This window comes from Microplitis mediator, chromosome 10 (genome assembly GCF_029852145.1).
Source record: "Microplitis mediator isolate UGA2020A chromosome 10, iyMicMedi2.1, whole genome shotgun sequence".
In the NCBI taxonomy this organism is placed as follows: domain Eukaryota; kingdom Metazoa; phylum Arthropoda; class Insecta; order Hymenoptera; family Braconidae; genus Microplitis; species Microplitis mediator.
The window spans coordinates 7231690-7514486 of record NC_079978.1 but is presented as its reverse complement, the minus strand read 5'-3'; the positions used below and the strand labels follow the sequence as shown (position 1 = coordinate 7514486).

The 282797-nt window shown below is 30.0% G+C and overlaps 35 protein-coding genes and 5 long non-coding RNA genes across 74 annotated transcripts; 23 read left to right on the top strand and 17 right to left on the bottom strand.

Annotated features, from left to right (window-relative positions):
• The first annotated feature begins 16254 nt into the window (after nt 1-16254).
• On the top strand, nt 16255-18975 carry LOC130675782 (uncharacterized). The gene is made up of 3 exons (XM_057481627.1): nt 16255-16443; nt 17424-17573; nt 17740-18975. Exons 1-3 carry the CDS (start codon nt 16255-16257, stop codon nt 18196-18198), a joined length of 798 nt encoding a protein of 265 aa, XP_057337610.1. The 3' UTR covers nt 18199-18975.
• Nucleotides 18976-22605: 3630 nt separating this feature from the next.
• On the bottom strand, nt 22606-33126 carry LOC130675836 (uncharacterized). Of its 5 annotated transcripts, XM_057481715.1 has the most exons (6): nt 32319-33126; nt 25693-26003; nt 23885-24099; nt 23428-23583; nt 23274-23349; nt 22611-23108 (listed from the first exon to the last, which is right to left on the bottom strand). In XM_057481715.1, exons 3-6 carry the CDS (start codon nt 24056-24058, stop codon nt 22915-22917), a joined length of 600 nt encoding a protein of 199 aa, XP_057337698.1. In that variant the 5' UTR covers nt 24059-24099; nt 25693-26003; nt 32319-33126; the 3' UTR covers nt 22611-22914. The 5 variants fall into 5 exon arrangements, 4 of the variants coding, with proteins under 4 accessions (XP_057337701.1, XP_057337698.1, XP_057337697.1 ...); XM_057481714.1 differs by lacking the exon at nt 32319-33126 and having other exon boundaries at nt 25693-26107; XM_057481717.1 differs by lacking the exon at nt 32319-33126 and having other exon boundaries at nt 23885-24080; nt 25693-26107.
• On the top strand, nt 25553-26960 carry LOC130675838 (uncharacterized). The gene is made up of 4 exons (XR_008991342.1): nt 25553-25567; nt 25685-25982; nt 26093-26225; nt 26484-26960. It is a non-coding gene; the product is annotated as an uncharacterized LOC130675838 (long non-coding RNA).
• A 1583-nt stretch (nt 33127-34709) lies between the features above and the next one.
• Nucleotides 34710-36872, top strand: LOC130675835 (chitin deacetylase 8). The gene is made up of 5 exons (XM_057481713.1): nt 34710-34948; nt 35062-35255; nt 35445-35831; nt 36311-36451; nt 36534-36872. Exons 1-5 carry the CDS (start codon nt 34781-34783, stop codon nt 36787-36789), a joined length of 1146 nt encoding a protein of 381 aa, XP_057337696.1. The 5' UTR covers nt 34710-34780; the 3' UTR covers nt 36790-36872.
• A 1808-nt stretch (nt 36873-38680) lies between these two features.
• On the bottom strand, nt 38681-40281 carry LOC130675837 (uncharacterized). The gene is made up of 4 exons (XR_008991341.1): nt 40267-40281; nt 39851-40148; nt 39608-39740; nt 38681-39349 (listed from the first exon to the last, which is right to left on the bottom strand). It is a non-coding gene; the product is annotated as an uncharacterized LOC130675837 (long non-coding RNA).
• Nucleotides 40282-46570: 6289 nt separating this feature from the next.
• Nucleotides 46571-47831, bottom strand: LOC130675992 (uncharacterized). Its single transcript, XM_057481935.1, has 2 exons — nt 47694-47831; nt 46571-47601 (listed from the first exon to the last, which is right to left on the bottom strand). The coding sequence occupies exons 1-2, from the start codon at nt 47745-47747 to the stop codon at nt 47269-47271; spliced, it is 387 nt and encodes a 128-aa protein (XP_057337918.1). The 5' UTR covers nt 47748-47831; the 3' UTR covers nt 46571-47268.
• Nucleotides 47832-53255: 5424 nt separating this feature from the next.
• LOC130676208 (facilitated trehalose transporter Tret1-like) lies at nt 53256-57882 on the bottom strand. Its single transcript, XM_057482276.1, has 2 exons — nt 57493-57882; nt 53256-56481 (listed from the first exon to the last, which is right to left on the bottom strand). Exons 1-2 carry the CDS (start codon nt 57641-57643, stop codon nt 55139-55141), a joined length of 1494 nt encoding a protein of 497 aa, XP_057338259.1. The 5' UTR covers nt 57644-57882; the 3' UTR covers nt 53256-55138.
• On the top strand, nt 57643-64085 carry LOC130676209 (uncharacterized). Of its 2 annotated transcripts, none has more exons than XR_008991396.1 (4): nt 57643-57901; nt 60470-60590; nt 63207-63374; nt 63467-64085. It is a non-coding gene; the product is annotated as an uncharacterized LOC130676209 (long non-coding RNA). The 2 variants fall into 2 exon arrangements; XR_008991397.1 differs by lacking the exon at nt 57643-57901 and adding an exon at nt 58369-59314.
• A 1416-nt stretch (nt 64086-65501) lies between these two features.
• LOC130676205 (retinol-binding protein pinta-like) lies at nt 65502-70986 on the bottom strand. Of its 2 annotated transcripts, none has more exons than XM_057482272.1 (7): nt 70650-70986; nt 69899-70211; nt 69649-69801; nt 69373-69481; nt 66091-66201; nt 65913-66015; nt 65502-65736 (listed from the first exon to the last, which is right to left on the bottom strand). In XM_057482272.1, exons 2-7 carry the CDS (start codon nt 70195-70197, stop codon nt 65588-65590), a joined length of 924 nt encoding a protein of 307 aa, XP_057338255.1. In that variant the 5' UTR covers nt 70198-70211; nt 70650-70986; the 3' UTR covers nt 65502-65587. The 2 variants fall into 2 exon arrangements, with proteins under 2 accessions (XP_057338255.1, XP_057338254.1); XM_057482271.1 differs by having other exon boundaries at nt 65504-65739; nt 70650-70981.
• A 598-nt stretch (nt 70987-71584) lies between these two features.
• Nucleotides 71585-75678, bottom strand: LOC130676206 (protein phosphatase inhibitor 2-like). The gene is made up of 4 exons (XM_057482273.1): nt 75161-75678; nt 74557-74727; nt 74395-74471; nt 71585-74312 (listed from the first exon to the last, which is right to left on the bottom strand). Exons 1-4 carry the CDS (start codon nt 75247-75249, stop codon nt 74056-74058), a joined length of 594 nt encoding a protein of 197 aa, XP_057338256.1. The 5' UTR covers nt 75250-75678; the 3' UTR covers nt 71585-74055.
• A 238-nt stretch (nt 75679-75916) lies between these two features.
• On the top strand, nt 75917-83226 carry LOC130676207 (AP-1 complex subunit sigma-2). Of its 3 annotated transcripts, XR_008991395.1 has the most exons (6): nt 75918-76094; nt 76175-76353; nt 76417-76525; nt 77252-77389; nt 80894-82151; nt 82342-83226. XR_008991395.1 is itself a non-coding variant. In XM_057482275.1 (5 exons), the coding sequence occupies exons 1-5, from the start codon at nt 76092-76094 to the stop codon at nt 80833-80835; spliced, it is 435 nt and encodes a 144-aa protein (XP_057338258.1). In that variant the 5' UTR covers nt 75917-76091; the 3' UTR covers nt 80836-80851. The 3 variants fall into 3 exon arrangements, 2 of the variants coding, with proteins under 2 accessions (XP_057338258.1, XP_057338257.1); XM_057482275.1 differs by lacking the exons at nt 80894-82151; nt 82342-83226 and adding an exon at nt 80830-80851 and having other exon boundaries at nt 75917-76094; XM_057482274.1 differs by lacking the exon at nt 80894-82151 and having other exon boundaries at nt 75927-76094; nt 82342-83085.
• Nucleotides 83227-84012: 786 nt separating this feature from the next.
• LOC130676204 (diacylglycerol kinase theta) lies at nt 84013-105759 on the top strand. The gene is made up of 17 exons (XM_057482270.1): nt 84013-85844; nt 89777-89856; nt 91260-91365; nt 91454-91674; nt 91778-91940; nt 93776-93919; nt 96519-96656; nt 96767-96904; nt 97056-97173; nt 97986-98173; nt 98285-98497; nt 98698-99007; nt 99160-99461; nt 99546-99831; nt 99915-100071; nt 100181-100288; nt 102471-105759. The coding sequence occupies exons 1-17, from the start codon at nt 85706-85708 to the stop codon at nt 102588-102590; spliced, it is 2931 nt and encodes a 976-aa protein (XP_057338253.1). The 5' UTR covers nt 84013-85705; the 3' UTR covers nt 102591-105759.
• Nucleotides 105760-106726: 967 nt separating this feature from the next.
• LOC130676037 (protein toll-like) lies at nt 106727-114477 on the top strand. Its single transcript, XM_057481998.1, has 4 exons — nt 106727-106937; nt 108448-109442; nt 109522-109834; nt 110823-114477. The coding sequence occupies exons 2-4, from the start codon at nt 108457-108459 to the stop codon at nt 112359-112361; spliced, it is 2838 nt and encodes a 945-aa protein (XP_057337981.1). The 5' UTR covers nt 106727-106937; nt 108448-108456; the 3' UTR covers nt 112362-114477.
• Nucleotides 114478-125641: 11164 nt separating this feature from the next.
• On the top strand, nt 125642-129883 carry LOC130675780 (protein toll-like). Its single transcript, XM_057481626.1, has 3 exons — nt 125642-126012; nt 126097-126409; nt 128867-129883. The coding sequence occupies exons 1-3, from the start codon at nt 125642-125644 to the stop codon at nt 129881-129883; spliced, it is 1701 nt and encodes a 566-aa protein (XP_057337609.1).
• Nucleotides 129884-131186: 1303 nt separating this feature from the next.
• On the bottom strand, nt 131187-147156 carry LOC130676291 (cation-independent mannose-6-phosphate receptor). 5 transcript variants are annotated; one of them, XR_008991407.1, is made up of 12 exons: nt 146646-147155; nt 145979-146189; nt 145031-145179; nt 144365-144648; nt 144155-144293; nt 143924-144075; nt 143718-143842; nt 143408-143649; nt 132797-132941; nt 132291-132439; nt 132104-132195; nt 131458-131715 (listed from the first exon to the last, which is right to left on the bottom strand). XR_008991407.1 is itself a non-coding variant. In XM_057482442.1 (11 exons), the coding sequence occupies exons 2-11, from the start codon at nt 146184-146186 to the stop codon at nt 131276-131278; spliced, it is 1683 nt and encodes a 560-aa protein (XP_057338425.1). In that variant the 5' UTR covers nt 146187-146189; nt 146461-146490; the 3' UTR covers nt 131187-131275. The 5 variants fall into 5 exon arrangements, 4 of the variants coding, with proteins under 4 accessions (XP_057338425.1, XP_057338422.1, XP_057338424.1 ...); XM_057482442.1 differs by lacking the exons at nt 131458-131715; nt 132104-132195; nt 146646-147155 and adding exons at nt 131187-131365; nt 146461-146490; XM_057482439.1 differs by lacking the exons at nt 131458-131715; nt 132104-132195 and adding an exon at nt 131188-131365 and having other exon boundaries at nt 146646-147156.
• On the top strand, nt 135921-144075 carry LOC130676290 (protein toll-like). The gene is made up of 4 exons (XM_057482438.1): nt 135921-136226; nt 139212-140411; nt 140945-141257; nt 141349-144075. The coding sequence occupies exons 2-4, from the start codon at nt 139222-139224 to the stop codon at nt 142912-142914; spliced, it is 3069 nt and encodes a 1022-aa protein (XP_057338421.1). The 5' UTR covers nt 135921-136226; nt 139212-139221; the 3' UTR covers nt 142915-144075.
• Nucleotides 147157-147213: 57 nt separating the features above from the next.
• LOC130676292 (heterogeneous nuclear ribonucleoprotein H2-like) lies at nt 147214-151783 on the top strand. The gene is made up of 9 exons (XM_057482444.1): nt 147214-147371; nt 147642-147923; nt 148835-148978; nt 149591-149732; nt 150637-150803; nt 150885-151123; nt 151209-151328; nt 151398-151503; nt 151587-151783. The coding sequence occupies exons 2-9, from the start codon at nt 147665-147667 to the stop codon at nt 151676-151678; spliced, it is 1269 nt and encodes a 422-aa protein (XP_057338427.1). The 5' UTR covers nt 147214-147371; nt 147642-147664; the 3' UTR covers nt 151679-151783.
• A 1044-nt stretch (nt 151784-152827) lies between these two features.
• Nucleotides 152828-163154, top strand: LOC130676287 (ATP-binding cassette sub-family C member 5-like). 7 transcript variants are annotated; one of them, XR_008991406.1, is made up of 24 exons: nt 152828-153084; nt 153261-153428; nt 153767-153901; nt 153984-154142; nt 154291-154438; nt 154530-154763; nt 155436-155609; nt 155702-155849; nt 155924-156072; nt 156536-156646; nt 156915-157025; nt 158325-158458; nt 158528-158977; nt 159054-159180; nt 159263-159414; nt 159485-159603; nt 159669-159856; nt 160704-160980; nt 161050-161203; nt 161293-161421; nt 161494-161770; nt 161853-162021; nt 162118-162300; nt 162381-162521. XR_008991406.1 is itself a non-coding variant. In XM_057482429.1 (23 exons), the coding sequence occupies exons 2-23, from the start codon at nt 153376-153378 to the stop codon at nt 163019-163021; spliced, it is 4239 nt and encodes a 1412-aa protein (XP_057338412.1). In that variant the 5' UTR covers nt 152830-153084; nt 153261-153375; the 3' UTR covers nt 163022-163154. The 7 variants fall into 7 exon arrangements, 6 of the variants coding, with proteins under 6 accessions (XP_057338412.1, XP_057338415.1, XP_057338414.1 ...); XM_057482429.1 differs by lacking the exon at nt 162118-162300 and having other exon boundaries at nt 152830-153084; nt 162381-163154; XM_057482432.1 differs by lacking the exons at nt 156536-156646; nt 162118-162300 and having other exon boundaries at nt 152830-153084; nt 162381-163154.
• A 1721-nt stretch (nt 163155-164875) lies between these two features.
• LOC130676288 (uncharacterized) lies at nt 164876-169530 on the top strand. Of its 3 annotated transcripts, none has more exons than XM_057482435.1 (6): nt 164876-165030; nt 165557-165716; nt 165843-167796; nt 167870-168319; nt 168386-168512; nt 168602-169530. In XM_057482435.1, the coding sequence occupies exons 2-6, from the start codon at nt 165701-165703 to the stop codon at nt 169235-169237; spliced, it is 3183 nt and encodes a 1060-aa protein (XP_057338418.1). In that variant the 5' UTR covers nt 164876-165030; nt 165557-165700; the 3' UTR covers nt 169238-169530. The 3 variants fall into 3 exon arrangements, with proteins under 3 accessions (XP_057338418.1, XP_057338420.1, XP_057338419.1); XM_057482437.1 differs by lacking the exon at nt 164876-165030 and adding an exon at nt 165201-165222; XM_057482436.1 differs by lacking the exon at nt 164876-165030 and adding an exon at nt 165280-165415.
• Nucleotides 169531-170345: 815 nt separating this feature from the next.
• LOC130675437 (ATP-binding cassette sub-family C member 5-like) lies at nt 170346-172980 on the top strand. The gene is made up of 6 exons (XM_057481131.1): nt 170346-170657; nt 170913-171477; nt 171553-172002; nt 172094-172220; nt 172300-172605; nt 172679-172980. Exons 2-6 carry the CDS (start codon nt 170921-170923, stop codon nt 172694-172696), a joined length of 1458 nt encoding a protein of 485 aa, XP_057337114.1. The 5' UTR covers nt 170346-170657; nt 170913-170920; the 3' UTR covers nt 172697-172980.
• A 1548-nt stretch (nt 172981-174528) lies between these two features.
• On the top strand, nt 174529-179235 carry LOC130675435 (poly(ADP-ribose) glycohydrolase-like). Its single transcript, XM_057481130.1, has 10 exons — nt 174529-174676; nt 174754-174908; nt 174995-175111; nt 175510-175671; nt 175752-176005; nt 176078-176169; nt 176254-176413; nt 176479-176797; nt 177923-178157; nt 178241-179235. Exons 1-10 carry the CDS (start codon nt 174559-174561, stop codon nt 179026-179028), a joined length of 2400 nt encoding a protein of 799 aa, XP_057337113.1. The 5' UTR covers nt 174529-174558; the 3' UTR covers nt 179029-179235.
• Nucleotides 179236-179507: 272 nt separating this feature from the next.
• LOC130675434 (poly(ADP-ribose) glycohydrolase-like) lies at nt 179508-185261 on the top strand. Of its 4 annotated transcripts, none has more exons than XM_057481129.1 (11): nt 179508-181008; nt 181119-181268; nt 181347-181501; nt 181588-181704; nt 182103-182264; nt 182337-182590; nt 182666-182757; nt 182842-183001; nt 183067-183385; nt 184069-184303; nt 184381-185261. In XM_057481129.1, exons 2-11 carry the CDS (start codon nt 181151-181153, stop codon nt 185226-185228), a joined length of 2460 nt encoding a protein of 819 aa, XP_057337112.1. In that variant the 5' UTR covers nt 179508-181008; nt 181119-181150; the 3' UTR covers nt 185229-185261. The 4 variants fall into 4 exon arrangements, with proteins under 4 accessions (XP_057337112.1, XP_057337110.1, XP_057337111.1 ...); XM_057481127.1 differs by having other exon boundaries at nt 181098-181268; XM_057481128.1 differs by having other exon boundaries at nt 181078-181268.
• Nucleotides 185262-185344: 83 nt separating this feature from the next.
• Nucleotides 185345-186682, bottom strand: LOC130675439 (uncharacterized). 2 transcript variants are annotated; one of them, XR_008991286.1, is made up of 3 exons: nt 186557-186682; nt 186286-186450; nt 185345-185634 (listed from the first exon to the last, which is right to left on the bottom strand). It is a non-coding gene; the product is annotated as an uncharacterized LOC130675439 (long non-coding RNA). The 2 variants fall into 2 exon arrangements; XR_008991287.1 differs by having other exon boundaries at nt 186286-186435; nt 186557-186647.
• Nucleotides 186683-186699: 17 nt separating this feature from the next.
• LOC130675433 (poly(ADP-ribose) glycohydrolase-like) lies at nt 186700-193461 on the top strand. 2 transcript variants are annotated; one of them, XM_057481125.1, is made up of 11 exons: nt 186700-186809; nt 186882-187031; nt 187110-187264; nt 187351-187467; nt 187868-188029; nt 188110-188363; nt 188436-188527; nt 188612-188771; nt 188837-189155; nt 189871-190105; nt 192483-193461. In XM_057481125.1, the coding sequence occupies exons 2-11, from the start codon at nt 186914-186916 to the stop codon at nt 193328-193330; spliced, it is 2460 nt and encodes an 819-aa protein (XP_057337108.1). In that variant the 5' UTR covers nt 186700-186809; nt 186882-186913; the 3' UTR covers nt 193331-193461. The 2 variants fall into 2 exon arrangements, with proteins under 2 accessions (XP_057337108.1, XP_057337107.1); XM_057481124.1 differs by having other exon boundaries at nt 186754-187031.
• A 124-nt stretch (nt 193462-193585) lies between these two features.
• Nucleotides 193586-200109, top strand: LOC130675432 (uncharacterized). Of its 2 annotated transcripts, none has more exons than XM_057481123.1 (7): nt 193586-193909; nt 194935-194996; nt 195093-198369; nt 198445-198894; nt 198997-199123; nt 199204-199507; nt 199582-200109. In XM_057481123.1, the coding sequence occupies exons 2-6, from the start codon at nt 194966-194968 to the stop codon at nt 199348-199350; spliced, it is 4032 nt and encodes a 1343-aa protein (XP_057337106.1). In that variant the 5' UTR covers nt 193586-193909; nt 194935-194965; the 3' UTR covers nt 199351-199507; nt 199582-200109. The 2 variants fall into 2 exon arrangements, with proteins under 2 accessions (XP_057337106.1, XP_057337105.1); XM_057481122.1 differs by having other exon boundaries at nt 193586-194738.
• A 587-nt stretch (nt 200110-200696) lies between these two features.
• Nucleotides 200697-203702, top strand: LOC130675438 (nuclear pore complex protein Nup98-Nup96-like). Its single transcript, XM_057481132.1, has 4 exons — nt 200697-201334; nt 201440-202712; nt 202787-203087; nt 203569-203702. Exons 1-2 carry the CDS (start codon nt 201031-201033, stop codon nt 202039-202041), a joined length of 906 nt encoding a protein of 301 aa, XP_057337115.1. The 5' UTR covers nt 200697-201030; the 3' UTR covers nt 202042-202712; nt 202787-203087; nt 203569-203702.
• Nucleotides 203703-205218: 1516 nt separating this feature from the next.
• On the top strand, nt 205219-207849 carry LOC130676285 (uncharacterized). Its single transcript, XR_008991405.1, has 3 exons — nt 205219-205524; nt 205598-206258; nt 207322-207849. It is a non-coding gene; the product is annotated as an uncharacterized LOC130676285 (long non-coding RNA).
• Nucleotides 207850-207937: 88 nt separating this feature from the next.
• Nucleotides 207938-210805, bottom strand: LOC130676284 (aurora kinase B). Its single transcript, XM_057482426.1, has 5 exons — nt 210304-210805; nt 209071-209397; nt 208818-208976; nt 208511-208742; nt 207938-208297 (listed from the first exon to the last, which is right to left on the bottom strand). The coding sequence occupies exons 1-5, from the start codon at nt 210420-210422 to the stop codon at nt 208202-208204; spliced, it is 933 nt and encodes a 310-aa protein (XP_057338409.1). The 5' UTR covers nt 210423-210805; the 3' UTR covers nt 207938-208201.
• A 36-nt stretch (nt 210806-210841) lies between these two features.
• Nucleotides 210842-217292, top strand: LOC130676281 (nuclear pore complex protein Nup98-Nup96). 2 transcript variants are annotated; one of them, XM_057482421.1, is made up of 4 exons: nt 210842-211047; nt 211255-211316; nt 211425-216822; nt 217022-217292. In XM_057482421.1, the coding sequence occupies exons 2-4, from the start codon at nt 211286-211288 to the stop codon at nt 217215-217217; spliced, it is 5625 nt and encodes a 1874-aa protein (XP_057338404.1). In that variant the 5' UTR covers nt 210842-211047; nt 211255-211285; the 3' UTR covers nt 217218-217292. The 2 variants fall into 2 exon arrangements, with proteins under 2 accessions (XP_057338404.1, XP_057338405.1); XM_057482422.1 differs by having other exon boundaries at nt 210843-210891.
• A 659-nt stretch (nt 217293-217951) lies between these two features.
• Nucleotides 217952-227877, bottom strand: LOC130676282 (zinc finger protein Xfin-like). 3 transcript variants are annotated; one of them, XM_057482423.1, is made up of 12 exons: nt 227735-227877; nt 224924-226939; nt 223889-224394; nt 223710-223803; nt 223470-223648; nt 223178-223375; nt 222697-223095; nt 222146-222604; nt 221676-221960; nt 221132-221587; nt 220910-221046; nt 217952-220833 (listed from the first exon to the last, which is right to left on the bottom strand). In XM_057482423.1, exons 3-12 carry the CDS (start codon nt 224330-224332, stop codon nt 218778-218780), a joined length of 4707 nt encoding a protein of 1568 aa, XP_057338406.1. In that variant the 5' UTR covers nt 224333-224394; nt 224924-226939; nt 227735-227877; the 3' UTR covers nt 217952-218777. The 3 variants fall into 3 exon arrangements, with proteins under 3 accessions (XP_057338406.1, XP_057338407.1, XP_057338408.1); XM_057482424.1 differs by having other exon boundaries at nt 222488-222604; XM_057482425.1 differs by lacking the exon at nt 222146-222604.
• Nucleotides 227878-229546: 1669 nt separating this feature from the next.
• LOC130676437 (ras-related C3 botulinum toxin substrate 1) lies at nt 229547-235056 on the bottom strand. Its single transcript, XM_057482628.1, has 4 exons — nt 234694-235056; nt 234206-234331; nt 233449-233785; nt 229547-232666 (listed from the first exon to the last, which is right to left on the bottom strand). Exons 2-4 carry the CDS (start codon nt 234319-234321, stop codon nt 232532-232534), a joined length of 588 nt encoding a protein of 195 aa, XP_057338611.1. The 5' UTR covers nt 234322-234331; nt 234694-235056; the 3' UTR covers nt 229547-232531.
• Nucleotides 235057-235124: 68 nt separating this feature from the next.
• On the top strand, nt 235125-239849 carry LOC130676433 (WD repeat-containing protein 48). Its single transcript, XM_057482623.1, has 7 exons — nt 235125-235978; nt 236131-236347; nt 236427-236639; nt 236963-238028; nt 238104-238295; nt 238367-238613; nt 238697-239849. The coding sequence occupies exons 1-7, from the start codon at nt 235931-235933 to the stop codon at nt 238757-238759; spliced, it is 2046 nt and encodes a 681-aa protein (XP_057338606.1). The 5' UTR covers nt 235125-235930; the 3' UTR covers nt 238760-239849.
• A 1343-nt stretch (nt 239850-241192) lies between these two features.
• LOC130676436 (haloacid dehalogenase-like hydrolase domain-containing protein 2) lies at nt 241193-243175 on the bottom strand. The gene is made up of 4 exons (XM_057482627.1): nt 242814-243175; nt 242420-242719; nt 241516-241726; nt 241193-241442 (listed from the first exon to the last, which is right to left on the bottom strand). Exons 1-4 carry the CDS (start codon nt 242906-242908, stop codon nt 241275-241277), a joined length of 774 nt encoding a protein of 257 aa, XP_057338610.1. The 5' UTR covers nt 242909-243175; the 3' UTR covers nt 241193-241274.
• Nucleotides 243176-244364: 1189 nt separating this feature from the next.
• LOC130676434 (uncharacterized) lies at nt 244365-246612 on the top strand. Its single transcript, XM_057482624.1, has 3 exons — nt 244365-244496; nt 244576-244668; nt 244752-246612. The coding sequence occupies exons 1-3, from the start codon at nt 244444-244446 to the stop codon at nt 246562-246564; spliced, it is 1959 nt and encodes a 652-aa protein (XP_057338607.1). The 5' UTR covers nt 244365-244443; the 3' UTR covers nt 246565-246612.
• Nucleotides 246613-246671: 59 nt separating this feature from the next.
• Nucleotides 246672-250642, bottom strand: LOC130676435 (transmembrane protein 135-like). Its single transcript, XM_057482625.1, has 8 exons — nt 250282-250642; nt 249904-250219; nt 249388-249518; nt 248922-249048; nt 248269-248841; nt 248051-248191; nt 247810-247976; nt 246672-247733 (listed from the first exon to the last, which is right to left on the bottom strand). Exons 2-8 carry the CDS (start codon nt 250051-250053, stop codon nt 247619-247621), a joined length of 1404 nt encoding a protein of 467 aa, XP_057338608.1. The 5' UTR covers nt 250054-250219; nt 250282-250642; the 3' UTR covers nt 246672-247618.
• Nucleotides 250643-251849: 1207 nt separating this feature from the next.
• LOC130675314 (serine/arginine repetitive matrix protein 2-like) lies at nt 251850-260418 on the bottom strand. Its single transcript, XM_057480891.1, has 3 exons — nt 260217-260418; nt 252263-260119; nt 251850-252186 (listed from the first exon to the last, which is right to left on the bottom strand). The coding sequence occupies exons 2-3, from the start codon at nt 260084-260086 to the stop codon at nt 251899-251901; spliced, it is 8112 nt and encodes a 2703-aa protein (XP_057336874.1). The 5' UTR covers nt 260087-260119; nt 260217-260418; the 3' UTR covers nt 251850-251898.
• Nucleotides 260419-261012: 594 nt separating this feature from the next.
• LOC130676263 (alpha- and gamma-adaptin-binding protein p34-like) lies at nt 261013-263303 on the bottom strand. 2 transcript variants are annotated; one of them, XM_057482390.1, is made up of 6 exons: nt 263092-263303; nt 262830-262996; nt 262634-262748; nt 262400-262561; nt 262231-262326; nt 261013-261282 (listed from the first exon to the last, which is right to left on the bottom strand). In XM_057482390.1, the coding sequence occupies exons 1-6, from the start codon at nt 263153-263155 to the stop codon at nt 261101-261103; spliced, it is 786 nt and encodes a 261-aa protein (XP_057338373.1). In that variant the 5' UTR covers nt 263156-263303; the 3' UTR covers nt 261013-261100. The 2 variants fall into 2 exon arrangements, with proteins under 2 accessions (XP_057338373.1, XP_057338371.1); XM_057482388.1 differs by having other exon boundaries at nt 262198-262326; nt 263092-263301.
• A 477-nt stretch (nt 263304-263780) lies between these two features.
• LOC130676262 (26S proteasome regulatory subunit 6B) lies at nt 263781-265915 on the bottom strand. Its single transcript, XM_057482387.1, has 4 exons — nt 265761-265915; nt 265476-265568; nt 265062-265395; nt 263781-264724 (listed from the first exon to the last, which is right to left on the bottom strand). Exons 1-4 carry the CDS (start codon nt 265791-265793, stop codon nt 263937-263939), a joined length of 1248 nt encoding a protein of 415 aa, XP_057338370.1. The 5' UTR covers nt 265794-265915; the 3' UTR covers nt 263781-263936.
• Nucleotides 265916-266088: 173 nt separating this feature from the next.
• On the top strand, nt 266089-269845 carry LOC130676261 (rho GTPase-activating protein 11A-like). The gene is made up of 3 exons (XM_057482386.1): nt 266089-266867; nt 266947-267103; nt 267172-269845. Exons 1-3 carry the CDS (start codon nt 266172-266174, stop codon nt 269541-269543), a joined length of 3225 nt encoding a protein of 1074 aa, XP_057338369.1. The 5' UTR covers nt 266089-266171; the 3' UTR covers nt 269544-269845.
• Nucleotides 269846-270272: 427 nt separating this feature from the next.
• Nucleotides 270273-282422, bottom strand: LOC130676264 (synaptosomal-associated protein 25). Of its 5 annotated transcripts, none has more exons than XM_057482391.1 (7): nt 282265-282422; nt 281106-281322; nt 280883-280924; nt 278908-278956; nt 272645-272762; nt 272146-272419; nt 270273-271681 (listed from the first exon to the last, which is right to left on the bottom strand). In XM_057482391.1, exons 2-7 carry the CDS (start codon nt 281208-281210, stop codon nt 271619-271621), a joined length of 651 nt encoding a protein of 216 aa, XP_057338374.1. In that variant the 5' UTR covers nt 281211-281322; nt 282265-282422; the 3' UTR covers nt 270273-271618. The 5 variants fall into 5 exon arrangements, with proteins under 5 accessions (XP_057338374.1, XP_057338375.1, XP_057338377.1 ...); XM_057482392.1 differs by lacking the exon at nt 278908-278956 and adding an exon at nt 275775-275823; XM_057482394.1 differs by lacking the exon at nt 278908-278956 and adding an exon at nt 274025-274073.
• Nucleotides 282423-282797: the final 375 nt, after the last annotated feature.

Here is a 282797-nt window from a genome sequence, read left to right as displayed (position 1 = left end):
AATAAAAAAAAAAATTCTGGGCGTCAGTTGACCCTGCGGGCCAGCCCCAAAACTTCCCGCTCTTTGCGAGCTCAAAGAGCTTGAAAACATTACTGTGAATATATTTTCGAGCTCATCGAGCTCGAAAATGCCATTACCGGATTTTTTTTTATAAGCTTTTCAAGCACTACCAATTTAGGTTTTTTGCTAAAGTTTGACAAATTAAGAATCGAAAGTTATTAACGAAGAAGCGGTTTTCAAATTTTCATTCTCGATTATGTTCAATGAAATAAATGTATCGAGGCAGAAATCAATGTCAGTGATCAAAATCAATATTTGAATGAGTTTTGACTTAGGTTAGAGCAATAATATATGAAATATCGGAGAAACATTAAAAACTGGGTTTTCTCAATTTTTTGCTGATAATATGATTTAAACTAAAGAACAAGTTTGATGACATTATATGATGATCGAAAGAGACTATAAAGAGGAATAGTTAGTATGATTTCAGACACATTTAGTACATTATACACTTATCCAAAAAATTAAAGGAACGAAAAAAAAAAAAAACAAAACCGAATCAAACGTAAAATAAAGAAAAGTAAAAAAATTCTTGTTTTATCTCGTTTTTCGGCAAATTTTTTTTTTTTCTCTTTACCTTACATTTACTGAATAACTAACGCAAAAATGAAAGAAAATCCGAAAAAAATTGATTTTTTCATTTTGGTAATGAGTACACAAATTGAGGAACAAAACTTGTTCCTTTCATTGTTTTGTAAAACTTTGAGCAATCGGCCCGGACAAACGGTTCAATGGATCACTCTGAAAATTTCCAGGGTTTTTAGGGGTACATTAAGCTGTAAAATCACCTGGCAACATTATTTTTTGAATCGATTATGTTTCCAGAGTAGCGATGAGTTGATTAAAAAACCAAAAAATGGCCATTTTTTAACGGTTTTTCAAATGGATATCAAGGATGAAAAGAAATTTTTTTTTGAAAAAATCTAAAACAGAGCTTGTAAGGAATTCATTCGTTTCTTAAACTGCCCTTTTAATTACTGTACGACCATTATTCGCTGAGATATCAATAATCAAAGACAAAAGGATCCTTTTCCATTTGAAGGCTGATATCTCAGCAGCGAATTGTCGTAGAGAGAAACAAAAAAAGCAAATTGTAGCTGAATAAATTTCCTAAACGAGCCATGAATTCGTTTTTTTGAAATAATTTTTCCCGGCCCCGTGGACCTAAAAAACAAAACCAAAAAATTTAGAAAAATTTTGACTCGACCTTTTTCTTATGATTCCGCAAAAACCGTGGCTCAAAAAATTATTTTAGTGGAAGATCTTCGAACTAGAGATTTCAAGCTTCAATTTGCTCTTTTTATTTTTTCGATACGATCATTTTTCAAGAAAATACAGCCTTCCAAAAATCACTAAAAAATTTATACAATTTTTTTCTTCCTTTCATTTTTTGGATAAGTGTATTTTGATTTATCCGGAAAAAATAACGTTTTATGTTATTTTTTTAACTTTTCGGCGCCGATATCTTTTGAATTAATGAACCGCTTTTGACGTTTGAGGTGGCAATCAGCGTATTTTCTTGAATTTTAGAGCTGATACAAGTTTGAAATCGATCGGTTTAGCCGTTTCGAAGATATTTCGAAAAACCCGTTTTTCACCATTTCTTTCTCCAACGATATCTCTCGAACAAAATAACCGATTGAGATGGTTAAGGCGGCGATCGACGAGTTTTATAAAGTTATAGAGCTGATTAGATTTTGAAGTTGATCGTTCAGCTCGTTTCTGAGAAATCAATAAAAAACTAAAAAAAAAATTTTTTTTTTTCGTAATTCGCCAATATTTTCGAGTCTACTTGATCAAATCTTCTGAAATTTTTAGGAAAGTTGATGGCCAACAAGCTCTTTCGATTACCACCTTAACCATCTAAATCGGTTCATTATTTAAAAAGTTACAAAGAGTTTACACACACACACACACACACACACACACACACACACACACACACACATACACACACACACACACACACACACACACACACACACACACACACACACACACACACACACACACACACACACACACACACACACACAGGATAGAATATTGTCATAATCCAGGAGGATTCAATTTTTTTTTTTATTTACATTATCATTTTTTTTTTATTTACATTATATTTTTTTTTATTTACATTATATTTCTTTTTATTTACATTATATTTTTTTTTATTTACATTATATTTATTTTTTTGTTATTAATCGTGATATTTTGAGTAGGTTCTTTTATAATTATAAAAAAATACTTATATAATTAATAAAAAAAAAACAACAAATTTTAATGATAGAAAATTGTACACAGAAAAAAAGGAAATCTTGAAACAAGAAATAAAATGTCTTCGAAATTTTTTTCTTAAACCAAGCAAAATTTCTTACTTTATTGAAGTAAAAAAATTATTTGGATCAAGAAATTATTTCCTTCGCGGAAGACATAATTTTCTTAGTCTAAAACATAAATTCTTTAAACCAAGAAAAAAATTTCTTGGTCCCAAAAATTTATTTTTTGGTTCGAGAAGATTTTTTTTTCAATTCAACAAATTTTTTTTTTGGCTGAAAATTGTTACGTTTTTAAGTCAAGAAAAAATATTTTGAGCTGAAACGAAAAAGTTTTTGAACCATGAAAAATAATGTTTTAAACCAAGAACAAACTTTCTTGGCCCAAGAAAGTTTGTTCTTGGTTTAAAGCATTATTTTCTCGGGCCAAGAAAGTTTGTTTTTAACTCGAGAAATTTGTTTCTTGTCTAAAGACTGTTACCTTATCGAGTCAAGAAGCAATGTCTTGAGCTAAAAAAAAAATTTTTTGGACTAAGAAAAAAAATTTTTTAAACCAAGAAGAAACTTTCTTGGGCCAAGAATTTTTTCATTTGTCGCAAACAAAAAAAAAATTTTCAGCCAAGAAATTAATTTCTTTACTTAAGCAAATAAATCTATCGAGCTAAAAAAATTTATTTTTTTTTTGTTTCATTTTTTTAATGAACTATTTTTTTTTTGTTTAAATATTACAAACAATGCTGTGAAGCAAATAAATACTGTATCAGAAAGCATTTATAAGGGATGGGGGCAAGTTTCGCAATAAGCTAAATATTTAAACAAATTGAGAAAAAACAATTATCGCTTAATCGAGGAATCGAACCCAGATCGATTCGGCGTCACGCGAGAGCTTTACCAACTAAGCCATTCCAGCCTTTGCTAGGCTACGTTTACTTTGCCCACATATACTGAACCCCACTGGCTTATGGTCAGTCACATTTTTAAATTCTAAACCCAGAATTAATATTACAAATGTTATCGCCAATAATTTAGAAAAATGTTAGTTTTGACATTTTACCAAAATACTGAACGGATTGTATGAATCATTCATAAATGAATTTCGACATAAATATAAAAAAGTTAAAAAAAAAAAAAAAAACAAATTTAATTACAAAAAAAATTGAGAAATTATTCAATATTATATAATTACATTAATCAATTAATTTATTATAATAATATAATTTGGTTATTTAATTTTTAATTTATTTAAAATAAAAAGGTGAACTCAAAATCCATTTGCTGCGCTAGTGTGAGAAAGAGAGAGAGTGGGGAGTATTCATTCCTTCGGGTGCGAAGGAGGGAGCACCTATGAGTGAGAATCCAAGAGAAAACTTTCTTGGCTTGAGACTCTAGTAATCTTCGTTTGAGATTTTTCGTGTGATTGGTCAGAGAAGTACACTATGCTCAAACCAAGAGTTTAAATTTCTTGAATCAACTCCCTTTATTTTTAGTTCGAGTTCGTACCGTTTATTGTTTCAAAACATCATAGTTCTTTAATTAAGTGTATAACTTTCTCGAACTAAATATTTTTATTTCTTGGTTTAAGTAAGTATCATACTCAGATTAAGAAAAATTATTATTAAACTAAAAACTGCAAGTTTTTAAAACAAGTAATTCTATTATTGGACCAAGTATGAAATATGTATTGGCTTAAGAATTTTTTTTCTTAATTGAAGATTTAAAATTCAAGAAATTATTTCACTTCTTTCAAGAAATTTTCGGTTTTCATTCCACTCGCTGAAAAAGTTCTTGGTCGAAGAAAAATTTTCTTGAGTCAAGATTTTTTTTTTTCTGTGTAAATATTTTTAATTTATCCGTGCTTCCCGCCATTTTTTTTATTATTATTGTATTATTTCATAATAAATGAGCATTATGAATCATGCACTTTTGAATTTTTCAAATTTTTTTAATCATTTAATTTAATTAGATGTCACCTTCCTCAAAATCCTTAATAATTTTTCGGATTGGCCTACCAAGCGAATATTTTTGGCAGCATTGACATCTCGATTTATTACATTTTTGCACTGTTTACACTCAAATTCTCGATAAACATCAGTTTTGTGTAAACGAGAAAATCTTTGAGTAGTTTCTAAACAGTGACTACACGCTTGAGTTGTATTGTATTCGTTAACATATACAATATCAACGTTGTGTCTGGAATTGAGATTATCAATGAGCTGTTGATGCCTGAACTTTCTGCCACTGTAATGTCCAACATTACATATTTTAATACCACTACCATACATTATACGAATTTTTAATTGTGGATTTTTTACTTCAGGATTTGATGGACATTCGTGGTTACTACCTTCAACAACTTTCAATTCATCTCCTTTTATTTTTTTTAATTTTTTTTCTTTTATGCTTTTATTATATTTATTTGTGTTTATCTTCCCTTGATGACGATAATATTTAACAATTTTACATACTGTATGTATATCGTCATCAGGTGATATGTCACTGAATTTTTTATTTTTTATTATTTGATTGAAGGCATTAATAAGACAATTTTTAAGTTTTATTTTATTCTCGTGATTCTGTAGTTTTTCTATTTTAGATGAAATCGTTGTATGAATAAATCTAAAATTCATATTCCGTTCTTTTTTTAATTTTTTAATTATATTTTTACGACGTTTTGTTGATCTTTTTTTAATAAAGAAACGACGGACTTGTTTGATTGTTTGTTTTTTTGATTTAATTTTTACACTTAATTTATTTTTATTATGTTGTTTCTTGATTTTTCTTCTTGCACGATATTTTAAATTCATTACTCGTTCCTTCAACCGTCGCTGTAGTCTTTTAGTTTTAAAATCATCTAAGGTCATTTCGTTTACACGGCTTGATAGCATTTCATCAACAATATTATGATAAGCTTTTTGTACACATTTATACTTATCATATTTCATTTGAGTTAATGTAGGATGTTTATTGTATGGCTCCTGCATAGTATTAAAATTTTTTAATCTATGCTCTGTGTATTTATGAGACGTTGATGGTGATTTTGATGATATTATTAGATCTTCATTTTTGTTCGAAGTTTCACGACTTTCACGTTCTTCTTCTAATGATTTATGTAATAGTTTATTTCTTACATTATGACGCGTACCTTCTTTAGATTTGAATGGTATTTGAGTATTTGACACAATTTTAAAGACATCAATATCATTTGTCTTTTCATTTGATACAATTGGTAAAACAGAGCCCGGATCAATCGCCAATTCTCTTGAGTAATTATTATTTTGATTGATAGCCTTACTTTCCTCACTGTGTGCTTGAGGAATTGGTTTTCCATTTTTTATCAATGTACGACAAAGAAAAGAAATTGATATGCCGTCAGTCTTACAGCTGTATGCAAAATGTTTATTCTTAAAATCGTTACTCGTAAATTTGAACCATTTTAACCATAATCTCTTTTCGGTTTCCGCATGTAAAGCCCTAAAATTCGGAGTAAAATTTCTGTTCTCTGAGTAAAAGAGTTTCGATATTTTTGCCGCATCAGATGTGATCTTCAATCAATTTCGCCATGCAATGTCAGTCGGTTTATTAAATTTTTTTGACAGCTGACTCTTATTCGTATTTTCTATAAATATCCATAGTTGTTTTTCCACTATCATTATAAATTCATGAAATGTTGTCGGTGTCAATGATATGTGATGTAATCCATGATTATATAGAGGAAATATTTGAAACGTTTTCTTACGATTGTCAATAAATTCTTGTTGAATTCTTAATAATGGTACAACAGAGTGCCACCAATTCGATTGATTTGTTTTTAAATTTTTACATTCTTCAACAATTCTAGGATCAACATTTTTATAATTTTTTCGCTCTCAAACTTGGATGAATTGTTTGTTGGCTTCTTTTTTTGTCAATTTAATAACTTTTTTTTTCACTAAAAATTGAATATATTGTTTACAACGAGATTGATCGTGTGTGGTTATATTTGTTTTTAAATGACATAAATATTCATCACAAATCGTAAGAAATAAGTTTGTTCTATTTTTAGACTCATAATTGTTGATGTTATGCTTTTGTCGCATAACTAAATAATTTTCAATTATTTTATCAGTATCACTATTAATGTGCACATTATTGTTTTTAGTTTTCTTATTTACTCGTGAATCTGTACGTAAACGATGTGCAATTTTTAGTAATATTGACGAATTCATTTTGGGAGTAATCTTATAAAATTCATCAGCTGGGACTTGAACTGTATTATACAAACTTGTAAAAATATAATTGACCATTATACTAAATTTTACATAATATTGCGACATAACTTGTACAATATCCTTTAAATTTTCCATAAAAACATTTTTTTGTTGTGTTGATAATGATTCATTTAAGGATTGTTTTAATTTCCGTTTCACGGTAAAATGTCTGTAATTAGATTTATCTTCACCTTTTAGCCGAATATCTTGCAATATAGAGTTACTTTTCTCAATGTTATCGTAGTTGATTTCTAAATATTCTTCCTCATCTTGTAGTATGTTGTTATCCTCATTTTCTTGTATACTAGATAATGATATTGCTGTAATCGATTTTAAACTGCCAAATGACTCAACTTCATTGAGTTTATCGGTAATACTGAGATTTTGTCTTAATAAATCAGACAAAGAATGTATCATTTCATTGTTCTCAGTTACACCAGATAATTTATTTACAACTAAATCATTTGTTTCGGGGATAATTGGGGGTAATGTAACATTTTCATTATCAGTTTCGATAATTTTTGATTTTTTACTAATGTCCGACTCAATATAAACATCAAAATGACCGCCCAGGTAGAAAGTAATCAATGGAATTAGCTCGTATTAAGCTAATTTTATCAGTTTTAGCCTAAAATTAGCCAACAAACTATGGTTACCACAAGGTTAGTTGGTAACGCTTTGGATCGCTAACATAAAGCTTGCAGTTTTAGCTTGCATAAACAGTGACAATTTAGCTTACTATAAGGTTAAAAATATATCTTATTCTTAGCTAGAATAGATTTGGTAATTTAAGTTTGAAAACATGCTTACAGAGAAAAATTTTTTATTATTTTTTTCTTGTACACAAACATCAGATATTGGGCATTAAATGTATAGTGTTATATATATTTTAGAAATATGAAACAGTAATAGTATATTACATACCTAGGCCAGTAAAATAAGAAAAGTCTCAGAGCCCATGTAATTGTTGGCCGAGGCGAAGCCGAGGTTGACAAACATGTGGTCTGAGGCTTTCTTTTTTACTGGCCAAGGTGCGTATACTATTTTTCTGCTCGACGAAGCCGGAAAGTTGCAACTTCGTTTAGGGCAGCAGCCCGAAAGTTGCCACTTTCCGGCTGGAGCGCAGAAAATGTTCTTTTGTGATTGTCATTCATCGTTTTAACAATATAATTTATAACGTAATGAGTTTTATGCTTGTAATGTACTCTCTAAATCTGAATCAGTGAATATTTACTGATGTAAATAGTCCAAAGTATATCATTGCAAATCAATAGAATATTACTGATTTAATCAGTAGAAATCAATTTACTATTCTGATCAGTAAAATGTTACTGAATAAATTTGTGATCGTAACAGATGTAATTAGTCATAACTACTGATTTAGTTCTTGATGTAGAGAAATCAATAATTATTGATAAATGCACATTAAAAAATACAAAAATTCATATCATGATCATATATTAGGCCACTGACTAAAATAGAATCAATATAAGAACAAGTTTTTTGATCAAATACGTTCTCCATTTCGTAATCAAAGGGTGTTTTTTCAGGCTCTACGTATTCACTACATTCTTTTAAGGTAGTACTACCGGTTTAGAATTGACGTTGAGAATTTAATGAAACTTGGCATATTGGTACTTTATAATATCATCATTAAGCAGTTAAATTTTTGGAGGCCTGAAAAAAAGGCCTGAAAAAAAGGCCTGAAAAAAAGATATTAATATTTATAAATTTTTGCGTTTAACATTGATCCTTATGGGAAATCACAGACTTTATTTTATTTCACAAAACTGGACGTTGAGATTTCTATAATTTTGGTATCAATAGAAAGAGAAAAATTGATTAAATATTATGTGCAAATAAAACCATAAACTCAGAGCCTGTGATAAGAACAATTAATAAATGATTGAGAAAAAAGTACTAGTCGACTTAAATGTGGCAACGCCGCAGAAAAGGTTAGGACGCGCGCGAAATTCAAATATGCACCAATGCAACTGATAATTAGTGTAAAAATAAACAAATGTATGCGCAATAGATTTCCGCGCATAAACTCATATGTTTAGTGAAACAGAATGTATTTCTGTCTCTTTAGTTTTTATGCGGCGTTGCCAAATGAAAATACTACTCTAGCCAAATTACACATAGCACTAATTTGACACCTGTGGTAACGGTAGTACTACCTTAATCCATCGATTTGTTGATTTAAATTCTTAAATCCATCAAATGGGTTTTGAAAGTAAAATTCATTTAATAAGTCTTCCATTTCAATATCATCAAGTAATTGTCTGTTAAACTGTACTAATTTTCCATTGGAAATAGTAATAAACATTTACCTGAAAATAATAATAATATTTATTTAAAAACATAAAATAATTAATAAGACGATTTGAGCTTATGCATTACCTTAGATGTAAATCAACTACAAATACATTTCAGAATTATCTAGTCACATTTAATAGAGAAAAATATATAAGTTTTATTAGTATATAAATTATAAATTAGCTTTTGTTTGTTGAAATATTTTGAACTAACCCTAATAATAGAGCAATATAAATAATAAACTTTGATTATAACTTGCAATCAACCTCTGTCTAACAAACAAGCTTCCAAGTAGATGGCACTTTTTACTGCCGTGAAGCTAAATTCACTGATTAGTCAGTAAATTTATTCAAAGCTACTGATCTTTCAGTAAATTTTGTAACTACTGAAAAAATAAGTAACATTTTTACTAATTTAACTTAAGAGAGTCAGGACGTTCTAAAAAATTCAAATTTTTTTATTATCACCATTAAAAACTTGTGATTCAATAAATTAAAAAAAAATCAAAACTTACTCGCTTAGTAAATATTTTTCTTTATACAGGGTGATCCAGAATTACCTTCACAGCGAGAAAATTTAGATAGAGGAGGTGATTCTAAGCATGAAGTTCCTTTGCCACTTTTGAAAATTTCTAGTAGTTTTTGAGTTATTCAACATTTTAATTGACCAATCATATGTGAGAACTGGAATTTAAAAAAAAAGTAAAAAAGAATAAATATTAAGTTTGGCAACGACGCAATTATTAACTTCAAGTCATACATAAATTTTTTATTTCAAAAAGTTCGAACTCTGCAAAAGTTCAAAGAACGAAAACAAAACACGCAATCGCAACCTCAAATATACTCTTATCATACATTTTTTAAATTAAATTACTGAGAATTGTGAATAATAATTATGCTTTCATCATTAGAGTCAGGACCACGGACAATTAAAGCACAATTATGTTCTTGGGGCATTCCACGCTAAGTCGATCACTTTTGAAACAAACCCCTTCTGATTTCACAAATAATTTTTTTTTATTTTCTATCTCACTAAAGGCGTTTCTCATAATTTTTTAAAATTACCTTACCAAATCAAAAAAAAAAAGTTACTAATTTTTTAAAAATATTTTTCTTTTATTTTCAAAATTGAAGCCTTATAAGAAATCGAAATTCAAGACTGAGAATAAGATGAAACTCAAGACCAGAAATAAGACAAAATTTAAGACTTATAAGAAGTCATAATCAAAGACAAAATTCGAGGTTGAGAATAAGACAAATTTTAAGACCAGAAATAAGATGAAAATTAGAACTTAAAATAAGACCAAATTCAAGACAAAAAGTAAGACAACAGTCAAGACAAAAAGTAAACCGGAATTCAAGACAAAAAGTAAGACAACATTCAAGACAAATTCAAGACAAAAAGTAATTCAACATTCAAGACAAAAAGTAAGACAACATTCAAGACAAATTCAAGACAAAAAGTAAGACAAAAATTCAAGACAATTAAAAAAAAATTACTACTGCAGATAAGACGATATTCAAGACTGACAGTAATTTAAATTCCAAGACTGAAAATAAGACAATATTTAAGACAAAATGTAAAAAAAAAAAAAAACGTCCCGATAAGTCTATTTTTGCCAAAGTAATGGAATTTTGAAAATAAAAGAAAAATTTTTTTCAACAATTAGTAACTTTTTTTTTTGATTGAGGAAGATAATTTTAAAAAATTACGAGAAACGCCTTTAGTGAGATAGAAAATAAAAAAAAATTATTTGTGAAATCAGAAGGGGTTTGTTTCAAAAGTGATTGACTTAGCGTGGAATGCCCCAAGAACATAATTGTGCTTTAATTGTCCGTGGTCCTGACTCTAATGATGAAAGCATAATTATTATTCACAATTCTCAGTAATTTAATTTAAAAAATGTATGATGAGTATATTTGAGGTTGCGATTGCCTGTTTTGTTTTCGTTCTTCAAACTTTTGCAGAGTTCGAACTTTTTGAAATAAAAAATTTATGTATGACTTGAAGTTAATAATTGCGTCGTTGCCAAACTTAATATTTATTCTTTTTTACTTTTTTTTAAATTCCAGTTCTCACATATAATTGGTTAATTAAAATGTTGAATAACTCAAAAACTACTCAAAAGTGGCAAAAGAACTTCATGGTTAGAATCACCTGCTCTATCTAAATCTTTTCTCTTAATCTTTTCTCGCTGTGAAGGTAATTCTGGATCACCCTGTATATGTTGCAAATAAAATTGAACTTATTTATCACTTATAAACAATAACACAAACTCCTAATTAACCTCAAACTTAAGTTTTCAATGTACGCTTGGAGTAATGTTAGCGGATAAGGTAGTTTTAAGTTTAGAATCCAAGCTTAGAACAAATCTTACCATACGCGTGGAAAAAGAGCTAACAGCAAGGTATATTTGAAGGTTAGTTACACTCTAAAGACTTGTCATAGAATTCATTCTAATAACAACCTAGAATAAAGCTTACAAAACAAGACTTAGATGTTAAGCTAAAATAAAGCTATTTTGAAGTTTCAAACTTGTCCAACTAAGACAATTTTCTACCTGGGCGCCACTTGTCAGACCCGAATGTTTTAAATACACTTTTTTACCACTTTCTTCACCAAATTCGTTCATACTATTATTATCTTCAACTTTAACAATAACATGATAATGATAAAGTAAACCAAATGCGTGAAGTTCAGTGGTAGTTCCGAAAATACCATTTCTTAACATTTCTTCTTGATATTTTGGTTTTGTTGTTAATTTTTCATCTTGAGTCTTCACTACTATTTCAAAAATGCCCCAGTTATCGGTAACATATTTAACAATACCATTCCGATATAATTCGTGCTTATTTTCATCACCACAATGAATACAAGCCATTGCCCGAAACAAACAATTTCCGTCAGGTTTGATTTTTTTTACCTCAAGCGTATCGATGTAACTTGATAAGCGATATTTTTCATTATCTTGACTTCTTGATGTTTTAATATCTTTACGTATTTCACTGGGTTAACTTCTTTTCACTAATAATGGAGAGTTGTTTTCATTAACTGACCGTCTTTTTATATCATTGGTTTGTATTTTACCAAATATTTTATTGTTCGGCTCAATACAAAGATCATAATGACCGCCACTTGTCGGACCCGAATATTTAAAATACACTTTTTTACCACTTTGGTTACCATATGTGCTAATAATATTATTTTCTTCAAGTTTAACAATAATATGATAATTATACATTACACCAAATGCATTAAGTTCATTCGCCGTTCCCAAAACACCATTTTCTGACATTTCTTCTTTATACTTTTTTTTTGTTATTGGTTTTTCATCTCGATACATCGCACATTGATATTCGGACCAGCGATTGGTAATATATTTAACGATGCCATTCCGATAAAATTTGTGATTATTTTCATCACCACAATGAATATAAGCCATTGCCCGAAACAAACAATTTCCGTCAGGTTTGATTTTTTTTACCTCAAGCGTATCAATGTAACATGATAAGCGAGATTCTTTATTAACTGACTGTATCTTATATTTTAAAGTCTTTTCATTTTTTTTTACCTGTTAATAAATATATGTTGATCAAATAATATAAAAAATTTACATATATAAATTTTGTAATTATCCCTGATTAAAATTATTGATTGAAAAAAAATGATAAATATTTGAATTTATTTCAATTTTTAAGATAAAATTGAAAAACATTGATTGAAATTGAACTTTCAAAAGTTAAATTTTTTCCAATAACTAGAAGCCGAACAGAAAACTATTCAAAAATATTCAGACTTCTTTGATATCAATTGTTTCCGATTCCGAGCATTAGATTGAAAAATATTGAAAACAATTAAAACCAAAAAAAATGAATCTTTCTCAATATTTACTGGTATAATTGAAAATTATTGAAAAGTGATTAAAATTTTATGGTTCCCCATAAATATTCCTAAACGAAAGAATTCCTAATCGAATTGGAAATTTTCAATTCAGTAAAAAAACGCTAGATGTTTATTGGATTTTTTTTGGAAAAATAAAATTACAATTGTTATGAACAAAAAGCCGTTAAAAAAATTAGCCGTCCAGCTTTTTGGCAAAATCTCAAAAAGTATAAGTGATAGCTCAAATATTATAAAAGTTTCTGAAATAACAGAAAATTTCAGTAAAAAAAATCTCGACTCCCCGAATTGTAGCTCCAATATTTATAATTTTAATTTAACATTGAAAATCAGCTTTTGCGCGGCAGTTTCGGCATGCGCGCGCCGCCACTTTAGTGAGCGTAGTTTTTAAATAATTTTTTTTTGCAATTAAATATCAATTAAAAAATTTGAAAACATTGTGGTGTCATCTAGACACTTCAAAGAATATGACTTCGCGGTAACAAAAGTTGCATCACCATTTTTCAAAAAGTTATTCAATTGTTAATCAACATTTTTAATTTCCCGCTAAGAAAATCGATGATTTTAGAAAAATTCGTGGTTATTGTTTTCACCCCGATTTTCAAAAATCGAGTTTTCATCAGATGTCGACGTTTTGAGGTCCTATGGACAATATCTATCCAATTGGATCATAGCAATATCTATCCTACTGGATCATAGCAATATCTATCCTACTAGATCATGGCAATTTCTATCCTATTGGATAATGGCAATAATTGATCCTGTTGAATATGACAATAATTGATTCTATTGGATATGGCAATAATTGATCCTATTGGATATGGCAATAATTGATCCTATTGGATAATGACAATAATTGATTCTATTGGATAATGGCAATATTCGGGGGGAGGGGGGTGGGACATGATCGAACAAATCAATTAGTAATTTTTGAACACTTTTAACACGTCATAAGAAACAATAAAAGAATTTGTGAAAAGAAAGTACCAATTGAATTGTTCGAAATGACGATAGCCTCCACGTGGTATGTCCTGGGCAACGGTCAAAAATATAAAAGCAAATATGTATGGCAAACAAATAACTGATTAACTTACATTAAAGTTCTTATATATTTGAACGGCTAATATCGTCTAAGGTACTGTTTTTTGGTTTAGGTTTCCATTTAAATATAGTGGAAACCTAAACATGCAAACATGCAAATAACCTTCTCAATAAGACAATTTATAGATAAATTGAGAAAAATATAGATAGCCCGAACTGGGAATCGAACCCAGAGGCATTAGAGAACCAAACATACACATCACGAAGAAACGATGAATTTAAAATAAATAAAATAAAAAAAAAACATACAATAAAGTTGAAAATTTTAAGTCTGTCAATTTTTAAAACTCACTATTATTCTGCGCCTTTATCTGATTGAATGTGAAATAATTTTTTTAATCAATTTAATTAAATAACAAGACAATATATTAATTGATAGAGTAGTTGAAATTCTAAAATTTTGAATATAAAACTTAAAATTACTAATTTTTTAATAAAAAAAAAAAATTAATAATAATTGTCTGTACATCTTATACAAAAATTTTAGAGCATTAATTTAATGTAATTAGGTGCCTTCTTTTATTAAATTGATGCTTGATAGATATATAATTTATATAAATTATTGATTGTACTGTATTATAAAAATTATTATATTAAATAGCGTGTGATTTAAAAGTCAGTAAAAACCAACAAAAATAAAAAATATTGTATATGATGTAATAATTATTACTATTATTCATTATAATGGTAAAAATTAATAATATATATATATATATTAGGGTGGCGCAAAAAAACCGACTATTTTTTTTTTTTCCATCTCGCATGAAAATTTGTTGGTTTACGATGTTTTAAGAAGCCTCTCCACAAATCAGCTCGATAAAAAATTTTTAAGAGGTCGCTCACGAATTTTGAAAATATCAAAAATGATCGAAATTCGGATTTTTATTTTAAAATTTTTCTTTTTCTCGTGGCAGCAATAGTTTATATTTGTAAAATCATGACTATGCTGAAAATTTCAGTCCAAAATTTAAATATTTAAACGGCGCTCAAGAATTTTGAATGTTTTCGAGCGCAGTCTCTTGGACGTTTTTGAGCGACCCTTAAATATTAATAATAAAGCTTCTCGATTTTTTCACCATCAATTTGCATGACAATGAATGAAAATATAACCCGAGAAATAGAAATAATAAGTTATTTACGTACTTTTTTATTTTTTAATCCAATTTGTAGGTTTTTTCACTTATTCAAAACTTACCAAATTTTATTGTTTAAGACTGTCCTGTATATTTTTGGTTATGCAAAAGTTATATTTAAGTCGAATGACAATAATTGAGTTATAAAAACTAATTCAAACTATTAGTTACATATTATCAGTTAATATTCGAAATTCTTGAGCGCCGTTTAAATATTTAAATTTTGGGCTGAAATTTTCAGCATAGTCATGATTTTACAAGTATAAACTATTGCTGCCACGAGAAAAAAAAAATTTTTTAAATAAAAATCCGAATTTCGATCATTTTTGATATTTTCAAAATTCGTGAGCGACCTCTTAAAAATTTTTTATTGAGCTGATTTGTGGAGAGGCTTCTTAAAACATCGTAAACCAACAAATTTTCATGCGAGATGGAAAAAAAAAAAATAGTCGGTTTTTTTGCGCCACCCTAATATATATATATATAACATTACCATTTATTAAATAGACATCAGTGAGATTTTATTAAAATATACTTTATGAATTTAAATTTTCAAAATTTTTTTCAGAAATATTTTCCGTCGATTATTCAACTGATGATAAAATGCACATAAAAAGTCGGAAAAAAAGTAAAATAAAATTACATAAACATGAAAATCTATTTATTATGGTAATTTTATTCTAGTTTTTTTTTTCGGTTATTTTATGTCTGTCATTAGTTGCATAGACATATTATTAAAATAATTAATTAAAGCAGCTAATTTTTGTATAATACAAAATTATTAATTGGTTGATAATTAAAATTTTGAATATACATTTTTTTCTCAAAAAAAAATTCTACACTGTAAAAAAATGGGAGTCAATTCCGAGTGATTATGGTGTCACGACTAACTATCACAGTCATAATATCACACGATATAATATCATGTGATATTTTGAAGTAATACTATCTCAATCTGCAGGCTAGTGGTATTTTGATTGTGATATTTAGTCATGTAACCATTTAAATTCGAATTCACTTCGGAGTTGAATTTCACTTGCCTCTGATAAGATAAATTATTTTTCACCTGCATATCGCAATGAACATTAATCAGTAATATATAGACAAAAGTAAACCTACATTCAATCTCGCCGCACTCTCGGTGCGTCAAGTAATGAAGTTGAATACAACGTAAGTATAATTGTTGTTAGAAAATTATTTTTATCAGTCTAATACCAATTTAAAATGTTGATTGTTTTTTTTTCTCAGCATACTATCGATAAAGCAGGTTATGATCCTGTAGAGGCGAACCTGGATAATCCCGTGTTCCGGACTCTGAACTGCGAATCCAAAGCTAAGAGGAGGGAGTTTCGATTACAAGAGCGCAAGAGGTTTGCAGCAATTGAAACAGAACAAGGAAAACGTCAAGTGAAGGTAATTTATTTACAAAGTAATATATTTAAATTATATGCACGGAAAGAAATTTTTCGCGGATACCACTATGTTGTATGGTCGATTCTACCATACTGTATGGTAGCAAAGAATTTTTCATTCGTTTAAAAATTGTGAGTATAGATGATTTGACCATCACGGGAATGGTAACATTCACGATAGTCATGGCGGATGAGCCTATGTCAGTATGGGCGTCAAGCCCATACTGCTTGGCGGTATCCACAATGCTTCTGGTAGATAACGCTATTCAATATTGTCAAATTACTTATGCTAATATTGTAGTATTATCAAAGTTTATTTGATTCAAAAAATAGGTTATACTCCCATGAAAAAAATTTATAAAAAAAATACATGTTAAAATATTACAAAAATATATTTTTCATATAAAAAAAAAGTATTAAAAATACATAAAAAATATATTTTAAATTGCTAACCTTTAGCTGATTTTCATATATTTTTTATATGTTTTAAATGTATTTTGAATGTGTTAAAAATATATCTTAGAATATATAAAAAAATACATATATAAAAATATAAAAAAATTATATAAACAATATATTTCAAATATATAAAAAATACAATTATGGAAATATAAAAAATATATGTAAAAATTATATTTTTACTGTAACCAACAACTTAGAAAAAAATATATATAAAATTTATATAAAAAATGTATTTTTTATATACGTTTTTTTTATATATTCATAACTATATTTGGTATGTATTTTTAATATGAATTTTCTTTTATATGAAGAATAAATATTTTTTATATTTTAACATGCACTTTTTTTTTATAGTAAATTTGACGTTTCAGGTATGAGGGATCATTTTTTTTTAAATTAAAAAAATTAATTAAAAATCAAAGTATAAATTTTTTCAAATAAGAATTATTTTCTAATATAACCTGTGATCACTTGTTTACATAAATATATTTTTATCTATTTATCAACGAAGTATTGCAGCTACATCTATGCGGTATTGGTAGTAATCCGATAGTGTATGGACTACCGCACAAAGATCTATTGCGGAATGCCCTAGTGGCATTGCCGTTTCTTCAATGTAGTATGGGCCTCAAGCCCATACTTATCTGGTCAATTCTGCTATACAGACATGTAAGCTACACAAAATTTTCTGTACTATACAGTATGGTGAATAACGCCATACTTATGGTACTTGCTGCAATACTGTAATAAGAGTATGGTGATAAGTACCATACATTTCTTTCCGTGTGGTTTATTAAGAGTACTTATTGTATTTCTTTTATATTTTATGGTACAGCCAGCAAGACCAGATTATCCACAGAAGTTGCAAGAACTTAAACCGATTCGCTGCCAAAGTGTCGTCGCTAATTTTGATACTTTTAGAGATGAATATCAAGAGCAGGAATATCCAATTAATAATTATCCACTTATTAGAGGAATAATGTGTGAAGAACATGATCGCGGAAAAAGATTTACTAATGGACATGCCCCGCTGGCCAATGAGAAAATGAAATTCGGCAAAAGATACTGGAACTGGAGAAACAAGCTGCTGGATCTGATAAGTCAAAGAATACGAATCCTTTCCGTAATGTCAATAATGACTCGAGTGTCTATAAACAAACTAATCCATTTGCAGTACCAATCAACGACAGCTATGATTATGAAGGAGGTGCTGTTAATAATTCAACTGATGTTATTTACTGACCGAGTACACGTTACCCAAAAAACTTTAAATAAAAATGATATAAAAAAATAAAAAATAATAATAAAAAAATTAAAAAAATTGATGACCCTGAAAGTAGCAGACATCCGACAAAAATAAAGTTTTGCTAGGGATATCGTAGGGAAAAATAAAGTTACCAGAAATCTGAATGCAGGATGATGTATGGTTTTAAACAATTAAAAAGTGCATAGTTTTTAAATATTTTTTTTATAAATTATCGATTTGTTATGTTAAAAAATAATTTTTGGAATACTCTCCTGGAGTTGTTAATTATCTCAATACTCCAAAAACTGGTATTTGTGACTATTTTTTTAGTATTTAATTGTGCCTATTTTTATTTTTTTTTCATTTTCACTTTAGAAACTTTGGCATGCCATAGCTACTTGATAAATAACTTTTTTGAGAAAACAAAAAAAGGGAATTGTAGATTTTCGAAAAATTTAAATGTGCCTTTTTTTTTTTGTTTTTCAATTTTTTTCAAAGATATTTAAAAAATTAATTTTTCTTTAATTTTCGGATGCGGATATACATTTTGAAAATATTTTTTTTTTTTTTTTAAATGAAAGAAGGCACTTTTTTCTTCCGTTAAAATCTACATGTGCATGTTTTTATTATAATTTTTTTTTCAATAGAACCGTTGATATGTTGAGATTTATAAGAAAATTACTCCAAAATACGATAAAAACTATTAAATCACGAAAGTTTTTTAAAAATAAATTATTATTACCTTTATTTTTATCAAGCAGAACATGTTTTCTAATATTTTATCAATTGTTTTTGATAATGAAAGCAATAAATAATATTTTAATTTATTATTTATGACTTTTAAATATGATACTGAAGTTAGCAGACGTCTAATAATATTTGGATCTTTTTTTAGACGATAAACCATGAAAAAAAAAAATATTCGAAAAAGTTGCACCTGTACTTTTTAAAATTTTGTACATGTGCATATTTTTATTTTATTTTTTTGCAATTGAATTGTTGAAAAACAAAAATTTAAACATTTTTTAATGTCTGCTAACTTTAGGATCATTTTTAAATACCATTTGTTAATTTTAACAACTTAATTAGTACGTAAGAATAAATAATTAAATAATTACTGGTTTAAACGTTCAAATTTTGTAACAATATCTATTTTATTATTGATAACAAAATTTATAAACTAATAGTGTGGATTATATACAATAATTTAATTATTTTATTTTGCTGTTTATTTACTTTTTAACCAATTACCACATAGATCGCAGTAATATTTAAATTTTTCATCCTTAATTTCTTTCAATGATTTATTCAAATAATGCAAACAGCCGTAATGTGCCCATTTATGACAAAGATCACATAAAACCCAGTTTGGCTCTCTTTGGTTCTCCCCTTGACCACACACCAAACATTGATTTAATACATCTAACGATTTTGTTATACAATCTTTTTTAAACTGTTCTCTTAATTAAATGGATGGTTATTTTCCCTTTTATTTTATTTATTTAAACATACATTTTATTTATTTATTTAAAAATAAAAAAAAATTTTTTTATCAATCTATCCATATTTTTCTCAATTTATCTATAAATTGTCTTATTGAGAAGGTTGTTTGCATGTTTAGGTTTCCACTATATTTAAATGGTTTTAAATAAATAAACTCAATCTATATAGATCAAAGCTACACAAACGATAAAGTGAAATGAAAATATTGAGTAATTAATTTAATTCATGAAAATTTAATTAAATACAAAGGAAAATAGTTTAATCGAAATTTAAAATAATAAATAAATGGTGTCTCAGAAATATTGGTTTTGATGAGTGTGAATGTACTAGACATGAGACAAATTTAAACTTATTAATAAATCGAGTAAATAATTAATAAAATAAAATTTTTAAAAATGCGCATTTAAAAAATTTTTAAATCAATAAGTGCATTTTTTATAAATATTATTTGTTTAATTATTTACTCTATTTATTTATAATTTTAAATTTATCTGATATTTGCTACATTCACACTCGTTGGTTTTCATTTATATTTTTAACTAATTCTTTATTTATTTTCAGAATTTTCAATCATGATTTCATCAATTGAAGCTCGTGGGCATGAATGCTCAGTTTTTGTGGGTTATTAAATTAAAAAGTGGATGAGTAAAAATTTTTATTCCAAAGCAAATATAGAAAAAGAGACTGAAAACAAAGCTGAAGTTGATTGAGTCATAAAATTTGAATATTAATATAATTTTTACGGCGCTATAAACTATTATCGCGTTATTCTGACATTTATTGGACAATTAGTGTATCTATCGTGAAGAAATATCTAAGAAGACGGTCCGATAATAGTCTGAAGTGAGTTTAAAATTTAAAAAAATCTGCAAACACTTCACTAAAGAATTGCCAGTCATTTGATGTCAAGATTAAACATGTAAAAGTAAATAATGCTGATGAAAGTGGGTGACTGATGGTGAGTTTTTTTTTATTGCTTTATCAATATATAGATACTGAAATGTCTATGATATCTTTTAATAATTAATTAGTCGCATACACAATCGCATTCTCAAACAGTAAATAGCATTGACGTCAGTACTATTTTTCATCAAGGGTTTGCCTCTGATAAGATAAATTATTTTTCACCTGCATATCGCAATAAACATTAATCAGTAATATATAGACAAAAGTAAATCCACATTCAATCTATTGTATTATGTAAACACCTGAACAAATAATGATGCGTGCGATAGAACAACTACAGTATATAAATACATGTATATGTATATATATGTATATAGGAATATTGGATAGGTACATCGGTATATAGAGTAGAGAAAACACGTTCAACATTGAAGAACGACAAAACGTGTATGTTGTTATTTATGTACTCTTCGTAAATTTATGTTCCGACCTCAGCGAGAAAAACTCTTCTGGCAGAATCAACGTGACAAATTTACATATATACAGTCACACCTTTTCGTGCCACTGCTTATTCTATCTCATTTTAGCGCCTGTTTAAACTCAACATCATTTTACTTCAACATATCTTGTTGTACAGGTGAACATTATTATACCTTTACTCTATACTCTATATACTGTATATGTATTTCTGAAAATTCGCATCCGCCAGGATAGTAGTTGAGTCGTAAAAGTGGTGTGGTCGCAACGCAACGAGACCCGCTTTCATGGAATACAAATTGAACTCAAAATAATACATGAGCTTACCCCCATCATTGCTTTTTCTCTCCTTCTTCCCTCTTCCATCTACTTTTACCACAATAAAAAAAAAAAAAAAAACGAAAAAAAAATTTACAACGACGTCAATAAAGACACGGTCAAATTTCATGGGGATATAAATAACGCGAGATGGGAAATCGAATGGTTTACTACTGATAAAAAGTATTTTATGACTATGACATTTGCGTTTTCCAAGTAAATACATTTACTGTACAATAATGTAATAGTCGAGTAAAGTGAGTGTTATATGTAAGTATGTATTTATAACGATAGATACGTAAGAAGTAAAGGTTAAAGGGAAGTATAAATTTAACGCGGCTAATTTACACAAACATGCCACCTAGCAGACCTTCTAATTGCATTTTTCTTCTCACAATACTTGTATTCTCTCTCAGTCAGCCCCTATATATGCATGCGTTTATGTATAGACATGTATGTATGTATATGCTCATCTATATATGTATGTATTTGAATTGTTCATCCACTCCTATTCTCGCGGAATTGCCGTTTACCATTCAGCCAACTCGCTTACTCTCTTTGTTCATATCAATCTACCTTTCTCTGTTACTTGAGCGCGGATCGAAGTCACGGGCGTCCACGCGGCGCCCGTGGTCCGACTTTCCGGCGCCTACTGAGCGAAGTAACGCACCCACCGCCAACCTGGCTGTCGCTAGAAACGTACCAAACGAACCGACGACCGCGTCGCCGCCCCCACTTTACGTGCACGCTTTCCCGAAATTATTATCCACCACTCGTTTCTATTCGATTCTTCTGAATATCCCGTCTATTTTATCTTGATTAATTTATATATACGTATATAGATAAATATGTTTTTTGTTTTTTTTTTTGCCCAAAGATATTTGCTTTGATTAAATTTTTTTTTTGTGTATGAATATTTTAAGACCGTGAATTTTTTATTTATTTATTATTTTTTATTTATGTGTTTGAAAAGGAAACAAAATGGAAAAGGTTTATTGAATAAATTTGGCAAACCGAATTCGATAGAATCTTATATTTTTGTCATAGCCATACGAAGCTATTCCCAAGGCAATCTTGCCGATAATAGAACCATAACGCAGTTACCTTTTACACAGTAAAGAAAACAGGGACTTCGCTTATCTTGCTGGCGTCTACCTGTGATATAATCGCAACTAAATTCAATCAATTCACGGGAAATTCCCCAAGAGATAGGATAGGTCAATCATCAGGATACGTAAGGTTCAACAACCAGATCAAATTTGTTCATCATTTTCTTTTATTTACTTATATATATTTTCTTTATTACTATTTTTTATTTTCCCTAAATGCTATAATATTTTTTATATTTACTGGATACTTTATAGTAGAACGAAATATAGTTTTTCGTTTATGTACTCATCAATTTATCCAACCACTCACAGAAATACTCATTTTGTGGTTTGAATTATGAAATAGACAGAATGAACAAACGTGAAAGAGCTCAACAGCCTACAGACGACAGCTCGTAAACATGAACATTGCCTAGAGTCCATTACAAAACAATATTCGGCACTCTGATCCTCAATTCCACGGTCTTTTTTCCCTTCGAGTCCCATTGGCCTGGTTTATGACCCACGTATCACGCGTCTCCAAAGTCCTTGGCTCAACTCCCATGAAACCCATGAAAACTTCCGAGTCGACTTGTACGATTCCGTCATCTGCGGATATGCCCATGAAGGGGAGACTGATGGAGTCAAATGGAATGAGATCGTACACTGCCGCAGAAAACGAGTTGGAAGTAAAAACAAAGTTCAGCCCTCTAACCATATACACTCATACTCTACATATATACAAACACACCCTTTATATTTAATAGAAATTTTAAATTTATCCAAGAAAATGAAATACTAATGTAAAAATATATTATAGAATGTCTTTACGTGATGAGTTAATCGATGACACGGGATTATCCAGGTTCGCCTCTACAGGATCATAACCTGCTTTATCGATAGTATGCTGAGAAAAAAAAACAATCATCATTTTAAATTTGTATTAGACTGATTAAAATAATTTTCTAACAACAATTATACTTACGTTGTTTTCAACTTCATTACTTGACGGACCGAGAGCTGCTTCGAGTTGAGCCATTGCATCTTGTTCAGATATTATTCCCGAGAAACACTTTTTATCATTTCTATCATACATTTGCAAATCAACACTTGCTTTGCTTTCACAAACAAGCATGTAAAGCTGATAAACAGAAAAGAATAAATGAATATATAAAAATTAAAATATAATTACGAAACTAAAAATAATCAGACGCTTGCTAATTTTCAAGTTTTTGTTAACAAATGGCATTTAAAAAAAAAATTATTAAAAAATTTGCATATTAATATTTAAATATTTCATTTATTTAAAAATAAAAATCTTCTCAAGTGTCGGCTGATTACAGAATAAAATTTTATGAATTTTAATAGACGCAACCGATAAAAAAAAATAAATGTTAAAAAAAAAAAGAAGAACAAAGGAAATAAATAAGATATCATCTTACCGCTATTTCATTTGGATAAATAATATGCAATGGATTAAACGGGCATTTTATCTTGTCCGTCAATTTATGATTCTTCAAGCATTTAATTAAATGATACTGCACACGACTTTTTCTAATCCTGTGGACCTCGTCCAGTGGACATGTTACATACGGATCTTCAAAACCCGCAGTCATCTTGTTTGATTGTTTTTAATCACTGTTATTATTTAAAATAACTAGTAGATAGACAAATAATATTAATAATTAATTAATTAATTATTGATAGTTTAGTAAACTGTATTGAAAGTTCTTAATCTGGTGAAATACGACCACAATGCGCGACTGTAGTTCAAGATCAAATGAATACCGCAACTGCGTAGCCGAGTTGCAAGAGCACATAAGCGAGTTATCCGCCAGAACAACGAGCACAGACCGGCAAGATTTTCTGGTCACGTGACTGCGAACCGGCGTAGAGTTTGAATCCTACCAAAAAAAGATTCTCTATATAAAATGTCCGTCAACTTCGGACTTTTTCGTTTTTGACGACAACTTATATACAATCTGCTATACAATTTGACGTAAATTTACTACCCGAATTAGAATACAAATTCACTTCAAAAGCTGACTAGAAAATACTTTTTAGGCAGTTTTACATCAATTTATTGTTAATTTGACTTGTAAAGTATATTTTTACCCTCAAATTGTAGACATTTTTATGTATAAATTTGCTTACCTTCTGAAATAGTAAAAATGAACATTACCGATTTTTTTTTTCTAGTGAAAAGTTACTCTGATACCCTTGTTATGTCCTGGGAGGTTATTAGGATCGGAGCTGACGCCACCTCCTGGACAGTGGGCAGTTCGTTGTCATTCGGGACCAATTTTGAATTTGAAAACAGTGATAAATTTATTGTCGACTATGATTATTATTATTATTATTATTATTATTTAATGAAATTATGAAGTTATGGATAAAATATGCATATTCATTATTTTTATGCGTGTGTTTTATTTAGGTTTCTTATAATAAGTTTCTTATAATAAAAATATATAATTTAATAAGTATGTGTCACTACGATTTATTATTTAAACTATTGACTAAATACTGATAAGACGCAATAAGTTTTGTAAGATATTAATATATAATTTGAAATGAAATTTAAATACGAGCCTATTTATGGATCTCAAGTTCACTAATTAATTAAGAGGTGGAGGCACCTGAGTCCACTGAGGACATAACAACTTGGCTATCAGGGAATTTGAATTCTAGTTCGGGTAGTAAATTTACGTCAAATTGTATAGCAGATTGTATTTAAGTTGTCGTCAAAAACGAAAAAGTCCGAAGTTGACGGACATTTTATATAGAGAATCTTTTTTTGGTAGGATTCAAACTCTACGCCGGTTCGCAGTCACGAGACCAGAAAATCTTGCCGGTCTGTGCTCGTTGTTGTGGCAGATAGACTCGCTTATGTGCTCTTGCAACCCGGCTACACAGTTGCGGTATTCATTTGATCTTGAACTACAGTCGCATCGTGGTCGTATTTCACCAGATTAAAAACTTTTAATACAGTTTACTAAACTATTAATAATTAATCAGTTAATTATCAAGATTATTTATCTACTAGTTATTTTAAATAATAACAGTGATTAAAAAAAAGTGAAATAAGAATTTATATTTATAATAGAATTCGATGGCGGAATTAAGTAAGTAATAAAAGTAAAGGAAACATTAACAAAAAAAAAAAAAAATAGTAAATAATGAATTTAAAAAATTATTGTATTATAAATTATCATAAATTTGTGTTGTTATTTTTTAAATAGTTAATTACCGTAGCACTTTATCGTGTAATTGTTGAGATTTGACTTCGGGCATCGTCGGTTTTGAATCCCACTCTGGATGTTTAAATATTTTCCCGCTTTTCACTGCGCATGCGCAGTTTATCAAGGTACGGTAGTGGGTGCGATTTCCGAGGTCCATTCTCTTACGGTGGGACCACAACACCAAGCCTTCGTCGCTTCATGAGCATTGCCACCGTTGCCTGTGCAGCACTGCTCCTGCTCCCGATTCCGCAATTCCGCATTCGACCACAAGTCACCAACCATTTCAGATGTGCTTTGGGTGAGTTCCGTTTATATAATTCTTTTATTTAATAAATAAGAATAGTAAATATTAATAAAAAAAAAATTAATTATAAATTTAATTTAATAAAATCTTTTTTTTTGTTTCAGAAATAAATTTTGACATAATAAATAAATTTAAAAAAAAATATCGCCATTTTGAATTGATAGCACGATCTGTTGGTCGGGAATTTGTACAACAGTACTATACATTGTTGAATCAAGCACCAGCTCAATAAAACAGGTAATAATTTAATTCATTTAATTAATTATCAATTTTTCAATTTGTCCTGTTTCAAATTTTGATTTTTTCTCTATTAGTTCAAATATAACTTTCTTCTTTTTTTAAACGAAATTCTCTCTTATACAAGTTGTTTTTCAAAAATAATCATATCACTGTTATTATTATTTAAACAAATAAATATTTATAATTAATTATTTAGGTTACTGGCGTCTTTTTTTTTTTTATTTATTTACATTATATTTATTTTTTTTGTTTCAGAACACTAATGGAGAATTTCAAAATGGCGGTGCGTCGTCAACCTGTTCGTCAATTTACTCAGAAGAATAAGAAGAAGAAAAAAAAAAAATTTTGTTTGGTATTCTATCCTGTAAAGGCGAAGCTGGATTATCCCGCGTTCCGGACTCTGAACTGTGAATCAAAAGAAAAAAAAAATTTTTTTCTTTGGTATTCTCAGTAGAGTTTACCTACAGTTTCAACCCATGTAACACAAATATTACTACGGGTATCAGTCGAAGGCATTAGTCATCATACAAAATGTTCTAACCCCCTAGACTGATATACTCACACCGTAGTAATATTTTTGGGTTGGATTATAATATAGGTCCAGCAATGTCCTAGAGATGAATTGCTGGACACGGAAGTGGGGTCACACCTGCGTAGCCAAACTGTCAAACAGTCCTCAGTAGAGGCGCTGTTTTTCAGTGATGAGTCAAAAATCTTTATATAGTTAACTTTTTACATCTGTTTTTTTTTATATGTATTTTTTATGTAAATTTTATATGTAAAAAATACAAAACTATAAACCTAAAAAAAATCTCATAAAATTAGTCAACTAGAAATGGATTGCAAATCAACAAACTCGGTGATATTTGCTCATGCAGAAGGATGATAAAACGTTACGAACAAAGTAATTTAGATGACTGAATATTTATATCGACCGAAAACAATCAAAATAATAAAATCTATATGTATATTATGTAAAAATAATTATAAAAAATAATATCGAGTTCGTAATATCGTATAGGTATTAGAACAATATTGAAATGATAAGAGAAATGTTCGGTTTATGAACGCGACTATTGTGAATGTTTGTTCTGAGATCCTTTGAAAGAATTACGGGTATAATAACAATTTGGCTTTGGGGATGTACGAGATCACAAGAGCTGATCATCAGCATTTCCAAGATCAATCTGTGTCTCGAGAGAAGAAACGACGAAAGTGAATTGAATATATGCTGTGTATAGGTCAAAGCATTAGTTGGTTGAGAAACCAATTCAACGGCAGACCAATTATCCACCCCCATGACATACCCTGGAGGGTTGCAGATGGGCGAGACGGGAAAACGCCGGGAATTAAATATTCATAATTCGATTGAGCCAATTAACTCCCTTGAGGCGTACAGAGAGTAGTACGTTTTTCTTGTTATTTTTTGAATATTTTTTTGTTTTATTTCTTTTGATGACAACTCAGGAAAGTCGTTGCCCATGAATTCAACGAGAGTCACGAGAAAACGCGACTCGAATTACTACGAGTACTTGATCTCTTTCTTAACCCTCGACACGACGACATTTCTACCTTTAGTTTGTCTCAAACTCAGGGTACCTCGTTTGCCAAAATCGATCGTCAACAGCCAAGCCGATCTCTCAAGTGTGCCTCAAGCGTAACTGTCCAAAGTGAATCTCAACTACGAGGCCCTCGGTTCCTTCACTAACTGCCATGTCCCCGGCAGCAGCCAGACGTCCGGCATTTCGGGGCCAACTCTAACTGCTCTTGTTGCTCTAGTGAATTTCCATTTTCGTAAACGGGCTTTACCATCTTATCTATCTTCCTCTTCATGTGGCACACAAGAGACACAAGATAAGTGGTTAAAAGAGGGTCAGACAAAGATGGAAAACTAGAAATGGCCCTCTGATAGCCAGTCACTCTATAACGTTAGCGCTTCTTCATATCGACCTTTCTGAAACTCAAGAGAGCAAGAGAGCGGACCCACTATTTGCTATAGAGTCTTGAATGACTATCGAACAAACAACGGACGTGCTTCATAAACTCACAAGAAGATGAGAGCAGCAATTCCAAGATTCTTGAGGTTTTCCGCTATCCGAATTGCTAACGTCAAATAAACTGTATACTTTTGTGTGCTACATATCCTGAGATTGAGTCTCAAAATTGCCCACGGATGAGAAAGATAAGGTAGATAGAGAAAATTCATCAAGATTTCACAAGCAACACTTGAGTCTTGTCATGCGTCAAAAGTATATAGCTTTAGGTTTCACACACCTCACGTGCGCCTTTTCCCGCTATAAAATTATTCCCCTTACATGACCCTCGTTACCAGGTATACCACCACCGACAGTTCTGGTAATCCACCCTGCAGGCAACTTTCTTCTCAGCATCACCAACGTGATTCTCTTTCCCTTCATTTCTCTGTCTCTCTTTATCTCTTGCTCTTCACCCTTCTCCACCTTCCTCCCCAACGACTTGTTCATTTTTCGATCAGGAATTCATTGAGTTGCATTTCCTTCACGATCAATAAATCCAATCATCGGTTCATTAGCAAGAACTAAAAAGAACCGATGGAAATAAAAAAAAGTTTTCCCAATGGCAAATTTTAAAAATCAACCCGCTATGACATCTGAAATAATTAATCTAGTGATTACGGAAAATATTAAATATATAAAAAAAAAAAAAAGAAATCAGGTATTAATATTGGAAAAGTATTGAAATGATTTCCAGTGGATCATTTGTCAATTGAATAATGGCCATTGATTATTTGTGTCTCCTCTACTTCTTTTTAGTTTGCTTGTCCACCCGCGGTGCGTAATCTTTGTCCATTCGGTGTTCATACTAAACCATTCGACGCCAAGAAACAGGCATACGTATACATGAATTTGCGAGTGTATTCACTTGCAAAATATACATACAATAAAGAACACAGCAGGCACTGTGGCGTCTCACGCGACTCAGTAGACACCTTGGCGCCGTGGTACTTCCGCATTGCCTCGTTTTGTCCTCACACGGGGTCGATCCATCCTACAGACCATGTTGATACATAATCCTGTATTGCTTCTAGTTCTACTACCATATATACATATATACGTATGTATATATATAAAACAGACAGGATACCAATAGCAAATTCATTCTATTGGACACAACATTGGACGATTTATTCTTGCAAAATGTGTCGAGCCGAATAAACTCCTAATTTTCCAATTCGCATCATTCTGCACAGCTGGTGAATATAAATCCAATGTCGATGGATTTTTCAAATTACCATTTGTATACGAGTATTATGAGCGCTATTATTGAGTTTACAAGTGGAAGAATTTATCGTATAATCCTTTCCGTTCGACAAGTAATAATGTTTTACAAAACAAAAAAATTTAATGAAATAACAACAATAATCGCAATAGCAGTGTGTATACTGTATGGATAAAGTATAAAAGGTAAAAAAAATTTAATGGTAAATGTAAAATCGTAATTCAATCTAAGAAACAAGTTTAAGAGATAGAAAGGGCTTTTGTGACTACGTCTATATGCTGTAACCGAGTAAGCGAGACAAGAAGAAAACCACCCTAGAAGGTATACAGGAGACGTCGGGGCCAAGGAATAAAATATTCAACAAGAACAATTTTGTTTTAGTACGGCTTTTGCCCGCCACATCCACTTGCTGTATTAACTGCAGGTCCTTGTCGTGAAACCAATGGAGAATAAATAAAAAAAAAATAAGAAAATAAAAACTCAAGAGTAGAAATGACCTGTACTAGTCAGACAGTGTGAATTTACAATCCATTTATTTCTAATAGGCAAACACACTTTTTATATTTTATTCATTACTTTTATTTTATTTTTTGTTTTGCGTTGTTTAGTTTTTTCATTTTTTATTCAACCTCCATTAATGATTTATTCGTGTATAAGAGTAAATTCATTTAATTTGCAACGATGGAAATATACACTGAGAGCTTAAAAAAGCTATTTCGTGGTGAAAGGGAAGAAAGAATAAAATTGTACGTCAACCCCATGGGTATTCTCGACCGTCTGGATGTCATGCCCTTCATCCTACTCGAATAGCTTACATGTATGTATGTAGGTATATATATGTATATACATGAGTAGAGTAACGCGTATAGGTCACTTGCATATATCGGAACGACCTGGGTTTGTTCCCAAGAGAATACGACGCGCTCTCGCGCCCTTTTCCACCTTCTACCTTTAAAATGTAGTACCACGCATACTCTATACTCTGTCCACCGCTACACTGGTGAATGCACGTAAACCCTACTGTTACTGTTACTGCTTTAATAAATTTACAAAATATACCCGACCATATTCACTGAATTATTTTATCTCGCTGTATTCCGTGGCCCTCAATATATCCAGACCCTCTGACATATTATTTTATAGACATTCAAAACATGTATGAAAAATAACAATCGGCTAATTCTGTTTATTATTTTTAGACTTACATAATATTTTTCTCTCTAATCTTATCACTGAAAGACAGCGCCTCTACTGAGGACTGTTCGACAGTTTGGCTACGCAGGTGTGACTCCACTTCCGTGTCCAGCAATTCATCACTAGGACATTGCCGGACCTATATTATAATCCAACTCAAAAAAAAAAAAAATTTGGAAAATCCAAAAGTGCACGCCTCGAACGCTCATGTTATGTTTTTTTTTAAAAGTTAAATTTCGAATAAAATTGAATATCCCGCTCTTTTCCCATAGAAATTTCCATGGTAAATATACGGTAATAAAAGTAAAAAAAAAAAAATAAATAAGGAGAACATTCCTAATGAAAAATGGCGGCAGTGTGTGTTTGTTTACATGTAAGATTGCCGGTTTTAACCGTAATGATTTATTTTTAAAAAAACGAGAAGGCCTACAGTAGTGATTTTCGATAGGAACCTTCTTTGCTTATTTCTGAAAATTTTGAAAAAAAAATTAAGTAGTTTCGTCAAGTCGTTCTCGAGATATCCGTACCACGCCGTTTTTTTGAACCACAGACTAATGGACGTCCACGATAAATTTTTTTTAATGAACTTTTTGTTATATTAATACATATTAGACAAATTAAAAAAAGTATCAGGATTATTCATTAGTGTTTCAGCTTTATATTGATGTGTTTTTCATAATGTGTAAGAGTAATAGAAAAAAAATATATGCACTTTAATGAGTGGAAATCGTGTGACCTTGACAGGTCGGTTATAAAGCACAACCTCTCCGCTTCGCTTCCGAGGCGTGCAATATTACTACAGTTTGAATATATTAGTCTAGGGGGTTAGAATATTTTGTATGATGACTAACGCCTTCGACTGATACCTGTAGTAATATTTGTTTCATGGGTTGGAAATCTTAGTAAACTTTACTTAGAATACCAAAGAAAAAATTTTTTTTTTCTTCTTTTTCTTCTGAGTAAATTCACGAACAGGTTGACGACGCACCGCCATTTTAAAATTCTCCATTAGTGTTCTGAAACAAAAAAAATAAATATAATGTAAATAAAAAAAAAAAAAAAAAAGACGCCAGTAACCTAAATAATTAATTATAAATATTTATTTGTTTAAATGATAATAATAATAATAATAGTGATACGATTATTTTTGAAAAACAACTTGTATAATAGAGAATTTCGTTTAAAAAAAGAAGAAAGTTATAATTGAACTAATAGAGAAAAAATCAAAATTTGAAACAGGACAAATTGAAAAATTGATAATTAATTAAATGAATCAAATTATTACCTGTTTCATTGAGCTGGTGCTTGATTCAACAATGTATAGTACTGTTGTACAAATTCCCGACCAACAGATCGTGCTATCAATTCAAAATGGCAATATTTTTTTTTAATTTATTTATTATGTCAAAATTTATTTCTGAAACAAAAAAAAAAGATTTTATTATATTAAATTTATAATTAATTTTTTTTTTATTAATAATTACTATTCTTATGGAGAAGTTTAAAATTTTTTTTAAAAACATTAAAAAAAAAAAAGTTGTTGAAAAAAAAAATAACCGAAAATTTTAATCTTATCACATTTTAAATTCTCAACGTCTTATCTTATAACAAAATTTATTTATTCGCAAACGTTCTTACATATTTTCTTAAACATCAGTCGTATAATAACTACTGTATACTCTTTTAACTTGTGGTTCCGTAAGCTTCATCTTGGCAAATGAAATTTGAATAAATTTTATTCTTAACGGTATCTCCTAGATAATTCAACCGATTTTATGAATTCCTATAAACTAAAGCTTTTATGGGTACTTAGTTCTGCAGTTGAATAAAATAAAAATTTGAGAAAATAATTATTTTTTAACTGTTCATAATTTTTCACATAGTATAATATTTATCTCAAACCAAGTCTTAACTTGTTTCTAGTGTTATCATGCTCTACACAGAATTATTTTTCTCATTAATCCTCATTAATATCCAGATTCCGAACATTAGTAAGTATTTTGCACACCTCAAGCGCGAAAGCGCTAGGGGTGCTTTACTGACGGTTCTTCCTCGTTGACAATTTGTCTCATACAAAAACATTTCTACACCCTTTTTTTAACTTATTATGAATATTTAAAATTAAAAAAAATAATAAAGTTCAGTGAAAAATTTTTATCTCCAATTTGATATCCCGTCCCCTTTCTGGATAAACCTCGTAACTACTTTTTTTTCATAATTCAAATTGTGAGTGAAAAACATTTTTTAATATACGGAGAAAAAAATATAGTTCTGAGAAGTATACTGTATAGTTACAGTAACAATACGCATTACTTATCTACTAGATTGTTACTGCAACGATCTACTGTATCGTTCTGACAACAATACGTTTGATAGCTCTGAGACCTATACGGTATCGTTCTGAGCCCTATCTGACGTCACGCACGTTGCAAATTATATGAGATATTTAAAAAACTTTATCATTCATAAATAAATGATAAACAAATAACTTTGACTAAATAAAATAATTTATAAAACTGATTTATTAGTTAGTTATAGTCTAACTAAATTTTAAATATATCTTTTAATTTTTTGAGTTGATTTATTTGTAACTTAATTTTAAATTAAATAATAATTTAGTTCTCATTTTTTTATTAATTATTTTTCTTTTATTTACGTATCACATTTAGATTATAACATAAGGACCATATATAATGTTTAGATTTTTGGTTATGAATGTATACTTGATTACAAAAAACATAAAAAACACTTATCAATAAATGTATCACCATAGTTATGGAGATTATACTCTGTTAATTTATTAATTACTCGTGGGTCCATATTTCAACATCACAATTATTTTTTACACTATTTTTTTATTAAACGTCTGCTAGCAACAATTATACAATATTCAAAACAGTTGGCGCGAAAATGGATGTTTAGTTAGGTTAGACGGTGCCGTGTGAGGCGACGACTACGGAAAGTCGTATAGGGCTCACAGCTATCTAATAGATAGTTACAGGAACGAAACGGTATTGTTACCATAAGTATACGTATCGTTGTGGTAACGATCTACGAGTTGCTATACTTTAAATCGTTCGAGGAGCTATACTTTTTTATCCGCGTACTACTATTGCGTAGAAAAAGCTTCGATTTTTAATCATTATAACAGAATGTTCGAGAGACTTTTGAATTTTAATATTTCCATTAACGCACGTGTGTAACAGAATATGTTTTGATCGATTTCTGAAAAAATTATAACTTTGCAGTCACGAGATCTACCCAGAAAGTGGATAATCTGTCTCTATTAACGTTAATTAAATGAAAATTATTTTATGCCGTATACTATTACAGTTGTCTTTAACAATTCCCTTTGCAAAAACTATTACATTAAGTAAGCCAATATTCCACTGTACGTAGGTTTAGTAAAATTATGAGAAGCTCAACTAAATACGGGATTTAATGCCATTTCACTCACTTTCGCGTCGTCAGTTACAAAACCGTTTATCCTATCCTTCCATGTATATCTGAGGCATGTTTGTGTATGTTTTACTATACGTATATGTGCACACATACACACACAGTAGTATCGACAATAGCATTATCAGGATAACGAGATAGAACACGAGAGTCTGCGATAAAACTATTATTATCGTTACCAACGATGCTATATAGAAAACTTTTTCCAGCTAAATTATTCACCAATTTGCCATATACTATTTCACATAATAAAAAATTTGTTTTATTTAATGGCTTACTTACCCACTAATTTAATGCTAAATTTATACCTCTACCAGAAGTTTATATTTATTTAGTACATTTAGAACACGTCAGTTATTTTCCGAGAAATCTCATGTCTTATCCAATATCGAAATCGATAACGTTAAAGAATCAGATAACTGAGGAAAAAGGAAAATTGTATACAGGAAATATAATCATTTATGATTTTTTTTAATGAGTATCATGAAGACACAGTTTACTATCTTTTATATGTTATCAATAAATCTATGATAGAATAAAAAATATCGATTTACAAATATAACGTCGAACTGACGATCGTAAATGGTACTCTTCAGAATAACATTGACTTCCGTTCTGCTCATGAGCCAACATTATACAAAATGAAGTGTACTCTGATTTTATTTGGCATACTCATGAGTATGACTATCAATTGGACCGAGTGCTTGAAACTGGCTGAACCTTGTATACCCGCAGTCTGCAAATTACCCAACTGCAAATGTAGTACTACAGAAAGTGGTAGTGCTATTCCAACATCAAAAATACCACAGGTATGCTTTATATAAATTTGTGTAATTTATACCACTTTTCAACCGCATAATCAAATTTCAATAGCGAAAAGTCGAGCCCGTAAATAGCGTAATGTTTTTTTTTTTTTCGCTAGATCGTTATGTTAACATTTGATGATGCTGTAACTGGGATAACGTACGATTATTTTTCAAAATCGCTGTTTGGTCGTAAAAACCCAGATGGGTGTCCAGTAGCTGCCACTCATTTTCTCAGTCATGAATATACTGACTACTCAAAAGTACACGATTTATGGTTAAGAGGGCATGAGATCGCTCTACATTCTGTCACGTAATTTTCTGTATTCATTAATATTAAAAATGAAAAAATTCTAACCGCAGTCTGACAGTATTAATCCTCATAAAATCTATTTGCATGTCGCAATTAAAATTAATAATAAAACTAAGAATTCTTTTGATACTCGTATGATATTATTTAGTTTAAAACATTTCTAACGTTAATCCAGTGCTTTGTCTACAGTCACGCAGCCATACAAGATTACTGGCAGCAGATAAATCTCACGACTTTCAAAGCAGAATTTGACGATATGAGACAGATAGTCATGCACTTTGCGGGAATCCCCAAGAGTGATATACGAGGTACAAGATTACCATTCTTACAGACATCGGGTAATGTCAGTTTTCAGGGGTTAAAAGAGCTCGGATTGGTTTATGACAGCTCACTACCAACAATACGATATGTTGGTAGTCCATTGTGGCCATACACTCTGGAATATGCGAGTCACCAAGATTGCATGATCGAACCTTGTCCAACTGCCAGTTTTCCTAACGTCTGGGAAGTACCGATGACTATGTGGTTGGATGAAAAGAATGTTAGTTGCAGTATGGTCGACGCTTGTACTAACATGTAAGTCAATAAATCATTTGCACTTTGTACCTAAATGTATTCTTCATAAACTAAAATTCATTCTCAACTGTATTTCAAGTGACGTACTTGATAATACGAAAAAATTTATTACAAGCATTATTTATTATTGTATTTTTTGTTCATACATATGTAACAGTCTGTACTATTTAGCGGTCACATTTAAATTTATTAATCCCGTATGACCTAAAATTTTATTGGATCTGATATATATTTACATATATATATATATATATATATATATATATATATATATATATATATATGTATGTATGTACTGGCGTGTCAATTAATGCTTTACGAGTCTTTGATTAATTTCGATAATCCATAACGACACATTTAAACCCCTCACATACAACAAGATGTAGATCAACTAACACGCTCGATTGAGCCCGAATTCATTGTCCAACCGCGGAGCGCCACTATATTGTACCTCGTAATTTGACCCGTGGGTGTTTCAGACCCAAGCAAGCTGAGCCGCTTTCAAAATGGATCATCAAGCAATTTGAACGGCACTATAACAACTCACGGGCACCCTTCCCAGTTTTCATGCATGCTGCTTGGTTTCTACGCAATCCCGAATATTTCAAAGCCTACAAGTTGTCAGTATTTACTTTATAATACATAAATTAAATAATTAACTTATTTATTTATATACAATATTAATGATGAAATTTATCACAGATTTATCGATCATCTTCAAAGTTTACCGGACGTTTATCTCGTGAGTGTGAATAGAGCTATTGAATGGGTAAAGAATCCAAAGTCTTTGGACGTTAAAAAGCCGTTTGGTGAATGTGAAGTTAGAGTTCCAACTGCTAGCTGCGCTCCTCGAAATTGCGGGTTGAAAACAATCACTGGCGAAGAAAGATGGATAAGTTCTTGTGTCAAAGTTTGTCCCGATAAATATCCGTGGATCTACAATCCTCTTGGAAAATAAATCTGCAGAATTATGTACAATAATGTAATAGCAATTTTTGTAATTATTACATTGACTCGAATAAAATTAGTACTTATAGCAAATTTTTATGGCATTAATATATCTAATGGAAAGACAAATATATAACAGTAAAAGGACATAGAGAAGAGAAATATCTGAGAGAGATTGGTGAAAAAGAAAGATATTAAAGTGTGTCTTGAGCTATTGCTTCAAGTGTAATCCTTTGTCGTATAAAATGTTATATATAGTATATTATATACATATATATTTAAGAGATAAATCTTAGCGCACGATGTACACCGCTCGTCTACAGCATTACGGTCCGTTCCTGACGGTATTCCGGCTCTTTAAAGCCACACATATCCACCGGGTCGTAAAGTCCAAACCCAATTTCTGCTGGATACCATTAGCAGGACCCATTAAACATTAAATGACAGGGAAAATGTAACCTGAATCTCGCTAAACGAGCCAACAGCGAGGTCCCTGTAGTATCTTACATTTCTGTATAGTCTACAATTAAGGTATTAATAATTATCATCTTAATTATTTGCAACCTAAGGTACAATTAATGACTGCCATATAACTCTATATACACCACATTATTCTATATTGATTTACCAAATGTAAATATATACATTTACAACTGTTTCAAATAGTCTATTTATAATTCAATAATCGTTTTGAATACCTAATCTATTTACCGAGAATCAATTTCTGGTTTATATATGTATACGTATCAAGATATCAAGTATTATCTACTAGCAAGTATGACAAGAATAAATGTATCAAGCTGTACTGAGTGTGCCATCTCTTACGAAAACTCAGAAGCTACTGTTGCAACCGATTATTTTACTAGTGCAGAGAACTTGGCATACATTTGAATAATATTCATAGATCTTTCTGTACCAGCGATAGTAGATTACGATATGGATGTCGGCACATTTTTCATTTATATACATATATTTTATGGGTTTAATATGTATACGGAGAAATAGATTCCATGAATTTAATTTAATATCGACGATTAACTCACTAACTCACTTATTTTTTTTTGTTTTTTTTTACGTTAAAATCAAGTGAATTAAAACTAGAATAGAAAAAATATATACTGTATACATTTATACACACAAATAAGTGAAGTAAATAAAAGCAAAGCTCGAAAGCGCCTCAGGCGTTTGTTCTCGTTTGCAAAACGTTTACAACGGCCGTATAAACCATCCCAATGGTAGTAACAAAGCTTCCATTGGGACCACCTACACTAACACTGCAACACAACTGGACCTTAATATAAATGTATATACGTTTGTAATGTGTATATATTTATATTGTGTGTTTTTGTATATATAGACATCATTCAACAACAATTGTACTTGGAAACATGTGGAATTTTATTGATGGAGCTGAGTCAATTACGTATTGAATTGCTCCCCATGAGCAATTACACCTTTGACAAATATTTAACTCCTGATCGTTGTAACGCGACATCCCTCTTTCTCTTTTACTTCCTCATTCTCTGCTACCTCTGATGTTATCCCTTCCAACTTTTCCCCAGCCCCATCTAACGCAACACGTGTATCTTGGAGCTCGTGCCTCGAATCCATTTAACGGATATTGAAAAAAAAAAAAATAAATAATAAATAAATAAAAAAAACAAACACTCAGTGGAACAAGAATGATAAAGGGGAGATCTTGGAGAAAGTAATATGCAGAAAAATGAAAAAAAAAAAAAAAAAAAAAAAAAAACATAAAGATAAATAAATAATAAAAAAAATGAACTAGAAAAAGAAAGCTGTACTCTCAAGAGATCAAGGAGTCGATTAAACATTTTTTACATCTCTAAACCGAAATAAATTGGATAGACAAAAATGTGATTAAATTATAACACAAAAGACTGATAATTGGACAAATATGACTGCAAGTCAACATTTCTTTTTGATTATATTTATAATTTTTTTAATTAGAAGTATTATAGTACTAAAAATTTAGTTGTCATTGTATTTATGTAAATAGAAAGTTAATAATAAAAAGGAAATAATAATAAAAAGGAAAGTTAATAATAAAAAGGAAATAATAATAAAAAGGAAATAATAATAAAAAGGAGTTCCTCATTTCAACACTGAAAAACAGCGCCTCTACTGAGGACTGTTTGACAGTTTGGCTACGCAGGTGTGACCCCACTTCCGTGTCCAGCAATTCATCTCTAGGACATTGCTGGACCTATATTATAATCCAACCCAAAAATATTACTACGGTTTGAGTATATCAGTCTAGGGGGTTAGAACATTTTGTATGATAACTAATGCCTTCGATTGATACCCGTAGTAATATTTGTGTTACATGGGTTGAAACTGTAGGTAAACTCTACTGAGAATACCAAAGAAAAAAATTTTTTTTTTCTTTTGATTCACAGTTCAGAGTCCGGAACGCGGGATAATCCAGCTTCGCCTTTACAGGATAGAATACCAAACAAAATTTTTTTTTTTTCTTCTTCTTATTCTTCTGAGTAAATTGACGAACAGGTTGACGACGCACCGCCATTTTGAAATTCTCCATTAGTGTTCTGAAACAAAAAAAATAAATATAATGTAAATAAATAAAAAAAAAAAAGACGCCAGTAACCTAAATAATTAATTATAAATATTTATTTGTTTAAATAATAATAACAGTGATATGATTATTTTTGAAAAACAACTTGTATAAGAGAGAATTTCGTTTAAAAAAAGAAGAAAGTTATATTTGAACTAATAGAGAAAAAATCAAAATTTGAAACAGGACAAATTGAAAAATTGATAATTAATTAAATGAATTAAATTATTACCTGTTTTATTGAGCTGGTGCTTGATTCAACAATGTATAGTACTGTTGTACAAATTCCCGACCAACAGATCGTGCTATCAATTCAAAATGGCGATATTTTTTTTTAAATTTATTTATTATGTCAAAATTTATTTCTGAAACAAAAAAAAAGATTTTATTAAATTAAATTTATAATTAATTTTTTTTTTATTAATATTTACTATTCTTATTTATTAAATAAAAGAATTATATAAACGGAACTCACCCAAAGCACATCTGAAATGGTTGGTGACTTGTGGTCGAATGCGGAATTGCGGAATCGGGAGCAGGAGCAGTGCTGCACAGGCAACGGTGGCAATGCTCATGAAGCGACGAAGGCTTGGTGTTGTGGTCCCACCGTAAGAGAATGGACCTCGGAAATCGCACCCACTACCGTACCTTGATAAACTGCGCATGCGCAGTGAAAAGCGGGAAAATATTTAAACATCCAGAGTGGGATTCAAAACCGACGATGCCCGAAGTCAAATCTCAACAATTACACGATAAAGTGCTACGGTAATTAACTATTTAAAAAATAACAACACAAATTTATGATAATTTATAATACAATAATTTTTTAAATTCATTATTTACTATTTTTTTTTTTTTTTTGTTAATGTTTCCTTTACTTTTATTACTTACTTAATTCCGCCATCGAATTCTATTATAAATATAAATTCTTATTTCACTTTTTTTTAATCACTGTTATTATTTAAAATAACTAGTAGATAAATAATCTTGATAATTAACTGATTAATTATTAATAGTTTAGTAAACTGTATTAAAAGTTTTTAATCTGGTGAAATACGACCACGATGCGACTGTAGTTCAAGATCAAATGAATACCGCAACTGTGTAGCCGGGTTGCAAGAGCACATAAGCGAGTCTATCTGCCACAACAACGAGCACAGACCGGCAAGATTTTCTGGTCTCGTGACTGCGAACCGGCGTAGAGTTTGAATCCTACCAAAAAAAGATTCTCTATATAAAATGTCCGTCAACTTCGGACTTTTTCGTTTTTGACGACAACTTAAATACAATCTGCTATACAATTTGACGTAAATTTACTACCCGAACTAGAATTCAAATTCCCTGATAGCCAAGTTGTTATGTCCTCAGTGGACTCAGGTGCCTCCACCTCTTAATTAATTAGTGAACTTGAGATCCATAAATAGGCTCGTATTTAAATTTCATTTGAAATTATATATTAATATCTTACAAAACTTATTGCGTCTTATCAGTATTTAGTCAATAGTTTAAATAATAAATCGTAGTGACACATACTTATTAAATTATATATTTTTATTATAAGAAACTTATTATAAGAAACCTAAATAAAACACACGCATAAAAATAATGAATATGCATATTTTATCCATAACTTCATAATTTCATTAAATAATAATAATAATAATAATAATAATAATAATCATAGTCAAAAATAAATTTATCACTGTTTTCAAATTCAAAATTGGTCCCGCGTGACAACGAACTGCCCACTGTCCAGGAGGTGGCGTCAGCTCCGATCCTAGTAACCTCCCAGGACATAACAAGGGTATCAGAGTAACTTTTCACTAGAAAAAAAAAGTCGGTAATGTTCATTCTTACTATTTCAGAAGGTAAGCAAATTTATACATAAAAATGTCTACAATTTGAGGGTAAAAATATACTTTACAAGTCAAATTAACAATAAATTGATGTAAAACTGCCTAAAAAATATTTTCTAGTCAGATTTTGAAGTGAATTTGTATTCTAATTCGGGTAGTAAATTTACGTCAAATTGTATAGCAGATTGTATATAAGTTGTCGTTAAAAATGAAAAAGTCCGAAGTTGACGGACATTTTATATAGAGAATCTTTTTTTGGTAGGATTCAAACTCTACGCCGGTTCGCAGTCACGTGACCAGAAAATTTTGCCGGTCTGTGCTCGTTGTTGTGGCGGATAACTCGCTTATGTGCTCTTGCAACCCGGCTACGCAGTTTCGGTATTTATTTGATCTTGAACCAGTTTAAAAACTTTTAATACAGTTTACTAAACTATTAATAATTAATTAATTAATTATTGAGATTATTAATCTACAAGTTATTTTAAATAATAACAGTGATTAAAAAAAAATCACTCCAAATTGTCTTATTGAGAGGTTTGCATGTTTAGGTTTCCACTATATAAAATGGTGTATTACCGTACGAAGGACGGTGTGGCTCAATAAGTTATAGATCAAATTGAACGGAATATAGTATAGTGCCGGATAGCTCAACTGGTAGAGCACTCGGCGCGATACCGAATTGGTCTGGGTTCGATTCCCATTTCGGGCTATCTATATTTTTCTCAATTTATCTATAAATTGTCTTATTGAGAGGTTTGCATGTTTAGGTTTCCACTATAAAAAAAAACCACCACCACTATAGAAATGATGGACGCCTCTCATTTCAACACGTAGTTTGCGATGCTGAAGAAAATTCTCACGAATGGAAATTTCTTTTCCATTCGAGCGATATTAAAAAATATTCACATTGCCAAGCGTTCGACTCGTTCGTCTTCTACTCGTGCTACTAAGGGTAGAAATTTTATTTTTTTTATTTTTTCCTATCTTAACTTGACTACTTTTCGTCGTCGTCGTTCTCGTCATGGTCTTTTTTTCTTAAACTACTCTTTCTTCTTGAGCTTGTTCTTTTGGTGTTCGTTCTCGATTTTTTTATTCCACTATCATCATCAACCAAAAACGAAATTCACCCCCCGGGAAATGAAAGCAGGCAAGGGTTCAAGGGTACACGTCACGCGATGATAACGATGTCAATTATGGTAATGAATTGTTAGGCGCCGAGGGATGCACAGCAGTTAAGTTAAAATATGACGACGCTCGGTACGGAGTAGGAGTTGAGAGAAGAGCGCGTGGGAACAGACCTTAAGTCTCGTATGTCTTATACTCCATAAAACTTCTACCTACTTGAGTATTTATTTTTTTAAAAAATTTACTACCCCTGATAATCGCGTAAATAAACTTTTAAACCAAATAAAAAACATTTTTATAATAGTGTTTTCTGATATAACTTCATTATTCATACTATGCATTATACCGTACATACATACATACATACATATATATATTTGTAGAATAAAAATCTTTTGAAGTAAAGTTAAATAATAATAAAGATATGGTAAAATAAAACACTAGTTCTTAGATAGAAGACAAAATCCTCAGAGAAATCAAATAGTCAATATCAGATGGCCGTACAATTTCACACGGCACGAGAAATCGGTGATCACAGCCAGAATATTTATCAGGATCGTGAGGATGCGAGGTCCAGATTTCTCTAGAGAAATTACTTTTTGAAAAGAGAAAAGTAAACAAAAAAAATAAAATAATAATGAAAGACAATTTGAAGATTTTATCAAGTAAAAGTGCGTATGTATAAATTTGAAGTATAAGCAAAGTTGGTTGGTAAAGACAATTGTCCAGTGTGAAAAGGATCGTTGGTCTCGTATATGTTTCGAATATTCCGTGAAATACAACCCGAGAAAATATTTCCGGTAGTTGTAGGATAGGGTGAAATACGACTCAGGTATCCGCGTAATTCTGGCCGCGAAAGAGAGAATACCTGACTCACTGTGGCTAGCAAGGGAAAGAAAAGTCCGAGACAGTTCGGGCAGTTTCTAGTGTATACGTAGTACTAGAGGTCCCACTCGGTGCTCCTAACTCAGTTAGATCTACGGTTTTCCTGTAACATAGATTCGCGTTTGCCGCATAGTAGCTCGGGCAGATGCGTGCCCTCGCTTCTTACCATTTTCTCTCTTTCTCCTACAAACTGTACATGATACTGTTTCTATCCTCATCGACTCTCGTCTTTTCTCTCTTGGTTTAATACTCAACTCTGTTGCTCCCTCGAGCGAAACCTCAAACGAGACCGCGTGGGACCTTCGTGCACGAGCCACCGGCGGACGACGCGGCGCCTCGTTATTTCACCCTTGACAATTTTCGACTGAAGAGACTGAGCTTAAAACAATCATTTTATTACGATAAAAACGGGTGCTTGTTTTCCGTACAGCTTTTTTTTTATTTTTCAACATTTTATGTGTTTAAACATATTAAAATAAATGTACTTTATATGTAGCTACTTAGTTTTCTTTATATATAAATAAATATATATTTATAAAGACACTTACCGGACGTATCTTTAAATTTTTCCCGACCTCAAGAAATTCAGCACGTTCCATCTAATGCAATCGTCAGTCGCATCTTCTACTCGGTTTTCGCAACCCAACGCAAGACGTGACTACCGCGTTAAACAAAAAAAAGACGTTTTTCCCCAGAGACTTTTAGCTAGCTCTCGGTGAAGAGCAAAATGAGAGGAAGAACGAGCACATAATTCAGCCATCTCGGGGTTACTGAGTTCTCGTGAATCCTCAAACGGCATTACTGACTCGTGTATTCTCTCGTTTTCTTATTCCACCGTGTACTTTTTTATTTTGTTTTTTTTTTTTCCTATTTTACTCTCTCTTCTCTCATTTACCATGTAACCATTTGGAAACGACTGACGCGTATACGTGCCAAGCCTTCCCACAAGAAAACTCATAAAGCAGATGTGAAAACCGTCAAAACTACGAATAAACCCAAGGGCTACCGAAGACCAAACTTTCTTGTTATATGCAGTAACAAAAATAAAAAATACCAATGTACAGTGCCGCTGTGTGTATGGATGTTGTGTACTAGTGTGAGTTTATATGTGAGAAAAAAAAAGTTTGAGATACGATATTAAATTGTTTCCCGCCAAATGTACTGAGGTTTCATGTCGTAAAACGCTTTTTACGATCTGTCATTTTGAAATTTTTTTATGAAACAAAGTTTTGCAGTATTTATTTTGTTCAAAGTGGAAGTATATATACATGTTTGTAGACTATACATATATATACGATATATGGACAATGCATTAAAAGAAAAATAAAATTAAATAAAGAAAAAAAACCTGCTTCTGCGAAATAGCGATGTGAGTGAGGTGCCAAAGGTTAGAATCCATTTCGCAAGAGCAAAGTCTAAAGAGAAAAACTATAAGAGAAGCGTCGACTGCAAAGACGAAGATGAGTGATCTCTCAGTTGCGTGCGTTCCGTGGTCTCTTCTGCAGCCAACAGCGTGAAATTAAAAGTTCCCATCGAGTCCCGCGAGGCTTCTTTCTACCCAACAGAAAAGATGCAAAAGAGATACGAAATAGAAAATAGAAAAAAAATTATAAGAAAAAATAAACAAGTGAGGATAGGAAAGACAGTGCCTCGAACAACGGCCGTCATCGATCTTTTCTCTCTTTTTTTTTTTCTAGGGCGTCTTTCACTTTTTGTGTATACGTACTATACATGTGCGCGAAGTATATATGTATGCAGGTATATCAACGCATAAGGGGGATATTAAATACCTTTGGCAGAATGACAAAATGTACCTAATCCATCGTAAACTGAGACCTTTGGCTTCCCGGATTTGCAGAAATCCGTGGTCATCTTCCCTATGAACTTTCGGTTTTTTTATGAATGACATAAAAAAAAATAAAAATTTATAGTATTATCAATCAAATGAAAAGAAACTCGTTAAAAAAAATTAAGATATTAATCCAATATATCACAAAAAGAATTCTTATATTTCATACGTGTCTGACTTAATTGTTGGCTCTACTACTTGCCCAAAGTTATTTTTCAATGTCTACTAAATTTATAAGATTTTTACTTACTGACATCATCATCATTACACGTATTATTTTCTAATATAAAAAGTCTTATATATTACATAGAAGTATACTTTTTTTTTTTAATTAAAAAAAAAAAGTATTTAATTACGATTTTGAAAGCTTAGACAAAAAAATGTGAAAGAAAAACAGAAAAGTCTTTTAAAATTTGAGATCGCATTCATACAGCTCGTGCGCTCATAAATTGTCATATATTATGGATACTTTAGTAAGAATCTACGTAATGAAAAATGGAAATAACGAAAAAGAAGAAAAAAGGTGTGATGATTTGAAATAAAAAGAAGAAGAAGAAGAATCGAGAAGGTCTGAGCAGAAAGCAAGAAAGATTTTTACTTTTCAATGGGGTGTAGCTAACGGCTGCAGGTTATTTGCATGTTACTGCCATTCTCATCACGTTCATGACCGGTCGCCATCTTGCATCACTTTACTTTGATCTCAGTGAGGCTAATTTCGTGGTTAAGTCCACACCGCACACGGAAGAACAAATTTTACCAAGACACCGATAAAATGTGTAAAGTGATGTAACCCATTAAATAACGTTTTACACGGCCATTATACTGATCCACTCTTTGTTCATTCTAATCCGCATAATAAATTGATAAATAAAAATATTTATCTCCATACATATTTATAAGACTGCAGCCAACTAAATTAACCATCAGAACGCGTCTTGAGATAGACTAAAGTCTAAAGACCTATAGAGTGAGCAAAATTATACGATTTACTTATAAAGAAGGATATTGATGGCGTAAGATCGGTCAGGGAACATTCATAAGCCTTTTCATCTCGTCGAACCAGTATGGTATATGGGTTTAAGATATTCCATGCGCCGGGTGTTTGAGAAGTAATAAAAAGCCGGCGCGCGGCGTCATTACGTTCATCCAGACAAACGAGGTGCCGGCGTGACTAGGATGTCGACGCCGCGGAAGACGAATGCCCGACGTCAAAGGGAGAATCGAAAACTTATTCAAACGCGTACCGGAGAGAAACGGGATTGCAGAAGAGGAACGTATGGACGACGACAACGGCAACGATGAGAACGAGAAAGCGCTGTGGGCGTACAAGAAGATGAGCTAATAATTCTCAAAGCTTTTAGCTGACAAATTACTTTACTTTATTCACTAACTAAATCATCAAACTTGTTATTAAAACAATATAATTTGTTTCTTTAACGAATGAGAATATAAAGAACAAAGATCAAGAAGATAAGCTAGATATTTTTATATATTTTTACCGCAGTCTATCATTTTTCATTTAGCAAATATAATATGTTATATAGTTATTCACTGTGAAATATGATGGACGAGCAGAAACTTAACACAATGACGAATGATGGTACAGTTGACGATGCGTTAGAGATTTACATATGATGGACTTGATGCTCTTCATATAAAATAAATATTTCACGTCAAGTTCTTTACTTTTCTCTTCATCTCTTAGAAATGTATGTAAAAATATAAATTTTTTTCAAGTTACGTTTTGAGTCATTTATTTTTTATTCCCATGATCTTACTGTCTCTGCATGGGAGAAAGACAGTGATGGTGTAGCCTCTCACTGAAGCTCGGACTCTTCAAATCTCGGTGGGTGACTCTAGAGATTTGTTGGACACACGGATAAAACGTGATGGGATAAATTTAATTATGGGATCTTTCGAAACCGCATAAGCTGACTACACTGAAAAACAGCGCCTCTACTGAGGACTGTGCGACAGTTTGGCGACGCAGGTGTGACCCCACTTCCGTGTCCAGCAATTCATCACTAGGACATTGCCGGACCTATATTATAATCCAAAAATATTACTACACTTTGAATATATCAGTCTAGAGGGTTAGGCCATTTTGTATGATGGCTAACGCCTTCGACTGATACTTGTAGTAATATTTGTTACATGGGTTGGAAATGCAGGTAAACTCTACTTAGAATACCAAAGAAAAGTTTTTTTTTTTTCTTTGGATTCACAGTTCAGAGTCCGGAACGCGGGATCATCCAGCTTCGCCTTTACAGGATCATAACCGGCTTTATCGATAGTTTTATTCTTCTCATTGGCCAGCGGGGCATGTCCATTAGTAAATCTTTTTCCGTGATCATGTTCTACACGCATTATTCCTCTAATAAGTGGATAATTATTAATTGGATATTCCTGCTCTTGATATTCATTTCTTAAAGTATAAAAATTAGCGACGACACCTTGGCTGCGAATCGGTTTAAGTTCTTGCAACTTCTGTGGATCATCTGGTCTTGCGGGCTGTACCATAAAATATAAAAGAAATAAAATAAGTACTCTTAATAGACCATATAATTTATACCAAATAAATTTCTAACAACAATTATACTTACGTTGTTTTCAACTTCATTACTTGACGTACCGAGAGCTGCTTCGAGTTGAACCATTGCATCTTGTTCAGATATTATTCCCGAGAAACACTTTCTATCATTTCTATCATACAATTGCAAATCAACACTTGCGTTGCTTTCACAAACAGTCATGTGATGCTGATACTGATGCTGAAACAGAACAGAATAAATGAATACATGGAAATTAAAATATAATTACGAAACTAAAAATAATCAGACGTTTGCTAATTTTTAAGTTTTTTTTAACAAATGGCATTTGAAAAAAAAATTATTAAAAAATTTGCATATTAACATTTAAATATTTCATTTATTTAAAAATAAAAATCTTTTCAAGTGTCGGCTGATTACAGAATAAAATTTTATGAATTTTAACCCTTCAGCACCCGCGTTAGAGCAACGTAAAACATTACCCGCGTGATGAGAGAAAGTCTCACGCTTCGGCGCACCGTAAATTTTAAGTTAAATAAAACAAAAATATTATGCACTTTCTTAGGTACGACGTATTTATAATTTATTTGAATATTTCGCTTATTTTTATTTTTAAATTTTCTATAATGTACTTGTTTTTTAACTTTTTAATTTTGTAAGTAATGACAGATGTAACGGCTGAAAAAAATGGCGGTGATTGCCGAAAAGATTCGGAACTGTCCGAACTGAGCCGAACCGTAATAATTTTTACGCCTTACTTTACTCGCGTGATGAGAAAAAGTCTCATGGCTTTTTCAAATAAATCTTTTAAAAATATTTTTTATGTTCGAAATAATTTTCAAATTTCAAAATCATAAAAAGCATGAAATTTTATTAAGATAAAAAAAATTTCACTAGGTCATTCCATTTGAAATTACTTTGAAAAAAATATTCGAAGTCAAGTGTGAGAAAAAAACTCATAGCGCGGGTGCTGAAGGGTTAATAGACGCAACCGATAAAAAAAAATAGATGTAAAAAAAAAAAAAAAGAAGAACAAAGGAAATAAATAAGATATCATCTTACCGCCATTTCATTTGGATAAATAATATGCAATGGATTAAACGAACATTTTATCTTGTCCGTCAATTTATGATTCTTCAAGCATTTACATAAATGGTACTGCATATTACTTTTCCGAATCCTGTGGACCTCGTCCAGTGGACATGTTAGATACGGATCTTTAAAATCTGCAGTCATCTTATTTGATTTTTTTTTAACCACTGTTATTATTTAAAATAACTAGTAGATAAACAATCTCAATAATTAATTAATTAATTATTAATAGTTTAGTAAACTGTATTAAAAGTTTTTAATCTGGTTCAAGATCAAATGAATACCGCAACTGCGTAGCCGGCCAGCCGGGTTGCAAGAGCACATAAGCGAGTTATCCGCCACAACAACGAGCACAGACCGGCAAGATTTTCTGGTCACGTGACTGCGAACCGGCGTAGAGTTTGAATCCTACCAAAAACAGATTCTCTGTATAAACGCCGTCAACTTCGGACTTTTTCGTTTTTGACGACAACTTATATACAACCTGCTTATGGAGAATAGAGACGCGTGTCTCTATTCTCCATGAACCTGCTATACAATTTGACGTAAATTTACTACCCGAACTAGAATTCAAATTTCTTGATAGCCAAGTTGTTATGTCCTCAGTGGACTCAGGTGCCTCCACCTCTTAATTAATTAGTGAACTTGAGATCCATAAATAGGCGCGCATAAGCTCACGATCTTCTAACAATAAATTTATCAATTATTCGTCTCGAAAATTCTACAAGTCTTTGAAGCCATATTTGTATAAAATATTGCTATAAATATATGTAACATATTAATGCACCCAATTGCCGTGCATTTGCAGTAGTTCAGAAAATTAAAGACTCAACATTTTTTTTTCACTTCATTATCACATCTCATGTTCCACAGTGACACGCACGTTTGACAATAAATTTAACCTCGTGGCCAAAGTTAATATAACTTTTGTCGTAACGTTTCTATGTTCGTGATGTTTGGGAAATGTAAAAATATATTTAAAAAATAAAAAAACATGAAATAGAATGGAAAGGTTAAAAAGTTCGCCACTATACTACATCAGTGAGCATAAAAAACTGCCAACAAATTGTGTTAAAAAAATATATATACATATATATGTAAAATGTCAAAGTATAGTTTTATTTTATGCACAAGTATAAAATAAAAATAAGCATAAAAAGTGTCTTCGGAAGGGAAACAAAGATGACGTATAAAAAGTTAATAAATAAAATGGAAAAAAAAAAGAAAATAATAAAAATTTGAGCTTTTGTTCTAGGAAAAACATTACGAGCACTCGTGGTGTAGAATGTATATATAGATGAGAGGTAAAACCAAGCAATCGTTCGGAAGAGGACTCTAGCAAGCAAACGACGAGAGACACTGGAGCCATAGACAACACACGGTGGGGCTCATAGAGGTAGTGCGCGTCTGTTACCTTCTCGCTGGGACGTTACGGCAAGCCGATATCTAATACCGCCCGCTGTTGGCGAATCCCAAATGCAGCACAACCCTAAGTGATACACACTTTATTTATTATTATTGCTGTGGAGCCGTATAGCCTCTATCTCTTTGTATATATATGACGATGCCATACGGACATACGGGGACACACCTGAAACGACGAGGCAAAGCAGACTCATCGTAAAAGTTGCCACAAAAATTCCATCTTCTCACTCTTATACTGCTTCTATATGCTTTCCACTTCGGCTTTCATATCCTCCTCAGCCTCCACTTTTCTCTCTTTGTGGATCCTATCGTCCGGTCTCTCTGTACTGTCGCTTTTGGTTTATTAATTTTTTCACAAACACGACTCGGGTCATTGAATTTTTCAGCTAAAAAATATACTCATTACTGTTATATAATTTTATCAAAATTAACATATTTCGTTTTGCCACAAAGTCTACGTTTTATTTTTTTCATACATTAATTAAAAAAAAAACTTTAACGAATTTATGAGAGTATTACTTTTTTAACATTTTAGTAATTAAAACTAGTGTCCGTGTTTGTTAAATGTCAGTGAAATGAATTTTATTTTTGTCATACATTTGTATTTGTACAGTGACATGTTTAATGAAATTTAGACCGACTGATACATTTATAAACTCACGAGAAAATAATTTGACGCGTTATCTTACACCGGAAACTAATCCAAAGACGACCTAATCCAACGTAATCGAGCTTTGACGATCGAGTCGGGTCGCGTACCGTCTCATCGACGCTCGATTCGCGCGAAAAACGAAACGAGAACGTGCTGTGAATTCACAACTTTAGCTTACAAAAATGTACGTGCTAGGGCATGTAGGACGAGGGAGGATGATGCCAAACTCGTATTAGATCTTTTCGTTCGAGGGGTCATCGTGAGCGGCATTACGGTCCAAGTGATGTACGACAGATAAAATCTCTTTTCACTGAATGAGTGAACGTTCAAATAACAATGTAAATTAGTCTAGGGTATTTATAAATTACTAAATTTAGTTTTTTTTTTTTTGTTATTAATGAAAAGAAATTTTAACGTCACATTGAAGTAATAATTTGCATTAAATAAATTATAATTTAAAAGCATAAAATTTTTAACATGACAATAATCCAGTTTTATATATAAATTACATTAAAAATTTGTTTAATTAATTTATATATTCTTATGTGAACAAATACATTTATTTTACATAAAATAACATAAATCATTTTATAGAACTGAAAAAAACAATATTAATTTCTTTGTGGCCATTTATAGTTTTTTTCATCTTCTTCTTTTTATATTTAATTACTTGGTCCTGAAGTAGTGACAGGACGATGATCGCGACGACGACGATGATAGCAAGAATAGTACTGGTGTTCTTATACAGAAGAGAAGAGTAGTGCAGCAATGGTATGGAAGGAGGTATAAAGGTTCAACGAGCATGAGTTGGTTACGCGGTGTAGTGAGGTGTCTGCTGGTTCTTATATTAGCATTTGGTAATAGGCCTGTCACTATTCACTGGCTGTTAGCAATCAAAGCACCCTCGACAACTCTCCAGGGCTCTGAGGTATATTCCCCCGTCGGCCAACCAGACTCAGCCAATTTCTAATTTTTTTTCTTTACATTTTTTTTTTTTATTATTCATTTTTTCTTCTTTTTTTAGTATAATATACACATCAACAGTGTCTTGATTTTAACGTGAAAATCTCCCGGATGCGTTAGAAATTCTCAGTAAAGTTTTGTCAGATACAAAGCGTAAAAAGGGAAAATTCCCATTGCAAACTTTCATTCTCTTATTTCATTATTATTTAACTCTGCTCGAGAGCCTGAATAATTTCCGGGGTGAGATTCATTTTCTCCTGGCATACTTACGGCTTATTTCTTCCTTTCTCTTTCTCTCTCTTTCACTCTTTTAAAATATATTTCCATCTCACTCTTTCACTTGGAGTGCACACCGATTTCTCATATCGGCCGAGAGAAACCCTCGTATAACCACATCGCTACTGTTCTGGCAACCACCCTCGTTGGCAGCTTATTGGGGTAAGTATGTACTTTGTTTAAAATTCTTGCTTTTACACAAGCCAAATTTAGGCCACTATCTTTCCCTCAGCTTTATATACGTCCCTCACACTAGACTTAAAACTTAAACTTTTTACATCATCGTCAACACCCTGACTGATTGGCACAAATACATTAAAATTAAAAGATAATTAATCTTCTTTGCAACAAACATTTTTTTTTTTTAATTTTATTTTATAAGTTTACAGAAGTAGTTCTTATACAATGCAGCAGCTATTTCTGTGTGCCCAGACGCATTATTGAGGGTAAGTAAGTACATAGTTTGCCATGTATTCCTACATCTTATACGGTCAACCAGAGCTAAGCCGGTTGGAGCCGTTATACGAGCCACGAAACGAGCTACTCTTCTATTACTCACATAAATGTAATATGTTTTATGTACAGGTAAATATAATATGAACCAAGTCGGAAAAAAATATAAAAAAATACATCGGCATCCACATGTACACACAAAGTACCCGCACATATACTTGTACCTAAATTAAGGATGTACTCACGAAAATGTCCAATACAAAATAGAACACAGACTAGTATACTGGGTCTGTAAAAATCTCGACAGACATTAAATTTAAACCAGAGATCGTTGGATTGACATCACCGTAACTCTTAAGCCAATAAAATCCGTGATTTGCTGGAGACATTTTCTTTTAAGATCTGCGCCCTCATTTCTTGTTACTTAATTTTTTTTTTATATCATTTCTAAATTAACTCATGGCCGTACTTTATCCCGTTGCGATACTTACTTTTACTGCTGACTAGATTTTTCATCTAATAAAACAAGCTTAACGTATACCATTATCAAGATATATTATAACATTTACTAAGAAATATTTTATTTTATACTTTTTTTTATTTAAATAAAAAAATATTCATTAATTATTTATATTAAATTATGTCTAGTGGTTTCTTTTATTTACATAATTTATTGTACAGATAAAAGTTTATTTTTACATAATATACATTAAATGTAACATCCCGCTAAAACGGGGAAATATCGTTTTAACGTCATCACACTCTCGTTTTTGCAGCTGTTCCTTGATGATTGCCCTCTAGACACTTGGCTCCAAGCCGAGAGTGCAGACAGAACTGATTTAATTGGATACTCCAGTTGTACGTTTGAAGTAGTCCAAAGACTTTCAAGCCATTCCTTGAATAAACGTTCGAAAAGTGCAATAGTTTTTTACTGTTATACTTAAAAATTTTAAATTACTATTAAAAACGTAAAAAAAATCATTTTATCTTGTTACGCAAATCTAATAGATTTAGAATTCATATAATAAAATACAAAATTAACTTATTAAATAACTTAAATTATATTAACAATTTAGGCATTTGTTGTTTATTTAAGTAAATTAATTATACCAGTCAATCTATTGCGAGGGACAGCACAATAAATACAATTATTACATACTTTATCTTTGTTTAGTAACATAAAGAGACGAAACTTGACAATATAGACCCTCGTGATGAAGTTTTCCAGGCCGATGCTTCCAGCATCGCTGATTCTATTGTCTCAGGATGCTCCTCCGGGAGGCCTACTACACTTATACTTTTTTTTGCGCCTTTATTTTTTTCTTCCGTTCCAATTTTTTCTTTTCTCTCGATACATTACGTGATAGAAATATTGTATAGTGCCAAAATGTTATTATCGCACGTGTGAATGCCCGACTGTGAATAAAAACCTTAGCTCATTTGTTCCTGGCAAATTAACAGATTGAAATAAACAACAAACTGCTAATTATTATTATCATTATTTTTTATGTCATATATTTTATCTTATAATTTGATTAAAGTATAGAATGACAGCCCATTCAAATTATTATTTTTAATTTTATTATAAAGCAACTTCCCAAATTTCGTTACTTGTAAATTTACAGTAAAACAAATTTTGAAAAAATTAACATAAAATTGTGTCTTAGAACAAAATCTTACACAAATTTACGTTGTTTTAAAATTATTCATTTGTGTAAAAAAAATAAAACAAAAAAATGTTAATATTCTCTATGGCCGGTTCTAAAACTGTTACACATTCAAATGTTATCTGCGACACACATAAAGTGTTAATTCAACATCTTTTTTGTGTTATTTTGATACTGATCAAAATTTATGTACACAAAAACTTAACAAGTGATTACGGTAAATTCAACACTTTGTGTTACTTTAAAGAATTAACACTCGCTCTATGTTACAGTCACATTTTGAAAGTGTTAACACTTGTTTGGAAAGTAACACTGAATAAATGTTACTTTTTTGTTTTAATTAACATTTTCGTGTGTTAAAAATGAACTGATCAAACAACGCAAAAGTAGTATGTTAAATTAACACACAAAAATGTTAAATAAACGTAAAATTTTTAAGTCTTTTTTTTTTTACCCCAATACGAAAAAATTTTTAATGTGTAATTTTTGAAAACCAGTTCAAATTTTATTTTTAACGTTACATTGAAAAAAATAAAAATTTGTCTGAAAAATATAAAATTATTAAAAATATTTTCTGATAGTTTTTTTTAATAATCTGCAAATGGAAGTCAACTAAATAAGAATTGTAAATATTTTTTATTCAGTAGCATTGAAGTGGCTTTCAAATTTTTTTGAAATGAATTTTCTTGTTTCCAACTCTCTTGCATATTTAAATAAAAATATTAGCAAAAATATTTATCTAACAAGTTACTTAAAATAATTATTTTTCCTTCACAGGAAAATGTTATTAAAAATATTTTTTAAAATAAAAACTACCATCAGATTCAATACCAACAATAGAAGTCTAGAACTCTTACAACAACAACATCAATAATAATAACAATAAAAAAAGTAGTATTCAGAAATTTCTCTGAAAAATTATCACAGTTAATTTTACAAAAATGTCCTCACATTAAATATGTATTTTATCTTTAATGTTTGATCGTAAAAATTTTTTGTGGATTTAACTCCCGCTGGATCTCTTCCAATGACTTTCCTTTCGTCTCAGGCGTAATAAAATAGACAAAGAGAGTGCCTAGAGTACAACAGATGGCAAATATCCAGAATGTCCAATGGATTCCAAGTGCACTGTTCATTGCTTGAAAACTAAGACCAACTAGTGTAGCAAAGACAGCACCGACTAAGATACCACTCGCTACAGCAGTCCCTTTAACATTTGTAGGAAATAATTCACCCAGAAGTACGTACGGGAGTGTACCAATTCCAAATACTTCCATCACGTCGTACGCAATCAGAGCAGCGATCGGTAACCAAGTAATCGATGAAACGTCCATGTGTACACTATATTTAAGATAAAAGAAGATACCAACGGCAATCAGGGCAATTGATGATGACAGACCAGAGACGAGCATCAAGATTCTTCTACCAAGACGATCAACAAGAGCTGCGGCAAGGATTCCGGCCACAAGTTGGAAGACACCGAGAATAACAACTGCCTGTGCTGCTGGTAGAGTTGAGCCACTTTGAGCAAAAATCTCTTGAGTATAGGCCACTACAACTATATGTCCTGAGAATTGTTGAGTCGCCTTAAGTCCTAATAGTATCAACAATGCCCGTCTATTACCACGAGTTCTCACTAATTCCACCAATAAATTTTTCTTTGACCTCTTGCCTTCCTCGACGGCACTTCTCATCACTTCAATATCCTCCCTCACACTTTCAGCATTTTTTAATCTTCTAAGTACCATCAAACTTTTTTCAGCTTCAGGTACTCGATTTTTAATTAAATAAAAGTACGGTGTTTCTGGCATAAATATAAACACAACAATAAATAAAAATGGTATTGATAATGAAATAAGATTTAATTTCCCGTATGGAAAATAAGCACCAAGTGTTGTGACAAATAGGGTACCAATATTCGTTGACATTTTTAAAAATGTACCCAATGCACCGCGTATATTTTTATCCGCTATTTCAGCAAGATAAATTACTGTGACATTATAAATACCACCATGTCCAATACCAGCAATTAACCGAGCTGCGTACAGCATTTCAACGTTTGTAGCAAAGATAATGAGACACCAACCAACAAGCTGTGGCGCTGCTAGTATTAATAGTGAATATTTTCGTCCAAGTCGATCAATGCACAGGGGACTTATTAGTGAACCGATTATTGCACCAATTGTATACAAGGTAACCACCCACGCACCTTGACTCTTGGTTATCGAGCCTTCGATACTCGGATCCGTCAGATGAGGCAAAGCTGGAGAAGTCCACCCGAGGTGACCTCCACAAGCTATAACTGCCAGGCAAGCTAAAATGTCAAACAATATAATTGTTATTGAAATGTGATAATTATCATAAATTACTAAATTGTACAATACTTGATAAATTTATATACAAAAATATATTTTTTTCTTACCATCATCTATTGACTTTGTTAATTTTTTTATTTTCGTTTTATTTGTCTCTTTTTTACGTTTAATTAACTAAAAACTATTAAGTAATTATTCAATTTATTAATTACGAACATGCATAGCAGTAATAACATTCTCTCGAAAAATAAAACCATTCAGTAATTAGGTTTTTCATCTAATTTAATTTACCATGTTGACACTCTGAATCAATTTACTTATATTATTACCAACAACAAAAACTATATATATACGCTTGATGCTCACGTAACATTTTCCATGAACAAATGTCTCTTGGCTTTACCTCTCGCTTAAACTAATTTTTGAATTATGCAATAAAATAAAACCAACTAATTTATATTAAATTAAACAAAACGAAAAACGCTCCTGTTTCTTTGTCAACAATTTTTATTTTTTTTAATTTTTAAAAGTTCCATTAGAGTTATCGCAATATTTTCCTCAAACAATTATAATAATTACAGTCTAAATATATATAACGCTCAAAATAAGTTAGTAGATTGCAATATACATTACTATATATTTGAATATTCGTATTATTTCAATGTTTTTATTACATATGAACCTATAATCATGAATTTAAATCATCTAATGATTTATCTTGTATACTTGAATCGATTGTAATTATACCTCGTTACGGTTGCAGTTTACGTGTAAACTAAATAAATAATTCTTTATACTACGTATAATATACACAATAAAAAAAATAAACTTATTGTTATTAATTTTTTTTTCATTTCAAATGTATATAAGAATAATTAACAAAGTCAACTTTTGTCATGATTATTATGTTAGAAGTGCACTTGAAAATTATATGCTACTGCATATTTGCAATAATGACAATCGATATGAATTTGTTTTTTTAACATATATTTACTAGTCACATATCTTACCGCTAATTGCTGCGATAAATTGTAACCACTGACTACCTTGTTCAGGTCTGAACTGTTGTTGGCTTTCAATTTCTTTATTATTATCTTTTGCCACAGAATTATCAATTTCAACCCCACGTCCAAAGTGTAAAAAAAATTTTTTAAAACGCATTTTTAATAAACGTAATTAAATAAATAAATAAATAAAATAATTAAACAATCATTTTTTTTAATTAACTTTTTTTAAATGACTAACGACCAGTAACTTGCAACTTTGAAAAATATATTCAGTGACTTAAATATTACAAGTGTCGCTTTGAAGTGATAAAATTCAAGTTCCAAGAAAACAATATTTACAAACAAAGTCCAATATTAATTATTATTTTTTTTTTTTACCACGACAAGCGACACGTGGTGTTCCAAACTGAAGGTACTGACGATAGAACTTGTACATTTAAAGCCAATTGAGTGATAGGCGAGTATGGTGGGGCCCAATACAGAGACCCGTATAATACACACCACAACTTCCTCTTATGCACTCCCTCTTTTTTTTTTTTATTCACATGGTCTGCATGCCTACACTACTGACCACCAGCTAAAAAATAAAATAAACCAAACCGAACAATAAACAGTAAAGTAAAGTTGTCTTGTATTGTCTTGTCTTGTCTTAAGCTGACAACCAGCAATTCATGGACACAGCCAATTACAATGCCACGCACAGAGTTCTTTTACTTTTTTACTTTAACATTTATTCTCAATTTAAATACACACACATATATATATCTACAATATACAAACTCGCGTCATCGTTCCGCGTCTTAATCCATGTCCTCCGATTTCCTCCATCTACTTCCGAATTCCCCGAGACTTTTTTTTATTTTTATTCACTCGTCGTTAAACGATGTCGTTAGGAAGCTATTTTAAATAGTCATTCTCACAATTGCTCCTTATAATTCGATGACAATAACAATTTAATTACAAATAAAAAAAAAAAAAAGTAAATTCTTGTTGAGAACAAATTATTGTTTTCATACTGTCATTTTTTTTTAAAACCCTACATTGTAAAAAGAGTGTTGTTAAGAATGGACTCAATTTAACACCGCGCAGTGTCAAAGTGAAATAACGCCAGTGTAGGCGGTGTAATTTGGCGGTGTTAAATCAGTGTAAAAAAAAAAATCCACGTATAGCAATTAGAAAAAAAATGTATTACATATATAAAAAAACCAAAATTTAATGAATATTATCGGGAGGAAATTTCAATTTTGTTTTGTACTCATTCAAATAATTATTTATGTTATACGTAATTTATTTAACAATTACACAATTTTACGCCCACCATTTCAATCACCAATAATTTAATTAATTAATAAAAATACTGTTTAACTGTAGGGGTCGAGTAATTAAAAAATTCACAAAGTCAAATATTTTAACTCCGGTAAAGAATATTTCCACTGGCGTGGCGGCGATGTTATTTTACCACCGCTTTCGGTGTTAAAATTTAACACCGAAAATTTTCACACCTAAATCGCTTGGACTTACCCCGGTTTTTTACAGTATAGTAAACAAATGAAAGGGTAGAAATATGATTTAAATCTATAATATTTTTCAAATAAAACTTGAAATGTAGAATAAAAAAAATAAAAATAATTTAATGTCTACTGACATGAGTATCAAGATATAAAATATAATTATATAATTATTGTGATATTAAAATGATTCGATCGAGTTGTTAAGGTTGTTTATTTTGTCGAGTCTCACAAAGCGTAATTGTTAATGAATCGTATACGATCGAGTCATTATGTCAGAGAAACATTCCAACATGTCGTCGACAGTAAATACAAACGTAAGTTTTATATGTCCGGATACCTTTGCTTCTTCATGTCACAGTGCCTATGTAATTAAAATTTAACGTAATTATAAAATTTTAATAACTTAATATACAAATTGAGTTTAAACTCGTGTTATTACTTACACACAAAAAAAAAAATTCTCGACTGAAGGTAAATATTCTTGATTCAAGAAAATTTTTTTGGAGACCTAAATTGTCTCAGATAAAGTAGAAATCTTCTCCAACCAAGACGAATTCTCTTGGCTCAAGAAAATCTTGACTTGGTTCCCGAAAACGTTTGTCTTCAAAAATATTTTCTTGACTCAAGATATCTGTTTTTTCTGTGTAGGAAAATTAATTTCATTATCAACTTTATTGCATAATAAATATAAATTCTTAATAAATTATCTCATTAATAATTTTATTATCCACTAATTGGCATAAATATAAATTATGGAATTTTTATTATTGTTTTTTTTTTTTTTTTTTTTTTTTTGTATATTATCATTATAAAATTACTTGCTTACGTTAAAACTTGAGGGTCAACCAAAGATATTATTTAAATTCTTCACACGTCAGTGATAATTCCACAGATTGCAACATTCTTTAGACAAACTACTGAGATAAAAATTAAAATGACTTATATGATAATTAATATACATGTTCCTATATTCTGGGTGATGCATAACAAGTTCACAGGCCGCTTCATGGTGATTTTATCCGCCAGACAAGATGAATAGTTATGCAATTAATATAATTCCAGTAAGACATACACAATAATATTAACATTCCTCGGTAGATCGCTAAAGATTGCCAATCGTTTATTCTATCAAACAAGACAGAGTGAGAGACAGTAAAAAAAGACAGATGATATATATATATATATATATATATATATATATATATATATATATATATATATATAAGTTAAGGCAATTATCTCAGACTTATTTTCCTTCTAAATTAGATACTTCCTCTTCTCTTTCCTCGAATATATCAACACATGCTATCATACACTTAATAATATTATTAAATAAATGATCCAATATCTTTTATAAATTAATCTTATTAAAGTGAATTATTTTTTTAATCATAAATACTCATTAATAACTGTCAAAAAAAATTTCTGCTTCATCGATTATTAGAAAAAAAATTTTTTTTTATTTTCAGATATCAGTGAAATAATTGTACAAAATTTATATGCACACCGGTGACTAGAGGTATTTTAAGTGTATATAAAAACATGAAAAAAAAACCCATGGGAGAGAGGTCATCGTAACCAAAGTACTAAGTGAGTGTATATTTATCTTGCGTTTGACAAACAATTTAGTCTGTAATCCCAAGCAACATTTATACCAAAGTACCAAGGCCATTATTAATCAATGGTACAAATAGTTTTTTTTAGACCCATTATTATTCAATTAAGCGTTATTAGTATAAATTTTTTTCCTTATCATCTCAAAGACTCATTATCCCATTAAAATGGTATATGGCCATTAAACAATCTATATAAATGATTTTTCAGAGATTTCTCCCTCATAAAATAGTCTTGTGATATTCATCTTTCTTGATCCTTTCTTTATTTCATTCTTTCTCTTATTCTCTCCTTTGGTATCATTATATTTTCTCACTCTTACTCCCTCAGTTTTCTATACTATGACTGAAGGCTTTGAGTTTCTATTCGGTACGCGTGCTCAAGATACTGCCTTGCACTTTAAATAAATGAAGGCCACAAGTCAGTAGGGGGGCAGGCGTGAAGACGACTTCGCCCTGCAAGCTTGCAAGACGCCAATGCGCGCTGCAAGCTCGACTTACCCAACCAATCCGATACCCGACCAAGTCCACGTTGTAGTATAAAGGGGTGGCATGCCACGATCACGTGAACCCACTCCACCACGCCCACTCTTGTACTTCCACCACAATTTACCGCCAATCTTCATACAATATATATATATATATACACGTATGGACATGTTACATACGGATCTTCAAAACCCGCAGTCATCTTATTTGATTTTTTTTTAATCACTGTTATTATTTAAAATAACTTGTAGATAAATAATCTCAATAATTAATTAATTAATTATTAATAGTTTAGTAAACTGTATTAAAAGTTTTTAATCTGGTTCAAGATCAAATGAATACCGCAACTGCGTAGCCGGGTTGCAAGAGCACATAAACGAGTCTATCCGCCACAACAACGAGCACAGACCGGCAAAATTTTCTGGTCACGTGACTGCGAACCGGCGTAGAGTTTGAATCCTACCAAAAAAAGATTCTCTATATAAAATGTCCGTCAACTTCGGACTTTTTCGTTTTTGACGACAACTTATATACAATCTGCTATACAATTTGACGTAAATTTACTACCCGAATTAGAATACAAATTCACTTCAAAAGCTGACTAGAAAATACTTTTTAGGCAGTTTTACATCAATTTATTGTTAATTTGACTTGTAAAGTATATTTTTACCCTCAAATTGTAGACATTTTTATGTATAAATTTGCTTACCTTCTGAAATAGTAAAAATGAACATTACCGATTTTTTTTTTCTAGTGAAAAGTTACTCTGATACCCTTGTTATGTCCTGGGAGGTTATTAGGATCGGAGCTGACGCCACCTCCTGGACAGTGGGCAGTTCGTTGTCATTCGGGACCAATTTTGAATTTGAAAACAGTGATAAATTTATTGTCGACTATGATTATTATTATTATTATTATTATTATTTAATGAAATTATGAAGTTATGGATAAGGATACTATAGAACAAGGGTCTATTCATGATTTTTATGCGTGTGTTTTATTTAGGTTTCTTATAATAAGTTTCTTATAATAAAAATATATAATTTAATAAGTATGTGCCACGACGATTTTTTATTTAAACTATTGACTAAATACTGATAAGACGCAATAAGTGTTGTAAGATATTAATATATAATTTCAAATGAAATTTAAATACGAGCCTATTTATGGATCTCAAGTTCACTAATTAATTAAGAGTCGGAGGCACCTGAGTCCACTGAGGACATAACAACTTGGCTATCAGGGAATTTGAATTCTAGTTCGGGTAGTAAATTTACGTCAAATTGTATAGCAGATTGTATATAAGTTGTCGTCAAAAACGAAAAAGTCCGAAGTTGACGGACATTTTATATAGAGAATCTTTTTTTGGTAGGATTCAAACTCTACGCCGGTTCGCAGTCACGTGACCAGAAAATCTTGCCGGTCTGTGCTCGTTGTTGTGGCGGATAACTCGCTTATGTGCTCTTGCAACTCGGCTACGCAGTTGCGGTATTCATTTGATCTTGAACCAGATTAAAAACTTTTAATACAGTTTACTAAACTATTAATAATTAATTAATTAATTATTGAGATTGTTTATCTACTAGTTATTTTAAATAATAACAGTGGTTAAAAAAAAATCAAATGATGGCTGCAGATTTTAAAGATCCGTATCTAACATGTCCACTGGACGAGGTCTACAGGATTCGGAAAAGTAATATGCAGTACCATTTATGTAAATGCTTGAAGAATCATAAATTGACGGACAAGATAAAATGTTCGTTTAATCCATTGCATATTATTTATCCAAATGAAATGGCGGTAAGATGATATCTTATTTATTTCCTTTGTTCTTCTTTTTTTTTTTTTTTACATCTATTTTTTTTTATCGGTTGCGTCTATTAAAATTCATAAAATTTTATTCTGTAATCAGCCGACACTTGAGAAGATTTTTATTTTTAAATAAATGAAATATTAAAATATTAATATGCAAATTTATTAACAATTTTTTTTTTTTCAAATGCCATTTGTTAACAAAAACTTTAAAATTAGCAAGCGTCTGATTATTTTTAGTTTCGTAATTATATTTTAATTTCCATGTATTCATTTATTCTTTTCGTTTCAGCATCAGCATCAGCATCACATGACTGTTTGTGAAAGCAACGCAAGTGTTGATTTGCAATTGTATGATAGAAATGATAGAAAGTGTTTCTCGGGAATAATATCTGAACAAGATGCAATGGTTCAACTCGAAGCAGCTCTCGGTACGTCAAGTAATGAAGTTGAAAACAACGTAAGTATAATTGTTGTTAGAAAATTATTTGGTATAAATAATATGGTTTATTAAGAGTACTTATTTGATTTCTTTTATATTTTATGGTACAGCCCGCAAGACCAGATGATCCACAGAAGTTGCAAGAACTTGAACCGAATCGCAGCCAAAGAAATGAATATCAAGAGCAAGGAAAAATATTTACTAATGGACATGTCCCGCTGGCCAATGAGAAGAATAAAACTATCGATAAAGCCGGTTATGATTCTGTAAAGGCGAAGCTGGATGATCCCGCGTTCCGGACTCTGAACTGTGAATCAAAAGAAAAAAAAAATTTTTTTCTTTGGTATTCTCAGTAGAGTTTACCTACAGTTTCAACCCATGTAACACAAATATTACTACGGGTATCAGTCGAAGGCATTAGTCATCATACAAAATGTTCTAACCCCCTAGACTGATATACTCAAACCATAGTAATATTTTTGGGTTGGATTATAATATAGGTCCGGCAATGTTCTAGAGATGAATTGCTGGACACGGAAGTGGGGTCACACCTGCGTAGCCAAACTGTCAAACAGTCCTCAGTAGAGGCGCTGTTTTTTAGTGTTTAAGTTTGAGTCAATATATATCATACTATTCAAATTACATGTTGCTTAAAAAATTTTTTTTAATTCCATAAAATTATAAAGTAAAAATATAATTACATATTAAGGAAATAAATCAGTGAATACATCGGCGTCAAACCGTCTCGTACTTTTACTACTGCAAGTAGAAAAATAAAAAAAATATAAATTAACTGTAGGCGCGTGACTTAATTCCGTAAGTAGTAACAGACCAAGTGGAACGAACACAATTGAACACAAACAAATAGCTTGTATTAGCAGCAGTAACCGTTTACAAGACTAAACTAATTGTTTTCCAGTCTATGATACAACATACAATACAATAGATTTAAACATATACATATATATTTACATGCATAGTATATACAGATAGACAGGTATAAATAGTAAGTTAAATAGTTTTATATAGAGGTAGACAGGATCACGAGCATTTATACTGATACGATGTTCAACAGTTTAATTTTTTTTTTCATTCCTCGAATAGAAACTCGGCAGCTCGTCGTTCCTCCACCACATCGATGAGTCATAAAATAAAGTTAATGGAGCGAGTACGTTTCAATAGCCGATATAAACGCACGATCGTTTCGACCTCTTTGAATATGGGATAAGCTAGAGGATGAGAATGCGGGGGTGGTTAGGTGGGGTAGTGATCGTGGTGGTGGTTACATCTCTTTTTATTTGATACATATACTGACACCTGTTGTGCATAACTGACACTGTACTGCATAACTGAAAATGTATGAAGAACCGGTGAAAAACCCTTAGTCAAGTGGTTTTCTTCTTAGCCAACCACCAGCGAAACCGCGTGCAAACTTAAAACTTATGTACTTTTATCTTATTGTTTTTATTTTTATTTTACTCTTGCATGCATATATATATTATGTGATAGGATAAAATTAAGTGAGTGCGCACGTATTTTAACTATACGTTATGAATGCGTAATGTTCTAGTTTTGACAACCTGAGTACACACGCAACTATTCGTGACGTGAAAATCCAACGTTATATGCCTTCAGTTACTTAGTAATCTGTATCATCTTCTCTTTGATAACATCCTCAGCGTATCTCTGCTCTCAACTCATCTCATCACCGAGACAAAATTTAACACACGCATACGGTCATGTGTGCACATGATTGTGTATAATAATCTCAATCTGCGGTCTTTGTATATTATATAGAGAACACTCGTTCATTTTCTCTCTCGCTCTTGTCAAAGATACCTCATTTTGATGCCCGTCCACTCTTCGTCCTCAGATCGTAATATATAATATTATTATATGATCGGCAATTCGCAGCACGTACTTAATAATATCACCGAAGATGCGCGACACCCGTCGACTGTTTCTTCTTCTTCTTCTCCTTGTTTGTCTTTTTCTTAAACTTCGACGCGACACAATCAAACTATTTACAAAGATGAGAAAGAAACCGTTCCTATGCGAACTAGAGTATTTATTGCAATTTTTTGTTTTTATTTCAACTAAACTTGAGTAGAAATTATAAAATGAATAATAATTATTTTCAAATTTTTATTTTTCATTAAAATTGATGTAGAAATTGTTGTTTAATATCATTTTAAATTTAAGTGCTATACAAAATGTTCTTTTGTTAAATTTCAATCGAACTCAAGTTGTTTGAAACTACCTTCGACTCCAAAGAGATCTAATCCTGTAATTGGCTTTCCAGGCCTCTTTGACTCTGTCACTCGGTATTGAGAGTCTTCGACAAACCACTCTTGTTTCTCAATTACTTTCTTTTTCCATTCTTCTGAAAAATTTATCATTATAATTAAATAATCATAAATAAAAAATCATCTTTATAAATAACATACAATTTTCATGTATTTTAATTTAAAAAAAAGTTATCATTCTTAAAATAAAAAGTTTTCTTTATAAATTAATTTAAACTATGGTAATATAATTAAAAAATAAATGACTCACTGGTTAATTGAGCAATAGAAGGAGCATCTCCACCATAATCAGAAGGGAAAACACGTTTCGGTATATAATCAAAAACTTTCTCCATTTCACTGTGAACCATTATCTAAAAATTTAATTTTTAAAATAAAGTAACTATTTTAATTATATTTGTATTTATTATATTTAAATAAATACTTACTCTCTTTCTTAATTTATCGCTCATAAATCTTTTAAAAATCGCGAATATCGCATCAAATGTAGGCGGCGCATTTATAAAATGCAAACTTTTAGTCTTTATTGGATAAGCGTCCTAAATAAAAACGAAATATATTAAAGTAAATTCTATATAAATGACTAAACAGGTTAACATGTGCGGAAAAAACAGTTTTATAAACATTGCAGCAAAAATCTGTCAAATTTACTGATGATATTGTCTGTAACTTTTGCCGATAAAATATGATATTTTTACCAATAAAAAAATGTAACACTAGCGGAAGAATTACATAATTTTCTCCATACCGAACAAAAATTACTATTTGAAAAGTAACCCGAAACTATCAGTAGGATCCGATAGCTTTTACTTTTGACAAAAGTAAAAAATTACTATTCCATACACTGTCAAAAATTTACGGAGCGAAAGCGGATTAAATCCGGAGTGAATTCGGAGCAGACTAGTGTTCATTTATTTAATTCCCTTCGAATGATAAATTCACTCCGAAGGGGAGTTTATTTAGATATTAAAACTCCTAATCGGGGGGAATGTGAACTGGAATCAAATCCAGATCACTCCGAAATCGCTGAAAAGCCGAACTCCGTACGCGGAATGATTTATTTTTAACTCCAGAACTTCGAGTGACAAATAAAATCCGTAATCACTCCGAATTCACTCCCAATTTTTTACAGTGTACACGGAAAAAAATTAATCGTGAATGCAACATGATGCAGTCTTGGTAAATAAACATGAGAAAATCATGTTGCATTCACATGATTTGTCATGTTTCGGCTACATGATAATCATGTTGCGGTAACATGAGAAAATCATGTGGCATTCACATGATAATCATGTTTCGGCTACATGATAATCATGTTGCGGTAACATGAGAAAATCATGTGAATGCAACATGATTTGTCATGTTTCGGCTACATGACAATATGTGGCAGCAACATGATTATCATGTAGCCGAAACATGACAGATCATGTGAATGCAACATGATTATCATGTAGCCGAAACATGACAAATCATGTGAATGCAACATGATTTCATCATGTTTATTTACCAAGACTACATCATGTTGCATTCACGATTAATTTTTTTCCGTGTAAGTAAAATGTTCTGTCATAAATTAAAAATTACTAAGCGTTTGTATCTTTTACTTATGGAATATGAAATTACTATTTTTGACTTGTGCCACATGAATGGTTTCAAGTTATTTTCCACATATAAATTGTATCTAAATTTTGAGATCCGTTTTTTTCCGTGTAGATTATACATTTTTTTCTTTTGTGGAAATTTTTATATTGCGGCCGCGACAATTTAATAAAATTGACGTAATATTTACTAATAGTTCATGTAAAATCTACATAAGTATGATGTTATCGTTACAAAGTAGTTTTATAATTTTGAAAGTCCGTTAAAAAAAAAAAAAGAACCTTCAGTAAAGCACCCCTAGCGCTTTCGCGCTTGAGGTGTGCAATTGGAATATTTTGAATTTTTTTTTTGAAAATCTTTTGTTTTTCATTTTTTTACTTTTAGTTCTCCAAAAATTTTTTCAAAAAAACTAGATATTTTTCGAAATTATTGAAAAAGATTTTTATCTTGTGGTTTTTATTTTATTATTTTTGTCTTTTAGTTTTATATAAAATTGTAAAAAATTCATTTTAATTTTCAACAATTATTTTATAGCAATTGTTTGAGAAAATATATTTAAAAGTTACTAAGCATTTAAAAATTGAAATTTTTTTGATACAAAAAAATTGTCCCTGCATTAATTACACCGGCACACAAAAAAAAATAAGTTCTCTGTACTTTTGACGGGACCGATTTATTCCCATGTATTTTGACCCGCTGAATCCGAATCCGAGGTCCGTTTAACCCGTACACCCTCAGATTTTTAGAAAACTTTAAAAAACCTCAAAAATACACAAAAATCGACCGTTTTTTAAATTTGTAAATTTTTTTAACCCTAACTAAGCATGATTTTTATGTATTTCGGTCCTCCACATACTAACCTGAAGTTTATTTAAAACATTAGCCATTTAAAGTCTGAGTAAATTCCAAAAAACCCCAAAAAATTGCAAAGAAGCAAAAAAATTCTTAGTGTTGTGATGAAAAAAATTTTATAGGGCTAAATAAATAATTATTTTCATGTATGTTTATCTGTCACATATAATTCTTGAACATCCATGGCTCAGACATCTCTAAAATTTTAAATAAATGGCAAAAATTCCCAAAAAATCGAAAAAAATAAAATTTGGTATAACAAAAATCAATTTTTAAATCGAAATAAATAAAAGAAATCATATTGTTCGATCTGTGATATATATATAAAAAATATTTTGGCCTAAAACATAAAAAAATTTTAATATGCTTCAAAAAATTTTTTTCATCACAACACTAAGAATTTTTTTACTTTTTTGCAATTTTTTGGGGTTTTTTGGAATTTACTCAGACTTTAAATGGCTAATGTTTTAAATAAACTTCAGGTTAGTATGTGGAGGACCGAAATACATAAAAATCATGCTTAGTTAGGGTTAAAAAAATTTACAAATTTAAAAAACGGTCGATTTTTGTGTATTTTTGAGGTTTTTTAAAGTTTTCTAAAAATCTGAGGGTGTACGGGTTAAACGGACCTCGGATTCGGATTCAGCGGGTCAAAATACATGGGAATAAATCGGTCCCGTCAAAAGTACAGAGAACTTATTTTTTTTTGTGTGCCGGTGTTATTCCCTGCTCAGATGTTATGTTCTCATAAGTCGCTCTGCATTATTTATATTAATATTTCTGTAATATCCGCAACTTCACTTTGAAATTAATAATCCTGAAATTAGCAGACGATTGACAATTTTTAGATTTTTGTTTCAACAAATCAATTATAAAAAAAATAAAAATATGCACATGTAGAAATTTTGAAAAACTACAGGTGCAATTTTTTCAAATATTTTTTTTTTTTATAATTTATCGTTTAAAAAAAATCCAAAAATTATCGGACGTCGGCTAACTTCAGTTTCGTTTGAAATTATTACAGTCTCGAAATGTAAAAATTACAACCTGAGGTTTACAGAATTTACGTTACGTATAAATGTAACACGTTTTGTTCTATAAATATTACAAGTAATTTTCTAGAGACACTTCTGTAAATTTTTGTACCTTTACAAAACTGTTTTTTCCGTGTGTTAATATACTATTTGAGCTAGTTAATTTAACTAGCACTATTTAAACTATTATTGTTTAACAGTAATTTCTTATCGAAGTACGCGTACTTGAAAACAGGTGACGGCTTTCTTTATCACAGCAGGCGTGAACTGGCTCGCGTGCTCGAGGCGACTTCCGCTGAGATCTAGAACAGTATCTTGTCCTTCAACGTTAAGCCTTGAAGGACATTGCATATATTACTATTTTTTTTTTTTTCAACCACCTAAGCTCTTTATTTATTGCTACCGTCTCAGACCATTAATTACTATTTTTTCTGTTTAATTTTAAACATGACGTAAATTACGGTGAATTAATCTTACTATTAAATTAAATTTTCAACAAACCAATCATCTTCAAGTAACAGAATATCCATAATCATGAAGAAAATTTTAAGTACTTCTTGAAAAGTACATTTCTTAGGATCATATATTGCACCGCGTACCAATATAACACGTGGCCCGTCTGGTTTATCAGTCTTTGGCAGTGGTAAATATGTTCTTAAAAAATAAAATTGAGGTTTCATAATAACATATCATTAGAAAAAAATAAAAAATCTTATCTATCATTAAGTATCATTATATAATAGACACGCACCCCATTTCAAGTATCTTTTGTATCTTCGACTGCTTCGGATCGCGGTCGAGAAAAAGCTCAGGCAAATGTGTTCTAATAGTATAATAAGCATCTAGTTTTTTTTTAGTTCGTTCTAAACTGTGTTTACAACCTCGTAAAAACCCTACTATCCACTGCGGATCTGTACGTACATGCAGGTGAGGCTGTTTCTTCAGCCATTCTACAATATAATTTACATCTTCAATTAAATGATTATCATCTTCACCAAGTTCTTCCTTGGCAAATTTTTTCAATCCATCTGGTAACTCCCGAATATTCATTTTTATATTTACACCTAGATATCAATATTTTTGATAATTATTAAATTTAATTTTATGATAATTTTAAACAGTTGTATATTTAATTTATCTTTATATGCTCTAATTCAGTCACTAAAATTCACTTGTTATCATTATTAATGAGATAAGCCAACAGACAATAATAATTATATATATTTAAACACTATACTTTTGAAAATTTAATTAATTATTTCAATGAAATTTTTTTTTTTTTTTTAATTAAATCCATTAATAATTTGGTTGTGTAATGAAATATCACATTTAATTATTCAGTGTAACTCGTTATTAATTATATAATAATTAAATAACAATGAAACTTGATAAGTAAATTATAGGTCACAAGCAAAATTAATTGATCGTAACAATATATATATACATATATATATATGATAGTGAATTTGATTTTACAAATGCATAGACTCGTTAATATTTACCTTTCAATATCGTTTAATCTCGTCTACTGAAATTCGCACGCTTGTGTATACATTCAGTAATCATTAAATACACTAACACTTTATGACGTTTAAAAAGAAAAATTTATGTATAGTAAATTATATAAATTTAATAACAAACAGAAAAAAAATTTGTCTTCAACTAATTAATTTTAAATAATAGCCACATCGGTAGACAATATATTGAGTAAGATAACGGTATCAATTGGACTCTGATTGCAAGTCGTGTCACTTCCGACTGTCTTACAGAGTAACTGAAGAGTATCGTATATTGATACGACCGGTAAGACAAGTCAAGTGAGCTAATAACGACCGGGGTATTATCATAGACAGGTCAGTAGTAAAGTAAACGACCATTATGATTTTAAATCACCAAAGCCTTCTGTACAGAAGCACATAGTTTAATTACTGTACAATTATATACGACACTTAAAATTACAACATAAAACTATACTTTATAAGTAAATTCTAATAGTATTATTTGATATACTTAATGCAGTCACGTCTTAATTTTAAAAAATTATTGTCGTTAGCTAATAAACTCACGCGTTAGTAAAACAAGTGTGTGAGCTATTGTTTAGACACTTGTGGATCATAAAAAAATAATAATAACCGTCTCGTTTTTTGATAACAGTGACAATGTCAGTTTGGTCTGGGTTCGATTCCCAGTTCGGGCTATCTATATTTTTCTAAATTTATCTATAAATTGTCTTATTGAGAGGTTTGCATGTTTAGGTTTCCACTATATTTAAATGATGTATTACCGTACGATGGACGGTGTGGCTCAATAAGTTATAGATCAAATTGAACGGAATATAGTATAGGGCCGGATAGCTCAACTGGTAGAGCACTCGGCGCGATGATTAATTATAAAATCTTAAGCTTAACTTATCAATAAAATAAAACTATAAAATAAATTTCTATTTGCCCAACGGCTTTATTTTTATTCGAAAGATATATGTTTATACATACATATGTATACGTATGTATTTTTAAATATAATATGTTTTATATTGAACAGTATTCTATTGATTTGGCAACCCATTGGTTGAATACATATATATCTCGACAGTCCCAGGACATTTTTATATGGATGGACACACACACTATCTAGTAAATAAATTTATTTAATTCAAGTGCAACACACGTATCTTTTTTGTCAACACTCTATTATTTTTATTTTTCGATATTCAATGGCATACATTGGATAATATATATACATATAAATATATATATATATATTACTCGCATAGTGTAGGCCATTGATCCTGACAATCTGACGGTTATAATTTCATTTTTAATATGTTATTCAGTGAAATATATATAACACAAGGACGGCGATGTTACACTATTGATTTTTTTATTATAACTAATATTGATTTTTAAATTTCACGTACTTCAGAAAATATTTATATGTATTGCAAATATCATTTATTTAACTTCTTCCGATAACATGCCGATGCTTTACATGATGAACAACATCCAGACTTAAAACTTTTTTTCCTTCGAGCTACGCAACGTATCCTGCAGAATCAGAATTCAATACATATAATTTATTTAATTTTCATTTTTTATTATTTATTTTATACTACTTTGTCAATTTAAATGCTTAGATAATAAATATTCTACATCTATTTCTAAAAAAAAAATGTGAACATTACTCTGTTTTACTATCGATCCGCTAATTCATACATCAAATATCAACAATTGTAATTAATCATTTAAATTAATGCGGGAATTACAATTCGTTCCTTAATAATTTAAATCTTTCGTGATAAAAAAAAAGCCGAGTTTATCGTATGATTTAACAATTAATTATCATTATCGAAGTCACGTAAAGCTTAATATGATCTCGATTCGATACATAGACAGCTGAGCTGCTAATTTTCGTATTTTTTTTATAAACTACCAATTCCTAAATTAGCTTTTTTATTTTACATTCAATAAAATTTGATAATAAGATCTGTAAAGTATACTATCATTAAGCCAACTAATAAAATAATTATGATATGACTACAATAATTTATAATGATTATGATTAATTAATATATCGCAGAAAAATATTTTATTACATCTCTGAAAATATAATTTAATTTAATCTCTACAACATTTGCCACAATTGTACAATTAGTTAAACTCTAATAAAAATATCGAGGGATTTAATGTAGTCTAAGAAAAAAATAAAAATTTATAAACAATTGTTTTTTTTTTTCGACGTAACTTTGTAAATATTGAATATCTTTATCAAAAAAAAAAAAAAAATAATAATAATAATAAATATCACAAAATTACACGGCGCGTCAGCAATGAGTCAGTTTTATAAATAAATACAAATATATATATATATATATATATATAATGCTAACAATAATTGGAGTTAAATCGTAAAAAATAATGACTATAAATTTCTAGAAAAATTAAATTTTTTTTTTATGACCTCCTTTTTAACTATTGATTCATAAAATCGTATATTTTATGCGCAAAATCCAGCGTTAAAGAATCAACACCTATATATTTTTTTGTGTAAACACATATATATGTATGATGTTATTACATAGTGATAATGAAAAGTATAAGAGAGAAATTCAATCGATAGTTCCGACCAAAAAAATATTTTTTGTTTACATTCAAGTCAATAAAATTACCACGATTATATAACATATATGTTATATCTCTAATTATTTTTTCACGTATAAAATATACACTTTCATAATCAATCTTGTTTTTCACATATTTATTGCGATTTACATATTTTTATCTTAAATCAATTCTATGTCTCAAATTTTCTTATCAAAAGTCATGAATAAAATTCTATACCCAGGACAGATTATCAACAAATTAATAATAAAAAAAAAAAGAAGAAAATTAGCATCTTACTATAAGTAATTAAGTGTCTCAAACTGTATCAGCAATGTATCAGTCTGAGTTCGTTGTATAAATATACAATTTGCCTCATTAATTACAAATGAGTATCATGTTATCGTTTTTAACTTTTTTTTTTAATTCGGAAGAATTTATCAATTAATTAATGGAAGCTTAATATATCAAACATACGTAATATGTTATCGTTTTTAACATTTAAAGTTTCTTATCAATTATCACCAATTAGACTCTAATAACTAAAATATGCCTCAATAATAATTTGTCGCGTTTACATACAAGAGTTACATACGATTCTAACAATAAGTCTTTTTACAAAGCATCCTACACATTTAAATAGTTAAACCGCGTTATTATTATTATTATCATTTGTCATAGTCGTCATGATGATCATTTAATCAGATAAGATTGGAGTTAATCGCTTTACGGAAACCGACTATGTAAAATATAACTTTTATTATATTAGCAGATATAACTCAAGGTAGTAATAAAAAGAGCACAAGCTTATTTACTCGGGCGAGTTCGATTCTGACTTATTTTCACTATCACCAGATAATGCCACGCACTTGGGTCCAGTACTCTCGTTAAACTCAAGCTCCGATCCATTGTCCTTATCATCGTTATTGGCGTCACCACCTCCGTCATCATCATCATCATCATCATCATCGTCTTCCTCATCTTCTTGTATCAAATTTCTTGCAATCTTAACAGCCTCCCACTCTCTGTAATGACCTCTTCGCTTTGCTTCAAAAGCTTTTCGCTTTTCTAAATTCAAAAATATATAAATAAATCAGATATAAATATATAGTTAATTTAATATATTTTATTTCAACCTCATATTACTTACCTCGCTCTTCAGGCGTTTCCTCCTCGTCATCGCTACTTGATTCCTCAAATATTTTCGGCTTGATACTTCTTGCCAATCTAAATCATGAATATACATAATGATAATTATAATCTAGTAAATTAAATTGATAGATTATTAATTTTTCAAAAAAATATTTAATACTTTTCACTGACTGCTGAAGAATCCAACTCATCAGCATCGTGCTTGTTGCTGTATCCCTCATAATTGTATGGAGTTTTTGGCTCTTCTATTTTCATATGTCCATAATCTTTTTCAGGAGGATGTAGAGTTGCAATAATATTCATTTCGTCCCATTTTGTTTCTTTGTTAGGTCTATAAAAAAGAATGTACAATATTACATGAGTGTAAATGTAGCAGACATACAATTTTTTAATTACATATAAACAAATTAAATAATTGAAAGAATAAAATTTAAAAAATCGACTACAAAATAATAAAAATGCATGTACTGAGTTTTGAATTTTCTAAGCATGCAATTTTTTATTTTTATTTTGTAAATGAGTGTCAATGTAGCAGACATCAGACACATTTAAAATTATAAATAAACAGAGTAAATAATTTAAAAAATAATATTTATAAAAGCTGCACTTATTAATTTAAAAATTTTTTAAATGCGCATTTTTTTAAAATTTTATTTTATTAATTATTTACTCTATTTATTTATAATTTAAAATTCGTCTGTTACATTCACACTCATTCTTATAAACATTTTAATTTATTATTTAAATCAATTAATTAAAAATACCTTGGCGCGTCCTGATTCTCAAAACTAGTGGACGTCTTTAAAATTCCCTTGGAAGGACGTTTTCCTAAATTCTCAGCCATTTTTAACATACAATTAAATAAACCCGTAACATTCAGATAAATAAATAAAATAAAAAATTATTCACTCATTTAAATAAAAACTCGTTTTTAAATCACCGGTAATTTTATTCATAACTGCGTCTTTGAATTTGAACTATTATTTATGGAAAAAAAAAAAAAAAAAAAAAAACATAACCTCACAATTAGAGTAAAATAGTATGACAAAATGATAAATGTATATATATATATATGTATATAAATTTTCAATTAAACAGACAGTATATAAGTATGTTGGATTTAAAAAAACAAAAAAAAATATAAAATGATATGTGGTAGGTTATAACAGTAAAGACGCAGGGATAAAAAAAAATACAACACAAGACGGGTTCAAGAGTTGTTCTTATAATCACAACAGTATCAAGACAATATGGCTGCTGATGCGCTGCTGATGATAGAGTGTGATGTCACCATGTACTATTCGCTTACCAACAGGTCTATTTTAAATTTCATCAGTAGATGTCACTACTTCCCGGGCTTTTTAGAACGAACCACCCACACCTTTTAAAGGTCTCTCCACACATTATTGTAAACGTCATTCATTTTTCATCGTGGAAAAGTACCTTTACATATTGATGACACATTTTTTTAACAACCAATTACATCAATCCATCAGTTCATGACTGACCAATCCTAGTAATTTCTGTACATAAAATTTTATTGCAACTACATTTTTAAATTATCGCTTTATAATGAGTCAGTCTTATGACGTTTTAAAAACATCAGTCGTTTCTTGAGAATACAACCTGGCATTGAAGGTTTTCTTTGCTGTTATTAGTGTTCATTTTAGTGTTAAATAATAATTTTTAGTCAGCATGGTAAGTAATTAATTATGAAATGAAAAATTAATGTATATTTATTTAAAATATAATAATACGTGTATTTTTTGTACTTTTAGATGCAATTTATGTTATTATTCAGCCGTCAAGGTAAATTACGATTACAAAAATGGTATGTAGCACATCCAGATAAACTGAAGAAAAAAATAACACGGGAATTGATCACGACAATTCTCGCAAGAAAACCTAAAATGTCAAGTTTTCTTGAATGGAAAGATGTCAAAGTTGTTTATAAAAGGTATTTATTTATTTATTATCATTTTTGATTTATTTACTTATTAATATGTTATTGTAATTACAGATACGCCAGTTTATACTTTTGTTGTGCTATTGAACAAAACGACAATGAATTATTGACATTAGAAATTATACATCGATATGTTGAATTATTGGATAAATATTTTGGAAGTGTAAGTAAAAATCTGAATGATACTGAAGTTAGCGGTCTAATAATTTTTTGATTTTTTTTAAACGATAAATTGTAAAAAAAAAAATATTTTTAAAAATTGCACTTGTTGTTTTTTAATTTTCTACATGTGCATATTTTTATTTATTTATTTATTTTTTTTTGTAATTAACTTGTTGAAAAAAAAAAATCCGAAAATGTTCAATTGTCCGCTAACTGCAGGATCATGAATAAAAATCTAAAATGATACTGAAGTTAGCAGACGTCTAATAATTTTTTGATTTTTTTTTAGACCATAAACCAGAAGAAAAAAAATATTTGAAAAAATTGCACCTGTAGTTTTTTAAATTTTCTACATGTGCATATTTTTAGTTTTTTTTTTTCTTCAAATTTAATTGTTCAAAAAAAAAATCCAAAAATTTTGAATTGTCTGCTAACTTTAGGATCATAAATCTAAATGATACTAGAGTTAGCCGACGTCTAATAATTTTTGGAATTTTTTAAAAACGATAAATTATAAAAAAAAATATGTAAAAAAATTGCACTTGTAGTTTTTTAAATTTTCTACATATGCATATTTTTAGTTTTTTAATTAATTTGTTGAAAAAAAAAATTCAAAAATTGTTAATTGTCTATCAACTTCAGGATCATGCATCTAAATATTTAAAATAATAATTTTTATAATATTAATTATTATTACTAAAAAAAATATATGAATATAATGTTGTAGGTATGTGAGTTGGATATCATTTTCAATTTCGAAAAAGCCTATTTCATCCTAGATGAGCTGCTGGTCGGTGGCGAAATACAGGAGACCAGTAAAAAAAATGTATTAAAGGCTATCGCAGCGCAGGATTTACTGCAGGAGGTTAGTTATGGCAATGTACCTTTAGAATTGTAATTCTGTCTAACATGAGATTTATTTTACAACACAATAATAAAACTGCATTATGAATTTGTAATCTCAATAACAGTCAACAGGAATAAATAACTTTGTTGACTGATATTACACTAATAATTATAATAATATTGACAATACTAGTAATTAATACTTATATAACAATTACTCCATTAGCGAAAAAGCATAATAGGCTGATAGGTTCAACAATTTAACTTTTATAACTTTGTCTTTCATTTTTTTTAATTTTATAAAACAGTACAATTTAATGTGTTAGAATCTAACACATTTATTTTTAATTTAGTATTATTTTCAAGCATAATAATTTTATTTTTATTAAATCACAGTCAATTATTATTTTATTTTAATTTAAAGAGATCATATATATTATTTATAAATATGAATGTACAAAGAAGTATCTCGCCGTTCCTCAGTAGAAAATCTTTTGTTTTTTTAAATTTCAAAAAAACAAAAAACAGTTAAAATTTTTTTAACCCGAGTAGCACAGAGGCAACTTTAAGATGTCTTTTAAAAGGATAAGATAAATTTTTTTTTTGTCTCAAAGTCACCTTTTTTGGTATAAATACGACATGCAAATGTTGGTTCGGGAGACAGAGAAAATTTGTGTTGTTTTTCCTGTCTTATGTCAATTAAAAAGTTGTTTAGATGACGTACTTGCCACTATTTATAATAAACTTTTTGTCGTCACTTGTGTCAAGTCTTTTAAGTAGATATTTTTTCGGTGACATAAATTTCTGATCGTTTTGTCAACATTTTGGTGCCTTATCAATATGTCAAAAAACAGCCTAAAAACTGATATCTTATCGATATCACAAAGGCAAGTGCTACTTGGGAATCATGAAAAAATTCATACTATTTAAATATTTTTGTTTAAAAAAAAAAAATTATTTAATTAATCAGCAAAATAACAATTCTATTTTTTCTTTAGTTGTTAAGGGGTCAATCCCCTCAAATTTTTAAACAAACGCGTACGTTTAAATAAAAGCTCAGACATTTTGTATCACAATTGCAAATAGGAAATGTCAAAAAATCATTTTCCCAAAATAAAGCATTAGGTTTTTTACTGAGAATGTCGATTTAGTATACATACTAAAAAAATGCATACATCTAATATTAATAACTGTAGGGTAGAAGTACCATTTGTCGCCACTGCTCCATTTTTTGACACTCAACACTTTATTTTAATTAATGAAAACGTATAAAATAAAATTTCTATTGTAACAGTGTGATAACAATAACTTTATACACATTTTGAAAATTAATTATGTCATTGCGCCTTTTACAAGTTACATAATTTCAATTTTTCAAGTGTCTAAAACTTGCCCTAAAGGGCTAAAACGGTACCTCTACCTTATATAACTATTAATTCAATCAACTCTTAAACATATTTGTATCGTTGCTGTGTATCTTATTATTTAAATTTGTCATTTATGTCGTCTCTTGTCGAATGCATGAATTATGTGTGTGCATGCACTGCTGTGATCAATGTTTTATGTAGAATCTCAACGTAGAAGCTTGCCAAAATACAACTCTTTACTTTAATTATTATTATTAAAAATATGATTACTACAAATATATATTTTAATATTAAATGAATGAGAAATGCTAAAGAAAATAATGAAAGTGAGCTTATGTGTTTATTGTTGTGTCAATGTAAGCAGGCTTGTATTTTTCGTTACAATTATCTTATTATTATTATTGTTACTGAAAGTGTATCCTATAGAGCAGCATTTTTTTCTTTCAACAAAAAAAATATAATCATTAAATAAGTTCATAGATTATAGAAATTTTATTATAAGTATGTAGTTTTATATAGAGGATTTAATATATACACATAGTTTTGTTTTATATACATACTTATATTAAACAAACAATTATTATTTTATTTAATAGTACGTATTTATATTGATGACAAAATATCTCGAGATTGAAATAGTTTTAATTGAAATATTTTTACGAGCTTGTTATTACGCAGTACAATGGTTTTATTGCCTCAGCGCCATAGATTTTTTTTTTTTTAAGTACATATTTTTAGAATATAATTATATTTATAATGAATTAATAGTTCAAAGTACATAAACAATCTCTTGTAAATAAATATGAGACTGAAGTTGGCCGAGGTTTTATAATTTTTGAATTTTTTTTTTAAAACGGAAAATTATTTTTAAAAATTGCACTGATAGTTTTTTTAATTTCCTACATGTGCATATTTTTAGTTGTTTTTTTTTTTTTTTTTTTAATTGAGGTGTAGAAAAAGAATCCGAAAATTTTTAACTGTCTTCTAACTTCAAGATCACAAATAAATATATTTTTAACGCATAATAAATTACATTGAATTTTTAAAAGGTAAAAATTTATTCACTGTAGAAATTTTTCTTAGTCATACGAGATTACGCTATGAATTTAAAATTGAATTTTTTTTTAAAGATAAAAAAAAATTTCTCCTAAGAAATATAAATACATAATGAGTCCAACAAAGAGAAAGATAATTTTTATCTTGACTAATTAAACCTTTGATCAAATGCCGAGATTAAAATTTTTTAAATTCTAGATCATTTTAAAATGATTTACAACCAAATTGTAATAATTAATTACTTGTACTTAGATTATTATCTATATATTTTAAATTATGTTTGAATTCCAAGTATGTTTTTAAAAGAATATAAATTCTCGTATATCCAAATAAAATCAATGTAAATAAGTTTTTTAATTAATCTTACAAGAGATTATTAGTGTATGTTTGATTTACTGATAACTTTTTAATTTGCCAAGAGACAAATGATGGATTATTTGAATCCTTCTAGTCGGGTTTTTTTAATACAACAAAAATTATTTTACTTTTAATAAAATATATGAATCTCATAAAAATAATTTTTACATATAATAAATTTATATGTATCTATATATATACTTTTTGTTTTAATATAATAATTGATATACAAAAAGTAAAATTTGTCATATAAATGTACAAATTTAAATTGACGACTATTTAAACACAAATATAAATATAAAATATAAATAAATAAAATATAAATAATGCTGCTCTATTTAACAAAAATGTTAATCATGTAAATGTATGTTTTGCAGTGTTCAATAAATCATTTTTTTTTCGTTACAAAACATTTAAAAACTACACAATGTAATATAATTTAAATGATAAAAAAAAATTAAATGTCATAAAATGTGTACACGTAAAAAATTTAATTTTGTTTAATAGATAGAAAATTAAATTAAGTTATTGTTATTATTATTTTTATTTAAATATTAATAAGCTTTATGGATACTTAAGTTATGAAAAGTGAATTGCATCTGTATGAAGGCTTCAACATTGTCGCGTTAAATGTGTGGATTAATTGTGTTTAACAACTGATTTTTATAAAAAATTATAGAGTTAAAGAAAAGAGGAACGAGCACGTAGAAAAAACTAGTTAGTATTTATTTTGTTTGTGGAAGGATGAAGCTGTCGAAGGTGCTCTACGGGAAATAGGTCTTTTGTAAAAGCTCCGATGTAGTGTCTTCCTCCTCATCAAACATCATCGAGATCATCAACTTCTCAGCCAATCTTACGCCTACCAACGATGCCACCGCCCATCTCGCCTTGTGCATAATTTTAAATAAAAATTTTAATAATATAATAAACATCCATTAAAATACTTGCCAATATTATATTGCGTTACTAATTCCAAAAGGGCTTATATTTTTATACATTAGGAAACTCTCTAAAGCCAAAAGGGTGTATAATTTTTTTTTCATCGCCAATCATTTTGTAGACTTATTTTATACACAGAAAAAAAGTATTTCTTGGTGCAAGAAATATTTTGCACTACGACTTGAAGACAAAAGTTTTCTTACGGCTGGAAAAAATTTTATTTTTGCCCCAAGAAAATTTTTGTTTTCAGTAAATAATGCAAAAATTTCTTGAGACGAGTAAAAATTATTTGGGCCAAGAAGTCTTTTTTTTCTGTGTAGGTAAAATTTGAAAAAATAAATTTTTAGCTTTAGAATGAGTCGACAATATGATTAGCAGTGAAAAAAAAAATTATACGCCCTTTTGGTTTTAAATTTAAAAGGGCGTATAAAAATCTAAGTCCTTTTGTAATTAGTGACGCGATATACTACTCGCGATCCAATTTATCACGAGATTCCACATATTTTTATACTAAATTTTCCATGTGCTTCTATAAAAAAAAATTATAATATATATATAATTTATTAATATATTAAACCAAAAGTAATATATTTTACCATTAGCAAAAAAAATGTAGATAATAGTTTTATTTGTTATTTATGATAAAGAAACACTCCATTAATTATTAATTACAATTATTATTATTATTGTCTAATTGTAGTGTAGGGTAGAAAATTTGGTGGCAATAAAAATTGAATGTGTATCAAACAAAATTAAAAATTTTACATCAATGTATTCTATTATTTTATAATATAACAGATTTTAAATTTCGATACCTGCAACAATAAAATGAGTATTTTAAAAATTTATACAATCTTTAGCTCATAAATCACCGAAAGCTTACAAAGAAGAAAAAAAATTTGTTAATGCACTTTATAAACTATTATTTTTGTTTCATGTATGATCGTTATATTTATTTGTTATTAATATTTATTTTAATTGCACAAATAATTGTTTAGTCATATGAAAAGGGTTCAGTTCGCCATTTGAAGCTGCTTCGAGAAGATATTATTTACCGAGTAGGTACGTCTATATGTTTATAAATCATATATAGTTTCGTAAAATGTATCATTAACAAAATTAAAATGTATGCAGCATCAGATTAATTGATCCCTATTCATATTGACCGTAAATTTTACATTTTATATAATACATATTATTTTTTAAATTAATTATATTTATAAAATTAATCATTTTATTATTTATGTTTTAGGAGGAAACACCCCAAGGATTTTTTGAAGACCATGGACTTGGATAATTTATAATTTTTTATATAAATAGCTCTCTACCCTGACTAATATAATAATTGTCAAGGTTTTTTTTTTTATTATTATCATTCCGATCCGCACTTGTTTCAATTATTTTTTATTATTAGTTTTATTAGCAGGATAATTTTAGCACTTTATTCGTGATACAACGAATTTTATTTACATTATTGATATTTATGTAATACTATTTTTAAAAATTAATCAGCAATATGTTTATTATTTAACGCACAATCATAGTTTATAAGTAAACGAAACCTGTGACTAAACTGGTGCATTTTAAGTAATAATTAAATTACTATTAAGTATTAATTTTAATTTATTGATTACGAGATGTTACAATCAATTATATCAAATTTAAACATGAGATAAATATATAGTACATAAATATATATATCATAGTAATAATTATGTTATATATTTAATATTATTATTTGTTTTGTAAAAAAAATACAAAAATTTTATTTGTATTTGGAAGATCAAAATTGTTTTATGAAAAATTTTTTTAAAATCATGCTTTATGCTCCGTCCACAATGCAATGTATGATGATATTAATAAATTTGACAGTTAAATTTAAAATTTTATAAATTTTAAATCATAAATTAAAATTAAGTTAACAAGCAACCGTAGTCACTACGTGACTGCCCGAGTATTACTACAAAATTTATTGAATTTGAATTGAATTTAACTGTTTATTGAAATCTACACTCTAGAATATTTTGTTTATTTCTGTTATCATTAAAACTTAATGAGCCCAATCTCATCATTGACTCGAAAACTGATTGATTTCAATGATTGTATAATCATGGGATTCTTAAAAAAAAAACTACACATAGTCAAATTTTTTGTTATTAGTCATCTAATATATTTTCTTTTTCACTGATATCAAATTAAATCTTTAATTTTTATAATTATAGAAGACATGGCATAGACTAAATTTTCTTTCAATTATATATATATAGAATAGTTTCACATATTCAGTCATATTTAGTGACAGAATAATTAAAATATTAATTTATTTCAAGGAAATAAATACGATTGTCTTTTTTCCCGCGTAATTTAAATGTTATTTTAATGATACAGTTTATTTATTTCGATACTTAGCAATAAAAAAGAGTCTAAATTATGAAACGGTATAAATTCAAGTCAAGACCTTTCTAATGATATCAAATTTAAAGACAACTTATTTTATTTTATAGATATGTCGGGAACAACATATTCCTTATTCTCTTAATAATATAGATTATTTAAATATTTAAATAAAAAGGAAGCTCAAACGAATTTGATAGCAAGAGGATCAAAACAAGCGCGCGCAATTATTTTAACATGCGCATCCTTTTTGTAGGACACTGGAAAAAATGGACACGCGCATAAGATACCATCACGTCATGTCTTTCTCGCAGATCTTTAATTATTTTCTAATAAAATAGTATCCAGTATTAATAAAAAGTTTACTGTTTTAAATAAAAAAGTTATTAAATACTGTACGATAAATTAATAATTAGTCGATTTAATTTAACCAATTAGTTTACATGTAGTACCCATAAATATAAATCATTAAGTTTTATTACAATGACGCTCCCTTAGTGTCGACTCTTTCGAAATAGACTGAAAAATTCAAGTAATGTAATTATTTATTTAAAATCGTAATAGAGAATAATTTGCTCGTTGATTACAAAATTAAAAAAAAAGTGTTGATAAAAATAGAGAGATTGACAACTGACATTGATCGAAAAGTAGTAGTATAAAAAGCATACACAGTCCGGAGAGAAGTAAATATCAGAGCTATTAAATCATATAAAAATATACCAGTCATGCCCACTCGAACTATCTAAAGTATTATAGATCGAGTTTCAGTTATGGACATCTCTAATGATCCTAATGACCCAATAAGAAGTTCTTAATCCGATACTAAAATTAATTCAAGAGTCAGACACTAAGAGGAATACATATTTTCAAGTGGTCAAATTTACTCCAAAAAGTTTCATCTCATCTTCATTGCCTAGCACTCAATTTTTTTATTTTTTATAGTTTATTAAAAGATAAAAAGTAAATTCATTTAATTGACATATTAATTATAAATTATTGTTTGTGATGGACTATCTCAGTTGTGATAAAAATGAATAGTTGTCTTGTTTTTAAAAATTAGGAGTATGAAAGTGGAGACTGAAGCATAAGTAAAAGTATAAAGGCAGTAGTAGTAGTATTGGAATAACTTAAATCATCAGCTGTGACACGTGGTAGACAAAGCGGTGTTAGAGGTTGTGACAAGTCTGAATTGGCTTGCAAGCTTCACCCATCACCCAGCTATTTGGAACACGCGGGGTATCGCGGGTAAAAGCGCATGTGTGATGTGCATCTAGTAGTGGAGGATGTTTACGCGTCGGCGCGGAATTTAGTGACGTCTTGATGGTGATGGCGTAAAAAGCTTAAGAAGGGACTGTTAGTCTTTCAGCTTGTGGTCTGTCGATTTTATAGACGACTACTCTGCTCAGAGTACTGCTAAGTTGACCATAGTGTGGGTCGTGGTGGTGTAGTGGCATGTAGCTAGTGGCCGCGCCGTACCGACGTCAACCGTCGTACGTACGTCGCCGTCGTATTTATTATTGTTGTTGTTATTGTTGATGTGACAAATAATAATAATAATAATCATCACTATCATTGACATTATTTTACATTATCGTAATCATCAGCACCATCATCATCATCATCATTATCATTACTGTCATTCTCAATAATATTTACAGTTTTAAATTACGATTGTAAAAAAAAGTGTAATTTGGACTAAATATTGTAAGAAAAAATATCGGTGAAGAAAAGTCTTTGATATATGAAGAGATAAAATTTTCTAAGGCTTGGTGTGGATAAAATACGTCGGCTCGCGTCGCTCCGAGTGAGCTTGCGCACGTTCTTTTATCAGGGTGACATAGGAGCAGCCGCCTGAATAGTCAACGACGTGCGCCCTCCCTCGGTTACGAATTGGAGCCGATGCCAGCAGATCGTAACCATCCAGTGGCCCGCTCCGTTTGACGGATGCGCGAATCGTAAAAAGAAAAAAAAAAAATTAAAAGAAACTCTTAGACCCCAGTAGTGATGGTCAGCTGTGTTGTAGTGGGCACATCAAGGCAAGCCTCCGGAAATGCGCCTTAGGCACGTCGAACTCGTTAAACGGGAGTGCCCTTGGCAGCAGCGAAATGTTCGCGTACGGTTTCGAAATAACATAGAAGAAATGTAATGTGGTAGCGCGTTGCGCCTTGCGTAGCTTCACGGTGAAAATCTGGCGTGAACGGCGCCGCGGTGGAACGGGGAACATGGCGTCGGCCTCGGCCAATACTCCAGCTAGCCACGGGCACAGCTTTAGACAGAAAACGTTCCACAAACCTACGTTCTGCCATAGCTGCACCGATCGGCTCTGGGGCATCATTGGACAGGGGAACTACATCTGCGAAGGTAATGACAATACTCCCTTTTCTCATCATAAATATATATATATATATATATATATATATATATATATATATATATATATATATATATATATATATATATATATACATACCCATCTATGTACTTACTTAATTATGTACCTTTAAATATTCATATACTCAATCACTCGGTTAGCGAGTGTATTATTCATGTACTATTCCCACGAGACACTCCAATGTCTCGTTACCTTTTTTTTCTTTTATTTTTATGTTAACCACTTACTGCTACTGGTATATGTACTTGGTTCATTAAATTTATCTATGCCTATCGTATAATTATCACTCGAGTGATTCACATACACCCTTGAGAATGTCATAGTGAGCTAAAGCGCGACCTCGTTACTATACCGGAGCAGCTCTCTTACAGATCTTCAGGCCCTTCATTTGACACTCGAGAATAATCAAAGGAACGATAATACGTATACAAGGGGTGGCGGTGTACACATTTACACACCCTCGGTCGGGTGCATCCCACGAGGATGCTTCAGGAATATGCACATTTAAAACTACACCAGCCTATTTTATCATCTATACAAAAAAAAAAATAAAAGTCACGCGGGTGAAAATAATATTTATTCTCTTCTCTTCTTTTCTTCTATTTTCTTTAACTTGATTTTTATTCTTACAGAAAAACTTTTTCAGTCAACTAATTAAACTTACTCAAGCGAACCTCTTGTTTCAATGGATTTTTCCTCTGGAATTTAAAAAATATTATAAAAATCGTTGTACCTGCGGTGGCTTTATTGTGCCACGAGGCATAATTAACGTGTCCAATGATCGATAATAAACATTTCAAGCTGGTTTTTATTTTATATTTTTTTATTTGTGTTATTTTTATCGTTCTAATCAACGAGAGTACTTTTTATTTTTTTTACGTGCCTTTAATTAATTTGATTTCTCTTTCGCTGATTCTTTTTTCCTTTATTTTTTCACGTGGTATTTATACTTTAGTCTGGCAATAGAAAGCACAGGGTGAAACTGACCTCCTGTACACCAATGAATGAATGGTGCCCATTGAGCGCTATGTATGCCTCTAGGTTTCTGGGTTAAAGCCTACAGTAATTCTTGCGGTGGATTCGTGACCGACAATTGCTACCCTCTAATCACCACTGCCTTGCCTTCTCGTGACTAATACCCTTCATACTTTCTTTTTTATTTTTTGAATTTATAATAACTTCTTTAAGTACACGTCTAGTACATCAAGCATTCAATCCTAGTCCCATTATATGAAAAAAAAAAAAAAGAAATTTAATCATATAAGATTTTTTATTATCTATTATCATCTTTGATTGTTGACATACAGTAACATAAATATGAGCTTCTTAGATTTTATTTGCGTGTCAGTACTTGGTCATCATCATACAATATGTATGTACATACAAGTTATACACTCGACAAGTACTCGAGCTTTTATCGGCGGGAGAATAGAAGGAGAAATGTCGGGATAGAGGGCAACCATGTCGCTTGGCTTGCGAGCATTGATCGTGGGAGTGGGGTGTAGGTGGTGGTGGTGATAGTGGTGGTATTGGGATACTCGACAACTAAAACACGAAAGAGCAAGCAAGATGTATAGAATGAAATAGCGGATGGCTGAGTTGAGGGAGGTGGTGAGGCAAACATGACAAACGTGGTTGAAATAAAAATAAAAAACGATAATTTAATCTAGGAAAAAAAAATCACATATTCAGTATTTATTTCCCAGTACACACATCAAGATAAAATAAATATTTTAATTTAAAAAAAAATATGATTAACGAACCTACAGTTAATTAGGAATTCTATAAATTTTCCTATCCCGAGAGATTTGCAATTGTGAGCGTGCAAATAAATCGGTTATGATCCTGGTGTACGAGGTATTGCGGGGCAAGAGGGCATGCGTGGCCTCATTTCGAAAGAAAGGAAGAAAACCAGGAGAGTTAACTTGTACTGGTGACAAACTGTACAGAATTGTACTCCAATCTATGAAATGACGAAACAGAATTAAGAAAAATGATGAATTTAAAATAGCGGGAAGTAAACAAAAGCTTTACATAGCCCGGAGTTGAGTTATAAGTGAGAAAAAAAAATGAGCTTAATGCATATCCTTCTTACTCTTTATTACTCTCGGCCCTCTCGACCTTCTCTGTCCTCTTTTCGCTGCTGGTCTCGTGGCCTTATCCGACGTAACGTTTCAAATACTCACAGCTCCCTCGGCGTCATGTGACGTCAAATGCCCCTTGCACTACATAGTTTTTTCTCGAGGGATAAGTATACCCAGCAATTTTCTTAAAAAGGAAAAAAATAACAAATTCGTAAAGAAGAAGAAGGTAAACTCTTTAAAATTTATTGACGCAATGAAGAGTATTTTCAGTGTTATGCTACTTCCTGTATCCTAGTTTATTTCTCTCTTGCTCTCTCTCCATATTTATATATTTTCCTTTTTATTTATCATTTTTTTTGTATTAACATTCTCTTGGTCTCACTCCTTCTTTTCATTTCCTTTTCTTCTTCATTTATAATTGTATGCAGACATTCACAAAACACTCCATTCATGTTTACCCAGAGAAGAGACAAAACAGACTTGCTAACGCAACGAATGCGCAAACTATATACTTACTGGGCTAAGAGCATTGTTCAGTGTACAAAGAACGTCACAGAGTTTGTTCACGACAGTCGGGCATTGTTTCTCGACAGTTAAAACAAATATAAAGACCAAGAATATATAGTGAGAAAGTTCGATCTTTAAGTATATGTATATATAAACATATTTTCTTTTGTACCTTTATTATTTTTACAGTATGACATTTTATTTTAATTTTTAGTAATCGTATTTGACAGACAAGTTATCAGGGTAAAAGAAAAAATTATAACTTTATTTAATATATTTTTTGTATTAAACTTTTTAAAATAACATGACAAACTTCTAGCAAGTCATTTTCCATCACTAACTCATTTAATTATTTTTTACTACTCGTGGGTGTTTTAATCAGTTAAAAAATCTGGTCGCAAGAATAATTGGTCTGAACCAACTCAAGTATTTCTTACATTTTTTTTGCCTTTTTTCTTTGACCTTTTAGTAATTTATGATTACAAATATGTCTATATACATATTTAAGGACGCAATATATTTTTTTAAACGTCACAAAATTATTTTTTAAAAATAAATGCAGCTGAAACAGCATTTGACGTTAGATATATATGGAAAAATAAAATAAAAAAAAATTTTATAGTAAAAACAATAATAATATAAATCGGAAAAAAGCGAGAGAGAAGTGCGTATAGCTTCAGCATCGAGGACGGTTTATTTTAGCATTTTACCGGAAACGTATAACCCCACTGAGTGGCATGCAAACGTCACGGAGTCGCGTGCTGTCATCCAATGAGTGTTATTGTTTGAAAAATGGAGCGACGTTACGATAAAATTCTATTTGGATTTGCAACAAGCATGCAAATAAGTGAGAAAATAATAAGAGTAAGTGAGAGGATGAAAGAAAGAAGAAATAAAGAAAAAATTATTATGAGAGAGAGAGAGAAAGCGTGTGTGTGTGTGTGTGTGTGTTCTAAAGAGAACTAAATAGAGAAGACACGTGGCAGATCAATGTTGGCAGTGCATTATATTCATGTGTCTACTCATGCGTTACCACGTAACATTAATACATAATCGATTCTTCGACTTTGGATTTAACATTAACGCCAACATTCAACTCTGTCTTTCATACTGGCTACATATTTTCTCAATATATTATTATGCAACATACATTTTATCCCCTGAAACGATGACTAGAATTGGATCAACTGAAACTGATCTCCTGTTGATCCAACACAAAGACTTTTGTCCTAGTTACTTGAGATCTTCATATTATATGTACATATTATATATAATAGCTATAATATCATTTTTTTTAAATATTCTTACAGTTTGCAACTTCGTGGTGCACGAACGCTGTCTTACGGCCGTCGTGTCTCCCTGCTCCAGCATCGCGGCAAGCCTCATTAAGGTATATAAGTACACAACTTAAACTATTTTTTTTACTTTTATAAGTATTAGTATAATTATAGTAAAAATAAAAAATGTTTTCAAAAACGGCTGTACTATTCACAGTAAAATAAACATAGAGTTAAATGTTTAAAGAATTTTCTCACAAGAACTTGAGTAAGTACTGGCATTGTTACGGTTTTTGGTTGAGTCAAGAGGTTCACTATCGACCTCACTTCCGCGGCAAGTAAAGACTCAATGGAAGATTCATTCACTAGATGAATGAAACATGTCAACATGTGAATGAATCGTTCACGTAGCTTACTTTACCTACTTTGCTTTCAGCAAATATATATATATATATATATATATATATATATATATATATATATGTATATATATATATATATACGATATATACGAGTATATAAGTTTAATAGATGGAGAAGTTGATGATGGGTAATAGAAAAGTACACCACTAATGTTACATAAGTGGTTGTAGACTGAGGACTAGACATAACATACATTAACCGCCCATCTAATGCAGTTAAGTAGTTACACCCATTGCAGAACAGACAACTTTCTTGATTAAATAATCCAAATGCTTAACAATTATAGCGTACGTTAAATTAAAATTTAATAATTATTGTAATAAGCGGTAATTTATAATTAATAAATCACTTATATTAAAATAACGTCACACTTTACAGCGGTAAGAGAAAAGGCAAGGAAAGAAATATTCCCGGGTCAAAAATAAAACTTGATTCAGGCTTGCTTCATCTTATTTACTTCTGAAGTTATCGATTTGCCAACGATGTTCCGATAAGATCTCGACTTTTGCGACTTAAATTAAATTTCTGTCAACTTTTAGAGCTTTTTTTATCTTAGTTTGAACTTATTCATCTTCACTTCGAGCACGACAGACATTCAACTTATTTTTGACTACTGAACCAAGTCAAAAGCAAGTAGTATTTTTTAGTGTGAAAAATTTAAATTGGGTTTTGACTTTCTCGCCTTATAATTTAAGTTGCATAAGTCTTAACCTCTAAACCAAGTCAATTTCGACTTGATTTGAACTTTTTTGTCTTAAATCGTGACTAAGTAAGCCAGTTAAGTCTTAAACAAGGCGAACACTCAATGTATTTTATATCTCCGTGAAAAAAGCTGAGTTTGTCTTATAAAAAACGGCTCCAAATTTTGACTTGGTAAAACAAGTCTGAATCAAGTTTCATTTTTGACCAGGGTTTATTAAGATACAAGATGATCGCTGTATTAAATTAAGTATCAATAATATATGACTGAATGACTTTAGTCACGTTTGTATTCAATAAGAAGAGGACAATTGTTTTTAGATATTTAAGTCTTTAAAATCTGTTCACTTTCGTTAAATTATTAAAGTAAAATATTATATTTTCCTTTTTACAGAATCCGGTTGCACACTGCTGGTCCGAACCGGTACATCATAAAAAGAAATTTTGCAATGTTTGTCGAAAACGTCTTGAGGACACGTCTCCGTCCGTACACTGTGAAAGTAATTAATATAAAATTATAAATTTAATTACTTATTTTATAATTATAAATAAATAAATTAATAAATGAACTAATTAATAAAATTAAAGTTTGCGAGTACTTTGTGCACACGGACTGTCAAGACTTTGCTTTGGCGGATTGCAAGGAAAATGCAACGTACCTGCCGGGAAAGGACCTGTCGTCAGTTACTCAAGCACATCACTGGCGTGAAGGAAACCTACCGACCAATTCAAAATGTGCTGTATGCAAAAAAGGTTGCTGTTCCACTGAGTGCCTGTCGGGATTTCGATGCGAGTGGTGTGGCATGACGGTAATTTTAAATAAACAATTTTACATTTTTCAGCTCAATAAATTTTTATTTATTTATATATGTATAAATTTTTTTTTTCCTTTTCTGTTTGTTTGGTTTTCAGTTACACTCGTATTGCCGCAAAAGTCCGGCCGTGAGACAAGAATGCACCTTTGGAAGTTTAGAACCGATTTATCTACCTCCATACGCAATTAGCATCCCGCGAAGTGATGTGCCGATGGAGGCAATCATCGGTGTACATTCTCGACGGAGAGAAATCTCAACGCGTAAGTGTTTTAATTAAAAATATATATATTTTTTTTTCTTTTAAAAAAAATTAATTAATAGTCAAGTAGTTTTTATATATACTTGATAATTACGCTGTACAATCACAAACTAATACTCATACTCATAATTATTATTATTAATTAATTAATAAAAAGATTGATTGCAATAAATAATTATGAATTTATAAAGTGCCGTTTATAAAATACGTCACGCCAAATTTTCTTTTTTTAGACTCTCACTATCGATATCTCGTCACAAATTATAGATTTATGGCAATTAATAGTACACAATTTTTTTTTTTTTTAATATCTATTATTTTAAATAATAAAACTTAAATTTTAAAAAACCGAGAGAAAAATTTGCAAAATTGTAAGATGAGCTTCGAACGGCACATTTCCTTGCACCCTCCGACCCCCCTTATTACATCTTGTCACAGAAAGCGGCATCCCCTCTCCCCAAAAGTGCGAACGTATTTTATAAACGGTCCTTAATAAAAAATAAAATAATAAAAATTTATGATCTCGAACTTGGTAGACAATTAACAATTTTCGGATTTTTTATTCAACAAGTCAATTACAAAAAAAAAACTAAAAATATGCACATGTAGAAAATTAAAAAAACTGTAGATGCAATTTTTTTTTTTATAATTAACCGTTTTGAAAAAAAATAAAAAAATTATAAGATGTCGACTAATCAGTATCATAAAAATTCATAAAATTATACAGTCTTAATTAACAATATATATTAAGTAATATATTATGATATTTGTTTTACTTTGTGATATGTATTACATGGTAATAATTTGAACAGATGTTATACTGGCATACGCATGCTCAATAAAAATCAAACTCTTTATTTATTGCTTATTTTAAGAGTTTAACACTGTTGACAAAAGTATGACAACTGAATAACTACAAGTTGTTAATAAATTAAATATATTATCGTAATATTCATTATTAAATACATATATCATATATAATAAACACACACACACACAATTTACCATATCATAGTATGATAATCACATTTGACATAGTTTGTAAAGTACTACTCTTATTCTTTACCTAATTTATTATTTTTATTTTATTTTATTTCTATCTCTCAATCGCTACTTTTATTTATATATTTATATTATTATCATATTATATATAATGTCACGTTTAAATAATTTCATCTCGAGTCAGGTTTGTGTAATGTATTTTGTCTGCACGGTTAAGTTTTTTTCTTTAAATTTAAATTGGCTATATGCTAAAGAAATAAATAAACTTTTATATCTATCACTATTAAATTGTATCATGTTCCATACTTATTACTTATTACTATATATATATTTACATATCAACTTAATTCCCTGACAAATCCATTTGTGTGTTGTCATTTTTCATCTTGGGACAAATATCTATTGATAGACATACTTTACTCCAATAGCTTGCAACTCGTTAAAATAAATATATAATAATAATAATAATAGTTATAGTAATAGTATTAATATTCAATTATCTATCAAACGGTTAGTTTACTTTCTTAATTATTTTTTAAAACTTAAAATATTTGCGTACGTATACGCAGTAAATAATTTTACATTGACAGATTTAAAAAATTTAAACAAGACAAAAAATAAAATAACAATCGAGTCACAAAACGTTAAACAAAAGTCATTACTCTGTGCAAACAATTAAAACACAGTTAAATAAATAATGATATAGAGATAAAAAAAAATATATTTATAAAATTAGAAGTAAAATTAATTAATGGAATAGTGATGTGTTGTTGTGTCTTACGAAATTCGGAAAAAAAAGAAAAAAAAAAAACATCGTTTGCTTCTTATTTGAAGATAACACCGGAGAGCAATTTGATTTTGCTGAGAGCGAACGAATTGGGGCGACAGGTCATCTGGCCGAAGCTTTCAGGCGCCTTTCACTAGTTTTTCCACGTAGCTGCCATGGAAATTGTCATGCTTCCCCTCCTTATGTTCGAGGTACCTAGTCTTTAAAAAACCACATCGTCGTGCAACTGTGTTTTTGTGAGCATATCGCGTCTATATCTATCTTTCATGCATCTAAATCGTATATATAAATATATATGATGATAATAATAATAATAAAATAAAATAGTAACAATAATAACAATGAAAATAACAATATTATAATAATTCAAATAATAAAACTCTAAATATTATTTATTAGTATATAAATTCAGTTATATATTTATTTTATTTAATCGTAATCGTGTGTAAATATTTATTGTTTTAAAAAATTCATATCAAGCAAGTAGTATTGCAGTTAATTGTGTAATTAAAAATTAATTATTAAAATTTTTAACGTAAATTAGCATAATTTATACGAGTGCGAATGTCGCAGACATCAGACAAATTTAAAATTATAAATGAATAGAGTAAATAATTAAAAAAATAATATTTATAAAAAATGCACTTATTAATTTCAAAATTTTTTAAAAGCGCATTTTTTTAAATTTTATTTTATTAATTATTTACTCGATTTATTAATAATTATAATTTGCCTGATGTCTGCTACATTCACACTCATATAATTAATATATTTATAAAGTAATTATTAGATGGTTGCATTACATTTATTTATTTTTTAAATTATTAATGTTTAATATAGAGCCTACATATAATTATATATACATATAATATTTATGTAGAGTTAAACAGTAGCATACGTGATAATACCAATAGAATAAAACTTTAAAAAGCTGTACCTACTCTATTCTCGTTTCATTATATTTTGCTATGCTGTCATCGCAGTTATCCATTATAGAAATAGAAAAGGCTCTCCTGATTCATAATAACATTTATATTTATACTGTTATGTTATCACAATCACACGTAAAATGAAACTCAACATAACATGACGAGCTCGTTATTTATATAGTTTTTTTTTTAATCTCAACGCGTTCTCGAATCAATAACTTCAACATTGACGGGTATATAACAATGCGTAGGTTTTTACTTCAGTCCCAGTGTTATATTTTTTTTTTTTCCTTTCATAGTCAAACGTTTATTTCTTCATTAAGTTAAAATAATACACGCGATCGCACTAAATAATAATAATGATAACTAAAGTTGTTATTATTATTGTTTATTAAATTAAATGCATATATTTTTGTTTATTTATGTTAGTGCAACTTTTAATTTCGCATGTATGATTGGTTTGTACATATAGGGTACAAGTACAATTTGTGGCTACTTCCCACTTCTGGACATTGAATACTTTACTTTGATTAATGAAAAAGTATGAAAAATAATTACATTGTAAGAGTGTGATAAAAGTGTCTTTGAAGACACTTAAAATTAAAGGCATTCTCTGGCAGTGCCCCTCACTTTTTTAAAATGTGCAATGACTTTCCACTGTCATAAGGGTATCAAAATTTTATTAATTAATTAAAAAAAATTGAAGCATTAATTAAAAAAAGGACAACGTAGAAGTAATTTCGCCGAGATATATAATTTTTAAAAAAATTACTTACAATTGTTATCAATTAGGAGTTGAACGAAGTTTATTGAATAAATTTTAGCCTACAAAATTTGAAAATTCGAATTAGAAAATTGACATGATTTGACTGAAATTTATTTAACAAATTTCTTTACACTCTTAATTGATATAACTGTTAATTATTTTTTTTTAAAATCTACATCCCAGTGAAATTTAATTTTTTTCAATTAATGTTTTAATTTTTATTTAATTAATTGATAAAATTTTGATACCCTTATGACAGTGAAAAGTCATTGCAAACTTTTAAAAACTGGGGTGCACTGTCTGAAAATGGCTTTAATTGTCTTAATTTTTAGTATCCAAAACTGGCTCTGAAGTGGCCAAAAACGGTACCTCTTCTAATGCATGTTAATGTTTCCTATCAAATAATATACGAGATCCTGGTAGCTCTGAAAACGATATTGCTGTGTATAGAAATCATTGTTTTATTATTATTATTTGTTTTTACTTTTTTCCGTTTTGCTTTGAATTATTTTTTATGCTATTGGCATGCGCTATAAACACTTGACAGTAAGCTGCTACAATTACAACACACAACCAAAATCACCGAACTAAAGTGATGATTTATTACTTCGAGATCTTTCGACCCTTAAATAAATGCCAATTACTACCATTTATGTTCATTTCTCTCTATGAAATAACAAAAAAAAAATGAATTAATAATAAACTTGTTTCTAATTTATTATTAATTGTCTTAAATATGAGGGTTCATTTTTAATAAAATACATTCGACAGTAATTATAATTTTTTTTTTTTTTTTTTTTTATACAGATGAAGCTCTATAAAATGTCCTACATCTCATAATATTTATACCGTTGACGTCTTCATAAATATTAAATAAATTATTTTACGCTATTTATACTGCTACGGTATTCCTATATATTAATTTATATCTATATTTATATATGAAGCTCGATTGCGATAAATAAAAATAAAACAAGCCTGCGCAAGATGATTTGCTGCGATAATATTCTAAACAATTGTTGTTTGATTTTTTTTTGTTTTGTTTTCTGTTATCTCCGGTGCTCAAAAAAAAATCAAACTATTGTTTGATTACAGCGCGAAGTATTTCCGAGGAATTTAGTAGCGGAGACACTAAAAATCGTGACAGCGATGATGCAATGCAACCCACCAGCGGTCACAATAAAGATCCTAAATCTCCAAAGGATAAGGACGATAAAGAACGAGGTGATGAAGGTACGATAAGTTTTTTTTTTACTTTTTATTCTCTAAGCTCTTATATTTTTTTCCATAATTTTAATGTGAATAATAAATAAAATATTTTAATAATATTATACTGTCTGCAGAAATGATTAAAGTTTACGATGGCAATTTGTCCTTCAAGCGAAAAATATTCCGGGTAATCTCAATACCTCGGCAAGCAACTACAGCGGAAGTTCTCGCGGCGGCTCTTAAAGCGTATCACATTACGGAAGTACATCCGAGTATGTTTTATTTTTATTTTCATTTAATTAATTATTATTTTTACTGTACTTTTAATATTTTTACTAACATCATTTTTATCCTTATAACTAAATAAATTTTAATTCTCTCTAATAAAAACGTTAAATTTAAATATTAACGTTTTTTTTCCAGATCTTTTTTATCTAACTGATTTGTACGCTCCCGAAGAAACGCGATTGTGGGATCCAACGCCAGTGCTTAATTTACATCGTAAAGAAGGAAAACGTCGAGGTGTTTTTCTGCGACACAAGTTCGTATAAAAATATAATTTATTACATTTAAATATTAATTTATTTGTTAATATTATATCAGGGGTGTGCGAATAATTCAAATTTTTCTAACTATTCGTAAATTTTCGAATTAATTCCAGAGAGAGAGATTCCGAAATTTTTTTTTTAACGACTTAAAATTTTAATAGTTTTTCTAATAATTCAAATTATTGTTAGAGGTAAATAGAACTTAGACACAAATCTACGAAAAAATTCCCTGATTACTTTAACAGGGATTCGCACTTATCTCTCTGTTACACTCAAGTCCACGAACGCTACTATCTTTGTTGCACTTGTGCAGTAAATGGAAACTTTGGCCGAGTTTTTCTCTTAAACAAACAAATATTATCAAATAATTGAAGCGCACTTCGCTAGATTAGACAGTAGTGCATCGATTTACAGTCTATATTTTCGATTGAGAGATTTTGTTTGCGAAAAAAACTCAGTCAAAAATATTTGATTCCTGTTACAAACTAAGCTCTTCATTAAATAACAATTGAATATTTGAAAGCTGATCAAAATTTTTTCAATTTGAATCGAGTAATTTGAAAAGTTACAAACATGTAATTTGAAAAGTTACTAATAGTTCGAAAAGATTCGAATTATTCGATTTACATTTCGAATCGAATGGTTATGGGTGCATTCGGAAATTGTTCTAGCTCTAGTTCTAGCCAATCGTTGCTATATAGCGATAGCTAGAGCTTGATCATTTCCGAATGGACCCTATATTCGATTCGATTTGAACCCGATTCGCATGCCCCGATATTATATATATTATTTATTATTTAAACAGAGACCAGCTCAATGGTGAAGTTCGTGTCTATCCCGGCAAACTAAATACATCGCAATCTTATTGTGAAGTACCAATAAATGAGGATACGACAGTTGCTGATCTTATGCGCGAAGCACTCGTTCGATTTGGTGAAGAAAATTCCAATATTGAAGACTATCGATGTAGTGAAGTTCTCATGGATCGCGATGGTAATTTAAAAAAAAATTAACAATTATATTTATTATTTTATTCCACTGAATGAGATAAAGTTTTTTTTAATAAAAACTAATATCGTTAATTAAAATAATTGAATTGAATAGTTACGGAGAGAGTGTTGGACACTGCCGAAAAGCCATTGGAGATATTAAAACAATTAGGAAAAGATTCTATTAGACAACGTGAACTAATGAGATTTTATCTACAATTAAAACAAGATCCGCACGGTTCTAATGTTGCACTGTACGTTGCCAATTTACCAGCAAGTTTAAATGAGAAAGTTTATGAAAATATTCTCATTGATTTTTTAGGAATAGGTAAATTATAAATTTCATTTAAATCATTAATATAAATTCACTTGCAATTAGTTCAATTTAAAATTTAAATTGCAATTAATATTTAGTCAAATTCATTTTTAAAATACTAATTTCAAGAAGTGATTTCATTATTTTTTTTTAATTATCATCTAAATTTTAAAGGCATTAAAAATAATTTAATTATTTATTTTAAATTTAAGAAAACAAATTTACGTCGATTGGTCCGATTTATTATGAACACGGATGCATGGTGATTATATACGAAGATCTAGAAAAGGCTGTACGTGCACTTTATATTCTACGTGAATCGAAGTATGAAGACAAAAATTTGTTAGTGATGCTTTTACCAAGTATTGAACCAACAATGATACCAGCGGGTGTCCAACCACTCCTGGTATTTGTCAACGTCAAATCGGGTGGATGCCAAGGCCACGAATTAGTCACCAGTTTCCGCAAACTCTTGAATCCATACCAAGTATTTGACTTGGACAATGGCGGTCCTCTTCCCGGGTAAGTTGATTGACTAGTTTCCATCAGGACATTTACATATTTATCATCCTTTCATTTTTTATTTAAAAATTTTTTACTAACGTCAGTAATTATTATTCTTTTTTTGGTTGTTTGCTCGCTTGGTTCGTTGGTTTATCTTCTGTGTACATCAGAATGTACATGTTTCGGCATATAAGGAATTACAAGATACTTGTTTGCGGTGGCGATGGCACGATAGGATGGGTATTACAGTGTTTAGACAATGTAGGACAAGATAGTGAGTGCTCGTCACCAGCTTGTGCAATTGTCCCCTTAGGAACGGGTAACGATCTTGCACGAGTATTGTGTTGGGGACCGGGTTATACTGGTGGTGAAGATCCAATTAATCTTCTACGAGATGTTATCGATGCTGAAGAGATTATGCTTGACAGGTGGACTGTTGTATTTCATCCTCAAGATCAAGATGATGCTACGGGTAAATATCATAATAATAATAATAATTATTATTATTTTAATAATTAATATTTGAAATTAAAAAATAATTTATTTATAATTTAAGGAGCTGGATCGACGAGTGAAGATAACGCACAAATGTTTGTTATGAATAATTACTTTGGTCTTGGTATTGACGCTGACCTGTGTCTGGGTTTTCACAATGCGCGCGAAGAAAATCCAGATAAATTCAACAGTCGATTGCACAATAAAGGAGTCTACGTTAAAATGGGAGTAAAGAAAATGTTGGATCGAACGTGCCGTGATATGCAAAGGAAAATTAGGTTGGAAGTTGATAATAAAGTGATCGATTTACCACCACTTGAAGGAATGATTATTTTAAACATCCAAAGGTACACATATTCACATTTTTATTAACTAAAAATTAATATATATATGTAAGATATTATAATAATAATGTGGGATTCATTATCAGTTGGGGTTCTGGAGCAAAGCCATGGGGCGATGGCCCAGACGAGCAATTCCGTAAACCGAATCACTACGACGGTTTATTAGAGGTCGTAGGAGTTACAGGCGTTGCACACTTGGGACAAATCCAATCTGGTTTCCGCTCAGCTATGAGAATAGCACAAGTAAGAATAATAATAACACATTTATTATCACTGTTATTATTTTTTTTTCTTAGCTTTCATCAAAAGAATAATATCATACATAAGTGTCATGTCATTTTTTTATTACCAGGGTGGGCACATAAAAATACATTTGAGTTCGGATGTGCCAGTTCAAGTTGACGGCGAACCGTGGACCCAGACTCCAAGTGTCGTAGTTATTCTTAAGTCTGCCCTCAAGGTAACACTAATGCTTGATTATATTTCATAACCATTTATCAATTCAATACAGCAAATAATGATAATTACTTATAAATAAAGAGTAACTTGATAATAATAATCATTATTTGTAATTACATTTAGTTTAATTAGTTTAAAACTTTTGATTAACAGCATCAAATCATTTAGTTCGGTTGCTGTATTGAATATCCAGCATGTTTACTAATTATATATGTCGCATGTTAAGTGTTAATTATCATTATAGGTATTACCTAGCAATTAGTATTTTTAAAATTAATTTGGAAAAAAAAAAGTATACCGCGGCTATTTTATCCGAGAAAGCATCACCGTATATATTAATAACACACTAAACCTAAGCAGCTAAACCAATAGTCCGTCAGCGCATGTGATCCTCCCTTTCATCATATGCCCAAATCGCAGTCTACTAATTATATCTTCCTTATTCCTCTGTTCACTTCAGGCTACCATGTTGAAGAAAAATAAAATCCGACGTCGGAATACAGAACCGTCAATACAACCGGCTAATGGGGAGGGGGGCAAGTGCACAGACGAGTAAATCATCCCAATTCAACAGCTAAAATACAAATCGGTCGTCGTTTTAATTTATTTATTTATATTTTTTTTTCGTTTCTTATCAAATTTAAATTTAATCAAAAAATCTAAATACAAAAAGTTTGCAATCTCTGTCTAGACTCCTTCGTGCACGCGTGCGTTGGTACATGCGCGTGCAGTGGATAAAGAAAGGGGAGTTTTGGACGAGGCAAACCTTTCATACGGTCGATCCAGCGAATCCCCGATGCATGCCACCTCTATATACCCAAATTCATATCTATCTCAAACTCTCAGTATCTTCTCATTTCCTTTCTCTTTTGCTCTATATATATATATGTATGTACTTACATATATATGTTATTCCACTATCATTGTCTCCATTAATTCCAGTACCTTTGCCCTATATGCAGTTTGAGCTTCTCGTCGTATATTATATTATGCATATATGCATAAATATATATAAACGTCCAATTCGTTTATATATATATATATGCATATAAATATAAATTTGCCATGTAATTTTTCCAAACAGTATTTTTTATTATTGTTGTTATATATTATTATACTACATTTATCATCATATTTATTACTATTATTATTATATACGTATATTGAAGTAGGATATATATTTATTTATTTAATCACATCTTGTGTTATTTTAAAATATTTATATGTCACCGATTATTGTTACTTATATTTATTATTGAGTTTCTATTTGTTTAAAAAAAGTTTATGTGACTTTGATAAATATGTATATATTAGACTGCCAAATGAAATCGATATTTTTTTTTTGGTCCCATATGAAAATTACGTTGAATATAACATACAAACAATGGGTACTAAGTTGAGCCCTTTAACTCAATTACAAAACGCGCGCTCGCTTGAATAAGATTTCCTATTTAAATAACATGGAAAAACTTTTTTTGAACTTTGGAATTTTATAACTCGTTAACTGATCAATGGATTGATATAAACAATACATATTCTTGTAGAAAATTAAACACTCTACAAAAAAGGTCTCTTATAATTTTTTGATAAATCTAACCGTTTAAAAGTTATTCGAGTTTGAATTCCACTTTATGATAAATTTCTCGTTTTTTTTCACTATTCCGGCAAAACTATCAGTCTTATCACAAAATGTCATAAGACTTTTCTTGTAGATTATTTTTTTGCAATTAAAATATATTAATTAATAGTCGTTTAATCTCATAGTTGAAAAATTACAGGTTTTACGAATTAATTACTTGGGAAAAAAACTGAAATTTTCGTAAAAAAGTAACTTTTGAATGGTTGAATTTATCAAAAAATCATAAGAGGCCTTTTTTGTAGGGCATTTGATTCTGTACAAAAATATGTTACGGTAGTTTCAATTTATTGATCCATTAACGAGTTATAAAATTTCAAAGTTCGAAAAATTTTTCCCATGTTATTTAAATGGGAAATTTTATTTAAGTGAGCGCGCGTTTTATAATTGAGTTGGAGGAAAAAGAATAAAAAATATCGATTTTACTTGGCACAGTCTGATATATATATAATATATATTTTTGTGAAATATTATTGAGAAACTGAAAAAGAAAAATGATTATCGATCGGTCGCCTTTGTGCATTCCCTGATCCTGTCCCTTACTTAGGCTGCGATGCTGAAGAAGACCAAGGGTAAAGTCAAGCGACGGGATACTGATGCAAATATGCCATCAACAGGACCACTACCAACAACATCCAACGATCCAACGGATCCAGAGGTATTCTGAACTATATGTCAACCTCAATGTCTACTATGGTGCTTCTGATTGTAGATCATCACACGGTGTAAATTTTATTTAAATTATTATTTTATTTATACAATAATAACATACTGAAGTGATAAATTTAATACGTTTATTAAACATTAATCAATGATATGTTACCGTTACCGATTTATGACGTTGAGTGATTATTTATTATAAACTGATATACATATATTTACAGTACTAATATATGTACAGATTTTAAATATAAGTAGTATATATACTTTATTACAACGTATATTGCTGGTTACTATGTGAGAGAAAAGTGAAATCCCTTCTTCCCTTGAGGCAAAAAAATAATAATCGCCACAATTTAAAGACAACATATATTTATTTATAACTTAAATGTGACTATAATTAAATACCGACGTGTTAGATAAGAATTATAAAATAAAATTAAAACAATAAATTATTATCCGGGCACAAGAAATTTATAATTATTATTATCAATGACAAGTGCCCGGTATTTAAATTTATTTTTACGCATAAAAATAGTTTAATTAAAATGTTTATCAACAAAATATCATTTTTAAATGTTCACAATCATAGCACACTGTAGTTTTATTGATAAATATTTTTTTAGTACACACACTTGGATAGATTTTAAAATTATTAAAACTGCACAAAAAAATATACAACTTATCTGTTATTTATTATTATTATTATTTTTTTTTTATCAAATTTGATTTTTTAAATTAGATCGTTAGTTGAAATGTGATGACGACAAATACCAAAATAAATAAAAATAATAATCTGTATTGTATATTATGTTTCATATATATGATCAAATTGTATACTAAATTATATAAATCAATAACAATTATTTAAAAAATTAATATTAATGGCATTGATAACACGTCGTATCAATGGCCATTAACAAAAAATTAATAATTAATGTGACTTGTTATTGATTAATTATTAAATTTAAAACAAAAATATTTAAAATTTAAACTGTATTAGTAATTAAAAAGTTTTGTTTTTGTGATTGTTAAATCTGACTGCAGGGCAGTCTGGAATAAATATTTAAAAATACCAACCAGTTGCAGTCAGTTTTATCTAGGACACAGTTATTTATTAAATTAATTAATTAATATAACTTATGTAGAAAAAAAAAATAAATTAAATTTTAAAAATTAATAATTCGAGACCGCGGGCACGGCGTCTTTACCAATTCGTCTTTCAACTTAATTAAAATAAATATTAAGTTACAATAAGACGAGTTGGTAACGTCCGATAACTATATGTACAAATAAACGGACTCGGCTCATACAAATTTTTTTAATAATAATAATATAATTATTAAATTATATAATTATGTAAGTTAATAGTAAAAGAAATTTGTATGAGCCCTGATAGGAAAATATTAAAATAAAATGTCACTTAAATGTACAATTTAATTTAAAAAATAAAGTATGCCAAAGAATAAATTTAAAAACGTGTTCACTTGAGTTGTTCTGACACGTCGCGATCATTATGAACGATTGATAAAATAAAACTAAAAAATTACAAACTAAAATTTTTGTGAAAAAAATAATACAATTTGAAATTAAAAATACCATTTAAATTATATATTATTAACCCTGCGTGTGTACACTGGGTCTTTGGAGGAGCAGTCAATTTTTAAAAAAATTCCATTCTTTCGATTAATTTTAAATTTTTGAGCGGTAATTTCTGGATCATGTATTAGATACTTTAAAAAGTAATCCAGAACTTTTTAAGATTTTTTGAAAGCCTAGAAACTGAAAACTTGACTGTTTTCTAAAAGACCCAATGCACATACCGTGACTCGAAAAATAAAGTGTACACATGCAGGGTTAATATAAAAAAAAATAACATGCGGAACCATCCCAGGGTGATTCTGCAGCACAGACACTGTGAGTCAATCATGGAACGAGTATAATCGAGGCAATTTAACGCGTTTTATAATAATACCAATAATAATTATTATAAAATATTGAACTTATATAAAATTTAATTATTTAAAATAAATATATCGCCGAGTAGTAGGTTCTAGCGAGGGAGAGTTTTCTTCGATTTATCGAATGTATGTTATAGATTGGCGTCATTCGATTGATAGAGACAATTCAGGTGCCAAAAAGATGTATATAATAATATATATATATATATGTATGAAGAAAAAAAATTTAGCGCGTAAGATGTGGTTAAGAATTTAAAAAAATAAGGGAGTTAATAAGAAAATTAATATCATTGTGACGTATGTATTTATTTGTGTATACGATACGCTGATGAATTTTAATTACGTGGTCGTAAAAAAGATATATATATATATATATATATAAATTAAAAATTAAATAAATAAATAAACGCGTAAAATTTGAATGTAAAATCCGAGTTCAATGAGCATTTACCGTAATAAGGTGTAAAAGGGACTCACGTGGGCTGTGTTGCGATGCTTGGGTCAATTAAATTCGGAGTGAAATACATTAAGATTGAAAGAAGCTGATGACATATATGTATATGCCTTGGTAATAAGGAATGTGTACGTGAGAGTATGATTAAGTAAGAAAGTGTGAAAGAGTATATTGTAACTAAACAAAAAAAAAAAAAAAAAAAAAAAGTTGTAAAGAGCGAAAATAATAAATTCAATAACAGATAAGAGTCGCAGGTGATATCCGATATACAGACACTTAGTTTGTGTTATAAAAGCGCTTGTAGAACGCGCTCTTGCACCTAGTCGACTAATCCCGTAGACTCCGCTGGATGTCTTAACAAAAATATTAAAAAATTTAAAACCAGATAAATAATTAACAAAAACAAAAACAAAATACTATTTATTAATTGAACAAAAAATAATAAACATATGGAAATACATAAAATTAATACCAAAAGGCCAAATTTATAAATGGACGCCCTCGTGTCCGGATGATCGAATGGCATCTATCCTCTAACCTGCCGTATTTGTATGGGGCTCAGTCACTCATACGGTTCATCCGGACTTACCGTATGATTGTCACATTTACGGCAGATTGGCGAATACATTATAATATATCACGTTTGTTAATCTGACCAAACTGTAATACTGTAATACTTGCTGTTGCTATAAAAGATAGACGAATAATAAGCTATGAACAATCTACGTATAATAAATGAATATATGTGCTGTAACAACTTATTTAACTTCTTTTTATTATCAACTACCAAGTACCCTTTATTTATGTTACATGCTGAATAAAAAGTGTTACTATCTCCCATCTCAACGAAGTAACTGTTTTCATATTCACATTTTAAAGATTCTTATTCTTTTATGTTAACTTTTACTATTAAAAATGATGACTATTTTTACCCGACATGATAATCAATACTATCTCAGATGGCAAAATTTACAAATTTTTCGCATAAAAGATACATAACTATCTAGATGGTAACTATTACTGTCGGCAATAATAAATATTACTATATGAGAAAAGATATACCTGAAGATCGAAACGTTTTCCGCGCAACGAAAATGAAAAAAAATTGCGTAATTTGACTCCTTAAAGTTTACTTAGGGAGTGATTGGAGTGGCTGAAATTTTCAGTTGACATACTTGCACCTGTGCGAAACATTTTAGAAATTTAGATCCAGTAGATTATTGACTTATCATTTTGGTTTTTTATTTTCGTTCCGCAGGAAACGTTCCGATCTTCAAGTGCATTAAGATTTTCCGCCGGCAAACCAGCAGCTATATGCGAAACAATTCAGTAATCTAGTCATCAAATAGATTTTTTACTTTCCAATTTTTTTTTCGTTGCGCGAAAAACCTTCCGATCTTCAAGTACATGAGAAAAAAAATGATTAATATAAAAGCATGACAATGATCACAAACAATATGGTACTCATTCCCTATTACAAGATAGTAATGGTTATCATTTTTTTTTCAGCTTGTATTTTAATTATGAACAGCTGAAACTCATTTCGATTTCATCCGATTAACTGTAATGAGATTACAGTTTGTAGATTTTATTTAAAATTTGTAATGGCTTTAGAATTAGTAATAACCGAAATTTACAGAGACTAATTTTGTCTACTGGAATAGTGGGAGAAATTTAGATAATGAGCTTTGGGACTAAAAGTAAATTTCAGTCAATGGTCAATAGGATACGGGTTTACCTGATTCCTCAGTCTTGTCTGAATCTCATTGCCGGGCACATCGAGTACTATTACCAAGTTACACTTGGCTGCAATTTAAAATATCAGTGACAACTTTTTTTTTTGTTATTAATTTTTCATTCGTATAAAATTTATTTAAACAACACACAGCATCAAGAAGGCAGCAATAATTTACATTGGAGTTAACAAGGAAAAAAAAAGGTAAATAAATTTATTATTTGTTATTTCAAAAATTAAAAATGGAAAATTTCATTTATGGTTTTCTATACAGAAATTGTTGACAAGTTCTATATATTATTGCTTACACTGTAAAGAATCACCGGGGTAAGTCCAAGCGGTGTAGGTGTTAAAATTATCGGTGTTAAATTTACCCCCGAAAGCGGTGTGAAAATAACGCCGCCACCGGTGTAAATATTCTAGACCGGTGTTAGAATAACGCCGTCGCTGGTGTAGATATTCTTTACCGGTGTTAAAATATTTTACTTTGTGAATATTTTTACTTACTCGATCACTATACTTGTTAATAAATGATATTCTTTAATTATTTTCATAAAGAACTGACATTTTTTGTGTTTTATAATCTTTAAAGTTAATACTCCAAGCGGACGCAATTTACCCCGCTTTTACACCGATTAGCCCGCTTTAACACCGATATTGTTAACACCGGTGTATTACTCATCCTACACCGGTGTAATTTCATTTTTACACCGGGCGGAGTTAAAACGAGTCCATTTTTAACACCGCTCTTTTTACAGTGTATGATTTATGAAAAAATAACTAATTATTTGTACTACATTATTTTAAATTATCTTTCGTAAATTAAAGTTAGAAATATTAAATGAAAACTTATGACTAACAGATTTAAAAATATATATTTCTGTATCTTGACTTATTTACTTACTTATAGATAAGAAAAAATTTTTTAAAATTGTTTGTTTTTTTTTCTTTCGCTCTAAACGTATTGCGCACATTTTTTTTTTTTTTTTTTTTATAATTAAAACTCAATTGCAGTAACTAAGTGTGGCGCCGTAATTTTGAGCCTTAATTATAAGAATTCTTGGTATTTAAACCTTAAGTATAGTTTCCATACTCAAGAATGTCATTTCAAAGGAATTCATTATAAAACAATTTAAATTTATTATTAGGGGAAGGGGGGGCGGGCAAAGCAGGGTACTTAAGAAAATACTAAGGTTTTGCTGAATCTTTATGTTTTTAATGATATTCAAAATATACAAAAATTTCAGTTGCCGTTGAAACAAAAAAATTTTTACTTTTGCGGGCAAAATGGGGTACCTCCTTAAAAAGGTGAAAAAAAAAATTTCTGCATATTAAATAAAATTGATTAAATTAAATTTTTTTGTAAGTAATTTACATATAGAAAAATTACATTTTACACAATTATTGGATGCAAAGAAAGATAAAAAAATATTTATTGGTTTTTATCATAAAACAAAAGCCATTAACATGTTTCGACTGACACTCGATTTTTGAAAAAGTTTAACTAAAAATATTCAAAATAATGCTTAATTATATTTACAAAAGTGATTTTGTAATGTTTAAAAAACATTTAAAAAATAAAATTTTTTTTTATAAAATTTTGGAGGTACCCCGTTTTGCCTACCCTACCCCCTTTTGCCCCCCCCCCCTTTCCCCTATAATGAAAAAATAATTACAAAAATACTTTGCAACTAAATAGTATAATTATTTTCAGATTAACAATATGGATAAGTTTTTAATATACTTGTTATTTATCACAACGGCATGGGCTGCACAGTGCCCGGGAAGTAATAAATGTGAAAACTATGAAATAGTTTCAAATGATACGCACGAAATTTATTACGGTATCATTGACAAAAAAAAATTATTTTCAATATTATTGGAGGATGTCTCAGATTCTGTCATCAGCTCAAAATTTTTATCAAATTGGCCTCAGTTATTGGACATGACTTATTCTCCAAAAAATAAAAATAATTTGAATGTTAATTTTCTGCAATGTAAATTTCCTGAGAAGACTGATGTCAGTAATGCAGTTCGGAGAATATATAAACATGTTAATATCACTAAATTAGTGATACAATCATCGTCATTTGGCGACGGATTTGCGTCATTATCGAAAGGATATTTGAAAGACTTTATAAGTCTCCGTAGAATTTCGCTGATTGACAACATCATGGAAAATATTGGCAATGATTTCTTTGAAGGTTTTTCGAATCTCGAATATCTTTCTCTAAGAAATAATCAACTGAAGAAAATTCCTTCCAAACTATTGGAGCCTTTGTCAAACTTAAAACAAGTAGATTTATCAGACAATGATTTTTCTACTCTAAGCCCAACGTTACTTCGCAATAACACGAAATTAGAATCATTTGAATTGTCAAATAATGCTCAGTTTCTTCCTTTGCTGCCCAATAAATTTTTTGTAAACTTGAAAAATTTAAAAGAAGTCAAAATAACAAATAGTCATGTTATGCAACTCCCAGATGATTTATTTTTAGGAACTACTGGATTGAAAAATTTGAATTTATCAGCGAATCATCTGTTTTACATTCCACGGGAATTATTTGGAGATTGTAAAAATTTAAAAACTTTGGATCTTAGCTCAAATCATTTTTCTAATGATCTTTTTTTCTCTGATAACGCATTTACGTCATTAAATAAATTAGAGAATCTCTATTTGTCTAATAATAATATTACGTCACTTAGCAGGTAATTATAAATTATTTTATAGATTTTGAAAGTATTTTTGAAAAAGTAAACAATAATTATGTCTATAATTTATTTACAGCAATCTTCTTGCTGGCTTATCGTCACTAAATTTTTTGGATATGAGTCACAATGACATGATAACGATAGACCCACGTGCGTTTTACAACTTGGGAAGTCTTAAGTACCTCGACTTTTCTAATAACGTTTTGACATTAAAATCGGACAGTTATATTGATGAATTTGGTCCAATTTCACCATTTCACCACATCAAAAAATCTGTACGAGAAATAAACCTTGCCTACAATAATATCAGTGAAATTTTTGGTGACTGGATTTTAGCAGCTGATATTAGAATTTTAAATCTCAGTCATAATTATGTTAATTCTCTAAAGGTAAATTTGAATTCATATATTTATCGCATCACTAATTCCAAAAAGACTTTGATTTTTAAACGTTCTTTTGGATGTAGTCACTAAATTTAAAACCAAAAGGGCGTATAATTTAAGTACACGGAAAAAATTTACTGTCGCTGCAACAGGAGGCAGCCATGTTGCAGCAACAGGATTAATACTGTTGTTGCGACTTAATAGTAAAATATAGTTACACAGTAAAAAATTTTGTGTCATTGCGTCAAAAAACTTAGTGTTAAAAAGATTTGTGTTAAATATTTAACAGTTTTTTGTGTTGATTTAACAGAATAAATGTTAATTGTACACATAAAAGTGTTAAATATTTAACACTGTTTTTTGACGCAATGACACAAAATTTTTTACTGTGAAACTATATTTTACTATTAAGTCGCAACAACAGTATTAATCCTGTTGCTGTAACATGGCTGTCTCCTGTTGCAGCTGCAGGGAAATCCTGTCGCTGCAACAGAATTTTTTCCTGTCGCTGCAACATGGCTGCCTCCTGTTGCAGCAACAGTAAATTTTTTTCCGTGTAGAATTACCATTTTTGGCCGCTTAGAAATTTTAAATAAAATAATTTATAAAATCCACAATGACATAATTTATTTTTGAAATGTGTTTGACGATACTTTTATCACACTAACAATGGAACTTTTTTTAATACTTTTTTATTAACTAAAATAAAGTATTAAATGTCCAAAAATGGAGCAATGGCCACAAATGCTACTTCTACATCTACCCTATGCCCTTTTGGCTTTCAAAAATTTTTTTTTTAATTTTCAGTTATAAAAAAAGTCTACAAAACAATCGGCACTAAAAAAAAATGATGCGCCCTTTTGGTTCTCAAGAGTCTTCTAAAACCAAAAGAGCGTATAAAATATAAGTCCTTTTGAAATTAGTAACGCGATATATTTTCATTATAAATATTTTTTGATAATTTTTTTAATATAATATTCTTCATTACTTATAGACGGCAGATCTTCAATTTGTATCACGAGATGTTTACTTGGATTTATCTTTCAACAAAATAGAGCAAATTTATTTTGGAGAAGTTGAAATTTCTGATGAAGATCATCCAAAATATCTTATCGTGGACATAGAATACAATCCGTTAATTTGTGATTGCAACATGTACAGTACTTTGCAATTTTTGGATAACAAAATGCCTTTCGCAACAGTACTATTTGAACTGGCTATTGATAAATTGAAATGCAATGGAAAAGTTAGCCCACCTAAAACTTATGCTTGTGAATTCCAAGAAATATTATTAGATGACGAAATTGGAATGTGTCCTGAAAATTGCTCCTGCAAAGTCAGACCAGCAGACCAAAGATTTTTGGTTGACTGTTCATATCGAGAGCTTACAGAAGCGCCGAGTGTCATCAATTGGTTCCTTTCAGCTGATATAGAAGTAAATTTAACAGGAAATCATTTAACAAGAATCCCATTTAAAAATCAAACTGGATACGACCAAGTCACTGTTCTTTCACTTTCACACAACAAAATCAGTGAGATTCCAATAAATATGTCCTTCAACTATTTAGAAGAATTGTATTTAGATAATAATGATATAACCAAAATTGATGATGAAGTTTTGGAGATACTACAGGCATCAAAACATCTGAGAAATCTTACTCTACATAACAACAAACTGGCATTCGATTGCGATTCAAGTAATTTACTGACATTCATCCAGAATATGCAGGTTAAAATTCCCGAACTACAAAAAATAACTTACGGCCACAATGAAATACCTATTTCTGAAATTACTCCTGAGGAATTGTGTTCATTGAATCTCGAGTGGGTAATATATGTTTGTATGGTAATCGCTATTGTAGGAATAATTATTGGAAGTCTTTTCGTATGGTATTGTCATCATGAACACGAAATAAAAGTATGGCTTTATGCTCATGAGTGGTGTCTCGGGTTTGTTACCGAAGAAGAGCTTGACAAAGATAAAATTTTCGATGCATTCATAAGTTTTTCGCACAAAGACGAAGAATTCATAGCATATGAATTAGTTCCAAAGCTACGACAAGGACCTAATCCACTGAAACTCTGCGTAAATTATCATAGTTGGGTAGCAGGTGAATGGGTTCCTCAGCAAATCTCAAAATCTGTCGATCAATCGCGACGAATAATTATTGTTCTTTCTCCAAATTATTTGGACAGTATCTGGGGTAAATTGGAGTTTCGTGCTGCTCATAATCGAGCACTTGATGAAGGACGAGCTCGAGTTATTGTTATTCTTTATGGCGGTATCCAGCCATCGGATATCGCTGATCCAGAATTAAAAGCGTATCTCAATATGAACACTTATGTCCAGTGGGAAGACCCATGGTTCTGGGACAAATTGAGATACGCTCTCCCTCATTCTAAAAATTTGGTGAAGAAAAATAAGACTGTATTTAAAACTCAACGTCCGACTTTACAAATTAAAAATGATAATACATCAAAATTATTGACCGAGAAAATTGAAAAATCTACTCCGGATATTTTAGTTATATAGTTATGCTAGAGGACTTAGATAATCCAGTGTACCACAGCTGTTTTAAAAATTAATTTTAGTAATGCGCGCCAAAAATACCGAAGAAATTGGGTGAAAAGTTCCGAAATGCGCTGCGAGCAGGTGTAGCATAACGCATTTCGGAATGCACCCTTATTAATTATTCTTATTGCTTGCGCGGTTAATTTAAATATTTGGAAAATAAATTATTAGAAATTGGAGAAGACTAAAAATCATAAGTCAAAATAAAATGGCGGCAGAATATGATAGAAAAATATTTAAAAAATAAAAAAAAAAACACGCAAGTGTTTGAGCAAACCTTGGTGGGGAAATAATATGCAGAAGGGTGTCCTAATACACTTGGAGATTTTATTCAAATTGCTCCAAGTGTATTGCAACTAAAAAAACGTCACTTAACTGCTATTCCCCACCAGATTATGCCAGATGATTTTGCTCAGGAACTTGGAAGTTATCAGCATCAGCAATTCGCAACACTTTACACTAGCACTGAACACTCAACACTTAACGACACCACAGACACTTTACACAATTTAAATTTTACAAACACTCCACATTTTAATTAAACAATTACTATGAGCAATAAATTTTATGGATAATTCCGCGAATTAATTGCAATACTGCGTTTCAATTTAAACGTAAAGAAGGATCTGGACTACTACTGCCAGTGTTGATGATACTGACTGTCGCTATTGGACCACCAGTTGATACAAAGCAATCGACTTTGCAATCATTCGACCGCCCCAATTTCGCAAAAATTTAAACGTTGAATATAGTGATACGCAGTAGCGCCATCATGGCGCAAAATTTCAAAATTGAAATTTAATAATTTTATTAAAATTTATAATAATAATTATGTTAATTAGACTAAAAAGTATGCTCGGAATTTTTTATTTTCATTAATAATTTATTAATTATTTATGATCCTGAAGTTAGCAGACAATTAGTAATTTTCAGATTTTTTTTTAACAAATCAATTACAAAAAAACGAAAACTAAAAATATGCACATGTAGAAAATTTAAAAAACTACAAATGCAATATTTCAAATATTTTTTTTTTTTACAATTTATTGTTTAAAAAAAGTCCAAAAAAATTGTCAACGAGGAAGAACCGTCAGTAAAGCACCCCTAGCGCTTTCGCACTTGAGGTGCGCAAAATTATTAGACGTCAGCTAACTTCAGTATCATAATTATTCTTATTACTTGGGCGGTGAATTTAGACATTCGAAAAATAACTTATTAGAAATGGGAGAAAAATTAGAAATCGTAAATCAAAATAAAATGGCGGCAAAAAACGATAGAAACATTTAAAAAAAAACACGCAAGTGTTTCGCACAAAAATCGTGCTGCTACGACGTCTGCTGTTGAGCTGCAGCGCTGCACTACGCTACAGCATTTCGGAATGCACCCATTATCTCTTAAAAATTTGGCTCTCGCTGAATTTTTTAATTTTACATCTATTAAGTTATAAAAGAAAGATTTGTATTTGTATACTTTAATAAATAATATGTATTGTGTATTACAATAAACATAATTTCTATTTATGTACATATAACTCCATTTATTTGAAGGATATACTTATATATCATGTTTGTGTTCGTAGCCTATTAACTTTTTTTTTCGGACTCTGAACTGTGAATCCAAAGAAAAAAAAAAATTTTTTTCTTTGGTATGCTAAGTAGAGTTTACCTACATTTCCAACCCATGTAACACAAATATTACTACAGGTATCAGTCGAAGGCATTAGTCATCATACAAAATGTTCTAACCCCCTAGACTGATATATTCAAACTGTAGTAATATTTTTGGGTTGGATTATAATATAGGTCCAGCAATGTCCTAGAGATGAATTGCTGGACACGGAAGTGGGGTCACACCTGCGTAGCCAAACTGTCAAACAGTCCTCAGTAGAGGCGCTGTTTTTCAGTAGCCTATTAACTTAACCTGGTTCATCATTAATCAGTTAACCTGGTCGTTACAGGTTATCTGTATACTAAAACTAAAACATAAAAAGTACAAAAAATGTACATATCTCTTTATGTAATTAGTTGTAATCCAAAATATTAATGTAATTATTATTAAGTTCACTGTATTTATTCATTTTGTATAATTAAATAAAAAAAAAATATACATATATATCATTGGCCCAAAAATTCATTATTATTATTGAAAAAATTTTCTTTACACTGAAAATTGTCATATTGACGATAAACGTAAGTATTAACTTTCTTCTCACAAAAGTTAATTTTAAATAATAAAATATCTCATTGATTAAAGTAATTATTTAATTGAATTATTGAGTCAAAGATAGGGTAGAGGTACGTTTTTGGCCACTTTAAGGCCAGTTTTTGACACTTGAAAAATTTAAATAAAATAATTTGTAAAAGAAATAATTAATTTCTAAAATATGTACAAAGATTCATGGCACTGTTACAATGGAAATTTTATTTTATACTTATTCATTTATTAAAGTAAAGTATTAAATGTCAAAAAATGGATCAGTGGCCACAAATGGTACTTCTATCCTATATACTATAAAAATTTAATAGTCTTCTTGTGCACAGTGTAAAAATATTCATTTAATTTACACTGTAAAAAATCGGGAATGAATTCAGAGTCATCACGGATTTTATTTTAATCTGAATTCACTCGGAGTTCCGGAGTTTTTAAAATAATCACTCAGCATAATGAGTAAAGGCAAAGTTTGTTTTTCCTGTGGAGTGATTTCGGAGCGAACTGGATTTCATTTGAACCCCCATTCACTCCGATGTAGAGTTTTAATATTAAAATGAACTCCCTTTAGAAGTGAATTTTACTCTGAGGGGAGCGAATAAATACAGTCATTCAGTCAACATTCATTCCGCATTTTTCTACAGTGCATCAGGCTTTTCTTGTAATCAATCCATGAAGTATAATGACGTAATGAAAAACTGCAGATTCTAAAAGTCTAGGCTTATTGTCTATTTTTCTTAGAGGTCCTTTTTTCATATAAAATATCGCCAGTAGGATCACATTGTCATTATATTTGCTGCCCTGTCTACAATACTAATGTATATTTTAAACTCTCGCATAATAGTCTTATTTTCCAAGAGTCATTGTGACCTTTAGTGTCGTGTCAATTTATGAGTTTTGAGTAGCTAAAAGTGTTTTTTTTATATATATATACAATTACCATTTTCATTTAACTTAAATTTGCTAACAATTAGTAGAAAAGATACCGACGTCTATGCCTCGTTGTCGGTTAAGTCGAGGGGCTCCAAAAGTTTGGGGACTCATTCAGTTGGTGTAGGCGCGTAGTTAATCTTCATCCTATCACTTTTACGAGCACATCGAGTGCGCTGTAGTACTTTATTTAATTCTAAGTGCACGTGTGAAAATATTTTTGTTTTTGTGTCTTCAATCGGTTCTAATTTTAACTCTGAAGAATATAAGCAGAAAATAGTTACTAAATTTTAGTAATTTTTATTGACAGCTAGAAAAAAAAGGTAAAAACAATTTTTGCTTCCTATAGTTTTAACACATCTTGTTTTTTAAATTAGTAATGTAATTAATCATCATCTTGAGTTTAGTTAATGTTAAATGATAAAATATTTATACTCATATATTTTAAAATTTTTATTAAATTATTTCTAATGCATTTTTTTTAATTTTGCAATCAAAAATGAAAATTTAAAAAACACGTTGTGCCGCCTAATTAAATGATTTAAAAATTTTCTGCCATAATTGATTTAATTGCCAAAATGAAAGCAAAAGTTCTCTAAATTTTTTTTCTTCATATTTAATTACGTAATTACTAAAATAAAAATTTTTTTAAATTCTGAGATTACAAAGATAAATTTTTTTTTATCATTAAATTTTGCTATTAATCTTTTCAATAATTCTATTTTTATTGAATTCAAACTTTAAAATGAAAGAATGAATCATTTTAAAAAGTTATAAGTAAAGATACACTGTAAAAAATTCGCGGAGTGAATGCAGATTAAATCCGGAGTGAATGTGTAGTGAATGAATTTTTAATAATTCGCTTCCCTCGGAGTGAAATTCACTTCGCAGGGGAGTTTTCGCGGAGTAGATAATTTTTTATTAATTTAATCCCTCCGGAGTGAAATTCACATTCACAAATAGGAAAAAAAAATTGTAATATAGTTATACACTTATCCAAAAAATTAAAGGAACAAGAAAATTTTATAAATTTTTTAGTGATTTTTGAAAGGCTGTATTCCCGTGAAAAAAGATCGTATCGAAAAATAAAAAAAGCAAATTGAAGTTTGAAATCTCTAGTTTGAAGATCTTCCAGAAAAATAATTTTTTGAGCCATGGTTTTTGCGGAATCATAAGAAAAAGGTCGAGACAATATTTTTCCAAATTTTTTAGTTTTGTTTTTTAGGTCTACGGGGCCGGAAAAATTTTTTTCGGAAAAACCAATTCATGGCTCGTTCAGGAAATTTAATCAGCTAAAGTTTTCAATTTAAAAAAAAAAAATTTTTTTATCCTTAACGAAAAGAAAGGTCAATGTTGCCAGGTGATTTTACAACTTAATGTACCCCCAAAAACCCTGGAAATTTTCGGATTGATCCATTGACCGTTCGTCCGGTCCGATTGCTTGAAGCTTTGCAAAACAATGTAATCGTTATCAAAATGAAAAAATTAATTATTTGCGGATTTTCTTTCATTTTTGCGTTAGTTATTCAGTAAATGTAAGGTAAAGAGAAAAAAAAAAGTTTCCAAAAACGAGATAAAACAAGAATGTTTTACTTTTTTTTTTTACGTTTTACTCGGGGTTTTTTTTTTCTCTTTACCTTACATTTACTGAATAACTAACGCAAAAATGTAAGAAAATCCGCAAATAATTAATTTTTTCATTTTGATAACGATTACATTATTTTGCAAAACTTCAAGCAATCGGACCGGACGAACGGCCACTGGATCAATCTGAAAATTTCCAGGGTTTTTGGGGGTACATTAAGTTGTAAAATCACCTGGCAACATTGACCTTTCCATCAATATTTGCAAAGTAGCGATGAGTTGACTAATAAACCAGAAAATGGCCATTTTTTGTGGGAATTTCAAATCGATGTTAAGGATAAACAAAAAATTTTTTTTTTTAAATTGAAAATTCTAGCTGATTAAATTTCCTAAACGAGCCATGAATTGGTTTTTCCGAAAAAAAATTTTCCGGCCCCGTAGACCTAAAAAACAAAACTAAAAAATTAGGAAAAATTTTGTCTCGACCTTTTTCTTATGATTCCGCAAAAACCATGGCTCAAAAAATTATTTTTCTGAAAGATCGTTAAACTAGAGATTTCAAGCTTCAATTTGCTTTTTTTATTTTTCAATACGATCTTTTTTCACGAAAATACAGCCTTCCAAAAATCACTAAAAAATTTATAAAATTTTCTTGTTCCTTTAATTTTTTGGATAAATGTATATGAAATAGAAAAAAAAATTTTTTTCAATGTATTTTAAATGGGAAAGGGGACCCGCCCGCGCGCCATCTTAATTTTTGAGATACAGAGATGAGATTTTAGGAGGATTTTTTTTTTTTAAAGCAACTTTTGAAATGTATTTGATTAAAAAAAAAAAAAAACTTTTTTTCTGACACAGTTTATTACTCATGTCCATTGATAATTACAGTTTGTTTTTTTTTTTTTTTTCACTGAAGATATAAAAAATTGATGTAAAGGAAAAGTAATTTAGCTTATCAAAGTCATTCTTGAGAACTTCCATGAAATTCTAATCATTCTAAATCTTCTGTACATTTGTTTTAAGCGATTATGGACATATTTTTATTTTAAATTCGATTATGTATTATCAGGACTACTTAAAATAGATCCAACAACCATTATATAATGTAATTTTTTTTTTTTTTTCTAAGTAACAATCATAAAATGTTAATTTTCTATGACATGACGTGTCTAAAATTTGTAACGCAATTCTATGGCTTTTCATTTTTATTATTCTTATAATTTTATCTAAATCGTTGATCTTTAAAATATACATAGTTGTTGATTTTCACGGTTGTTCAAATTATCGGAAACTTCAAACAAAACTATAAAAACTCTGCAAATATTATTTTTAATTATTCTTCAATATAAATTATATTTTTATTCTTAATTTTAAAAATTACCGAACAAATATTTTTTATTATATTTATGTGCAATTGCTCAGAAAAAAAGGATTTCTTGGTGCAAATGATTTTAACTCGCCTCAAGAAAGCTTGCACTTGCCCTAAGAAATTGTTTTTTTTTTATGTACACTTGAGTTTATTAAACTTACTAAAAAAATAATAAATGATTTTCAGATTTTATAATTATGGATTGCTGCTTATCATACTTTTTACTGGCCTCACTGATCACATCCTCAGTCTGGGCTTTAAATTGTCAGACCTGTGAAATTGCTTCCAGCGATACATATCACTTATATTACGGCATTATTGAGGATCTAGATATATCTTCAATGATTAAATTACCGATTGGTAAATCTATATGCAGTAGACCGGAAAGAGAGACTGATAATTCTGCATGTAAATTAGATAAACCCTTGGAAAATGTTATTGGAGAATGTCCTTCGGTCTGCAGCTGTACAATAAGACCAGAAGACAAAACTTTGTTGGTAGATTGTTCTTATCGTCAGCTCAATGAAGCACCGGATGCTATTCCTTGGTTCCCTGGATCGAACATTGAATTAAATCTAACTGGTAATCATTTGACAAGAATTCCTTCAAGAAAACAAATTGGGTACAATCATACCACTGTTCTTTCGTTGTCAAACAACAAAATAAATGAAATTACAACAGACTTGCCATCAGATAATTTAGAACAATTGTATTTAGACCACAATAATTTGCAAAAAATTAACAATCAAGTACTAGACTTGCTGCGAACTTCGAAAAAACTTAAAAGTCTGAGTTTGCATGGTAACAAATGGGAATGTAATTGCGCTACACGTAATTTATTTAGTTTTATCCAAGTAATGGAAGACAAAATTCCCGAGTTAAAAAAAATCACCTGCGATGGAACCAACATATCTATTTTTACAATGGCTCTAGATAAATTATGTCCATCGACTCTTTTCTGGGTCATTGGTATTTGTATCGTAATTGGTATCTTGGGAGTTATGAGCGGAGCATCTTTAGTATTTCACTGTATTAAGGCCAAAGATGAACTTAAGAAAAAAAAATCTGTTTATAAAATTCATCGTCCAACTATTAAGATTATCAACGAAAAAAATGAACTAGTGTCCGTTATTGTCTTTAACGATGATAATTAATTAAAAAAAAAAAAAAAAGCACCATAAATATCGGAATTAATATTTATTTCATCATTACGGATGTCATTCGATGTTGATGAACTTTCAATATTTGAACCATGATTTAATTCAAACCATAGATTTATGATAACATATGATGTGCCTAGAGATAATATGTGAAGCGGTGGTAATTCCACTGACATCGAATTATCAAGTTTAGATTCAGCAATATCAACAAAAAGAGTGATAGCCAATACGGTTGATACTTAATTTTCAGTACATATTCGGAGTGACCGATGTACATACATATTTTTTGTATATATTTTATAATTGTCGACTCAGATAAATTGAATCAGCAGAAATATTAAAGCAAATTTCTTATAATTTGTATTATAATTTATACATAATATGTTAAATTAATTTTTAAATGAGTAACAATAAAGTTTTAATATCGATGAAAATGTAATCTATCAAAACACTGTTTTTATATATAAATAATCAATTATTAATGCGAGTTGTTATTATCCCACGATCTGGCTGCACTGGTTATATTGTTGAATAAACAAACATTTAAATATATAAATATCAGAAATACTGTTGATGACATATTCATTAATGTATTGATAAACTGATTTTAAAGATATCGGAATTCATCAACCGATGTTCGTCATTATCGAGAAAATAATATCCAAAATTGAAAATTAAAATTTCATACAGGTACTTTTCGCTCTGTCCAATGATAGAGGAATACTCGAACAAAGTCGTACAGAAAATTTGAATATAACACTTCTATAATATCTTTCTTACCAGGGACACTACAAGTGGTAGGTGCGATCTCGTGGCGAGCACCGAACTACTCCCGCTACCGCTGCCTAGCACCGGTGACTTTCCCCTTCTCCATATCGATCTTTTCGATGAAATATTCAATAATGTATTGATAAACTGATTATAAAGATATCAAAATTCATCAATAGATGATCGTCATCGTCGAGAAAATAATTTCAAAAATTGAAGATTAAAATTTCATAAATTTATTTTATAAAACATGTAAAGAAAAGAAGGATTTCTTGGCAATAGAAAAAATTTTTTATCTCAAAAAAATTTTTATTTTAAATTCATAAAGCAAAAAAAAATTTTTTTTGAGCAAGTAGAAATTTTTTATGCCAAGGAATATTTTTTTCTGTATGTAAGGTAAGTGATGAATAGTCTAATAAGTTTTTAATTAAATAATTTGCAGTAAAGTATTAAAGACAATTTATTTTTGTCCCAAAAATGTATTATTATTATTATTTAAAAAATTTTCTTTACACTGAAAATTGACATATTGACGATAAACGTAAGTATTAACTTTCTTCTCACAACAGTTAATTTAAAAAAATAAAATATCTTATTGATTAAAATAATTACTTAATTTGATTCTTGAGTCAGAGATAGTCTAGAGGTATGTTTTGGCCACTTTAAGAAAAGATTCATGGCATTGTTACAATAGAAATTTCATTTTACACTTTTTCATTTGTGAAAATAAATTTTTTCAATTTTTGCATTCCATTTTTTTCCAAATTTTTTTCATTTCTAACATCATTTATACGGTCTAAAGTAGAATATACTTGCATCAACTTTACTGATGAGCCCAGCAAGTATATTCGGGGCGAAACCGTTTACTCAATAGTAAATTCAGGACTTTGATTTTATTCAATAAATGTATTATACTACAATGCTTACTAATATTTTTAGTCCACATGTAATTATTAATACGATGAATACAATCTGAAAAGTCAATAAATCAGAGCAGTAAAGCCGTGATTCCTTCAATCAAATATGAAAATAAAGTTATAAATGTCAAAAAATGGAGCAGTGGCTACAAATGGTACTTCTATCCTGTATACTAAAAAAATGCAGTCTTCTTTTGCACAGTGTAAAAATATTTATTTAATTTACAATGTAAAAAATCGGGAGTGAATTCAGAGTGATCACGGATTTTATTTTAATCTGAATTTACTCGGAGTTCCGGAGTTTTTAAAATAATCACTTCGCATAAGGAGTAAACGAGAAGTTTGTTCTTCCAGCGGAATGATTTTAGTGCGAAATAGATTTCATTTGCACCCGCATTCACTCTGATTCAGATTTTTTTTAATATTAAAATGAACTCTCTTTCGGCGTGAATTTTACTCTGAGAGGATTAAATAAATACAGTCATACAGTCTGCATGAACTCCGGATTTAATCTGCTTTCATACTCCGCAATTTCTCTACACTGTATCAGCCCTTTTTTGCAGAAAGAAAACTGCAGATTCTAAAGTCTAGACTTATTGTCTATTTTTCTTAGAAGTCCTTTTTTCATATAAAATGTCGCCAGTAGGATCACATTGTTTTTATATTTGCTGCCCTGTATACAATCCTAGATATAATAGTCATATTTCCCATTCGTCATTGTGACCTTGAGTGTCGTGTCAACTTATGACTTAGGTACCTCAAGTGTTTTCTTTAATATATATATAATTACCATTTTCACTTAACTTAAATTTGCTAACAATTAGTAGAAAAGATACCGACGTCTATGCCTCATTGTCGATTAAGTCGAGGGGCTCCGAAAATTTGGGTACTGTTTCAGTTGGTGTGGGCACGTAGTTAGTCTTCATCGCATAACTTTTACGAGCACATCGAGTGCGCTGTAGTACTTTATTTAATTCTAAGTGCACATGTGAAAATATTTTTGTTTTTGTGTCTTCAATCGGTTTTAATTTTAACTCTGAAGAATATAAGCAGAAAAAAGTTACTAAATTTTAGTAATTTTTATTGATAGCTAGAAAAAAAAGGTAAAAACAATTTTTGCATACTACAGTTTTAACACATCTTGTTTTTAAAATTAGTAATGTAATTAATCATCATCTTGAGTTTAGTTAATGTTAAATGATAAAATATTTATACTCATATATTTTAAAATTTTTATTAAATTGTTTCTAATGCATTTTTTTTAATTTTGCAATCAAAAATGAAAATTTAAAAAACACGTTGTGCTGCCTAATTTAATAATGTAAAAATTTTCTGCCATAATTAATAACATAAAAATTCTCTATATTTTTTTTCTCTTCATATTTGATTACGTAATTACTGACATTTAAATTTTGAAAAATTTCGAGATTACAAAACTAATTTTTTTTTTATTATTACAATTTGCTATTGATTTTAAAATTAATTCTATTTTTATGTCATTTAAGCTTTAAAATAAAAGAATGAATCATTTCAAAAAGTTCTAAGTAAAGATAGAGATGAAAATTTTTAATTAAAAGTAAATGACAAGTTACTCATGTCCATTGATATTTACAGTTTTTTTTTTTTTTTTTTTTTTTTTTTTTTTTTTTTTTTTTTTTACTAAAGATATAAAAAATGAATGTACAGGAAAAGTAATTTAGCTTATGAAAGTAATTCTTGAGAACTGCCATGAAATTCTAATTATTGTAAATCTTCTGTACATTTGTTTTAAGCGGTTATGGACATATTTTTATTTTAAATTCGATTATGTATTATCAGGACTACTTAAAATAGATCCAACAACCATTATATAATGTAATTTTTTTTTTTTTTTCTAAGTAACAATCATAAAATGTTAATTTTCTATGACATGACGTGTCTAAAATTTTTTAACGCAATTATATGGCTTTTCATTTTTATTATTCTTATAATTTTATCTAAATCGTTGATCTTTAAAATATATATAGTTGTTGCACTGATAGAAGAATTTTTTTTTATTTAAAAAGATTTGTTAATATTTAATAAATAATTTATTAGAGGATAGGTCCTTAACAAATATTTATTAACAGTTAATAAATCATTTATTAGCAGCGATTTTTTTGTGCTAACCAAATATTTATTACTATTTAACAAATGATTTATTAACATATAAAAAATGATTTATTAATATTTAATAAATCATTTATTAGTATTTACACACTGGATTATTAATATTTAAAAAATTCCTCTTATTATTTTTAGAAAAGTTTTACATTAATCTTCTCGTGATGGGAAATCTGTAAATAAAATAAAATTATTTGAAATAATTTTTTGAGAATAATGAATTGAATTTAAAAAAATAAATAGTTGTAAAATAAAAAAGAAACCTACATATTCATTATATTTTTTATTTAAACGAAGTCGTAAACAAACACTAGGGATTATTTCTTTTTGGGTCTCTTCTCGAGTTTTAGTAAGGAATTCAACAAGGATTTCAAAGTCTGTTATATGGTTTACTAGAGAGGGAATACAAAAGTAAATTCATAAATTTAGTGTTAATTTTAGAAACGGAATATAAAAAATAAAATAGGATGACAAGACAATGAATAGGTTAAGTACTGATGCTACTGAATATACCTTATATATAACTGTCAACTTACCACAAAAAATCGAGTATAACTCACTTAAATCCCACGATTGAAGCTTCCATTTTATTAATTGTTTTCCACAAAGTATAAAATAATAAGCAACTTATCGTATGAAAATCATGTATATGTAGGGGAGGGTGGGGCAGAGCGGCCCCCCTAAGCCAATTATTACTTTTTTTGGCTTTCAACTATAAGATCACTTTACTTTTGTCCTATTTTGAACAAATTTATGGACATTTTGCCAAAATTCTAAAAAAAAAAATTTTTTTTTGTGGGGCAGAGCGGCCCCCCTCCAAAAAGTGATAAGAAATTTTTTTTTTTTCGTTTTTTTTTTTTTTTTAATTGTTTTCATCATTAAGAATGTATTTCTTTCTCTTGACAACTATTTTTGATTTTATATTACTCGAAAAAAATTTTTTAAGGTGTAATAAATCGTTCACTCTTGATTACCTTAATTACTAATTGTTATTTAATAAAAAAAAAAAACAATTCTATAATTTTACTTTATTTCAAAAATTTATCAACTAAAAAAAAAAAAATTTAATTTTTATAAATTTTTAGTGACCAAATTTGCCTCTTACATAGAGAAACGGCCGAAAAAAATGGAAAAATAATTTTTTCGGACGTTTCGGCTGATCCATTTTGCCCCAGGTGTTATGCGTAGGGCTAGAAATGTGGAATTATAACAATTTTTTTTTAATTTGACGATAAAAATATGAAAAAATCACTTTTTCAAAATTTTGGGCTTGTCCATTTTGCCCCAAATGTCATGCGTAGGGGTAAAAATGTGCAAACATATCGGATTTATAGTAATTAGTCGAAAAAAAAAAAATTTTTTTTTTGGTCAAAATTTCAGGGGGGCCGCTCTGCCCCACCCTCCCCTATATATATTTTTTTACAACTACGCGTTAAGTATAGCCATCTATCAACACCGACCACCAACAAAATATTTTTTAACTATTAACAAATCTTATTTGGTGGAAATAAATATTTTTTTCAATATATTAAAGCTTCTTAATAGTTACAAAAATTTTGTTCTCATAAAAAATAGATTTTGTTAATACTAACGAATATTGTTAATAGTAAAAAAATATTTTTTCCACCCAAAAAAATATCTGAAAAAGATTTTAATAAATTGATTTATTAAATACAAACAAATCCTTCTATCAGTGTGATTTTCACGGTTGTTCAAATTATCGGAAACTTCAAACAAAACTATAAAAACTCTGCAAATATTATTTTTAATTATTCTTTAATATAAATTATATTTTTATTCTTAATTTAAAAAATTACCGAACAAATATTTTTTATTATTTATGTGCAATTGCTCAGAAAAAAAGGATTTCTTGGTGCAAATGATTTTTACTCGCCTCAAGAAAGTTTTCACTTGCCCTAAGAAATTGTTTTTTTTTTTATGTACACTTGAGTTTATTAAACTTACTAAAAAAATAATAAATGATTTACAGATTTTATAATTATGGATTGCTGCTTATCATACTTTTTACTGGCCACACTGATCACATCATCAGTCTGGGCTTTAAATTGTCCAGGAAGCGAAAATTGTCAGACCTGTGAAATTGCTTCCAGCGATACATATCACTTATATTACGGCATTATTGAGGATCTAGATATACCTTCAATGTATGAAAATTCCAAAGATGTAATCATCACTTGCAATAATCCATCTAATCAATCTGATTTATCCAATTTGAAATACTACAAAGATTTTCAACAATATATTAAATTCGTAACAATTGCAAACATCAACGCAATTAATGTCCCCTATAATTTATTTTTCCACGCTTATAATCTAGAATATTTAGATTTATCCAGAAATAAAATTTCCTCTATTCCCAATGCATTATTCAATTTTTGCGATAATTTAAAAACTTTGAATCTTAGCTCAAATCATCTTTCAACAAATAGCTTCGATCCTGATATACCATTTCCAATTTTGAATAAATTAGAGTCTCTAGACCTATCTAATAATAATATCACGTCACTTAACAGGTAACTACACAATATTTATCTGATATCTCAAATTATTTTTAAATAATTAATTAAGTAATATCATTTACTTTTATTTATTTACAGAACTTTCTTGACTGGGCTATCATCATTGCGTTATTTGTATATGAGTCATAATAATATGAGAACAATTGATCCACTCGCATTTCAAAGTCAGCAGAATCTTAGAACTTTAGACCTTTCTCATAATAATCTAGTATTCACACCAAATAAATTTATAGATGAATTCGGTTCAATATCACCATTCCATTTTTCTCATAAAACTTTGGTAGATATAAATCTCGCTTACAACAATATTGATCAAATTTTTGCAGATTGGAATTTTGCTATTCATTTAGAAACTTTAAATCTAAGTCATAATCATTTGACTGAACTGCAGGTAAATTAAAATTTTTATTTTAAAATTATAAAAATAATTATATTTATTTTAAATTAGAAATAATTTTTTTCAAATTTATACAATAGTATTTTTCACACCTAGGGCAGTAAAGTAAGAAATGTCTCAGATCACATGTAATTGTTCGCCGAGGCTGACAAACATGTGATTTGAGACATTTCTTACTTTACTGCCCTGGGTGTGTAATATACTATTTTTAATTATTTGTTATTAAAGAAATCGGGACGGCTCTTCTTATCTACTTAATTGACAAAACATTCTTTAAATACTATTCTATGCATGAGTAATTACAGTCGGACTAATAATTTTAGTGCACTAAAATTAAACGTTTAAGTTACGATTTTTAAAGTTCCAATATCAATTTTTGCAGCATAGACAATAAATTTGAACATTTATCCTGTAATTATTTACATTTTAATCATCAATTAAAGAATTACTATTTAGAATGATAACATCTACTGATCACTTCATATCATTATATTACTTGTCGTTTTTCAATTAATGTAGTTCTTTTTTCCGTGTGCGCACTGTAATACCTTCCATTTATCAAATAAAATCCAAAGTCTTAAACTGTAATTATTAAAACAGTTTCGCTCCGAATATGCTGGGCTCACCCGAAAAGTTGATGCAAGTATATTCTACTTTAGACCGTTTGAAAGATGTTAATGAAAGCAAAACTAAAATTATTAGTCCACATGCAATCACTCATGCGAAGCATAGAACCTAAAAAATGTTTTGTCAATTAAGTAGACGAGAAAAGTTGTGATTCCTTTAATAACAAATCGCGTGCTTAAAGGTAAAAGGGCTTATAGCTAAGGGTTAATAGGGATTTGTGGTGAAAGGGCGTGTAAAAAAATTTTTTTTTGCCATTCGGTTTGAAATTGTCTGAAACGTAAAAATCTGTGAAAAAAAAAAGTTGGTATCCTAAAGCTGAAAGGGAGTATCTCGACATACGCCCTTTCACCTTTAAGAAAAGTACTACTTAAAGGTAAAAGGGCGCATAAAAAAAAATTGTATTTTTTATACCAAATGTTGAATAACGCGTTACTAGAACCAAAAGGGCGTATAAAAAAAATTTTTGTCGCTCCAATCAATGTAAAAATGTTGAAAACATTAAAATCTATGGAAAAAACAAAAAAAAAAATTTTTTTGTTATACGTTCTTTTGATTTTAAGAAAAATTTTTTTTAGTCATAAGGGCGTATCCTGTTTTTTCGATTTAGTATCAGTTATAGGTCAGAGTAAGAAAAAAAATTGCCACTCTAATAAAAATTATCACTCCACAATTTAATTTATATGAACAAATATTTATTTAAGTAAAAAACCAAATTTCTTCATTTAATTTTGATCGAATCTTAAGTTTGTTATAATTTTTTTAATTCAACAATTAATGTAAAAAATATGTATAATTCGAGAATAAAAAAAATGCATTTAAAAAATTCTAAATTCGATGAGTGCAGTGAAATTTGATTTAACCAAATTAAAAAAATGTACTTATAGATTTTTTAATTTTTCAAAGGTGCATTTTTTCATTTTTCAATCAACGTTTCATTTTCTATTTTCTGTTTGTTTTTTTTTTTTTCATCGGTATTATCAAAGTCAAATTTTCAGCGATGATAATAATTTATAAATTTTTTTATTATTATCAAGTTATGTTCTAAAAAAAATTAAAAAATCTTTTTTTCACAATCTTAGGTACAGATGATCCTGACGATGGCGATGGCATAGGACTAATACCCTGATAAATTAATTTTTTCTTCATTTTTCATTCGTTTTTTTACTTAAATATTTATTTGTTCATATAAATTAAATTGTGGAGTGATAATTTTTATTGGAGTGGCAATTTTTTTTCTTACTCTGATCTATAACTGATACTAAATCGAAAAAACAGGAGACGCCCGTATGACTTTAAAAATTTTTTTTCTCAAAACCAAAAGGACGTAAAACAAAAAAAAATTTTTTTTTTGTTTTTTCCATAGATTTTAATGTTTTCAACATTTTTACATTGATTGGAGCAAAAAATTTTTTTTATACGCCCTTTTGGTTCTGCAGAACTACAAGTTTTTAAACTACGAATATGTTCTTTTGTGAGCTGGCCGAAAAAAAAGTGATACGCCCTTTCACCTTTAGATCACCAAAATTTCGAATTCTTAAAAGTAAAAGGGCGTATAATTGAAGACATACGCCCTTTTACCTTTCAATTTTTTTTTTTTCAATTATAAGCGCAGAATGTGTCTACGACTCGATTGGCAATAAAAAAAAAACTATGCGCCCTTTTACGTTGGCAAAGGTAAAAGGGCGCATAAATTGTTATAAGCCCTTTTACCTTTAAGCACGCGAAATATAAACAAAACTGGTCGTGTAGTAACTTCACCATCAAATCATCATTATTATTGTTATTTATTCATTAAAATAATAAAACTTTAATTAATTGTTACAGCAACCACACCTGCAATTTTTATCTGGCAAAGTATATGTAGACTTATCCTTCAATGACATAACTAAAATTGACTATAGAGCATATGAAATTTTCAGTGAATACAATGAAAATATTAGACTTCTTGTAAACATTGAAAACAATCCTGTGGAATGTAACTGTGAGTTGTACAAAATGAGTATATATTTAAAAAACAATTATAAGGATGTTAAGAATGAACGGATTAAATTAGCGATTGGTAAATTTATATGCAGTAGACCGGAAAGAGAGACTGATAATTCCGTATGTAAATTGGATAAACCCTTGGAAAATGTTATTGGAGAATGTCCTTCGGCCTGCAGCTGTACAATAAGACCAGAAGACAAAACTTTGTTGGTAGATTGTTCTTATCGTCAGCTCAATGAAGCACCGGATGCTATTCCTTGGTTCCCTGGATCGAACATTGAATTAAATCTAACTGGTAATCATTTGACAAGAATTCCTTCAAGAAAACAAATTGGGTACAATCATACCACTGTTCTTTCGTTGTCAAACAACAAAATAAATGAAATTACAACAGACTTGCCATCAGATAATTTAGAACAATTGTATTTAGACCACAATAATTTGCAAAAAATTAACAATCAAGTACTAGACTTGCTGCGAACTTCGAAAAAACTTAAAAGTCTGAGTTTGCATGGTAACAAATGGGAATGTAATTGCGCTACACGTAATTTATTTAGTTTTATCCAAGTAATGGAAGACAAAATTCCCGAGTTAAAAAAAATCACCTGCGATGGAACCAACATATCTATTTTTACAATGGCTCTAGATAAATTATGTCCATCGACTCTTTTCTGGGTCATTGGTCTTTGTGTCGTAACTGGCATCTTGGGAATTATCAGCGGTGTTTCTTTAGTATTTCACTGTTCTAAGGCCAAAGATGAGCTGAAGAAAAAAAAATCTGTTTATGGGATTCATCGTCCAACTATTCAAATCACCAACGAAAAAAATGAACTAGTGTCCGTTATTATCTTTTAAAATTATTTATTAAAAAAAAACCTTAAATATTGGAATTCGTATTCATTTTATGATCGCGGAAGTCATTCGATGTTGACGAACTTTCAATATCTAAACCATTATTTGATTCAAACCATAGATTTATGACAACATATGATGTGCCTAGAGATAATATATGAAGCGGTGGTAATTCCACTGACATCGAATTGTTAAGTTTAGATTCGAAATAGTGTAAAATATCAAAGCAAATTTTTTATAACTTGTATTATAATTTATACACAATATGTTAAATTATTTTTTAAATAAGTAACAATAAAGTTTTAATAACAATAAAAATGTAATCTATCAAAACAATGTTTTTATATATAAATAATCAATTATTAATGCGAGTTTTTATTGTTATATTATTAAATAAACAACCATTTAAATATGTAAATACCAGTAATACTGTTGATGAAATATCCAATAATGTATTGATAAACTGATTGTAAAGATATCGTAATTCATCAACAGATGTTCGTCATCATCAAGAAAATAATTTAAAAAATTAAAGATTAAAATTTCATAAATTTATTTCATAGAATATGCACCGAAAAAAAAGAGTTACTGGCACTAGAAAAAATTTTGTAGCACAAGAAATTTTTTGTTTTCAATTCGTAAAGCAAAAAATTTTTTTTTGGGCAAGTAAAAATTTTTTATGCCAAGAAATATTTTTTTTTTTTAGGTTTTATGACGACAATTAAAGATTTAGTTCATTTTTAAATTATATAATTAGGTTCTAATCTAATAAAACTACTAAAAAAACTACCTATAGAACTTTTTTCACATATTGTTAAATTCATAACAAAATGATCTGGTCTGATCAAGTTTACTTTCCATATTAAACCAGACATATACTGTAAAAAATTTTCGAAGTAAGCGCAAATTAAATCCAGAGTGAATGCGGAGCGGATGACTGTTTATTTATTTAATCTCCTCGGAGTGAAATTTACTCCGAAGGGGAGTTTATTCTAATATTAAAACTCCGAATCGGAGTAAATGCGGATAGAAATAAAATCCAGGCCACTCCACTCAAAAAGCAAACTCCCTATTTCCTCGATATGTGAAGTGTTTTTTTTTTAAAACTCTAAATGGCAGAGTGAATTCTGATTGAAATAAAATCCGTAATCACTCCGAATTCACTCCCGATTTTCTACAGTGTAATTTTATCTAGTCAGACCTCATTATTTGTTCATGGTTTGTATTGATAGATCAGTAACTATACTTCCTTGATGTTTATTTATTTATTTTTTTAGATTTTTATATCAATAGTCTAATAAATTTTTAATTAAATAATTTGCAGTAAAATATTAAAGACAATTTATTTTTGATATCATACAAATTACTGTAAATTTTTTTTATGTACACAATTATTTATAATCTCAATAAATCATCATCACTATCTGATTGACACATTGTATCTGGACCATCCAGTAATGCATCTGCTTCAGAGCTTGTACTTATCTAAAATTTTAATTTTATTAGGAAGACAATTAATTTTACGCTGAAAAAGTGTATTAAAAAAATTCTTATTTATTTATAATCAGAGCACAACTAAAATCAACACAATGTTAAATATATGATAAAAATATTGCGAATGTGCGTAATAATACATATGAAAATAATATCAGTAATAATATAAGCTGTCATGTTTACTGAGAAGCATTAAAACTATTTGGATTAATTGATAAAATAATAGAAATCTTTATATTAAAAAAAATTAAAAGTGCGCCTAATAATACTGGATAAGTTGTTCATAAAGTATGAATTCAAACTTAAAAGATCTTCAAATTGGTTGATTTAATCAGTCGTTTCTGAAATTAGATAACAAAAAAATAATAACGAAAAATAAAAAAAAAATTGAGATGCGTTTCGAAGAACTCTAGTATCAGTACTGCGCATGATAATAAATTTAAAAAAATTTTAATTTTAGTAGATTTGAAAGTAAATAAAAATATACAAAAAAGTATCAAAATAATAGATTAGAGACTCTAGTAAAAATATGTCTGCCAAACTACTAAAATAGATCTTTGGATGATCGGAATGTCGCAGACTTGAGACAATTTATAAATTTTAAATTTGCGAAAAAGTTTGAAAAAATCGCGGGGAATCAGTTGCTTATAGCAAATTTCGAAACGTATCTTAAATATAAAAATCATAACGTGCACAGATTAAATAAAAAAATTAAATTAAAATTCTCACCTTTCGCGCAACAAAAAATCAATAAAATTGTTTTTTTTTCATTAAACGTGTGAGTTATCATTGATAATATGCAATGTGATTTTCATCTAAACCTTACAAAAGCAGTATGGGATAAAAAAAATTGTACATATAAAATCATATCGGTGTGCACATTACATAGACGAACTGCATTCTAAAATACACTTACCTTTGAATACCGCATGCGTACATCTGACTTCTTTAAAAATCGGCAGCGGTAGCAAGATTTTACGCAGTCTTGTACTTTTGAATTTAAAAAACATACTGCTACAAAAATACTACTGCCGACCAATACAGAAACAATTACTATCGCTGTAACTAAAGACAAAAAAAAAAAAAGTTGTTAAAAGGTCAACTATTACTAGTTTGTTTATCGCAGGTACCATGGTAGCAAGACTTTCTGGTCAGAAAGTTGGTGTTAATTAGTTGCGATCAAGTTGACGACAACTTTTAGCTTTTGTAACTGTTGACTACAAGTTATTACCAACGTTTCCAGAAAGTCAACTTATGAAAATTGAAACTTTTGCGGCCAACTTGGGGACAGGTTGATGCAGAAGATTGTCGCCAACTTGCTGCCAACTTTGGCTATCAGGGAAGTTACTGCAGTAAGTTGTTGCTAACTTTCTGCCAGCCTGGCTATCAAGGTAAATAGTTGCTAAAAATTATGCTTTTTACCATAAGAATTCCCATCACTATGTTCATCATCAGTGGATGCCGTAATAATTTTTGACAATGAAGATGCAGATTGATCATTTTTATTGATACTTTGTTCAACAGCAGGTTCTCTTATTTGTGTTTCTCCTTCGTTAGATAATGAACTCTGAAAGATAAAAAATAAAGTTAACAATTTAATTATTTAAATTCTTGATTATTATTCTATTGTATCTCGAAAAATCAATAATAAACAGACATATATATATATAGACATAAATATATTTAGAATTAATTTATTCCAATCGCTCAATAATATTGACTCAAAAATGATCAAAACACGTCTGGAAGATTAATTGTATTCAAATTAATCTTACTACTTTTATCATTATCAATGTACATATATAGTAATCAGAGTACTCATACATGCTACCAGATGTGATACACATGTTTGAAAACACACGACTGCTAGGAAGTCACTGGTAAACTTTACACCACTTACGCCTACTATTATTGAATCGCTAATTCAATTACTTGCTATCAATTATTTATCATTCTCTGATACGGATTATTAAAATTTTTAATTTTTTTAATTATTATTTTTAGAATTAAGCAAAATAACAATTTAAATATCCATAATTATTATAATTCATTCATATCCTCAAATTTAAAAGACATTACCATCAATGTACATCTTTAGACTAAGTATTTATACTTAAGTTTAAAGCCTTCAATTTACAGATAAATGCATAGGAAAAATCTTTTAAATTTTACAAAATACCCCCAAAATACATAAATGTATATATGCATTTGAATTTAAACACATAAATATTTATGTTTGAGGAAAAAAAATTTTCTCACGACTGACCGGAACAATTCGTTTGAAAATTTAATTCTTTCTGGTATGTGCGGACGCTGTGAAAAAAATTTACAACTGTAGGCTGTTACAAAATATTCGAAAAAAAAATTTTTTTATAGACATATATGCCAGCTACAAAAAAAGAAACCTAAAAAAAAATTTTTTACGAGTATAAGTATTTTTAAAATTTATCTTTAATATTTGCTTTACGTTATCATTTTGCTCCATCTTCCCTTATTGTAATATGTATTTTTTAATATTTATTACACATGTTTAAAATATATTAATTTTGATATACTTTGTCTAATATAAAGAAATTTTCATATACATTAATTATTTTTAGCTGTCAACAAGTTTTTAAAATTTCGTAACTAAAATTATTTGCTCTTCTTGATAAAATTATAATAACTTTCAAAAAATGTTTAAACAAAAATCTTAATTTAATTCAAGGACAAAGAAAACAATTTTGATAATTAAATAGTTAAAAAATAACTGAGATATATGAACATTTTCCAGGAAAATTTTCTACAATAAAATAAATTAAATATTACTCAGAATTTACTTTAAACTAAAATTCTCTTAAAGAAATTGCAGAAAAAAATGACAAAAGAAAATTTGTTCGTCAGCATCTGGATTCCAGATTTTCATAAAATTTACTCGAAAACGGCAATATATATTCAAGGTTACAAGGGTTCTATCTTCATAATTTAATCCAGGTGTTACTAAAAGCTGAGAAAACTATAAAAATTAGTAACGCTTTCCTGTAATAGAAAACTTTACAAGACTCAAAAAATACCACATGTTTGATCAGATATAAACTGCATTGAATAAAAAATGAAGATGAGATATTTGAAATATATAAAGTTCAAATGTCACGTAAGTCATAAGTTTCTTGTCTTAATCTGACAGATAATGACGAGGAAATGTGGATAAATCGCCACCGGTTTATAGTAATATAGAACTGATGGTTATAAGCCCAGACATGCACGTGTCTAGCGTCAGACGATATTGAAGACAAATTTAAACAGACAAATTATAAGGGTCTCTAGTGATCCTTAGGAAAAATCGACTGATATTTAAAGACGCCTGACAGGAAGTACAATCTTATCTAAAGCAATCTTTTTAAATCCCACGTTCTTAAATACATACAGCGTACATCCATATATATTTTTTCGTTTACTTTTCGTAAATCTCTGGAGAGCTCTTACTTAAATATAACATAAGAACTAGAGTATTTTTACATCCTCAACTATCGTGTTTTTTCATTTGAACATGTCTTTTACTTCCTGTAATGCTGTCTATAAAAAGATTTCCATCGCTCATTATATTAGTATATAATTGTATGTAGAGAATTGAAATGATTTATTGCAAAATATAAATATTGTTTTTTTTTTTTTTTAATAAACATTGCAAACACTTTCAAGAGAAAACACACCAAGGCCATTAATTTATCATTAATCAGTACGAATAACAATCAATAAGATATAATTAATAAAACTACGCATCATTATTTGTGGGTCCAAATTATTGAAGATCCAATAAAATTATTGAATGTTAACACACTTGGAATTTGACAATCCAACATTCCCGGATTACCATTTAATTATCTATTAAAAAATAAAAATTGAATCGATCTTCAAAGTACTAGTGGATTAAAAATAATCAATTCTTAAAATAGTGCTTATAAATCTTTCGCATAATTGATAAAAAAAATATTTCTAAATAATTTATTTTACATTATAAAAAAATCAATATTTTACTCTGTAATGAAACAATTTAATTTTTAACTTTTGAATATAAGTGTGAGTTAGCTAACAATTATCAATTTTAAAAATTTCTGAATAAATAAATAAAACTTAAGTATAATAAAAATTAAAAAATGCGAATTTAGAAAACAACACTACACACATTTTTCTCAATTCTATTATTTATTTATTTGAAATTTATAAATTATCTCATATCTGCAACATTCCCACTCGTTTTTAAATTAGAGATATATTTTAAAAAACAATATATTTTTATATGAAAAACAATATTATTTTTAATTCTTTATGTTATTGACCTCATAAAGTATTAATTACATTGGAATTTTTTCCATTAAAGTCAAGGCTTTAAATAACAAAAATTAATTAGTTAACATTTTAAAATTTAACACAATGGTACAGTACAGTTCAAGCCGGTTGAAGATGTTCCCTCTCCACTAATATAAATCTGTAAATCGTGGGAGGGGTGACGACACTACAGTCAGTTCATTAGGCTTTGGGTTTACTTGTTAACATTATACTTTATACTTTCATTTCAGTTTACGTCGAGCCTCTGAGAACGTTGTGTGGAGTGCATTGCAGTTCATATTGTTTATTATTATATTTACAAACTGTATATGTAATAACTTTCTCTTTTGCATGGTGCATATTACTGTTTTTTTTACAACAATAATTGTTGTTTTTTTTACTCGACTTTACTTGAAATTCAAATTTGAATTAAGTGTTGAGTGAAACTAGTGAGGAAAAATTAACAAACATTTAAAAAGAGGATTTTTGAAAAAAAAGGACAAGCGTTTAATTAAAATAATTAAATAAAATTATTTTCAAACGAGTAAGTTAAATTTTTAACCCACAATTTTGTTATAATAAAAATTTACTTTAAAAATTGATAGATATATTAATTGATGGCCTTATCATGTTCTAATATTCTTTGTTCTATTTGTAATTGATGTTTTTAAAAAATTATCAGTAAGTTAGTTAGCAGTTATCACATTCTTTAGTCTAAAAAACAACTAAAATAAAAAACAATAAAAATACCACTAAGTATGCCTTGTAAGTAATCACTGTATGTTTTTACAACGTGTTTAAAAACGGGAAATATATTTTTCTCAGCAGTATCACTAACCATGACGTCATCTCAAAAGTATTGAAACATATAACGTGAATTCTATATTAATTGCTTATAAATAATAATATTAATAATTTTTTTTTTTTTATCAATAAATTATATATTTATTTTGTCGATACACGCTCTCGTGTTTACTGTTCAGAGAAACCTAGATAATTTTCAAGTAATATTAAATATTTAATGACTACAAATGTTTGATGATAAGGTGGTGACACTCAATTAACTGTTTTCACTGTAAACAATTAAATTTGGAAAACAAACTTGACTTATGATCCTGAAGTTAGCAATGTACTTGAAGATCAGAACGTTTTTCGCACAACGAAAATGAAAAATATTTATGTAATTTTACTGCTTAAGGGCTAGTTCTTGAGATTGAAGGTGGCCTAAAACTTTCGGCTGACATATCAGCATCTATATGCGAAATACTTCGGAAATTTAGTTATCCAGTAGATTTTTTACTTTCAAATTTTTTTTTTCATCGCGTGAAAAACGTTCCGATCTTCAGGTACATAGTTAGCAGACAATTAACAATTTTTGAATTTTGTTTTCAACAGATCAATTACAAAAAAAAAAAAGCTAACAATGTGCACATGTAGAAAATTTGAAAAACTACAAGTGCAATTTTTTTAAATATTTTTTTTTCTAATTTATCGTTTTGAAAATAATAAAAAAATTATTAGACGTCGGCTAACTTCAGAATCAATGACACCCAATATAGATTATAAAACTGATATTTATTGACGATTAAATGAAACTTAACTTCACTATTAAGTATAATGTGTATTAAATTAATGTCAAGAATATGCGCATGTACTGTCCAAAATTTAAATTATCAGAACACGTGACGTCAAAAAAATAAAAGAATAAACATAAATATATATACTTTTTTTATCTCTTGGATGAGCCATCCAAATTGTCTATCTCGTCGTCATTTACTCGGCTAATTGATAACCCGGCGAAGCTGTGAAAAATAATACGTGAATCTCGTAATATTTATTAATTTTCCAGTGTAATTTTCTAAGAATCGTGATCAGTAAAAATAAACAATAATAATTAAATAGTTAATTTATTACAATTATGAATTGTTATATAATAAAAATATGTCAATTATACTGTAAATAAAATAATAAAATAATATCAAGTCATTGTCAATAAATGCTCATAATAATTATGAGATTAATAAAATTAGAGTAGATCAATCTAGTCTTCTTCTATTATATCTTTGAAAGATTATGTTTTTTTAATAACAATCTGATAGTAATCAGTTAATTTTATAGATTTATCATTTATCGATTTTTGAATGAAAATAAATTCCGTGATTGTGTTGTTGTAGTAATAAATAAATAAAAAATAGATTTTTTTAAATTATTACAAGTTGAAAATTTTAATAAAATTAAAAATTAATAATTAAATATATTTTTTATAAGTTAATCAGAGGATGTTTACAATCATTGGCTATAGTTTATATACCGACTGACTATATCATTAAAAGAGAGGCAGTCTGGTGAGATCGACGTCCTTGACTTGAGTTGTAAATGTATTTTACGTGTGGAAAAATGAACACATAGTTTACGTGGATAATACATATGCATATTCTTTTATGTACGTGGTATTCATTGAAAATTTAAAGGTTTACAGTTAAATTCTACAGTATTTAGTGCGTAAGGCTAAATTTACAAATTAAATGTTGTAAGTCTTGGCTAAAATTTAAATTTTTAGGCATCTTTTCATACGTTGCTGTTAAGAATTTAAATTTTAAACAATACAGACAATAAATAATATTTGTGTAAGGCCCCAATTTTATATACCGGTAACAGACGTACCGAGTTGACAATGGTACGCCTTCAGGGAATCCCAAGAGGGGCAGCGTAGTTGGATTTTCTCAATTACTCGTTTATACCTGCTGCAAATTACCCGCTATACCTGACTATTTATTACTAAATAATCACTTAACATGCAGATATATTACAAGACAGACGCAAACTTGTTCCTTATGCAAAAGAAATCTTATTTTATATTAGTAAAAATATCATTTCTTGTTCACGTTTTTTTTTCATTTAGATCGCGAACGGAAACGAGATATAGTTATTGTGGTGTTGTTAAATATAAAAGAAGTCTGTATCCGGATCTTAATCAACTTAACGCCAAATACAGGATGTGATAAACAAAGAAAATTGTCATGGATTTATAAACTTTGAACCCAATGCATAAAACCTATTTAGTAAATTTTTCGGTTTGAATAAATTAGACCCGCATACTTTGAGGGTTTTCTAGAATAACATCCTTTTGGATTGTTATATTTTAGGAGTAGGAATTTAGTTAAGATAACAATCATACTTAAGTCCCAACATATTTTTTTGTGTACTTAAAATATCTTGTGTATTTTCCATCCTTAATATTTTCAGAGCCTCTAAGACCGGATCCGACACGTGGGTTAAAAATTATAATAATAAATGTAAATTTTTTTCTAAATATCCAGTCAGAATGAACTTTCTCAAAGTCAAAACCCGGCTATATTGTTTTTGTGTCTTTAGATATGATAATTTTGCGTATTTCATTAAAATCTTTAGAATTATATCCGGGATAAAATTTATGCATACAAGATGCGATTATTTTTTATTGTATTTCCATATTAAAACGTCTTTATTTTTATTTAAATTTAACTAATATATGTAATATTATTTTCAGAATTTCAAAAATGAATTGGATTAATTGGTGTATGGTGTTAAGTGCCATTGCATTATCCTGGGCTGCCCCGGAATGTCCTGAAGGCAACTTCTGTCGAGGATGTGAAACTGCTCCGTCTGGAGATTATGAAATAAATTGTGGGATAGAAGAAATGTCGAAGTTTAGTGTAAATTATCGGCCAAACAAACACCTGTATATTATATGTCAGGGTCCACAAAATTGGACTTATTTTGATCTTGGTGCAGTAAAAAAAGTTAACTCCGTGAAGTCGGTTACTTTTAAAAAATGTACGTTTTCTGATCAAGTTAATCTTGGAACAATTGTGGAAAATGTCTTTAATGATACTGTTGAAGAATTGTACTTCAGAAGATGTAAAAACTTAACATCAGTATTGACTCGAGAGAGCTTGAAAGGTTTTAAAAAACTCAACCGTCTTACACTAGAAGATAATGAATTATCAAATTTAACTACTGATCCTTTCAAAGATCTTCCTAATCTTGCAGTTATGGATTTTCGTGACAATGCTATAAATGAGTTACCTCCGAACTTTCTAAATGTTCCAAGTCTTAAAGTTATTGAACTCAGTTATAATAATTTAAAAGTTATTAAACGATCAACATTTTCCAATCTTGATCATCTTAGTTTTTTGAATTTATGGAGCAATGAAATTTCTAAAATCGAACCACATTCATTTGATGAAATTCAATCGCTTGAATCAATTAATTTACATAACAACAAATTAACTGCAATACCACCGGGTACTTTTTCGAGATTATCTAAACTTAAAACGATTAATTTATCGCACAATAATTTTACCGCTGATTCATTACCGGCGGATATGTTTAGTTACAACGATATGCTTGTCAACATATCAATGTTTGAAAACAGAAGAAATATCACAACTTTGCCAAGTGGATTTTTCGGTAATCTAACCAGCTTACAAAAAATAAATATACGATCAATTGGATTGAATAATTTACCTGAAGATTTGATCTGGGGATCAAAAAATCTAATAACTTTTGATTTAAGAAAAAATTATATTTCCACAATACCAAAAAATTTTTTTAGAGATTCTCAAAATTTAATATCTCTAGATATAAGCTACAATAAACTTCAGAATCTATCTGATGATGTTTTTTCATCATTGTCACACCTTAAGTCGTTGGATTTATCTACAAATTATATAACATTCCTTTCTGAGTAAGTAGAATTAAATAAATTTATAAATCATCTCTATCAAAAAAATCCTTTTGGGATTGCATGGGAACCCATAGGAATTCGTATAGAAAATTATGGATTCATGTTAAAATCTATAGGAATTAATATAAGAGTGTATAGATTTATATAAGAACTCATGTAGGAAACCATGGGTACCTGGATTCCTGTATGGAAATCCTGTGTATCTGGATCCCCATATGGGAACTTGGATGTATGGATTTCTTTGTGGGAAATTCATATAGGAATCTGGGTTTCTATTTAAATAATTTCTATCGAGTTCAGGGTATCCGGATTTTTATTTCTATTGTCTATTGACACGGTGTATAAATAAAAGAACAGATTAATATTCCTATAGGAAACCATATGAGAATCTATCCGAAAACGCCACCCGGGAACCCATATAGGAATCTAGGCTGGATTCCCATATGGATTTTTTTGATGGGGATGTCCCATTAATATTCTTAATATTTGAATCAAAATGTAATAATAAATTATTTTTATTTTTTTGTTATTAGGAACCTCTTGAATGGCTTATCATCGCTCGAAACTTTGAATTTAGCGCACAATAATATGATAGATATTCACTTCAAAGCATTTCATAGTTTGACAAGTCTTCGTGTTGCACAATTTTCTAACAATAAATTAAGTTTATCAACTGTAAAATTTGTTGACATGTTTGGCGTTGAGTCACCATTCCATCATTGCATACAAACTCTAGAAGAATTGTATTTAGACCATAATAAGATCGAAGGTATATTTAATGACTGGATAATGGCGCCCCATCTCAAAAAATTGAATCTATCTCACAATGAGATATCTGTTTTACATGTAAGTTTAATTTTATATTTTACAAAATTAATAACTAGAGCTGTAATTAATAATTCATTTAAATTAATAATTTTTAACGTTATAATTTCAGGCAACACAACTTGGATTTACGTATAAAAAAGCTCATGTAGATTTAACGTATAACAAGATCAAAAATATTTTCATGTATAAAAATATATTTGAATCTATTCCGGAACTTTATCCTCGTGAAGTAATAATAGAGATAGAAAACAATCCGATAAATTGCGATTGTAAAATTTACGATTTCCTTCAATATTTAGAAGGACAGATGCCTAATGCGCTAAATAAATTTGAATTGAAGGCTAAAAATTTAAAATGCAACGAGCCAGCGGAATTAAAAGATTATTTAATTAAAGATTTACCGTCAAAATCGTTGAGTTGTAAATTTTATGATTCTCAAATGAGCAACAATAAATCTTGTCCGAGTATGTGTGATTGTCGATTCAGACCATCGAATAAAGCTTTCGTGGTCGATTGTTCGTACCGAAAACTAACAGAAGCACCGGAAATTTTTTACAATCCAGCTCATCATGTTGAAATGAATTTAGCCGGCAACCGTTTACGAGAATTCCCTTCACTAAAAAAACCAGGATACAGCAACATAACAATTTTATATCTCAACGACAACAATATTAGCAGCATTGCAGCTGATAATTTATCAGATACTATAGAGGAATTATATTTAGAAGATAACAATCTGTCTCGGTTAGACGGTAAAGTTTGGGAAACGCTAAAAAATTCAACGAAACTTAGGAAACTTAAATTGCAAGACAACGAATGGGAATGTAATTGTGAAAATCGTGATTTCTTTTATTTCATTCAAGAAAAACGAGTAAAGCTTCCCGAATTGCAACAAGTCGTTTGTAGTGGAACCGAAACACCGATATTTTCAATGACCGTAGATGAATTTTGTCCATTTGATTTGTATTGGATAGTTGGTATTTGTGTTGGGATTGCTGTTTTGGGAATTCTCATTGGTGGATTGTCAGCATGGTACTATCGTTATCAACATGAGATAAAAGTGTGGCTTTACGCCCATCAGTGGTGTCTCTGGGTTGTTACTGAAGCTGAACTGGACAAAGATAAAACCTACGATGCGTTTATTAGTTTTTCACATAAAGATGAAGACTTTATTGTAAATGAATTAGTTCAAAAACTTGAACAGGGACCAAAAGCATTCAAACTCTGCGTACATTATCGAGACTGGCTGGCAGGTGAATGGATTCCTCAACAAATTGCGCGATCGGTTGATGAATCACGGCGAACAATTGTTGTTCTCTCACCTAATTTCTTAGAAAGTGTATGGGGTAAAATGGAGTTCCGTGCAGCGCATAATCAAGCACTCAGTGATGGCCGAGCTAGAGTTATCGTTATTCTTTATGGCGATATCCAGCCATCTGATATCACTGATCCTGAATTAAAAGCTTATCTCAATATGAATACTTATGTCCAGTGGGGAGATCCATGGTTCTGGGACAAATTGAGATACGCTCTTCCTCATTCCAAAGATATTATTAAAAAAAATAAGACTGTATTTGAAACTCATCAACCAACTATTCAAGTAATTAGTGATAAAAATGAGTTGATAAAAGAATCACCGCCTCAGAGTTTAGACAAAACTATTACAGATGTTTAGATATTAAGATAAAATAATAAATTACATTTATAGATTAAGTCTAGTCAAGAAGATTCAAAATCAAACCAATCAAGTTCTGATGACTAGTTATAAACATCTTCATTTTTTAAATTCAAAAAAAAAACTTTTTAAATTTTAATCTGTAAATATTAATTTTTTCTACCATTTAAACTTTAGCTGTAATCATTTTCGCTTAGACAACTTAGTTAATAATTATTTTAAGCTCATTAATATATAATAAAATTTCATGTCATTGATGTCATATGTAAAATAAATAACATTTTTCATATTTATTTTATGAATTCGTTTTAAGAGTTATCGATTTTTTATACGATTGTAATTGTATTTTTTTTTTAATATACCATTAATGATAATTTTATAATTATCTCCTGATATTAAGTTATTGTTCTGCCATATGTTTTTAGTTTAAAAATATTTTTTTTTAGTTTTATGGACGATAATAAAATAATGTAATAATAATTAATTGTCATACCTTTTTTTCACAAGCCAATGATGTATTCCACTGAATTTTTAAATGACAAATTTTTTCTTCCACTATCACAGGCATACTGTCAGATCCTTCTGGTGAACACCGAAATGCAATTATAGTGAAACGACTTCTGTTTCCTTGACATGAAGAACCGTCCGTATAATTTAAATATAGGCCTCCAGGTGCAGAAATTAATTTTGAATTTGCTTTTCCTCCAACTATACGATTATGCGCTGAGCAAACGCCTAAAAAGTAATTTTATTTTTATAAACACAAGGAGAAAAAAAAATTACAATCTCATTGTTAAATTTACCTGCAGAGTCATCATTTCCTTGTTTACAAAAATTTGTCAGCAAAGGACCACAAACACTAAATTTATATTCATCACTATCAGATTTAACAATGTAATCTTCACCTTTCAATGAATCTAAATTATACCTGTATATTAAAAAATATATATAAAGTTTTTAATTAAAAAAAAAATAAAAATTTTAATAACAAATATAATTGAAGCAGTACTCGTAATTAGTGATTGGATTTATAGATTTACACGAGGCCGATGTCTTTCGTTTGTACTCTTCAACTTTTTTATTGTCACAGGCAGCAATTGTTTTCCATATAATATTATAATGACAATCATCTGTCAATTGTCCAAGTGCTGGTTGAGTTTCCTGTAGAAAATAAATTTTAGAACGTAAATTTAAATATATTAATAATAATAATAATAATAATAATAGCTGAATAATTTACGTAAGCTTTGAAATCACAAACAAAAGAAATTGTTGTTTCACTGTGTGTCGATTGTGAACACAGCGCACCAGTACGGTACGTCATGGTAAGACTACCATTTACAATTTCTGGTGATGCTACATCTCCAATACTTGTATAACTAAAATAATATAATTGTAGGCACGAAATAAAAATTTATAATTATAATTATAAATAAATTTAAAAACGTACGTTATTGAATTTGTACTATTTCTCAAACATACTGCCGAGTTTAATGGACAAACAACTCCATTTCCAAAAACTACTGGATGGCAGATATTTAAAATTATTGAAGATTTTTCATTTATAGGAATAATATAATTGTCTGATGTTTTTTTTAAGCTGCCTAGATCATAAGAATTCTTTGTATTGGTATCAGTAACTTTGCATTCAACTGAATGCATAGAAGTTTCAAAATTGTAACCACAGGCTGCTTTCGTTTTCCATTCAGCGTAAAAGTTGCAGTGCTTCTGACCCTAAAGTTAAAAATTTATTTTTTTTTGTGTTAAAATAATTTACGAAATTTATTTATTTTAAGATTTGAAAGGATTTAAGTCATACAGCTTATCGAGGTAAAAATATATATTAGTAATAAAAATACATATTTGTATAAAGCGATACCAGATAAATTCCAAGTAAAAGTGTTATTTGTGTTGTATTTACCCCGAATCAATATGCGCATACGTGCGCACTTTAAAAACCGCGTAAACATAGTATTTATGTATATATTTACTGTGTTTCTACAATATACTGCCGTGATAAGCACAGAAGCGGTAACTTGCTATGGTATTCTATAGAAGTTACCGCTTTTGTGCTTAGCATGGCAGTATATTCAAAATCATGAGGGATTTTACTTACATAAGGAAAAAGTTGAGGATATGAATTTTCAGCTTGAAAATCACATATCATTACCACATTGAAAGTATAATAAACTTTATCACCGCAGGCTTCTCCTATATAATTAAAAGAGATTCTTCCGTCTTCATGTTTAACATCAGGTACTCGTCCTGCAAATAAATAATTTGTTTTATTAATTATAAACTCTTTTTTTTTTATTATCTATCGATTCGGTTTATTAAAACCAATTAAAAGATTTAAATCCTCAATTTAAAAATACAGTAACAAACACCACTTGGCAGCCAAAATGAAAAGTAAATTTTAAAAAAATTTTAAATCTCCACGAAATCAGTAAAAAGTAACTTTGAATAAAAATTAAAAAATCGAAATTAATTTTTTATCGGTTCTAATTTACTTTACATAAAATGAAGCTGTTTTTTCTTTTAAAAATTAAAAAAAAAAGAAGTCGTAAACATAAAATTTTTCATTATTTTGAAAATTAATTTGTCAGCCAATTGACGGATTGTACACATCTTCGAAATTAAATAAAAAACAAAAAAAATCTGAAAAACGATTGACCCTGTGGGCCAACTTCCAAATTTCCTGCTATTTTCGAGCTCGGAGAACTTTTTTTTTTTTTACTTTTATTTTTTATGTAGCTTGTAAACTACACGAGCGATCGACTTCAAAATTTGATCAGTTCTAAGTCTAGGTAAATCTTTCCGATTGCCGCCAAGAATGTTCAAATCAGTAAATTCGTCCCAAAGGTATCGTCGGGCAAAAAAAGTTTAGACACACGCACACACACGGACGTCTAACAGAAATAGTCAGAATAGCTTTGTTGTACCGCAAAAAGTCGAAATCTGACGAAAACTCGATTTTTAAAAATCTGACCGAACCCGATAACTTCCTTTTTTTGAAAATTTACAATTTTCATTGCGTTTTCAAATTAAAAATTTGTAATCTCACCTAGTATTATTTCTTCCTTCCCACGAAGAAGACAACCTGCTACATCAACTCCATTACACTTCGTCATTAATGGTTTGCATAATTGGAATTTTATCGTTTCGTTAGTACTCTCATGATGAAGAATATAATCACGGTTTGTATCAGAAAGTTTTCTAAAGTCAAATTGTAACAAGGGCACCCCCAAGTCTATTTCACAATAGCTGCGCATTGCCTATGATAAATAATAAAAATAATCAATTAGAGACGTCGATAAATAACACTCATATGCTAAAAAAAAATATATAACAATGATAATTCTAATGAGTGTGAATGTGTAGCAGACATCAGACAAATTTGAAATTATTAACAAATAGAGTAAATAATTAATAAAATAAAATTTTTTAAAAATGCGCGTTCAAAAAATTTTAAAATTAATAAATGCATTTTTTATAAATATTATTTTTTAAATTAACTGCTCTATATATTTATAATTTTAAATTTGCCTGATGTCTGCTACATCCACACTCATTAATACAAAATAAATTTTAAAAATATATTTATGATTCATATCTACAAGTATCGATACTGCTGCATAATAAAAATAAAAAAAAAAGCCATAAAAATATTCGATAACACAGTTCTCAGTAAAACACCTCAGCATATATTCATATGTATATATCAAGATTACCTCTTTACAAATCCCAATGTTACATTCGCTAACTAATAATATAATTATTATTAACCGACACATTATTTATAATTATCTATATTTTTTTGTCATAAATAAATAATTAAGTGTTTTTATATTCCACATAACCATGTGAACCAGTTAAAATTTTAATACATATAAGAATGTAATTGCGCTGTATGCAATATGCACTCACTGCATACCGAAACGTAATAAAATATCAGGGAACACCAAGTTAAATTGAATTAATAAACGACATTTAATTCCTTGACTTCGCGATTTCACTTTAAATTAATTATAACAATTAACACTACTGTAATTATTTATACAGTTTAATACATGAAAATTTATAATAATGTAATATAAAATAATAATAACAAGTGACGACTATTTATGAATCACGTATGTATGTTTTGTTTCAATAATCGATACTAGAGTGGAGTTTCGCGCGCAAACGCCCGCCATTTATTTTTAAAAATGTTTCATCTCATCATATCCGGCTTGAAGTCAAAAAGAGTTAAGAAGTGAGCAAACTATACCTATACATATACTCACGTTATATATTTCCGTTTTTACACGAATATCATCAGAGTATCAGCTGCCATTTTGTAGATTAGCTGTAAGCAGTAACGAAAGTGTTCAGTGGTAGTCATTTATCGGTGTTATTTAATAATAAATATATATATTAACTATCTCATATTTTTTGTGTTGCTTTGTATAAAGAGGGTAAGCAGTATTAATTTTTTTAATTTTAATATTTATTTATTTTTTTTATTATTATCGAATTTCATTACTCATTTTTTAAAATTTATTTAATTGTTTGTGGGTTAGCGTCTCAGTGATGCGGCGATTCAATATTTTATTATTTATTTAGCATCAACTCCTTTCTTATATCAATATTATTTATTATCATGTATATATTTATTGAGAATTTAAATATAATTTTTTAAATTTATATAATCATAATAGTATTAATATTCATTATATATTTAACAGGGTAGGATATATAATTTAAAAAAATGTCGGATGGCAATGGAGATCATGAGGAGGAGGGTTACGTAGTCAAATTACGTGGTTTACCTTGGTCGACAACCGTCGATGAAATCCTTAAATTCTTCAGCGACTGTCGTATCTGTCATGGAAAAGCTGGTATACATATGACTATGTCACGAGAAGGACGTCCTAGTGGTGAAGCTTACATTGAAATGGAGAGTGAAGAGGATATTGAGAAGGCTTGCAAACGTGATCGTGATCATATGGGCCATCGTTATATTGAAGGTTCTTTAAATTGACAATTAGAAAAATTTTTATGAGCATTTTTTCGATACTGAAAGTAGCAAACATCAGACAGTTTTTTAATTTTTATAAGCAAGTTACTTGCACAGTTTAAAAATTTGTGTTAAATTTAACACAAATCACATGTTCTAAACGGTATATTCAATTTCTTAATGATCCTGAAGTTAGCAGACAGTTAATAATTTTCGGGCTACTCTTACAACAAATCAATAACAAAAAAACAAAAACTAAAAATATGCGCGTGTAGAAATTTTAAAAGGCTATACGTGCAATTTTTTAAAATATTTTGTTTTTATAATTTATTTGGAAAAAAATCCGAAAATTATTAGACGTTGGCTAAATTCCCTATCATATTTTTTATGAAAATAAAGTAGGCAGACATCTGTTAATTTGAAAAATTTTTAAATAATAAAATAAAATTTTTTTAACAAAAAATTAAAAAATGGACTTTTAGAAAATTCTAAAATCGGTACATACATTTTTTTTTAATTTATCAACTTAATTGTTTAATTTTTTTAAATGTAATTTAAAAATTGTCTTATGTCTGCTACATTTACACTCATAATTTTTTGTATTAATTTAACACATTATACTTGTGTTAAACAATAATACAGATTTAAAACTTGTTGAGATCAGATAACACATTCAACTTTAGTTAAATTTACACTTGATGCTGTCAAATAATTGACACTAAATATTTAACCATTAATTAATATTTAAACATAAATTTTTTCAAATATGCAACAAAAAATTTTTATGTGCAATTTTTAAAAGTTTTTTCTATAAGCATTTTATTTATTTATTTATTTATTTAAAAGAACTTAATTTTTTCAATATCTGCTACTTTCTGTTTCATGGATTCATTTATTTATTTTGTTGATTGGTTGTTTTAGTATTCAAAGCTAGACGAAGTGAAATGGAGTGGGTTGTCAAAAGAAGTGGTTTGAATCTTGAAAATGCCATGGACGATGGCTGTGTAAGATTGCGAGGATTGCCTTTTGGTTGTTCAAAAGAAGAAATCGCTCAATTTTTCTCAGGTATGAAGAAGACTAACAATATTTTTTTAATTACTTTATTTATATACTGTTTTTTAAACCCATTAAAAAATTTACCTGTTTGAAAAATCATTACTATTTTAAAAATTAAAATTTCAAATTCACTATACTTGTACAGATAATTTTTTTAAATCTATTTTGTTATTTTAATAATAAAAATATATTTCTCGTTAAAGTAATTGAGAAATTAAATGATAAATTTTTCTAATTGTTGTTAGTGTCTATTGTAAACAGCATGATTGCTTTTGACAATTGACTAATGCCTAAATTTAGAAGCTAAAAACAATTACAGTATCAATACGCTGGTTTTAAATGCTGTTTCTTTGTGTTGTCTATAATTGTATTATTATTATTATTATTATTTTACTTGTTTTATTTTTATATTTTTAATCTTACGTACTGATATCAAGAGGACAGCATGAGTAAAAAAAGAGAGAAAAGATTTGTGATATTGAAGGAACCCTCATCATAGAAAAAAAATATTAAATAATGATTTAAAGATAAATATTGGGTTTCCATTAATTGACATTACAATCAATATATAATGATGGGTTAATTCGCTACAATATGGTTGTTTGATTATGTGTGGGTCAGGGTTGGAGATATTGCCGAACGGAATTTTGCTACCAACAGACAGCTACACGGGCCGCAGTACTGGGGAGGCTTACGTTCAATTTGTTAACAAAGATGTCGCGGAAAGGGCTCTACAGAAACACAAGGAAAAGATAGGACACAGGTGGGGCACTGATGCTAGAATGGGTTTGGGTATTCATTTATGATTTATCAATATAATAAGTATTTTTATTCATTTTATGTATTTGTATATGGTACAGGTAGGCATACTTATTTATTTCATAAAATCGTCGGTTCTACAAACCCTTTATTTATAATATTTATTATTATCATTATCAATTATAGTTAATTATATATATTAAGAAGAACCCTCCTCCAATTACTTTTTTTTTTTTATTATAAGATAATCTATTTATATAAATATCGATCGAAAATAAAGTCTTGTGTCTGAGATGACGGAAAAAAATATATGAAAAATGAAAAGAAATAATAAAATGTAAGCAAAAGTACTGTTGGCCCGACTGAAACCTCTGGGTGGGTGCCGGGCGGGTGGTACCCCCTTACATCGTCATCAAATCCTATGGGAGGTGGGTTATAAATTATCCAAAGACTTTACTTATCTTCATGGATGGGTGGGCACTACTGAGGTAGTAACCATCAGCATTTTGATTTATTATTTTTAATGTCGCAATTGCATGTTCAACATATGCAATATATATATTAAATATGCATTTAAGTTATCAGCAATATTAAGCCAATTATTGAAAAGGAAAATTAAAAATATTGTATTATGTTGAATGTGCACTTGTTATATTTTTTCTTATTAATAGATTTGCTGTATGTAGAATTTTAAATTGTTATATAATAAAATTGTCAGTAAAATGTTTAATTGATGATTTAAATTAAAATAACATAAAAAATATTATTTGATAAATAATAAATTTAATTATCTATAATTAATATTAATAAAATTTGTTATTATATATTCCAAGATTGTACGCAATGTCTAATATTATTTTTTAGCAAGCTCATATGTACATTAATTTATGAGAATTAAATTTTAACAGGTACATTGAAATATTCCGAAGCAGTTTATCTGAGTTACGAGCAAGTTTCGGACCTAAAATGCGAGGTTCGATGGGTGGATTCAATCAACGACCTGCACCTTACGACCAGCGAGATCGATTTGGCGGAATGAACCGCTTTAATAATAACAGAAACGCTCGGAACAGAGGTAAAATTTAGTATTCATAAATTTCAATAAAGTCTTTGTGAACTTCCATTACATGTTTTTATATACAAATTTTATTTTTAGACTTTGACAATGGACCTTGGGGTAATTCAAACAACTTTGGATCACGCGGTGGTGGCGGCGGCGGTGGAGGTGGTGGTGGCGGTGGCGGTGGTGGTGCTGGTATGGGTATGAGAAATAATATGGATATGAAGGGTGGAAATTATCGTGGCAATAATGATAACTGGAGTGGAAATACTGGTATGCATTGCATCCATATGCGGGGTTTGCCTTTTAGAGCTACAGAGCAAGATATCGCAGACGTAAGATTTATTTATAGTTTCATTTTTTCATTTATAATTTTAATATTTGATAAAATATTTATTTTTTACATGTTTTTTCTTACAGTTTTTCCGACCGATTGTTCCTGTGAACATTCGAATTATCTTAGAAAATAATGGACGTGCTTCAGGCGAAGCAGATGTCGAGTTTGCGACTCATGAAGAAGCTGTTAAAGCTATGGGAAAAGTAAATAATATTTTTTGCAACATTCTATTACTCTATTCAATTGAAACTAACATAATTTTATTTGTATAGGACAAGAGTCATATGTCACATAGATATATCGAATTATTTTTGAATTCAACTAGTGGTGGATCAAGTGGCGGGATGTCGCTAAGCGGAATCGGCAATTTTTGCGGAGGTATTACTTGAATTAATTACTATAATTTTTAATAATAATTGAATCTTTAATGAAAATTACGATTGTTATTTTTCCTGTTGTAGGTTTAGGTAATAATTTTAGACCTGGTTATTCACCCAACAATCGTGGTTACAACAGTCAACTTGGTGGCGGAAATAATTATAATAATTTTTGAAGTTAAAATTACAAGTTTTTTTTTTAATCATCAATAATTTTTTAAAAGAGAAAAATTGAAATGAATTCTTTTCTTTTTTTTTTTTTTTTTTTTTTTTTACTTTTCCTGATATACAAATTAAATAATAATTATTTTTTTTTTTAATAAAATGAAAGAAAAAACCAACAATTAGAGTATCTATTTAAATTATAAAATTTGTATTGACATCCCTGGTAACTTAAGAAAATACCCTTTACTATTAATGAAAAATTTACTTTCATTTAATATAAATAGTTATAAGTAAAATATATTTCTGTAATATACCGCAATTTATATTAATGATATGCATTATATAAATTCAAAATTCAAGAAAAAAATAACAAGTAGCTATAAAATTAGTACTTAGTAATAGTAACAACAATATCAAAAAAATCTCAGGCTTGAAACGAAAAAAAAAAGAGAGAAATTTGAATTTAGTAGGTGTTTCATACATTCATTTAGTGATATAATTATTACCATTAAAAAACATTTGTATTATAATTAGACTAATTAAAATATTGCTCATTGCAATAATTTATAATTCATTGAAATTATAAACTTTAAAATTTAATTTATATTCACATTAAATCATGTAAATTTGGACGCATCTCAAGTTTTATATTTTATAGTTTATTATTAAAATATAAACAAAGTAATAGTTAATTTTTTATCAAGTGCGCTAATTACTCACTGAGTAAATTTAAAATTATATTTTATACAAAATAAAATAAACGATAAATAATTTGACAAACTAGTCCATTCATCAATTGCCGATATTTTTTCGTCAATAGCATTTGAATTTATATATATATATACATAATGAAGTTATATATAATTTTGCTTATTGTATAATTAAAAGAACGTGATAATAAAAAATATAGAAAAACTTAATAACAATTGTCTTAAAATTTAATACTTCTTCATTATCTTATTGATTATTATAATTGTAGAAATATATATTAATTGTTAATTTATTATAAGAGTATTACTGTATATTAATGACGATTGACCTTCATACAAGACAGGAAAAACTGAACTGATAAACAACAATGATTATGTTAATATATAGAAGGGGAATTATATGGTTTATAAACCAATAGAAAACAACCTGAATACTTTTTATTTTAATACATAAGTAACTTTAGTCAGCAGTTTGATCACACATGAAATAAAATACGTTGCCCATCTCTAAATGAAACGTTTAACGATAACAATATTATTTTAATAATACTCATAGAATGATAAGAATTATTATATTAGCTAAAACTTATATATTTTAATAGGATTTAAAATTTAAACGACAATAATCGTGATAAGAGTAGACAACGATAAGCAGCGAAATGAAAACTCCAATCATCCTAGCAGTATCCATTTGATTGTAACTAACCGTAAGTATACTTATCTTATTTCAATACGACTTTAAATAAAAAAATTTATTATATTTACTGTCACAATCGAAATTAATAAACTTGGAAATATAAAATGTGTTGTTGGTTTAATGTATAAAAGTAAACAGATTGATGAATGACATAAATTTACACAATATAATGAATATGTCAAACAGAAAATCCAACTGTCACTTGGATTGAAGAGAAAAAAATAATCTTCTATCTGGTTATTTTACTCGAGTTCGGTTCAATGCCACTTGGTAGAAGTAGAAGCAATAAACCTGCAATAAAATGATAATTGACGAAATTGGAGTCAAGGACGAGTCATTTACTCCATCGAAAAGGTAAGAGATTATATATCTATACAAATATATTTTATTTTTTTGGATAGACTGGGAAAAATTTATATACATGTTGTTGTAAATTATGAAACGCTTTTCCTTTGTATAAAAAGATAGTGATAAGATATGTTTTCATTATCATTTACGTCACTTATTTTTGGCGGTCATTTGAATTTAATATTATACTTTATCTACTAATTAAAATTCCAAATCTATTTTTCAATTCTTCCATTTCTCTCCTTCCTTTTTATCATTTGATTTAAAAGTTAACAATCATCAGTAGATGTAGGTGTGTAGTTGTAGTAGTTACTAAAATTTAACAACACTAATTTTATCACGAGGTCTACAGTTGATATCGATTCTTTTGGATACGAGAGAGGAACTGAAATGTTTAAACATGAGTACAGGAAAAGCCGAAAATTATCTCGGTACAACTCGGCTCTTAAAAATCTTATTCCAATTCGTTTGGGTAAAACGTACGTATTATATTTTATTAATTAATTAATTAATTAATTTTTTCGAATTTCATTATCGTTAATTTGCATTTCCTTTCATTAGTTCTGATGGCGAAATGCCAATTGACAAGGCCGGATTTTTTTCAACTATATCCTTTTCATGGATAACTAGATATTTATTGATTTCAAATCGTCAAGGGATTACCCTAGATGATTTGCCAAAGCCTTCGCCACATGATACAGCTGATCTCAACGCAAAGAGGTAATCAGTTTAATTTTTTTTAAATTCTCTTTTATCTTAACTTTATAATTTAATCTTTTATTGTTCTAATTACTATTAGTTTACTTGGTGATTAGTGTATATATATTAATTTTTTTAAATATCTCATTATTAACACTATTTTTTTTAGACTAGAAGCTTTGTGGAATGATGAAGTTATGAGAAATAGTTTAACAGGAGCTTCATTTTCTCGAGCAGCTTGGAAATTTATTCGTACTAGAATATTTATGGCTTCACTTATGTTTGGTTCTTCTGCTATTCTGGGTTTTCTTGGGCCTGTAATAATTTATTTTTGGACAACCAGATATTTATTTTTAGGTGTTAATTGTCACAATTGTTATTGTTATTGTTGTTTTTTTTTTTTAATAGGCGATAGTAATGAGAAAATTATTAGAACACATAGAGTCGCCAGAGGGATCAGTATACACTGGAATAATGTGGATATTTTTACTGATGATCTCAGATTTATTGAGAGTAACATTTTTTAGCTGGGGCTGGAGCGCATGTTACAGAACTGGTTTAAGAATGAAGTCAGCATTTATAAGTGTAATGTACAGAAAACTTATAAAAACAAGTAATTTAAGTAATCAAAATTCTGGCAAAGTACGTCTGTTTTTTTTTTTTTTTAATTGATATTTTTTTTTGGTCTTATATAATTACGTTGAAGGTAACATAAAAAAAATTGGATACCAAATTAGATCCTCCAACTCAATCACAAAACGCGGGCTCGCTTAAATAAAATTTCTCATTTAAATAACAAGAGAAAAATTTTTTTAAACTTTGAAATTTTATATCTCGTTAACGGATCGATAAATTGAAATGACCATAACGTAGTATTGTAGAGAATCTTACGCTCTACAAAAAAGTTCTCTTATAATTTTTTGATAAATCTAACCGTCGCATAGTAATAGTTACTTCTTTAAGAAAACTTCAGTTTTTTTCCCAAATGATTAATTTGTAAAACTTGTAATTTTTGAGCTGTGAAATTTAAAAATTGTTAAAAATCGAATTTTGATTGCAAAAAAAATGATCTACAAGAAATGACCTATGACATTTTCCGATAAGACTGATAGTTTGACTGGAAAAGTAAAAAAAACGAGAAATTTACCATAAATTTGAATTTAAGCTTAAGAGCGATAGAGGATTCTATTTGTTGGCTAAATTTTTTGTTACATCCAAAATTTTCGTATAGGGCCGAAAAAAAAATATTGATTTTATTTGGCACAGTCTAATATAGATATTTTTTTATTGATTAATGTTTAACTTTACTTACAGTTAATCAATATGATGTCTAATGATAGCCAAGCTGTATACGATCTCTGCATTTATACTCCAATGATAATTGCTGGTCCTATTATAACAATTTTAATAATTATTTATATTCTATTCGTTTTGAGTCCTCTTGCTCTTTCAGGATTTTTATTTTTCTTTTGTTTCTATCCATTACAGGTATTAATAATTATCCTTTCATAAATATATACGAGACAATATTATAAGAGACAAGTATATTATTAATTAATATTTACATTTTATTCCTCCAGTATTTAATTTCTCGTCTCAATGGCTACTTTAGAAAACGAAGTATTATCATGTCTGATCAGAGAGTCTCTGCAGCTAATGAAATTTTCAATTGTATTAAATTAATTAAAATGTATGCGTGGGAGGATCCTTTTAGTTTGAATCTCCTAGGTAATATTTTATTTATTGTTAATTAAGTAAAGTGTTTCGTTTATTAAAAAAATAGATAATAAATTTCTCTATAGAACTACGAAACAAAGAAAAATCCTGGCTTGCGAAAATGTGTATAACTCGAAGCTATGGTTCATCTTTGACTGTTACGATTCCAATTATTGCAGCAATAATTAGTTTCTTAGTTCATGTTGCTGGGGGATATAGTTTAAGTGCTGCGCAGGTAATGTATTTACTTTATTATTTATTCTCTTGCATATTCTAATAAATAAAGTGATCGATTCAGTGAATGGATACGACCAGTAAATGAACATTATTTAATTTTTACCTCCACTATTTAAATTTTATTCACAATTACATAAAGAAAATACTTCATTGCTCTTTGATTGAGAACTTTTAGAATTTAAATTCTTAATTTTGCTGCATCCTTCTCTACATTAAAATATTAAAAAATACGACCGTTCATTTACTGATTAAACGTTCGTGTACTGACTCATTCACCCTACTTCTAAAAATGTATTATAATTTTAAAAAATTGTTAAGTGAACAGAGATAAAGTTCTACGACAATTTCGGTAGATATAAAATTGCAATTCCTAATTAATTCCACTGATATTCGTGAGAAAAAAATATATATGGACTGTCATTTATAAAAATGTTATATTTTATTCGTAATGTAAATTACAGGTTTTTCCAATTTTATCTATTTATATAAATCAAATGAAGATTTGTCTTGCAGTACTACGAGATGGTCCTAAACAAATCATCGAGGCTAAAATTTCTTTTGAAAGAATTAAGGTTCTTTATTTTATTAGAACATTATTTTAATTATTTATTGCTTGCTTACAGGCAGTGATTCATTGTGTGTAAATTTAACTATTTCATTAGTAAATTTAATCACCCATTAAATTTAACGTTCTATAAAAATAATTATAATAACTAGGTCGAGTGATATATTAAATAGGGCACCTGCAGTTTTATGATACGCATAATTTATTCATTTTTTCAGAGGACACTAAAATATTACTAATTATTGAATATTTATAACATTAGAGTTTATTTTCAGGTATTCCCATTTGTATTACTGTTAAATTCGCAGACCCGCCATATGATTTCATTTTTTGAAGTGGCTATAACAACAGTCGTTAATACAAGAGTATCTTTCGCTAGGATAAAGGTGCTTATTATTTAGATACTCATACAATTTAATAACTAAACATCATCAGTATTTTTAAATAAATAAAATTTTATTTAAATTTATAATTCATACACTGTAAAAAGAGCGGTGTTAAAAATGGACTCATTTTAACTCCGCCCGGTGTTAAAATAAAATTACACCGGTATAGGAGGAGTAATTCACCGATGTTAAAATTACCGGTGTTAAATCGGGATAACCAGTGTAAAATCGGAGTAAAAGCAGGGTAACCGGTGTAAAAACGGAGTAATATCGGTGTAAAAGCGGGGTAACAGGTGTAAAAGCGGAGTAATGCCGGTGTAAAAGCGGGGTAAGTTGCGACCGCTTGGAATATTAACTTTAAAGATTATAAAACACAAAAAATGTCAGTTCTTTATGAAAATTAATGAAAAATATCATTTATTAACAAGTATAGTGATCGAGTAAGTAAAAATATTCACAAAGTAAAATATTTTAACACCGGTACAGAATATTTATACCGGCGGCGGCGTTATTTTTACACCGCTTTCGGTGTTGAAATTTAACACCGCCGATTTTAACACCTACACCGCTTGGACTTACCCCGGTGATTTTTTACAGTGTAGAATAAAATAATAATTTTCTTGCTCAGAAAAAAATGTAACGCGAAAGCATGAATATAAATTGATTTTTCAAGTTGCTTTTTTTGTTGAAGTACCAGCAGTTTTGCAAGTTTCCACAACTAAAGCTTCATACTCTACTCATTTGCAAAAGGTGATGTCAAAAAAATTAAAAAACAAATATATCATTTATAAAAAAATTTAATCATCTACCCAAAGTTATTAGTATCCATTAAGTCGCTATTTGTTTCTATTAAATTGTGGTAATTTGTCTACAACAGCTTTAAATGTTTAACCATAATCATTCATCACGCTTTTAACTGTAGCTTTCTTAAACTATTTTATTTAAAATAAAATTATATTTCTCTACAATACACGTAAAGAATTGGGAGTGAACTCAGAGGGATTACGAATTTTATTTAAATCCGAATTCACGCCATCGCTCGGAGTTCCGGAATTTTAAAAAAATCACTCAGCATAAGGAGTAAATAGAGAATTGGTTTTTTCAGCGGAGTGATTTCAGAGAGATCTGAATTTTATTTAAATCCATACTCACGCCGAGGGGATTAAATAAATAAGCAGTCATCCGCTTCGCATTCACTTCGGATTTACTCCGCGTTCATTCCACTAATTTTTTACAGTATATTAAATTTTATTTATATTTTTATTAAAATTATTATGATAATTTTAATTTTTTTAACAGAGTGTAATGAGTATGGAAGAAAACAATAGCTTCATTCAAAAGCCCATTGTCAAAAGTCAAGCGTTATCTATTATGAATGGAACGTTTGTTTGTGACGTTGATTCTTGCAATCTAAAGTCTGCAGAGAAAAAAAAGTAAAATTTATAAATTTATTTATTTATTTAAATTATTTATTTTGATAAGTTATTTATTTTGCTTAACAGAAAGCGAAAACTAAACAAAGATGACTTGGAGAAAAATGAACTGGAGTTCTTGATGCCAAAACGTATTGAAATTTTAAGTGACATTAATTTTGAAGCTGCTAAATCAAAATTAATTGGTATTTGTGGTCATGTCGGAAGTGGTAAAAGTAGTCTTCTAAGAGCTGCTCTAGGTCAAATACGTATAACCAATGGAAAAATATCAAGGGACGGCAGTTGCGCTTACGTTAGCCAGCAAGCCTGGATTCAAAATGCAACTTTTAGAGATAACATTTTATTTGGCCACAAATTTGATTCACATCGTTATTACACAGCAATAGACGTATGCTGTTTGCAAGAAGACATTGACTCTCTTCCTGCTGCCGATGAAACGGAAATCGGTGAGAGAGGTGTTAATTTGTCAGGTGGACAAAAACAAAGAGTAGCACTCGCCCGTGCTTATTATGCTAATCAGTATGCTGATGATTTCTTTCATACTTTGAATCACTTTTATTTTAAACAAAAATTTTTAATATTATTTTTGTTGTAGAGACATTTACTTCCTGGATGATCCACTGAGTGCAGTAGACATTAATGTAGGATGGTATATATTTGAAAATTTAATTCAAAGAGCTTTAAAAGATAAATGTGTTATACTCGTTACTCATCAAATTCCAGTTAGTCTTAATTATTTTTTTTTTTTAAATATTAATTAATTATTGATTGCTGTTATCTAAAATTATTTTTTACGGCTCATAGTATCTTAGTCGTTGTGATCAAATATATATGATGAGTAATGGACGAATTGTTGAACAAGGTGACCACGTATCACTGATGCAAGCTGGTAAAGAGTATGCTTCAATGGTTAAAAGTGATAAATCGATAATGACAAACTCGATTTTTAATAATAAGTACTAAATCATATATTTATTTATTCATTAATCTTATAACGATATCTTCATATCATAATTTTTTTTGCAGCAAAGAAATTCACGATAAATTGTCAAAAATGTATGATAATTCCAACACCTTGACTCTCAAACAAGACAGTCAAAATGAGGGGAGAGATCAACAGAAAGAGGAAGATGAAGAAACAATTGGTGAATATTTAAAAAAAAATACGTCACTATTCGAACGTCTTATTAATAAGCAGAATTATTTATAGATGGTACTCTTATTGAGCCAGAGTACATGGAAACAGGATCAATAAAAAAACATACGTATCTTCTTTATATCGGTGCGATGGGAGGTTCTCTTATAGCTGTTATTGTGTTAATCAACGTTTTATTAAATACAAGTTGTATATTATTCAGCAGTTGGTGGTTAGCTACTTGGATTAAAGCTGGTAGTGGAGTAAGTAAAAATAATATTCTGTATCCTATTTATTTAATGTAGTTATAGACCTAGTACCCGATAAGGAAACTAGTACTCGATCACTTCATGTATTTGTATATGTCGGAGATAAATGCATAACTGGGTTTTCCTGGGGACATTGGGAAGTCCCAACTACATTTAGTTCGTATTTTAGTAAAAATTCTAAACAATAATATTTTTTACAACTTAATCGGATTGGGAAAGTTTGTAAGTTGCTTGTAAAATATTTAATGACGGTAGGCTTAGGCTTGGAGTGGCATTTGCTCACCAAACGTAGCCACGGTTAGAGGATAGTAAAGAATCCCATATAGAATAAGGTAATTCGCTTTTGGGTCTTTTAGGTAAAGACAGAAAGTTTTGAGAGTAAGAATACAGAATGCAATTATAAAGTACTCACTTCTGGTTGAGGACGACTCGAGAACGTATCACGTTATCCTGCTGACCGTGTATTCGTTCTCAAGTCTAACTTTACTGTCATGCGTATTTTGTTAGCTGTAATATTCGTCTTATATAGTATACAATATATTGTAATACTTTGATTATTTGTTAACAATCACCTTGAGAGTATTTTTGTGTGACGATAATTGTTTTGTTGTTTACCTGATATTTTTATAATTAAATAGAAATGAGTACCAATAATAGTGATAATTATGGAAGGACTAAGGGTACTGCCGAACTACCTGCTCACCACCCGACATATATTTATACCTATTTAGTAAAATTTAGTAAATATAGGTATACAAATATATGAGAGATCGAGTCCTAGTTCCCTGATCGGGTACTGGGTCACTTAACTTTTTAAATAAATATTTTAAATTATATTTAGGGGCAGACAATTACTGTTGGCAATGAAACAGTTGTATCAAATAATATTATTGATAATCCTGATATAGGATATTATCAAGCTGTTTACGCAGCATGTATTTTAGCTATTTTAGGGTCAAGTCTTCTTCGCGGATTTGTATTAACTCGCGTTGCGTTAATAGCATCTACAACATTGCACAACAAATTATTTAAAAAAATAATGAGTACGACGATGCAATTTTTTGAAACAACACCAAAAGGGCGATTGCAAAATATATTTAGTCGTGATATCGGTGAATGTAAGTTTTAATAAATAGTATGAATTTTTTTTATATAATTATGACATATTAATATGTAATTTTTTTTAGTGGATGGTCAGTTACCAATAAATATTGAAAATTCTTTGAATAGTATTTTTCATGGTGTATTAAATGTATTGATGGTTTGTGTAATACTTCCGTATTTGACTATACCGTTTATACTTTTGAGTATTTTATTTTATTTTGTTTCTAAATTATTTAGGTATAAATAAATATAAAAATACAAACAATCAATTTTTTATTATATAGAATATTTAAATAAATATAATAATTTTTAATAAATAATTTTAGAAAAACTTTAAGAGATTTACAACGTCATGAAAATACATCCAAGTCACCGATTTTTAGTTTTGCAACAGCTACTCTCCAAGGACTCGATACGATTCATGCTTTTAAAAAAGAATCACAATTTATTGACAAGTATGATAGTAATTGAATAAAAAAATATATAAAATAATAATTAAATAGTTATACAGATAATTTTTTCCATAGATTTTATGAGTATATTGATCTTAATGGTACGTGTGAATTCTTGTCATCTGTTTTACTCCGTTGGGCTGCAATAAGATTTGACATTTTAACTATCATTGCGTATGTATGTACTGGATTTACAGTAGTTTTATTAAAAGGTAATATATCGCCCGCAATGGCAGGGCTTGCGTTATCTTTTTGCGGTCAAATGACAGGATTTTTACAGTATACAATAAGATTATTATCCATTACGGAACTTAAATTTATCAGCGTTGAGAGAATGGGTTTTTATTTAAGAGTAAGTTAATTTTTTCGTCAAAACTACATTATGCATACGTTCAATGATTAGTAATTAATAATCACCACTAACTTTTTTTCAGACTTTGAAAAGTGAAGATGAATATACGAAAATATCGACGTCATTAAAACCTTATGATTGGCCGCAGAACGGAGCCGTCGAATTTCGAAATGTTGCATTAAGATATCGAAAAAATACTCCGATCATACTAAATAATATATCATTTAATGCAGTAGCTGGCGAAAAATTAGGTAAGTTTAATTAATTTACAAACAATTACAATAAAGTAATTGCTCATGTTTGTTTACCATACCTGCGTTGAAAGTTTAAATTCCTGTCCTGTTTAGAGGGAAAAAAGTCGGACTTTTCTCTTATGTATGAAGAAAACAAATTATAAAAATTAGCACATGCGCCATTCTTCCCACAGAGGCAAAAATTGAAACTTTCAGGTGCAGGTCTGGTGAAAAATTGCATTACACACCCCGGAGGAAGGTAGGACTTTTCGATCCGCGTGTTCGTCTTCGACTCGGGTAGGCAACTATACACGTGACTTGAAATGTCCTACTTTCCTACCTAGTTATGTAACATACTATTTTTTATTGTTATGCAGGAATCGTTGGCCGAACTGGTTCAGGAAAAAGTTCCCTTATTACTGCATTATTTAGACTAGTCGAACTATCAGATGGTTGTATAAAAATAGATGGAAGTGATGTGACGACAATAAGTTTAAATAAACTGAGAAGTAAACTATCAATAATACCCCAAGATCCAATAATATTTAATGGGTCAATAAGATACAATTTGGACCCGTGGAAAGTTAAAACCGATGAAGAAATTTGGTCAGCTCTCGAAAAAACAAAATTAAAAAATAAAGTTATAACAATGCCAGGACAATTAAATGCATTTGTTGATTCTGGTGGATCAAATATGAGTATGGGTGAACGGCAATTACTCTGCTTAGCGCGTGTTCTTTTACGTAAAAATAAAATTATTATTTTGGACGAGGCTACAGCTTCTGTGGATCCTATAACCGAGTCTATTGTTCAAACTACAATACAAGAAGAGTTTTCTGATTGCACAATAATGATAATTGCTCATAGATTACAAAACGTCTTATCTTGTGATAGAATTCTTGTGATGGAAAATGGTAAAATCCTTGAGTTTGATACTCCTAGTAAATTACTAGATAACCCAGACTCAGAGTTTTCAAAAATGATCGCTGCAGCTGATAAAAAAAATAATAATTATTAATTTTTATATTAATGTGATTCAATTATATGTTATAATCAAAATATATTTTATTGTTATACAATTATATATCATAATTAAAGAACTGCATACAAGTTTATATTTTGTACAAACTGAATGTTAATATACTGAAAAATATATACTAAAAAATTTTTGAATATATAGTTGTCAATTTTATTTGTTTTTTTATTCGTAGGGATTTGAAAATTTTAGTTAAAAAATAATTGTAAAAAAGAAAACCTATTTCAATATTAGGGTAAGAAGGACATTCTTAGACAATACTCCTCACTTTTAAAAAGTATTCAATGACTCAACTGGCATAACGGTATTAAAATTTTATTAATTAATTTAAAAAAAAGGACAACTTACTTCCAATTTCATTGAAATATAGATTTTAAAAAAATTACTTGCAGTTATTAAACAAAATTTGTTAATCAAATTTCATGTCAATTCTAAAATTCGAATTTTCAAATTGTGTAGGCTAAAATTTACCAAACTTCGTGTGACTCCTTTGAAAGTAGAACACTTTACTTTGTGACATCTATAAGACATGGTATTAGGCTGTTTTTTTGACATTTTTAATATCATTAAGGCACCAAAATATTGATAAAGCGATCAGAAATTAATGTCACTAAAAAAATATCTGGTTAAAAGACTTGACACAAATGACGACCAAAAGTAAATTACAAATACGTGTCAAATAAATAATCTCAACGATTTTTTAATTGAAATGTCTTTTTTAAGACAGGAAAAATGATAAAAATTTTCTATGGCTCCTATGACCAACATCAGTACATCTTATTTATATAAAAAAACTTGACTTTGAGACAAAAAAAATGAGTCTTGTCCTTTTCAAAGATATCTTTATGACATCTTAAAGACGTCTCTGTGCTACTTGGGTAATTGATAAAAATTATAAGTAATTTTTTTCAAATCTAGGGTAGAACCCTGCTTAGAAAATCCGATAGATTCTTATAGCTGTATGTATAAGGCCCTATACTTCTATAACTATAGCACTTCTCATGGAAATTCATTTTTATAAAATCTCTATGGGAATTTATAAGAATCTATTGGATTCAATGAGATTTTTTAAACAGGAAAGTAACATTTGTGGCCACTGCTCTATTTTTTGACATTTAATTCTTTATTGTAATTAATGAAACGTATACAAAAAAATTTCCATTGTTACAGTGCGATAAAAGTATCTTTGCCCTGATTAAACAACTGAATTCGACCGAATTAAAAATTTCGATTCTGTTATATTCTGTCGAATTCTGCAAAACAGAATTCAACTGAATTGAAAATTTGAATTTGAATTAAACAGAATAAAACCGATTTGAAAATTTCAAATTCGTTTTAATTCAGTTCAATTCGGATTCAGAACCAGAAATTGGAGAATTATTTTCGAATTAATCAGAATTAAACCGAATAGAATTGTTTAAATTCGTTTTAATTTGGACAAATTCTGGTTTTCCTGCCGATTTAGACAGAATTCATTTTTAAGTTAGGTACCGAATTAACAGAATTTATTTGAATTAAATAGAATTAAAAATTTAATTCTGTTTAATTCGATCGAATTCAGTTGTTTAATCAGGGTGTATACATTTTGAAAATAAATTATGTCATTTAATCTTTTACAAATTTTTTTTTTGATTTTTCAAGTTCAATTATTTTTTAATTAATTATTCATATTTCAGTACTGTTGTGACAGTTGAAAATCATTGAATATTTTTAAAAAATGGGGGACATTGTCTGGGAATACCCGTAATTTATTTTGATTGCGTTACATGTTGTAAGCTATGGGTCCTTTCAAAATTTCTGACGTCATTTACGAGAGTTGAGTCAGATAATTGAATAGCACACACGTCACAACAAAGTAGACCAAGTAGACCATTCGAAAATTCAACGAGGCGCTGATGTAAACACACATGAGACTCGTTCAGACGAGTTTGTTATTGTTTACATCTGCCTATATTTATGTACTAAAAAAGTGAAAAAAAATTATTCTTCAGGTAAATTATTTGAAATCACTACAATATAAAATAAAATCATTATTCCATTAACAATTTAATGATAAGTTCTTGTTTTAAATTATTATATATAATAAGATTTATAACTAAAATAATAACCTACTTTTTATAAATATGTTTTGATGTGTTAGTATATATAGTTAGTCCACGTCATATTATTTAGACGAGATTATGGTAAATATGAAGTTTGTCGGAATTTTGTATTCAATTAAACAATCAATAATTAATTACCGACATGTTAAATTTATTTAAAAAATGTGTAATATAAATATTATGGTCTTGAAATGTATTGTTGCGTATGGTGACGAAATATATCAAGATTAATGACTGATAAAGACTGAAAATATTTCATCAAAATGCGTCATCAGTTTGTATAGTCAAGTTTTAAAATATTATAGGAAAATTAATAATTTATCTTTTTTCTATTTTATACTAAAAAAAAAAAAATTTATAGCCACATTCTATTTTTTATGTAATAAAACTTTGGATTGTTATTTTTATTTTCAAGGTATCGTCTCCATTGAACCATTATATTATTATTAAAATCTGGAATTAAATAATATTGTTACCAAAGATAAGGATCAATATTGAGTACAATAATTTTATAGAAAAATTAAAAGAGTAAAACTTACTGATCTTGATACTCTTGAAAATGAACGACATATTTAGTATGTACACATAATTTTATTTATTCATTAAAGCAAATATACTTTGCATTGAAATATTTTGAAAACAATTAACTTAATTTGTAGATTTTATAATGTTGATTATTAACTATAATTTAAACTTTTCAGAAGAGAATGATTACAAACCATCCACTGGAGTTGATAATATAATAAGAAATGGTTGTACGTTTAATGTAACAGCACAGTATATGGCTGTGACGATGATGGATAAATATAACGATAAATCGTTTGAAGAATTGCATTTAGAAGATTATAAAGCACCAAAACTTTGGAATCATGTTGGTGCTATTTCAAATGCATCTCTAAAGATTTCAAATTCTAAGCAAACTGATACGGATGATATTTGCGAAAATAATCAGCTGAATGTAATTAAGGATTTTGTTGAAGAATTAATCAGTAATTTACGTAAACTGGTATTGAAAATTGACCAAACTTCTTCTAACCCAACGTCATCAACTTCCAAGAATACTCCAGCAACAACAGCTACTGGTCCATCGACTTTCGTTGCTAATGAAACATCAGCAAATAATAAATTTTATCCAACACCAAAATCTAATAGTTTCCCATCTGCTGCCATCAAAGTTACCCCTTCATTTACTTATAATCCTTTTACATCTAATCAGAGCTGTTTCGCGACCCAACCACCGAAAACTGATTTTTCTCATCCTAATTTTCCTTCCACCTGTAATAACCGTAAAGAACAGTACACATTTGTTATGCCATTTAACCATAATGGTGTTTCAAAAACAACCACTAGCTCAGTTATTTTTAATCCTACATCATCAATTTTCACTGCACCATCAGCCAAAGAGACAAGTTCTTCCACATTTAATTTAACTCCTCCTAATAGTAATTTTTTTACCACACCAGTTACTACTCCATCATTTTTTAAACCTACAACATCGATTTTCGCCCCACCACCAGTCAAAGAAACCAGTTCTTCCACATTTAATTTGACTCCTCCTAATAATAATAATTTTTTTACAACACCAGTTACTACCCCATCATTTTTTAAACCTACAACATCGATTTTCGCCACACCACCAGCCAAAGAAACCAGTTTTTCCACATTTAATTTTATTCCACCTAGTAGTGATTCATTTTCAACACCAACGACTACTCCATCATTTTTTAATCCTACAACATCAACTTCTAATGAAACATCAACCACAGTTTCTAATTCTACTGTCAATCCTATTCCACTAAACCACTCATTTACTTTTAAACCAACCACCGATTCTAATCACAACCTTTTTACACCATCTACTACTACTAGTTCTAGTAATAGTAGTAGTAGTAGTGATAATAGATGGGTCCTTACTACATCTGATTTTAATTCTTTAAAATCATTATCTACTGAAAAAAAACCCAAATCAACTAATTCTTTAACAAATAAACACAATTTCTTTAGCTCATCAACCTATAAAGGGATTACACCGTCAACTCCTAATTTTTTTACTTTGCCTCCATCACAGCCATCTTCAAATAAAATATCTACCCCAGAAACTAATCCTTCTAACTCTAATCTTACATCATCAAACCATAGTTGTTGGTATCACACACCAACTATTACTTCTTCTACTTTTAATCCGTCATCATCTTCTTTTGATAAAGAAACACCTGCAAAAACTAATCCTCTTCATTATCCTAGTTTATTCAAACAATCAACAACCACTCCTCGTATTTCTGAGACTTCAACAACAAATTTAATTACGAACGCTAAAGTATCTGCTGATTTTTTCACTTACAAACCTAAGATATCAAGTTCGATCAGTTTCCCAGGACCGACAACGAATCCTTCTGTTTTCACACCTATACCATTTAGTCAACGATCTCATTGGTGGACTGATATACATCCTTCTAATATTAAGAAATCAAACCCATTCAATTCAAAAGTTTTATCAGATACTTGGAAACCAGTTTCTTCAACATCACACAGCATATCATCACCAACAAAGCTTCAATTAAATTTTTCACCCCCGTCAACATCAAATGACCATTCTGAGGCCCGTGCTGTGTGGCCTTTTAATTATTCACATATATTATCCAAGCAAAAAACTAAGTAAGATTAAAAAAATTTATTAATAATATAAAATTAATTGTATCTAGCAGTAACCAAATTATTTTTACTTTAGCAATGAAGCAGTTGAAAAACAAGAACTTAGTGACGATGAGTTGGTTTCCTCAACAATTAATTGTATCCAGTCATTAAATATGATTATTTATAGAGCTCAAAAATCAAAGTTGATTGGAGTATGTGAAAATTTTGAAACCGCTAAAAGTAATATTTTGAAGTCTGCATTGATTCAAATACGCATCGCAAATCCAAGATTTATGTCTAATGACAAGTGCGCATTTGTTAGTGAATCATCTTCGGTTTTAAAAGCTACCGTTAAAGACAATATTTTAGATGGTAAACCATTCAGAGCTCAACGATACTATGCCGCGATCGCGTTGTGTTGTTTGAAAAAAGATATTGACTCACTGGTACTTGGTGATTTAACGAAAATTGGCGATGATGGTGTTAATTTATCAGACGCACAAAAGCAAAAAATTGCACTCGCTAGAGTGTTTTACGCTAACAAGTAAGATATTTATATTATTTATATATATTTATGATTAACATTTTATAAAACATTTTCTTTTTGCAGAGATATATATATTTTCAACAATGCATTTAACAAGATCGATACTAAAGACGCGCGATTTATATTTGAAAGTTTAATTGCTGGTGCTCTCAAAGAAAAAATTGTTATTTTGATTGATAATCAATTTTCTGTAAGTATTTTAATATTTTGTTTATCAACATTGTTATTGATCATGTTGATCAATATTGATATTAATCATGTTTTATTTTATTGTATCAGTACCTTCGTCGTTGTGACATAATTTACATACTAAACAAAGGAAACATCGTTGAAGAAAACACTCATCATTATTTGATGACTACAAATAAATTTTATGCCTCATTCGTCAAAAATGCTGATGCAGATAACAATGTAACTGATAATAACGATATTCATGATCAATTATCGAATCAAAATGAAAATCCACAAAGTTTGGTCACTCAAAAAACTCAAGACAATTCAAAAGTAAATGAATCAAGCCAGCAAACTGAAGATAATAGTATTGAAACAGGAACATACAAAAATGACAAGGATGAAATACAAGAAGCTATTATAGAAAATCATTTTGATAATAATAAATCAGATAGTACTGAAACTATTGAATTGACAGAAATATCTCAACCAATTCAAATAATTAATATTGAAAAAGAAAAAAATAAAGATCAGGTTGAAATTAATGAACCGAAAATGCAATTATCAAATGAAGTTGATAATAATGAAGCAGAAGAATCAAGTCAACAAAATAAAGCTCAAAATGATCAGCTGGACGAAGAAAAAATTGATCAACAAATTCAAGTCGAGAGTGTTGAAACAAAACAACTGGAAATTACTGATGTTGATAAGGATGAAACCGAACATGACTTCGAGATTTTCTGAAGAAAAATAATATAATATATAACTTATGAATACTTGAAACATTAATAATTTTAATACTTACCTTGTAATAAATTATAATTTTATTATAACTGTAGAATTCGACATAATTTTGCAATAGTTGTAATCGTTTTGTCTAGAAATACTTTAAAACATTGTTTTTGATACTTTAATATAATATATTTGTTATACTACACCAATAGAAAAATTTAATGTTTATAATACACATTTACTTTATACTGAAATATTTTTTCGATAAAAAATATGAAAATGCCTTATTTTTTAATAAAAGTTCTCAAATATTTCCTTGTTTTTATTTAACAAACTTTTCATTCAAATTATTATTAAGGTAAAGGACCTAATTATTGACAAGGTACAAATTATGTACAGATGGGGTGCATTCATGGAAGAGACCATATCAGAATTTTTTTTTTTTTTTTTTTTTTTTTTTTTTTTATTATTATTAAATATAAGTACATCAGAAAATACTTAAATAAACAAAGAAATCCCTCCTAAAATTTGAGCTCAATATCTCAAAAACTGAGCTGGTGCAAGGGGGGAGGTTCTCTTTTACTATTTAAAATACATAAGAAAAAAATTTCTTTTTGGATTTCGTAAATAAACATGTGAAAAAAGTTTTTTTTTCTTTTTATTTTTGTTTGTAAAATTAGAGAATTATGGACTTATAGAGCCTGTATACAATAAACTTGAGTTCCAAATTTCAATTACAGTTAAATTTTGCAAAAAACCGAAAAAAAAAAAAAAATTTCCAAGAATTTTGTTCTTCGTCACTTTGCATCTTTGTAACTTTGTTTTAAATCAGCTGCATAAGAATGAACTTAAGGACCGTTTCTGTAGACAACTGAATTTTTTATGAGAGCTTTAATTGCAAAATCGAAAAAAAAAATTCCTGGTAATTAATGAATAAAAAACAAAACTTTGAGGAAATGACACTACAGTTTGGACACTTGACAATTTTATTAAAGCCCATTTATGAGAGAAACTCGAGGTAATTTGACTAGCAAAAAAAAATACAAAACGACGATCAGCGCTACTGATGATTCATTCATCATATCAGTAAGTATTCATCGCTGAGTGTTGATTATTTAGTTGGGCTTATTTTCTAGCAGCAATCTCGGTCAAGCGAAGTACAAAATAAATACATACATATATACATATACTTCTACTATAGACAGACTGTCATTGCTACTATAGGGTATCTTGTTACATCGTACACTTATATATACTTTTAAAAATATTTAATTCAATACGTTCATTAAAGTCGAACATAAACAACCAAATTACAGACCGATGACTCAGACATCCTTTAACAGTATATTCAAATAATAAATTCTTATACATCTTCAATGTGAGCAAAATTACTGATACGCACATTCAGGACGCTATAAGTTTTAAATCAAAGGTAAGTTTTCTACAATTACTTTTATTAATAATTAATACATTTTATTATTGTTCTTACCTTGTTTATTGTTTTCAACAATAATTATTATCCTACAGTTAAACAAAACTTTATTTAGTGATTATTCACAAATTGATGAAACAAACCTCGTGTGGCTTCAATACTTTGTTTTACATGGCGGCTGTTGAATGATTAAAATATTTATTGACATCGACTTATATCATTTTATTTTATTTAATAAATTTTTTTTTTGTTTAGAATCCATTATGAATCTGTGTTCAAGTGCACCATTGAATAATTTAAATTCTTCAAAAGCCATTAGTACGGTAGTTAATTCAAATAATAAAAATGAAAATGTGTTCGACAATGCAGAACAATCGGTTAATTTACAAAATGGTGATACAAAAAAATTACCAGATAAATTAAATCTAACATCACTTAAAACTGAAGATATAAAATATGCTTCTTCAAATGAGTTAAAAATTCCACCAAAAAAGAACAGATTATCATCATCCGAAGGTGATGTATCAACTTTTTCAAATCACGATGCTAGAAAAATCAGATATGCCACAAGATTCAAAATACCAACAAGTAAATGTACAACTAAAAGTTCAAGTACAGATAAAGAAATAAATTTACTGACTAACAATAGTGACAGTTCTTCTAATAACAGCACTTCTCCATCACCATCAACAACTGATCTTCCTTTGAATTCAGGAGAAAATGTGCCGGCCAAGACTTTTGATTTTATTTTTGGTCAACCAAAAACTAACGAGGGAACTAAAAAATTTACATTCGAATTAAAAACTGATGATCAAAAAAAGTATGTAATTTATTACTGTATAAATGTAATTTTGATTGTTAATTACAGAATTTTTTAATTATTTTCTCATTGTAGGAATGCTTTGTCAGATGAAAAACCACTCGATGAAGATGAATCGTTGAATTTAATCTTGAGATGCATTGAAAGTTTAAATGTAATTATTTCTAAAGCACAAAAATCTAAGGTGATTGGAATATTTGATAACTCAGATCAGACTGACAAGAATATAATTAAATCTGCTTTAGTCCAGTTACGTTTGTCTCCTGAAAGAGCCTCATGGATTAATAAATGTGTGTTTGTCAACAATCAAATCCCAACTTCAGATTTTGTTATTAGAAAAAATATTATTTGTACCAATGGATACGATGCTCAACGTTATCACGCAGCAATTGCATTAAGTTGTTTAAGGGAAGATTTAAAATCATTTCCAAATGGTGATAAAACAGTAGTTGGAAAAACAAGCTTACAATTGACTGATGCACAAAAAGAAAAACTTGCTCTTGCAAGAGCGTTTTACGCAAATAAGTAATTGATCTTTTACAATTTTTTTTTTTTTTTAAAAGCAAACAATTATTTGAAATTATTTTAATCAACTATTATATTTTATTTTTTTTAGAGACATTTATTTCTTAGACGATATATTGAATTCAATCGATAGCACTACTGGACAAACCATATTTGAAACTTCAATTAAAGGAGCTTTAGAAGATAAAATTGTTATTTTCATTACACAAAATCCAATGGTAAGTATTCATAAATTTTTCATTTATCAATTGAATTATATTTTATTTATTAACGTTATTTATATTTTACATTAATTAGTATCTTAGTCGTTGTGATGAAATATATGTAATGAAAAATGGTCAAATAAATGCTCAAGGTAGTCATGAATCGTTATTGCAATCCAACGCGTTCTATGCATCTAAAATGAACGTTACTGTTGACAATAACTCTGCTCTATTGCCGTATGATAAATCTAGTTCTATTGAAGAAGTTAGTAACCTTTCCTGTATTTCTTTTTTCAATACGAAAATATTTGGTACTATTACTTTCTTCATAATCGTGATAATGATTTGTTTAATTCACTATGAAGAAATAGAACAACTAATTCAGTACATCTTCGATTTTGTAAGTGTCATTCAATAATATAAACTTCCACACATCTATTATGTAACTAATAAATCATTTTTTTATTTTTCAGGATGACGTTGAATTATAGTTTACTCTGGCGCTTATCTGAAGCGCGCATGTCTTTGATAAAATTCAAATTTTGCTATATTTTTTTTATCACCTATCATAAAATACTATCAGTCATTTAATTTAACTCAAGTTTTTATAATTTTTTTCACCTATAAGTTTATTATTCTTCATGCATTATTTATAAAAAATTCATTTATTTATTACTAATATTAATCAGTGCATAATAAATAGAAAGTATGATCTGAAATTATAAATATTTCAGTCACAAGAAACAAAGATTATGATAAATTAGTAAATTGACATCTTATTTATAATCACAAAAAGTCAAAATAGTTATAATTGAAAAATAGTTTGTGGTTATAAGTGATTTAATTGTATTAGAATAAAATGTGTTAATTAATATGTTAAAGCAAATTTTCTACTGAAATTTTTTGTAATAATTATTAACTGAAATACAAATACAATTTATATTTATAGATTTTGGTTATTCATATAAAAAAATTTATTTTTCGAGTTCAGGCCCACATGTGAATGAATGAGGATGATACTGCCTGTGTATTTTTTATGAAGAGTGGCCTGTAACTTTTTTTCTGTTGGGAAAAACTCGACACAATATGAACGTTTTTTGTTCATTATGATGTCCTCGAGTGGGAGAAATCTGGATAAGTCTTGAGAAAAATTTTATTATTGAGTTATTCCTCCGCGCCTGGCCTGGGAGGATATGCTGTCATAAATTTCTGTGTAGAAGGGCTCGTAACTTGGCTCTTATTGGAAATAACCCATCACAATATCATCGTTTTTTGTTTATTATGACGTCCTCTAGTAAAAGAAACCCCAAAAGTCCTGAGAAAAATTTATTTTTCAAGTTCAGACCCATTTGAAGATGACACTGTGTATTTTTATGAAGAGTAGCCCGTAATTTTTTCCCTATCGGAAATAACTCTACTCATTAATATAGAAACAGTTTTCATATTTGTATTACGTTTAAATATTTGAATATCACATGTGAATTTGTATTATTCAGTTATTAATGAAGTCTTATATTTACTTAAATTTGTAATTTATCATAAGTATTGTTGTGTTCGGTTTGTCGTATATACTAAAGAGGCCTCTTTGCCGCACTCGCTGCAAAGTGCAGCGTTAACAATTTGAAAGACAGCAACTTCGACCAACGCCTCGTTGCACGTCGTCAACGTTTCCCGTAAGGAAAAAGTGTATCCGGCAAATCTGAATATATACCGCATATATGAGACTTATATTCAATTTCCCGGATATATACTTTTTTCGTACGAGTTCCTCCAATCAGGGAATTACACTTGACTGTATTCTAAATTCATCCAATTACGTTTTCTAAATTATTCCCTCCAGAACTGCGAACGGAGGTGATAAGAACAACGAACACCAAAGTGCGGCAGCCTTTGACGCTTGAGAAGTTAATGTAACTTTCTTGCTGGCCCGCGTGATTTCTAAACCGTGTTACGTTTAGGAAACCCTCTTTTTCCGATTTTCTATTTCTCTTAAACCGATTAGTTCATTTTCATTAATAAAATCTAAACAGTCAAGTATACTATAAAATCCCATAGGAAGATCGTCTCGATATTGCACTCGAGGAGGCGTGGCAAGTTGCTTGTTACCTAGAGCTAATCCTCTAGGAAAATCGACGTCGACTTACTCTCTGGGAGGACTTTATATAAATACGTAAATATTTATTTTCATTATCAATAAAAATCTGCGATGGCTACTTCTAAATTATTTTAATAATATAATTATTTAAATTGTACAATAATTGATTACTTTAATATGATTAGATTAATATATTAACTTTAACCATCGACTTATTGTGCCTTAGAATGTAACTGAAATAAATCCTTAATATAAATAATGGCAGAATCAACATCATCTGTTGCTCCTCTTGATGAGGACATCAACGAACCAATGTCATCAGATATATTTTTTGATTGTGAAGTGCAGGATTCAGGACCATCAGACACGGGTGAATGTTAGTATGATTTTATTAATTTATATCAATAACTACGCATTTTTATTAACTTTAATATAACTGTTTTTTTTTTAAAGCTTGTCTTGCTGAATTGAACGAACCGCAATGGGCTGATGACACCCCAGAATGGAAGGGAGTAAGTATGGATGAAATTTATAAAGGTCTAGGACCTTTTGGTTATCAACAGCAGCCTCCGATCCGTCCATCTGAACATCACAAAGTATTATTCCAAGTAGATATCAAATATATAACATTTATATTTGAATTAATTATTCATTAGAATTTTGAAACAATAAATTTCTTTAATTTTTATTCTAGTTGCCAATTCCTAACAGAGGGCAACCAAACCCATATCCATCTCAGCCAGTTGATAAATGGTGTGCAGATTATGTGCGACTGCCGCACTCGCCACAATCTCTTTATCCCGTCAAAAAAGTAATTACTTAAGTAAAAATAAATATTTAAATTTTAAATGCATACATTGGAAAAAATCGCGAGTAAATTCGGAGTGATAACGGAATTTATTTTGATCTGAATCCATTCCGTTACTCAGAGTTTCGGAGTTTTTACAAAAGATCACTCCGCAAATGAAGTAAATAGGGAGTTTGTCATTTCCGTAAAGTGATTTCGAAGGATCTGGATTTTATTTCGATCCGCGTTCACTCCAACTCGGATTTCTAAGATTAAAAAACTCCCCTTCGGAGAGAATTTCTCTCCAAGGGCATTAAATAAATAAACATCTGCTTCGCAATCACTCCGGATTTGATCCGCGTTCACTCCGAAAATTTTTTACAGTATATCCATTTATAAATTTGACTAATTTTTTACGTTAGGATGATAACAAATGTGATTTCCGCGTAAGATGGGAGGTAATTCAGGAAGCATTATTACAAAGTTTGGTATCTAGCCTACAATTAGAAGCTGCTATTTTATCTTACAATAGTCAATACGCTCGAAAATGGAATTTCAATGCCTTACATTACTTTTTTGAAGACGTATGTAATAAAAAAATAATAAAATCAATAATTAATTAATTACATTCTAACTTATAGTAATAAAAATATATATTATTCAGCTGATGGATAAAGAATCTACTGAAACGTTTTTCAATAAACTGTTTCCTGAGATGGTACAACTGGCTCTTCAATTACCAACACTTATAACTGGTCCTATTCCTTTGCTAAAACAGCATTCAAATAATTCAATCAGTCTTAGTCAACTCCAAGTTGCCTCATTACTTGCTAATGCATTTTTTTGTACATTTCCATGTCGTAATTCAGTAGAGTCCAATACGGAATACGCAACTTATCCGTTTATTAACTTCAATGGGTACATTATTTAATTAAAAGACATTGGTACTTGATATACATAACTATAGGAATCAATAATTTATATGTTTAGATTATTTTCAGCTTACCCAGGAGAAAAACCAAGTACAGTAACTGAAAAACTAAAGTGTCTACTTCATTATTTTCGAAGAGTTACAGCTTCTGGTGCGTAAAAATAATTTTTATTCCAATTATCTATAAATATATGATTAAATTATTCATGATATTGGTGGTTTATCCATAGAGTAGCTCCAGAAGGTACCATCACAATTAAAAGACGTTTTATTTCAAAAGATAATTGTCCAAAATGGGATAAAGCGAACTGTCCATTGCCTCCATTGCATATTACTAGTAAAGGGACCATCGAAACTGACGGGGTCGGACTCCTTCAAGTTGATTTTGCTAATAAGTTAGTAGTTATTATAATAACTTGTTATTTTATTCAACAATTTAATAATATTCTGAATTGAATAGATACGTTGGAGGAGGAGTATTGCATTGGGGTTGCGTCCAAGAAGAAATTCGTTTTGTCATTTGTCCTGAGCTCTTGGTAACTATGCTGGTAACAGAAGAACTAGATGATACTGAAGCGCTGATTATCACTGGAGTTGAAAGATACAGTAATTACGTAGGATATAGTTATAGTTTTAAATGGGCTGGTAATTTTGTTGATGAAACTCCACGTGACAGCAGTGGAAGACGTAAAACTACAGTTGTTGCCATAGATGCTTTATATTTCTCACAAGCAGACGAACAATTTCATGGAAGAAATATTATTCGTGAATTAAACAAGGTGCTTATAAATAATAGTATATAACACACCTCGGTAGGAAAGTAGGAGCTTTTAATCCGTGTGTATAATCGCCTACCCGAGCCGAAGGTGAACACGCGGATTGGGACGTCCTACCCTGATAGCCACCATATCCGCAAGTCAACTTCAAGCTACGGCCGTATTCTGAAGCCAACTTAATAGTAAATGTTGGAGAGTAAACAGTTGCGGTTAAGTCGACAGTAGATTGTCTGAAACTTGAATTCAATTTAACTTCAAGTGTTACTGTCAGATGATGACGTTAAGTTCATTGAAAGTTTCACTTAAAATTGACGCCAAGTTTCTCTGTCAAATTACATTCAGATGACGGCAGTAGATTTGCATCAACTTGCATGCAAGTATTATCCAGCCAAGGTTTGCCAGAAACTTTTCGTTAAGTTGGCCGAAAATTTTTCGCAGAACTTGCTGAGCAAGGTGGCTATTAGGATACCTTCCTCTGTGATGTGTTTACGATTTTCCACCATATCTGTACCTGAAAGTTTAAATTTTTGAAAAAATGGTGCATGCGCTAATTTTGTCTCTAAACAGGGTAGGAATTTAAACTTTCGGAGCACGTATTGTGAAAAAATATTTAATTGTGTCGCGGTAGAGACAGCCGATCGGTTCTCGTGTGGCTCGGGCGATCACCGAAGTTAAGCAGCACCGAACATGGTCACAACTTGGCTGGGTGACCGCTTAGCCACGCGTTGAGCTCGATCGGAGGTCTCTGGGCGTTAGGCGCGGGATGAAGATCTAGTGATCGGTAAAATGGGAATTTTACTAATCACTAGAGCCTCACCCAAACCGAACTGTACTGGCAATGGTTTTCTCTGTGGTTTCCCTCGCCCCTATACCCCCACAGCCAATGTGGAGGATAGAGTATCACCGTAATGGTACAGTACAGTATAAGCACAAGTCGGGCCACAGCCGCACAATGAAAAGCAGATAAAGAAAGGAAGCAGTTGCGATGTAAAGGCAAAAAAGTGTAAAAGATCGTACATGCGGCTATACACTGGAACAATTATAAAAAAAAAAAAAATATTAAATTATGTCAACACATTAAAATACTCAACATTGATACGATAATGATTAAAATAATTTTGTCTATAGGCATATGTAGGATTTTCTTCTGTTGGAATGCCTCAGAGAAATTTATCTGCAATAGCAACTGGCAATTGGGGATGTGGTGAATTTGGAGGAAATCCACAACTTAAAGTTTTAATTCAATTAATGGCGGCAGCGGTAAGTCAGCGAGCAATTGTTTACTTTACATTCGGAGATAAACCATTACGAGATTGTATTTCTAAAATGTACTGGCATCTTATCAACCACAATATCAGCGTTTGTAAGTATTCTTTACTTTCATTACTTGTATATGTATATAAATTTTTGGCTTTGTTTTTGTTTTTAATTAATTTATTTCTTTAGCTCGACTGTTTGCTATACTCCGAGAATACGGACGTCAATCTGCACCTAATCATTTTTATTTCTATGATTTCTTGTATCACCATGCACAAATAAAACCTTTGACGAGTTACTTTAAGGTATCGCCGCCAAAACTGACTCGTCGAACAAAAAATCCACAAATAAAATCACCTAAAAAAAGTGAATCAACGGAATTATTAGCAATCACTGCAAAAAAATTATCAATTCAAAAAAAGAAACCGCCGGACGTGGAAGAAGAGGAAAAAATACAGAATTTATTAGATGATGATGATATCGGAGACGATAAACAAGATAACACATGTACTAAAAATATTAGTAAACATATTGAAGTTGATAGTACAGTAAAAACCCAAACGCCCGAACAGAAATGGGATACTTGGAAGAGTAAATTAAAATGTCAACAAACTAAGCTCGTTGATGACAATAGTACACACACGAAAGAAACCATTGACAATAAAAAATCATTATGGAACATTATTGCTGAGAATAAGAATGAGGAAGATAAACTTCGGGTTGAATCAACAAAAAAACGATTGATTGGTCTTGAAGCTTTAAGTAAAATCAAATTATTAACGGATGATGACTCATCTGATTCATGTAGTGAACGAGTAGAAAATGTCACTGAACCAAAAAATTTCAAGAAACCTGAAAATATAAAACAAGATTTTGATTCATTTGCTCTTGAACAAGTTGATCATGTCAATAAATCCTCAAGTAATCTTAATACTGTCAATTGTAAAGTAAACAAATCTCCAAGTCCTGAAAAATAAAATGTACTGTAGAATGGTCAAAAAAAATTCTAGACTTTTTTTTATGGAAACATTAATTATTGTAATTCATGAAAGTTAAGATTAATACAAATTATAACTTTTTTTTTTAATTTAATTTAATTTTGCTTTATCTCTATTTTTAATTATCCAAAAATGTTTCTAGACAGAACTTAAGAGTGTCCTTTTGGAACTTTGTTTTTTAATAAGTTCTAACAATATATAGAAAATGAAAAATAGTAAAATAAAAATAAAAAGATTCTTTGAAAACATTTTTTTTTAATTTAATGTATCATTTTAAAAAAAATTAAAAACTTTTTGGGTATTGGCTGACTTCAGTATCATTAGTTTTTTTTTTTTTTTTTTTTTTTTCATTTCATCTGCTGTCGATGATTCACAACTTTTCTACTAACTGTGGTTGTTTATAATAACGACACGGATAAGAGTACAGAAATGCGTAGGACAAAATAAGCGATAGGCATGCGGCACAAATCGTGCTCCGCGAGAGGCTATTGCGAAACAGGTTTTTTTTTGCATCTTCAGACACTTCGTTATAGTAAAGTGCAATTATTGTTAAGTGAAAATCATTTGTTTACATACTTAGTTATCTAAAAAGATCAGAATTTATTTACTACTCGCGCACAAAGTCAACGAGACTTATTACGCGAGATTGTGAAATTGCCTTTTTATTATTTCAAATGTCAATATATCTTGTGTTTATACTCTGACAAAAATATTAAACAATTATAACTAAAATGTTCTCATAAATAATTATCATTGTCATGTATATTTGTTGTTAAGGTACTAGAAATAAATTTTAGTACAGTTCAAAATGTCTAGACATCCAGGGAATACTGCTTCTGGTTGGTATAATGAATAAATAACTGTCTGTCTAAATTGAGTTAAGTATCAAGTTTACAACTATGACTAATACTGACTATCAGCCTTAGCAATGTATTAGATGGAAAAAATTCTATGCGTATTCGAAAAGTTTTCCTCAACACATATATATTATTTGTTAAAACAGCAACTTCACTTTACTCAGCACAACAAATGTCACTTCGTTGCGTTAACCAAGATAGTTTTATTATTATAACGCATAGCTGCGTAATCTCGACTTTTGTTACGGTAGCAAATTTTTTTCTTCAGTGGACGTTTAAATATTTGAATATCGCATGAGAATTTGTATTATTCAGTTATTAATGAAGTCTTATATTTACTTAAATTTGTAATTTATCATAAGTATTGTTGTGTTCGGTTTGTCGTATATACTAAAGAGGCCTCTTTGCCGCGCTCGCTGTAAAGTGTAGCGTTAACAATTTTAAAGACAGCAACTTCGGCCAACGCCTCGTTGCACATCGTCAACGTTTTCCGTAAGGAAAAAGTGTATCCGGCAAATCTGAATATATACCGCATATATGAGACATATATTCAATTTCCCGGATATATACTTTTTCCGTACGAGTTCCTCCAATCAGGGAATTACACTTGACTGTATTCTAAATTCATCCAATTACATTTTCTAAATTATTCCCTCCAGAACTGCGAACGGAGGTGATAAGAACAACGAACACCAAAGTGCGGCAGCCTTTGACGCTTGAGAAGTTAATGTAACTTTCTTGCTGGCCCGCGTGATTTCTAAACCGTGTTACGTTTAGGCAACCCTCTTTTTCCGATTTTCTATTTCTCTTAAACCGATTAGTTCATTTTCATTAATAATATCTAAATAGTCAAGTATACTATAAAATCCCATTTTGCACTCCAGGAGGATTGGCAAGTTGCTTGTTACCGTAAAAGCTCTATTCAAAATTGTCTCTTTTTAAATTTTATTTTCTTTTCCAAAAATCACCACACGGGAAGTACCGCTCGCGTAAAAGTCGAGGAGGCTTCGCCTCGTGTTTTACGCAGCTTCGTGTTTTACTCGGCTTCGCCTCGGATAACAATTTCATCTGATCTGAGACATTTCTTACTTTACTGCCCTAGGTGTGTAATATACTATTATTAACATAATTATTTAAATTCTGCAATAATTAATTACTTTAATATAGTTAGATTAAAATATCAAATTTAAGAATCGACTGGTCGTGCCTTAGATTGTAACAGGAATAAGTCCTTGATATAAATAATGGCAGAATCAACATCATCTGTTGCTCCTGTTGATCAGGACATCAACGAACCAATGTCACCAGATATATTTTCTGATTGTGAAGCGCAGGATTCAGGACCACCAGACACGGGTGAATGTTAGTATGATTTTATTAATTTATATCAATAACTACGGATTTTTATGAACCTTAATATAACTGTCTCTTTGTTTAAAGCCTGTCCGGCTGAATTGAACGAACCGCAATGGGCTGATGACACTCCAGAATGGAAGGGAGTAAGTATGGATGAAATTTATAAAGGTCTAGGACCTTTTGGTTATCAACAGCAGCCTCCGATCCGTCCATCTGAACATCACACAGTATTATTCCAAGTAGATATCAAATATATAACATTTATATTTGAATTAATTATTCATTAGAATTTTTAAATAATAAATTTTTTTAATTTTTATTCCAGTTGCCAATTCCTAACAGAGGACAACCAAAACCATATCCATCTCAGCCGGTTGATAAATGGTGTACAGATTATGTGCGAATGCCGCACTCTCCTCAATCTCTTTATCCCGTAGAAAAAGTAATTACTTGAGTAAAAATAAATATTAAAATTTTAAATGCATACATTGGAAAAAATCGGAAGTAAACTCGGAGTGATTACGGATTTTATTTCAATCTGCATTCATTCCGATACTCGGAGTTCCCGAGTTTTTTTTTAAATCACTCCGCATAAGGAGTAAATAGGGAGTTCGTATTTTCAGTGGAGTGATTTTGGAATGATGTGGATTTTATTCAAATGCACATTCACTGCGATTCGGAGTTTTAATATTAAAAAACTCCCCTTCGGAGTGAATTTCTCTCCGAGGGCATTAAATAATTTAACATCTGCTTCGCAATCACTCCGGATTTGATCCGCGTTCACTCCGAAAATTTTTTACAGTATATCCAGTTATAAATTTGACTAATTTTTTATGTTAGGGTGATAACAAATGTGATTTCCGCGTAAGATGGGAGGTAATTCAGGAAGCATTATTACAACGTTTGGTATCTAGTCTACAATTAGAAGCTGCTATTTTATCTTACAAGAGTAAATACATCCCAAAATGGAATTTTAATGCCTTACATTACTTTTTTGAAAACGTATGTAAAAAATGAATAAATAATTTATTAATTACATTCTAATTTATGGTAATAAAAATATCTATCTTTCAGCTGATGGATAAAGAATCTACTGAAATGTTTTTCGATAAACTGTTTCCTAAGATGGTACAACTGGCTCTTCAATTACCAACACTTATAATTGGTCCGATTCCTCTACTAAAACAGCATTCAAATAATTCAATCAGTCTTAGTCAACTCCAAGTTGCCTCATTACTTGCTAATGCATTTTTTTGTACATTTCCATGTCGTAATTCAGTAGAGTCCAATACAGAATACGCAACTTTTCCGTTTATTAATTTCAATGGGTACATTAGTATTTAATTAAAAGACATTTGTACTTGATATACATAACTATAGGAATAAATAATTTATTTGTTTAGATTATTCTCAGCTTACCCAGGAGAAAAACTAAGTACCGTAACTGAAAAACTAAAGTGTTTATTTCATTATTTTCAAAGAGTCACAACTTCTGGTGCGTAAAAATAATTTTAGTTTCAATTATCTATAAATATATGATTTAATTATTAATGATATTGGTGGTTTATCCATAGAGTAGCTCCAGAAGGTACCATTACAATTAGAAGGCGTTTTATTTCAAAAGATAATTGTCCAAAATGGGATAAAGCAAACTGTCCATTGCCTTCATTGCACATTACTAGTAAAGGGACCATCGAAACTGACGGGATTGGACTCCTTCAAGTTGATTTCGCTAATAAGTTAGTAGTTATTATAGTAACTCGTTATTTTATTTAAAAATTTAATTATACTCTGAATTGAATAGATACGTTGGAGGAGGAGTATTAAATCGGGGTTGCGTCCAAGAAGAAATTCGTTTTGTCATTTGTCCTGAGCTCTTGGTAACTATGCTGGTAACAGAAGAACTAGATGATACTGAAGCGCTGATTATCACTGGTGTTGAGAGATACAGTAATTACGTAGGATATAGTTATAGTTTTAAATGGGATGGTAATTTTGTTGATGAAACTCCACGTGACAGCAGTGGAAGACGTCAAACTACAGTTGTTGCCATAGATGCGTTATACTTCACACAAGCAGAAAAACAATTTTATGGAAGAAATATTATTCGTGAATTAAACAAGGTGCTTATAAATAATAGTATATAACACACCTCGGTAGGAAAGTAGGAGCTTTTAACCCACGTGTATAATTGCCTACCCGAGCCGGAATCGAACACGCGGACTGGGACGTCCTACCCTGATAGTCACCATACCCGCAAGTTATTATTAAGCTACGACCGTATTCTGAAGCCAACAAAAGGAACTGTTGGAATGCAAACAGTTGCGGTTAAGTTGACTAGATTCTGTAACTTGAATTTAATTTGACTTCGAGTGTTACTGACAGATGATGACGTTAAGTTCATTGAAATTTTCACTTGAAATTGACGGCAAGTTTTTCTGTCAAATTACATTTCGATGACGGCAGTAGATTTGCATCATCATGCATGCAAGTTCTATCCAGCCAAGGCTTGCCACAAACTTTTCGTTAAGTTGGCCGAAAATTTTTCGCAGAACTTGCTGAGCAATGTGTGACTATTAGGGTACCTTCCTCTGTGATGTGTATACGATTTTTCACCAGATCTGCACCTGAAAGTTTAAATTTTGCCTCTGTTTGTGGAAAAAATGGAGCATGCATTAATTTTGCGTCTAAACAGGGTAGGAATTTAAACTTTCGATTCAGGTATGGTGAAAAGATATTAAATTATATCAGCACATTAAAATACTCAACATTGATACGATAATGATTAAAATAATTTTGCCTATAGGCATATGTAGGATTTTCTTCTGTTGAAATTCCTGAAAGGAATTTATCTGCAATAGCAACTGGCAAATGGGGATGTGGAGCATTTCGAGGAAATCCACAACTCAAAGTTTTAATTCAATTAATGGCGGCAGCGGTAAGTCAGCGACCAGTTGTTTGCTATACATTTGGTGATAATCAATTACGAGATTGTATTTCTGACATGTACTGGCATCTTATCAACCACAATATCAGCGTTGGTAAGTATTCTCTACTATCATTACTTGTATACGAACACATATTTTTGTTTTTGTTTTTAATTAATTTATTTCTTTAGCTCGACTATTTGCTATACTCCGACAATACGGACGGCAATCCGCACCTAATCATTTGTATTTCTATCAATTCTTGTATCACCATGCACAAATAAAACCTCTTACGAGTTACTTTAAGGTATTGCTGCAAAAATTGACTCATCCAACAAATAATCCACAAATAAAATCACCTAAAAAAAGTGAATCAACGGAATTATTAGCAATCACTGCAAAAAAATTATCAATTCAAAAAAAGAAACCGCCGGACGTGGAAGAAGAGGAAAAAATACAGAATTTATTAGATGATGATGATATCGGACACGATAAACTAGATAACACAGGTACTAAAAATATTAGTAAACATATTGAAGTTGATAGTACAGTAAAAACCCAAACGCCCGAACAGAAATGGGATACTTGGAAGAGTAAATTAAAATGTCAACAAACTAAACTCGTTGATGACAATAGTACACACACGAAAGAAACCATTGGCAATAAAAAATCATTATGGGACATTATTGCTGAGAATAAGAATGAGGAAGATAGATTTCGAGTTGAACCAACAAAAAAACGATTAACTGGTCTTGAAGCTTTGTATAAAAACGAATTATTAACGGATGATGACTCATCTGATTCATGTAGTGAACAAGTAGAAAATGTCACTGAATCAAAAAATTTCAAGAAACCTGAAAATATAAAACAGGATCTTCATTCACCTGTTTCCGAAAAAGTTGATGATATCAATAAATCCTCAAGTAATCTTAATACTGTCAATAATTGTAAAGTAAAAAAATCTCCAAGTCCTGAAAAATCAAATGTTCTGGAGACTGGTCAAAAAAAAATTCTAGACTACTTTTCACGGAAAAATTAATGTAATATATGGAAATTAAGATTAATACAAATTAGAAATAATTAAAATTATAACTTTTTTTTTTTTTTTAATTTATTTTAATTTTACTTTATCTTTTTTGATTTACTTTTTAGCCGAAATTTTATTTGAAATTGTGTGAGGTACAGTATTTTATTCAAATATAAAACAAGAATGCTTGGAAATTATTGATAATTTATATATCATAATACTAAAAATGCATATCAAAGACTTTTCAAAATTTTATGCCCATCTTTGATATTTTTTCTAGGATGAAACCAAAAATATTTTTTTCTAGATCAATGTACACTCTTCAAAGTCTCCCAGATAGAATGCTTAGCAAAAGTTTGCTTTCATTTCGTTGTCTAATACCGGCTGTAGATTTCGGACGATTTGAATTCTATAATTGCTACAGAAAAGATTTCCTTTAAATTCAACGGCAAATATATTCCGGATGGCCACCTTGAGCACAAGTTAACTTCAAGCTACTGATGCCGTATTCTGAAGCCAATTTAAGGGTGGGCCGCACCTAACGAAATCCTGAATTTAAGAATTCTAATTACTTTTTGAATATTTATGAGACTCGGATGATGAAAATCTTCCGAGGAAGTTCGTCTTCTGCTTTCAGTCGGAAGCTAATAAAATTGCTGTTATGATAATTATTTATTAAATAATTAGAATTCTTAAATTCAGGACTTCGATAGGTGCGGCCCAGCCTCAAAAGAACGTATTGGAGAACAAGCAGTTACCTTTAAGTTGACAGTAAATTGTCCTGTAACTTAAATTCAATTTGACTACAAGTGTTACTGTCAAACAATGCCGTTAAGTTGATTGAAAGTTTCACTTCAAATTGACGCTAAGTTTCTCTGTCAAATTACATTCAGATGACGGCAGTAGATTTGCATCAACTTGCACGCAAGTATTATCCAGCCAAGGCTTGCCAGAAACTTGTCGATAAGTTTAACCGAAAATGTTTTACTGCAGAACTTGCTGATCGATTATCTTTAAAGTATGGCTATCAGGGAGCCCGTAATTTTTTTTTCTGTTGGGAATCACTCACCTCAGTATGAATGTTTTTTTGTTCATTATAATGTTCTCTGGTAGGAGAAACCCCAAAAGTCCTGAGAAAAATTTTTTATTTTTCAAGTTCAGACCCATATGAAGATGACACTGTCTGTGTATTTTTATGGAGTAGCCCGTAATTTTTTCCCTATCGGAAATAACTCTATTGATATAGAAACAGTTTTCATATTTATATTACGTTTGAATATTTGAATATCGCATGTGAATTTGTATTATTTAGTTATTAATGAAGTCTTAACTTTACTTACATTTGTAATTTATTATAAGTACCAAGCATTCAATTGTCGTTCTTAAAAAAACAATTATCAAAAAAAAAAAAAAATTATATCAAATACCAAACAAATCCTGATGTTGAAGATGGCGCTAAATTTAAGTTCTTGGTCATAACCTTCAAAAAATTCATGTAACTACCATATGAATACGTAAATATTTATTTTCATTATCAATAACAATCTGCAATGGCTACTTCTACATTATTTTAATAATATAATTATTTAAATTGTACAATAATTAATTACTTTAATATAATTAGAATGAAATATCAAATTTAATAATCGACTTATCGTGCCTTAGATTGTGACTGAAATAAATCCTTGATATAAATAATGGCAGAATCAACATCATCTGTTGCTCCTGTTGATCAGGACATCAACGAACCAATGTCACCAGATATATTTTCTGATTGTGAAGCGCAGGATTCAGGACCACCAGACACGGGTGAATGTTAGTATGATTTTATTAATTTATATCAATAACTACGGATTTTTATGAACCTTAATGTAACTGTCTCTTTGTATAAAGCTTGTCCTGCTGAATTGAACGAACCGCAATGGGCTGATGACACCCCAGAATGGAAGGGAGTAAGTATGGATGAAATTTATAAAGGTCTAGGACCTTTTGGTTATCAACAGCAGCCTCCGATCCGTCCATCTGAACATCACACAGTATTATTCCAAGTAGATATCAAATATATAACATTTATATTTGAATTAATTATTCATTAGAATTTTTAAATAATAAATTTTTTTAATTTTTATTCCAGTTGCCAATTCCTAACAGAGGACAACCAAAACCATATCCATCTCAGCCGGTTGATAAATGGTGTACAGATTATGTGCGAATGCCGCACTCTCCTCAATCTCTTTATCCCGTAGAAAAAGTAATTACTTGAGTAAAAATAAATAGTTAAATTTTAAATGTATACATTGTAAAAAATCGGAAGTAAACTCGGAATGATTACGGATTTTATTTCAATCTGAATTCATTCCGATACTCGAGTTCCCGAGTTTTTTTTTAAATCACTCCGCATAAGGAGTAAATAGGGAGTTTGTCTTTTCAGTGGAGTGATTTTGGAATGATGTGGATTTTATTCAAATGCACATTCACTCCGATTCGGAGTTTGAATATTAAAATAAACCCTTCGGAGTGAATTTCTCTCCGAGGGGATTAAATAAATAAACAGTCATCTGCTTCGCAATCACTCCAGATTTAATCCGCGTTCACTCCGAAAATTTTTTACAGTATATCCATTTATAAATTTGAATAATCTTTTACATTAGAATGATAAAGAATGTGAGTTCCGCGTAAGATGGGAGGTAATTCAGGAAGCATTATTACAAAGTTTCGCAAATAGTCTACAATTAGAAGCTGCGATTTTATCTTACAATAGTAAATACGCTCCAAAATGGAATTTCAATGCCTTACATTATTTTTTTGAAGACGTATGTAATAAATATATAAATAAATAAATAATTAATTAATTACTCTCTAATTTATAGTAATAAAAATATATATTTTCCAGCTGATGGATGAAGAATCTACTGAAATGTTTTTCAATAAACTGCTTCCTAAGATGGTACAACTGGCTCTTCAATTACCAACACTTATAACTGGTCCCATTCCTTTACTAAAACAGCATTCAAATAATTCAATCAGTCTTAGTCAACTCCAAGTTGCCTCATTACTTGCTAATGCATTTTTTTGTACATTTCCACGTCGTAATTCAGTGAAATACAATACAGAATACGCAACTTATCCGTTTATTAATTTCAATGGGTACATTATTTAATTAAAAGACATTGGTACTTGATATACATAACTATAGGAATCAATAATTTATATGTTTAGATTATTCTCAGCTTACCCAGGAGAACAACCAAGTACAGTAACTGAAAAACTAAAGTGTCTATTTCATTATTTTCGAAGAGTTACAGCTTCTGGTGCGTAAAAATAATTTTTATTTTAATTATCTATAAATATATGATTAAATTATTCATGATATTGGTGGTTTATCCATAGAGTAGCTCCAGAAGGTACCATCACAATTAAAAGACGTTTTATTTCAAAAGATAATTGTCCAAAATGGGATAAAGCGAACTGTCCATTGCCTCCATTGCATATTACTAGTAAAGGGACCATTGAAACTGATGGGGTTGGACTTCTTCAAGTTGATTTTGCTAATAAGTTAGTAGTTAAGATAAGAACTTGTTATCTCATTTAAAAATTTAATTGTACTCTGAATTTAATAGATACGTTGGAGGAGGAGTCTTAAATCGGGGTTGCGTCCAAGAAGAAATTCGTTTTGTCATTTGTCCTGAGCTCTTGGTAACTATGCTGGTAACAGAAGAACTAGATGATACTGAAGCGCTGATTATCACTGGCGTTGAAAGATACAGTAAATACGAAGGATATGGTAATAGTTTTAAATGGGATGGTAATTTTGTTGATGAAACTCCACGTGACAGCAGTGGAAGACGTCAAACTACGGTTGTTGCCATAGATGCTTTATATTTCTCACAAGCAGACAAACAGTTTCACGGGAGAAATATTATTCGTGAATTAAATAAGGTGCTTAAAAATAATAGTATATTACACACCTAGGGAGGAAAGTAGGAGCTTTTAACCCTCGTGTATAATTGCCTACCCGAGCCGGAAGCGAACACGCGGACAGGGACGTCCTACCCTGATAGTCACCATACCCGCAAGTTAACTTCAAGTTATTGCCGTATTCTGAAGCCAACAAAAGAAAATGTTGGAGAGCAAACAGTTGCGGTTAAGTTGACAGTACATTGTCTGTAACTTGAATTCAATTTGACTTCAAGTGTTACTGTCAGATGATGACGTTAAGTTCATTGAAAGTTTCACTTAAAATTGGCGGCAAGTTTTTTTTGTCATTTTTCTGTCATTTTAAATTACATTCAGATAAAGGCAGTTGATTTGCATCAACTTGCACGCAAGTATTGTCCAGCCAAGGCTTGCCAGAAACTTGTGGTTTAGTTGGCCGAAAATTTTTCACTGCAGAACTTGCTACGCAAAGTGTGACTATCAGGGTACCTTCCTCTGCGATGTGTATACGATTTTTCGCCAGATCTGCACCTGAATGTTTAAATTTTGCCTCTGTTTGTGGAAAAATGGCGCATGCATCAATTTTGCCTCTAAACAGGGTAGGAATTTAAACTTTCGGTGCACGTATGGTGAAAAAATATTAGATAAACTAGATTATATCAGCACATTAAAATACTCAACATTGATTCGATAATGACTAAAATAATTTTGTCTATAGGCATACGTAGGATTTTCTTCTGTTGAAATGCCTGAAAGGAATTTATCTGCTATAGCAACTGGCAATTGGGGATGTGGAGCGTTTCGAGGAAATCCACAACTCAAAGTTTTAATTCAATTAATGGCGGCAGCGGTAAGTCAGCGACCAGTTGTTTACTTTACATTTGGTGATAAACATTTACGAGATTTTGTTTCTGAGATGTACTGGCATCTTATCAAACACAATATCAGCGTTGGTAAGTATTCTCTACTCTCATTACTTGTACTATCGCCGACATTAATGTCAGTCCTTTTTTGAAAACACTGTGAAATAAACATCCATATTTTTAAACATCTACTGAGACACAAGTCCTTAAGAAATAATCGAAAAAAAAAAAAAATCTGTAATTGAAAAAGTAAATAATAAATTAATCATATAAAAAAGGAATGTATAAATAAAAATATTTATTATAAAATATGTCTATAAAAAAATAATCTTAAAAAAAAAACTCCCTATATTAATATATAACTACAGATAAATTATAGGTATTTTTAAGATTTAAAGAAAAAAAATTTCTTATATTAAATTTTTGTACTTAATAATTTATCCAAAAAAAATATTAAAATTAATAAAATCAAAAGAAAATAAAAAATATGGCTCATATAAAAAGCGGTATAAAAATTAATGTCCTAAAATAAAATACTATATATATATATAAATATATGAAAATAAATAAACGCATTTCTATATAAGTATACCAAATAAATTTTAGTATAGTGAAATAACCGAATAATAACATATACAAAAAATTCAAAATATAAACTAAAAAATAGAACGTTTAAAAAATAATTGAACAAATAAATATATCTATAAATATAAAACTCATAAATAAATTAACAAAAAACAAAGAAATAGTAACAATAAACATCCATATAAAAAATAGAGCAAAATAAACTTACACATAATAAACATAACCAGAAAAAAAAATCAATGAAAATAAATATCCATATGAAAAACATAACCATATAAAAAAGAAGCATGAAAATAAATTTATAATAAATATATCGATTTTTTTTTTTTTTTTTTAGAGCGGCTGAGGCAGCCGTTCGGCACGTGCGTGGCTCGGGCGATCACCGAAGTTAAGTAGCATTGAGCATGGCCACTACTTGGATGGGTGACCGTTTAGCCACGCGTTGGGTTCAAAAAAAGGTCTCTGACCGTTAGGCGCGGGATGAAGATCCAGTGATCGGTAAAATGGGAATTTTATCGATCACTGGAGCTTCACCCAAACCGAATCGATTTTTAAATAAAAAATTTTTTTTAATTGTTTTTCTAGTATATAGCCGTAGTAACGGCCTTTTACACTTTTTGCCTTTATATCGGAACTGCTTTACTTCTCTTTCTGCCTTCATTGTGCGGCTGTGGGCCGACTTGTGCTTATACTGTACTGCATCATTACGGTGATGCCCTACGACCTCCCTCGTGCAATGGAGGTGTAGTGGCGTAGGGAAACCACATAGAAAACCTAGCCAGTACAGTTTCGGTTTGGGTGAAGCTCCAGTGATCGATAATATTCCCATTTTACCGATCACTGGATCTTCATCCCGCGCCTAACGGTCAGAGACCTTTTTTTGAACCCAACGCGTGGCTAAACGGTCACCCATCCAAGTAGTGGCCATGCTCAATGCTACTTAACTTCGGTGATCGCCCGAGCCACGCACGTGCCGAACGGCTGCCTCAGCCGCTCTAAAAAAAAAAAAAAAAAAAAAAAAAAAAAAAAAAAAAAAAAAAAAAAAATCGATATATTTATTATAAATTTATTTTCATGCTTCTTTTTTATATGGTTATGTTTTTCATATGGATATTTATTTTCATTGATTTTTTTTTCTGGTTATGTTTATTATGTGTAAGTTTATTTTGCTCTATTTTTTATATGGATGTTTATTGTTACTATTTCTTTGTTTTTTGTTAATTTATTTATGAGTTTTATATTTATAGATATATTTATTTGTTCAATTATTTTTTAAACGTTCTATTTTTTAGTTTATATTTTGAATTTTTTGTATATGTTATTATTCGGTTATTTAACTATACTAAAATTTATTTGGTATACTTATATAGAAATGCGTTTATTTATTTTCATATATTTATATATATATATAGTATTTTATTTTAGGACATTAATTTTTATACCGCTTTTTATATGAGCCATATTTTTTATTTTCTTTTGATTTTATTAATTTTAATATTTTTTTTGGATAATTTATTAAATACAAAAATTTAATATAAGAAATTTTTTTTCTTTAAATCTTAAAAATACCTATAATTTATCTGTAGTTATATATTAATATAGGGAATTTTTTTTTTAAGATTATTTTTTTATAGACATATTTTATAATAAATATATTTTTATTTATACATTCCTTTTTTATATAATTAATTTATTATTTACTTTTTCAATTACAGATTTTTTTTTTTTTTTCGATTATTTTTTAAGGACTTGTGTCTCAGTAGATGTTTAAAAATATGGATGTTTATTTCACAGTGTTTTCAAAAAAGGACTGACATTAATGTCGGCGATAGTATATGTACACATATTTTTGTTTTTGTTTTTAACTAATTTATTTCTTTAGCTCGACTATTTGCTATACTTCGAGAATACGGACGTCAATCTGTACCTAATCATTTGTATTTCTATCATTTCTTGTATCACCATGCACAAATAAAACCTCTGACGAGTTACTTTAAAGTGTCACCGCCAAAACTTACTCATCCAACAAAAAATTCACAAATAAAATCACCTAAAAAAAGTGAAGCAACGAAATTATTAGCAATGACTGCAAAAAAATTATCAGTTCAAAAAACGAAACCGCCGGACGTTGAAGAAGAGGAAAAAATACGGAATTTATTAGATGATGATGATAATGGAGACGATAAACAAGATAACACATGTATTAAAAATATCAGTGAACATAGTGAAGACAATAGTACAGTAAAGACAGAAACGACCGAACTGAAATGGGATACTTGGAAGAGTAAATTAAAATGTCAACAAAGTAAACCCATTGAAGACAACAGTACACACACGAAAGAAACAATTGACAATAAAAAATCATTATGGAACATTATTGCTGAGAATGAGAATGAGGAAGATAGACTTCGGGTTAAATCAACAAAAAAACGATTGACTGGTCTTGAAGCTTTGAGTAAAAACGAATTATTAACGGATGATGACTCATCTGATTCATGTAGTGAACAAGTAGAAAATGTCACTGAATCAAAAAATTTCAAGAAACCTGAAAACATAAAACAGGATCTTCGTTCAGTTGTTTCCGAACAAGTTGATGATGTCAATAAATCCTCAAGTAATCTTAATACCGTCAATAATTGTAAAGTAAAAAAATCTCCAAGTCCTGAAAAATCAAATGTTCTGGAGACTGGTCAAAAAAAAATTCTAGACTACTTTTCACGGAAAAATTAATTATTAATAATTATTGTAATATATGAAAGTTAAGATTAATACAAATTATAAATAATTAAAATTATAACTTCTTTTTTTTTTCTTTATTTTTAATTATCCAGAAATGTTTCTTGACAACACTCAAGGGTGTTCTTTCGGAACTCTATTTTTTAACAAGTAAAAATATATAGAAAATGAAAAATAGTAAAATAAAAATAAAAAGATTTTTATGAAATAACAATTCAAATTTTCATAACTCAGATTATTTTTATATTTCCAGTGCTGCTGATTTGGAGATAATTTTTTAAAGTTTTTCTTCTATGTAAGCATTCCAAAATAATATGTCATATAAAATGTATTATAATCTTGCATTTTAGCTTGCAACGCAAATTGGCTAAGAGGAGTGTGTCTGTGTCGTTAACTCGGCCTTTGTATACTGCGCGTCTAGTAAATAACTATTAAAATATCAGGGGGCATGTTCCGAAATTCACTCTTGAAGAAAAAGATGCAACTTCACTTCTACGTTTACAAATATCTTCTAGTCAAACCAGAAGAACATTTCGACATTACCACAAAGCGTTCATAAACTTTGCGGAGAAGGTAAACGCAGTAGCAGGTATTCTTTCGTCCTCTAGTTTCAATTAAACCACTTGACCTTCCATTTACTAACCACCTGGTTAGATATTTATGAATCTCCAGAGCTTTTTTCTGAACACGCCCCAGGTTGTGATTAGATTAATATAAATTATTACAACAGTTTTTTATGATCCTGAAGTTAACAGATAATTATCAATTTTTCGATTTTTTTCGACAATAGTATATTACACACCGAGGGAAGTAAAGTAAGAAATGTCTCAGATCACATGTAATTGTTGGCCGAGGCGAAGCCGAGGTCAACAAACATGTGATCTGAGGCTTTCTTATTTACTTCCCGAGGAGTGTATACTATTTTTCTCCTCGACGGAGGCGGGAAGCGGCAACTTCGTTTTGCACAGCGGGACGAAAGTTGACGCTTTCCGCCCGGAGGTGAGAAAATCAATTTAAAAAAAAAAATACGCTTGTAGAAAAATTAAAAAAACTATTGGTGCAATTACTTTTTTTTAATTAATGTATCATTTTGAAAAGAATCCAAAACTTTTTAGGTGTCGGCTAACTCCAGTATCATAGTTTTTTTTTTTTTTTTTTTTCCTCTCATTCGCTGTCGATGACTCACTTTTCTGCAAACTGTGATTGTTTATAATAACGACACGGATAAGTGTACAGAAATGGGTAGGATAAAATAAGCGATAAGCATGCGGCAGAAATCGTGCCCCGCGACAGGCTATTCCGAACCAAGTTTTTTTTATACATCTTTAGACACTTCGTTATAATAAAGTGCAATTATTGTTAAGAAAAAATCTTTTGTTTACATACTTAGTTATCTAAAAAGGTAAGAGTTTATCTATTACTCACGCACAAAGTTAACAAGACTTATTACGTGAGATTGTAAAATCGCCTTTTTTCCGCTTTTTGATTATTGAATATGTCATTGTATCTGGTGATTATACTCTGACAAGAATATTAAACAATAATAACTGAAATGTTCTCATGAATAATTATCATTGTCATGTATATTTGTTGTGAAGGTGCAAGAAATAAATTTTAGTACAGCTCAAAATGTCTAGACATCCAGGGAACACGTCTTTTGGTTGGTGTAATTATTTAAATTTGACAGTTAATTATAAATTTTATAGTGAAAATAAATTATCAGTACTGTATTATTGATGATAATAATTGCTTACAGGTAGATTGAATTCTGCAACTCAGAGCAGTCCGTTTGGTCAAACAAATACTACTGCAAGTACTGGTCTATTTGGTACTCAAGAAGGATTTAGAACTGGTACCGAAACTGGATCAGCTACTGATGGGACTCCAGTAAAGTTTACTCCAGTTTCCGCTTTCACAACTACGGTGAAACAAAATGTTACCCGAGCTATATCGATTAACCATAATTCTATGGCGGTGATGAAAGAGTATAAAAATAAATCATTGGAAAAATTGCGTTTGGAAGACGACACTGCTGGTATGAAGGGAGCAAGTCATTCAGGACAGACACCTGGTCTTTTTGGAGCTACAACTCAACCTTTACCTTTTGGACAACCAAATACTACTGCAAGTACTGGTCTATTTGGTACTCAAGAAGGATTTAGAACTGGTACCGAAACTGGATCAGCTACTGATGGGACTCCAGTAAAGTTTACTCCAGTTTCCGCTTTCACAACTACGGTGAAACAAGATGTTACCCGAGCTATATCGATTAACCATAATTCTATGGCGGTGATGAAAGAGTATAAAAATAAATCATTGGAAAAATTGCGTTTGGAAGACGACACTGCTGGTATGAAGGGAGCAAGTCATTCAGGACAGACACCTGGTCTTTTTGGAGCTACAACTCAACCTTTACCTTTTGGACAACCAAATACTACTGCAAGTACTGGTCTATTTGGTACTCAAGAAGGATTTAGAACTGGTACCGAAACTGGATCAGCTACTGATGGGACTCCAGTAAAGTTTAGTCCAGTTTCCGCTTTCACAACTACGGTGAAACAAGATGTTACCCGAGCTATATCGATTAACCATAATTCTATGGCGGTGATGAAAGAGTATAAAAATAAATCATTGGAAAAATTGCGTTTGGAAGACGACACTGCTGGTATGAAGGGAGCAAGTCATTCAGGACAGACACCTGGTCTTTTTGGAGCTACAACTCAACCTTTACCTTTTGGACAACCAAATACTACTGCAAGTACTGGTCTATTTGGTACTCAAGAAGGATTTAGAACTGGTACCGAAACTGGATCAGCTACTGATGGGACTCCAGTAAAGTTTACTCCAGTTTCCGCTTTCACAACTACGGTGAAACAAAATGTTACCCGAGCTATATCGATTAACCATAATTCTATGGCGGTGATGAAAGAGTATAAAAATAAATCATTGGAAAAATTGCGTTTGGAAGACGACACTGCTGGTATGAAGGGAGCAAGTCAATCAAGACAGACAACTAGTACTTTTGGACAACCTCAGAAAAGTATACAGCAAACTACTTCGTTTGGACAAGCAAATACTACTGCTAGTACTGGCCTATTTGGTACTCAAGAAGGATTTAGAACTGGTACCGAAACTGGATCAGCTACTGATGGGACTCCAGTAAAGTTTACTCCAGTTTCCGCTTTCACAACTACGGTGAAACAAAATGTTACCCGAGCTATATCGATTAACCATAATTCTATGGCGGTGATGAAAGAGTATAAAAATAAATCATTGGAAAAATTGCGTTTGGAAGACGACACTGCTGGTATGAAGGGAGCAAGTCATTCAGGACAGACACCTGGTCTTTTTGGAGCTACAACTCAACCTTTACCTTTTGGACAACCAAATACTACTGCAAGTACTGGTCTATTTGGTACTCAAGAAGGATTTAGAACTGGTACCGAAACTGGATCAGCTACTGATGGGACTCCAGTAAAGTTTACTCCAGTTTCCGCTTTCACAACTACGGTGAAACAAAATGTTACCCGAGCTATATCGATTAACCATAATTCTATGGCGGTGATGAAAGAGTATAAAAATAAATCATTGGAAAAATTGCGTTTGGAAGACGACACTGCTGGTATGAAGGGAGCAAGTCATTCAGGACAGACACCTGGTCTTTTTGGAGCTACAACTCAACCTTTACCTTTTGGACAACCAAATACTACTGCAAGTACTGGTCTATTTGGTACTCAAGAAGGATTTAGAACTGGTACCGAAACTGGATCAGCTACTGATGGGACTCCAGTAAAGTTTACTCCAGTTTCCGCTTTCACAACTACGGTGAAACAAGATGTTACCCGAGCTATATCGATTAACCATAATTCTATGGCGGTGATGAAAGAGTATAAAAATAAATCATTGGAAAAATTGCGTTTGGAAGACGACACTGCTGGTATGAAGGGAGCAAGTCAATCAAGACAGACAACAAGTACTTTTGGACAACCTCAGAAAAGTATACAGCAAACTACTTCGTTTGGACAAGCAAATACTACTGCTAGTACTGGCCTATTTGGTACTCAAGAAGGATTTAGATCTGGTACCGAAACTGGATTAGCTACTGTAGGGACTCCAGTAAAGTTTAAGCCGGTTGTGGATTCATATGCTATGGTGACACTAGGTGTTACCCAAACTATATCGACTAAATATCGTTGCATAACGGTGATGAAAGAGTATAAAAATAAATCATTGGAAGAATTACGGTTGGAAGATTACACTGCTGGCATGAAGGGACCAAGTCAACCAGCACAGACACCTGGTCTTTCTGGACAACCTCAGCAAAGTATACAGCAAACTACTCCGTTTAGACAAACAAATACTACTGCTAGTACTGGTCTATTTGGTACTCCTAATCGACCAGCAACTGGATTTGGAACAATGAACAATACCCAAACACCGGGATTCGGTGGTTTTGGTACTGCTCAACCAAATCAAAGTATTGGATTATTCAATCAAAAGCCATCAACATTTAGTATGACTCCAGCTACAGCTAATACTGGGTTTGGTGGTTTCCGACAAACTGCACCAGTAAACACCGCAACCAATTTGTTTAACAACCCTCTCACTACTGGTTTTGGAACAGGATCAGCATTTGGTACGACACCAGTTCCAACTTTTGGAACTAACACCGGCTTTGGTAGTACACAAAATAACAATACTTCATTATTCAACTCATCATTCAAACCCGCTGGACAGACGAATACTTTTTCATTCTTTGCAACACCTCGACCTTGTACAACTAGGAAAGTTATTTTACCAATAAGAAAACATATAATTGAAACCTCAAGTGCAGATAAAGAAATAAATTCACTTACTAACAATTGTGAAAGTTCTTCTAATAACAGTTCTCCATCGACATCAACAAGTGACCTGACTTTGGATTCAGGAGAAAATGTCACTGCCAAGACTTTTGATTTTATTCTTGGTCAACCAAAAACTACCGACGGGACTAAAAACTTTTCATTCGAATTAAAAACTCAAGATCAAGAAAAGTATGAAATATATTATTGTATAAATGTAATTTTAATTGTTGATTACGAAATTTTTTATTTATTTTCTCATTGTAGGAATGCTCTGTCAGATGAAAAACCACTCGATGAAGATGAATCGTTGAATTTAATCTTGAGATGCATTGAAAGTTTAAATATAATTATTTCTAAAGCACAAAAATCTAACGTGATTGGAATATTCGATAACTCAGATCTGACTGACAAGAATATAATTAAATCAGCTTTGGTCCAGTTACGTTTGTCTCCTGAAAGATTCTCGTGGATTAATAAATGTGTGTTTGTCAACAATCAAATCCCAACTTCAGATTTTGTTATTAGAAAAAATATTATTTGTACCAATGGATACGATGCTCAACGTTATCACGCAGCAATTGCATTAAGTTGTTTAAGGGAAGATTTAAAATCATTTCCAAATGGTGATGAAACAGTAGTTGGAAAAACAGGCTTACAATTGACTGATGCACAAAAAGAAAAACTTGCTCTTGCAAGAGCGTTTTACGCCAATAAGTAATTGATCTTTTACAATTTTTTTTTTTTAAATAACAAACAATTATTTTAAATTATTTTACTCAACTGTTACATTTTCGTTTTTTTTGTTTTTGTTTTTAGGGACATCTATTTCTTAGAGGATATATTAAATTCGGTTGATAGCGCTACTGGACAAAACATATTTGAAACTTCAATTAAAGAAGCTTTAGAAGATAAAGTTGTTATTTTCATTACACATAATCCAACGGTAAATATTTATAAATTTTTTATTTATCAATCAAATTATATTTCACTTAATAACATTATTTATATTTTACATTAAATTAGTATCTTAGTCGTTGTGATGAAATATATGTAATGAAAAATGGTCAAATAAATGCTCAAGGTAGTCATGAATCGTTATTGCAATCCAACGCGTTCTATGCATCTAAAATGAACGTTACTGTTGACAATAACTGCTCTATTGCCGTATGATAAATCTAGTTCTATTGAAGAAGTTAGTAACCTTTCCTGTATTTCTTTTGTCAATACGAAAATATTTGGCACTATTACTTTCTTCATAATCATGATAATGATATGTTTAATTCACTATGAAGAAATAAACCAACTAATTCAGTACATCTTCGATTTTGTAAGTGTCATTTAATAATGTAAACTTCCACACATCTATTATGGAAACTAATAAATCATTTTTTTATTTTTCAGGATGACGTTGAATTATAATTTACTCTGGCGCTTATCTGAAGCGCGCATGTCTTTGATAAAATTCAAATTTTGCCATATTTTTTATATCAACTATCATAAAATACTATCAATCATTTTATTTAATTCAAATTTTTATAATTTTTTTTACCCAAAAGTTTATTATTATTCATTTATTACCTATAGAAATTTCATATGTTTTTTGTTCTTAAAGTCATATATATTTATTAATATCAACTACGACATAATAAATATATGGAATATAAAAGCCGAAATTAAAAATATTTCAGTCACGATAAACAAGGATAACAATAATTTAGTTAAGTTCAGCCAATATCGGCCATAGTAAGAAAAGGCCTTGAAATTTATAATCACAATAAGCGAAAATAATTATAACTGTGATTGTAAGTGAATTAATTTTATTACAATAAAATGTGTGTTAATTAATATGTTAAAATAAATTTTCTACTTAAATTTTTGTAATAATTATTAACTGAAATACAAATACAATTTATATTCCTAAATTTTGATTATTAATATAAAACAATTTATTTTTCGAATTCAAACCCATATGAGAATGGATGAGAGTAAATGAGGATGGATGAGTATGACACAGCTTTAGGGTTACCAGCTTTATATTCTCATAAAACCGGAGATCTTACTAATAATTTGCGCGATAATATTTTAATTGAATTAGAAAAAAAAGCTTATTGCTTATAATATTAGAGTTGATAAGTATTCTTTACTATCATTACTTGTAAATGTATACACAGGGTGATTCAGAATCACCTTCACAGCAGGAAAATTTGAATAGAGGAGACGATTCTAAGCATAAAGTTCCTTAGCCATTTTTCAAAATTCTCAATAGTTTTTGAGTTATTTAAAATCTAAATTGACCAATCAAAGACATGCTTTGAGATTTAAAAAAAAATTAAAAAGAATAATATATAAGTTTGGCAACGCCGCAACAGTAAACTTCAAGTTATACACTATTTATTTAATTTAAAAAGTTCGATTTGTCACAGAAGAGAAACAAAACACACAATTACAACATAGAATATATTCTTATATTTTGTTTTATCTTTTGTCTTTTTATAGATAGAATTATTAATGGAAAATAATGCTTTTATAGAAAATAAAGCTTTTGGAAATTCGACAAAAAAAAAAATTACAGATTTTTAATTATATGATGAGCAACCCAGATTAAAAAAAGAAATTTGAAAACTAATTGAATTGTGTTTTATCAGAATAAAAGCAATTTCAAATAGACAAATATACAGATATACACATTATTTAAAAATCTTTTATTTCGTTTGCTCTGTCTCGCTCAAGACTTTGCTAAGCGCTCATTGTACGTCATACTAAACATATTTGTAAAGATCTCGCGGATTGTCTTGTTAAACATCTTCCAAGTGATCTTTCTCGGCGATTAGCTATCTGACTATCACGCTAATGGTCTTGCTGGTGATCTTTCTTAGAATTTTGCTGGTGATCTTGCTGACCATCTGGCTGATGGTCTTGCTGGGGGTCTTGCTGGTGGTCTCGTTGGTGATCTTGCTGATGGTCTTTCTGGTGGTCCTGCTGGTGATCAGCCAGATGGTCAGCAAGACCACCAGCAGAGCCACAAGAAAGATCAACAGCAAGACCATCAGCAAGATCACCAGCGAGACACTAGCAAGACCTTCAGCAAGACTACCAGCAAGACTACCAGCAAGACCACCAGCAAGGTCTAGACATCCAGAGAACACGTCTTTTGGTTGGTATAATTAATAAAAATTTATAAATTTGACAATTAATTATAATTTTTATAGTGAAAAAAAATTATCAGTAGTGTATTAATGATAATTATAATTGCTTACAGGTAGATTCAACTCTGCAACTCAGAGTAATCCATTTAGTCAAACAAATACTACTGCTTATCCTGGCCTATTTGGTACTCAAGGAGGATTTAGAACTGGTTCTAACACTGAATCAGCTATTGTTGGGACCCCAGTAAAGTTTAATCCAGTTGTTGGTTCAGATACTATGGTGAAACAAAGTGTTACCCAAATTATATCGACTAAACATCATTGCATAATGGTGATGAAAGAGTTTAAAAATAAATCATGGGAAAAATTGCGTTTGGAAGATGACACTGCTGGTATGAAGGGACCAAGTCAATCAGCACCGACACCTGCCCGCAGGTCTTTTTGGACAACTGCCCCTGGTCTTTTTGGACAACCTCAGCAAAGTATACGGCAAACTACTCCGATTGGACAAACAAATACTACTGCTAGTACTGGTCTATTTGGTACTCAAGAAGGATTTAGAACTGGTACTAGAACTAGATCACCTATTGTTGGGACTTCAGTAAAGTTTAATTCAGTTGTCGGTTCAGATACTACGGTGAAACAAGGTGTTACCCAAACTACATCGACTAACCATCATTGCATAACGGTGATGAAAGAGTCTAACAATAAATAGTTGGAAAAATTGCGTTTGGAAGATGACACTGCTGGTATGAAGGGACCAAGTCAATCAGGACAGACAACTAGTATTTTTGGACAACCTCAGCAAAGTATACAGCAAACTACTCTGTTTGGAGTAACAAATACTACTGCTAGTACTGGCCTATTTGGTACTCCTAATCGACGAGCAACTGGATTTGGAACAATGAACAATACCCAAACACCGGTATTCGGTGGTTTTGGTACTGCTCAACCAAATCAAAGTATTGGATTATTCAATCAAAAGCCATCAATATTCAGTATGACTCCAGCTACATCTAATACTGGGTTTGGTGGTATCGGACAAACTGTACTAGCAAACACCACAACCAATTTGTTTAGCCCTGACCATTATAGAACAAAATTAACATATGGTATACTACGAGCTCGACTACGTAGATGTAGGATGGATGATTTACGAACAAGGAAACGTATAATTAATCTTTTAAAGACAGAAATAAATTCACTGACTGACAGTAGTGAAAGTTCTTCTAATAACAGTTCTCCATCGACATCAACAACTGATTTGACTTTGGATTCAGGAGAAAATAACGCTGCAAAGACTTTTGATGTTAGGTTTGGTCAACCAAAAACTACCGAGGGAACTAAAAAATTGACATTTGAATTAAAAACTGATGATCAAAAAAAGTATTTAATTTATTACTGTATAAATGTAATTCAATTGTTTATTACGGAATTTTTCAGTTATTTTTTCATTGTAGGAACGCATTGTTAGATGAAAAACAACTCGATGAAGATGAATCGTTGCATTTAATCTTAAGATGTATTAAAAGTTTAGACACAATTATTTCTAGAGCCCAAAAATCTAACGTGATTGGAATATTTGATCTCGGAACTCACCGACAAGAATATAATTAAATCAGCTTTGCTCCAGTTACGCTTGTCCCCTGAAAGAGCCTCGTGGATTAATAAATGTGCATTTGTCAACATTCAAATGCTACTTCCCGACTGTCCTATTACAAAAAATGATATTTATACCAATGGACGCTGTTGGAAATCCAGGTAGGATAATCGTGAATTAAATCAAACGAATTTATTTAAAAATGAAAATGAAAATTCTCTTTAGTAAAAGGCGTGCTAGGATATGTCTTCTCTCTAAAGATATTTGCTTAAGACTAACTTATTTTTTTAATATTATTTAACACTGAGGTCTAACAACCTCTCCTCTTTTCGTACAACAAAGATGTCTGAGTTTGAAATATATGTATATATAAGTGCAATATGAAGAAAACCATATTGCCTTGCTTCTACTTGGATCATGGGCCTCAATCTCTCATCGACCCAAATACCTGAGGTCATAAAATCTGATCCATACTAGATTTTTTTTTATTAAGTAAACATATACACATTTCGAACTAAACACAAACAATAAATACTATGATTTAAATATAACGTTATTCAAAATTATATTCCAAACAGAATATTTTACTAAAGAAAATATTTTAAATAAAATATATTAGAATAAAGATTGATTTTTGTACAGAGAATTTGACAGATACGGTGTTCAATGTCGTATTGACAGAATTGCAATATGTTGTTTAAGGGAAGATTTAAAATCATTTCCAAATGGTGAGAAAACAGTAGTTGGAAAAACGGGTGTCCAGTCGACTGATGCACAAAAAAAACAACTTGCTCTTAAAAAAGCATTTTTCTCCGATAAGTAATTGGTCTCTTACTATTTATTTTTAATAAATAACCAACAATTATTTAAAATTATTTTACTCAATTATTACATTTTCGTTTTTTTTAACTTCCCGCTAAGAAAATCGACGATTTTCGAAAAATTCGGGAAGTTATTGTTTTCACCCCGATTTTCGAAAATCAAGTTTTTATCAGATGTCGACGTTTTAAGGTCCTAGGAAGCTATTTTGACTATTTTAAGAATGATGTCCGAGTGTGTATGTATGTGTGTGTGTGTGTGTGTGTGTGGGCGGGGGGGTGTGGGTGTAAACTCTTTGTAACTTTTTAACTAATGAATCGAATTGAATGGTTAAGGCGACAATCGAAAGAGCTTGTTGGCCATCAACTTTCCTGAAATTTTCAGATCATTTGATCACGTAGACTCCAAAATATTGGCGAATTACGAAAAAAAAAAAATTTTTTTTTTAGTTTTTTATTAATTTCTCAGAACCGATTTATACGATCGACTCCAAAATCTAATCAGCTCTAGAACTTAATAAAACGCGTCGATTGCCACCTTAGCCATCTCAATCGGATAATTTGTTCGAGATTTATCGCGGGAGAAAGAAATGGTAAAAAACGATTTTTTGTGAATATCTTTGAAACAGCTGAACCAAATGATTTCAAAATTAGATCAGTCTTAGACTTTATCAAAACGGGTCGATTGCCACTTCAAACATAAAAATCAGATCATTTGTCAAAGAAATATCGTGGGAGAAAAAAATGCTAAATAACGGTTTTTTCCAAATATCTTTGAAACGACTGAACCAATCGATTTCAAATTTCAATCAGCTCTACAATTCAACAAAACGCGTCGATTGCAACATTAAACGCTAGAATCGGTTGATTAGTTCAAAAGACATCGGCGTCAAAATGTTAAAAACATAACATTTCATATATTATTGCTCTGATCTGCGTCAAAACTCATTTAAATCGCAATTTTTATTACTGACGTTGATTTCTACCTCAATTTATTTATTTTATTGAACATAATCGGAACTAAAAATTTAAAAACCGCATGTTTATAAATGATTTTCGATTCTTAAATTCTCAAACTTTAATATAAAACGTAACTTGTTAGAGCTTAAAAGGCTTATAAGAAACAATTGCATGTAAAAGCATTTTCGAGCTCAAAAATGTATCCACACTAATGTTTTCAAGCTTTTTGAGCTCGAAAACAGCGGGAAGTTTTGGGGCTGGCCCACAGGGCCAACCGACGCCCAGATTTTTGTTTTTTTTTTTTGTAGGAACATCTATTTCTTAGAGGATATATTAAATTCTGTTGATAGCACTACTGAAGAATACATATTTAAAACTTTAATTGAAGGAGCTTTAGGAGATAAAATTGTTATTTTCATGACACAAAATCCAGTGGTAAATATTCATAAATTTTTTATTTATCAATTAAATTATATTTCATGTATTAACGTTATTTATATTTTACAATAATTAGTATCTTAGCCGTTGTGATGAAATATATGTAATGACTAATGGTCGAATAGATGCTCAAGGCAGTCATGAATCTTTATTGCAATACAATGTATACTATGCAATGAAAATTAATGTTACTGTTAACAATAACTCTGCTCTATTGCCGTATGATAAATCTCGTTCTATTGAAGAAGTTAGTAACCTTTCCTGTATTTCTTTTGTCAATGCGAAAATATTTAGTACTATTACTTTCTTCATAACCGTGATAATGATATGTTTAATTCTCTATGAAGAAATAAAACGACTAATTCAGTACATCTTCGATTTTGTAAGTGTCATTTAATGATATAAACTTTCACACATCTATTATGTAACTAATAAATAATTTTTTTTTTCTTCAGGATGACGTTGAATTATAATTTTCTCTGGCGCTTATCTGAAGCGCGCATGTCTTTCATAAAATTCAAATTTTTATAATTTTCTTCACCCAATAGTTTATTAGTATTCATTTATTACTTATAGAAATTTCATATCTTCTTTATTCTTAAAGTCATATATTAATTAATCTTAACTACGACATGATAAACATATGGAATATTAAGCCGAAATTAAAAGTATTTTAGTCACGATAAACAAGGATAATAACAATTTAGTTAAGTTCGGCCAATACTGACCACAGTAAGAAAAGTCCTTGAAATTTATAGTCACAATAAGTTAAAATAATTATAACTGTATTTGTAAGTGATTTAACTCCATTAGAATAATATGTGTTAATTAATATGTTAAAATAAATTTTCTACTGAAATTTTTGAAATAATTATTAACTAAAATACAAGTACAAGGTATATTCTTAAATTGTGATTATTAATATAAAACAATCCATTTTTCGAGTTCAAACCCATATGAGAATGGATGAAGGTGAATGAGGATGGATGAGTATGACACAGCTTTAGGGTTACCAGCTTTATTTTTTCCTAATACCGGAGATCTTACTAATAATTTGGACGATAATATTTTAATTGAATCAGAAAAAAAAGCTCATTGCTTGCAATATAAGAGTTGGTTAGTATTCTTTACTATCATTACTTGTACATGTATATTAGAGTGATTCAAAAAACAAATTTTTTTTCTTCTAAACAGGTTCAAAAGTTTTTTTTAGATAAAAAAAAGACGCCTGTGAAAATTAGAGCTCTTAATATTAATATTGACATTGTCCGTATTGCATTTTTCTATTTTCCATAAGAATAACATAGAAAAAATTTTTTTTACGTCTTCTGATTTTTATAAGTAGCTAACGATGCGTCATAGGAATAATTGGCAGGCATATTTTTGTAGGGAATTGAATGCTCTACAAAAAAAGATTCGTATCATTTTTTGAGGAATTTATTTGTTCAAAAGTTATTTGAGGTTGAAGTCGAATTCATATTAAATTTTGAGATTTTCTTACTTTTCCGGCGAAACTATCAGACCTATTACAAAATATCATTGGACCTTTTTTGTAGACAATTTTATTCCCTAGAAGTTATTTCCAATAAAGTTTTTTTGAATTCCGCATTGTTTTCTAGTTATTTTTATTTTAATATCATGCTCATAAAAAAAAATAGTCGTCTGATCGTTTTTAAGAGCTTGACATTAAAATAAAAATAACTAGAAAACAATGCGGACTTCGAAAAAACTTCATTGGATATAACTTCTAGGGAATAAAATTGTCTACAAAAAAGGTCCAATGATATTTTGTAATAGGTCTGATAGTTTCGCCGGAAAAGTAAGAAAATCTCAAAATTTAATATGAATTCGACTTCAACCTCAAATAACTTTTGAACAATTAGATTCCTCAAAAAATGATAAGAATCTTTTTTTGTAGAGCATTCAATTCCCTACCAAAATAAGCCTGCCAATTATTCCTATGACGCATCGTTAGCTACTTATAAAAATCAGAAATAGAAAAGTGCAATGCGGACAATGTTAATATTAATATTAAGAGCTCTAATTTTCACAGGCGTCTTTCTTTATCTAAACGAAACTTTTGAGCCTGTTTGGAAGAAAAAAAAATTTGTTTGTTTTTTGAATCACCCTAATGTATAAATTTTTTTTGTTTTTGTTTGTAATTAGTTTATTTCTTTAGCTCGACTATTTGCTATACTCCGAGAAAACGGAGGGAAATCTACACATAATCATTTTTATTTCTATCATTTTTTGTATCACCACGAAAAAATAAAGCCTTTGACGAGTTACTTTAGAGTATCACCGCGTAAATTAAATTATCAAACAAAAATTTCACAAATAAAATCACCTAAAAAAAATAACTCATCGAAATTAACTATGATTGCAAAAAAATTGTCAGCTCTAAAAACTCGAATTTATTAGATAATGATGTGATAATGAAGACGATAAACAAGATAACACACGTACTAACAATATTAGTGAACATACTGAAGATGATAATACAGTAAAAACAGAAACGACCGAACAGAAATGGGATACTTGGAAGAGTAAATTAAAATGTCGTGAAAATAAACCCGTTAATAAAAAAGTACACACACGAAAGAAACTATTGAGAATAAAAAATCATTATGGAACATTATTGCTGAGAATGAAAATGAGAAAGATAGGCTTCGAGTTGAATCAACAAAAAAAACGATTAATTGGTCTTGAAGCTTTGAGTAAAAACGAATTATTAACGGATAATGACTCGTCTGATTTATGCAGTGAACGAGTAGAAAATGTCACTAAATCAAAAAATTTCAAGAAATCGAAAATATAAAACAGGATCTTCGTTCAGTTGTTTTCGAACAAGTTGATGATGTCAATAAATCCTCAAGTAAACTTAATACTGTCAATAATTGTGAAGTAATCAAATCTCCAAGTCCTGACAAAACAAATGTTCTGGAGAATGGTCAAAAAAAAAATTCTAGACTATTTTTCATGGAAAAATTAATGTAATATATGAAAGTTAAGATTAATACAAATTATAAATAACTAAAATTGTAACTTTTTTTTTTAACTTAATTTAGTTTTGCTTTATCTTTATTTTTAGTTATCCAGAAATGTTTCTTGACAGAACTTAAGGGTATTCTTTCGGAACTTTGTTTTTTAACAAGCTGTAAAAATAAATAGAAGATTATTTAGAATATGAACAATAGTAAAAAAAAAAAGATTTTTGTAAAATAACAATTTAAATTTTCATAACTCAGATTATTTTTATACTTCCAATGCTGCTGATTGGAAATAATTTTTTAAACTGATTGTTAAAAATTTGCAAACGTTAAAAATGAGCATCAACTAATGTATAGATATATAAATATAAATTATACCTTAGATATAAGATCTTTGGCGTCCATTGAAATGTGAGGAGGATATGTGATGTCAGCACTGCGAATTTTTTTGTAAGTATCCTGTTGATTATCACTCAAAAATGGCGGTTCCCCAACCAAAAACTCGTAGCATAAAATTCCAAGGCACCAGTTATCAACATGAACGTTATAAGACTGACCGTTTATCATTTCCGGTGGCAAATAATCTAACGTTCCACACATCGTATTACGTCTAGTAAAAAAAAATGCCCCTAATTATATCTCAATATAATTTAAGAAAAAAGTTTTTTCAATATTGTGGACTTACTTTGACGATGGCGCGTGGACTGACCATCCAAAATCAGCCAACTTAACATTTCCATGGTAATCAAGCAATAAATTTTCAGGCTTAAGATCTCTGTGAATGACATTATTTTTGTGACAATATTCCAGAGCATCAGCAACTTGATAGACAAATTTAGCTGATCTGCAATATTTAAAAAATTATAATTCAATTTTTTTTCTATGTAAGCGTTGTAAAATATGTAATATAATTGAAATAAAATTAATTTGTAACGTACAGAGGTTCATTAAATCGTCTTCCAGGCTGTTTTTTCATGTAATTGTATAATTCACCTCGTGCAGCATATTCGAGTACCAAGTAGATTTTTTTCTCATCAGAGAAATACGTAAACATTTGTAAAATATTTGGGTGTCGTAGATGTGACTGGATTTCAATTTCTCTCAATACTTGTTTTTCTACTCGCCCTTGGATCAACTCAACTTTGTATAAGGTTTTCAAGGCAACAATATACTTTGTTTTTTTCTCACGGGCCAAGTAAACCCTTCCAAATTTACCACGACCGAGAGGAACTCCAATGTCAAAATCACTCAGTGACCATTTGTACCTCAAATTTTAAAAAATTTATATTTACATTTAAAATGACACTGATTGAAATTATGATACACAAGTTAGCCGACATTAATAATTTTTGGATTTTTTAGTAACGATAAATTATAAAAAAAAAATATTACAATAAATTGCATCTGTAGCTTTTTTAATTTTCTACATGCATATTTTTAGTTTTTTTTTTTTTTGCAATTGATTCATGAGAAAAAAAATCCGAAAGTTGTTAATTGTTTTCTAACTACAGGATCATTTGAAATTGACACTGAAAGTAGCAGACTTTAAAAAAATTTATTTTTTATAAATTAAGAAATAAAATATTTACAGAAAAAACTCGAAAATTGCACATCAAAAACTTTTAAAAATTTTTTCCGCATATTATAAAAATTGTATTTTATTGACAAGTAAATGATAGTAAAGTTAGCAGACATCTGACAGTTTTTAAAACTTTGAAATAATAAATTAAATTGTTTATGAGATAAAAATAAAAAAATTCATGTTTAGAAAGTTCAAAATTCAGTACACGAATTTTTTAAAATTTTATTTTTTTATATGTAATTTAAAAAATTGTCGTATGTCTGCTACATTTGCACTCATGACAATGATAGTAAAGTTAGCAGACACCTGACAATTTTTAAAACTTTGAAATAATAAATTAAATTTTTTATGAAATAAAAATAAAAATACATGTTTAGAAAATTCAAAATTCAGTACATGCATTTTGTTTAATTTTATTGTTTCAATCATTTAATTTATTTGTATGGAATAAAAAAATTGTCGTGCGACTGCTGCATTTGCATTTATGACAGCTTATTTGTAAAAATTAAAAAATTGTCTAATCTGCCACTTTCAGTGTCATTTTAAATTAATATAAAACTGTGATTCAAGACAACAATAGTATCAATACCCATTTGGATTCATTTTCACATGCTCTTCCATAATGTTTGTTATCTCTTCAACAGCATTTTGATAATCAGGAGGTATATTTTCAGGCATAATCATAACTTTGTTTGCTGTTTTCGACATTTTTATAAAAATATATCACTAAAAACTAATTTAAACAACTTCACTAGTAAAAATCAACAGACGCTTTGCCGGCTTCGTCAACTAGAAACGGTCACTGCAAAATAAACGTTAAAATGTTTTGAATTTTATTTCAAAGTTAAAGGCCCATTTTAAATGCGCGACAGTGTGGTCAATTTAAATTCAAAAAACCAATGAACTGTCAGAGATAGAAGAAAAATACTCGAGTTGTGATGCCAACAAAAAACAACCAATCAAATAAAATCAAAGTGGATGTGACGTCAGAGAGTGATGGCGCATGACACCACTAGTGCCGTCTTTTTCACCATGACACTATTTCCGGGCATAAAATTTTTCTTTTCTTTTTCTTGCACAATAGCTTGCAACGCAAATTGTCCAAGGCAAGTGTGTCTGTGTTGTGAACTCGGCCTTTGTATACTGCGCCTCTAGTAAATAACCGTTGAAAAATCAGGTTATGATTATATTGATATAAATTATTACAATAGTTTTTTTCATTTTATCCACTGATAATGATTCACAATTTTTCTACTAACTGTGATTGTTTATAATAAAGTGCAATTATTGTTTAATAAAAAACTTTTGTTTACATACTTAGTTATCTAAAAAGGTATTTAAGAATTTATTTACTACTCGCGCGCCAAGTCAACGAGACTTATTACGTGAGATTGTGAAATCGCCTTTTTTTTTCTTTTTTATTTTATATTTAAAATGTCAATATATCTTGTGTTTATATCCCGACAAAAATATTAAACAATTATAAGGAAAATGTTCTCGTAAATAATTATCATCATTGTCATGTATATTTTTTGTCTAGGTGCGAGAAATAAATTCTAGTAAATTTCAAGATGTTTGGGCAGCCAGGAAACACGTCTTTTGGTTTGTATACTTGATAATAATTTATAAAATTGACAATTAATGATTATTTTTATGGTTAAAATAAATTATCAGTAGTGTATTAATGATAAAAATAATAATTTACTACAGGTGGGTTCAACTCTGCAACTCAGAGCAGTCCGTTTGGTCAATCAGCATTTGGTAAACCGATTGCCACAACGAGTTTTGGGACTGGATCGACTCCAGTCTTTGGTAGTAATAACACATCACTATTTAGCGCCAAACCAGCAGGTACTACTACTGGAGGTTTATTTGGTAACACATCAGCTACACCAGCATTCGGACAACCAGCAACAACGCAATCTTCTTTTGGAGGTTTTGGAGCCACTCCGACTAATACTAATTTATTTGGAACGCAGCAAAATGCTAATACAAGTTTATTCGGCACCAATAATACTACATCAGCTTTTGGACAAGCAAATAAGCCAGCAGGCTTCGGATTTGCTTCAACTAGTGGGACCAGTCTTTTTGGACAACCTCAGCAAAATATACAGCAAACTACTCCATTTGGACAAACAAATACTACTGCTAGTACTGGCCTTTTTGGTACTCAAGGAGGATTTAGAACTGGTACTAACACTGGATCAGCTATTGTTGGGACTCCAGTAAAGTTTAATCCAGTTGTGGGTTCAGATACTATGGTGAAACAAGGTGTTACCCAAACTATATCGACTAAACATCATTGCATAATGGTGATGAAAGAGTATGAAAATAAATCATTGGAAGAATTACGGTTGGAAGATTACACTGCTGGCATGAAGGGACCAAGTCAAACAGCACAGACACCTGGTCTTTTTGGAGCTACAGCTCAACCTTCACCTTTTGGTAGTACTGGTACAATTGCTAGTACTGTTTCCAGTGGTTTCGGATCTATGTCAACGGGATTTGGTACAAATACCCAGACAAATTCTGGTGGAAGTCTTTTCGGTAAACCAACTGGTTTCGGTACACCAGCAACAACTACTAGTGCTTTTGCATTTAATCCTACAACATCATCAAGTCTCTTTGGTGTTAATACTCAACCGAAACCATTTGGAACAGCTGCTCCAACGACGTTATTTTCAAATACAACTACAAATCAACCAGCAACCGGATTTGGAACAATGAACAATACCCAAACACCGGGATTCGGTGGTTTTGGTACTGCTCAACCAAATCAAAGTATTGGATTATTCAATCAAAAGCCATCAACATTCAGTATGACTCCAGCTACATCTAATACTGGATTCGGTGGTTTCGGACAAACTGCACCAGCAAACACCACAACCAATTTGTTTAACAAACCTCTCACTACTGGTTTTGGAACAGGGTCAGCATTTGGTACGACACCAGCTCCAACTTTTGGAACGAACACAGGTTTTGGTACAACACAAAATAACAATACTTCATTATTCAACTCATCATTCAAACCCGCTGGACAGACGAATACTTTTTCATTCGGCGCAACACCTACTGCTACATCAACACTCGGTACCAATCCAAGTTTGAACTTAGGAGGAACAAACTCACTTTTCGGAGCACCAAAACCTGGCGGTCTCTTTGGTAATACCGCTACTGGTACAACATTTAATAGCTCAGGTACTTTCGGTGCTCCTGGAGCTTTTGGAACAAACACAAACACAAATACTGGCCTTGGATTAAATTTGCTTGGTGGTGGAGTCAATACAAATCAAGTCCAGCAAAATTCTAGTTCAGTTCCTGTTCATCAGCAAATTCTAGCTTTAGTTTCAACACCTTTTGGAGACTCACCGCTTTTGAAAAATTTGTTGCCGGCATCTGGAAAATCGGAGGAATTAATAAAGCCAGCTAATGCAGCATCCAAAACCCTCAATGGGTCTCAATTTAAAGTGTCAACATCAAATAATTCGCCAAAAGTAAAAGCCCGAGTCGTAACACCAGTACAGTTATCAAAGAAATCACTATTTGATGGTCTGGAAGAAGAAGATCCAACACTGCTAGAAGCATTCCAACCTCGTCCGAACGCAAAACGTTTAGTGTTGCGTCCAAAACGACGGTCACTTAGTCCTACACCAACGTCTGCTGAAAATGGAAACCCAACACAGAGCAACGAACTCGTAGAGAGCAACATTGAAGCCTCGGCTTCCTGCAGCAATGATATTGAAACTGTTGATAAAGAAAATCAGCAGCAAAGTAATCGGCAGTCAATTGACAATAGAAGGTTATCATCAACTTCTTGGTTAAAGACTCACTTACCTCGAGCAACAAAAATGCCAGAGGAAGAATTTGATGGACAAAAATCTCCATTTGATTCATTTGATATTCAAGAAGAAGGACTAGACAACACAGTAGCAGATTTCCGGCCTCATGGTGGAGGAAATAACAGTCCAGCTGGCAAGTTAGATTCAAGTCAAATGACGTCGCGAACCAAACGACGAAACAACAGAAGTGCTGGTGATTCATTGACATTCAACGACTCAAGTCGTGGATTAGATGAAAGCTCAATGTCGATATTACAACCCGAAGCCGAACCAAATCAAGCCAACGTAACGTTGAGACGTGCGGGATATTATACTATACCATCTTTAGACCAATTGGATAAATATGTTCGTGGTGAAACTTGTGTCGTACCGAATTTCACAGTCGGTCGAACTGGTTACGGCAATGTCTATTTCTCGGACTCATTTGACATCTATGGATTAAATTTGGATGAGATAGTACACTTCCGTCATAAAGAAGTTATCATATATCCTGATGATGAAAAGAAACCACCGGTTGGTCAAGGACTAAATCGTAAAGCTCAGGTGACATTAGATCGTGTGTGGCCTCATGACAAAACTCAGCACGAGCCAATAACTGATCCTGAACGTCTGGTTGCTATGGATTATGAAGGTAAACTAAGACGTGTTTCAGCAAAACATGACACACGTTTCTTGGAATATCGTCCTGAAACTGGTTCTTGGGTATTTAAAGTTGAACATTTTTCCAAGTACGGATTAAGTGATTCGGATGATGACGATGATGTACCAGCAAATCAAGATATGAAAAAACTTAAAGGTGTTACTTTAGTTCGTAAATCACGGGCGTTAAACCAAAAGGAACTGAGAGTAGCTTCTGAAGAATTAAAATCTGATAAACGAGTTGTTAATGGATTCAATAGACAGGCGGTAGAAACTGAAACAAATGTGTTTCGTATGGATGATGACGACGAAGACAGCATGAGTAGTAATGAAATTCAACAGGAATCTGAGGGTGAAAAACAATCTGCTCTAAGTCCTACTTCAATTTACGCTCGTCTAGTTGGAACAGACAGTCACAAACTTCAATTAATGAAAGCTAGTTTTTTTGATGAAAACGGTGATGATTATAATGAACAATCTATGTATGAAAATTCCGATATACCAATGAGACGTCTACAAAATTTTGAAACTCGTGATAATGATCTGGACAATTTAACCTACACAGCTAATTTACGATCAAATCTTACTATTCACGATATGTTGACGATACCCAAGGAGTCTTTTTCCCATGCAAAAGAAACTAAACAAAAAAAAACTCATCAAGCTAAAGTAGAAAAAATATCAAGTATGAATAAATTTTTTCCATCGCCGATTGTTAAGCCAACAACCAGAGTACTAAAGTATCGTTGCGAAGTAGTTCCACTGAGAAAATCAATTTGTAATCGTTTGAAATTTAATACAATTGCTGACATAAGTATTCAAATGGGCAGGAAATTCAAAGCTACTTGGGGACCAGGATTAACTTTGATTTCATTGACTACTCAGGAGCAAGCATCAGTAGTACCATTGCAAAATGCATTCAGTCATATAGAAACTTATGTATCTGGCCGTCTTATGGAAGACAATTCATCATCAAATGTCGTTCAACGTTTACAGATTTTAGGCGGTAATCGGGCAGACCGTGATTACATTTCAGTATTCAAAGAGAGTATCGAAGAGCATCTTCGAATCCAGTTGAACCACTGTGTCATTGGTGAAGAAAATAATTGCCGTTGGATTCGTGTTGGCGGAGGTGAAGCTGGAATTTCAGCTCTTCATGATCACTGCGGTTTGTCTCAAGAAATAGCCAATAATTTAACCACTGAACATTTATCATCTTACGCTGCTGATATATGGCAACTTTGTGTTGCTCTTTGGGGTAATTTGCCAGCACTACAATCAGATTCAGACAAACAAAGTCACAGTCATGTCATGATAAGAAGAGAAGCATTCAGTGATTGGTTGAAAAATGTTGTGGAAGATACAGTTCAACATGAATTATCTGAGATCAACAGCGAGGATAAAATGATGCTTTCATTGTTGTCTGCCAATAAATTAGAAGAAGCTTGTGAAATAGCAAGAAAAATAGGGGATTATACTTTGGCAATATTCATATCTCAGTTGGGTGGTTTTTCATGCGTCAAAGAATTAGCGAAGCAAGCAATCGCTCTTTGGCAGTTAACTGATGTCGTAACAAATATGTCGATGGCTAGATTGAAGATTTATATGCTAGCAGCTGGCGAGGAACTTATAAATTTATCAAGCAACGATGATATCGTGAATGTTTGTGAAAACTTAGACTGGAAAAGAGCTCTTGCTATTCATTTGTGGTATCTATCAGAACCTATTGCGTCGATTACTGATGTTTTAGAACTCTACGAAGCTTCATTTAATGGAGACCCAGCAGATGTTTATGCAGCTGCACCTCTGCCAGATTATAAAGAAGAAGATTTCGAACCAGAAGTGCTGGGTAACAAGAAGACTTATGATCTTTGCTATCATCTATTAAAGCTTTACTGCACAGGCAATCATTCACTCGAACAAATTCTTAATCCACTGACCCACACCGCGGATCCATTTGATTACCGACTCAGTTGGCTGCTGCAGCAAGTAATTGTAGGACTGGGATACTCTCATCTTTCCGATCATGTGGCTTCGATGACTCATACAAACTTCGCAGCGCAATTAGAAGCTCATGATCTGTGGCATTGGGCTATATTTGTTGTGTTGCATTTGAATAGTACAGCAATCCGACGAACAGCTGTGATGGATTTGCTTGCACGTCACGTTCAAATTGATGAGGATCTGGATTATACTCAGCGAGAAAAATTTTTATTGGAGGAGCTTGGTATTCCTTCCAAGTGGATCAATGAGGCCAAGGCTATTAAAGGATGTGCTTCAAAGAGATACGGAGAAGCTGCTTGGTATTTACTTCAAGCAGAACAATGGAATCGGGCCCATGAGGTCATAATTGAACATCTGGCAGCAGATGCTATAATTAATGAGAACTATGATTATCTGAGATCCTTGTTGAGTCCATTCGTTCCACCAGAATGTAATGGCGTCGTGAATGGGTGGTCATACCAAGGACAATTACTCTGGGATTACATGGAAATTGCCGTAGAGATTGAATCATTCTTGAAGGATCCTGATTACTCTAATCTTGGATACAAACTTGAACTTCTTCAGCCACAAATAAGTTCACTTTGTGCTAAAATTAATCAATTCCCGTGTCCTACTGCAAAGCATCGGTAATTATTATAACTTTTTTTTCTTTTTAATTGATATGTACCCAGCCCCTAGCCAGTAGCCAGCCGGTCATATACTTTAACATTGGCTCAAAATATATATAGATATAATTTAACATGGAGTGGCTGGCTACTGGTTTGGGGCTGGGTACTGGTGCTCTTACCCTACTGTAGATTTTTAATTAATGAAATTTTTTTTCAGATTATGTCAAGCTGAAATTGCTAAACGGACGTTCAATCTTGCAAGAAGTATACTTTTACTACAACCAAATGAAGAGAAATCAACATCTGAGATCTTAGTTCGTTTGATAACAATGTTACCACTCCCTGAAGACTATGCGCAACAAGAATTACGACCTATTATTAATATGTGTACTAATGAAATTGTTGGTCATTAACGATTAAAAAAACTTATTATAGGGAAGTATAATGTAACAATAGTATTTAGCACAAGTTTTTTTTTTTGTTATTTTTAGAAAAATTTGTATTGTATGAATGTAAAAAAAAATTTTTAGATTTTTTTTTTTTTGTAACTAAAGCGTATTAAATTTAATACAACTTGTGCTTAAATATTTTCAGTAGATGTAATATTTACTGGTTTTATACATTCATTAATATTAATTTTTTAAATGTCCTTATTTAAAAAAGGCGGTTTAGAAATGAAAAAAAAAAAAAAAAAAAAAATTCTTAAAAGCAAAAAATTGAAAACTTGTAAAAGTTATTTAAAAAAATTAATTGTGTTATTCAAAGTCTTATGAGGACATAATTAAACTAATTTATAATTATTAAAAAAAAAAAAATAAACATGGTATCTGTAAATAATATTCAATTAAAATGAACATTTCTTAAGTTGACACTCTTTTCATTTTGTATATGAAAAGTAGATATTTAAATAAATAAAATAGTTTCAGGTAAACGTTTGATAAGTATTTACATATGTAATTTCTTTAAAGAATAGAAATAAAAAAATAATTCCATGTCAAATAAAATAAAATAATATAATATAATTTTTTTTCTTAATAAATAAAAACAAAAATAAAAGTTTACAAATTATTAAGCGTTATTTACACAATAAGAAATTGTCTCTTGTTTATTTTATAATACAACAATAATTATTATCAATTAAAATATATATATATTAATATAGTAAATAATTAAATATGCTGAAATGACTTTTATCACACCTTATTTTTAAATAAATTAATTAATATTACGTTTATATAATTTGCAAAAAAATTTGCACCACCAAAAGTATGGGAAAAAAATATGTATGAATATATACATAAATATATTAGAAAATTAAGGGCATTTTCAGACAGTGCCCTTCAGTTTTTAAAAATATGCAATAACAACTGTCATAACCGTATAAAATTTTATTAATTAATTAAAAAAAAATTAAAACCTTAATTGAAAAAAAAGCAACGACGTAGTTGTAATTTCACTAAGGTATAGAATTTAAAAAAAATTAGGGGAGACCGGGGTTCATTTGTGGTGATCGAATCATCGATCAGCAGCAAAGAATCGTGAAAGTATCACCTCCCTTTCGACGCCGATCAATGTTCGTATTTCGTTCGCTAAGTTGTCTATTATGACCTCTGTGACAACCAACCCTGGTCTCCCCTACTGACAGTTGTTATCAATTAGGAGTTAAACAAAATTTGTTGAATAAATTTTGGTCTACAAAATTTAAAAATTCGAATTGTAAAATTGACATAAAGATTTCACTGAAATATATTTTCCAAATTTCGTTAAACTCCCAATTGATATCAACTGTAAATAATTTTTTTTAAATCTATATCAGCGAAATTACGTTATCCTTTTTTCAATCAATGCTTTAATTTCTTTAATTAATTGATAAAATTTTGACACGCTCATGACAATTGAGTCATTGAAAATTTTCAAGAAGTAGGGGCTGCTGTCTGAAAATGGCCTCAAGAGGAAATTTAAAACCTAATATTCTACATACTGAAACGTGTTGCTTCGCCAGTATTAGGGTCAACAATAATTTTTTCAAAATTACTGCCATTTGTAACAGGCAGCGAATTGGTAACAGCAACTGGTAAATATTTGCCATCATCACATTCTCGAAATATAAGTTCATTTTCTTTATGTTTATCATCTTTTTTACTATTAGACATTTTTCGCATAGTCAGTGACAATGAATCAATAACTAAATAGGATTCTGGTTTGTAAAGTCTAGTAAAATGTAATCTAATATGTTCACTAACATTTTCATCTTTACGTGGCACATAATTACAATGCGGACAGGGTGGTGTAAGTCTATCAATACCATGCCGGCGTTTATGAGCATCAACTGTATCTTTGTCAGTTGACGAAAAAGGGCATTCTGTACAACGTAAAAGAGTAAATGGTGTTATTGTATTGCTCTTTTTTTGCATAAGTATAATAGATTGTTTATCTTGATTAGAAACAGATGAAGCTGAAAATCCAGCGGTAGAAGAATTATTTCCTAATGTATTTGAAGAAATAGTTGATTTTCTACGTGACTTAGAAGGACTCTTATTGACATCATCTTCATCAATAAAATTATTATCATAATCCATTGACGTTTCATCTTGGCGTTGTGACGCTTGAGATTGAGCATTCGCATGATGCTTTTTTAAATGTTGTACATAATTTGCATAATATTTAACTGAATAGTCACAAGTATCACAGCGATATCGTTGTTTAGCACCGTGTAATGTTAAATGTACTCGATACTGTTCACGTTTTTCAAATGCCGATGGGCATTTATGGCACTTGAATCGTTTCTCTCTGACTTTACCATTTTTAACGTATCCTTGATAAACAAAATTCGGATTTCCCTGCATTAATGGATTAAACGGAGGATCTTGAGGTGAATGTAATTGAGTAGCAGATGGTTCATTTATTTCAGTTTGTCTTCTGTGAACAACCTGATGTTTCAATAAATTTTGTCCTGTTTTCGATGAATAATCACATTCTGTACATTTGAATCTATTATTTGAACCATGAAGAGTCATATGGTACTCGAGTGCATCGAGTTTAAAGTAACGAGCTGGACACTTTGAACAAGTAAATACTTGACTTGGTGTTCTGTCTTCATCTTTTTGTTGATTTGAAGAGCCTGCTCCAGAACCTGATATTTGAACGACAATCCAAGCAATATTTTTCGCGGTATTTCCAACTTGGCTGTTTGTTTCAACGCATGCTGTTCTAGGTGGTGGATATCTCTGAGAATGGCCGTACAAAGATAATAAATATCTTGTACGTTCTTGGTATTCAGAAGTGTGAGCTCTTTGATGTGCTGATAAATGAGACTGTTGTCTTGAGCCATAAGAGCACCATTCACATGAGTAAGATAAATCATTAGAGTGATATTTAATATGAATCCTTAATTCTTTATCGCAGAGAAATCGTGCTGGACATTTGTTACAGCAATAAAGTAAACGTGGGTCACATAAATCTGGCTCTGGACCTAATTTAGGTGTTCTTGGTAAATCTAAAAGAGTTGTTAAATCTTCAAGCTGTTGTGCGTCAGAACGACCGTCGTCTACTAGACAGTGTACAGTTCCCAATGATCCTCGATGCATGTCTGTATGTGCATCCATAGTTTCTCGTAATAAACATCTGAAACTACAGTCTGGACATGCTATTGTACAGTCATTTACTGAGGCTAAAGTGTGCATTGTCTCGTGATCACGAACCTCAGCACGTCGAGTTGAAACGTGTGGACAATGACGGCACTTTAACATCTTTGCAAAGGTACCGTCTGGTCGTGATACCCAGACTAGTGGTGTGTCCGGTAAAGCACGTGTGTCTAATAAAAGCGGTGGCGCAGCACCTTCATTATTTCCTGAAACAGCTGCTGCTAAAATAGGTGATGACACATGCGATACCTCTTCTACGGAAATATCTAATTTAGCAGATTGATTTTGAAGTTTTATTTTATTTGGTGATGAATCAACATTTGAGTTTAATTTATGTTCAACAGCAAGCTCTTGGCCATGTAAATGTCCGTGCTCCAAAAGTTCTCTGTAATTTATTTAAATTTAAATTAAATAATTTTGTAATAAATTTAGAACTAGGGTTTTAAATATAAAATAATTACGCTTTTGTTCTGACGTAATACGGGCAATGATAACACTTGAAAATTTTATCTCGATCAGGACGATGATTAACTTGATGTATTGCTAGTGCAGCTGTATCTTCGGCTTTGAATGGGCATTCATTACAAGGAATAAAACTCTATAAATAAAAAATTAATCATAATACAGTTAATTTATAGTAATTAACTTGATTAAAAAAAAAAAAAAAAAAAAACTAGTCTTACTTGTAATCCACTTGATGATTGTTCACTAGACTCATAATGAGTTTTAACATGCTGCAATACCATTTCTTTATTAGCATCTCGAAAATTACATTTCTTACATTTCCATAACGTTCGTTTGGACTCTTCTGTAGAACCAGAAGTTGATGCAACCGAATTAGAGTTAGAAGCGTACACAGAAATAGCAACATTTGGATTACTAGCCGACGGATTCACTTTTAATAATGATTGGCCTTGATTTCTAGATTGAAGTGGAGGCGGTGGACGTGGAGCAGAATTTACTATTCCAGAATCGGATTTTCCATAGTTGTTGTAACTGCTAGGGGCTGGTGTTAAATTTTGAGGTACTGGATAATTTTTGGATTTACTCATAATAATTAATTTCTTTGGTGGTTCTCCTGAGGTAGTATCAACAACTCCGTGATCTTCACTTAGATCATGTGGAATCTGTTGGTCTATCTAAAAAAAATTAAATAACAAAAAATTGATTAGCTTGAATATTATTAAATTCTAAGAGAATTTTAAACGGCGATGTAAAACAACTTACTTGTGCTAAATATTTATTGTACTTTGAATAATTTCTTCTACCAGTTTCGTCGGTCATAAGAACTCTAGCAGTAGCATGAGCTGCATCTCTAGCTGATTTAAGTTTTATATGTTTGGTTATATCCCATCGCCAGTTTGATCGGTACGCACAAAATGAGCACTCGAATGGTTTGCGATTCAAATGGCCGACAATGTGCACATGGAATCGGCTGGCTGTTGACGCCCAGAATGGACAGTGGGGGCACTTGAATACTCGGCGTGAAGACGATTGAGTAACTCCATCAGCCTATAAAAAGTAACTCAATCATTTTTTATTTCTTATGGAATTATTAATTTTTACTCTTTCGCGCGCGATGTAGAAAAAATTTAAGTAAAGAAAATGATAAATAAATAAATATTTAAATAAATAAAAAATGAAACATAAATAAGAAAATGTAAAATCATAAAATAAAAAAAAAATAAACCCCGTACCGACGATCCGGAAGAATTCAGCCCGCCAACACTCCCTTCCCAGTCCACTTGTAAAGGAAACTCAAAATCATCACAGTTGGAGGTAGCCGTATAATTTGTACTAATGACAGTATTCTCCTGACTATTATTGCTAATCATTAAATTATTGCTCATCGATGAACAAAATTTCATGTGCAACTCAAGATCTGTCAAATTTTTACAATGTCTTCGACAGTTTGGACAACGCGTTATACTACTAGACACACTGAGCGCAGTGTGATGAGTTTGTTTATGCTTAGCCAACTCTTCAAGGCTAATTGCTTCAAACGTACACCAACATTTTAAATCCTCTCGATTACTTACAGCTACCTGTGATGAGCCAGCATTTGTACTCCCCATTAATCTTTCCTTCAGCCGGTCAAAGAAAGAAGCATTCCTTTTTTCAAAAGATTTTACCGTCACTTCCTTCTTTCCAGTCGTCTATTTTTTTCATTAACAAAAAATAAAATAATAAAAACAAATAAACTACATAGTATAAATAATTAAATAAAAACCTATAAAAGGATACATACCTCACGATTGCTATACAGTTTTGCCATTTCAGTATCTCGTGCAATTTTTGCGAGCTCCGGTCGGACTCTCACTCGAGGAACTTTTAGTGTATTTGGAGAACCATTGGGAATACTATTATTTACTTTGCCTTCAGGACTCAATGGAATGAGCATTGGTAATGGTTTCCGAGCTTTATTTGGTGATTGTAATGGTCCGTGCGCCTCAATCAGGTGCCGCTGCATTTCAGAGTCCCACGCAGTAATAAATTGACATCCTTTTTCGTCGCACTTGAGTGCTATACACTCAGCGTCAGCTATAACAGTATTTGGAGTTTCTTCCAGTGAATTATCAATACCATCTGCGACTGGAGATTTTGATGGACTAGATTGGGAGGGTTCTCGAAAGTCACTTGCGCCAACCTAAATTATCAAGCATCAATTTTAAAATAACTATTTTTAATGTATTTTTGAAAGTAATTATTTATTTTACGGTTGAATTTACCTGATTGTAGCGCTTAGGGCCGTTTCGTGGCTTACGATCAAGAGGATTTAATTTTTTGTTGCAAACTCCAACAGGAGGTTCATGATGATTAGTTTCGTGTACTGTTAAACTTTGACGTATCTCAGCAGTAAAATTACACGCTCTGCATTGAAAGGCTCCGCCTCCATTGTGACTGCGTGTGTGTCGATCTAAATTCCACTGGTAAACAGTGCAAAGATTAAATAAACTTCTTAACACAAAGGGAAAAATAAAAAAAAATAATTAAACTCATTGTTGTTATTAAAATGTGTACCTTATATGGAGTACGAAAGTCACAATCGTTACACTTGATCATCGGCATCGAGTGGTACTTAACATGCTTAGTGTAACGTGCACGCACGTGTGTCATATACGAACACTTGGTACATCGAAAAAAACGCCGTTTGAGCGGATGAATCTTTTGATGCCCATCCATGTTGGATTGATTAGAAGCTACAAAAGTTCATATTGTACATTGATTACTGTCGCTAGGTTTAAAAGTAAGCGTACCTACCTTCTATGTCCTTGTGAATTGATAAAAGATGACGTTCCAATCTCTTTGGATGTTGAGAGATAAAATTGCAATGAGGACACTCGTGGCACTTGGGCTGAAAAAAAACCCTCTAATTTATTGTTTTCTTTTTTTTTTAATTGATAAGTTAATGAGACGTAATAATAATAATTATGTTAAACCTTTTGATGATGCTCGTCCTTCAAATGCTGCAAATATTCAACCAATGAAGGGAATTCAATAGAAGGCTCACATGATTTACACTCATAGCCACTTTCCGATACAATTTTCTCATCTGCTACATCATCCTCAGGCTCTTCTTTAATAGTAAGTCTAGGTTCATCATCATCATAATCATCATCGTCGTCATAATCATTATTATCGTCATCGTCGTTGATATTTTCATTATTATTATCAAGATTATTATCAATATTATCATGATTATTATCATCTTCACCTTTCGAATCATTTAAACCACTTAAATCTGTAACGTCATCTACTTGACTCGCTTCGCCGTCTACTTCTTCTTCTTCTGATTCTTCATTTTCCTGTTGTTTTTTACTCGATCTTACTTTATGCTGAGTCCTTGGCCTCAGTGCCCGTAAAATAGCCGATGGCTCAGACATTTTGTCTTGTTTATTTCAAAGTACTCAAATTACGTATACACATGAATATATACATATATTTCCTGTAAATTTTATTTACTTAATTTATGTTTTGCGCTTAAAATAACATATTAATATAAAAGACAGCATTAATATTAAACAAGTACTTAAAAATAAACAACAATTGCAAAGTATATTTTTAAAAAGAATAAATGCATTAGGTAAAAAGATAAAGAGGTTGATTGATAAAAAAGTATGAATCATTTCTTCGTCGTTTGCGTGGCGACTTTGAATTTCTCCATACTTTCGATAATTTCATTTATAAATAACAAAAATTTTAATCATTTTCCTTAAAATATATAAAATAAATACATCAATAATTAAATGTCAGTGGTAATAAATTTTTAATTACTACTTATTTTACAAAGCACAACAATAATCCCCCAGACTTCCGGTCTACAAGGCCGTGACAAATAAAAAAGTTTAACATAACAGTGCAACTCACGATTAAATAATAACAATATTTATAAATATTAGTATAAAAAATAAAATTACAAGTATTTAAAATTCTAAAAACTACAACATTTATAATAAATAATGAAATAAACGAACCTCAATCGCGTGATCCTCGTTTAACTTCTTCTTATCTCGTTAATAGAGCGACAACAGCCGGATGGTCATCACACAGCAGCAGCAGCAATGGCGACGTCCACACAAAATATATCTTTACTACTCCTTTACTTCTCCTTCTCTTTTGTACTACTACTGTCCGTCACTACTACTGTACCCACTGTAATATGTAACCAGTAGTCAATAGGTGTACATATTTTAAATTCAAGTATTCAGGAATAATAACAACACGCTGACGTTTTTTTTAAAGCCGGGCCTGGGTTGGCCTGCCGTGAAACAGCAACACAACACTGAAGTGTGCAGACTAGCAGCAGGCAACAACAAATATATATATATAATAATAATAATAATAAAATAATATGAGCAACAACAGCAATAATAGCAGTTATTGCTATTGCGACAACGACACGAGTAGTGAATAGGAGCAGAGTACCAGCGTTTATGTATAAGTATTATATTAAATATTAAAGACGAACGGGCTACGGGCAGCTACGGGCGCACAGTCACCTCCTCTTGTATATTATATTGGAAAAGAGAGTGGTGATACAGCGAAGCAAGCGGAGTAATTCTGAACCACTAGAGGCGGTGCACTGTTTGGGGCGACGAAGAAGTCTCTCCTCGATGTATGTCGAAGATTTCCTCTTCAGTCTTCAGTCGTTATCGTATGTTATGTATGTAAATATACCTGCTGTGATATTTACCTGCACTACTGATAAAGTGCATAGATACGGTACAAGTACACATATAAGATTATTTTAAGTTTGGAGTAAAAATAGTAATAGAGATAAAATTACTCCAAAATTTTATATTATGACAAATAGAAGAGTTTAAGTTAAAGCTCCTATCCGGTCTGGCAAGACCAAAAGACAGAGGATTGAGGAAACAGAAAACAGCCTCTCCCTCCGACCGGATGACTCGACTGGTGGCCCCATGATGTCGATGTAGCGCAGTTAAGCGCCATCTGCAATTCCAATTCTGATTCTGACCTCTAGATTCTACCTCCCGTCTTTCCGCGCCCGCGAAACCCGCGAACCACTTCCCCTACTTCGAAGTAGCAGACACAGCGTACATCCCTCTCCAAACCGAGCTGTTGTTGCTGTTGCTGCTGCTGCTGCTGCATACAAGTGTACCCCTCCTATCTAGAAATCGAGGTGCTGTTCTTGATGATGATGCCCAGGATTTAACTTGCCTATTCCATTGTCATTTTTTTATTCTTCTTATAAATTATCCTTTTCAGTTTAACCACGCGGTAAAAGCAAGAGTCGCAATGGAGCTCCTTTCTCTTTTATTTATTTCTGCAGAATACCAGACTCAAACCTGACTTGACGATTTTCAAAATAATTCGTATTGATTTTGAAGTTAGTACAACTTCTCTACGTTGAGTCCTCCTACTCTGTTACTTCTTGCATGTGCGCATCAGCTGCCTTTTTGTATTATATATTATACATACTTAGACCGTATATTTTATATACTTCAGGTAAAATGTTACTTTAGGAAAAGAAATGAGAAAGTTCGATGGCTATAAATTGAATCTAGTAAATAATTTAGTAACAGGTCAGGTGATATTTTGTTTGTACTTCCGGTAGGTTGAGATATGAGTAATCGTATGCGATTAAGCAACAGCCGAAGGGGTTCACATGCTGTTGGGTAAGAGTAATATGCATTACTCACTGGCACTAAGTATACATACAATAATTATTATTATTATTGTATGTATAAATCTATATACAGCTGATACATATAGGCAGGCATTTCCAATGAGTCTCGAGATGTTATTCCTATTAAAGACTAACGCCTCTATGTCTCTATGTCAATCTAGGACACAGTCAATAGATCCAAAGACCTTGTAGTTAGAGTTGACGCGTGCGTCCAAGTCTGTTCTTTATGAGTATAAACGCTACATGTCCGTGTAAAAGACGCTTTTCCTCTTGTTATACGATGCATCAAACGGTATTTGGTATTTTATTCGTCCTTTACGAGTTTTAAAACTCACGGTCACTGAAAAAATAAATTCTTCATGAAAATCTTTTTACCAGATGTTAAATTATAATACTGAAAGTAGCCAATAATTTGAAGTCAGCCGAAGTTTAATAATTTGGGATTTCTTTTAAAACGATAAAATTAACGAAAAAATATTTTTAAAAATTGCACCTATAGTTCTTTTAATTTTCTATGTCTGCAAATTTTTAGTTTGATTATTTTTTTGGAATCGATTTGTTGAAAAAGAAATCCGAAAATTAGTAATTGCCTGTTAACTTCAGTGATTGAAGTTAACAGACAATTACTAATTTTCGGATTTTGTTTTTCGATAAATCAATTACGAAAATGAAAAAACCAAAAATATGCACTTGTAGAAAATCAAAAAAACTATAGGTGCAATTTTTTTTTTTTATAATTTATCGTTTCTAAAAAAATCCAAAAATAACTTCAGTATTAACCATGACTAGCCGACATCTAGTAATTTTGGTTTTTTTTAAACTATAAAATTAACAAAAAAAAAATTTTCAAAAAATTGCACCTATCGTTATTTTTAGATTTTTTTTTTTAAATGAAGTTAAAAAAAATCCGAAAACTGTTAATTGTCTGCTAGCTTCAGAATCATTTTAAATTTCATATTTTTTACTTTCATGACGAACTTTCAGAAAGAAAAACTAGAGTAAATTAAAAAAAAAAAGACTTTTAACTCTACTTCCGTTCTATTAAAGCCACAAAAATATATTTATTTAACTCATCAAATATTGCTATCAGACATTGACTTTAATTTTTATTCTTTGTTTCGTAATATATACTTACGCCCATTCATATATAGATACATTGTCATTTAAAATGGAAGAGGAAAATCTAAAATCAAATGTTCTTTTATACGCTAAGAATAATTGATATTGATAAATGAATACAATCGATCGTTAAACTTTAAGTACACTGACTAAAAATACCCGTATGGCATTAAAATGAATATTAAATATAATTGTTAACTATCGATAAGAGACATTTTCAATTGTATTATTAAGTTAAATTAAAGTTTATGGATTTATAATTAAATAATGAGGATATTTTAGTCTGTGTTATGTAACAAAGAGCAAGAAGTCGATAAATAAAAGAACTACTCTGAGATGTACATGTATGTAGATGTAACTAAACAAATGTTTATCACCAGAGTGACTTCTACGAAAAGAATAATCGTCCAGTAATTGTTAAAATGAAGTAGCAGCGTTTAAAGAAAAGGATAACTTATCATTATCTTTCCAAGCTCTCCAATACAATAGTAAATCACGGATCATAAAAAGACCCTCATATTAATCATCCTTGTCGACGATGGCATAATACAAAAGAATCCATCAACAGAGCTACCAACTTGTTAAATTTTCAAAAATTAATATCAGTAATTGTTTATAAATAAATAAATAAATACATAAATTATGATTAAATACTTATACTATATAAATAAAAATTATTTCTTTCTCTTGCTTTCAAATGCATAAGGAAAATAAAAAAAAAATGATTGTTGTTTAATATTGTCGTATCAATGAATGATATAAATAAGAAAATGTAAACACGTGTTTTTATATTTTCAAGGTCATGTCTTCAATGATTGTATGTATCACTAGATAACAGCGAGACTCCGCGGGATGTCGCCAAGTAAAGATTCTCGCGGTAAAGTAAAAAGATAAATTTTTATAAATAATGACATTCAAGGATTGTAATAAATAAAAATGAAATAGATAGTAAAAATAATTATTTCCGGATAATAAATAAAATATAAATGAACCCAAGTATTTTATTTATTTTATAGAATACGGATTTGTGATTAAAATTAATAATCAATAATAATAATCAATTGTTTTTTTTATTTAATTTTTATTTGCTAGGAAAATATGACAACTCAAATCAACTCTGAGGCCTCTGACAATTTATTTTTTATATATATATTAAATATAAGTATTAAGCGTGACAGCGCTTTCAGTAATTGTCTCTTTAATGCACAACAGAGTTTTACATTCGGTACTTATACTAAAATTTATTATAAAAAAAAAAGTTTATTGTAAAAAAGAGCGGTTGAATATTGCCTGAAATACATACAAATATATAATAATTATAATAATAATAATCAATAAAGTATTACAAAGTCTTAAGAAAATACAAAAAAGAAACTGACCATTTTACTACTATGTAAAATATTTTACAACACTAGTTAAACATATTTATTTGTTTGTTTAATTTGTGCCACCATATTATTATCAATAATAAATTTATATTGATAATAATATATATTTTTGCAGTATATGTATATTAATTTGTTCGTCAGTATCATCAGAGTGGTCACAGATTATTAAAAAAATGCAGCCATTTAATTTACATAAAATTTTTTTCAAAATGAACAAACACAAAATCTAAATAATAAGAAAAGAAAAATCAGAAGCAGTTTCATCGTGACTAGAATGAATCACAATTCACTTTTATACTGTGGTTACTTCTTATAATACAAATAATAAAAATAACATGTAATAACGAGTAAGCTTTGGTTTACAGCGTTTTTTTTTTCGTTTTTCAAAATTCGTTTGTCAAATTGAAATAAATAATCATTTATTATTGTTGCTTTTGTTCTCTCTTTTTTACACACAAAAATTGTTCATGGCTACTTCAATGACCCGTATAAAATTTTCATTTTTATGGCAGCAATAATTATTTACTAATTTTCGTTTTTTTTTTTTCATTCACTTGTAAATATAAATTAAATTTTAAGATATAATATAACTCTCAATCAAGACTAATGACCCGATGACTGCTACTGATCTAATATAAAATAAAAATAATTATAAATTATATACCTTAACTTATTATTACAAAAGACAATTTAACATCTGTAAATAAATGCACTACTTATATTTATAAAATTATCATGATAATACACAATAATAGATGTGTACGTAATGTGTGTCAATAGCTTTGTTTTTATCAGTCATATATGGCTTTTGATAAATTTTAAATTCATAAGAGTTGATAAATCTCTATTTTAATAATTATTAGATTTTATTTTTATTTTTACTTCATATCTCTTCGGCACTACATCATATAATTCTAAAGGTTTTGGGAAGAGCACCAAAATTCGATTTTGTTTTTTATAGCTGTTACTTTCTATCAATTTATATTCAAATAGTATTCTAAAGACACTGATATAAAAAAAGAAAATTCATACTTTTAATAAATAATCAATTGTTCCTTATCAATACGATAATTAAAATCTAAAAAGAAAAATATTAATGCAAGTTGACTTGAAGAACAAAGATTCCAATAGCATATATTTTTAATCTGCTACGATTTGAGTATCTGTAGTAATAAATTTACTTATATTTTAATTTAAACAATAGTAACAGCAGATGAAATATTGATTAATCATATTGGAATTCAGTGTACACATTTTCTATGCTACATTATATACATTTAGAAAGCATCAGTGTGCTTTAATAAGTTGTCTTTATAATATTATTTTCATTATTTATTTACTTTTTATTTCTTCGTAATGATTTTTTTCGATTTTTAATTCGTTTGATTTCATGTTTATACATAAGCAGCATAATAGAATATGATTTTACTTAGTATTCAATAAAGGCAAACATTGAGGACACACTAGTGTTTAAATTGTTTGCATTTCTAAGTTTTTTTTTTTAATTCACTTTATTTATTTCTATTTTTTTTTTCATTTTAAATATAAAAAATAGTATGTTCGCAATTACAGGAGTATTAGATTACTATTAATTATAAGGTACCTGAAAACTATCTCGAGCCCTCTTCGCCAATACAATATGTATTCAAGTTATTATAGTTTTTAGTAATAGTAATAATAATAATAATAATAATAATAATAGTAATAATAATGCCTGAGCTCGCGGTCAAGTAGAGACCATATAGGGATGATTAAATCAAATAAACTTTTTATAGATAAATTTTATCAAAATCGTTGTGTTCAAACGTAAACTGTTAGTGATAATGAAAATAAAAAAATAAGTGTGTAAATAATAATTTAGAATTTAGTATTTTCAATCGTTGTTTAGATTTAAACCTTAAATGTTATAAGATCCGATAAGAGATTCTTTTGATAAGAAAAAGTATTTTTAAATTTAAAGCCATTCTCAGACAGTGCCCCCCACTTTATTAAAATTTTCAATGACCTTCCACTGTCATGAGCGTAAAAAAATTTTATCAATTAATTTAAAAATTTGAAACATTAATTGAAAAAAGGACAACGTAGTCGCGATTTCGCTGAGATATGGATTTAAAAAAAAATTACTTACAGTTGATATCAATTGGGAGCTTAACGAAATTTGTTAAATAAATTTCAGTAAAATTTTCATGTCGATTTTATAATTCGAAATTTCAAATTTTGTGGACTAAAATTCACTCAACAAATTTCGTTTAACTCCTAATTAATAACAATTGTAAGTAATTTTTTAAAAAATCTATAGCTCGGTGAAATTGCAACTACGTTGTCCTTTCTTTAATAAAGGTTTTAATTTTTTATTTAATTAATTAATAAAATTTGAATACGATTATGACAGTTGAAAGTCATTGCATATTTTGAAAAACTGAGCGGCACTGTCTGAGAATGTTGTTAATTGTTGATTAAAAAAAATTAATTATAATAAAAATAGAGAGAGAATCTCAAACTTTTCGAGGTATTTTTTTTTCTTTTTTTACGGTACTAAGATAATAATAATTTTTCAAGTTTGAGATGTGTCGAGACATTGTATTGACAAGAAATATTTCACGTTGTAGTAGTAATTTGATTTGTAAAATTTCCTAATATACATATATATGGCAGTAATGCTCATCCAAATACAGTCTTTTTTTTTTCGCAAAATCAATGTTTTAAATAATGATTTTTTGTTTGTCATTCAATTCAATTCACTTTGTATATATAAGTATTAAATAATTATCGTTGAGTATTGTCTAAGACTGTTTTAATGTTTGATTTATTTTTTTCTTCATTACCATGGCACCTAGTAATAAAGATGGCATTAAATTTCGTCATCTGTACACGTAAAAAAACTTTCTTATGGCCGCATTGAAAAAAAAAAAAAACAATATCAAACGAATTCTAGCGAACTATCGATTTTAAGCGTCGTATAAATATATATTTAATATATTAGTTTCGATGTTAACGAAACAAATATTTAATAGTTCATGAAATAAATAACGCGAGATTCTGAATGTCATTGTGTAAAATATAATAAAAAATTGACTATAATAAACTTTTGTCCAGACAAATTATCATCCAGTTCTATGTGCTTTAATGCCTAAACTAAATTAATAAGTTAAACCTGAACGATCAAAAAATCGTTTATTAATATCATTTATATCAAATATCAATAATATTGAATAAGAAACCGTTTATTAATCTAAGATGAGTCAATTAGAGATAGCTGCCGAATTGAATTCCAATGTCATCATGCACTAAACTTAATTTAAAAAAAAACTGTACTTATTGATTGTTCTTAATATCAACCAGATCATTATAATATTTTTAATACCATCGTATTCTTTTGATAAAATATGCTAACTTGTTCTTTGTGTGCTTAATTTTGGTGTACCTTACAATAGGGTGCATCTTCTCTGACGACGCTTTTGAGGTTCAGGTCGCAATACAGCACGTATTGCTTCGTCAAAAACTTGTTTTAAACCACGCTGCGTCAACGCTGAACATTCCATGTATTTTACTGCTCGTATCTATATGTTTTATTATTAATATTAATATAATTATCTAGTTAAATATGATATTAAGGGGTAACGTCAACCGATTTTCAATTCAATTTAATTCACGGACAAACACTCCCAAGTAACACATGCTTAAGCCAGCAAAACCACTAGTAACTAGTGTTTTTTTATACGTATGTAGCAATATGTATCCATGGCTTGTTCAAGATCTGCTCAAGGCTCAAGGTCAATTTTGAGCCTTAAGCAGATCTTGAGCAAGCCATGCGCAACTATTTTCAACTATAGTCCTTCTCTAGAATTGAGTTATAATCTGGCGCGAATTTCTTGTGTAAGGCTTGTACTAGACTTGCCATTGAAATCTAGCCACAAGTATCTGCAGCAAGACACATAGGTAGGAAAAGACACTATCGTCTATCGAACTTGAGACCAGACTTGCTCAAGCCTTGAACAAGATTGTTAGATGAGCTGAAAACCTAAAGTAGAGTACTCGGCACGATACCGACATGGCCTGGGTTCGAATCCCAGTCCGGGCTATCTATATTTTTCTCAATTTATCTATAAATTGTCTTATGGAGAAGGTTAATTGTAAGTTTAGGTTTCACTATATTTTAAAAATTGGTCTTTAGCCTTTATTTCGTATTTTCAAAAATTCTAATTTATCTCCAAGAAAAAATTGTTTTAAAATTCTCATTTACTCTACGAGTGTAACAAAGGTAGTCCCGTTTATTTTTCCGAGTGCGAGAGAGAGGTCTAGTGGCGTTTCCCCTTAATAATAATAAGAATCAATTCTATACCTTATTAGCTAATTTTTGTCCTTGCTCGCGTTTAATGGCACTCAATCCTTGTTCAGCAAGTAAAGTCAATGTCTCACGGTCATCACGTAAATCAATTTTTGTACCCACAAGGATCATAGGTGCATCAGGACAATGATGTTTTATTTCCGGATACCATTTGCTAGTAACATTTTCAAATGACGATGGACTTGTTACCGAGAAACAGATTAAAAATACATCTGTCTGTGGATATGATAATGGTCTTAATCTATCGTAATCTTCTTGTCCAGCAGTATCCCAAAGACCTAAGCTGATAGGAATGCCATCAACTACCATCGGTGCTGAATAATTATCAAATCTGAAATAATTAAAAAATAAGTTATTATCATATTTTAGTTGAAAACAATATCATGTATTTTTATCTAAATGATGTGTTATTATACTCAAATAAACTCTTTGTACTTAGAGATAATTTATTACAGTAGAATTAATAGTATTTAAGTGTCAGTAATACTTTAAACAAAGTGACTACTTAATAAAAAATAAAAAAAGGGACATTGGAAAAAACAACTTCCTGTGAGTAGTAAGATCTTCTTAGAGTCTGTAGAACTATTATTAGCCACCCTAGTTTACTGTTCTTAAGAAGAATTATGAGACACAAAAAGAAGTTTACTATTTCTATTTATATCGGTTGTACTTATATTTATTAATAATATTTTTTAAAAATATGTTGAGATTATAATTATTATTGTTATTAATAAAAACAATTATTACTTACACAGTAGGTACATATTCACCAGGAAAACTATCTGTCGTATAAGATATCAACATACAGGTTTTTCCGACTGTCCCATCTCCAACCACAACACATTTGATTGGCCTACCTGAACTCATAGTGCTCTTTCTAAAATGAATAAAAATAGAATCAATAATGAATTAAATTAACTCTACTTGTCATTTATATATTTACATATATTGTCATCAAAGTCTGCATTTAAATTAAATAGATAATAGCCAATAAAAGTTATATTTTATTATCAATGATAATCAAATTAAAATAAAGTAAAAAGAAATTATATAAAAAAAAAAAAAAAAAATTTTAGATTGTACGTCAAAGTACAAAAAGTACCGGGTAATATTTAAATTTAAAAAAATGAGTAACAAATGAAATGGACATTTAATTTGTTTGTTAAAATTGAAACGTCGAAACAGTTGATGAAAAAAAAATGAATCACTCCAATAAACGAATTAATTAAACCCACTTACATTTAGGTTAGAGAAATTTGTACAACAGTCAACCGTGACGTCGAAATTGTCTTTACAGTACTCCAATAATTTACACCCAATAAATAGTACAGCTATTAAATATTCGCTGATAGTAAAAAATATTTTCACAGTAAGTTATATTGTAATTTTTTATCAATAATAAAATTTTTAAATTAAATATTAATGTTGGCGCATTGGCGATGATTTATTTTATTTATTTTTTTTTTCTACATGTAAAAAAAAAATTCACGCAAGCAAGTTCAGTTCCATCGCCATGATGGTTTGATCACAGTTTTCAAGAACGAAATGAACGTAGCCCCACTTCATGACAGATGTTTCTCTCCACAATCAAGCATTTCCTTTTTCCCCCTTTACTTTGTCGCCGCGCTGTGTCGACGGTCTTGCTGATAGAGGTGGTGGTAAATAGTCACCAGGAACTGGTGCCACCACACATTAGTGAGAGATTGGAGCAGTGTTCATAGTGCTATGAGTATGCACAAGTACATACTTTAAAAATATAAACCTCACTATACCTAGACATAATATAATATATAATATAGACCTGTAAATATAATAGGAACTATAAAATTCCCCCACTGTCGTCATTGCCAGTGTGTGTGATCCAGCTTTCCGAGTGAACAACAAACTGAGAACACAACCCAATATTAAATAAAAATCTAAAACCAGCCGGAAAAATATTATTCTGAATGATAATACTTGCATCTGATGAACCCATGGGTTTATAATTATTTTTGGATTGTCAAATAAATTTTATGAAGTAAAATAAATAATGTGAATGACTTGTTGGTGTGCGAGCGAGCGCAGTCGTAGATCTTATCACGGATAAATTTGATAGTACAACTACTACACACGATACCGTCATTTAGTCTGGATAGTTTCGGCTTTTTTTTATTTTTTTCCAAACTGAATACACGCCCGCAAAAAAATTTAAGTACTGAAAAAAAAAATAAAAGAAATAAAGAATTAGAAACACTGGTGGAAAATTGTCATTAAGAGCACAGTACTGTATGAAGAGGAAGATAAACTGCTGGACTTGATAGTCATTTGTATTTGTTAGATTGCTTTTTTTATGAGACACGATACTTGGACACAACTTCGCTATGTTAAGAAATAAAAAACGCACTGTATAGCCTTGCATTTAATTTTTTAGTTGACAGTCTTCACTGATAGTAATATATGCATTTAAAGTGATAAGATAAGTGTACTCTAGGACGCAATGGCAGCTCACAAGACAGGTGGGCAAAATGCCCGGAAAAAAGTCCAGGTATTTACAGTTTATTTATTTTATTTTATTTTATTTTATTATCAAATGAATTAATATTTGTATGGCATTAGATAATATTTTACATGATAGATAATTATCGTTTGTAATGAATAATTTATAGTAGATGTTTAAATTTTCTTTTATTTGCTTAGGTATCGATGGTTATTCGTGATGAGGTAGAAAAAAGACACAGAGCGGGTGTTAATTCTCTTCAATATGACCCTGCGCTACACAGGCTTTATTCAGCTGGTAGAGATAGTATTATTAGGATATGGAACTGTAAAAATATGAATGAACCTTTTATTCAGTCGATGGAACATCATACAGATTGGGTTAACGACATCGTATTATGCTGTGGAGGAAAAAATTGTAAATATATATTTTTTGGTATCAATTGTATTGACTTTAAGATAAGTAACTTAAAAAAATGTATCATTTGTTTTTGTAGTAATTTCGGCAAGCTCAGACACTACAGTAAAGGTTTGGAATGCTCATAAAGGTTTTTGTATGTCAACATTGAGGACTCATAAGGATTATGTTAAGGCACTTGCGTATGCCAAAGACAGAGAACAAGTAGCGAGTGCTGGTTTAGATAGACAAATTTTCCTCTGGGATGTTAATACTCTGACAGCTTTAACTGCTAGTAATAATACAGTAACGAGTATGTGTTTTTTGTTTTAGTTATTTAAATGTATGAGCATTAACCCTAATCGATTGAACATGGGTCGTTTGTGTCCAAATATTCTACTGTAAACGGCCTACATGCCTCCTTATTGAAAAAGAGATTTTCGGGGCTGGCAACAACTCTATCGCATAGTTAGAAGTCCAAAGAAAACCTACGAATTTATTCAGATTTTTCCTTACAGAATATCATAGTTAAATAAGCGGCGACTGCTAATGACCCATGATCAACGTATACGGGTGCTGAAAACAGCGGCACTGGATTAGGGTTAAAATATAAACAAAAAAATTTTTTTTTTACAGCATCATCTTTGGCTGGTAATAAGGATTCAATATATAGTTTGGCAATGAATCCTCCTGGTACTGTTATTGTCAGTGGTAGCACTGAAAAAGTATTACGAGTATGGGACCCTAGAACTTGTAATAAATTAATGAAATTGCGTGGTCATGCTGATAATATTAAAGCATTAGTATTAAATCGTGATGGTACTCAGTGTTTATCAGCAAGTTCTGACGGTACTATTAAATTGTGGTCACTTGCTCAACAATTGTGTATACAAACATTTAGAGTTCACACCGAGGGTGTTTGGGCGCTTTTAGCAACCGACACATTTAGTCATGTAATATCAGGTGGTCGTGATAAGAGAGTTATTATGACAGAGTTGAGAAATCCTGAACGATATACTGTGATTTGTGAGGAGAGTGCGCCTGTATTAAAAATGGCAATGACACCAGATCAATCGAGTATTTGGGTAGCGACTAGTGAATCGACAATAAATAATTGGTGTATTAATCAAAGAGATTGGCAATGTGGTGATTATTGTGTTGAAACAGCGGGTAGTGGTAACAGTGGAATGGTACCGAAAAATACAGAACCTGCTCAAAGAATACTCGGTGGTCCGGCAATTAGGCATCACGTTATTTTAAATGATAGACGTTACGTTCTTACTAAAGATACTGAAGAAAATGTCGCACTTTATGACGTACTTAAAGCCTGTAAAGTTGAAGATCTTGGACGCGTTGATTTTGATCAAGAAGTTAAAAAAAGAAATAAAATGGTTTATATCCCAAGTTGGTTTAATGTTGATCTTAAAACTGGTATGTTGACTATTCATCTTGGACAAGATGAAAATGATTGTTTCTCGGCATGGGTTTCGGCTAGAGATACTGGTATTACGGATAATGATAACGTTGATCAAAAAGTTAATTACGGTAATTTATTGCTACAAGCGTTGCTTGAACATTGGTGGAAACCCATGCACGCTGATGATGAAAATGAAGGTAACAGTAATGATGGGAGTGGTCAAGCACACGTGAGAGATGGTAATCTTTATTTCCCAGTTCCTGGCCACACGCCGGTTATATTCAGGTAGATATATAAGATTAAATATTTTGTTGCAATAAGTTATTTAGAGATCGCTGGAATAATTTATTTAACTTACAGTGAAGTTGGTGGAAAAACGTTGTACAGGCTATTGGTACGAGACGCAGCCGGTGAAACAGAACGAGCTCTTTTAAATGAAACAGTACCCTCGTGGGTTGTTGATATTGTTGTAGATAAAAATCTACCAAAGTTTATAAAAATTCCATTCCATTTATCTCCACACCCATCATCGGGTTTCAAAAATTTTAAAAAGTGTGTATTGTAATTATCATGATAAATTCAATTTTTATTACACTTATTTAATTAATTTTTTGAATTTTTAGGGATCGATTGATCGCTAATGACTTCATTCAAGTTCGCAAAGTTATTGAGCATGTTTATGACAAGGTGCTGGGTGCTGGAAGTGACTCGGGATCAGTTGCAGGTGGTGGGAATACGGTATCAAGTGGATCACCAGCGGGTGATCGTGCTAATACTGATTCCAATGCTGATAATTCATCTTTAGCTGAAGAAAAAGTTGAGCTTCTTTGCAATGATCAAGTATTAGATCCTTCAATGGACTTGAGAACTGTAAGAATAATAAATTATTGAATACTTATTCTTATTATTAAATTATTATTCCTGTTTATATTATAAAATAAATATTATTTTAGGTAAAACATTTCATTTGGAAAAATTCAGCAGATCTGACGCTGTACTATCGACCCGTTAAATAGTTAGGATTTCGATTAACGAGCAATGGACCTCTCAAATGTGCCTGGTTTTGTGCCGCGGCAAAGTAAATAAAATCGTCCTCACACAGAACTATGTTAATAAAAAATTAAACACACAAATTCAATTTAATTGCGCCTCAATGCTACGTTGCCAAAAAAAAAAAAAAAAAAAAAATGATAACACCATGAAGAATGATTGTAAAATTATGAAATGAATTATTATACATAAATGATAAATTAAAAAGTTATAAGAGTCGGTGAAACGGGTCGAATTTACAGAATATTGATTTATTTTTCATGAATATTTCGGTGAGGCTGATATGAGATAAAAAAATAAAAATGAAAACAATGCATTTAGTGTATATGTATGAATATTATAAACGACATTAGGTGATACTTGATATATAATATATATTAATTATAAGTATTCTCATCGCCAAAATTCATTATACATCTCTATATATATATATTTATAAAATAACAAGTTTCGCCGACTCATTTCATACCTAAAGAAAATTCGTTTTTCGATAACAATAATTATTTTCATTGTTTTAATTAATTAATTATTTGTCTTCCTATGTGAAGAGGATGTCAATAAATATATCACATAAGCACACAATTAATTGAGGTAATCAAGAGTTTTAATTTGTAGATACAACAATCAATTAACTCTATATATTTATTATATTTAAATAATAATTCTTGATTATAAAACCTCGATAGAAAAAATATTTTTTTTATTGCCTAATCTCATGTACTTGGTGACATTTTATTGATTCCTCTCATAAATTTTACTCTGTATTATTTGCTTATTTTAAATTTCAAAAATTTTTTTTTTGTAGATAAAAAATACGTGAGAATACATAAATTTACATACTTAAGCTTAATTTATTATTATTATTATTAACTTACACTTGGCCTAAATAATTATTTTAATGGTAACGAATTTGTAATGAGATAAATAATTTTTTAGAATAGTAAATATCGATTGGTCATTAATTTAATATTTTACGTGATATTTAAATATTCATTACATTTACCTTATATTTATATCACATTTATTCATTAAACATCAATTATATTAATAAATTGAAATGTATATACAAAAAAAAATCAATTGAAGTATTATATCTATCGTCTTGTAATCAAATCATAAAAAACTAATTGTCATGTATTCACTTTAAAATTACTCTATTATCTATCAAAATTAATTTTATTTATAATTCAAATTTCATAAATTAACTTAGTACTTGATAAATAAATCAAAATGAATGTATAAATAATAAAATACTAGTTAATTAATTAATTAATTATAAGAAAAGTGCAGTTATAAATATAAAAATATTTAAGAGCTGTACAAATAAATATTATTCTCTCTATTTTATTTTTTTTTTCATTTTATTATTTTTCTTATTGTAATAAATTTTTAAAAATATCTAATTATAAGAATTTTGTCATAAATTTATTTACATGTTAACCACTTTAAGACTTTTTACATCGCACTCCTAAATTAGTATTTAATATTCATTTCATTCTTATACTCTTGATAATAATTGTATTTGTGTAGAAGTAATAATTTTTGGCTTTCATAAGATTGATTAGGATGGTGCCAAATTTTTTTTTCTTTTTTTAATAGATATATTTGTAATGTACTAATTAGAAGAAAGCAAAATTAATGGCATTAGTAAAAATTTTATTTTTTGTCAAATTACTATAAGACAATTAAGGAATAGTTCAATTTTAATTGACAAAATAAAAATTAAATGACGATGTATTAATTAAATAATGATACTGAAAGTAGTAATAATTATTAATTAATTAATTAGTTGTAAGTAAAATATAATTTTTAGAATTTGCACAAAAAGATTTTTTTAAAGTTTTTGAAGTGCAATTTTCTAAAGTTTTTTTATTTGTTTATTTAAAAGAAATAAAATTTTTTACTGTCTGCTCCTTTCAGTATCATATTAAGGGCTTGTTCAGAAACACACTCTGGAAGAGAAAATATTCAACTCCTGCGTTCAGAAATATCCTCTGGTCGAACCAGAGGTGCGATTTAACATTACAAAGGTACTAATCACACCTAGATAGGTAATTTTTCACCTCCGGAGTGTATTTCTGAACACGCCCTAAGTATTAGTACATTATTTAATTTAAATAATTATCTTAATTAATCACATTGGATTATAATTACAAGAGTAATCTAGTCGCAAAAAGTTAATTAATTTTAAAAATTAACTTCATAAATATGACGAAGTCATTATTAATTCAAAATGAATCTGACAAGTACGTGGTAAAAAACGTTTATAATAACTAACACCAATTCATAGTATGAGGATAAAAAAAAGTAATAAGTTAAGTTTAACGTCAATTACTGTCGTAAAATGATGAGCTATAGTTGTAAAATAATGTTCGACCTATTAATATTTAAATAAAATATTTAATTTAATAAGTAATTATTTAAAAATATTTTTATTTAATAACAAGTATAATAATATTTAGGTGATAATAAATAGTTTTTTTAATTAATATCATTAATAATTTCATCAACAGCTTGAACGAATGAAGGAACAACTTTTGTTGGAGGTGGTGTGATTAATTTTTCATCATCAAGGCGATATTTACCGGTTTGTACTAGAATACCACGAATCCCAACAGCTTGTGCACCACCTACATCATCTCTTACATCCTAGAACGTGATAAATTTAATTTATGAGCCACGTAGAATAATATAAAATAAAGTGAGGAAGGAATCGACTTACGTCGCCTATCATCACTGCCTCACTTGGACTAATTCCTCCTAGAGCAGCTGTGAAAAATTTATCTGTTGGTTTGCCAACTACTTCTGCTTTTACATTAGCGGCATATTCAAGTCCTTTGATGAAAGCACCAGGTCCTAGTGCTAATCCATCCGGACGTTTATAATAACGGCCCTCATGGATAGCAATCAACGAAGCACCTTGCAGTAACAATCTAAAATATTAATAACTGATGGTTACATTATTATATTTATTATTATGTCATATTTATTAATTTAAAGAATGAATCAAGAAAACAAATGGCAAACCAAATAAATTATGTTTGCGTCTGTCCTGATTAAACAAAACTATTTGCCTAATAATGAATGTATGTCTATATAATATTAAAGTTAAATCATTTTGAATCGTTTTTTTTAAATCAGGGTGAGGAAAGCCGGTATGAATGTAATTGTCTTAATTATTATTGATTCACGATTCTTGTGTGACAGTTGATGTTTAATAATTGAGATAATTCACGCATCATTAAATTATCCATGTGATTTGAGTCAGTATAATTAAATCTGACAATTAACTTTTACTAGTAAAGTTAATGGTATAAATCAAACATGGACGTTAATTTTAATTTTGTCTTTCTAGTACTTGATAAAGTCGGAAAACCGACGAGACGTTGTACAAAAATTATAAATAAGATTAAATAATGAAAAGAAATTAATTATTTAATTTTATTCACGATGTTGTCATTCGTTTATTTTAAATAATTATCATGGGTATGAGAGTATGAGACAACAAAATTTAAATTAAACTAAATAAATCAGTAGTATAATACAAGTAAAGAAGCAGCAGGAAAGTTAAAAATATAAGAAAGAGACTAGTGAAATTTATGATTATTAATTATGATAAAATTTACCGAAACCCTTTATTCAATTCTTCATAATTAAATTTATTTGGAGCTAAACCGACCACTACAGCATTAAATTCCTCATCAGTTTTAATTAAATCTTCAAAATCTTCCATTGCCGCAGAGTCAATAAGTAAAAATGGATTTAGTTTTTTAGCAATTACAAGTTCTCTTGCAGCAGCAAGTGAACTAAATATTTCATCTTTTTTTATATCAAAACCCAAATTAGTTAAACGATTATGTAAAGATGATTTTGATTCTTTTGTCGTGTTTGTTACAAATTTTATTTTAGCATTAGTAGTTCTTAATCTGTAATTAAAATTCAAATTAATTAATACATTTTTGACATCCATGTGCGTATATGAATGTAAATAAACAAAAATTATGCTCTCAATAAACTTACTTTTTCAATGCTTCAATAGCACCAGGAATAACAGTGTTATCAATATGAATTGTACCACTTAAATCTATAAGTACAGTTTTTATTTTATTTGCCATATTAATGTTGATTTCGTATAAGAAAATTATATCACAACTAATTTGTAAATACTAACTTATTTACAGTCAAATTCCATCAATTCCATTACCTCGGACAAATAGTCTACGGAGGAGGGGAAATTTTCTGGAAATTCCGACTTATCAAATGCCACTTCCACTTCTTTTTGTAAAGAGTAAACTACACGCATGTGCACCTATATCACACGTATAACGTACACACATACAAATATATATAGACACATTCAAAAGTACAGCATCGGGTGGGAGACAGCGCAGCTCGTAGTGGGGGTCAAGATTGAGGGGAAGTTCCGTGTTAATGGAATCCGACTTGAACTTGGACTGAATCTGAAGAATGGATTCTGTAATTTTGAATTAGGAACTGACAAACTGAGTCACGCAGTCTGGTGGTAAAAAATCAAATTAATGATGCCTTACAAAGTGAAGATGAAAGTGAAGTAAATACACAGTAAATGCATGTTGTTAACATCATCAATAAATTTTATACAACAAATTATTAAGAAATAAAAATTAAAATAGAAGTTGAAATATTTAAAGAACGTAAAAAGTCAAAAAATTGAGTATTTTCTGCAGTAAGAGATTGTCGGAGTAAAGCAAATAAAAATTTAAACGCGGTTTTCTGTAAATTTCCATGATACTGAATTTGGCCGTCGTCTAATAATTTTTGGATTTTTTTAAGAACTATAAATAATAAAAAAAAAAAAATATTTCAAATAATTGCACTTATAGATATTTTTATTTCCTACAAGTGCGTATTTTTTAATTTTCTTTTTCTTTGTAATTAATTAGTAGAAAAAAAAATTCAAAAATTATTAATTGTCTGCTAACTTCAGGATCATAAATTTCCGGAGGCTGTTGATCGTTCAGTGTTATTAGAAAATTTGGGAAAAATTGATGAATTGAAAGCGTAGGAGAAGTTTTTGAAAATAAATAAAGTTACTCCTCAAATGAAAGTTCGCTCCTTACATTTTAAAAAAACCGATTATAGATTGCCAGATACGTTTGTAAAGTTTAACTTAAAACTTAGAAACTTAAAATATTATTTTTGTTTTTTCAAGTAAATAAATATAAATTATAATAATATTTTTATTATTCTGTAATTTTTTAAATTTTTTCATTAATTTCATGGGGTTTTCTTTCATATGTGACGTTGATGTTTGTACACAAAGCGCGGTAACTACGATCACATATTTATCACTTTTTTCACGGTTTATTCCAGATTTAATTAAATAGCCGGCAAATAAAATTCGTTCGGGATCATGTATATATTTTTATTTTGGGTTTTTACCCGTCCAAGATAATTTGTCTATGAAATTTAATAACATTTCATTTATTTACCCTACTATCATATGGGTTACGAATTTAAAAGTGTAATCTACTGTCCGACATGTTTTTTAAACCACGCCCCCGTGTCAATTCCCAATAGTTTTTAATTCCAGTTTCCGGTAGCTTTCAGAAATAATAGAAAGAGAGAGTGAAAGAGAACGAGACAGACAGAATTTACGAACACACGTGATATGGCACTTTCAGCCAAAAACGAAACTTTAAAACTAGTACCATGGTTTTCATTGTAAGTTAAAAAATTTATGTGATTAAAAAATATTAAAAAAATTAAATTAATTAAAAAAAAACAAATTTCAAATTTTTAGGGCGGAATGGCATCAAGTTTACAAACAAATTTACTCAAACGACACCCAGTTACAGACAAAAGGTTATGAAACTCTGCTAGCATGGAAGGCCCGGTAAATATTATATTTTGAATTAAAGCACAATTACGATAATAAATAAATAAATGTAAATTATTATAAATTTTTTTACACCCTAGAATGGAAAAATTACCAGTTGGAGTAGACTGTACTCTGTCATTAATGCAAGTATGCCTTCGAGATAGAGATTGGAGTCCTAAAATAAACAATGGAGAATTGCCAATGACTTATGAAAATGACTTGTGTTTGTTATACTCGACGACAATTATGAAATTTTTAAATCATATTGCTAATATTGGTAATACAAGACATACTTCATTGTTTAAAATAGCAAGACAATTAAAAATACCCAAATGGATTGTTGAGCTGCGACACAATGCAGCTCACGGTCATGAACTTGCTTCAATTGAATTATTAAGAACGGCAGCTAATGTGTTATTAAGTTGGGTACACGATGAATATTGGACAGCTGAGGGTCAAAAAAGTATTGACGAGCAGCGTTCTATAGATTTTGATAACCCTGACAACGAAGAAACTGCTGAAGCCCGAGTACTTGTTGATCTCATTGAGTTATGGATTGCCGTTGGTCTCTATATGGCCGTTGACTATCATTCTGTCTCTGATTTACCAGATGAAAATCTTCGTGACACACTAAATGATTTGAAAAATTACTCTAAAAAATCACGAAATAACGAAGACTTGGTCAGCAAAAAAGAAAATAATGACAGTGATTATCCTTTATCTGTAGCACGTTTATATTTATTGAATGATGTTTTTACAATTCTCAGTTGTTATAAAACTTCGTATGACAAGACACAAGTGGTGTTGAATATTTTATTTAAAAATGAATCTTTTTTGCCAACATCTGAGTTTCTTAAATTGCTTGTTGCCAAGTCTGAGTCCAATGACATGCATGACGATCTACGTTTACCAACATCAATGATAAAACTTTGGCAGCCTTTTATTGCTATGATGCATGAGAGAAAAATGCTTGAAGCTTTAACATTAAAATTACTTGAATTTGTAAACTCATCAGCAAATTATCACCGTAGATTATGTGCTGGATTGTGGATTAATTCAATTGCTCAAGGTTTAATTAAAATAAAAAAAGCTCAAAAGATACCCATATTTGAGTATTCAATGTTGGAGGATAATAAAAAAAGAAATCCAAAATTATTAGAATTAAAATTGAAAGAAGAAATAAATAATTCTCATCCAGAACTGGAGCACGCGCTTTGGTTAAATTTTACGTCTGATATTCCATCGATGTTTATGAATATTAATTTTGCAACTGATTTGGCAATTAATGCTAATGAATTAACAATTAAATTTATTGAACCAATTTTAGATTTAGTTGAGCCACCTCTTGATCCAGAAAAAAAAAATAAATTGCTGTATTTTATTCGTATGCATACGAATATTGATGTCGATACAAATAATGTTACGAATAATAAATATTCTCAGCTTAACAATAAAATATATACTATTGAAGATGTTAAAAAAATTACCGAAAGTGAATTTGATATTTTCGGTTGTAATGATAACAGTAATAGCAATAATGATTACAGTAAAAGTAATGAAACAAGTGAGAAAATAGAATTAGATGATATGAAAGTACGTAATACTAGTCGGAAATTAGTATCAGATAAATACTACTGGAAAGAAAGTTATATTGGTATTCTGCCATGGCAAATTGATAATTTGGAAAGAATTGAACCTGAAGATATTACTCCAAAATTACTTTGTCCTTCAAGAGAGTCTGATATTATTCCAGGAATAATTGACAGTAAAACAATTATGTCTCGTAGTCAAGTTGATTGGGACACAGTTTTGCTAGAAAAAAAACAGGGAGTAAAACGTAAACGTAAAAACAATTACGCTGATGATATGATAAATAAAGCTATTGAAATAGTTAAAACAAAAAAACAATAAAATTTTTTTTATATAAATTATAAATAAAAAAATATTTTAATAATTTCATACAACATTTAAAAACTTATATTTATTTTATTTAATTTATTATATATTATTATCGCACCCCTAGTAACATATAGACTAAATACTGTAATAATAAGTCAAAGCTCAGCTAACAGTATAAAAAAATATTAACTATCACAATACCTAGGCACCATTTTTTTTTTAAGTTTAATTATACATTTTTAATAATTGCTATTTTTTGCATACATTTAAATAATATTTCAATTTAATTAACATCATATTTTATGTCAATCAATATAAATAACGAGGATTGGACGGTTATTCGTTGTGAACATTTATATCGACATAACAAAGGTAAGATATTTTTAAATTATGCTAATAGCGTAGTAAATATTTGAACAAATTGATTTATAATCTATTAGGCTCAGCCTAAATGTTCAACAAATCTACTAAAGTTAAAGATTTTTTAATTTTTAAATGCATTCCGTCTTTAAATCAATTAAAACTTTTACTTCAATTCTTTGGTTTCAATCTTTTTAAATACAAGATTGAGTTGGACCCTCATAAATTCATAACAAAAAATTTTTATCCTAATGCATTGTTGAGGCTGCTAATTGCAATTTAATTCACGTTACAATTATCGTGGACACCAATTTTATTTTGATTATATTTTCTTACATTGTAAAAAATCGGGAGTGATTACGGATTTTATTTCAATCCGAATTCACTTAGTCACTCGAAGTTTCGGAGTTTTTACAAAAGATCACTCCATGGAGTAAATAGGGAGTTTGTTCTTTCATCAGAGTGATTTGGATTTTATTTAAATCTGCATTCATTCCGACTCGGAGTTTTAATATGGAAATAAACTCCTCTTTAGAGTAAATTTCACTCCGAGGGGAATAAATAAATAAACAATAATCCACTCCGGATTTAATCCGCGTTCACTCTCCGAATTTTTTACAGTGTACGTTTCATTTTACTTACGAGATCACTTAGCGCTTTTTTGTGGCAATAATATCAAAGATTAAAATTATATTATATATAAATTTTAGTATGAGTATGGAAAGTAATCAGTGGTATTGGTTCTTTTCAAAACTTCTTGAAGATGTCGAGAGGTTTCCAAACCAAATGGATCAAGAGGCTTTCGTGCCATGGCAGCGACTCTAAAAATAATATATTTTGATTAATAAGTCGTTAATTAATTAATTAATTAATTAATTAATTATAGTATTTAACTACCTTCCACCCGATATAGTACACAAAAATTTCCAATAGGATCCACGTAGATTCTGTGGCTCAATAATTGCAGCATGGAAAAGTATAGCCGTACAGAAGCAATAGAAGAAAATATTAAACCACTTGATTTCCGGTAATTTTCCTGCTTCGACGCCATTATTCCACAGAAGCTGGGCGTGAAAAATAATTCGGGTTATTGGAGACAGTATAAAATTAAAGAAAATTATTGATATTTATTAAATACCTGTAAAGATTTCCACATAACGTACAACGCTATCGTATTATTTGGAAACATTGCAAATGAAACGCTTGCTATCAAACCAGCGGGTATGGCGTGAAGTCTTGAATTTTTATTACTTACATTTCTCAATAAACATGACGCTAACTGTAGTAAAAAAAAATAATATATTTAAAAATTCATAAATAATTGTCAAGTAAATATATAAATATTTGATAAATTACCCGATAAATTCCAGAAAATCCTCCAATAAATAGCGCCAAATTGAAATTATTTTTTTTAAACAATTCCGCCTTCAGCAAACTTGGTTTCGTCATAAACTTTTTGAATTTAAATATTAAATTCAATCCTAGCTGAGTACATAATCCAATACCAAACATTTTAACACTTCCTCCGAGAATAAAATGTAAACAACTGTACGGATGAGGACACGAATTATGTCTCGCGCAATTTTTAATCCAGTTTATTAAATTTTGATAAACTCTCAATGATTCTTGGATCAAATTGTAAGAATGAATTTTTCTTCTTTTACTGTCAGTTTTTTGACTCATTTGATAGTTTATATTTTTACTAGTTGATGGTTCAGAATATAAAACTTGTCGCTTTGCATTTTCCGGATCGTCGTAAGGGCCGACAATAAATTTAAGAATCTTAAATATCGAATCACTTTTTGGCTTTTCGCTGCGAAAGAAATAAAGAAGTGTCGCCATACTGGCTCCAAATATATAAACGTTTCCATATGGTATCGGTTCGATGTAACCTCGCCATACAATCATGCGAAATAATGTTTCTGTTGCCTATAAAAAAAAAAAAAAATTAATTAAAAGACCGTTAATAACTTCTTTATCTGTAATAAGTCTCATTGAAATATACATACAATATTCGCGACATACAAACACAATAGTGTTCTTCTAGATGGTCTTTCAATAATTATCGCAGCGAGACTGGAGAGAAAGGATGGAAGAAATGACACCGATATAATATTAAAATTTCCTAATAATTTTCTGTAAAATAAATATTTCAATTAAGATAAAAAACCCAGTAGCAAATCAGGGAACTAGTACATGATCAATTTGTATCTATATTTACTAAATATATGTAAATATTCAAATACATGGAGTGATCAAGTAATACGTCCCTGATCGGGTACTAGGTTTTTTACATTAAATTAAGAATGAAGAAAATAAATTTTTAATTATTTTAAATAAGGTAAGAGACCCAGTATTCGGTCAGGGAACTAGTACCCAATTATTCATGTATTTGTATATCTACATTTACTAAATTTTACTAAACATATCTATACAAATAGATGGAATGATCGGGTACTAGGTCTTTTATCTTACCTTAAAGTACAAATAAATACAGGATATGTATATGCACTCCATGATAAAAAAGCTGTTGATTGTAAAATACCAAGAATTGTTCGCAGTACATCTTTTTTTGAAGGAATTTTTCTTCTCATCAATAATGCTATCTGTAATTAAATTTAAATAGTACATAATTAATTATTTATTATATTGAAAAATATTGAATAAATTCAAAATTAACAGAAAAAATATTTTTAAATTCATACGAAACTGAAAAAAGCATGAAAATTATCGTGATGTCATTAAAAATCTGATATTAATCTTTGATAATTCACAAATTTTAACTGATATTGATATTAAAGGATTTAGATAAATAAAAACAGCGTTGGACAAGACAATGAAAGAATTATCATAAGACCTTGGATTAATCTTTTTAATGTGCAATAAAAAATTAAGCATTAAATAATTTTCGTAATGATAAATAGTAATTAAAAAACAGACTGTCATTGTTCATCAAAAGTATGAAGTATAATAAAAATAAATATGACATACCAAGTAAACTGTTGAATATATTCTAAGGGATTCTTGAAGTGCATGAAGCCCAAGTCCAACTTGAGCAGACATACATGAGTCTGTCCAAGGATGTGTAAAATCCTTACAACTATTTGTATCAATCATAAATTTACTGAGTCTTGAAGGCATTTTAAATTTTTGCTAAATTTTATTTCACTGAGTAGAGTATCCAATATATATAAAAGATATCTCTTGAATGACTTAAATCCACAATATCATGATATAAAACGTTAACTCTTAATTTTTTTGCTGTTATTGTAATTAAAAATCCTTAGAAGCTCACGGGATACAAAAACTACGGAGTAAAAAATGAGTAGTATGCAAAAAAAAAGTGATTACGATAAATCTTTAGCGTACTTTGACCACTTCATATGCATTTTATACTATGTATATAACAATTTTGACGTTGTTATCTGCCTATTAACATTATGCAATAAATTCAGACTTAATAACAAACTGGTTTCTGATATATTATAAATACTGAATCGTATAATGTGACCTCGATTCGGAACATCACTTATTATTCAAATAAATAATCCAATATTTAATAAATCAATCATTTTTTTTTCTTTTTAGTTATCATAACAATTGTTATATTTTCAAATTTACACTGACAACTGTCTAAAATCCACGTGAGGTTGGAGTACCTATTTATTTTATCAACTATTTACATCTGTATGCATACACATATGGTTTATTCGTACATATGTACGTCAATTGATAACTGACCTAATGAAAAAAAAAAAATAATAATAAGAGTGGAGTTTGGAATACATTTTTAAATACCACGGAGTGGATTTTTTTAAACTTGCGCGCGCATTCCCGCGTAATGTATTTGGATATTTAAATTAAAAATTGAATATGAGAGCCTGTTTTTCAAACTGGGTTTATTTTAAATACGGGTTTGAGTTATTATTGCTGGTACTTACGTCTATATATTGTTAATGTACATACTAGCAATATTAATTTAAACCTGGATAAAAATAAACCCGGTTTGAAAAACTGGCCCTAAATTCTACGATTTGTTAAAAATATTCATTTAAATTTAAAGTAATTCTCAGACAATATCCCCCACTTTTTAAAAATTTTACACGACCTTGAACTGTCATAATCGTATTAAAATTTAATTAATTAGTTAATTAAAAAAAAGTTAAAGCATTGACTGAAAAAAGAATAACGCAGATATAATTTGGCCGTGATGTAGATTTAAAAATAAATTACAGTTGATATCAATCAGGAGTCAAATGAAATTTGGTAAATTTTAGCCTAAAAAATTTGAAAATTTGAATTTTAATATTGACATGAAATTTAATTAACAAATTTCGTTTGACTTCTAATTGATATCAATTGTGAGTAATTTTTTTTAAACCAATCAATTCAACATTTTTAATAAATGGGGAAGGGGGGTCTAAGAATGCCCTTAATATAAATAATGTAATTTTATCTACATCAAAGACTCAATTAAATATCAAATATTTAGTCATCTTTATGTAAATAAAATTATAGATCTATAATAAAATCAATTATGCATGATCTTGACAGCTAATTAACTAATACTGACTAAGAAAATAAAATGGTATTAATTAATATGATAATAAAAATAAAAAATGCGAAATTATGAAAGAAAATGAACATTTTATTTAAATATACAGACAATATTTCAATATATCTATAACAGATAAATGATTAATTAAAATAAAAATGATGATAATGTATTTACAGTTAACTTTAATACTAAAGCAAATAACTAAAAATATTTTAAGTATATAATATTAAAACTGAACTCATCCATACGACAAGTTGTTGATAAAAAAAAAAAAAAACTAGCTATTAATCTTATCCCTAAGTAGGTAGAACGAAAAATTGTATATACATTCTGAAGTCGTATAAATAACGTTTTATGTTTAATTAGAGAAATTTATAGATTGATTTATAGGTTTCTATTAACAAAAAAAAAAAAATTCATATGAAGAATTATGCTTTGTTACAAGGTTGAATGGTGTAATTTAGTGGAGGTGGAGGAACCAATAGTGGTAAAGGAGTAGGAGGAGGTGGAGCTTGGTTGGTACTTGGTGATGATGTAGTTTCAACAGGACGTAAAATAGCGCTGTAGGCTGCTAAATAACTTGGCCATAGATGAGGAGGTGGCGGAGATCCTGGTGGTGGCGGTGGAGGTGAACGATCGTCCAAATCGTCCAAATCATCCAACATCATCGATGTCAATGGTGTGATTTTTGGCTTTTTTAATTTTATTATTTTTACCTGTAAATAAGTATTTTATTTTTGTTAGCACTATTTTATAAATATAAAATGAAGTAATTAAAATATTATAACTCACCTTGACTTTTTTCTTAATTTTCAATGGTTTGGCACGTTTGGCCTTCTTTCGATTCTTCCTAGACCTAGATCTTCGTATATGTTCATGAAGAGGATCGTGTAATGACATAGGAGCTGGTGGTGGTGGTGATGGCATGTCACCTTCACCGCCACTTGGACTTGTACCTTCACCTGGTTTTATACCATCAGCAAATTGTACTGATTTACGTGATCTACGTTGTCTTGGTGTTCGTATTCTTTTTTCTTCTGGGTCTATTTCATCTTGTTTTTCTTCATTCAGATTTGCCAGCAATTGATCTCCAGTGTTATTTTGTAATACCTCAGTAGCACTAGAAGCAGTATTAGAATCATCATCTAGTACACCGTTGACAATTCTCTCATCCCATAGACCTGGAGGAACAAGAATCCCTTTTCTAGGTGGTGGGGGTAGTGGAGTTGTGACAGTGACATTAACAACAGACGTTGACTCTTCATCAACAGTTTCATTAAGACTAGGTATTTCAACACCAGGTTGTGGATCAATTGAATTAATTACACGAGATTCATCATCTTCAACTTCTGCTTCAGGTTCCTCGTCGTCATCTTCTTCTTCGTCGTCTTCTTCAACATCACCTTCATCGTACTCTTCTTCATCTTCATCTTCCGGAACATTTTCATCTGGCTGTCCAAGTGGCGCAGCTATTGGGTCATCGAGATCTTCATCATCAATCAAAGGCTTAGGTTGCGCACTTACTGCTTCACCTTCAATAGTTGTATCAGGTTCAACTGGTAAGTCAGCAGTTATGCGACTACTAGACTGTCCGAGAGTTCGCTTGGCACGACGACGCATTTTTTCTATTTTTTTACGTTCTTTTTCAAGTCGTTTTTCTTCACGTAGTCGTTTCCGTTCTTCTTTTTCTTTTCGCCTGACTTCCATAATCGCTTCGTAGTTATAGATTGGCTGAAGAAGTGGTGGTGCTTTTGGTGGTTCAAGCTTAGGAAGTGCTGCAATAGGTGGTGGTGGTGGTAGTGGTGGTGGTGGTGGTGGGATTGGTTGAATATGACTGATTGAAGGTACAGGAACCATCATTGGAAGTGAAACTGCTGGTAATACTGGTACATTAGTACCGATTGGCATTGGAACAGGAACAGGAACTGCCATTGGAACACTGCTCATTGGTAATGGTGGTAATGAAGGCGCTAATGTCGGTATCGGTGCCGGTGCTGGTGTTGGTGGAGGTACAGGTCCACTCCAGTCTAATGATGTAGATGGTAAAACTTGTATTACATTACCTACACGCAGTGTACGGTTTGAATTGTTGTTTCCAGTTGATGATGGTGGTGTTGGTATGTCATTTCTAATTCCAACAGGAGGAACTGGACCACTGAAGTCTGCTGGTACTACTTGTAAAACATTGCCCACTTGCAGCACTGTAGGCTGTTGTGGACGTACGTATGGAGGAGGATGAAGAGGTGGTGGAATACGTGGTTGGAGAACTGGTACTCCTGGTGTAGGTGGTGGGTATGACATTGCTTGTTGATTATATTTAGGAATATTGTAAGGATGAGGTGGTGGTGGCGGTGGTAATGGTGGCAGAGGTGGTAGTAATGACTCTTGATTTTTCTTGATTCCTAATTCCAATTCTAGTCTATCATCTAGAGAAAGACGCTTTGGAGAACTTACTGGTGGATTTATAGGAGTAGTAGTAGTAGGAGCAGCAGGAATAGCCGGAGTAGTAATAGTAGTAGTTTCTAAACGTGGTGGATAAGTTAAATTATTTCCCCCGTAATAAGAATACTCAAATTGTTGTGTAGGCACTGGTATATTATTTGAATCGTCTATTTGTGGAACACTTTGAGATTCTTCATGAGACAATGAATTTATTCCAGATGGATGAATAATTGTTTCTATTTTCTGAATTCGCTCTTTACTCGTGCTCCTTTGATATCTCATGTCACTAATAATATTTAATTTTCGTTGCTCTGGAGAAAATGATCTTGAATGCCGTGACCTATCTAATGATCTTCGAGAACGATCTGAATTTCTCAATCCTAGCCGTGACCTTGATCGTGAAGATGATCGAGATCTTGATCTGAACCTTGAAATTGATCGTGACCGGCTTCTTGATCTGGATCTGCTCCATGACCGAGATCGAGAGCGACCTGCGTATCTACTACGGCCGGACGATCTCGATGGAGATCCCCTTGATCTCGGGGAGAGCCGAGATGATTTTCGTGTGTCGGAAACTCTGGTGCCACGGCACGAATCGGGGGTTTCACGAGATCTATCCCAATCGATATCACGGCTTCGTCGTTCTCTGCTTCTACTTCTACTTCTACTTCTGTAACGAGGTTTATCCAATTCACTTGTAAACAGAGTATCACTATCTTTTTCTAAGTTTACATTTTTATGATACATATCCAATGCATCATGAGGTCTTTCTGTCAAATCACTCGGTCGTTTCTTATCAATATTATAAGAGCCTCTCAAAATTTCCATAGGGTCATATGGCTTATCACCTAATTTTTCTCGACTCCAATCTCTTTCGTGACTTTTATCACAACTATGATCACGTTCACGGTTTCTATCACTTTCAGTACTTCTATGGGAACGATCTTTGTTAGTAAAAGCTTTCAATCGTCCACGACGATCTGGACTTCTCGAAAATCTTTCTCTCTTATCATCAACACGACCTGTACGTTTTTGACGATCCCATGACAACCTGTCGTCTCTTCTAGATGGAGTTCTACTACGACTTCGACTCCAGCTACGACTTCTACTACGACTTCTATTCCACGAGACCGGCGAACGTTTCTTATCTTTGAAACCACGATCACTGAGTGGGCTAATCTTTTTATGATCAGCAGTAAATGAAGATACTTTGAAATCTTTATTATCAATCTTTGACCGATCTTTGACTGAACCACGACTACTGCTGCGATAACTCGAAGCGCTTCCTCTATCTTCACTACTACGAGTTTTAGATTTTTCGTTGTCATTTCGTGATGATGAGCTCCGTTTTGAATCACATTCTGGAGATCTTGAATAAGATCGAAGGCGAACTTCTTGGAAACTTTGACGGAATGTTCCTTTTTCGACAGTACCATCTGTTTTATCTCGAGCAACAAAACGAGTATCATCGAATTTTGGTATATGAATTTCTGAAGATTCAATTGATTTATTAGCCTCAACAGATTTTGATGACAATAACTCTTCAGGACTTAATTTAAACGATGATATATCTATATCAATTTTCGTGTCCGATAGTTGAGTAAAATCACCAGTAGATTCACGTGCTTCAAACTCAGCAAATATATTCATACGCAATTTTTTCATTGCTTCAGTTTCTACGGCAGGACTAGGATTTTTAGATCCAGAATATTTAGATTTAGATGAAGAATCATGTTTATGTCGGCTTCTTTTATCATTTTGTGTATCGCTGTCACTGCTTTCACTGCTGCTACTGCTGTCACTACTATCACTGCTACTGTCACTTGATTCCCTTCTACTTTTAGACGCTTTTGCAGATTTAACGCCAGTGATAAATGATGATTGACTTTCCCAATCAACTTCTTCCTCTTCCCAATTAACAGGCGCAAGATTATCATCTCCCAGGTCTTCTTCCTCTTTTAATAAGACTGGACTAGGTTCAGCCCATCGCGTAGTCGGCGGCACTTGTTGCTCAGGTACAATTTCCACAACTTTATCTTCACTCTCAGGGATTATTTCTACCCATCCTGAAGGCTTTTCTTCTTTTGCATCCTCCTCTTTTATCTTAGCAGAATCAACTGGGAGATCAATAGGTTTTGATTCTTCTTCTTTTTCTTCCTCAACGATACTCGGAATAGGCGATGATGCCACTGGTTCAATGGCCGGTTGTTCATCCTCCACTTTTGACTCATTTTCTTTTTTAATTTTCTCCTCCATCAACATTTTTGCTTCACGTTCACCTTCTTCTTCTTCGTCTTCCCAAATTCTCAATGGACAAATTCTATTAACTTGTTTCTTTTTATTTTCACGTTGAGTTTTGTTTTTTTCAATGGCAATGTACGTATCAGTTTTACTATCATACAGTAACCCTTTCTCAACTTTTTTATCAATTTTTGCCGTTGATTTATCCTTTGACGAATTCGACGCAAACTTTTCCAAAGCATCCAAACTATCAACTTCCCAATCATTGATGACAGGTAAATTTTCATTACTCTCTTCGAGTTGTGTCAAAGATGGAAAATGTAAAGCATCAAAATCAAATGATTCTGATAATTTAGCACGATATTTTTTAAGTTTTTTAATCAACTCAGACTGACTTGGTGATCTTCGTTTTGACCGATTTTTCTTTTTTCGTTTTTCACGAGATTTTTTCTTTTTACTGCTGTCACCATCCGATGATCCACTGCTGCTATTACTTGATGTACTACTTGTACTAATACTGCGACGTTTCTTTTTAATTTTTTTGACTTTTTTACTGCGTGAACTATCTCTTTTACTTTTTTTCTCACTTAGATGATCACTTACAGTATCGGTAGTTATCTCAATAACATCACTAGGTTTATCAACTGGTGAATGATGTACGGATTCAATATCTTTTACAGATTGATGTTCATCCTCAACCACAGCAGTATCTTCATTTACAACTTCATTTAAAATTTCTTCTTGCTGTGGTTCTTCAATCTTAGGTTCCTCTTGCTGTGAATCATCAGGCTGCTGTGAAATCACTTGTGAACTAGAGTTGTTGTCGCATACTTCAAAGAGTTTTTCAGCTGACGGTACTTTTGCGACAGGTTGTGCGGATGCTTTATCTTCTGGAGATCCCGTAATTCGAGTAACTTCAGAATTTAACGCAACACTTACATTTTCGTTGTTAACTTCAGCCTCCCAGTGTGGTGAATGTGACACCTCTTCTTTAATCACTACTTCGAGACTCTCATTTTCAATTTTATTTTTACGGTTCATTTTTTGTATTCTTTTCTTCTCAGTAGATTTAGATCGTCTTCGCTTGGACACTCGACGTTGCTTTGAATCCTTTCTTTTCTTTCGTTTGCGCGTAATTTCATCAAACTCAAAACTTGAATTCGAAACTGTACTGTCTTTTCTTACACGTTTTTTCTTATTTCTAAGACGCAATTTTTTTCTATTTTTTCTTTTTTTTCTCTTTTTCTTTGATGAATGACTAGATTCATCACTAGAGTCATCACTATCACTACTAGAACTATCGGAACTTGAATCTCTTGCGCGTTTCTTCTTTCTCTTTCTTTTGCGTTTTCTTTTACGTTTTTCATCCTCGGATTCCGATGAACTTGATGAAGAATCACTGCTGTCACTAGACGATACTTTTTTTCTATATTTCTTTTTCTTACGTTCTCTTCTTTTCCGCAATTTATCAGATTTCGATGATCTTCTATGTTTTGTCGTTCCTCGAATATTTGCCCAATCACTTATTCCAGGATCAAGTTCAATCGTCTTGTCAATCTTTTCGATTTTAACAGGAGTACTCTCTGAATTACTTTTAGAGTGAATAAGAGGTGCACCTTCTACAACAGGATCCAAATTTTGTATATCTGAAGCATGTTCAACATCTTGATCGTCATTTTTTTTGCTACACTCATCAGTTATCGGTGGATTATAAACGACTTTCGACTCAACTTTAGCTTTCATTGGTGATTCACTTTCATCAGTTTGAACAATGACTTGTGTGTTATCTACTTCCTCTTCATTAGCGACCATCTTCATAAACTGTTCATATTCCGACACTAATTTTTCACCAACTTCAACTTTTTCCCCTGATTTATCGTCACTGTTATCTGTAGTTGGTGTTGCTGTAATTTCACCTGATACTACTTCAATAGCCATGTCTTTACTTGATATCTCGTCATTAGATTCTATTTTATCCGATTCCACTTCATTCGATACATCTTCATTTGGCATTATTTCATTAACAGAAGATGCAGGAGTTAAGTTTACTTTCTCAGATGAAGACATTTCTTCATCTTCATCAACTTTATCTTCTTCTTCGTCTTTCTCTGCTTTTTCATCATTATCTACTACTTCTTCTTCCAAGTCTTCTTTCACAATTGGCGTTATTTTTACAACTTTGTCTTTATCTTCTTCTTTATTGCCTTCTTCTTTTTTGTTTCCGTCATCTTCTTCATTATCTGAAGTTTCTGATTGACCCTCAGAAGAACTACTAGAAGAATCGTCAACTGCTGCAGCTGCCTCATCTTCACTATCCCACCTAGACTTTGGAGGATCAGTGGGACGAGCTGGAGACGAAGATTTGTCAATATCTTTTACTTCGTACTCGACTGGTCTAGGCTCAGCTTGAATTTGTCCAAACCATTTTCTAGGACCTTGTTCTTCTTCGTCAAGATTTTCCTTTGAAGACCCAGCGACTGCATGAGATATTTTTCGCATATGATCAGAACGATCTGGAGGAAGCATTTGATAAAGCTGTTGACAAGGAAGCAAAAGGGAAATATTAGGATTCTCACAGTAAAATAAACCCTGACCATTATGTTTCTTCGTAATACGAATTGATTCAGGCGGATACTGTTTTTTGGTTTCATTTATTCCATCAACAGTAACGCAAGTTCGTTTTACATGATGAGTTCCTATCATCAACATGTGATGTAATTGTGCATTGTACTCTTGTGGCGTTTTAAACTTGACTTCCTTATTGATGGTAGTATTTGTATCATCATTAATGTCCACTGATAAAGATTTAGCTCGTATCTGACCCCCTTGTCTTTTAAAACTTCTCCAATCAATTTGTTCTATCGGTTCAAATTGTTCCTCTCTTTTGTCCTTTCTATGATTATTGTAATTACGATGTTTATTGAAATATGGTTTATCATGTTTGTGTATCTTCATTTTATGCTGCTGATCCATATCCAGTGAATTACTACGACGTCTGTTTCTGATAAAATTATCATTTCTTCTTTCCCTACTTCTAGATCGATCACGGAAGTCATTAAATTGCCATCGCCTGTCATGGAATTTACGATCACCGTAATGATTTTGATTAAAATTTCCACGACGAAAATTGTCATTGTGAAAATATTGATTACGACGATCCCATTGTTGATGTCGACCAAAATTTTTATTGCGGTCATTCCTATCGTCATTTCTCTCATTATTTCTATCGTCGTTTCTATCATTATTCCTATCGTCATTCCTATCGTTATTCCTGTCGTCATTTCTATCATTATTCCTGTCATCATTTCTATCGTCATGTCTATCGTTATTCCTACTGTCGTTTCGATCGTTATTTTTATCATCATTCTTTTCGCTATTGAGTATAAAATTATCAATATCATTTTTTTTTTCAGTCAAATAATTAGTCAATAATAATTTTTGTTTAGCATCCTCACGAATAATTTCCTCAATTGCCGCTAACTTTGGCTCGACTCTTTTTTTAGTTTTTTTAGTAGGCGAGCTCCTTGTCGGTAATTGAACATCATTTTTCTCAGTCGTTTCCATCTTAGTGTCATCTTTATTTTTACTTTTATTGGCATCAGTAACCAAATTTTTGATACTGTCTTTAGACTTCTTTTTATTTACTTGAAATGAATTTATATTGCGATTTTTGTTAAAACTAAAACTTTTTTCAACAGGCTTTTGTATTACTGATGGTGGAAATTTATTAGCAAATGCCATTAATCGTTTCTTAGCTTGAGCTTTACCTAGAACTGGTTTTGTTATTTTAGGACTATCAGCTGCAGATTCATCATCACCAGGACCACGATTACTGTCTGGAGTTTCTGATCTATCAACATTAGCTGCACTGCTCGAGCTCTGCGACACATCATCTTTAGGTTGTTTTGGATCACTCAATCCTGGTGATTCCATTGTCACTAATTTTTAAATACTCGTATTTTAAACCTTCCGAGATAAAAAAAAATATTTCATCAATGAAACATAAAAAAATAGTTGATAAATTTTAGTCTTATGTAAATAAATTTATTATTCATCTACTTACCGGGTATATCAATATAATGCTATATTATATATTTACAGAAATATATACATACAGATCAATAAATGCATTGAGCGTCATGATAAATATCAATTTTTATAAACTTAAAAACTTTTTTTTTATTTTACGATAATTACACTATAAATTATTGTTAATTAAGAATATATAATTTGGCAATACACAAATACACGACGGTCATTTTGGTTAAACTAACAATTGCCAAGATGGTAAATTAAATTAATTCATGTTTGGCGGCAGCACTGATATTTACTCGAACCGGTTAATTTAAAATTTATGTATTAGTGTGAATGTAGCAGACATGAGAAAATTTTTAAATTTTAAATTAATTAATTAATTAAAATAATGAAATTTAAAAAAATGTGCGCACTGATTTTTGATTTATCTGAACGTGCATTTTTAAAATTTTTGTTCTGCTTACATTTTATATACTTATTTATTATAAAATTTAAAAAATTGCTAATTGTCAGCTACATTGACACTCATAATTTATGAGTGTCAATGTAGCAGATATCAGACAAATTTTAAATTATTAATAAATAGAGTAAATAATTTATACAATTAAATTTTTAAAAAATGCGCATTTAAAAAGTTTAAAAATTAATAAGTGCATTTTTTATACCTATTATTCTTTTAATTATTTATAATATTAAATTTGTCCGATGCCTGCTACATTCACACTCATCATAATTTATGTACAATAAAAATGAAGTTTAATTATTCTAAAATCAATAAAAAAAATTTTTAGAGGATTAATTTTTAAAATAATAATAAAAAAGTATTTCAAACTTGATTTATTTCATCAATTTTTAAAGTTACTTGTAAATTAATACTTAATAGTTTATTAATTAATATTATAATATGAAAACTTATTCATCTAAATCCTCAATTTCGGATGCATCACCGCCCATCGCCTTCCAAAATGCTGTCACGAGTTGCTCAGCAGCTGCTCGACGATTACTAGGTGATAATGTTGCAGCATGTTCTTTCATGGCCATCAATTGCCCAAATAATTCACCAAAATCTGTATTTTCTTCACCCATAATACCATCTAAGACATTATTATTAATAATTACGATATAAATATCAAAAATACAATAGTATATTGTGACAAGGGATGAAATAAAATGATTTCAGACCAGGGTGAAGTTGGTTGACATCACCCGCAGTTTGAAATCGTGTTTCATCCTGAGTTACACACTATATTTTTCATGATTGCCTGGATTGGAACTTAAAGTTTCAGTCAGCAGCCAGTCAGAAATAAATTAATTTAAGACCAATGGTGTGATCAATAATTAGCGTAAGCGTAAATTGTGATTTGCAATTTATAATTTAGCAGGAATTATAAATACTATTTATTATTGACACTAATTTTTATAAAACGTTATCACAAAGTCAGAACTGTCATTTATGTAAATAAAATGAATGGTCTGAAATGACTATTAAACAAATGACAAGTATCAGAGTTTAAATTGCTAAAGCCTTCAGTCGGCGGACATAATTATTTTTTTGTTCCTAAGGGACGAAACAACTTTGTTTCTGCCCGCTGACTAAAGGCATTCACAATTTCCGCGTTTGCTAATATTCATTCGCGGCATTGGACTGAAATTTGTTGGTTTCGATTGGCTGTAGGAGTCACTGAAACTTTAAGTTTCAATGCTGGTATCATGAATAGTATATTACACACCCAGGGAGGAAAGTAGGATAGTCCGACCCACGTGTGTAATTACACGGTAGCAAACACGCGGATTGGGACATCCTACCTTCCTCCATGGTGTGTATACGATTTTTCACCAGATCTGTACTTGAATGTTTAAATTTTTGCCTCTGTTTGTGGGAAGAACGGCGTATAAACTAATTTTTATCCTTTTTAAACAGAGCAGGAATTTAAATTTTCGGTGCAGGTATAGTGAAAAATAATATATTGAGCTAAATTATTTTTAATTTATATTTTGTTCAATAATACCTAGTACACTATTCATTAATAAATTGTCTGTACCATTACGAGATGCATTTAATTGAATATTATCAAGCTGATCCTTTATTTCATTTACATCTGGCTCATTCGATGTTGATATTCTACCATTAGGAATACCTGAATATAACAAAATAAATAGATAAGTTGTTTTTTTAGCTGAAAATATTTCTAATAAATATAGTAAAAATACCTTTTAATATTCTATTAGGCCATGTATGAGTATGCAAAACCTCAATAAGTCTTTCAATACCAAATTTTTCCTGTTCAAAGTCATCATCCATCACGTCTGGCGTCGATTCTGGATTTGTCATTTCGACTAATTCAAATTTATTAACATGGCACCATTCAGTAACTAAAATAATACAATTATTTATATAAATTGATAGATAAAATATATAACAATTATCGTATTATTTGTTTATACCTTCGTCTTTTTTTTGCGCATCAGGAAAAGTTTCGCAGGCCAGCAAAAAAATGTCGGCCTCATTGAGAGACTGAATTAATGGAACGTATTTCTCCAAAACCAACGGTTCATCTCCCTGGTTCAATTAATTTATATAATAAAATTCATCAAACAAATAATAATAAATTCCTTTATAGTTCTTAAGTAATTAAATTGCCTTTGGTTCATAATGAAGTATCACTGCTTCGATCCCATCAACTGGTATTCCCAGTGGCAACCTTTCAGTAGCACACAGTACCACTCGTGCTGAGTAATATTTGTTGTCAATATCCCAAGAAAAATATTTAACATCGTCATCGTCTCCTAGAAGCTGTGAATCTAAATCTATATCACAAAGACATTAAATATAATCAATTATTGAGTTAATATATAAATGGAGTTACAGCATATTAACCTACAATACATTTATTTATTATTACCTTTAGCAATTTCACTTGCTTTGTTATTTTCAGTACTTAAAATAAGAATACGTGGTAAATCCATTATTGATATATTTCTTTTAAATGTTATATTTATTACAAAATTACATTTATGTAGCAGACAAATATTAATTGTAAGTAATTGACAATAATAATATCAATATCAAATAAAGACACCAGCGCTTACTCCAACTTATGCACTTACTACAGGTCATACATAAATTTATTTTTTATATGAAAAGAGAGGGAAATATTGCGATTTAAATATGAGTGAATGTAGCAGACATCAGACAAATTTAAAATTATAAATAAATAGAGTAAATAATTAATAAAATTAAATTTAAAAAAAATGCACATTCAAAAAATTTTGAAATAAATTAGTGCATTTTTATATATATTTACTATATTCATTTAAAACTTTAAGTTTATCTGATGTCTGCTACATTTACACTCATTTTGAAATAAAGTAATTGCAATAAATATAATTTTCAAAATTAAGATTTATTTGTATATAATTAGTTATGACAAATGACAATTTCCACGATACATTGGATAATTATTATAATTTATAATATGAAAAAATCAAAAAATATTAAGTATGAGTGTGAATGTAGCAGACATCAGACACATTTAAAATTATTAATAAATGGAATAAATAATTAATAAAATTAAATTTTAAAAAAATGCGGTTTTAAAAAATTTTGAAATTAGTGCATTTTTATAAATATTGTTTTTTAATTATTTACTCTATTTGAAATTTTAAGTTTGTCTGATGTCTGCTACATTCACACTCATTATTAAGCATAGAAAAAAAAATATCCATTTTTTTTTTTAATAACGATGAATTATTTGTAGAACTCATGTTCAGACTCGTCTTTCTTAATGTTATTCTTGTAACCTTTTTCAAAGTCTTTAGCAAGAACGATGTAGCGATTTTCACGTACTGCGTGCATACCAGCTTCTTGACAAATAGCATTTATATCAGCACCGGAAATTCTGTCAGGCCGGGCAACGTAATCCTCTAGATCAACTTCCTCACTCAGATTCATTTTAGTAGTGATTGTTGAAAAGATGAGACGTTTCTGACGACGATCTGGCAGTGGAAATTCAATCTTACGATCCAATCTACCAGGACGCAATAGAGCCGGATCCAAAGTATCAGCACGATTAGTAGCCATGATAACTTTAACATTAGTCGTTTGATCAAAACCGTCCATCTGGTTGAGCAATTCTAATAGAATACGCTGAACTTCACGATCAGCACCAGTTTGTGCGTCAAAACGCTTCGTGGCGATCGCATCAATTTCATCAACAAATATAATAGCTGGAGAGTTTTCTTTAGCAAGACGGAAGACATCTCGTACCATCCTTGGACCTTCACCGAGATACTTTTGTACGAATTCAGAACCGACAACACGAATAAAAGCAGCTGTAGTGTGTCTAGCGACAGCTTTAGCAAGCATAGTTTTACCACAACCAGGTGGTCCGTACATCAAAACACCACGTGGTGGGTCAATACCAATCTGCTTGTATAATTCAAAGTGAGTCAGTGGTAATTCCACTGCTTCACGAATTTCTTGCTTCTGCATATCCATACCTCCAATATCGCTGTACTGAATGTCAGGTTTCTCATCTGATTAAATTATAAAATAAAAATTTTAAATTTAATGACATAAACTAAAAAAAAAAACACGGAGAGAAATGGAGATAAAAAATGTACGAATTTTTTTATTATGCTGTCGACTAAACTTGAAACAGAAAGTTGAGTTACCAAAAATTGATCATGCTGCACGACAATTATTATTGAGAGCAATAAGTTTTAAGTGTATAACATTTTTTGTAGTACAACATAATAATTTTTTGGCGACTCAATTTCCTGTTTCAAGTTTGGTCGACAGCATAATAAAAATTCGTTTATTTTCAAGTCCATTTTTCTCCGTGCGCATATTTAATAATTAAATTTAAATTACCAGCTTGAAGCATAGAGATGCTAGAGTCTGCTTCTGGTGGCAAGACATCAACAAGAGCATTGCTGTGCTTGTGGAGAGCAACACTGGCAGAAGGCTTCAACAATTCACGGTCAATAGTTGATAAAATTCGTACGTAATAATTAGATCCTGTTGTTGAACCAACGATACCAGTATTCTGATCAACAGCTTCTAAAAATTGTCCAATTACAAGTGGTACACTCTGTATACGCTTAACTTCTTCTTGAGCATGTAAATATTCTTTTTTCAAATTCCGCTGTTCATCTTTGATATATTCTTCTTGAACTTGAAGAAATTCAAGCATCCGTTGTAATTTCTATTGATGGTAATTAAAATAGTAATTAAAAAAATTCATTCAAAGTCTAATGAGATAAAAAAAATTTAATTAAAGTTTACCATGTATCGAGTATAAAGATCTTCATTATCTAAATCATCACCAACACCTGAGTAATGACCAATTACCGGTTTGATGTCAGTTTCAGAGACATCCTAATGAAAAAAATGAATAAACATGAGTGAATTTAAATTAGTAAATACAATTTAGTGATACATGACAATGGAGTCTTGGATTCATGAGTGCAAAGTAATTACTTTACTCATAAAAATTAATAAATCCAATATTATATCCATTGAAATAATTATTGCTGAATAAATAAATTTATAAATTTATTAAAAACTTACTTTGTCAGGTAGAGTACTTCCAATTTCTTCCATTGTTATATTGCTAATAAAATTAAACGTTTAACCAAAATAATTTTTGGTTAAACTGAATGACTTAGAGATATTTTCACCCGAGTCAGAGTTGCCAGAAATTTTTGTCCGAATCACCCCATCTATGATCAAAAGTAGCGAAATATTTTTAACTTTCAAGTTTAAATTCTATTGGCTTAAAATTTATTCTCCATTAGCCAATAGATGTCATTATTGAATAACGACACATGTTGATAAGGAAGAAATTTATCTGATAACAGCAGAACGTAAAATCCTGTAGATGGGTCTGATGACAGTTTGGCTGTTGTGTAAAAACATCAGCAACACAAATACACACGCGCAAAGCTAAAGTTTTAAAAAGTTGATTTATAATATTAAAAAATGTTAATATACGATGTTTCGGACAAAGATAAAGTGATAAATTCAATCACAAGTCAATTACGTAATTTAGGAATAAAATCACGTATTAAAAGACATGTCAAAAAAAATGATAATGATGATAAACAGTGTGAGAAATTAAAAAAAGTTTTCAATGTGCCGTTGCAGAATCAACCGTTGGATGTTGTACAATTGTCGTCTGGAGCAATTGTACAAGTACCGATATTTGTAAAACATGCTATTGTTTTTATTGAAAAACATGTTAATCAAGAAGGTTTATTTAGAAAAGCTGGATCCCAAGCCCGGCAAAAAGAATTGATATCAAGATTAGATAATGGAAATGAATTAGGAGAAAAATATCATCCACTTGATGTTGCTAATTGTCTTAAAAAATATTTCCGCGATCTTCCAGAGCCAATTATTCCATATGATTACCATGAGATATTTATACGATGTGTTATGTTAAAATGCTCCAAAGTTGAAGCAATACTCATGGCTTGTATGTTATTGCCGTCTCTTCATTTAAATACTCTAGCTTTTTTTATGGATTTTTTAAAAAATGTATCACAGCATGAGTGCGATAACAAAATGTCTAGTGATAACTTGGCTAAAGTAATTGGACCGAATATTATGCCCTTACGTGAAACAACGATGACTGCTATGCAAACAAGACTTGAAGCCCATCTTTTTATTGTCAAGGTTTATAATTTTTTTATAATTTATTGTATTATATTATTTAGTAAACATTTATTCATAAATTATTATTAAATATCGATAGATTTTAATTGAGAATGCTCGATGCATTGGTGTTTTACCAAAGAATTTAATTGATGAACATCAGAAAGAAAGTTATTGTATGGATATTGATATTGATCGTACTATTGAAGATCGTTTGAAGGAAAAGAAAAAGAAACATCGGAGTGGAAGTCTTACTCGTAAGCTTTTAAAATTTAATTATATTAAATTTATTACTAATTATTAATATTTTTTTTTTGTAACACAGGAATGCTAAATGGACTAAAAAAAATAGTTGGCAAGAATGGATCGCCTGAGGCTATTGGTCCGTCGAGTGGAAACCATTTGAAAGCTTTGACTCATGAATCGTCTCAAATTTCGCCCAACAAAGCTGGGAAAAAACGACGAAACGCTGAAGGAGTATCCGCGCAGGCAGTGAATATGAAAAAAAAACGAAACTCGCTGGACGGTGATATGAATGCTGCGGCTTCGATGCCACAATTGATTGTCACTTCACCGAGAGATAGGAAATCAATTGATAAACATTCAGCGCAAAAATCATCTAAAGTACGTAAATATTTGTCTCATGGTACGAGCGTGGGAAGTCACAATAACCAGAAACATGAAAAGTCTAAGAAATTAGGAATAAGTCTCGATCGTTTTGTGTCGCGGAGTAAGCAAAAAATTAACGAGCTCGAAGTAACAAAAGAAGAAAAAAGTCCTGGTAGTTCTCCAATTGAACGACGTTGGAGTGCTTCCAGTGAGGCCTCTTCAAAGAAAAGTATGAAAAAACGTCGATTACAAAATTGGAGTGCTTCGTCGTTAATGACTTCTCCTTCAGTAGCAAAAAGACAAAATGAACGTATTGCAAGAGCTACAATTACCTCCGATCAATATGAAGATGTATTTAGAGACGCAGATGTTAATTTATCTGACGAAAATGGAGAACGTGATGACATTGATCCAACATGTCAACGACGTAGATCTCAACGTTTATTAAATTTAAATAAAAGTAATGAATTATCTGCATTTAATTATTGCGAAGATAAATCATCTGGTGAATTAGTAACGTACAGTAAAGATGAATCGTCTGAAGAATATGTTAAAATACCTAAAAGAGAGTATGAAGAGATTAAAAATCGAGTATCAGCAATTGAATCACGTATTTCACAAGAGTTTGGTATTGATGGTATTGATCACGGTGGTAATAAAAGATTATCGACAAATTCTGTAACAGATGTGCAGAATGAGTATGAAAAAACACTTGAAGAAGCTAGTATTGAAAGTATCGTATCAGCTGATCATTTAGCCAGACGTTTGTCTAAAGAATTAAAAATACGTAGAAGTGCCGAGCATAAAGTTATAAGATCACCGAGTGCTCGGAGAATCAGTAGCTTACGAAGACGTTCCCAAGAAAAACCAATTACCGGACGTAGACGACTGAGTCATAATTCATCATCTTGGCAGGTTTCGGAAAAAATGCAAACAAAAAAGTTAACTACTGAAACATCTGAGAATGACAATGATGATGTCACTTCATTCTGCAGTGATGAAACAAATGCACGTTTGATGTATCTGCAAAAACAATTAAGTACACTGATTAGCCATACAGCTGAACATACTGGTTCTATTCTCAGTGATGATGAAGCATCATTAAATATTATGAATATGCCTAAATCATCAATAGCTAATGTACGCCGAGCGTCTTCATTTCATGGTAATGAACTTATTAATGAGAACATTCAATTAAATAGTCGGATTGATAAACTAAAAAAGACAAGTAGTCAACGTAATATTACACGCGATGAAGAACAAAGTAAGTACTGCAGTGATTCACGTATGTTTGAAATAGTCACAGAGAAAAAAATATCATGGAAAAATGCAAGTGTATATTTCGAATGCGAAACTCCAGCGAGAACAACTGCACCGGCTGTTCAAACAGCACGAGCTTCAATAGCCAAACTGCGTACTCAGAATGCAGGAATGGTGTTGGCTAAAGCTAGACTATTTGATCTCAATGAGAACAAAAGTACTCAAGAATCTTTAATAGAACGACAGAGGAGGAATATTAATGGACAGCGTGAACTAAAAGATAATAATAAATCAGTGCCAGTAGAAAATATTCGTAAAAAAAAATGCAAGAGTCCAAAGAGTAATGGAACACGACCAAAATTATCAAAATCTCCAAGTGAAATAATGATTACTCCAAACAGTAGTCGTCAGTCATTAGATAAACGTTCAATTCGCCGTCACAGTTTATTGTCGAACCAAGAAAACAAACAGACAGTTCAAGTTGACGAACAATTTTTATCCCCAAGTACAAGGAGAGAAAGTAATCGTGGTTTAAATTCAGCAAGTCGATACAACACTACGTCTATGAATACAGCGAGTGTAAAGACCGAACACGATTTAGTTAATCGCGCTGGTGAGTTTGTAGATGTGAGTACTATAAATACCCCTCATATAAAAAAACCACTTTCAACAAAAACACCAAAAAGCGCACGGTCCCTGGTACGAAGACCGGCTATCGATTCTCGAAGGACGCCGCTGAAAGCCGTGCCACCGTCTTCTGGAACGCCAAAACGTCAGAGCCCGCGATATACTTTAAAGACACGACAATTATCTCGACATGCCAATTAATAAATTATACCTTTCGACATTACAATATTATATTTTTACCAGTTTTATAATTAATTAATTAAATAGATTGATCTCATGAATGATCACCTTAATTATTTATATTGATAAATGAATGAATTTTTTTTATATATATTATTATAAATTATTAAAAATATTAGTAATAAAAATAATTTTACAAACAAACAAATTTATTACTAGTAATAAGTATATGTTTTTAATTGTTATAGCAGTTTATTTTCATTTTTTTTTTAAATTTTCAAAGTACATAGGCATTTTGTATTTCATTCTTTATTTATTTATTATTTGTTTCTTTAAATCTTGATTCCTCGTGTTATTTTTATATTATTATACATTTTACGTAAGATCAGAGAAAAAATTAAGGTTACAATATATATATTTGTATAGTCTATAAATAAGACTATTAATCAAAATTTAATTTCTTTTTTTTAATTTTATTTATTTTTTAGAACCGTGCTCAGCACTTATAGTTCATATTTGCCCGCATCCAGTGGAACAAATCCCCCTCACTTAAATCCATTTATTTTTATTTATTATCAATTTATTTGTCTACGTCGCTACGAAAATCAATTTAATTTTAATTCGATTAATTCTTTTTTTTTTATTCAATATCTACAATTATTCACAATCTGTTTTGTTTTAATAAAAACGAAATCTACTGGAATGCATGGAATTTGTATATTAATATAAATATATATTATATATGTATACATATATTAATTTTTTTTTTTTTAAGTACACCTGATAAATCGTAGACATTCACGTGTTGTACAAAATCGAGTTGATCGTCACAATTTACAATACCGCCATCGATATGTTTCTGTCAAAGCAAATAATCTTTTACAATTCATCACAAAAGACAGTTGATATTTCTATACTAATTTACTTTATATTTATCTTCTTAATTTATTTATTTACTTTCGATCAACTATTTTATTATCAATTAATAAATTGATAATATTTTTATTAATTAAATTGCTTTATTGATTGGTATGGAAAAAAAGAGCGGATGCTTCATTACTCGAGGAAGATAAAATACGTGAATCTCTACGGTAGCGCCGTTTATTTAATTTGCCTATCTCGTATTTGTATTTTTTCTTTTAATTCTATACTGTTTTCCATATATTTATCTTTTAAATTAGTTATTGCAATCAATTTTCACCGCGAAAAATATCATTTATTTATGAAAAACGTATCGCAATTTTTAAATTTATTTATTTGTGTTGTGAAATGTGTGTATGTATGTTTATAAATGAAATAAAAATATTTATAATAATAATAATGATGAAGGTGAAAAATAACAATTGTATGTTTAACAATAACTACGATTTATAACATGTATTATGTATTTTTTTTTAAATTTAATGATCAATTAAATGACCATTCTATACACAAGGTAACAAATTTAGTTACCGGAACAACATTCCTCACATTCCCACCAGTAATAATCAATCAGCCGTGCGTAACATCCAGAAATTTAATTTGTGCAAATTGTAATCAATTATTCAATATACGTTTGTATTATAATTAAGCAATTATATTATTTGCAAATTTATTTATAATATTAATAAAGAAATTATTTTTTTTTCATTATACTAAAGGTATTTGTTCGACAGAAATCTAATATAATAATAATAACAACATACATCGCAATATTTTTGGCGATTAATTTGTTTCACAATAAATGCAATCGAGATTTAAACAATAGTCAATTGTATTAAATACACATTATCATTAATTCGTTTGGATTTTTTTCGTTTGTTAATTAAGTAAAGTAATACTGGAATTATTAAACTTTGTTTTTCATCTCTAGCTACTGATTAATTATCAAGTCAAAAATATCTAATTATAAATACGTATTATTTTTTTTTTCTGGATACTGCTATACTAATTAATAATCTCGAATTGCATATTGAAGGTATGATTGATGATGCAAAGAGCGTTTAGAATAAGTTCAATTTATTCTTACAGATAAATTTAGCTAAAGGCGGGACTGGGGAATAAAATAAATTTTATATATGCCGGAAATATTATTATTTATTTTCTTGTTAACCAGCTTATTTAAGTAGCTGATGTGCCCGTTCATTCGCCACTTGTATTCGGGTTTCGTTTGATTCGCCCTGTGAAGAAAATTCAAATGTTATTAATTTAGACTTATACTTGAAATATAAATTATATTAATTTGTTATAACGATAATAACAATAAATATAAATAGATTGTAAAAAATTAGCGGAGTGAACGCGGAGTAAATCCATAGGAAATGCGGGAATTCACTTCGATGGGGAGTTTAATTTAATATTGAAAATCCGGTTCGGAGTGAAATTCACTCCTAAAAAGTGTTTATTTTAATATTAAAACTCTGAATCGCAGTGTGAATTCGAATTTAAATAAAATCCGTAATTACTCCGAGTTCACTCCCAATTTGTTACAGTGCATTTACTCCGTATGCAGAGTAATTTTGTATTTTTAATTCCGGAACTCCGAGTGACAGTGAATTCAGATTTGAATAAAATCAGTAATTACTCGGAATTCACTCAAAATTATTTTACAGTGTAAATGATTTATATTTTTAAAAATAATTACTTTGCGATTGATCCTGTCAATCTGGCGATTCTGATTCTCTAGTTCACTTCCCATGTCGATAGCCATATTTCTTAAATTACCGATCATCGTTGAAACTTGACCCATATTGTCTTCCATTTCATTTTCACGTGCGTCATTATTAATTTTTGCAATGTATCCACCCTGAGGTCCAAGTCCATTACGATCATCCATCACCCGCTGAGGTTGATTATTGACGACTTTGCCATCGTCATTGCCCTTCCACGTTCCTTCATCCTCTTTGAAACTCGCTCCCCTTAAAATCGAATATTTTATACATATAGATATCACTCTTGTTTTATATTTTTTGCTGTTGTTTCACTATCCATTGTATCCAAAAAATAAGAAAAAATATTTAAAAAAAAAGGAATAATCGATAATAATTGATTTATATATAGTATGTATACATATCTATATTTATACATAGATATATGTTGTAGACATAGTGTTTATATGTATTTAAAAAAAAATAAAAGTATACTTGTTGCAAGGCAGCACGCAAATGCCACAACATTTTTCCATTCCCGTGAGATTTTTCTCTGCTTCTCGCATATCTGCATTTATCTGATCCATCCCCTCTTCGATTCGGTCCAATTGCTCTGTTAATTGGCAAAAAAAAAAGGAACAAAACAAAAAGTAAATAAATGACCATTCATTTTTAAAACTTTATTTTATTGTTTTAAGTTAATTGCCACTATTATTGAAGAATCAATGGAAATTAATGCTTTCTTTTTACACTACTTTGTACTATTTTACAACCAATAGTAGTTTAGATGATTTTGTTTACTTTGATATATATTTTAAAAATGTATTGTTAGTTTTATTAATTGACTATTTTTAATTAATATGATTAATAAAAAAAAGGAAGAAAAAAAAAATTTATAATTTAACTGCATTTCGAAACTGTTTAAATAATTTATCAAAAAATTTTAAATTATTTAAATGGTGATATTAAAACTTTAAATCGTTAATGATAAAAATACTAGCAATAAATAAAAATAAATGACAATGTCATGATTGTAATTATTAGTAATTGATTATATATGATTGAGTGACAAAATAAGTTGTTAACAAATGATTGATGATGTTATCGGGTTTTCATTTTTTTTTATACGTACAAAATAAAATTTTTACGTTAAGTCATAATTGGGTCAGCATGTTAAATTAAAGCTGTTAAATATATCACTCCAATTTTATTTGGTGCTCATAGTTATTGTCAAGGATATAAATTGTTATTTATTTTTTATAAGTGTATCGTTAATTAATAAATATTAGTAATGCATAAATGTATATTATTTAAGATGTTAATCTGAATATTTAATTAATGTTAATTTTTTTTGTATTTGGAATAACAGTTCGCTGTTATAAATGCGACTGTTACACTGTTTATTGGGCGGTTGGTTGGCGGACTAGATGATTGGTAATTAGTGGGCATTTGTTGTTATTACTTACTGCTCTTAATTTATTATCAATTACTAGTGTTAAATGTTATTTGTTAGTTAAACATTTTTACTCTATCTATATATAAGTAAATAGATTTTTATCGTTTAAAGAATTGTCTCTTCGTCATAATCGTCTTAGTCATACAGTTTTATATATTTATTACTCCTGTATTTTATGGTCAGTGTACAATGAATATATATATTGTATATTAAATAAAATAATAATTAACATTGTATGGTGTTGTTGGGTTTCACATTATAATAATGCTGGTATATATTATAAATCTTGGTAATTTCTTAATAGTTGTTGAATATATTTTATTTATATATAAACTCGTGTCGATTGTTACTAAAAATTATCGAATTTTATTTAAAATTTATTGTTTAAATTTATATTATGATCTAGTTAAATGGCTTACCGCCTTGTTCGTCCAGCATTACAAGAGATTTCATCCCGACCTCGTGGCTCTAAACAGGCAACCGTTCAATATAAAAAAAATTTTATTAACAACATATTGTTAGACGATAAACCGTTGCTGCCGTCCTTACACCGCCGCCGTTGTGTTGCTTATGATTCTCCCTAATCTACTTAAAAATTAGTTGCTTATAATAATACTAAAAAAAAAAAATAAATAAATATGTAAACAAATAATAACAACAATCGGGCAATAAGCTCTTCCGCTAAAATCCTTGATTGAAGAAGTGAAGAAGCTATAAGCGTCGCTGATGGCTCTGATGGCGAGCGGGCGGACGGTCAGCTGTACGTATATATATATAAAATTATATATGCTCATATTATTACTAATTTAACGATTTAATTTTTTCACATTTCTAATATTACTTTTTTTTTTTTATTAACGATCGATATATAATTTAATTGATTTACAGATGATTAGCGCGAGGAACGCAACGTGCGAAGGCTAGGAACGGTAGTACGCAAAAAATATATATATAACAGCAATGACAAAGCCATCGTGTATTTTATTGTGAGATGTTTATTATTGTTCAACATTAATTAATCTAAAAAAATAATTTTATTTAATTAATTAATTAATATTTATTATTTTCTACAATAAAATTTAACAAGCGGCACGACGTATTCTTTTGCCGAATGTGCAATACATATGCGTATAATTAACACGGACATACATCAACTAATCTATTAATAATTTATACCATACAACTATAAACTAACGCATTAGTGCCTAAAAGGATTGCTGAATATGGTATTTGTAGGTAAAGTTAGGAATATCTATATCTTTGTTGTTAAACTACACAAGTGTCGTTCTTGCTCCGATAATTTTACGTAAAAGTCTTTTCTTTTAACTTTGGCTTATATATTAATTATTTATACGAGTTTATTGTTTGTGTTGTTATTGTTCTTGTTAAACACAGTAAGTAAGTCATGTCATAACTCAAGTTTCACACGTTTTATTTACATTAAAATTTTGATCAATACTTCACACTAGTATTTTAATATTTAATATTTAAATATTGCATAAAAAAATACGTGTAAGGTAAGAGACCTAGTACCAGATCAGGGAACTAGTACTCGATCACTCCATGAATTTGTATATCTATATTTAGTAAATGTAGATGTACAAATATATGGGTGATTGGGTACTGGTTCCCAATCGGGTACTGGGTCTCTTACTTTACACAAAAAAAAAGATTTCTTCGCTCAAGATAATTTTTTGCACTATAAATTAAAAACGAAAATTTTCTGGGGGCGAGAAAATTTATTGCGTTCAGAAATTTTTTCTACCCTCTAAAAATTAATTAGTGAAATTCACTGCGAATCAGTGGATAGTCACTATTTCTACAGCTGTAAGTACACCACTAATTCAACCAATGATATACTCATAGTTGGTTCCTAGTGAAGATTCACTATTTCGAAGTGAATTTCCCTAATTTATTTTTAAAGAGTAGTCCTAAAAAAATTTTCGTTTCCATTTCAAAATGAAAAATTTATCTTGTGCCAAGAAATCCTTTTTTCTGTGTATAAATTAATTAAAATTTTAAATATACAAAACGTTTTATTCTTCAGTAGTTTATTATTTCAAAATAATGACAGTCCATAAGTCTTTAAGTTCATTGCGTCAAGTTACATTTAATTAGAAGACGAGAGTTAAAAAAAAAACAATCTTAATCTCTTTAGAAAGAGCTTACCGCCTTGATGATCTAACATCATCAGAGTATTTGCTCCAACGTCCTCGCTCTAAGAGACGGCAACGATGCAACCGGAACGAAACATCATTCAGTGTGAGATTATACTGCGAAATGAATGAAAAAAGAAACGCCCACCGTGCTGTATGCCCTGAGGGATATGTTTTGGCCAATAACCCGCCCAATAAATAGGCCGTTGTGAATAGTAAAGGGCTCGAGTTAAATTAAAAGCACATATTTAGGAGGTTTTAAAAGAAATAAATGAAAATAAAAGTATTAATGTAAATAATAAATCTATACATAAATTGTATACATTGTGCACTAGGTCACGATCTAAGCCCATCTATAAATATATAAATATATTTATTTATCACTCATTCGTTTAATTACGTCCCTCATGGCAGCAAGCACAGTGGTCAAATAATCAGCCATCAAGACAAATTATAAAATTTAAATAAATATAATAAACACGAATAGTTATACTTTGGGTGCTAATTGTACGACGTAAATAAAACATTAATCCATCACCGATTATGCATTCCCATAAATAATATTTTATATTTGTTAAACTATTTGTTTATCAGTAGACATTAGTGATAGCACGATTTCGAAGACATTTAATTAAGGACAACAATTATAATTATGCAATGACGATACGATTAGACCAATTATGGATTAGATTAAGAGAAGACATAAAGCGTCTATTCCGAGTTACATCGATTTTTATAATAAAGAATATATTATAGTAGTAATAATAATAATAATATATATAAGTAACAGTAATAAGTAGTATAGTAATTATAGTAGTATAGTAGTAATAGTGGTAGTAGTGGTATAATAGTAAGTATGTAAGTCGTAGAATGATTAAGGTATATATAGTGGATAAAGTATATTTAGGAAGCTAGTGATGCAAACAAGAATAAGGAAGGGCACCTATTTTAATTTATAGATACGTAGACAGGCAGGCATTATTTGGACAAGCACAATACAAGTAGAAAAGCCCGTCCATTATATTAATTACGAGAATTTGCCACAAATTAAATTCTCGCGTGTACCTCTAATGGTACTTTAAATTTATTTTTAATAATTAATTAAGGACGACCAGGATGCTCGCACAAAGCAGCATTGACTACAATACTGTCACTACATTTTGTCTATTTATTAATTATTTGTGTAATTTTTTTTATAAATTATTATGAGATTACTCTCTTTATTCTGTTTTTTTAATTATTTTGTCATATGTAGATATAAGTTGATTTAATTTTTAACGAAGGGAAAACGAGAAAGGAAAAAGGGGTTGAATTTTAGTATGACGACAAAAAAGTGTCGCGCCATTTTATGAGCAAGCAAGCATCCTGGCCCCATTTAATGACACAACGAGACACTTTTATTATATATGCATATAACAGTGAATATAATATATAAATAAGAAAAAAAAGATGATGATATACATCGAAAATAAAGACAAGTAAAAGAAAAAGAAAATGTTTTTTTTTTTTTTTAATTTTTTATCTAAATGAACCCGATATATATTTAGTTTAAAGTATATGTATATATTTAAGGTATACATAGCAGACATTCAACTACAATACTACTTATATTACGAATTGCACGACTCGTGAATGACTTTTAATAATATAAAAAGCGAGACAGTTAAAAAAAAAAGCTCTCTTCTGTAAGCTTTATTTATAGTGAGCATATAAATAATTGTCAACTGTATATATTATGTGAATGTTATAAAAAAGTGAGTATATATATAGTTATTTGTAAATATAATGCCCGTGTATATATATTATATATATAGAAAATAGAAATAAGTATTACTAAAAGAACTGACAGATATAGTATGGCGACATTAGAAATAGAGAGCAAAGAGATGATTCATGTATTATTTACTAATTAATTGCTTTGTTTGATCACTTAACAATAAATTTATAATTTTATAAGAGTTTACTTTCACGTTTGTAGTTTTAATTTATAATAATGTATATGCTGAGCATTAATAATTTATTTTATTTGCATAGGGTAATGTCGGGTCATCAATCTCTATCTATATACTTTTGATTAAACTACAAATATAAATTGAACAAACAATAAATAGATAAATAATTACTTGCATTCAGCCCGATTTATCCTATGCATCCATCAGAGAGCTGTGTGATACTTGTATTGTTGAATATATTTATTATATTTTATTGTTAAATTATCCTGTCTAATATATTACTGAATTTAAAAATAATTATATTTATTAATAAATACATATATGTATATATTTATTAAGTTAGGGTGACAGTGGAACGTGGCGTTGATAGTGGTGTGGTGGTGGTGGTGGTTGTGGTGGCAATAAGGATGGTTTAAGGATCTTGGAGGTCATGGTAAAACCAGTATATAAAGTCATAAAGGTTTAATGAAACTGTCGCACAAAAATGTTTAAGCGCAATCAGTTTTATTCGTCTATCAATAATATGTATGTCGTATATTTATTATTTTAATTATCCATTCTCAGTTTTATTGCTATTAAAAAATAAAATAAAAAAATACAAAGTGCCTGTTTCCCTTATCGTAGTTATATATTTTTAAAAACTATTTTCTTTTCCTTAAAATTTAACCCACCAACCAACCTACGGACCAGGATGACAACAAGAGCATTTATATTTTTTATTTTAAAAAACTAGAGCGCGTTAATATTCATTATTTTTATTATCTTTTTTTTATACCACATTCTTTCTTGATAATAAAATCTTACCTGACCGTTATTATGACAATAGCTTGAGTATATAATAATAATATTTAAATAATTGTGAATGGATGCTTTGATTATGTTCATGTCAATAAAAATGCAACATTTTGTTTTTTTTTTTTTCATATAAAAAAAATCAGAGTAAAAAAAAATATGATAAGAGGGAACAATCATATATGTATTACAATATAATATTTAATTAATTAAGCACTAAAATATATGGTCTTATGACGTTTGTCGACTGAATAATACGGCAGTAAAGCATAAATTAATTATATAAAAAATATAATATAATATATTAATTATAAAAAAAAATCGATATTAACGTATACGATATATATTATAAAAAAGTGTGATCGCGAAATTAATGAGTTAGTAGTAGAGCAGTTAACTCACCTCCCTGGTCGTCGAGAGCGACCAGAGTGCGGATGCCGGCCTCCTTGCTCTAATCGACAGACAGAGGCAGCACAACACACACAACCACCACGAGTGTTAAAGAGTCGGAGTATTAAATGGTTCAGTATAACAGTATATTTAGTATTAAGTATATATAGTATATATTGTTGATGATAAATGATAAATAAATATACTTATTGTTTATTAAATTTTTTAATCAACGAAATTTGTCCGACCCCTAGTGAGATAAAATCGTCCAATTTATTTTATATTTATGGCATATAATTTTTTTTATTTATTTATCATGTAACATCGTTAAATTGAATATCATTTTATTTATTAATTTCTTTTTTTCGTTTTATTGCTTAGTTATATTATTGCATGTATTTATATGTTATTAATAGTAATATGGTTTAAGCGAGTAGATATGAATTATTAGATGAATGTAAAATGATTTGAAAAAAAGTTGTATATAGAATATAGACACTGCAGGAGTTTTCAGTAGAGAGGCAGTAAGGGGATAATATAATGTTAGTTTAAAAGTATAAAAAAAAAAAAAACGGTGTATGGAATTTGCAAAAGATGTTGCTTAGAGGTTTTTATTTAAAGTTATTATTCCATGCACATTACCCACATTTATATTTTAAAGTGAATCATTAAGATTTTTTTTTATACACATAATTATTTATTTAAAATTCGTGGCACGCAGTTGGTTGATAAATCTAAATATATAAATAGATATATAAATTTTGTTAGTCGGTGTATTACAAGAGCAGCCATATACATTTATGTATAGATTACAGTGTCGGCGATGTGCAAGCACTCGGCAGCCAGACAGGCAAAGTTAGTAGACAAATTATATATGTATATATATATATATAGAGACAAATCGTTAGGTGGACAGACAGACAAACAGACAGAGAATAGACAGACATTTCACACAAACGTATTACATGGACCACGAATTTGACACGCGCAAAGACAGTAATATAAAGCAAGCTGACAGAGACTGACAGACAGATAATACAAAATATTAACAACATTTATAGGACGGGCAAACGATAATAATAATAATAATAATGATTATACATTTATAGTAAATATATATGTATATTAATTGACAACATTCAAACTATTCGTCATTATTCGCGGTGCATCAGGAAGTAAGCATTTTACAATCAAGACTTTGCTGTGCAGCATAGTCAATACTTAAACTATATAGATAGTAAAGTACATATATATGATAAGTATTATTCGCGTGGACTAGTTTCAGCTTTTTTTATTATACATATTTATTTTTTTCGTGTTTTTTTTTAAAGGCAAATGAAAAAGTGGTTAGTGCAAGGATACAACGAAACTTTGAAGTTAATTTTTTTTTTTTTTTTTTTTTTTTTTTTTTTCATCATCATAACCAATGGGATCAATGTCATAACAAGATAACTATCAAATTATATAATAAAACGCTCGGTAGCTTGACCAAAAAAAAAAACTCATTTTTCAGCTACGTGCGTATTTTTAAATTGGCCTCGACTACAAGTTAAGTGCATGGGGCTTTAAAATTCACATATTTAAATTAAACGGGAAGTCACAAGGATAACGGGGGTTATTGAATAGAAAAAAAAGACAAATAAATAAATAAAAAAAAAAAGTAATTAGTGCAGTTAGTACACAGATTTCCATCCTTGCTGCCTCAACGTCGTTGCAATGGTTTAGGAGTCGACAAACGACTTTAAATAAAAAAATGCAATAATACCTTTTATTATCAATAACATTATCATTAACTTTATATCTTGATAAATATATATAAGTCGATTATAATCAGGGGAGCGTAGAAATATTTTATTAATATAACCAACGCAATGAGCGAACGTTACAAGGGAGAGAAAGAGAGAAAAAAAAGAATATATGGATAAGAGAATACAGAGGGTAGGAGTAGTCACGCAAACGATTTTAACAGATATGGCTAAGCACTTACCTCCTCGCATAGTGCTAACATACGCCTTGTACTCTCCAAGGACTGTAACATAAAAAAAATCATTAATTAGAAAAACATCCTGGCTTCATACCCAGCATTTATTAATCGGGACTCTTAAATATATAAAATCATCTTTCTATATATAGATTGTGATTAATGGACATTCGTGTAGTAGGATTGAATTGACATGTTCAAGAATGATCATGATGACTTGATGACTTACTTCATCAGTTGTTTGATCAGCTTTTAGCTGTAACTCCTGGAGCTCGGTACGAGGTGGACCAGCTCCTTCTGCTGGTCCAGCCGCATCTGATGTTGGTGCTGGCATGATTTCTTCGTCTTCTTGTCTAACTTATTTTGTAATGAATTTCCTGGTTGATTCCTACGATGTCAGTTTCCTGTTTCCTGGTGAATCGGGTCCTTGACTGGTTCTTCAAAAACTGCAAACATCAAGATACTTTCATCAATATCATCCACTACGTATTCATATATATTTATCAGACATATATGCATATAAAATTTCATATTATTGCACAATTGTGATCAACTATTAAGTAATTAACTACATGCTGCCTTTAAATTCACAATAATCACGAGGTAGTTTACGATTTGGAGTAACAAAAATTGATCGGATTGAAGGATGGAAAAATTTTTTTTACCAAAGTTTCACGAGATGGAGAAGAAAATGTCAATGTCACCACGACTCGACACGGTTGAACATCAGACAGGGACTGGTCTGGTTTGTCCCGTCGACCGCCAACAGCAAAATCAATATAAGCGAGCATGGGTCATTACGTTGCTGCGCCACGGAAGATACCATGCGCAGCGACCACCAAATAATACTTGTTTAACTACACATATGTCTATATATTGAAATAAATAACTGACATTTTCAAGGCTGACAACTGCAAGAGCAGTAGGATTTGTTATGATTCACCAATCAAAACATAAACGTCAAATTGACTGGAATTTTTTCTTATCAATCGAAAAATTGATTAATCAGTTGCTTATAGCCGACATTAAATAGATAGCTTAATAATCAGTCAACTCCAGAAAAATCATACAAGTTTTTATACAAATACCTATACATCTGTAAGTATATTATATCATTGATCGATTTTTTACGGTGACACAAAACTTGGTGACGACAATTGTTGTCAGATCTTTTTTTAGACTTGAGTAATTAATAATGACCAAACTCGTTACGGCTTTTCCTACACCTTAGGCAATGTTCTATATACATATTATAACTGTTTGTTCATTTTTTTCGTTTGAATTCATTGTTGCTAACAAGACGTCATGAGCATACAGTTATATACTGATGCTTACTTAGTAGGTATACTTTTATTTTATAACTTAAAAAATAATTGCATTAGACTTACCTCCAATATATTGAGTGGATGATTAAATCCTTTTGGAATTGTGAGTTTAAACGATGATATTTTATGTATTTATTTAGTGATGTTAAAATATTAAACACCGAACGACAGAATGAACTCTTCGTTCTCGTCAGAAGGGCGTGCACGCAGAGTGGGCGAAAATGATCTGCTGATCAACCATTATTTATTAGACTCTGTTGATAAAATCGACCAGAGCAATTATTGGTAATAGAGAATCCTGAGTTATCGAAAGACCAAAATCCTGCGAAATTGTCTTTATCTCTGTTAGGTATACATTTGTCATAAGATTTCTATTATACCAGCATGCTGGTAAAATTTCCCTGGTAGCCAAGTTGGCGAGAAACTGGCGTCAAACTAACAGCCACAACTACACTGAAAAAAATAATCGCTAGCTGGAAGCGATTTTTTTCTTTAGCAGGTAGCGATTAAAAATTATAATATATATATAAATTATTTTAATGATAAAAACAGTATTTGTTTTATTTTCGAGTTATACCGATGCTTAACTTTATTTT

Coding starts and splice junctions, on each gene's coding strand:
- LOC130675437 (XM_057481131.1), top strand. CDS start 170,921: ATGAATCTGTGTTCAAGTGCACCATTGAATAATTTAAATTCTTCAAAA. Junction 172,003..172,093: donor AGAGCGTTTTACGCAAATAA/GTAATTGATCTT, acceptor TATTTTTTTTAG/AGACATTTATTTCTTAGACG. Junction 172,221..172,299: donor TCATTACACAAAATCCAATG/GTAAGTATTCAT, acceptor TACATTAATTAG/TATCTTAGTCGTTGTGATGA.
- LOC130675433 (XM_057481125.1), top strand. CDS start 186,914: ATGGCAGAATCAACATCATCTGTTGCTCCTGTTGATCAGGACATCAAC. Junction 187,468..187,867: donor CTCTTTATCCCGTAGAAAAA/GTAATTACTTGA, acceptor CTTTTACATTAG/AATGATAAAGAATGTGAGTT. Junction 190,106..192,482: donor CAAACACAATATCAGCGTTG/GTAAGTATTCTC, acceptor TTATTTCTTTAG/CTCGACTATTTGCTATACTT.
- LOC130676262 (XM_057482387.1), bottom strand. CDS start 265,793: ATGGAAGAAATTGGAAGTACTCTACCTGACAAA. Junction 265,569..265,760: donor GAAGTACTCTACCTGACAAA/GTAAGTTTTTAA, acceptor TTTTTTCATTAG/GATGTCTCTGAAACTGACAT. Junction 265,396..265,475: donor ATCTTTATACTCGATACATG/GTAAACTTTAAT, acceptor TACCATCAATAG/AAATTACAACGGATGCTTGA.
- LOC130676264 (XM_057482391.1), bottom strand. CDS start 281,210: ATGCCAGCACCAACATCAGATGCGGCTGGACCAGCAGAAGGAGCTGGT. Junction 280,925..281,105: donor CTGATCAAACAACTGATGAA/GTAAGTCATCAA, acceptor TTTATGTTACAG/TCCTTGGAGAGTACAAGGCG. Junction 278,957..280,882: donor TGTTAGCACTATGCGAGGAG/GTAAGTGCTTAG, acceptor TCTGTCGATTAG/AGCAAGGAGGCCGGCATCCG.
- LOC130675432 (XM_057481123.1), top strand. CDS start 194,966: ATGTCTAGACATCCAGGGAACACGTCTTTTG. Junction 194,997..195,092: donor TCCAGGGAACACGTCTTTTG/GTTGGTGTAATT, acceptor AATTGCTTACAG/GTAGATTGAATTCTGCAACT. Junction 198,370..198,444: donor AAAACTCAAGATCAAGAAAA/GTATGAAATATA, acceptor TTCTCATTGTAG/GAATGCTCTGTCAGATGAAA.
- LOC130676292 (XM_057482444.1), top strand. CDS start 147,665: ATGTCGGATGGCAATGGAGATCATGAGGAGGAGGGTTACGTAGTCAAA. Junction 149,733..150,636: donor AAGGAAAAGATAGGACACAG/GTGGGGCACTGA, acceptor AAATTTTAACAG/GTACATTGAAATATTCCGAA. Junction 151,329..151,397: donor CTGTTAAAGCTATGGGAAAA/GTAAATAATATT, acceptor TTATTTGTATAG/GACAAGAGTCATATGTCACA.
- LOC130675782 (XM_057481627.1), top strand. CDS start 16,255: ATGTTGATTGTTTTTTTTTCTCAGCATACTATCGATAAAGCAGGTTAT. Junction 16,444..17,423: donor AAGGAAAACGTCAAGTGAAG/GTAATTTATTTA, acceptor GAAGTATTGCAG/CTACATCTATGCGGTATTGG. Junction 17,574..17,739: donor CAATTCTGCTATACAGACAT/GTAAGCTACACA, acceptor TTTATGGTACAG/CCAGCAAGACCAGATTATCC.
- LOC130676291 (XM_057482439.1), bottom strand. CDS start 146,708: ATGTGTCGGTTAATAATAATTATATTATTAGTTAGCGAATGTAACATT. Junction 143,843..143,923: donor AATCCAATCACTAATTACGA/GTACTGCTTCAA, acceptor TTTAATATACAG/GTATAATTTAGATTCATTGA. Junction 131,366..132,290: donor TACGCATGCGGTATTCAAAG/GTAAGTGTATTT, acceptor TTAAAATTTTAG/ATAAGTACAAGCTCTGAAGC.
- LOC130676261 (XM_057482386.1), top strand. CDS start 266,172: ATGTTAATATACGATGTTTCGGACAAAGATAAAGTGATAAATTCAATC. Junction 266,868..266,946: donor CCCATCTTTTTATTGTCAAG/GTTTATAATTTT, acceptor AAATATCGATAG/ATTTTAATTGAGAATGCTCG. Junction 267,104..267,171: donor TCGGAGTGGAAGTCTTACTC/GTAAGCTTTTAA, acceptor TTTGTAACACAG/GAATGCTAAATGGACTAAAA.
- LOC130676434 (XM_057482624.1), top strand. CDS start 244,444: ATGGCACTTTCAGCCAAAAACGAAACTTTAAAACTAGTACCATGGTTT. Junction 244,497..244,575: donor CTAGTACCATGGTTTTCATT/GTAAGTTAAAAA, acceptor TCAAATTTTTAG/GGCGGAATGGCATCAAGTTT. Junction 244,669..244,751: donor CTGCTAGCATGGAAGGCCCG/GTAAATATTATA, acceptor TTTACACCCTAG/AATGGAAAAATTACCAGTTG.
- LOC130676037 (XM_057481998.1), top strand. CDS start 108,457: ATGGATAAGTTTTTAATATACTTGTTATTTATCACAACGGCATGGGCT. Junction 109,443..109,521: donor AATATTACGTCACTTAGCAG/GTAATTATAAAT, acceptor ATTTATTTACAG/CAATCTTCTTGCTGGCTTAT. Junction 109,835..110,822: donor ATTATGTTAATTCTCTAAAG/GTAAATTTGAAT, acceptor CATTACTTATAG/ACGGCAGATCTTCAATTTGT.
- LOC130676436 (XM_057482627.1), bottom strand. CDS start 242,908: ATGGCAAATAAAATAAAAACTGTACTTATAGATTTAAGTGGTACAATT. Junction 241,727..242,419: donor GAATTGAATAAAGGGTTTCG/GTAAATTTTATC, acceptor TTAATATTTTAG/ATTGTTACTGCAAGGTGCTT. Junction 241,443..241,515: donor AGGCAGTGATGATAGGCGAC/GTAAGTCGATTC, acceptor ATCACGTTCTAG/GATGTAAGAGATGATGTAGG.
- LOC130676437 (XM_057482628.1), bottom strand. CDS start 234,321: ATGAGTTCAGGTAGGCCAATCAAATGTGTTGTGGTTGGAGATGGGACA. Junction 233,786..234,205: donor GGTGAATATGTACCTACTGT/GTAAGTAATAAT, acceptor TAATTATTTCAG/ATTTGATAATTATTCAGCAC. Junction 232,667..233,448: donor GACAAAAATTAGCTAATAAG/GTATAGAATTGA, acceptor TAAAACATATAG/ATACGAGCAGTAAAATACAT.
- LOC130675314 (XM_057480891.1), bottom strand. CDS start 260,086: ATGGAATCACCAGGATTGAGTGATCCAAAACAACCTAAAGATGATGTG. Junction 252,187..252,262: donor AAATTAAGAAAAAAGTCAAG/GTGAGTTATAAT, acceptor ACTTATTTACAG/GTAAAAATAATAAAATTAAA.
- LOC130676206 (XM_057482273.1), bottom strand. CDS start 75,249: ATGTTAAAAATGGCTGAGAATTTAGGAAAACGTCCTTCCAAGGGAATT. Junction 74,472..74,556: donor TCTTCAGCAGTCAGTGAAAA/GTATTAAATATT, acceptor TTCATGATTTAG/ATTGGCAAGAAGTATCAAGC. Junction 74,313..74,394: donor GGAAACGCCTGAAGAGCGAG/GTAAGTAATATG, acceptor TTTTGAATTTAG/AAAAGCGAAAAGCTTTTGAA.
- LOC130676290 (XM_057482438.1), top strand. CDS start 139,222: ATGAATTGGATTAATTGGTGTATGGTGTTAAGTGCCATTGCATTATCC. Junction 140,412..140,944: donor TATATAACATTCCTTTCTGA/GTAAGTAGAATT, acceptor TTTTGTTATTAG/GAACCTCTTGAATGGCTTAT. Junction 141,258..141,348: donor ATGAGATATCTGTTTTACAT/GTAAGTTTAATT, acceptor TTATAATTTCAG/GCAACACAACTTGGATTTAC.
- LOC130676435 (XM_057482625.1), bottom strand. CDS start 250,053: ATGCCTTCAAGACTCAGTAAATTTATGATTGATACAAATAGTTGTAAG. Junction 248,842..248,921: donor GTTTGTATGTCGCGAATATT/GTATGTATATTT, acceptor TTTTTTTTATAG/GCAACAGAAACATTATTTCG. Junction 247,734..247,809: donor TGTACTATATCGGGTGGAAG/GTAGTTAAATAC, acceptor TATTATTTTTAG/AGTCGCTGCCATGGCACGAA.
- LOC130675434 (XM_057481129.1), top strand. CDS start 181,151: ATGGCAGAATCAACATCATCTGTTGCTCCTGTTGATCAGGACATCAAC. Junction 181,502..181,587: donor ATCACACAGTATTATTCCAA/GTAGATATCAAA, acceptor TTTTTATTCCAG/TTGCCAATTCCTAACAGAGG. Junction 183,386..184,068: donor TTATTCGTGAATTAAACAAG/GTGCTTATAAAT, acceptor TTTTGCCTATAG/GCATATGTAGGATTTTCTTC.
- LOC130676433 (XM_057482623.1), top strand. CDS start 235,931: ATGGCAGCTCACAAGACAGGTGGGCAAAATGCCCGGAAAAAAGTCCAG. Junction 236,640..236,962: donor TAGTAATAATACAGTAACGA/GTATGTGTTTTT, acceptor TTTTTTTTACAG/CATCATCTTTGGCTGGTAAT. Junction 238,029..238,103: donor CACACGCCGGTTATATTCAG/GTAGATATATAA, acceptor TTTAACTTACAG/TGAAGTTGGTGGAAAAACGT.
- LOC130675992 (XM_057481935.1), bottom strand. CDS start 47,747: ATGGTTCAACTCGAAGCAGCTCTCGGTACGTCAAGTAATGAAGTTGAA. Junction 47,602..47,693: donor GTAATGAAGTTGAAAACAAC/GTAAGTATAATT, acceptor TTTATGGTACAG/CCCGCAAGACCAGATGATCC.
- LOC130676204 (XM_057482270.1), top strand. CDS start 85,706: ATGGCGTCGGCCTCGGCCAATACTCCAGCTAGCCACGGGCACAGCTTT. Junction 91,366..91,453: donor TCCGTCCGTACACTGTGAAA/GTAATTAATATA, acceptor ATAAAATTAAAG/TTTGCGAGTACTTTGTGCAC. Junction 99,008..99,159: donor AATGGCGGTCCTCTTCCCGG/GTAAGTTGATTG, acceptor TGTGTACATCAG/AATGTACATGTTTCGGCATA.
- LOC130676281 (XM_057482421.1), top strand. CDS start 211,286: ATGTTTGGGCAGCCAGGAAACACGTCTTTTG. Junction 211,317..211,424: donor GCCAGGAAACACGTCTTTTG/GTTTGTATACTT, acceptor AATTTACTACAG/GTGGGTTCAACTCTGCAACT. Junction 216,823..217,021: donor TGTCCTACTGCAAAGCATCG/GTAATTATTATA, acceptor ATTTTTTTTCAG/ATTATGTCAAGCTGAAATTG.
- LOC130676207 (XM_057482274.1), top strand. Junction 76,354..76,416: donor GTCAAAGTTGTTTATAAAAG/GTATTTATTTAT, acceptor TTGTAATTACAG/ATACGCCAGTTTATACTTTT. Junction 77,390..82,341: donor CGCAGGATTTACTGCAGGAG/GTTAGTTATGGC, acceptor TTTATGTTTTAG/GAGGAAACACCCCAAGGATT.
- LOC130675438 (XM_057481132.1), top strand. CDS start 201,031: ATGGTCTTGCTGGTGATCTTTCTTAGAATTTTGCTGGTGATCTTGCTG. Junction 201,335..201,439: donor TCCAGAGAACACGTCTTTTG/GTTGGTATAATT, acceptor AATTGCTTACAG/GTAGATTCAACTCTGCAACT.
- LOC130676205 (XM_057482271.1), bottom strand. CDS start 70,197: ATGAATATTCGGGAGTTACCAGATGGATTGAAAAAATTTGCCAAGGAA. Junction 69,802..69,898: donor CAAAAGATACTTGAAATGGG/GTGCGTGTCTAT, acceptor TTATTTTTTAAG/AACATATTTACCACTGCCAA. Junction 69,482..69,648: donor CTGTTACTTGAAGATGATTG/GTTTGTTGAAAA, acceptor ATGTCCTTCAAG/GCTTAACGTTGAAGGACAAG.
- LOC130676282 (XM_057482423.1), bottom strand. CDS start 224,332: ATGTCTGAGCCATCGGCTATTTTACGGGCACTGAGGCCAAGGACTCAG. Junction 223,649..223,709: donor AATTCACAAGGACATAGAAG/GTAGGTACGCTT, acceptor GAACTTTTGTAG/CTTCTAATCAATCCAACATG. Junction 222,605..222,696: donor AACTGTATAGCAATCGTGAG/GTATGTATCCTT, acceptor TGAAAAAAATAG/ACGACTGGAAAGAAGGAAGT.
- LOC130675836 (XM_057481715.1), bottom strand. CDS start 24,058: ATGACTGCGGGTTTTGAAGATCCGTATGTAACATGTCCACTGGACGAG. Junction 23,350..23,427: donor GTAATGAAGTTGAAAACAAC/GTAAGTATAATT, acceptor TTTTTTTCTCAG/CATACTATCGATAAAGCAGG. Junction 23,109..23,273: donor GTCATCGATTAACTCATCAC/GTAAAGACATTC, acceptor TTTCTGCGGCAG/TGTACGATCTCATTCCATTT.
- LOC130675435 (XM_057481130.1), top strand. CDS start 174,559: ATGGCAGAATCAACATCATCTGTTGCTCCTCTTGATGAGGACATCAAC. Junction 175,112..175,509: donor CTCTTTATCCCGTCAAAAAA/GTAATTACTTAA, acceptor TTTTTACGTTAG/GATGATAACAAATGTGATTT. Junction 178,158..178,240: donor CAACCACAATATCAGCGTTT/GTAAGTATTCTT, acceptor TTATTTCTTTAG/CTCGACTGTTTGCTATACTC.
- LOC130676288 (XM_057482435.1), top strand. Junction 167,797..167,869: donor TTATCCAAGCAAAAAACTAA/GTAAGATTAAAA, acceptor TTTTTACTTTAG/CAATGAAGCAGTTGAAAAAC. Junction 168,513..168,601: donor TGATTGATAATCAATTTTCT/GTAAGTATTTTA, acceptor TTATTGTATCAG/TACCTTCGTCGTTGTGACAT.
- LOC130676287 (XM_057482429.1), top strand. CDS start 153,376: ATGATAATTGACGAAATTGGAGTCAAGGACGAGTCATTTACTCCATCG. Junction 160,981..161,049: donor TAGTCGTGATATCGGTGAAT/GTAAGTTTTAAT, acceptor AATTTTTTTTAG/TGGATGGTCAGTTACCAATA. Junction 162,022..162,380: donor AGTAGCTGGCGAAAAATTAG/GTAAGTTTAATT, acceptor ATTGTTATGCAG/GAATCGTTGGCCGAACTGGT.
- LOC130676263 (XM_057482388.1), bottom strand. CDS start 263,155: ATGGATTTACCACGTATTCTTATTTTAAGTACTGAAAATAACAAAGCA. Junction 262,749..262,829: donor TACTTCATTATGAACCAAAG/GCAATTTAATTA, acceptor TAATTGAACCAG/GGAGATGAACCGTTGGTTTT. Junction 262,327..262,399: donor GCCTAATAGAATATTAAAAG/GTATTTTTACTA, acceptor TGTTATATTCAG/GTATTCCTAATGGTAGAATA.
- LOC130675780 (XM_057481626.1), top strand. CDS start 125,642: ATGTATGAAAATTCCAAAGATGTAATCATCACTTGCAATAATCCATCT. Junction 126,013..126,096: donor AATATCACGTCACTTAACAG/GTAACTACACAA, acceptor ATTTATTTACAG/AACTTTCTTGACTGGGCTAT. Junction 126,410..128,866: donor ATCATTTGACTGAACTGCAG/GTAAATTAAAAT, acceptor TAATTGTTACAG/CAACCACACCTGCAATTTTT.
- LOC130676208 (XM_057482276.1), bottom strand. CDS start 57,643: ATGCGTTTTAAAAAATTTTTTTTACACTTTGGACGTGGGGTTGAAATT. Junction 56,482..57,492: donor ATTTATCGCAGCAATTAGCG/GTAAGATATGTG, acceptor TTGACATTTTAG/CTTGCCTGGCAGTTATAGCT.
- LOC130675835 (XM_057481713.1), top strand. CDS start 34,781: ATGAAGTGTACTCTGATTTTATTTGGCATACTCATGAGTATGACTATC. Junction 35,256..35,444: donor ATCGCTCTACATTCTGTCAC/GTAATTTTCTGT, acceptor CTTTGTCTACAG/TCACGCAGCCATACAAGATT. Junction 36,452..36,533: donor TATTTCAAAGCCTACAAGTT/GTCAGTATTTAC, acceptor AATTTATCACAG/ATTTATCGATCATCTTCAAA.
- LOC130676284 (XM_057482426.1), bottom strand. CDS start 210,422: ATGTCGAAAACAGCAAACAAAGTTATGATTATGCCTGAAAATATACCT. Junction 209,398..210,303: donor GTGAAAATGAATCCAAATGG/GTATTGATACTA, acceptor TTAAAATTTGAG/GTACAAATGGTCACTGAGTG. Junction 208,298..208,510: donor CCAAAGATCTTATATCTAAG/GTATAATTTATA, acceptor TTATTTTTACAG/CTTGTTAAAAAACAAAGTTC.